The sequence below is a fragment of the Cydia pomonella genome, chromosome 9 (assembly GCF_033807575.1).
Source record: "Cydia pomonella isolate Wapato2018A chromosome 9, ilCydPomo1, whole genome shotgun sequence".
NCBI lineage: Eukaryota > Metazoa > Arthropoda > Insecta > Lepidoptera > Tortricidae > Cydia > Cydia pomonella.
Window position 1 is genome coordinate 23,709,095 of NC_084711.1, and position 288,358 is coordinate 23,997,452.

Genomic DNA, 288,358 nt, shown 5'->3' on the forward strand with positions numbered 1-288,358 from the left:
GCTTATTAGTACATTATTTTTTGTATAAGACTGTTTGTTGCCTAAATAAAATAAAATAAAAATAAAAACACCGCCTATCTTGATTTGACTCTAGTCATAGTTATCCAATATGTGTGCGCCTTAATAAGAAGCAACCGACACACGCAAATTGATTTTATTATTTGTGATGGAGACACCGAGATTACAACATATGTTCTGAAAAACTTACGGGTACAACCGGATTGAGAGTCCGAATGACTCGGCCGACCTTTGCCTGTACTCCCAAACACAGGAGCCCAATTCAGTTCAAATAATCGGTTACGGTTATGACCTTATTTTGATGCGACCTTGAAGACGAAGTTAGATGCGCCAGTCACTAAGGTCTTATCAAAATCAGTTGGAAGACATAACAAATTATTAAATCAAAAATCGACCTCCTGTACGGCCATGATGAACAGACATAACAAATTATTAAATCAATAATCGACCTCCTGTACGGCCATGAACAGACATAACAAATTATTTAATCAAAAATCGACCTCCTGTACGGCCATGAACAGACATAACAAATTATTAAAGCAAAAATCGACCTCCTGTACGGCCATGAACAGACATAACAAATTATTAAATCAAAAATCGACCTCCTGTACGGCCATGAACAGACATAACAAATTATTAAATCAAAAATCGACCTCCTGTACGGCCATGAACAGACATAACAAATTATTAAATCAAAAATCGACCTCCTGTACGGCCATGAACAGACATAACAAATTATTAAATCAAAAATCGACCTCCTGTACGGCCATGAACAGACATAACAAATTATTAAATCAAAAATCGACCTCCTGTACGGCCATGAACACGATCATAATAATAGTCATGTTCAGATTTTGTATGAGATTTTTAGTAGTGTCCCTGCCTATGAAGCCGATGGCACCGGGTTCGAATCCCGGTAAGGGCGTTTATTTGTGTGATGAACACAGATATTTGTTCCGGAGTCATGTGTGTTTTCTATGTAGATATATAAGTATGTATTTATCTAAATACGTATCAAATATACCTATGCATATCGTCGCCTAGTACCCATAGTGAATATAAGCTTTGCTTAGTTTGAGGCGAGGTCGAATAATATAAATAAATAATAAATATTATAGGACATTATTACACAAATTGACTAAGTCCCACAGTAAGCTCAATAAGGCTTGTGTTGAGGGTACTTAGACAACGATATATATAATATATAAATATTTATAAATACTTAAATACATAGAAAACACCCATGACTCAGGAACAAATATCCATGCTCATCACACGAATAAATGCCCTTACCAGGATTTGAACCCGGGACCATCAGCTTCGTAGGCAGGGTCACTACCCACTAAGCCAAACCGGTCGTCAAATCGATTTGTGTAAGATATTCCCCAAATATTTATTTATTAAACAGATTAAACTACCTCGACTTTGAACACAATCCTTAATCCTTCCCTAACATACAGGGTGTAAATTTTTCGGGGCTGCAGATAACGCGGCCATCGATAAAGTAACAGGTGGACGGAACGGCGTGCGACGTGCGAGTGTCCGTAACTCACGCAGACTGTTGCCAGTGCTGCCAGTAATTATTATTATTTATATATACCAGTGGCTCGTGTGACCTAGCGAAAAGCTTAAAAATTAAAAGTAAAAAATACTTACTTCGTTGAATCATTAAATACAGCGAAATGACAATAGTTTTAAACTAAGTACCGAACCTGCTCACAAAATTTCACGAGAATCGGTTAAGAAATGCGACCTACAGAGAAGATCAACCATACGTAAAAGCGATAAAAGGTTATACCAAAAATTTTGCCAAAAACTTATTGCACCTTCGCTAACGCTCGGTCAATAACAGGTGTTGAGGAAAATGTATAAAAAAAATGCATTTATTTTGAGGGTATTTGAAGAGTCACTGCGATTTTGTAAAGACATTTTAGATCGTGTAGAAAACCTATTACCTGTTGGATGATTACACTTGAAAAAAAATAATGTAATTAGAATAGAATAGAATAGAGTTTGCTTTATTCATAAACACACAAACAGTAATAGACATACACAAAAGAGAACATAGTGAGAGTAAAGTGTCACGAAATGGCCTCATCTCAGCATGTTGCTGGCGACTTCCAGCGCTGATCTTCCGATGAGACCATCGAGTGCGAAATAATCACGGAGGGTAACAGACAAAAAGGAAAGACACTAAGTTTAAATAAAATTGCACGGACGAAACGAACTTACCGGTCTGTACCGGTCCGGTGCGGCATTAAGAGCAATTCCTAGCTGAGCAACTTTTCAAATCTCGAATTTTTGAAGCTATGTTTCTGTCGCGCTGCGGTGGGCGGGAGCCGGAGCTATCTAAGTGTGAGTGCGCGCACACAGACGCGAGACTCGTGCGCTCGCTCATTGCGCGCCGTTCCGTCGACATCGCCCGCGAGCCAGACGGAATTTATTCTGCGCTGCCCGACGCAAGTTGTTTTTGTTGTTACCACGTAATATTGTTTTTCATTTTTATATTATACTGTATCTATTACACCCTAATACCAAACACCCTATCACCTGTACTAAATGTATTTTACACCTATGATGACGAAATAATAAATGATTGATTGATTGATATTAATTACCATATAGGTAAAAACTGCAAAAAAGAATGATGTCTCAGCTTCGGTTGTCGTCGTACAGTCAAGTGCAAAAATATGTATCGAAAGAATCGTCTCATAAATATGGTACTACGCTCTTATTACACCGGAATAAGATGCTATGGGACATATTTTTGAGTAAGATGTGTACACCCATATTTTTACACTTGACTGTACCAGTAAGTTGGGAGTGATCATGGTGTGTTGTGAAATTTTGTAAGTAGGTATAAATATACCTATGGTTCAACTACAATCTATTTAACTTGTAGTACGATGGGGCTAAACTTGGGCCGCCTTATTGAAGAACGTATCGCAATGACAATCTGGGTAAAGTATGTTGGGATAATGCCGGACAATTTTGGAACCAATTGAGAGAACTCGTGAAAAAATATTTTTTCGAGATCTCAACACGTGACAGATTCTTGAAGTACGTAGCGAATCGTTAAATAATAACCGTAGATTCGACCTGAATTTTGGTAATCTTCAATATAGAACGGTTTTAGTTTTGTACCTGTGTAAAGATGAGACATACTTTTTTTAGGGTAACGAGTGTTTTGCCATCAAGGGAGAACATTGGATGGTGAAAAAAACTTGCTTCTAATGGAAAGAGAATAAGGTATCACAAAGAAATAGGTCTGTACCCCTAGTGTAAATTTTATCGACATCATAACGTGACGAACGCGTTTGCGTTAAGTCTCATTTTGTACTTATAGGATTTTGAGTTTCCAAAACGTCCCGCTTGGCGCGCTCTTTCTAAATCCAATACAAAATGAGACTAAACGCAAACGCGTACGTCACGTTTCAAAATCGAATTTATTTACACTAGGGGTACCGGTGTCTACCCTTTTGTATCCGATCTTAACCCGGATACAAAAATTGGTAAAATTGTGGCTCTCAAACATTGATACCTATGTCATAAGGCAATTTGATAAGTAAACAATGTGCTAAGAAACCTCTTATTGTAAGGTTTACCCGAAGTAATAAAAAAAAAACACTAAAATAATAGATACGTTGCGTAGTTTTGACAATTTAAGATTTCGTGAACTGTGCAGGTTTAGGGAAAGTGTAAATGTATTGTTTATTGAATGGAATGTACTGGAAGATATGAAGTACTTAAGTAGGAGGGACAAAAATCAAAATAAAAAATAATCGTGCCCAGTCATTTTTAATGAAGGTCACCAAAAAAATAAGAATCAAACTTAGAAATCAAAAAGCCTAAGTAGTTCTTTAAAAAGGTCAAGGTCACTGAGAGCCCATCTTGAAGTATGGAAAATAATTAAAATTGCGATATTGTTAGTTTAATTTTGCATGTATATATATATAGTTGATATACAATCTTTTTTTTTATAAAATGTAAGGATCGTATGTAAAGAGTAAAGTAAATATATAGTAAAAGAGAGCCCTCTTGAAGCATTTTAAGGAAACTAATTTCGAAGCCCTATCTCTTTTTTTTATCCGAAACTAGCAATGTATGTATGCGTGCACATCTACATATGCATCCGTATGTGTAGGTACTTTATTGCGAAAAATTGCTCATTTGCTATTTATTTTACTCGATTTTGTTATAAATTTCAACATGTATCATCATCCCTATACAATATAAATACTCTTTATTGCACACCTCAATAAAAGAAAACAATAAAAAAGAAAACATACACATAAGCATAGGTAAACAACATGTGGTCTTATCGCTAAAAGGCAACTTTTGGGTTGCGGAAATTAAAAAAATTACATTGTCAGTAACCGTCGCGCTGGTAGTGGTACTGGATAAAAATAATGGTACGAAAGTGTGATCAAGAAAACAATAAATGTGATAATTAAGGTCAGTAGGTAAATTGAAGAAAATTTAAAGTTTGATAATCACTGCTGTTTTTTAAATAGGTAAAGATCTGATTGTTTCTGGTCCGATCTTTACCTGGAAGGGTCAAGATCGGATATCGGTCTACAGCAGTGCTAGGTCTGTTAACATAATTACAAAAACAAACACAGTTTCATCACAATACGCAAAATAAATTACAGAGCGAAGATCGGATAGAAGGAATATTCGCGAAATTTACCTTGCTCTCTGTGATTGCACATAGCACAAGCCCGACTCCCCGGGGACACTGACAGTCGAGGCGCAATGAAATGGCGTCTTACACAATGTTGCCAACATTAAAAAATAAAGCCAAATTAGGGGGAAATGAATGTCCTACGTTCTTCACCCGCATCCGGTATTTACCCAACATACCTTAATCGTTGAACCGCCGCATTTCAAAATGGCCCTTAGTTTAATATCGGCTAGCCGTAATGTAATACGGCGGATTATACAATACGACTGCGATACTTATATATAAATCTCCTCGTCAATGTAATTTCATTAAATTTGCTATCTAGTGGTAAACATCAAAGTAGTTATCTTTTACTTGTGACGCACAAGTGTGGGCAATGTAAAATACTATATTTCTAAAAAAAAATTGCCTACTACGTAATAAAAGAAAATGTGATTATTAAATTATAATACGAAAGGTGGTCAAATCGCAAAATGCTGTCGTTTTATTTAAAATAATGAAATAATTAGACCAGTTCCGAAAGTACCGGGAAATCCCGGTTCTTTAAAACAGTACCGGTTCTGCAATCCCTAATAAGGATGTTATGCCCATCACTATTCCTTCTGTGTACGTATATTTAGAAACTGTCTCCGCCTCCAATTCGTGCGATAAGGACAACTGCAGCTCGGACCGAAATTCACTCGCAAAAAACTCAAAAATCGAGGTTTCGCTCTCGACTGTTTCCTCCTCCAAAACGCAACTAATCATTATGAAATTTTGGAAATTGCAAGAGGAAGAAATAATCTATGCCGCTATGTTTTGATTTTTTGGATATTTTTTGTCATATTTGTATACTGTGCCTTTTTTTACAGCCAATTCAATTTAGCCGTTTTTGCGATTTTCTAGGCGCTGTATCTTTCTTCAAAATAAAATAATCCAAAAAAGCAAAACATAGCGGCACAGATATTGATGATATTGATCTTATTTGAAAAAATCACTGCTCTAGGTTAAAAATCCAGGGAGGAATCAGTCGAGAGCGTTTGTATGGAAAAATCGCAACTAGGAATTCCTCTAGCGCTAGGTCTGCGGTAGCTACACGAATTAAATCCAATGACAGATTTTACAAACATAATAATAAGATGAATCTCATAATCTCAATCCGTTTTCGATCATGAAAACCATAAAACAAAGTTGACTGAAATACGTAAACAAAAGAAAAACGAATAGTAACATAATCCGCTCAAAATTCAAAAATTCAAATTCAAAATTCAAAAATTTATTCTGCAAGTAGGCCTCAAGGGCTCTTTTACAAGTCAATACAACATTTATAGTAACATCATATAGTGACATGAAAAATACATAACAACATTTATAAATACAACAGCCAATACGTGGGTAAACATTACATAATAATAATCTTAAAATAAATAATTACTACAATACAATAGAGATGTATAGTCTCTATAGTTAAAAACACATTAAATCTGGAGATGTAAAAGGTCCCCAATGTCAGAGTACTAATCCTAATAAACTTTGCAGGTGTAAAGTCTCTCCAAGTGTCAAAATAAAATTTATACTAAATAAATAAACCGCGTCTGGACTGTTAAACTAGCAGTCTCATAAATCAAATAAAAGGATGGTGTGTGGGGATTGGTGTCGATTCCAATGCGGAACGAACAAAATCATTCGAAAAAGTAACCGTTTAGTAAGTAAAGACAATCGTGATTATAATGGAGAAAAGTACCCGGTTAATGCCACGAAGCTTAATAATTTCACTCCCACTTTACGTGTAGGGGAGGCACCCTAAACAAAAAAAAAATTAGATTTTATTCTACGACTTTGTCGGCTTTATTAATTTATAGATCCATGCCAAATTTCAGCTTTCTAGCGCTAACGACCACGGAGCAAAGCCTCGGACAGACAGACAGACGGACATAGCGAAACTATAAGGGTTCCTAGTTGACTACGGAACCCTAAAAAGGAAAGAAGTAAAGGAGTATAGTTTATTAAATAAAAGTTATAAATTATAATTTATATAAATGAAGGCATGTTTACAATAACAACATTACTACACTAGACATGATTTCGAAACTAAAATGAATAAACGAAAAAACTAAATGTCTTCTTATATATTTATTAGAAGATAAATATTGTATAGGTGATTTTAGTAAGTGGCCCATAGTTTGGAAATATACGATAACACATTTCAAAGACCAGTATTTTCGGAAAAAAATTGAAAAATATGATCGTCACTTATTCTGGTTTTGTTAGTTAAGTATGTTCTTTTGGTAAGAAAATAAAACAACTTTCTATAGAAATTATCTTCTTATTCTATTAGAGAGGTACAGGCTTATTGTACTAAACTATAGTAAACACCCCTATAATGGAACAGGCACCAGTAATGGGATGGTATAGACAAATCCTGTGAAACAAGTAATTACCATCAGTTCTTAATCGCTGGCAACATTTTACCATAAACAAGAACCGTGAAGCTGCTTAAGTTTAATTTTTCATTGATATTTGTTAGTTTGAAAATTGATGGCACCATACATCCAATGACTAGAGCAAAAAACCATAGTTTTAATTCGTTAATAATATTGAAACCAATTGCAGTAGCTTTCATTAAATACATAGAAAACATAAAGGATGAACTGGACATTCAACTTTTAAAGTATAAAGTGGTACAAATTTTACAAATGTCGGTGAAAGTCCAAATTTTCTCTTAAATGTCCCATGATTGGTGCCGTTAACATATGTGGATTTATTTCAATCCTCACATCCGCTGCTGTGGTCATCGCCATCTACCTCCAGAGACGACGATTCTTGGTACGTTGGATTCAAAATGGATTGGTAGAATTGATGGCTCGATGGTTTGACCAAAAACTGCATCAATTTTGTTTTGTTAGGATTTAGGGGAAGTGAAGACTCATAAGCAAGTTTTAAATTCAAGTAAGTATACGAGTATATTTAAAATTAAGTTTTTTTTACGTGAATCAATACAGATATGTTCCTTTTGTAAAAAAAAAATGTAGTAATGTAGTTTTTGTAAAATGGATATATTTTTAGGGACTGATTTTGGACAATGGGGCCATTTTTGGACACTATCTTTTGCTCTACTTGTAGATCCTGCTTGGACGAACGCCATGATACCAATAGCTCAAATCCGCCAAAAGTGTTATTTATGTTGTCTTTGTAAACATGCCTTCAAATATACTTCATTTAAATGCATGTAAAAACATATTTTTATTATCTAACTGAGTAAATATTTTTTCTGAATAATTGCCCTTAAAACTCATAACAAAAAAATCCTCTACAATGTTCGTACAATCGAAACCTTATATCTTGAAACAGAAAAAAAAAACATTTAAAGACGTCGTGTACAACACAATACGATACAAAATTACCCAGAGCCCTAACTCGCCATTACCTAAACGCTGCAAATAAACAATCATGGCCAGATCAAACACGTTTTCAATTCTCATCAAAAAAGCAAAACGCTACGACGACGGCTAATAAAAACCGGCGATACTGTCTGTTCGCGCAATATCGTAATGAACAGGCTGTATGGAGCCCATTTAATCTCACACCTGTATCAGGGATGTAGCCAGGCTCAAGTCACAAGCGAGAGCGGTAGCGATTTCAGAAGAAATGTTTCTTTGGTCGCAAATTACCCAAGGCAGAGATATACTTTTTTCACAATATCGTAATTAACAGGCTGTATGGAGCACATTTAATCTCACACCTGTATCAGAGACGTAGCTAGTTTCAGGTCACAAGCGAGAGCGGTAGCGATTTCTAAGGAATTTATTTTGGTCGCAGAGATCCTACTTTTCGCAATATCGTAATGAACAGGCTAATTGGAGCCCTTTTATGTCGCACCTGTATCAGGGATGTTACGAGTCACAAGTGGCAGTAATTTCTAAAGAAAAAAAAGAAAGTTCTCCCATCTTAAATACCAGCAACGCACTTACAAACCCCTGGTGTTGCGATGTCCATGGGCGACGATAATCGCTTACAATCAAGCACAGATACCTACGTATAAATTTTTCGCCTTATTACAAAGGAGTAATGTGCAAAAGTGTTAAGGATATCTTTGACTTCGATTTGCCCAGTACAGTCACGTCTGAAAATATCGATAAGGACAAAGTGCCAAAAATATGTATACACTACCTTAATATATGGGAATTACGGTATCGATATTTTCAGACGTGACTGTACATGTCTATGGTAGACTATTCTGTCAATGTTTGGCAAATTTATCTACAGACAGACACTTTCAAAACATTACATCTTATAATTAACATGCATTAAGAAAAAAAATACAATTTAGGTAGATTGCTATATAAATCATGCAATTACATACAGTTGCTACTTTTCTTAACATAACAACTTTATGTTTACTTTTCTTAAAATAAACATAAAACGGGAAAGAACACACATCATATATGAGAAGTATAACCGCTCCCACTTCCGCTCACCGCTCCTCCCTTAACCCTAGTAGACATGCATGGGTCAGTCGCTAAATGCCCGGCAGTTAGTCCTAAATAAATACGGTCGGCCATCTGCGCGGGGACTGCAGGGGGACATTAAAACATTGTTTAGGCGCGATTAGGCCTCGCGCTGACGCGCGTTTTTTGTGATCACAATCTGTGTAATGGTGATATGTGATTATAACCGAGTTTTCGGTGATTGAAAAAGATGAACGGCATTACATTTTTTTTTTGTGTAAAAATACATATGATTTTGATGACGACCGGTCTGGCCTAGTGGGTAGTGACCCTGCCTACGAAGCTGATGGTCCCGGGTTCAAATCCTGGTAAGGGCATGTATTTGTGTGATGAGCATGGATATTTGTTTCTGAGTCATGGGTGTTTTCTATGTATTTAAGTATTTATAAATATTTATATATTATATATATCGTTGTCTAAGCACCCTCAACACAAGCCTTATTGAGCTTACTATGGGACTTAGTCAATTTGTGTAATAATGTCCTATAATATTTATTTATTTATTTATTTATTTATTATTTATTTATGATTTTGTAAGTAAATGAAACGAATGATGTGAATGTGTCTGCGTTCTGGATTAAACACAAGCTTTTATTAAACTGGCAATGTTTATTATGTAATTAATGTATGTTCGGGTCAAATCTTGCAAGCTAAATTAGACCCACTTACCATTATCCGATTGAGCTGAAAATTCACATACAAGTTGGTTGACAATACCACATTATGGTACAATCGATCTGATATGATGATGGACACAGGAGGCACCTGTAGGAACTCTGTGATAAAACAACGCAACGTAATTGTGTTTGGACTTGTTAGAATTGTCTCGGGGAGTATTTGTTGCCTGTTAAAAGAAAATTACAGTCAGCTTTAAAAGTTTGCATCAAAACTGATTTTTTTGTCAAAAAACTTATTTTTAAAAGGGGTTGCCATTTGAAGGATAATATTTTTATTTTTATTGGGTAAAGCTGAAATGTACATATGCATTAGGGTATTTAGAACCAGCATACAAAGTATCATAACAAGCGGTATAGTGGTTACGAAGAAATTAACAAATTACGATTTTTACTTGAGAGCAGCCTGTATGCGTCTGTAGCTCCTGAGGTAATACACCCTCATAGAATAGTATGAAACCTTCTTCGTCCTTTTTGATTATCTTTTTTATTTATGACACTAAGATTTTGACTTTTGACAAATTATGCTATTGTCAAAAACACTGCCAATGATTAATATGGTATGTTTTTTTTGTTGTCGATTATTGGAAAAAAATACAATACAAATCCTCTTTATTGCACAACCTCAGAATAAATGTACATGGAAAAACTTTTTTTTTTTTTTTTTTATCTTTTGTTCTTATTACACAAATATTAACGTTAGAGCATTCCTGAGAAGTAACCCTACGTGGAATTTTTTATTTCTACCGGCTATAGGAACTTGGACCCGGGTACGTCTTTAAACTACGTCGAAAAGAGAGGTATGGGCATTGTGATGTCATCTCGCTTTGTGTGGTAGGGCACGGCCAGAGGATGTCATTCCAGATCTAGAGCAGAGCCCAACTGGGGAAGTACCTCCACCTTACAGAAAACAGCAGCCAAATAACACTAGACCCTACTCATAGTGTTGTGTTCCTGCCGGTGAGTAAGGTTGTCAGAGTTCAACGAGGGGGAGCGGGTTTAGGGTCGGCAACGCGCATGTAACTCCTCTGAAGTTGCAGGCGTCCGTAGGCTACGGAGACTGCTTACCATCAGGCGGGCCGTATGCTTGTTTGCCACCGACATAGTATAAAAAAAAGAATAAATAGAAGGAATGGTTTGTGATTGCCTGCGGACTGATTTTTTTTGACAGAAAAGAGAAAATTTAATATTGATCACAAATAATAATATAAACTTCTACAAGACGCCAACATCAAATCTTATTCATTGATCTAGCGCACTTGAGCTCCGATATCTGAAACTTTGTGTTATCTGTGCAAGTTCGACCAATCGCGTCAAGTCAACGTCTGCGAGAAATTAAAAGTTAGCTGCCGCGGGCGACGCCGGCGCCGGTCCTAGTTTGATCACTTCAGACTTCAGCCAACTTTGGATCATTTCAGCTTTCATAATGGTTCTATTTTCCGTTGAAGGGCTTGTTAGGATGTCTAGTTTGGGACCTAGAGTTACAATAGAACTTACGAGGATAGTGGACGTCCGCTTCTCCGTACAAACGTAGTCCCCATTTTCCCTTCTGGATATTGAGATTATAGAACATATTTTTACACGACGATATGTCCCTTCTTTTATTTTTAGGGTTCCGTAGCCAAATGGCAAAGAACGGAACCCTTATGGATTCGTCATGTCCGTCTGTCTGTCCGTTTATGTCACAGCCACTTTTTTCCGAAACTATAAGAACTATACTGTTCAAACTTGGTAAGTAGATGTATTCTATGAACCGAATTAAGATTTTCACACAAAAATAGAAAAAGACAATTTTGGGGGTTCCCCATACTTAGAACTGACACTCAAATTTTTTTTTTCTTCAAACCCATACGTGTGGGTTATCTATGAATAGGCCTTCAAAAATGATATTGAGGTTTTTAATATCATTATTTTCTAAACTGAATAGTTTGCGCGAGAGACACTTCCAAAGTGGTAAAATTCAATTCATTGTCGAGAATACGTAGCCTAATTTCATCAATTTACGTATGTCCTATAGTAGCGCAGTTGGCAAACAGCCGCTTAGAAACAACTAGGTGGTAAAAGCGACGATCCGGGTTCGATCCCTGGGCATATATGCAGGCAGTTATTACGTGCCGTTTTTTTTTTTGCACTTGAATTTTATATTTTTGATTGTTCTCTTTGCCTGTAAGTCGCATTTCTGAACTGATTAGTAATTTTTTTGAGCATATTCGATAATAATTATTTTGTCGATTAAGTTGTTGTTTTATTTTTTAATAATTAAATTAAATTAAAATTAAAATTAATTTATTTCAAGCTATTTGGCTCATATTTGTACAATATTCAAACAAACACACACATTATAATAGAAATAGAGACTAAAGAATAACCGTACGAAGGTACGCGGACCCTCAACGTAATGGCGGAGAATATTGACCTATTCTCATGTTCTCTGAATGAATTCACAAAGTCAGCATTGTATATATTATGTTATAGATTTAATGATATATTTTAAATTGTATTTTTATATATAACTAGTTACACTATTGTCTTAGGTTTAGTACCTGTAAAAATAGTTGTAAGTGAGGGAAATAAAAATAAAATAAAATAAAATAACTACACTAACATATACAATAAATTTACAAATTATAAAATAATAATATAATAAGTAAGTAAGTAAATATTCTTTATTACACCAACAATTATACATTTTACATACATGTAAAACTACAAATGAATTTTAAAGGAAAATAGAACCAGGTAACAACAGGCGGTCTTATCGCTAAAAAGCGATCTCTTCCAGACAACCTTTAGGTAGCAGGAAATTTCGAACTCATACAAAAGTCAACAGGTAGTGCAAGGAGCTAAATATGGAGACTATTAAATACAAACACACATAAATACTACTTATATAAGTATTAAAACAATACCTAATATACTAATAAATATACAATATAATATAATACAATGTATATATATATATATATATATTTATACTTACACATATACAATGTATAAATTAACGACCGGTTTGGCCTAGTGGGTAGTGACCCTGCCTACGAAGCTGATGGTCCCGGGTTCAAATCCTGGTAAGGGCATGTATTTGTGTGATGAGCATGGATATTTGTTCCTGAGTCATGGGTGTTTTCTATGTATTAAATACTTATATATATAGTTGTCTAAGTACCATCAACACAAGCCTTATTGAGCTTACTGGGGGACTTAGTCAATTTGTGTAATAATGTCCTATAATATATATATATATTTTTATATATATAAATGGCAACTTAAGGTAGAGATAGAAAGTATAGTTTCAGCTGATTTTTGAAAATAATAAGTTTATCAATAATAATATACTTCGTTCCAACCAAGTGTTCAACGACACTCACGCATTTTTTTAAATATCTTTAGATACTATAGGAGTTGGAAGCGTTTAAAACATTGTGTGGAATTGGTTTTTCACTCTTAACTTGAAGACGTGAAACGTGAAGAAGGCTTTACTTCCATAATGCTAATGTCATATCCAGAAAAATATACTTTACGTGTAATGTAATTCAAGCGCTGGGTGCCTAGCGGTAAGAGCGTGTGACTTTAAATCCGGAGGTCCCGAGTTCAAACCCCGGTTCGTACCAATGAGTTTTTATGAACTAATGTACGTTTTCGGTGAAGGAAAACATCGTGAGGAAACCGGACTAATCCTAATAAGGCCTGGTGTCTATGCCAATTCTGGGGATTATTTATCAAGCGGACCCCAGGCTTCCATGAGCCGTGGCAAAATACCAGAACAACGCGAGGAAGGAGACGTGTAATGTAATTCATATAAAGCACCTATAACGACAATAAAAGACATTTCAACATTCCAACTTCTCTGAAAATCGTTCCGAACCAATCCACACGACCATAACACAATAAAAACAATAACAAACGGACCTTTTCGCATTTAGAGGGTTAACTTAACCCTTCACCGGCGCACTGAAATTTTAATTAAATGTCTTAACTAATATAAAAGGGGGGGCAGTTACGTTTTCGCGGATGAATTAATATGTCAAGGGTTCGGGCTATGTGCACGACTGTCACGCAACCTAGCGTCCGCAAATCTAGGGGAAGACGTCAACTCACTACATCTTATAAAATTACCCCAAAACGAAAAATACTGAACGGATTTTCATATGACTTTCATCTATCAATAGAGTGATTCTTGAGGAAGGATTAGGTATATAACTTGTTAAGGTTTTATATAAATTGGTTGAAATATAACGATGTTGTCGGAAAAAATCACGCTGGCTAGGAGCTTTAATCGAAAACGCTGCCTAATCCGTTTGAGCAATAACAACACAATGTATGGTGGGGTTATTTCTCATTCATAAGTCTACAAAAAAGTCCGCGATGTTAAATATCTATATTTTAAGGATAACTTACTATACCCATTCTTAACTTCTAGAAAAATATCACGTAATATGTGGCAATTGCAAAGCTATTTACACGGAGACGTTATTAACAATTATCAAATTAAATACGTTCGTTATATTAAGCATTTCATACAGATTACAATGGTCCCTTACACCATACAATTTAAATGAATATTTCAGGAGAAATCGTAAATTAAAGTTTCATTTCGAGCCATATAACTTGTACGAAATGTTAAAGACGCTATCCGCAGTTAGTTCGCGTCCGAGCAGACCCATCAACGTGGGACGGGGCCAGCGTGTCGACGCAGGTAGCGTCCCACGCTAAGGAATGACCCAGGCTCCATGGCACGAGAGTGCAGCCGGCCGGTCTCTTGCCGTCAGCCGCCGAGAGGCCTGACGGCTCCAATGTTGCGGGAAGAGAGGCGGTGCTTAGGGCGCGGCGGATTAAATCATTCAGGGTGGAATGTCTGTAAAACCGACCAGCGCTCATCCTGCAGTGAAGGTCATGCCGTCCTAGAGTGTCCACCGGTTGGGCGCAGCGACTGCACGCATGGGCCTCACAAATTTTCATGCCCATACGAAGACAAACCGCGACTTGAAGAGCATTTGGTTCCAGTGCGGTGCCAAGATTGCGCGATGGGAGCGCGTGCAACCAATACCACGACGCCTTTTCTGACACAGCCAAGAGTCTAGCTCACTCATAGTGGTCACGGGATTCCTGCACGAGGAGTTGGTGTCGCATTTTAACGTTGATAACGTCCCACGCCGCTTGGCTTGACTTATCCTCCGACTAGATCAACGGCATGGTCAGCACCCTAAGCAGATTCAGTCATGTATATCCAAGAATTTTACATAAAGACAACGCATTTCGAAGTTATTTGTAATAAAATTACAAGTTCTCTGAAAAAGACTCAAGTATCTACAAAAGACTCGGGTTTCTAATAAGTTGAAGAGAACTCGAGTTTCGTTTTAATTATAAGAGTGAAAAACTGAGTCGAGTCTAGCACAGGACTCAAAGGACTCGAGTCTTAACCGACACTACTCATTACACGCCTACAAAGTCGCGGGCAGGAGCTAGTCGAGTATAATGCGACTGATTTATATATTTAGATGAACGATATTAGCAGAGACAGGCTGGGGGCTAAACGAATCATAAACAGGCACGACGTGAATCCGTACCTTTATTAAACCCATTAGGACGCACCCTTATATCACAATTATTGTTTCCTCGCACGATTACCGACTAGTGGTGTACCAAGGATGAGATGAGTATGAAGATGGAAGATGCCCGTTGTATTGGCCGCCCCGTGGTTGACACTCTTACTGGTCTGGCCTAGTGGGTAGTGATCCTGCCTACGAAACCGATAGTTCCGGGTTCAAATCCTGAGACGGGCATTTATTTGTGCATTTGTTCCTGAGTCATAGCTGTTTTTTATGTATTTAAGTATACACACCCACACATACACATGTAATGTGAAATTGTCATTATGTACTATGAATTTCAGTTTGCAAATATGTACCTAGTTTATTTAGGAAACAGTTATTGTAAACCTCAAACGGAAGAGCGGGGTTTCCTGACACAGATGTATATATTCATCTACTAGGAAACTCCAGCCATTATATTATAATTGTAATTTATTTGTTACCCAAATAAACATTTTTCATTTTTTTTTTCATCGTTGTCTAAGTACCGACAACACAAGCTTTAATTGACCTTACTGTGACATTTAGTAAATTTGTGTTATAACGTCCGATAATATTTATTATTTACAGAATGAGTCTAATGCAATATAATTTCACTATTTTTGCCGTATCCGACATTCATCCGTCATCATCGTCATCCGTCTTGTCCTTGACCACAGCTGGTGTAATCCGGCTAAAATTACAGCTTTTAAATTACTAAATATGTGTTAAAACGAGAAAGATTAAAGTGTTACGAGATGGGTGTTAATTATGTATAGATACAGTACAAAAATATTAGAATTATTCTCTCAGATGTTGCGATGAAGATGCAAAATGAAGATGTGACCCTATTAATTGCATAGCACTTGTCTCACAATTACTGAAACTTGCTCCTTATTCCCAAATTTACCGGTTTCGATTATCTGAGTACGAGTATGAGTATGCGAATGAGTATCAAGTATTTAGTCCCAACCCTACCTCCTCACTCGGGATTGGTCAATACAATTACGTTCCAACAAGATTTCACACGTACAATTTGAATTTTAAGCAATAGTTTGTCATATAAATTTAATTTTATGTGCCAATGTTTCCGTTATACTGGGTGTTCTAATATGTGTGTTGTGGGAAATTAAAGACATAGACAAAAAGGTTTTTGATTTTTTTTAATGTTTTTTTTTTAAATCAAAAGATATGATCTGTGACCCATTTCATACCATGTCACACTGACAATAGTATGAGGTCTCTAGCGTCTTTCATAATGTTCCATAAGATACGAAATGGGTCACAAATTAAATCTTTTGACTGTACCTAATATAAGATGATGTGGTAATGAACAATTATTGTATACAATTATAACCAAGTTAGGATTGTTATATACTTACATGAAAATGATCATGGATTATAAAATAACCGATTCGCAGGACTGAAGTGATCCGATAAGCGCTCCGTGAACAAAGTTTAGGACGGAGCTATAAAAATATAAATAAATACACAATTATTAAACGATATCTTACCTATGTGTAGGTAAGGTTTACAATTATAAGTATGGTCTACAACAAGGGTATTATTTAGATAAGGCTACCTATAATGTACTATGTTTGTTCTAGAATTTATCAATGATTTGATGCACCACCGGAATTGGGTAGGCTTTGATAGATGAGTTGGGGAGGGTGAATCGGTATCCAAAAACCGGTAGTTTGAATGAGATTCACCATGTTCCTTGCTGGTTAAAAGTTAAATAAGTATAAACTCAAATTATTGCGTACTATAGGGTACAAGGCCCCGGGTATGCCCTTAAACTACAAAAGTGGTATGGGCACTGTGAATGTCATCTCGCTTTGTGTGGTAGGGCACGGCACAGCGGATGTCATTCCAGATCTGGAGCAGAGCCCAACTGGGGAAGTACCTCCGCCTTACAGAAAACAGCAGCCAAATAACACTAGACCCTACACATAGTGTTGTGCTCCTTAATGTCGCTAACGGACATAAGCCGCACGATGTCGCCAGATATGTCAAGCGAAATCGCTGGACTTCGCTTGACATGTCGTCAACACGTGTCGCGGTACATTTGTCGCCTCGTGGATCGCTGGCTTAATATATGTAGGCAAGTACACACTATGAAACCTGATTCCAACATAGTTCTTAAAGTTTTAATATTTTGGTCAATAATAGTTATTTATGATACAAGTGCGAAAAATAGGAAAATCGTAACGAGTGGCGAAGAATAAGACACGACCGAAGGGAGTGTTTTAAATCGACACGAGTTGCGAATTACCTCTTCGCAACTCGTATCGTACAACGTTTTACAGTACATATGACCGTTTAAATTTTCGACATAGTTACATAATGTGCTAATTTACGCACTAGTGCGGAAAAGTAGCACCATGTGTACTGTAAATTAATTTAAATTAATTTACAGTACATATGGTGCTACTTTATAGCACTGGTGCGAAAATTAGCATATTATGTTACAGTGTCGAACATTTAAAGGGCCATATGTACTGTAAAACGTTGTACGATACATGTGCGAATAGGCAATTCGCAACTCGTGTCGATTTAAAACACTCCTTTCCGTCGTGTTTTAATTTATCGCCACTCGTTTCGAATTTCCTATTTTTCGCACTTGTATCGTAATGTACTATTATTACACACCATTGATTAAAGCAACATCCTGTACATATATAAAGTGTCGTTAAAAAGGGACTAGACAAGGGTGCGCAATTTAGTTGACCCATAAAGAATAAAATGTCCGAGCGGTCAGATTTTACCTCCACTATAATTACTTCAAACACACTAAAATACACCTTAACTTAATACCTTTATGATTCAAATTCTAAAAACATGTGCACTATAATTTAAATAAACCAGAAAACATAAAGCGTTTATCTAAATTAAACTTTATTTAAAACAAGTTTAGATACAAATTTAAATGCAAACAAAAGTAACTTAGTTCGTTTTAGAGTTGAGTAGTAAATTAACAATAGTTTTAAACAGTTAAAAGTGGCGCCACTCTCTTTGAAATTATGCAAAATTGAATGAAATATTTTAGTTCCAAATTTTCCCACCTGTAGTGATGTTTGTCACGCATAAAGTGTAAATGTAGTTAGGTAGTTTTGATTTTTGGTTAAATTTTGGAGTTAAAGACAAATTACGTGAAATGTATTTCGTATGAGGGATACCCATACGAAATATATTTCACGTATTGAAGACATTATTATTAAGAAATAATTATAATACCCACGCGATCGTCCATACAATATAATACAATAAAATAAATACAATACAATACAAAAAGAAAAAAACGTTTTTCCACTTCTAAATATTTTCCATTCTCCATGATTTTTAGTATGTTATTGACACAATGAAAATCTAGGTTTATAGGTTTTTTTTTTTTCAAAATTTGCAATACATTTTTTTTAAGCGAAACCTATAAATCTATAATATATTATGCTGAAGCAATCAACATCAAAATCCAAGTTAGTTAGTGGAAAACGTTTCCTCCCGAAATGGAATTTCATACAAAAAGTACCGTTATTTCGTTAGGATCGCAAAGCTATTCTTCCCTCTTAAGCACAAAGGATTTCCAACACTTGACTACCATTGACTCTTCTAAAACCCTTTTCGCTTCTAAGCGGCGTAGAAGGAATACGCTGCTACGGACTACGGCGTAGCACACGTGGGTTTGCACGAAGCAGGTCAATTAGAAAGGATACGGCAAACGGCCCGATTCGAATTCGATTCGGGCCGAAAGAAGAAGACTATACTTACTGGAATACACTTATTAAATGTATCCCCCTTTTGCAATAAGAGTTCACATTTCACATGCAATAAAAGGAACTTCCTAATTGAAACCATCCAAACTGTAAATTGTAAAAAAGCAATAACAACACGGCCATCCTGATCCTGACCTGGCCCGTGGGCACATTAGGCGCATCCTAATGACCAATTAGCGAGCAGGTAGCGTAAAGGCGCCATTTTGTCCTTTTAGGGTTACCACATGCAAATTAAGAAAGTCTTGGCAAAAATAGACAAAATAAAAAACACCAAAGAACTCTAACCCTCCAACCTCCAACTAATAAAACTTAGCAAGCATTTTGTAATTTTCTAACAAACTAATGTCAATTGACGAATAGGGACAAACGATTATGAGGAGCTTGTTAGACTTGACAGACATTTATTACTAATGCTTTAGGTATCTATTATACCTTATATATACTTATCTATTAATTTTGTCCTGCATTTCTGAAATGTACTTATATGCCGGAAATCAGGCAATGAGATATGCTTGCTAAATCTTACGGAGACATTTGTACGTACATTCTGTGAAAGAAGGAATGTCTTTGTGTTCACAGTCGTCTCGTTCCTCAGCCATGAGGATAGGGCAAGGAAAAAGGAAGCCAAGTTTACAAGAAATGTTGGTAAAATCCTGGAACAAATTGAAGAACATAAAAAAGCAGAATTTAAAATGTTAATAATTATACAAATATTGAAATAGTAATAATAATATTATGTAAGTTATTATTTTCTTTTACTTAAAATAATAGCCGTTTGCACAATGTTAGACTTTATTGTCGTTAACCGTGTACATATGTACTAGACAAATGTAGAAGAGCGGCGGGGCTTCCTGTCACAGGTATTACATACTTACTAGGAAGTCCCAACCATGAATGTGTTATGTTGTATACTATTCAACGAAATAAATGCTTTTTGAATTTGATTTTTTGAAAAAAATCCTAGATTGTGGTAACCCTATTCTGTTGCCCACCAAACGGGCGGCCATCTTAGGAGCGTTCGGAAACGCGTGCGAATTATTGTCTATGCCTGCCACAGGTCACTTACTCATTCGATAGACCATAATTACAAAAGTTGCCTCTCATGCTATTTTATATACATTATACAGGTAACACATTACACATAATAGGGTTTATACATATAATAGATATGAAACACCAACAAAGAATAAAATATTATCTCATTTACTCTTACTATTTAGTTACAATCCAACAACAAGTTTACAACAACACAACACACAACAACAGTAAACAACAACAACAACAGTAACAACAGTAAGTTTAGTTTAGTTTCAAGGTTACAATTTAAAACTAATAAAAGCTATGTATACACCCGCATGGAATTTCATTTTCTTTAATTCTCTGTCATTTGTTACAATGACAATCAATATAAACAATTACAGATATATGTCAATGTGTTGTGAAGTACAAAATGGCAAATCAATCGAATTCTTTGACCGTAACTGTGTCCGCTTATTATGAATAAGCTAGATATTAATGCAGCGTCGATGTGGGTATTTCAATGTCACCAAATGTGTTATTGGAAAACTATTTACAATATTCCCTACGACCTAATCGCAGGATCAATGTTCAAATTTCTGGCGGCTATGAGACACATTTATTAATTCAAAGATTTTCGGGGAAGTTGGCAACTTAATATTCGCCTTTAGTTCCCCCACTAAGCACTTATCACATAGCCAATAAAAGACGTCATGTGTAATAATAGCGAGTACGCTTTATTTATCATACAGAAATAAACAGGCTTACCTTCTAATAATAAGTTGTATGGTGGGTATGGTAAAACGTATTATTAATAAATTTAAAACTCGCTTATAACGAATAATTATTAAGCTAAAATCTTATTTAAAATAAGTTTTCGCAAAGCTATATATAAGTATAGCGTGAGCACTCTAAGCTTACTCATTTCTCTATGGCTTTATTTACGCTAGTCTAGACATGGTGGTCTATGATGTGCATATGTTGTTTATGGAATTAATTTCGGTCATTCCGCCTTCGGTTTCGGTTTTTCGCGATCCGAGTTTTGGGATTGTGATGTTGATGAGACCCGGTTAAGGGTTTTCGTTTCCAACACAAGGGTTCAACGTAAGGGTGTTACACATATTTGTTTCAATGGCTTTAGGAGCCGATTTAGTGACATAATCGTAACAATTCAGCATCTAATTAGTACAATAAAGGATATGATATTGATATTATAAATTATAATAAATACATTTGTTTTGGCCGTAACGTTTGAAATCACTTGTATTCATACATGCAGGCTTGTATTTATAATTTTGTATCGAATTAGTACTTTATAGTGTTAAAAGGGTATGATGTCGATGTTTTGAATCATTTAATATAATATAATATGTTTGTTTAGGTCATTCTAACAAAATCAAATGCCTTGTATTGTTTGTCTTGAATTGTGTAGTAATTTGATTTATTATTGTTGTTTAACGTGTAAACTACACTTTTGAAAGTTACTTGTGCCTAATTTATTAATCCATGATCAACATTACGATTCAAAGGAGGAATTATCTGAGGATAATGGTAATAATGGTATTAATTTAAAAAATGCGAGTAATTAAACTAATTAAAAAAGATTAATAGGTATACATGTCTTATAAACTACGAGGTATAAGTGTAATGGCGCATTATGATTAACGACTAACTAACCCACTTATATAACTACAACAAACAAAACCTTCTTTCTAAAATAAATTAAAAATTAAATATATGCAGCGCGAATATAATAAACAACCGTACGTAACGTAACATCACCTACGAGCGCGCCGTTACCGCCATCTGTTGCGTGTAAAACGAATTTATTTATACATCTAATTGTGCGCGCGCATTGCACTTAATTCCGCTAATATTACGGTAAAAGCGCTCTGTGGAAGAGCCGTAAGGTTTTAGTGTCGACGGAACAGCGCCATCTGTCTTTAGGAAGTGTTATTAAAATTGGTTGCTTTATTTGTTTGTTTAACGGTTATTTGCGAGGGTGGCAAGTGGGAACCTGCTTAGTTTTGAATATGGAATATGGATTGTAATAAACAGAAGTACTGCTGAGTAAGCGACCAAAGTGATGGTCGAAGTCACATGAAAAGTAATAAGTATTTATGTTTTCTGTAGTTTATGTTTAGGTAACAGCGCTGTTTTTTTCCAATTTTCAATATTCATGACTTAACTTTTTTTTATTTTCTGTATACACAGATAAAAAAGATATCTTAATTCAAAACGCAAAACTCTCTTGCGCACGGTTGCTTAAATAAAATAATAAATTGCTTAGTCCAATAAATATGTCTTGAGTTAAAAACAACATAATTTTTTAAAGGAGAATAAAAATTATTTAGTTTTATCTTTACAAGTTTTTAAAGTGAATGGTAGTGATTTGAGTTAAGATATTAATTATTCGCCGCAAGAAGAAAAAGTCTTAGAAAGAGATATAGCACGCTCTTAAAAAACGGTTTTATCTTGAGTAACTCTACCTCAAACCAAAAATATTACCAAATTCCAAAGAAGAACCACCAAAATTTTCCTTTGAGACTTTTAAGTTTTTAGGCAAGAGCGATTAATTCTTGGTTTGATGTTTTCAATTTACAGTCAAGAGCTAAAGCTTTTTAAAAAAAGAAGCACCAACACTTTGGTTTGAGACTTTTAAGTTTTTATACAAGAGCCATTAATTCTTGGTTTGATGTTTTCAACCTACAGTCAAGAGCCAAAGCTATTTCAAAGAAGAAGCACCAACATTTTCCTTTGAGACTTTAAGTTTATAGACAAGAGCGATAAATTCTTGGTTTGATGTTCTCAACCTACAGTCAAGAGCCAAAGCTATTTCAAAGAAGAAGCACCAAAATGTTGCTTTGAGACTTAAGTTTTTACGCAAGAGCGATTAATTCTTGGTTTGATGTTGTCAATATACAGTCAAGAGCCAAAGCTATTTAAAAGAAAAAGCACCAAAGCTTTGGTTTGAGACTTTTACATAAAATAGTATCAATAAATTTGATGAAGGGGATAAGAGCGCTGGTGGCCTAGCGGTAAGAGCGTATAACTTGCAATCCGGAGGTCGCGGGTTCAAACCCCGGCTCGTACATTATGAGTTTTTCGGAACTTCTGTACGAACATTTGATATTCACCAGTCGCTTTTCGGTGAAGAAGAAAAACATCGTTAGGTAACCGGGCTAATCCCAATAAGGCCTCTAGTTTAACTAGGCCTACGCCAATTCTCGGGATTAGTTTCCAAGCGGACCCCAGGCTCCCATGAGCCGTGGCAAAATGCCGGGACAACGCGAGGAAGAAGAAGAAGATGAAGAGGATTATTGAAAACTACAAAGATTTCAACGAATGACGAAAACCATGCTGGTTTAAGAAAATTCATTCTTTATTCAAGACATACTAAACTGGCGCTAAGAGATTTCAGCTCTAGATATAAATAATATCATATTTCACATTGAGTAACGCACTCTTGAACCAATACTTTTTCTTGTTTTTATGGAGAAATATAATTCTCAATTCAATTATGAGTATCTAACCCCAAGAAACAAAGTTTCTTGTCACAAGTTCTTTAAGTATTGCACTAAGACATTTAGGTTTAATTTAAAAAATACAATACTTAAAACAAAACGTAAACGCTCTTGGTGAGAATAATAAGCCTTTTTAAAATAAACTTTTTATAGCTCGGATAGAGAATTTAATTTTTTAGCTTAAATAATAAACTTTGAAATATTTTATATCTTGACGCAAGGATTTTATTGTTTCCTTATATAGGAAACACAAAATGTCTTGACACAAGAGTATTTACTTGGCTGGAGAACTATTTTTTTTCTGTGTATATTTACTCAATTGTAGTGGTATTCCTGACTGTTTGTTACATATTCACGCCCAAAAGACGACTCCGGGGCCTAACTGGAGCTTCCAGCGGTTCGTTTTCTATGGAAAGCATCACGTGATCACCGATCAGCCGTCATAGAAAACGACGTGTTGGGCGCTCCGGCCCGGCCCCGGCCCGGTCTAGTGTGAGTCATTCTTAAGCCGCTATACCGAAATATATAAAATATGGTATAAAGATAGTTTCCCGAGGAAGGAAACAAAAGCAATAAAAACCGGACAAGTGCGAGTCGGACTCGCCCACCGAGGGTTCCGTACTTTTTAGTATTTGTTGTTATAGCGGCAACAGAAATACATCATCTGTGAAAATTTCAACTGTCTAGCTATCACGGTTCATGAGATACAGCCTGGTGACAGACGGACGGACGGACGGACGGACTGCGGAGTCTTAGTAATAGGGTCCCGTTTTACCCTTTGGGTACGGAACCCTAAAAACGAATTCGCGGCCAGAAGGAACCATCTTATGCAATTATAATCGACATTATGAAAATTGCAGATTTACCAAATAATCCGTCGCTATTCGGTAAATTAATTTGATTTATGCCAATTCTACGAAGTCACACAATCGTTTAGAAGCCGATGAATCGATATCAATTTTTTTTTTTTGGCGGAAACAAATAAACAATCATATCATCGGTGATAGATGGCGCCATAACGCGCTATAAAAGTAAAACTTGTCAGTTGCTATACGGCCGGGTTATGGCTGAAATTATGGATAACACGAACCGAGTATGGCACTTCTTTATTGTTTTTCTACTCGTCGATTATAATGGTTGAATTAAGATTTCGTGTACCAAACTATAATTGCGTACTTTAATGTACTCCCACTTAACTATTAGATTAATCTCGATACGCTGTAATCAACTATAATAGTTATTTACGATACAAGTGCAGAAAATAGGAAATTCGCAACTCGTTGCGAGTGATTAGGGTCGAGTGTTATTTTAGATTACTCTTAAAAAACCATTGTATACAATAGTGATATGATCAATCTTTTCAATCTCGTACCTTACTCAAACACGGTACTAAAAGCTCTCTATTACATATGTATATGACGATTGTATAAAATACTATAATAATTTACAATACTGCTCAATAATACTCCCAAGCAACTAAAGGACAGTTTTATTTCTTATCGAACCGCACCATTCGGTTCGACAGTGTGTCGACGCTTTTGATTTTTGGTTTGGCACCGATTTCAAACATAAACACACGTAGCGCATATAAAGGGAAAATTTTTTTTTTCCTTCTCCATTTCGAAGTCGGTTTTACTTTTTTATAAGATTTTTTTATTATTTAGGTATTTGTTTATTAGCATGCTATTATAAATAGTTATGACTTATGCGCCATTATGCAAATCCATCCGATATTAAGGATGGCATGAATAAATCTAATAAGGCAATATGGCGGCAACAAATGCTAATAAACAGTCATATCGGTGATGGACGGCCCCATAACGGGCTATAAAAGTGAAACTTGTCAGTTGCGTGGTTATGGCATGTACCGCTGGGTTATGGCCAGAACTATCGACAATGAGAACCCAGTACGTGGCATGATTAATGGCGTTTAGATTGGCTTTGTTTACATTGCACTTTAATTACGAACGCCTAATTTTTTTTTACAATGTACCACAGTCTTAAGACTCTTAAGAGGGAAGAATAGCTTTTTGAATAAAAAAAATAACGGTAATTTTTCTATGACTTACCATTTCGGGAGAAAACGGTTTCCACTACCTAAATTTTAATAAATCACTTTTATTTTTATGTCGATCGCTTCAGCATAATATATTCTAGGTTAAGGTTTCGCTTTTTTTTGAGATACAAATATATATGTATACTTTTTGTATTGCAAAACTTAAACAAAGGGTAAATCTGATGTTAGGTTTAAGATATCGGGTGCTTATTCTAATAAGCATTTCTGAAAGATGTATATGTTAATTTTTTTCACACCAAATAAAGTATTTCTGTTATTAACGCTAATGCGGTCTCAATCCGATGTCATCTTTTCTCACAAAAGTTGTTGCTGCATAAGGCAAACCACCCTATAGTAGAAAATATCGGATACCCAGTTCTCACTACACAACACTTTCATCTAATGTTTTAATGCTTAATTGTCAGATCCTTGGACCCGGGCACGTCCTTAAACTACGGCCAAAAGAGAGGTATGGGCATTGTGAATGTCATCTCGCTTTGTGTGGTAGGGCACAGCACAGCGGATGTTATTCCAGATCTAGAGAGAAGGAGAATACTTAGAAAGATCCTGGGCCCTGTGAAAAGAGAGGATGGCAGCCTTAGACTCCGCAAAAACGTCGAGATTGAAGATCTTGTGGCTACACCCAATATTGTCGGCGAAACAAAAGCTCACCGTCTCCGCTGGCTTGGCCACGTTTTGAGAATGGAGGAGGATCGCGGCGCTAAAAGAGCATACCTGGGACGCCCGGTAGGGCGGAGGCCTATCGGACGTCCCAGATATCGCTGGGGCGATGCTGTTGAAGCGGACTTGCGCGATCTCCAGACCGATAACTGGCGGGAGATGGCACAGGATCGAGACAACTGGCGTGTACTCGTGTCGGAGGCCAAGACTCATTTTGGGTCGCTGCGCCATTAAGTAGTAGTAGTAGAGCAAACCGCAGCCAAATAACACTAGACCCTACTCATAGTGTTGTTCCTGCCGGTGAGTAAGGTTGCCAGAGCTCAACGAGAGGGAGGGGGGTTTAGGGTCGTCAAAAAAAAAAGATCCTCAGGCGATTGTACCATGTGTTGCCGATTACGTCGGTGCATATCTAAAATAACATCCTTTCTAACAAAAATATCCACATACCAAGTTATTATCATGCAACATATCCGCCTAATGTTATAATGCAGTGTTGTCAGATCTGCAGGCGATTGTACCATGTGTTCTCTATTCGATTACGGTGATACATCGCTGATGTACACGTCAGAGGGGGCTGATTTATATTTTATAATTTTTGGGAAGCGAGTGTTAGGATAAGTGCACGGTGCATGCGTGGTGCAGCGTGCAAGCAATGTCTACGTTTAGTAAATTACTATTTGTTGTAGTATTACAACTGAATTGAGGGCATACTTTTTAAAAGCGAAGGACTCCCTCACAAGGTAATTATTTGGTTCTTAAGTAGGTACTTATATGGTATATAAATCGTTAATTTTCCCATTACAATTTAGATTGTGTGACTTGTAAATGATGAACGTTGTACGAGTCACAATTTTGTATTTAAACCTTATGTAAAATGTAAAGTACGTCCATATTTTGCAAAATCCAAATATTTTATTTTTGTTACTTCTGAGCATATAAAAAAAGCGCTGGTGGCCTAGCGGTAAGAGCGTGCGACTTGCAATCCGGAGGTCGCGGGTTCAAACCCTGGCTCGTACCAATGAGTTTTTCGGAACTTATATACGAAATATCATTTGATATTTACCAGTCGCTTTTCGGTGAAGGAAAACATCGTGAGGAAACCGGACTAATCCCAACAAGGCCTAGTTTACCCTCTGGGTTGGAAGGTCAGATGGCAGTCGCTTTCGTAAAAACTAGTGCCTAGGCCAAACCTTGGGATTAGTTGTCAAGCGGACCCCAGACTCCCACGAGCCGTGGCAAAATGCCGGGACAACGCGAGGAATAAGAAGTTACTTCTGAGCATATATAAAATAACTAAGAAAAGCAGATCAACAAAGTGGAAAACACTATATACACAAAATTAGCGCAATAACCATAAAACAAAATAATATTTGATAAACCCAGGAACCATCGCTACGAAACAGAGTTAAAACAAACAAGACGTACATACAGACTAACATTTAATTCCGCCAATTCCATCAAAACCGTTGTTTAGTGCAAATTAAGTGCAATTTAACCCTCAAAAAGCATTTCGGCATTCCACAACAAATTCTATTCGAAATTGGCGTCGGATCCGCGCTCGAGATGTTTATTCTGAGGGGAGGCAAAGTACGCCATTTGAATGCATACTTGTCCGTCAGTCACGCCGTATCGGGAGCCAGCGAGCGAGGCGCGTGTCTCGACCCGACCACAAGCCCAAAACCTTTCACACCCCCTGTATCACCTAACCCAGCAGGGGAAGTAAGGGTAACGCGGTACCACAGCGGAGACCAAAGAAAATTGGATGCAAAATCGAACGAGGCAACTTGTCACATACGCGATTAACCCTGATTGTGATATAGGCTCGCGGGATAACTGTTGATTTGATTTTATGTAACAGCGGCGTCTGTTTGCACGTTTATTGCTTGTAAATTCGGCCGGAATCGAACTGCGAGTATAAAATTGGCGGTTAAACGGTTATGATCGCGTGTGGATTTCGGTTATCGACTGACAATTATTTAGGTGTTTCGGTTTTATTCGGTTCTTCTGTTTAGTAATGGTTCTCTGAGTCTCGGAAATCGATTTAATTTTTTCTACGTACGTATACAGTAATATACGTTAACTTTTAAATGTTTTCATTGCACAAATCCAAATACAAATAAAACCCGGGATTTCTAACTGAAATAAACTGGCAAGGAAGTGTACCTACAAACGGCAATGAATATTTAAAATAATTGTGAAAATGTATTTAAAAAAGTATCTTCAATGCAGACTTTCAATTAAATTTGTATAATACTTCGTACATCTGTAACAGAGACACATAATTCAATACCTCCCTTTATTATAGTAAAAACACCAATAATGAACCGTACGTAACCACTTACAATGAAACGTAAACTACAAATCCTATAAAATAAATATTAAACATCAGTTTTTAAACACTAGCCACATTTTACCATTCAACTTTTAACGCGCAAAGCGGTATAAATTTTAGGAAATGAGGAAATATGTATATGTATACACAGCAATACGATACGAAACAATAAATTAATACAAAATGGTACCCCGTTTATAATATACTGATTTATATAACAATATAATACTTAAAGTAAACTCGAGAAATATGAATTGTTACTTAATGGCGAGTTGAGAATTGTCTTTTGTAACTTAACAAATAAGTTACAGCCTTACAGCACTTGACATGTAAATGATATAATCCTTACGAACCTAATGTAACCCTCGGAAAAATTCAAAATCAAACAAAACATTCCGACCATTACGGCAACACGAAACACATTCCATTCAGAAGTTTGCAGCGCCCTCTCATACGTCCAATAAATAAGGGGGGCAACAAAAACTCCACGAAGCATCACCTCCGCGTCACCCTGTTCAGATTTCATTATCATAAAGAACTGGAGGCCTTAAAACCCCCTACAGTCTAAAAGGTGACGTATACCGACCATTTTTGTAAAGACTTTAACAGCGCTCCGCTCCGCTCTTTCCTCCCCTTTCTTTAAGTAGGAGGAGGAGGGCAGGGGAGACCAGACTTGGCCGGCGGGTCGGATTCCCTAAGCGGGCCGGTCCCCGCGTCGAAATGTGCCGTAAATCGTCATAAAACTGTCTGGATCCATGATGTGACGCTGCCCCGGGGTAATTAGAGCGCAATTTATAGTTTCGCCCGCTCTCCCCTTTGGTCGGGCGACTGTTTCGACAGTTTTTTGTTTAGCTCGGTCATTACTCGCATATTTTCAAGAAAGTTTTGGACATATTTCAGTTTCTGGGGATTGTACATTACTGTATCTACTCGTAGACGTATTGGTTACGAAGATATTGGATTATAGATTTTCACATTACGACAAAATTATGTTTAAAAACTTGTAATTTATTACGCAGTTTTGAACTAAGTTTTATAATGGCATATTTATATTCTGATTATCAATTATCCTTATTTTAATAACAGATTAGTAATAGTTGATTTTTTACCAACTTTAAAAGCAATAGATCCTTAATTTGACAGGACCCTTACGTTCCTTATCTTTTTGAAGTTTATGTTCATCTAGTTACTAATCTATCTACAAATTTCTGCACAAACTTTACATATCTGATTAATCTTGATCACAAACGTGATGTAGGCGACAATTGTGATTTGTGTTTCAACTTTCAACACTTTGTTTTCACAGACATAAAGGAGGAGACGAGGTAGAGATGTGGATGCATGGTGCATGTCATGTAATTTCTGTAAATTATACCATTATTTTTGAACGGCTTAGTATAATTTCTTACTTATTTTAGTTTAGTTTAATTTTTAAGTCTTTCTTTTATATAAATGTAGCTTTGTTTTATATGGCTTGGCCGCTACCGTCACATGGGCGAGGTGAAAAATGTATTCACTATTCGTTATTTTTTATCATACAATACTTTTTGTAGTAACGAAACGGCCAAGCCACATATTTTGACTAACGTATAGAGTTTGTAAAGTTAGACTAACTAATAGTAGACTTATAGTTTTACTTTAACTATTTTTGTTTTTTTTTTTAATTTAATTTTCAAGATAATTCAGACCGAATTTATACGTGACCGGTTTTTACCTAACCTAGCCATGCTATACCCACCGATGTCTCATCTCGGCGTGGACGCATGCCTAAACTATCACAGTCGTGTAAACCTAGATTAGATGTGTTATCGCCTTCGCCCCGAATACCAATGGCCTCATCCCGCCCTATCGCGTCACGTTCAAATCATCCTATCATGCGCCTGACGGACACCCGTCCCTACGCGCTACGTGACTCGCTTCCGAACATAGAACATACGATAAATCGCTAACATTGCTCCAAACAACCAATACCCCTTTGCACCACATTGGGCGAACTCACCCCGCGAAATAACCAGCATTTCTTAGGCTACAGCGGGGGAAGGCAGACCAAGATGTAATGGTGGCGAAATATGGTTCCGTCATTATTGAACGATGTTATTGCTATTATAAATAAGGATCTCATGATATTGTGGAGATATTAAAATGCTTTGTTTTGGCTACGTAGGGCGTTGGCAGCATGTGTGGATAGCAACTTGTTTGTCTTATCCTAGGTCCTATTGTGAATGTTAAACTATTTCTGTTTTCATTTCTTCGCTTCATATATTTCAAGTGAACTTGCTGGCTACTTTAAGTAGATCGTAATAAGCTGATCGAGTGTATAATTGCAGCTTTTACTTTGATATGATTTAGCTGAATCTGATGCAAAATTCGGCGTATTTATGCGCGCTGAAAGAGTTAAAATTAAATTTACGATTTACGAGCCGTGCCATTTACTTTGAATGAATGGTACTAACTTGGCATAGGATTCGTGATAAAATATTTAAAACTAACATCAGTGAACACGTCAGCGTAGAACACGTTTATTTCAAATTAAATTTTCACCCTTATAGGGTTTAATTTCAGAAAATACATTCCTAGTGTAAGGGTAAGAGAGATGTGAAATTTAAAATTAAAATAATATATTCTTTTCAATTTAAATTTCAAAGGGCATGTAAGGGCAAAGTCGATTATTAGGTCGAACCATAGTAGTCTCATTCGATATTTAATAACACCGTTAGAGTAACAAGAATAGAGATATGTATAAACAGTAAGGTAAGAGTGAGACAGCGCTTTACAAATAAAAGACACTTCCAATATGTCGTTGTTTCAATAATCAAGTCCTTACATTATATCTTTCCAAACTTTAGAATACATGTTTATATTTCACGATCCTAAATATTATCAACGGTTTACGCTGTGTGTTGTTTGTCTATGCCCTTATCCTTATCTAACGAAACTGTTTTATATACTTGGATATAGGTACATATGTAGATTATTAATAGTTATGATAACTTTCAATTTTCTTCTTTTAAGTCGTTTACGAAAATAAACATAGAGATAATAATTTAAACATCATTTCAACACCGTGCCCGCTTACTCCCCTCTCCCCTCCGCGCTGACATCCCCAAGTCCTTTAAATCTATATCCACATTCCTAAAGCCAGTAATTTTTCTCGGCAACAAAGTGCGCTAATTAAAGTGGATGTCTGAGGTAAATCTGGCCAGCTTTGGTCTGGCAAGCTCGCGAAGCATTTTATTAGAATCTTGTCTCTTCACCAGTATAAGATGACCTGAAGACAGTCGAATTAATAATAATAAAAAGAAACGATTAAGAAGTAACTAACTCAAGACCGACAAAATGGCGCTGTATTGTGTCGGAGGCCAAGTCTCATTTTTAGCCCATGGAATCGGTACATTATACCTAACATCAAATGAGGTAGTTCTGTTTTTTTAGTATGTTGGTAGTGATGAAATGGTAATAACAAATCCAAGTTTTCGACCTCGAAAGCCCATGGGATCATTGTAAAGTACATGAAAATCCATTTAATTTTAGGACATTTTTCAGTTTTTGTCATTTTTTTTCACCGAGAACCGGAGTTATGGCAAAAGTCACTATGCACACTTTCAAGAAGATGAAAATTGCAATTAATTGACAATATATAGTCTTAGTAGGCCAAATAGTTTCTAAAATACGGCTTCTCAAAAGTTTGCAAAATTTTGAACTAACTGTGACTGCAAAAAAGGTTGTACCAGCAGTTGTGGTTGCAAGAAAGCAGTACTCAAATGCTCAGCTGTTTGCAACTACTGCAATGTTCAATCCTGCGAGAATATACCAGATCGGAGATGTGTGCCGACATTGAAAAACCATTCATTTATGATCCACCATCCCATGACGATTTCGATCTGCCTGATCAGGTTGAGGGAGAAATGCTACCACACACGCTGGCCGCAAAAGTAGTGCTGTGGATCCAAAGGACTAACCTGGTCCATCAAAGATATACAAGAGTCGAGTTATAATAAGTTCCTTCACTGTACTGAATATTATACACAGAATGATCCGAAGGGCTTTCGAGGTGGAAAACTTAGATTTGTCATTACTATTTCATCACTAATAATTAATAATATATATATAAAACAGAACTACCTCATTTGATGTAAGGCAATATCTCTTTTTTGGTACGATTTCCATGTATTATTTGGTCACTGAGCCCAACGTAGTAAGTAAATAGTAAAAGTTTGCAGCCTCCTTTTTCCCCACATTTTAGCTAAGGACATAGGTAACTTTCTCAATGCTTGTAACATTATATAACCGAAAGGTGTATACCGACGATCTGGTCAAGAATAACCGTGGAATAAGATCAATATTTGATGATAATAAAATTAAAGGAATACCTAGCTTTAAGTAAGAGACACACATAGAGAGAGAGAGCCACATGGCTGGATCTATATGGCCAAATCCAAAAAAAAACACAGATCAGATCAGATTTTCCTGGTTGCCCCTTTCAACGCATTTGCTTTGAGAACAGCGACTGAGGACGTATGAACACTTTTCTTTTTTAATCGCGCTTAAGTCTGATTTACGCGTCACGAGATTTGTCGGAGGGACGGATGCTAATGGCCCGTGTATATCTCGCCGCTGACAGCGCGGTTTGTAGTTTTTGTGACGGTGGTAAATAAACATGCGGCCCACTAGATCGACAATGCGTCTGACACCACTGGAGTTGCCAAGCAGGCTCCTTAGCAGCTTAAAGGGGCACTGATTACTAGTTCGCCGGACGATATCGGGCTGTCAGTTATTCGCAAAAGCTGGCAATCGCAAATAACCGACAGGCCGATATCGTCCGGCGAACTGGTAACCAGTGGGCCCCTTCAAGCTGCTAAAGGAGCCTGCTTTGCAACTCCAGTGGTGTCAAAGAAGCATTGTCGTCTCTTTCACTATACAAGGACCAGGAGGTGGAGGTAGAACCTAGTCAAGTCGGCGATCGTTGATATAAAAAACGCTAATCGCAACTTATTTAAGTAATGTGTGGAAATACTCACGTGAATTTTCGTAGCAATTGTTATCACGATGCATTTTTTAGGGTTCCGTACCCAAAGGGTCAAACGGGACCCTATTACTGAGACTCCGCTGTCCGTCCGTCCGTCGTCACCAGGCTGTATCCCATGAACCGTGATAGTTAACTAACTAACTATCGTGGCGCAGTGATCCAAAGAGGGTCTTGGCCTCCAAAACGAGAGAATGCCACCTGTCCCGATCCTGTGCCACTTCCTGCCAGTTGTCGGCTTTGAGTTGGCACAGATCCGCCTGTACACTGTCGCTCCAGCGGTATCTGGGCCGACCCACTGGACGGCGACCAGTCGGTTGTCCCAAATAAGCTCTCTTAACACCTCGATCCTCACCCATCCTCAGTAAATGGCCGAACCAGCGAAGTCTGTGGCATTTCGTTTCGCCGATGATATTGGGTTCGGCCACTAACTCCTCGATTTCGGCATTCTTACGGATCCTCCAGGTGCCGTCATCTCTTTTGATAGGTCCCAGGATCTTCCGTAACACCTTTCTTTCCGCTACCAGGAGCTGACTCTCTTCTTTCAGTGTTAGTGTCCAAGCTTCGCAGCCATACATAAGGTGTAACATGGCAAACCTGCATGGTGCAGTCACCGCGCGCACTGGCCGGTATGCCCTTTTTCGTTCGTCTTTTGTTTTCTAGGGGGAAATTTGCTCGACAATTTGAAGGCGTATCGCACAAATCAAATTACATTTATCTAATGTTATTAAAGCTTAAACGCTCTATTGTTATTTAAAAAAAGAATTCTTACTTAATGGGCTGCCTCTAACGCAGGTAAAGATTGTATATATGTAAAATAGTTTAAGTTCTGCTTGTGTTTTAACCTAATCCAAGTCTTATTTGTACGTCACTGGTTCTTGTAACAGAATGAGGCTTGGGTTAGGTTCCGACCCGAAATTTAAGAACGCACGATTGTTGCAGCCCTTTCTTCTTATCTAAAATTGAAGACTACTTATTTCTTGATAATTGCTGCTGAAGTTTTCATCTGCTTGCGCTTGGTGGGCCCGCGTAGCCTTCAGTAGCACCTGCTGCCAGTATTCATCGTTTGGCTCGATGAAGATTCAAGAATGTTAAGGCCAGTGACGATATTTTATTGTTTTGGTGTAGAGTCGCGTACTGACAGATATTAGTTTATTTTATTGTACATATTTTTTTTACAATTATATTTTTACTGTAAGAACCTGTTTTTATTTAGTTATTACCGCTTTAGTTAGCCGGTTACATTGGCGCCCAAAGGGTTTTCTGTCAGTACGTGGGTCTTTAAGGACTTGGATTGGGTTATGTACATAGTTGTAAATACTATACGTGTCTGTACATACCTTTGTTTATATTTGTAGTTTTATAGTGTGTGCGTTAATTAAGCAAATAGGCACAGATAAGATTTATTGGCGTCACCCATATTTGCAGTTTGCATTTTGGTTTCTGTACATATATGCATACGTAGATTACAGTATAATGTAATTTATGACCGTATGTTTTCTAAGAAAGTAGTCTATTTTATTTGTTTATGCGTTGTTTCATAGAGATCTAACATGGATTTCTCTAGAGTAAATGTAAATATGTTAAATAAGTCTGAACTTATGTACGAAATATGTATCAGACAAGAAAAACCTCTCGACACGGTAGTAGAACTGAGACAACAGTTGAGTAACTTGTTGGTTAGATATGCAACTGAAGACTTGCCTTCTACTTTTTCAGTCGCCGATGACTTGTCAGGCGCCGAAAAATCTCTTTCTTTCATCGAGGATAAAATAATTTTACACGAAAGTACTGGTGACACAAAACTTGTAAATAAAATCGAGGCTTATCTTGTTCATATATATTTGCGCCTTCAGCGTATTGATATTTCGGAAACTGAGCAACATAGTGATACTTATAAAAGTCTCGTTTCTAAATTCAGCGCCTTGAAAAAGCGTTATGATACAAAAAAGGACAATGATACCGATGCTTCGTCATCATTCGTTACCGCGAGCTCTGATAAAAGTTCAGAGGGTAAACTTATTGTTCATTGTGACAGAGCGGTAACTAGCGAGTTTCGTAAGTTTACATACGCAGGTAAGGGTTGTCCGCGTAGTTTTGTGCAGAAGGTTGAGGAATTTGCGATTTCTAGGAACTTGCGTACTAGTACCTTATTAAATCATTCCTATGAAATGTTTACGGATGCAGCACTTCACTGGTTCCGTGCTTACAAAGATAGTTTTTCCACCTGGGAAAGTCTAAAAGTAAAACTGTTTGATGATTTTGGTATTCTGGATTATGACTACAAACTAATGCGTGAAATTCAGGACCGTACTCAGGGTAAAGATGAGTCGGTCGTGGTGTACTTTGCCGTTATGTCTGGTTTATTCGGCCGGCTCAGCTATACTATGCCGGAGACGGATAGGTTGCAAATTTTACTTAGAAATATCCGTCCTGACTACGATTGTATGGTAGCTCAAGCTGATATTAAAACTATTGAGCACTTGAAGGCTATTTGTAGGAAGTATGAGGCGTGTCTTGATCGATCTAGGAACTTTAAGGAGCCTCCTACTGCCAGCCCGTCGTCTTTGACTGATGACTTTGTATATAAACATGTAAATAGTAAGTCAGTAAATATTGTTAGTTCAAGTAAGCAATTTTGTGTGCGCTGTAGAGTGAATGGCCATTCTTTGCGTTCATGTAAGGAACCACGCAAGATAGTGTGCTTTAAATGCGGCCAAGATGGTTACCGCAGCACTGAATGTCCTCAATGTAAAAAGTCTACTCATACAACTCGTATGCCAAAAAACGAGTAAACGAGGATCAAAGATTGTATGTAAATAATAATGATAATTTTTCGCGTAGCGAATGGGAAGATTGGTTATCAGTTGTTCGACTTTTCATGTTATCTTATAAAACATCTTTGATCCTCTTTGATGATCAAAATGATCACGATCGGCCTTATGTAAATATTGATGTAAATAATTTGTCTCTCTGCGGTCTCTTGGACAGTGGGAGTTCCCTTACTATACTTGGTAATAACTCTCACCATGTTTTACTAGAACATGGTTTTGTTCTTAACACATCACACAAACTCTCTGTGCGAGTTGCTAAAAAACAGGCTGCTTACGCAGACTCTATTGGTTACATTGACTTACCGGTATGTTTTAATAATAAATGTCTTAACATTACTGCACATGTTATCCCTGATATCTCTTCACATTTAATACTTGGTGTTGATTTTTGGAAAGGATTTGACCTGTTACCTAAATGTGTTACACACGCTAAATTGATGCGGCCTTCCAATTGTTCTACTTTAATTTTGAATAATGATAATAAACAAGTTCTTCCTTTCGAAGACTTGTCTCAAGAACAACAGGTTCAAGCGAAAGATATTATATCTCGATTTCGTGAAGCATCGACGGAATCGAGTCCGCTCGGTCGCACGCATTTGATTGAGCATCGTATTGACACTGGTGAACATGAACCGATTAGGCAGAGATGTTACAGACTCTCTCCTGAAAAACAAAAGGTGTTAGTAGAAGAAGTTGACAAGATGCTTGCTCTAGACATCATAGAGCCGTGCGAAAGTCCGTGGTTGAGCCCTGTTCTTGTTACTCCTAAAAAGGACGGAAGCTGGAGATTTTGTTTGGATAGTAGAAAACTTAACTCAGTTACTAAAAAAGACGCATATAAACTGCCTTTTATAAATGAAATACTTGACAATTTGCGTGATGCAAAATATCTATCTAGCGTTGATATCGCCAAGGCGTTTTGGGAAGTGCCACTGCGCGAAGAAGATAGGGATAAAACCGCGTTCTATGTAGCAGGCCGCGGCATGTATCGTTTTAAGGTCACTCCCTTCGGTCTTACAAATGCGCCAGCAACCCAACAGCGCCTAATGGATATGCTATTTACTCCTGAATTTGAAAACCGCGTGTTTTGGTACTTAGATGACATTATTGTAATATCAAACAATTTTGATGATCATATTTCTTTACTATCCCGAGTTTTGGACAAATTAAAATTTGCTCAGCTTACAATTAATTATGAGAAATCTGCGTTCTTTCGACGTGAGTTAAAATATTTAGGTTATATTGTAGACCGCAAAGGCTTGAGAACAGACCCTGATAAAGTAAAGGCAATTCTTGATATTCCCGTTCCTACCACAAGGCGTGAACTTAAAAAGTTTCTGGGTACGGCCAGTTGGTACAGGCGTTTTGTACCTAATTTTAGTACATTAGCCGCTCCTCTTAATATGCTTACATCTACTGGAAAAAAAGCTCCGCCATTTAAGTGGAATGAGGATGCTAACATTGCTTTTGAAAAATTAAGCAAGCACTTGTGTCTAGTTCTGTTTTGGCTTGTCCTGATTTTTCTAAAACATTTTCTGTCCATTGTGATGCGTCAAATTACGGGATAGGAGCTATGTTGACACAAGATGAAGACGGTATTGAAACACCTATAGCCTATTTTAGCTGTTCTTTATCGAAACAGCAACAAAATTATTCAATAACGGAGCGTGAGCTTCTAAGTGTAATTCTAGCATTAGAGCACTGGCAATGTTATTTAGATAATGGTCAGAAATTCATTGTATATACTGATCATGCGGCTCTGAAATGGTTTTTAAATTTAGACAACCCTACAGGGCGTTTGGCTCGTTGGAGCGTCCGTTTGTCTTCATTTAACTTTGAGTTAAAACATAAAAAGGGTAAAGATCATGTGGTACCTGATGCTTTATCGCGCTCAGTACCAGTCGATTTGGTTTATGTTCAGTCTAACGACGACTGGTTTAATAACCTTTTACAAGGTTGCCAGGACAACCCTTCTGAATTTTCTAACTACAAAGTTGTAAATAATAATTTGTACAGACTTAAGCGAACTAGTTCTTTACTCACTTCTGAATTTGATTGGAAACTGGTAATTCCAAAAGAAATGAGGCAAGATATTATCCATGACAATCATTCACAGCCTACTGCTGGTCACTTTGGTATTTTTAAAACGCATAAAAGAATTTCTTTGTGTTATTTTTGGCCTGGCATGTATAGGGACATTTGTAAATATATTGCAAGTTGTGAGACATGTTTGGCATATAAGTACCAGAATCATCAAACTTTGGGAATAATGGGCAAGCCAAAGGAATGTTGCAGACCGTTTCAGTGTTTATCCATTGACCTTGTTGGCACATTACCGATGACACGTAAACAAAATCGGTACATTTTAGTTGTCAATTGCTGCTTTTCCAAATACTGCTTAATATTTCCAATTAAAAAGGCAACGTCTAACATAATTTGTAAGATTTTGGAAGATTTTGTATTCTTGGTTCATGGTTTTCCACGAACTGTTATAATGGACAATGGTGCTCAGTTTATTAGTAATGATCTCCAAGATCTTTTTAGTAAATATCAAATTCCTGAAGTACATTTTACTCCTAAATATTGCCCTCAAGTGAATTCAGTTGAGCGATACAATCGAACCATAACGACAGCTATTAGCTCGTTTGTAGAGAACGATCATAGAAATTGGGATCTTAATATTCCTAAAATCCAATTTGCCATGAACACCAGTGTTAATGAAGTAACTGGGTTCAGTCCTGCTTTTCTGATATACGGCAGAGAGCTTGTTCCATGTGGGTCATTCTACGGTGCCCCCAGCTCGAGTGAAGTTGATTATGACGACCTCATTTTTGCACCGCGTGATAAATACGCTGAGAACTTAGGCCACTTGTCCCCAATTCTGGACAAAGTGCAAGCTGCAATTTGGGATGCACATTTAAAAAATTGTAAATATTATAATTTAAGGCGCAAACATGCAGAGTTTAATGAAGGCGATGTCGTTTGGCGTCGGAATTACCAGCTAAGTGATGCTGGTAAATATTTTACTGCAAAACTTGCGCCCAAATTTGTAAAATGTACTGTATTAAAAAAGCTATCTCCTCTTGTGTATGAATTAGCAGATTCTAATGGACGTGCTATAGGTAGATGGCATATTAAGGATTTGAAATTGTAAATATTATGTCTATATGTTATATATTTTAAGTTTTCTTTTCTCTTTCTGGAATTTTCCTTCATGTCGTATTTTGGAAAATTTTCCTGAGCGCGAGGGGTACTGTAACATGGCAAACCTGCATGGTGCAGTCACCGCGCGCACTGGCCGGTATGCCCTTTTTCGTTCGTCTTTTGTTTTCTAGGGGGAAATTTGCTCGACAATTTGAAGGCGTATCGCACAAATCAAATTACATTTATCTAATGTTATTAAAGCTTAAACGCTCTATTGTTATTTAAAAAAAGAATTCTTACTTAATGGGCTGCCTCTAACGCAGGTAAAGATTGTATATATGTAAAATAGTTTAAGTTCTGCTTGTGTTTTAACCTAATCCAAGTCTTATTTGTACGTCACTGGTTCTTGTAACAGAATGAGGCTTGGGTTAGGTTCCGACCCGAAATTTAAGAACGCACGATTGTTGCAGCCCTTTCTTCTTATCTAAAATTGAAGACTACTTATTTCTTGATAATTGCTGCTGAAGTTTTCATCTGCTTGCGCTTGGTGGGCCCGCGTAGCCTTCAGTAGCACCTGCTGCCAGTATTCATCGTTTGGCTCGATGAAGATTCAAGAATGTTAAGGCCAGTGACGATATTTTATTGTTTTGGTGTAGAGTCGCGTACTGACAGATATTAGTTTATTTTATTGTACATATTTTTTTTACAATTATATTTTTACTGTAAGAACCTGTTTTTATTTAGTTATTACCGCTTTAGTTAGCCGGTTACAAAGGATTGGTCTTATTATAGTTTTATATACCCGTAACTTACGGGTTACGTTAGTTACGGGTAACCGTGATAGTTAGCCGGTGGAAATTTCTACAGATTATGTATTTCTGTTGCCGCTATAATAACAAACACTAAAAACAGAATAAAATAAATATTTCTTTTTTCAATCTCGAGGTTCTTCTCATCCAATCACCGAAGTTAAGCAACGTCGGGCGGGGTCAGTACTTGGATGGGTGACCGTTTTTATAGATAATGGTACGGAACCGTTCCTGTGCGAGTCCGACTCGCACTTGGCCGGTTTTTTCTATAGCCTTAGCGTGTATTAATGTACGAGTACGATGGTTATCTCGGCTAGGCCCATAGGCCCTTCAAAGCCAATAAATAAGTGCTTTTATTATTACAGATAACTAGGCCCACTTATAACTAGAGATTTAGGTAATTTTTGATAGTAACCCGTGCTTTTACTTTCGGAAAACAGCGCGTAGTGAAGTAGAGTTATTAAATGATGACTCACGCTAGACCAGGCTGGGTCCGGGCCGAGAAGTCCGACACGTAATTTTCTATGACGGCTGATCGGTGATCACGTGGTGCTTTAATAGAAAACGAAGCACTGGAAGCTCCGGCCCGGCTCCGGCCCGGCCCCGGCCCGGTCTAGCAAGAGTAATCCTTTGTGAAGTCCATCAAATGTTCTTTTTTCTACAAACTGTGTAGTGATGTCGTTTATTTTATTATTGAAAGCTAATAATGATGTAGAGAATGCTTCAGTATCGCGTTGCGCGGGAGCTGCAGTGCAAAAACTGCTGTACAAATGAAGTATATTTTAATGTTTTCCAAAGTTTTCAAGAGACTGCTCGTCTACCAACAAGATTTAGCCAGGTATATCAGTCACGTTGGCTGCTTCTACCTAGAAGCTAAAATAAAAATAAAATAAATAAGCTATGAAGACGTATTTTGTAAGGCTTAATGGACTTACCCACAGTAGTTCGCGGTGTCAAAAATACACCAGGATAAATACTAGAAAATGACCACAATCACTCACTAAACAGTAACAACAATACGCACAGCATACGGCGCTGATGGTCCCGGGTTCAAATCCTGGTAAGGGCATTTATTCGTGTGATGAGCATGGATATTTGTTCCTGAGTCATGGGTGTTTTCTATGTATTTAAGTATTTATAAATTATATATATCGTTGTCTAAGTACCCTCAATACAAGCCTTATTGAGCTTACTGTGGGACTTAGTCAATTTGTGTAATAATGTCCTATAATATTTATTTATAAATATCCTTACGAATAATCAAGAACTTAATAAACGAATTCATCAATCATCAACTCACATCTTTCAAACATACTGACACTGACATGACAGTTACAGAATTGATTTTTAAATTAGCTAGCTTAAATAATCATTAGAAAAAAAAGGTTTTGTTTTCGATTAATAAAATACTCCTAACACTGAAAACCTTGAAAGATTTAACAACTGGAGATGCCTCGTCTGTAATTTTCTGCAGAAAACAGTCTGCCGATTTTTGCGGGGCACGTCAAACGTTACGTACAAATATCCATGTCAGATAAACGTTAGTCCATACAATACATAAGTATGACCATTGGCCGAGGTTTTCCACATGTTAAATCCTCCAAGCTGAAAACAATATAAATATTACCTAAGTATATGATTCCCAAACCGCAGTACTAGGCCAGAGCACTAACTCTAATCAAATGAGCAACCACTCCTTACACTTCTTCATGCCAGAATCTGCACAACTACCTGCGATTTAAAACTAATCGTCAACCCACCTTGTTGGGTTCCTTTGCTTCGTGTTCCAAAACATGCTCGCCCCTCAAAAGCCTATCCACTCCAACGGCCATCGGCGAAACTTCAATTTATTTCTTCATCCGTTACAATCTTCCTCAAACTAAAGATTCATTGATTTTATAAGAAGTATAACTCTAAAACGAATTAAACTTAGAATAAATTTGAAATATTACTGTCTAGGGTGAGAAATTAAAGAAATGGCTTATTAATAATGCATTTTATGACATCGGAGTATTCTGTGACATTTAATTGAATTTTATTTTCCTTTAATTTTTATATCTATTTTCTATTTTATATCTATTTCCTTGGATTTCACGGGCCTATAAATCCCGGTCTTTTGATAGGCTTGCGTGGGGATATAGATCCAACACGTAGAGGCCTCTTGGAGAGCTTTAATGTCATGTAGAATTATATCTATTATTATTATTCTTGTTAATAATCAGACATTGTATGATTAATATGTATTTTTAACTATCTATTTTATTAATAATAGTCAAAAATGTATTAAGTGTTAATCTTATATTTATAATTTGTTGACGTGTAATGTATCATGCATAATTTACGAAATAAATATGAATAGGACTTGAACTCAGGCAACTGGATCGCTAGCCCAGTACTCTAGCATCTGCTACCAACGTTTCTGCTTGATACTTTTTTTTACCTAAAACGAATTGTTTTTTTATATAGGAGGCAAACGAGCATTATTGCCGCCGCCCATGGAAAAACAGCATAGGCAAGTGCGTTGCCGGCATTTAAGCACCCTAATTAACAACGACTTTACCAGCTGTACTTCGGACATCCCTCGACAGTGGCGCCAACTGGTGAGCACAAAAATGGTAGCCCTCATTCAGAAACTACATCACTTTCTCTCTTCTCAGCGAAAACTGTCATGAAAATGTCTACATGTGCTTCTTAATTTTTTTCTTAGACTTTACACATCTTATACAACCAACGAATCCCTGCTCAGAACTCATCCAAACCCACCCTCAAGCGCACCAATCAAAGCCCTCGGTTCATTAAACTCGAGTAATATTTTAATACCATTAAACGTATCCAAGCAAATCAAACGGGAGTTGGGCAACATTCGGCGCGTTACTCATCGGAATCGGCGAAGTTGCGCGACTTGTTGGCCGATAAATCGTGCGGATCATAACGGTATATCAGGCTCGTCCATCCGTGGTAATTAACGTCTTAACTGGGGATGTGGAAATCTAAATGATTTTGTGATCGTAAAAGTAAGGGGGCTAAATTCTCGGTCAAAATCGGAGGAGTGCTACTTAAATAAATAACCGGCCAAGAGCACGTCGGGCCACGCTCAGTGTAGGGTTCCGTAGTTACTCTTCCGTCACAATAAGCTAAACTGGAGCTTAAAGTATAGTAAATTGTTAACCAAGGGATGAAACGGTACCTTTCACCCCAGTTAAACAAATAGGCAAATTCACCCCCACTTTAGGTGTAGGGGAGGTACCCTAAAAAACTTAAATTTTTAGATTTTATTGTACGACTTTGTCGGTTTTATTGATTTATATATCCATGCCAAATTTTAGCTTTCTAGCACTAACGACCACGGAGCAAAGCCTCGGACAGACAGACAGACGGACATGGCGAAATTATAAGGGTTTAGTTTTATGCCATTTGGCTACGGAACCCTAAAAAGAGATACCTATTGTTATATGTATTGAACAATTAAACGGTTGCAGATACTTTTGAGCGCCAACTGTCGAGATATATTTCTATTTGGTAAAGTATTCGAGGGTGGTAGATACTTTTGGAGCGTTGTTTCATACTCTACTATTAATGATATGAAAACCTTTACTTAATAAGAAAGTCAATTAACGCTGAGTGTACTGCAAGTGCGTAAAGTTGGGCAAGAATCTTATAGGAAATTGCCCCCAACTATTCACTAAGTACTTAAATCGACCGGGATATGGAATGGACCGTGATCACGGGTATCCGTGAACAAGATGCATGTTGCGTCGAAATATCGGGAGCTCAAAAACAATATACAAGGTAATCACGGTCCCTATCGGACGGATGTTATTTAATTTGATTTAATTTTATTTTAATTTAATTTAATTCTTTATGTAATTTAATTATGTGTAAATGTATAATGTATATGGAAATAATTTTCTGGATTAAATTTCATTCATTCATTCGTCATATCCCGATCGATCATTCGAAACTGTTATTCACTAGTAACCTGCAATTACATTGTATCATAACGCAACTTCCAAAAATGTTTGTCCGATGTTTCATTTGCAATTTTTAATTCAACCGAACGCGTTTTATAAAAAAATTTACATATTTTTTTCAAAACTTGTGTGGTACGGCACAGCACAGCGGATGTCATTCTAGATCTAGAGCAGAGCCCAACTGGAGAAATACCTCCACCTTACAGAGAACCGCAGACAAATAACACTAGACCCTACTCATAGTGTTGTGTTCCTGCCGGTGAGTAAGGTTGCCAGAGCTCAACGAGAGGAGGGAGGGTTGTTAGGGTCAACAACGCGCATGTAACTCCTCTGGAGTTGCAGGCGTACATAGGCTACGGAGGCTGCTTACCATCAAGCAAATAGTTTAAAAAAAACATCCCGTATATTTGTGACCATTCTGAAAAACTTCATATATTGTTGAACTCTCCAAAAGGGGGTGATATATATGTAAATTTAGACTTCTAAATCGAGGTTAGTATATGTATGTAGGTATAGGAAACAGTTCCGTTGTACAGTTAAATACTTACCAAAAATCCTTGAAAATTGAAACATATATTCTTTAAATATTACAGAGCCGCCATAGCCATAAGCAAGGAATTTTTGAAATTCAATCCTCGGTTGGAAGTCTGTAACGACTTCCATGCGGACGAAGTGGCGGGCGAAGCTAGTCGTGAAAAGAATCTTTATATAAAAAGTTTAGTCACAAATACAGATTGTGGTGAATACGTTTAAGAGGGTAATTAAGTGAATTATTGTTATCTCTGCGGCCGCTGCACAAAACTTCGCAACTTTCGTGTTAAAGTTAAGCTGCGGCCAACTCGAGGGATCGCTTCAATTGTTTTTATTCATAATTATTGCGTTATATAACTGATCTGTGGTTATATTTCTGTTTCGTATACATTGCATCATGTATTCTATAAAAAATGTATTAATATTGCATGGTTTTACATAAAAGTGTTGTTCTATTTAATAATAACATAGTTTCATTTATTGAGTAGATACCTAATTAAATTTACTAAATTTTTCGTTCAACTTTGTGCGTACCTAGTAGAGTGCTGGTAGAAGTTCTACCGTAGAACAAGTTTACTAGAATTTGGATTTAGTTTATGAAAATATAGTTTCTCCTATTTCATAGCTAGTTATTAAATTTAGACACCAAATGAAATTTAACAATTTATTTTGTCTATGTCATCAAATCTACATTGAGTACCTAACATGAATAGAATAGCGTTAGGGCTGATTTAGGGTCTCCCCAAACCAGTCGACGCGGAGTCGGCTTTCGCCGAGTGTTTTACACCACACTATTCGCATTTAGCCGATCGACCGTCTCCGCGGTTGGACACCTGCGTTTAGCAGTCTCATCCTCCTTGCGGCCGTAGAGACGCCCGATCGCCTGCGACTTGCTATCGCAACAGTTGTAAAGCGACGGTCGGCTCTCCCGTGCTCCGTCCTGCCGTCGAGACGTCAGACAGCACACGTACAGCCGTTGAGTCCGACGAACAGATGTAGGACAGCGGGTGATCGGCAATCGAAAATCTCATTTTTGGAGACTGGTTGTTAGTAACAACCTGAGTTTGAAATTGAACAGACCTGTAAAATTATTTTCCTTGGTAATTGTTACATATTATATAATAACCTGTGATGATGGATATTTTACGTAGACGGGCATGGAAAAAAAGGCTTACCAGCATTTTTATCGTAGCCTACTTGTTGGAAGAGCTAGAACAGCAGCAAAAGCGGAGGCGACCGTGGGTTGATTCTTTGTGGCAATATAGATTAAGTGAAGGTGAATTTAATTTACGATATCCTCGTTTGAGACTCGATCCAAAAATGTTTTACGATTATTATGGCCGTCATCGGCTCTGTTCGGCCGTCGTCAGCTATGTTCGGCCGTCGAAGACGCTGATCGGCTTCCGCCAGCTCTGACCGGTCCTTATCGTAGGTACTCGGCCGTAATCGGAGCCGTTCAACTCTTTCCGGCACCGTAAGGCGGTATAAGGAGATTTATGAATGCGAACGTGTGCGGTAGGCTGCAAACAGCGTCGTACGAATGCGAACAGCTTTACGGCAAAACGCCGTTTTCCCGTCGAAAGACGTCGTTTCGCGTGGGCCGAGCCGATTTCCGACTTATTCGCTCTTATTGCGTTGAGATAAAGCTTTTTCCGTACGCGATTTGCCGAAACGGCGTCGACTAGTTTGGGGAGACCCTTAGACGGCACGCGAACTCGCATGCGATTTTAGTTACATTGCGGACTATTGAGGTTACAACCAATTCGGCCAACCGGTCAAATGCCGCAATGTAATGAAACTCGCATACAAGTTCTCGTACCGTCTAAATGAGCCCTTAACATATGTAAAGGATGTCTCACGCAAGGACGTGGACGGTCCGGGCCGAGGTGTCCGTCGCTGCATTTTCTATAAAAATCATTATGTGATCATACCGTCATAGAAATGGAAGTGTCGACTGTCGAGTGCCTCAGCTTCTCAGCTAGAACGCGGGCCAGGAGCATATTTCGTCAGTAATCGCCTCCCGTCTGATATTTTGTCAGATGATAGTTATTTAGATGCTGGTTCTATCATGATAGAAATTCTTATATTTTTGACATCAATGCAAATTTATTATGTAATTGTCTTTCATGAAATAAATCATCTAATCATCTAATCTAATCTAATCTATCGCGGTGGAATGACCGTCAGCTGTAAAATGAACATGTAAAAATGCGCCTACCACTTTATGTGCGGCAAAGTACGCGTAATGTGTAAATTGCGTAATCCGTTGATGGCTTTTTAGGCGATTACTCCAGATGAAATGCTACATGCAACGTTTCATGATTTGATTTTGCTATCATAACAGGTATAGCGCTTATTTTTTTACATGTTCATGCGACCAGCTGATGTTCTTACCACCGCGATATAACCGGCTGCCGATTATTTTTATATTAACGAACTATCATTTGACAAAGTATCAAACGGGAGGCGATGACAATTTTTTTTTGTTTTTGTGTTTCGGTGGCTGCCATCCCTCAACTCACCAACGGAGCGGCAGCTGACGTCCACGAGGGTTCATAATACCTACATGAGTTTTCAGCCGGGAGGCGATTGGTCATAGAAATTGTTCCTGGCTCGCGGTCTAAGCCTAGATCCGGACCACGCTAACATGGCGCGGATTCCGGAGACGTACGGGTCTTATCGGAATATTTTCATAAAACTTGAATTCGCGAAGGTTCCGCGCAACTGCACCCAAACACGCTGAACCTCTTAACTTATCTCCGCCGAACCTTAGTAATTTAAATCACATTTGCGCCTACCGGGAGCAATTAGCTGGATAATTACTTACTTGCGCAACTTACTGCTACTTATTATGGGCGCGTTCAGATTTTATGGTCGGATAGTGGATTCGTGGTAAGTTACTTTTAATTATTCCATTTTTATCCAGAATAAATCCTTGGTCTTATCTTCCAAATACTGAAATTACTTTTCTTCTCCCTCGCGTTGTCCCGGTAATTTGCGACAGCTCGTGGGAGCCTGGGGTCTGCTTGGCGTCTAATCCCGGGACTTGACGTAGGGCACTAGTTTTTACAAAAGCGACTGCCATCTGACCTTCCAACCTAGAGGGTAAACTAGGCCTTATTGGGATTAGTCCGGTTTCCTCACGATGTTTTCCTACACCTACAAGCGATTGGTAAATATCAAATGATATTACGAACATAAGTTCCAAAACAGTCATCGGTACGAGCCGGGGTTTGAACCCGCGACCTCCGGATTGCAAGTCGCACGCTCTTAGCTCTAGGCTACAAACGCTCTCACTTGGTTCAAAAGTTGGGTTCTAAATTGACCAATCGAGCCATTCGAACTATCGTTTTAGAGCACAGCTCCAGGGAGAGAAATGACAAATTACAACAGTTTAACAACATGAACAACAAACATTATTTTGCCATATACCTAATATCTTATCAATGAATACCGACGTAAAGTTTAGGCGCGAAAAGTAAAACTATAAATAAAGAACGAACACATCCACGTAAACAGCAGCAACATTTAATCAGAACACAGAATATATACCCCAACTGTTATTTACACAGACCTAATGCAGTGGAAATGGAAACGAAGAATTCGCTGAGTGACACACAGCGCCATCTATTGTTGAACGGCGTGACTAGCGTACGAATCGCCGCGCGCCCCGCCAGATGTCGCTGTGCTATGCTGACTGTCACCGAGACATATTTATGGGCAAAAAACGGCGTTTTCCACAAACGGAATGGGTTTTAAATGACTGGGTGAATTTGCGCGCGATCTCACGAATTTGTATGCAGATTTAAGGAGAAAGATGTCTGAGGAGACAATGTGTTTTTTCGTTCGTGCAGACAGATTTGTTATTTATTTGCCGTGCGAGTTTCCTTTTATTTTATAAATCTTCCGCACTCACACTTATTACACGTTCTGGTGAGAGATTAACGGGCCTGTTTATTTACGTTAAAATGTGTCTCCTCCAGAAAAAACACCTAGAACTAGAACAAGTTAACAAAAATCTTTTTATCCGCCCATACTTATTTAAATGTAATTCTAATGTCGTACCTAATCAAATGAAATAACTTATTTTAATTAAAGCATGTTGAAAAGGAAAATTGCGACGTTATGAAAATAAACTTCCATTGAGACCGTATCCTACAAAACAGTCTAAATTAACGTTAATAAAACAGATACCCATAAGCCCCATAACTTAAACTACGACACACAGAACCCCGAATTTCCACATAAAATACCCTAGTAGGTACAAAGTCCTTCAACAAACCTTAACTATAGTCTATGCTATGACAGACGTTGGGGAGGCAAAAGTCCGGGCCCCGTCATCCCATAAATATTAACCGTCTGAGACATTGTCAACCGTCCACCCTAATTTACTGCTAGTAATTAGGAGTTTGCACTTTGCTCGAAGCCATTTGCTTCGATCGCGTCATAAATCGACTTTAATTTCTCACGTACTGGAAATAATGATCGTTTTTGTTTAGTTTTTAAATGTTTTCTTTGTTTCCAATTGAAAAAGTTTGATCTTGGAGAAATGGTGTTGTTGAATATTGTGAAATGGGGTTGTTGGCGACATCTATTAGAATAGAATTATCTTTCCAGCATGTTTCCGGCGATAGCGAGTTCTAAAAAGACGAGGCTCATGTTGGGCAAAAAGTTCGGACAGATATTGATAGATGGCGCTGTAATTAAAAGTCGTTTTATAACTTCTTTCAGTTTTTTCTGACCTTGCGTAAATTATTTTAAATGTAGAGTTTACCAATACTTAGTTATAATATAAATTTAAAAATAAAGATACATTTTTATTTTGATTGACAACCGCTGCAGTCTGCATTAAACTGAACGCGTCTTTATTTTCCCGCGCCTTTTCTTTGACATCTAACCTCACTGTCAAAACTGTCACAACCAGTGCTGCCAGGCGTACGATAATTATCGTACATGTACGATAATTTGGGCTTCCGTACTATACATAGTACGTTGCAACGTTCCAAAGAGCATTATCGTACGCAAAAGTACAATAATTTCAGCCCTTGGACGATGCTACCCAAAAATACTAGAGTCAGACCAAGATAAGTTGGCAGCGATATTGACAGCCTAAAAAATGCAAGTGTGACGGCATGGAATTATGACGTTTAGATTTACTTAACACTTGCACAGGCTGGGCTATCAAAAGAACTGCCAACATAGCTTGGTCTGACTCGTTTGAAATAAAATATGACACTTTTACTTATAATAAGCTACAATTAGCACCTTTAGGGTGATCGGCTGCTGTCGAAATTTCCTGAAACCGTTTGGATCTATCACAGAAACAGTCAAATATAAAACTTATTTTTGAGCAATTTAGACAAAAATTGCGTTTTCTTTGTTTATACATTGGACATGTAAACTTATTTTGCAAGAAATATAGGGGTAGTGTATTTTTTATAGGCGTACGATTTTTTTCTTTCATAGGTACGAAAATTTTGACATTCAAATGCGATAATTCACTTCCGCTCACTTGGCAACACTGGTCAAAACTCAACTCAAAGTCTCAAACAAACCTGTTTTCCGGCTTTTGATAATTGTTTATTTACTTGTTTTACTGATAAAATTGCAGTGTAAAAACTTTAAATTGAGTAAACAATGGATCCTTATGAAATAGAGTTCATTGGCGAGAACCGAATAGTTAGTATTATACCGAATTTCACTTACGACAAAATCTACTTGATATGCGGCGAGTTTGGGCCTTTCCGGGCGGGTTTGCCCATGAACGTGCCCCTGTGGCTGGCTGTGATGCTGAAGCAGAAGCAGAAGTGCCGGATGGTGCCCCCTGACTGGATGGATATCGAAGTTCTAGAAGGAATTAAAGAGGCGGAAAAAAACTCGAGGTTGGTATTGTTTTTGTTATAAAAATGTTTATTTCTGTTGAGAATGTATCTTTTCAACAATGTAATATGTTTATTTGTTATTTCTTTATACATAAAGCTCTATTTTTAAAACTAATTGGCGTCATATTGCCATCTATTTGATCTGTGCGTTACAATGCATTAATTAGACAGCAATACAGTATTAGGCAGTCTATTTTCTAGTATTTACTATATCAAGATTGTAAACTGTCTTAAGTCTGACCACTCTTATCATATTTATTAAATGCTTTCTACCAATCAAATTAAAAAATCCAGTACCTACTAAAACTAAAACTAGTGGCTCTGTGTGCTGTAGGCTGTGCTAGGATAACTTAAAAGTAAATGTATGGCTCCGCCATGTTGAAAATTTTCAAAACCTTTATCAACAAAAAATTATATTTAATCATTAAAGCTGCTCATAAAATTTCACGAGAATCGGTTGAGAATGGTTGGCGTTGGAGAATGGCAAAGGTTGTTCCTCTACAGGTCGTATGTAGAGGAAAATATCCGGATATACAAAAGGATCTACTTCTATGTTCCTCTTCCAGGTTCTTCACCAAAATGCCCAACGAACACTACATGGTAGAAGCTAAGCTCATCCTCGGAACAGCCCCTGAAGACGTCCCCCGAGCCGCTGAGATCAAAACCATTATCAAAGATATTTGGGACATCCGTACATCAAAGCTGCGGACGTCTATGGATGCACTGATGAAGGCAGGCGGGAGCTATGGTAGACTGGACCATTTGACCATGATGGAGATTAACTCGGTGAAGCCACTGCTGCCGGAGGCCATGGATGAGTTGCATAGGATACAAACGGTAAATACTTGCCCATTACTAAATTAGTTCAATTAAAAAGATAAAAGAGAGTCAGGAATCATACCCTCTGAGGTTCTGTGTCTCGACAACATTCTCTGTTCACTGTGGGGAATATTCCCAAACAAGAATACAAAACCGAGAATGTTTTCGAGCACAGCATGCACACACACACACTGACAACTTTTTTGTGTATTCTTCCATTATTAGATTCTTCTTCTTTGTCAGGGGCTATATGAGGCTCTACAGCCTATATAGCACTGCAACCACTCCTGATCTATTGTGATCGCCACCTACTACAATTCTCGATCCAAACCTGCAACTTTAAACAGCTGCAGGATCTTCTTGATCTCGAGAGACCTTAAATCCTCCGGACGTAATATGTGTCTGCCTAGGCTTGAGTCATGAGTGCGCATTAGGCAAGGGCACTCTGCGAGGATGTGCAAAGATGTCTCCTCTGCCTCCATGCAGAGTCTGCACCGCCCCATGTCACGTTTCCCCATAGTGAGCATGTGCTTATTTAGGCCGCAGTGCCCAGTAAGCACCCTTACCAATTTGCGCAATTGGTTCCTAGACAGCGCTAAGGCATTTGAGGCCGCCTTTTTGCTGAAGGCCTTGATAAGCCTTGGAATGATTCAAGCCAGTAGTTTCTCTCCAGAGTAGAATGGTTTTGTGGTGACAGTAGGTCTTTAGGGTGAGCCGCGTCAGGCTTTTGGGAATACCACAAAAAGGCTCAGGACTGAAGTTCTTCCCCTCAGCCCTGCTCGCGCGGGCTGGCCGGCCTCGCGTCCCGCCGCGCCCCGATGTACAACAACCTTGTTCCTGGCTCCGAGGTTGCTCAGCAGCTGCCTGCAGTTCTCGACCAGCCTTGATATAGTAACATCAGAGGTTAGGGCCAAGATTGCCGCCTGGCTATCCGAATGGATATAGACTGTATTTTTGCCGTAGTTGCATTGCAGATTGATCGACGCACATTTTAGAATGGCGTATACCTCTGCCTGGTATATTAGATTACATATTACACATACTTTTCTCTTACTTGTTACCTAGTTCTTAAGGGTGCCTTTCGACCAGAGATGTGCTATGCTATGTTTTCATACATTTGAAACGTAGCTGTAGCTGCGTTTCAAATGTATGAAAACATAACATAGCAAGCATAGCATATCTCTTTATTTTTTTTTTTAACAACAAAATTACACAGTATTACAGTATACACTAATGCACTGCGAAATTTAGGACAGAAAGTATATAAATGCATACACATCAGGTACAGAATACAATCTGGGACTAGGTAGGTCAATATTATTTTAAGTTATGTATCCGTACACAAATAGAAGGGTATTGATCATTAAATTGTGTTATACATGAAAAATAGAATTACAAAACACAGGAGAACCTTAATAACTAACTGAGGACGGACGGTCATCCATTGCCTTACAATGGTTTTTGCATTGCTCACAAATTTGCCTCCAACTACTGGCAAACTACTGACTCTTGTCGAAAGGCACCCTTATGAACCTTATCTTTGGCTGTATGTTACAGGAGTAACTAGCTTCTTTACGTAACTACTTTTTTTCAAACTGAATCTGGCTGCCACGTGACAGGCATAACCTAGTGTGGGGCCGCAGGATATCTTGTAAATGTTAATAAGGTTTTTTCTTTTAAATAAACAATTCTTATTCTTACAGCACAACCAGTCAGTTGAGTCTCTTCTTACCACTCGGCAATAAACCATTATAATATTTTTTGATCGGTACAATTTTAGTAATCACTCTTATTAACTATGTTTCAGATGACATCAAAGAACATACCATCGTCCAGTCTCAACACCAGCTCCTTCAGCCAGTCAGGGAACTCACAGAACTTATGAACTTAAGCTTTCCTACTCATTTTATAGATATATTTTTCTAAGTTAACATAATATCCTCTGGAATTAAGTAATCTGTGTTTGTTGGATCTATATCGGAATGCCTAAAGTTTTTTGGCCTAAATTATCATTGCCTAACATTATTTGGCATAACCATCACTTGCCCTAACACTCGTATGGCCGAATTGTGGTTGCCCTATTCCACAATGGCCGATTTCATTTTGGCCTAATTTGTTTTTCCCTAATGACACTTACCACAATCGTAACATACCCTAATGTTACATAGCATAACAATCATTGTGTCTAATCATTAAAAATCTTAAAAATCATATGTCTTAACCATCTTTATACCTAATTGCACACAGCCCATACCTTATTATGGCCTAATTATAATACGTTTTGGTAGTAATCACTAATCACCCAAATTGCGTACAGTTAACAATATCGACGACTATTCTGTGCCGTTTGGCCTTCGGCCGTTTGAAGATACCTAACGAACCGAACCTACCGTTATATTTTCACCGTCCCAATCCCAAAACCGACAATTTTACAAGCGCCAACCATTAAGGCAGAATTCGCACCTCGTTTGCGAGTTCATTACTGCATATATGGAAAATAATATGATGACGACTGATAATTAGAGCAGTACCCATTAGGCCAAAACAGTTCGGGCATCACATTATAGTTCACACTATAATAGGGATTTCATGTAATATGCAACAAACCATTAGGGATACTCACCATTAGGACAAAAATGCTTAGAAAACAACATTTAGGTAAAACAATACATTATGCAAAATTATCATTGCGCCAAGTGACTGTTATGCCAAGTGATCATTAGTCCATAGCAGTTAGGCCAAGTGATTTTAGGCCAAACGTTGTTAGGCATTCAGAAGGACACCCGTGTTTGTTAATATGATTATAAATAGCATTTTAAGATTAATTAAACTTGTTTTTGACGACCGGTTTGGCTTAGTGGGTAGTGACCCTGCCTACGAAGCTGATGGTCCCGGGTTCAAACCCTGGTAAGGGCATTTATTCGTGTGATGAGCATGGATATTTGTTCCTGAGTCATGGGTGTTTTCTATGTACATATTTAAGTATTAATAAATATTTATATATTATATATATCGTTGTCTAAGTACCCTCAACACAAGCCTTATTGATCTTACTATGGGACTTAGTCAATTTGTGTAATAATGTCCTATAATATTTATTTATTTACTAGCAAACAAATATGCTGGTTTCGCGATAAGACATATCACCCCCATACCTACTTCTTCAAATTGCCCTTCCTTAAAATCGATGTTCGGTCTGGCCTAGGTAGTTAGGTAGTAGTGACCCTGCCGATGGTCCCGGGTTCGAATCCCGTTATGGGCATTTATTTGTGTGATCAACACAGATATTTGTTCCCGAGTCATGGGTGTTTTCTATGTATAAAAGTATGTGTTTATCGTCTCCTAGTACCCATAGTACAAGCTTTGCTTAGTTCGGGGCTAGGTTGATCTGTGTAAGGTGTCCCTTGATATTTAAAATAAATAAATAAATAAATAAATATTATAGGACATTATTACACAAATTGACTAAGTCCCACAGTAAGCTCAATAAGGCTTGTGTTGAGGGTACTTAGACAATGATATATATAATATATAAATATTTATAAATACTTAAATACATAGAAAATACCCATGACTCAGGAACAAATATCCATGCTCATCACACGAATAAATGCCCTTACCAGGATTTGAACCCGGGACCATCAGCTTCGTAGGCAGGGTCACTACCCACTAGGCCAAACCGGTCGTCAAGAAAAGAAATAAAAAAAAAGGTTCTGTGGGTGCACCTGGTCAATTAATGATTATTTTTCCAATAATCGGTCGCACATGTGTATAAGAGGTTTTATTCGGTAGCTTAAGAACTAGGGTATTTGCAAAATATTACAGAAAAGTTTTCACAACATCTTCACAACTCTTTGTAATTGATTTAAAAAATAGTCTATAAAACGATTTTTTATTACATTTTATATAATTTTTTACCAAAGGTTGTTGACCTGCACTTTTTTTGTTGTTAAGAGATAATATAGAATATAGTACAGTCACCAGCAGAACAACGAAGGCCGCAGAAATATCTGCCACGATCTTATTTGTAGCGCGATAAGGGCGAGTCCGAACACATGGGCGTTGCCAACTTAGTATAGGCGCTCACGAATAATGAGCGCAACGAAATAAAGAATTAAAGATTATTCCTTAAAAACATTTTTATACTGCAGTTTAATGCGTGTTGAAACCTGCATACATCTGCGAAGAAATTCAAAGGTGTAAGTATGTGAAGTCCCCAACCCGCATTGGGCTAGCGTGGGGACTATAGCCTAAGCTCTCTCGCGCATGGGAGGAGGCCTGTGCCCAGCAGTGGGACGTATATAGGCTGAATTATTATTATTATTAGTTTAATGCGCGAAATCTATTCGTTTCTAATGTTAAACAAATTAGGTTTTTAGCTTTACTGAAAATAGTAAAAATTATCTGTGTATTTAATATTATTATGTCAATATTCTTCGTCTGTCTTTTGTTACAAATTTAAGGGGGAAAAATTTATAGAATAGAATAGAATATCATTTATTTCAGTATAAGTACACAGTTATACAATACATATAGAGGAAGATAGAGAAAAAATGACTTATAACTAACTTGTACACTGTATATAATTACATATACTGAAAAAGGTGAACACTCAGCATAATGCCAGGTCCTACTGAAGTAGTACGCTGACGCTGGTCTTCCGTGGACACCTGTAGGGAGCGTAGTTGCGCGCAGCTACCAACTACAGTTAAGTTACTGAGATAACTATATTACTGATACAACTTTGGCCACATTAAGCGCTGCGATCGCTTTTGTTTTCCCGCCAAGCCCTCTGCACCCGGCCAATAAATACTCATATATGTAGTTGAAGTTGCAGCTTATCAAACATTGTCATATTTACGATTGTTAAAATGTAATTGATTCCTTATCAACTGTCCTGCTCCAATTTCGCGTTTCTAGTCGCATGTCAACTTTCTGCGCCTAGATAACCTTTTATTAGTTATTGCCTATTATTGCCCGTTGTAAGTATTCTAGAGTATAGATAAACTATTAAATTGTCACTATTGTTAATAAACAATGTGTTTTCAATGTAACTTTATGTTATCTTTCAGTGATACTTAACAATTATGCTAGTTGCCTACTCAACTTGACTATGATAATAATTTAGGTGGGTACTTTGATAAATTAATACAAAGATGCGTAATGTTGTGAACAATGTGTAATGGCCAAACGTATGGCACCATACAGCGTTATCTACTTCAGCTGCCAGATTCACAATTACATTGTTCAAATACAATTCTTTATTCGTCGAACATAGGTGTATACAACATGATATTGCATATGATGGTTATACATTTGCTTGTTTCACTTAGGTATGTATAGTACCCAAGGACATACGAAATTAGGTTTCATTGATAATATCAATTAGCATGTAACATGCACTAAATTACAAACAGAATTAAATGTCAACAAAATACAATTAACACTTAACAACAATTAAAACTAACAATTAATTAAAACTTCCAGCAATGTCACTATAAAATAATAAGAATAAGTTTTTTTTATACAATTTTCGATTAAAATAATAATAATTTATGTATTAGTCAGTCAAAGTTTCCAGTAAGAAATTCATTACAGCAGGGCTAAGATGGTTGGTTTTTTATCATCCGTCATCATGCCTGTCACGTTCTAACAAGTATGTAAGTGCGAAAGTGACGCATGACATGACAAGTGATAAAAATGCGACCATGATACCGCCGCAGGAGTAGAAAGCCATCCTGGACAGAAATTCTTTTACAGATTTTTTAAATATAGCTACATCACACATTCTCCTTATGTGTTCAGGTAATATTTTGTACACTCTGGGAGCCATACCGAGAACGCATTGACAATAAAGCAGTTTTTGAAGGATGAGCACAGACCATGTGTTGCAAACGTTGACTGCTGCAAATGGTGCAAGGGTCGAAAGATATCTGGATGTTTTTTTTACAAAAACTACTAATTCATAGATATATACATACAAGGAAATGTTAATATTTTTAAATTTACAAAATATGACTTGCATGATACTGTGGGCAGCAGATGATGAGTCGCTCTAAGACATTTTTTCTGAGCTTTGAAATCCTAGTCGAATAACCCCAAAAAATAATGCCATATCGAAGAGTAGAAGACACGTATGCATGATAAGCGGTTAATAAAACGGACTGGCTAGCAACTTTTTTTACATAAACAGTGCATAAGAGTAACGGCTCAACTTTTTACAAACATTGTCAATTTGACCTTGCCAGTTCATGTTTATGTCTAAAACTAGTCCCAGAAATGTTGTGTTGGAGACTTCTTTAATTTGTTGTCCATTATATTTGACATCCAACTGTTCTAATTCGTTCTTCCTTTGTCTAAAATTCATAATCTTTGTTTTTTCAATATTAATTATTAAGTTGTTTACATTTTTGTTCTAAAGCAAATAATCCTTTGGTTTCAAAGTAATAGTAGATAAATAAATAAATAAATATTATAGGACATTATTACACAAATTGACTAAGTCCCACAGTAAGCTCAATAAGAAGAATATATAGATATTTGTATAAATCACCTTCTCAAAATTTTTCGATATAATTGATAACAATGCTATTGGTCTATAATTCCCTAGGTCATTTTTGTCACCTTTTTTATAAAGTGGGACTATTTTAGTTATATTTAATTTATCAGGGAAAACTCCATTTAATATGCATAAGTTCATTATATAACTGATAACTGGTGCAACTATGTAACCAACGCTTTTCAGAATCTTAGTGTCAATATCATCGTAACCAGTGCTTCTCGTATTTTTTAATGAATGTTCTGTACTCCTTTACGCATTATTTATAGGGATAGTCAGAAGATAAGTTGGCTGCGATTTTGGCAGACCAGACAGTGCAAGTGTTATTTTAAACGTCAAACTTTTATGAAATTATGACGTTTACTTAATACTTGCACAGGCAGAGCTATCAAAATGGCTGCCAAATTATCTTGGTCTGACTCTAGTATACTTATTAACTTTACATATAATTTTACTCACTTTAATTCCGTCCTTCAATTTTTTTCATAAGAAATTAATATCGCAAATAAGAATCTTATATTAATTATGCAGACACCAACTGAAGGCTGAATTCCTATTCCTATAGAATTAGGATAAAACTATATTAATGTTTTGTCCCTTTAACGTTATTTGAAGGAACAATGGTTATTTTCATCACACGTGATCGAAAAAGATCTTATTTAATGCAAGTGTACTGAAGAACAAAGGCCTATATTGTTCCCACGGGAGTTATGGCTTTTTTATTTTTTTTATTATGTCACTTATTCATACAAACCAAGTGGCATCACGCAATAGCTTCGATGGCTAACCTGTCAAGAAATTACAAAATGGCGGACGAATGTTTGATATGTCACCGTAGGTATTTAAGAATTATTTCGCTTAAAATTTAGTTTTTTCTTCGCAAGTGTGATGAAAAACATTGTGTGTAACTCCGGGGTAAGAATATAACTACCCTCGTATCCAATAATTCACTTACCCCCCCCTCGGTGCACAATGTACTATTATTTACAAAAATAAATAGAGGAAAGTTACAGTGTTTTAAAGGGTTAATCGTTGGGTAGTTTGTCCTATCTGTGTTTTCGGTATCTAAATTGTTGACTCCTGTAGGAAAGGTAATAAAAACCAAAAATATTTTAAGAAAAAAATAATATATTTTTATCTTAATCCAAAGTCATGTACAGTCCTTATTGCTAAGCGTAGACTTAATTTAGCTACCCTAACTTAACTACTTTGTTAGTCTTATGTTCGTTAGCTAATACATTATACTAGTATATTGCGAAATGAGGAATGAAATAAAAAAAATGGAAAGAAACTTAGTTCAAAAACAAACCTTAGGTATTTAGAATTTGAATCTACTTTCTAGGGAACCATTCTATAAAACCATACCAGTTATGATATATAATTAGGATAGTTTTAGATAAGTATTTGTTTTCCCAAAACAGGCATCGTCGACGTTGGGGTCAAAACTGCCAGGCTAAAGTGGGACTGGGCAGGCCATGTACGACGTATGCACCCACAGAGGTGGGCTAGACTAGCCACGGAGTGGGCGCCACAACGTTAACGCCGGCCTGAGAGGAGATGGCGGGACGACCTGGACGCATTTATCAACAACTGAACGGATGCTACAGTTCATCGGGAAGATTGGAAGTCTAGCGGGGAGGCCTTTGCCCAGCAGTGGGACACTTTATAGGCTCTTAAAAAAAATTGTTTTGCAAAGCGCTTTAGATTTAGTTACACCTTAATGCAAAAAACGGCCTTCCTAGCAATAGTCAATTGCTATTGTTTATGATGTAGCATTACTATACCTACTTGAAATTTTTAGCGTTAAAAAAACAATACAGAACTAAAACTTTAAGTAATGGTGGGCTTTATACCTAATAGTTTATGTGACTGCCACATAATGAAAGGAATTGAAATACGAGTGTGGGTTTATGAAACGAACAAAGTGAGTTTCATAATATGATCGCACGAGTTTTAATGTCTAATTATGTACAGTTACATACACACTGCTTTATCTGGTTTAAGAATGTAAGATTTTAACTAATTGCCAAACAAAAATAGGTTAGCCAATCAGTAAAACAAAAATAAAAATATGTAGGGATTTGAGAAAAAGGAAATTGTAACCGTTTTACTTATTATATGTTTTAATTGGAATGTATAATTACCGTTGAGATTAGTTTAAAGCGAGCTTACAAGAGATCTGACAATTTAACAATTTTGAAAAGAAACACACCAATCATAGAGAAATACCAATTATTAGAAAATTATATACAAAAATAATGATCATCAATCATGAACGCTCAAACATTTTTCAAATTAACATTTCTGTGTTTAAATGATTTTGATAAAGGAATCAATGATAAATGCCTAAATATACCTATACATATAACTACAGCATTTTGCTGTTACATGTTGATGGACTTTGCTGTAAGAAATGTATGAAGCGCCTTCAATTTGTGTTTGCCAACTATCAATTCTTGTAATAAACGATATTTTTGAAGAAAACGCCAAAATAACTACAATTTAAGCTATCTTTTAACCGACAAACATAAATCTTTGGCGCATTTTTTTCTTCCCTGGCAAAGTCATCACTTTGGTCTATCTCCAGCCTTATAACACACAGATAATGAGACTTTTTTTAAAAGTAGAAAAAAAACATATATTTACATTTTTTGTTTTTCGATAGTGTTGTATTTACAATAAATTTCTCAACTTTTATGGATAAATTATTTTTTGTTAAAACAGAATTCTATGTACAAAGATCTGCCGAGGTAACGGAACTTGACTCATTTCAAAGACAATTATTTTTAATCTGTGGGTCAGGGGTCGTTGGCGTTTTTCAAAAAGCCTTTAATATTAGTTTCAAGGCTGACAAAAACGCCTGAACGTAGCTTATTTGACAACACACCATTTTTGCAGTGTCCTATAAAAACGTGTGTCCTTTCTTATGGCACTTTTAACATCCTAATTGCATTAATTTCTCAAAGCGATATACACTAATTGCTTATATAAACAAGGTTCAATTTTCTTTGAAACAGCTCAGTTCGTTACGTCCGTCTGCCGGCAATAAAATTCAAGAGATCTTTAGTGAAAGGATAACAATGCATCAAATGTGCTCCTACCCTACAATATTTACAAATATTCACATAAATAACCTAATTATAATATAAACTTATATAATATTTACATTAAATCTATGACTTTTAAATATTTTAATACTAAATAACGATGACTAATTTAATTTTGTGCGGTATTCGCCAGCATGTCTTTAATTTTCAATTATTATAATGTCAGATATCGTACTAAAAGAACCAAAAAAGATTAAACTGATAAAAAAAAAACTAATTAGTTCAAAATAGCAAAACCATGATTTGAAACAAAATTTGTTCTCAAAACTATCAAATTACTGGTATGGTCAAAATTATTGACAGATCTGATTATTTCTCTTAACCTAAACGGCGACAATTTTGCTCGGATCCACCTTAACCCTCAAAAACATGACGTCATCCTTCACAAAACTCCTCTTCTTCAACATCTCATGCGACACGAACCTCGGGAACCCAAATCCAAGCGCATCCGGCTCTTTCGATGGTCTTTGGAAGTTTTTCCACGTAGGATCTGGTACGAAGGATTCTACGATGTTGCAGGCTCTGTCTGGCGAGGCGCTCTGGTCGAAGAGAGTGAAAGAGACGGTGTGAGCGAAAGGCCAGCGGAGCAGGGCGTCGTACTCTCCAGGGAGGATCTTGATGTAGACCGACATGTGGGTGGATTCGCCCGCACCGTTGCCGTTTAGGAAGAGAGATGCCTGGAAAGAAGAAGTTCGGTTAGGAATGGTTGTTTCATGTCAGATTGTTGGAGACAAAGAGGCCTATGGCATAAAACAGATAATTCTTGATTAAAATTAATGAATTAATAATTATACCCAACTCTTCTTCCGGAAGGTAAACCACACAATGACATACACACACAGATGCCTAGGAATACAAAGGAAATGGAGGAACAGGTAAACTTACTTCTTAAAAACATAATTGATAGCTACGAAAACACATGTCCACTATTCACCCCATCAGCTAGAGAAAAAAGCAGTAACAACAACAATAGCTGGTAAGGATAGGGACCGGATTTGTACCGAATGAGAACAGAAATGAGAAGGTTACTTTACAGAGCAATGAACACAAGAGCTGAAGAGGACTGGGACAGGTACAAACCAGCTAAAACAGACTATAAGAAAAGACTAAGATACAGAAAATCACGCGAATATCTACCGTAACTGAGGCAAACAGAACAAGGAAAATCCTTGCAGACCAACCAAGACAACTACTGGGTACCCTGAGGAGACAAGATAATAGCACCACCAGCAGCCCAGCTGAGACAAAAAGGCCCACTTGCAAAGCAGTAATTGAGCAAGACCCAGAATAGAATACAGTGAACTATAATCCAACAAAAAGCGAATGGAGAACAGCAGAATGCATAAAAGAACATAACAAAACGACATGGGCGGTAAATAGTTTTGACAGTTTTAAATCGCCGGGGACAGACGGAATCTACCCAACCCTACTAAAATGGGGTGGACATACATTAAACATTAATGAAACATCTATCTAATCGACTGTGTCTAAACATGTATCTAATATACTATAGAAATGGAGGGAATAGGGCAGGCGTACATAAGCTACGGAGGCTGCTTACCATCAGGCGGGCCGTATGCTTGTTTGCCATCGACGTAGTATAAAAAAAAAATTGAAAGTGATTTTCCAACCAAAACCAGGCAAAACGGATTATTAGGATACTAAATCTTTCAGACCAATCAGCATTACATCCTTCATGCTACAAACACTAGAAAGGCTATGTGATAGAGAACTGAAGAACGTGGCCTTAAAAAACATAAAAATCCATCCAATTCAATACGCCTACAGTTAATGAAAATCAACTGCCTCCGCTCTACATGCTATAGTAAGAAACATAGAGAATGCGCTAGCAAGGAAGAATTCCTGTCTAGGCACCTTCATCGACATAGAGGGAGCCTTTGACAAGACCAACTTTAGCAGCATTCGGCAAGCATTACAAAGTCATGGAACCAATACGCTCATAACCGAATGAATAATGAATATGCTATCCGAAAATCTAAGTCAACAGGCACTAGTTATGAGAAGATGTCCCCAGGGAGGAGTACTCTCACCATTGCTTCGGAACCTGGTGTCAACGATTTGATAACAAAACTAAACAATAAACACTATGACTATAGGGTACGCAGATGACTTAGTAATACTAATCAGCGGCCTAGTAATAAGCATACTATGCGATCTATGCGAGCGAACTCACAGCACTGAAAATAGTAGAGAAATGGTGTACAGGAGAATGATCTGTCGGCAAACCCAAAAAAAACCGACACAGTTCTCTTCACACACAAACGAAATCTGGATAAGAAATACCAATCCTTTTTGACTGATAAATGAAAATAATTCTATTTTATCAATAAAGTTTGATTCTGATACTTTCAAAGGATGTAAAATACCTAGGCATAATCCTGGATGATAAACTGAACTGGAACAAACACCTGGACAATAAACTTAACAAGCAACAGTAGCCTTTTGGCAATGCCGGAGGATGCAAAAGGTGGGGACATGTTCCTCACATCATACTGTGGCTACACAAAATGATAATAATGCCAATGATCAGCTACGGCGCGGTTGTATGGTGGCCCCGCACCCAGCTAACCACGGTAATAGACAAACTAAACGAAACACAAAAACTAGCATGTCTGGCTACGACTGCATGAGAACTACTCCGACTGCAACGTTAGAAATAACCAGAAAGAAACCAACGAAACACATTCAGACTTCAAACAGGTAGAAGTATACAGGAGCAAATAGCTAGGGACTCCGTGCACACTAAAAGAGGCAGTTACAAGTTAGCAACCTGAAAACATAGCTAGGCTTCGTGAAGGAGGGGGTCGTTAGAATAGTCCTCGTTTCACGCACAATGGTTGTCGACTTGCGGAAAATGCCCAAAAGCACTAACTATCCAAGATATTTCCATCATAGAAAAGAATGCGGCCTGAAACGCTACCAACGAAAAACTCTCTACGCAAAAAGTTACGCGAACTATAACTTACTGTTCAAGAGAGATTATTTTAATTATTTTATGAATGTTTTTAGCTTGTATTTTAGAGAATTGTCATGAAAGTTTAGCATGATAATATAATATTTCATGACAAGATAAAAATATATCGTAATAGGATTTATGAGCAAACGATTATATTATATAATTTTGTTACAAGAGTGTGTCGTCGTTGTTTGATAGTCGGGTTAAATAAAGATCAGTGAGTAAGCGGTTTATTTTGTCGGGGCAACAGTGACTCAGGGAGCGTGTCGGTAAACAAAGAGCTCGGGGGTGTCATAGCAAGTTGTAACGATGGATTAATGTGAAATGAGAATTATTTATTAGTAAGTAGATACCCAAAATTAATAAAGCGTATCAGTAATACCAGCAGAAATGTTTAAGTATTACGGAAAAAAAATCTCACGAGTTTAAAGTCGAGCGCGATCTACTAATCGAATCGAGGGGATTCCATAACGATACGAGAGACGCCCAACATTAAGGTGACGTATCTCGACGGACGTTTACACGGGGCGCATAGAAAAACATCGGTCGCCCGGGTTTGCCGCGCCGCGCCGAGGGCTCAAAGAGCCGCCCGAAAGATGTCATTCGAGGGACATTAGTGTACAACTGACCTGCAACTTGTAGCCGTACTGGGAGGTGTAGAAGGCGGGCGACACGAGCTCCACGCCGTCCTTGCACCGCGCGTCCTGCATCTTGTTGGCCCAGCCGGCCACGCGCCACACGAGCGCGCCGGAGCAGCCGCCGGCCAGCCGCGCCACGGCGCCGCGCAGCGCGGCCAGCGCGCGCGCCTGCCGCGCCGCCAGCGCCGACACCAGCGCCAGGTGCGCCGCGCACGCCTGCTCCAAGTGCCGCTCCAGCGCCGCCCGCGAGCCCTGCACGCGATGCTTCTTTGTTAATAGGCTCGGAAACAAACTTATCCTCGTTATAGAGATTGACGACCACAAATCACCTATAAGTTTGCACGGCACGATGCAAATTAGTACATTACGTTACAAACACGACCGAAGGAAGTGTTTTAAATCGACACGAGTTGCGAATTACCTATTCGCACATGTATCGTACAACGTTTTACAGTACATATGGCCCTTTAAATGTTCGACACAGTAACGTAATATGCTACTTCTCGCACTAGTGCTATAAAGTAGCCCCATATGTACTGTAAAAAATTTTATGCACTTTAAAACAATAATACTACAAGTAATAACTGTGCGATACTAATGGTAGTGATGTCACAATGTCCACTAAAATATGTGACAACTGTGAACTCGTAAAACATACTCTCCTCCTTAAACTATCTAAGTACATATTTGTATTATGCAAATCCTGGTCGCGGCACCGATTTGTTAGAATAAGAAATCCCACAAGCGTGGGTATACTATACGAGAAATGCTGACCAATAATTCCTTAGATGAATTCTCAACTCGTCACGCATTTCTCTCTTTAAACAATGAACGAAACTACTCATTTCTTAAGCATAGCTCGCGCTAGATCAAAAATAAACTCACCTTAAACCGACAGCCGGCGTCTTTAAACGTGCAAGCGCCGGCGGCCGAACAATGATCCCTCAAATGCGTCTCCAGTTCATCCCTCGTGGCCTCCGCCGAGCACTGTGGACACGGCACCGGCGCCCGCGCGCAGGTTGCGCCGTGAGCTGATACTGTGTCCTAAAAAGTAAAAAGGTGTTTAGTGAACAAGTTTTCTACCTCTTTTAAAATACAGGTCTCAGAAAGCAGGAAAATCGAGATGATTATGTGAAAATACAGCCTCAGCAGCGAGCGACCGTCAGAAGCGTTGCATCGTGCATTCAAGGGATTTAAGCAGCGTACACTGAAATTTCTTGCGTAATTTGCATGTTTAATATGGATGACGATGGGATAGTCAGGAAGAAGAAGTCGCCCCAGCAATTGGATAAGTTAATTCAAAATCACGGCACGGGCCGCTTGCTGCAGTGCTGCTGTCGACACGCACAGCTGCGCTTTGTATATTTAGGTTCTTTACCTGTGTGTATCGCTGTCCACAGTGTCTGCAAGGCACGAGCCGTTTACTGCAATGCTGCTGAATGTGCTGCTGCGTGTGTCTGCGCTGCACTTTGGCGCCGCACTTGTTCTCGCAGTACACCGGCTCGTGGCCGCAGTTGCCTTGGTGCTCCTGGAATGAGACAGAAAGATGTGTTAAACATTACAGTTAATTTAACAACTAATTCAAGTTGTAGACAAAAAAGATTGTAGATTTTAGGAAGGGATTTTCACACGTCACACAAGTAGACGTAGTTTATCTAGGTAGTTTGCAAAATAATTATATCTAAAATGAGTAGAAGGCACTACTGGTCTTTGTCAGATAAAGAATAAGACTTAAAGCTACCGAAAGTTTAATGAACCCAGAGTATTGCTTTGGTGTCCATCTAGTGTTAAAAATAGACAGTGGAACAAAACGCTTGGATTATCTTCATCTACTGCTCCCATATACTAAAAAATTTACGACACCATGTGCTTGCCGAGGAACTGCTCTTCAACAGGAGTGCTTAATGGGGTTTATCCCCGGAAAGGCTGAAGAAGAATGGCGACCAAAAATTCGCACAAGATCGATCTGGCTTTAATATAAGAAGATAAAACCTTCTTACCTCAAGAGCGCTCCCTGAAAACTCCTTCCCGCAATGATCGCAGTTAGCTCGTCTGCGAGGACAGGTGTATCGGAGATGGTCCTGCATCAACACCCGCGGTATCATGGCACCGCACTGCGCCGCGCAGAGCACTGCGTCATGCTTGCATGTGTTCAGGTGCGCCTGGAACATGACAAGGTTGCTTTTAAGATCGTCTCAAAATTGTTTTAGGATTCTCGTAAAGGTACAAAATAAATGAAAAATATTACACCATTAATGCTTAAAAATAAGCTGTGTTACTTGTCATTATAATTGGGCACCTGTATAGGTACTTCTACCTGTTTACAGTCTAGGAGAATGTTTTGTTGTTTCCTGTTCTGATATGCACTTGAAGAAAGCGTATAATTTGCGTAAAACTTTGGAGATACTTCACTCGTTCCTGCGTTGGGCTCATTTGAAATAGTTTCTCCAGTTTGTTACTATCACAGACTCAAGTTTGATAAGAAACACAAAAGTAGTTCGGAAAAACTTTCTTATGTATTTTGAAAGGATCTTTCTATCGCTAGTGCCTCGTGTATATCTTACTTAAATGAAGCCATGTCGAGGAATAATCCTGAAAAACTCGTATTGTAACCAATTAACAATTAATCCGATTTTCTACCTTGCTCTTCAGAACATGAGGTATTAAATAGTTTCAAAATTATCATATTGTTTCACGTTGATTATCGTTATTAGTTCCAGTTTTAGCGCTGGACCGAAGTGAGTATTATAAATTCGAGACCATGACACGGCTGCTAAGACACGGTCAATAAAAGGCAGGATTGGAATTTGAATCCGTAAATATTGGACATGTTCCTCCACAAATACTTCTACGCCGCGTTAACGTAATTGGCCGTCAAACTGATTTGTGTTGGAATGCTGCGATACCGTGTCTTATCTGATATTTTTGGTATAAAGCACCTCCTCTAGGACCTATTATAGCAAGGTGTGAACAACAGTCAAGTATGAAATGAGCGCTAGAATTGTTCCTTGAGAGACCCCGAACAACCAGAAGAGAATAAAATATAAAATTTGAATTGTGATTTTGGGAGAGCGTATTCATTGCATTTATTGAATGGAATTCAAGTGTTTCACTCTTAGATAAAATAGGTCCAATCTCGGTTACACCAATAAATAGTAAAAGTCAACTCAGAAAGCTTTTCCCATGCATTTATCACAGAATACCGAGACTACCGAAATTACCTAACAATTTATGTCGTAACTTTTGTTTAAAGCCAAAGTCATTAACACGCCGTCCATTATCCAAATTAACATAAACATGTAAAGTAAACACGATAAAAAGTAACTTAACAATAACGCGAGATAAGTGTGCCGTGTGACGTACCTATCGATATATTGAGATTGCTCGCGATGTCGTGATCTACTTGCACTATCACTATTGTCGCACTAAATACTTCTCAGTGTTCACTATCACAATAACAAAACCTAGAAACCTAGTTCAATGGAACCAACCTGTCAAAAAGTGAAACTAATATACAATTCCACAAAAAATTTAACGCAAGTCACGATTTCATACAGCTTAAAGTGTCACTATAAAATAAAAAGTAGTTAACGAATAAAAGGAACACACAATAAAATTGTGACTCGCGTTACTCTTGCGTTGAAATGACCCGACCCAGTATTATCTCTATCACCGTCGCTTTTACAGCAGTAAACAATACCTCTAGACTTCTAGATTTAAAAAGCGAACAGCGCAGTAAGGATATTTGTCCAGAATTAACCTAAGTTTAAATAGCTTCACTGCTGGTTCCCGAACCTACCTTCTAGGCTAATTTATTTAATCTTTATTGCACAATACATGATACAAATGCCTTAAGGCATTCTCTACCAGTCAACCAATAGGTTAAACCAGAAAGATTAAGTAGGTGCAGTGTCTTTCAAAGTAAATGAATTTGTAACCGAGACTATATATGAATATACAGGGATAAGTTCGCCTTTGTTGTATTTAATTTACTCTGTAACTGTGTTTTTCGTGTTTTTATTTCTATGTACAATAAAGTATATACATACATACATACATACATACATAAACTATATATTGATAAACTTACATATATACTTAATACAAATAAACATACATAAATTAATACATACATAATTATACCAAGTGTGAATCATTAAGTTGATGATGATACTTTACTAGTATAAGTCACTAGGTATTAAACACATCTTCTAAAACTCACCTTGAGTTTACGAAGCTCGTCGGACCACTGGCATCCTTCCTTATGGTGGATGCAATACACCACGGACCCCATAATAGCCTTCTCCGACTCCGGATCCGGGTATATCTGGAACAAAACAAACAAATCATTAACAAATGTTGCTGACAAACGCACAAAAACTGTCATTAACAAACTCACTTTTGACATATTAGTCACTTTTTTAATTTTAGAAACTAGTAGTTTAAACATGTTGAATGAGGATCAGAAAACACGCGTAGCGAACGTTCACGCTAAGACTGAGCGCTGGCATAATGGATTAAATAGGACAACCCGATTATAAATAAACTCATCTCAAAAAGAGAATATAAAACGAACGCTCGTACGCACCGCGCGTTCGAATATGGAACACATCGAAATGGCGGCTTTAATTTGTTTTTCGCGCGTAATATTTTCAACGCGCGTTCACTTCGGAACGCTGGTACAAAATGAATGCACGTGTACGTTTTATCTTTATGGGTGCAACGAACATCTGGTCGGAGACCACCGCTGCCTGTTTGTATAGAGATAAGCGTGATTTTTCACTTCCCAAACCAGCTGGGTAATGGAATGGGCAAATAAACTCGTTCGAGCCTTTGAACTCGGTTTCTTCACATAACTTAGCTAATTCTTTGAAGCACCAAAGCGCAACGTTTTAATATTCACTCACCCTAAAGAACTTTACGCATTGTTTCACCTCTATTTAATTGAATCAATGATCAGCGGCGAACGAAAAAAAATTCTTCAATGTTACCTACTTTTTTTTCATGGTCTATTTGCAAAATACATTTTCATGGAGATATTTATGGTCAAAAGACAGACATACCATATTTATCAAGGCATCTATGACAATCTCCATCTATTACGGATCTAGTAAATAATAAACAAAAGTTGTTTGTAAACAACCCAACAACAGATCTGTTAGCATCCGAAGCATCCCCACTAAGCGTTCGGTGTCACCGGCCAAACGCCTGCCTCGCGCCCCCATCCATCACCTAACGACAACTACCTGCACTTCTCGTTACATTAACGGCTTTGTTCACGTTCGTAATGAAACCTCTAAGACGAGCAACCGATGGGCATAATAGTACCCGGTGCGAGAAGCGATCGAAATAGTCTCATCATACGCGGGTTCTATTTACAAACATTGATGCATGTGGTCATCGGCAGGACTGCCGCATAACCATACCACCTTAAGACGCATGTTCTACAAAGTAAGCCACGCACCTGATCCTGCTTACTTTGCAAACTATTATAAATCTTGTTACGAACTTATAAAGGCGAGACTTCTGTGAAAGTTTCAAGGAAAATGCTGCTTACAGAGTTTGTGTATAAATTTTCAAATATAGAATGTTATTTGTGTCGTATTCTAAAAAGATAGAGTGCGATGTTGAACTCTCCCGCATCGCTCAATTATAGAACTCGTTGTATGGTGAAGAAGACAAGACGGGAACATCACAAGCTCCAACATAATGCGCTTAACTTGTGGCCCTTTCGTGTCATTAGTCTCGGAAAGGGATAGAGGATGAAAACAAGGATGTAACGATGACATTTGTAAAACATAATTCAGTTGGAGTTGTTGCTACTGGTTTATTTTGATCAAAATGGTAGGGATTTTGTGCTGGAAATCAAATTCTTAGTCTATTTTCGCTCAAAGATGCCATGTTACCTGGGTGGATCAACTATGTCTTGTAACAACAATTTTGTCCCGTCAGCCAGGGGACAAACAGCCATTTCCATATGTAATATGTAGTATGGCCCCTTTGTTGCATGCATGTTTGTTGAATTGAAAACCCGTGAAATGAACGTAAGAGTTACACGTATAAAATATATTCACTGGCCTGCTTTAGGGTAACCGCAGCAATGGAACACGGAAATAATTTAAAAGATCGGAAAGTCTCCGAAAATCCGGTTGGAAGGACCAAACAGCCCAGATCTGCGCGTGGGCAGCCATAATCAATCAAATATCGACGCCATGAATGCAAATGATTAGTGCTGCATTTACGAAACGCAATCAGAGAAATAGTAACCTCCCGCCCACGGAGACAGGCGTAGGCAACGAGTCCTAATCAACGATTGTTTAAACATATACTGGTAAAACCGTTACTTGGAAATAAAACATCGAAAACAAATATTATATGGCTGTTGTTTTCTGTTATGTAAGTTATGTTCTCCGCTTATTCAGTATTAACTTTGTTAGAAATGTCCAAGAAACTAGGAAGAAGATTATAGTTTTTACTTTAGATAGGTATTTTAATCTTAGGTAATTGTGAATTAGGATTTCCTTTGGATCTATTTTCGTCCGCTCCTTATTTTATACTAGCTTTCCCACCCAGTCCCTCTTATTACTCTAATACTAAATAGTAAATTGAAATAAAACCCCCATTGCTTAAGCTTTTTAGGGTAATAATTGTATCATGTCTTACAAGTTATAAACTGCCAAATCTGTTCAGTTTTTGGGTAGTTGAGGAATGTCATTAAATTTAAATGCTAACTTGATGTGGTCATACTTTGCTTTATACTAGTTGACACAATTATTTTATTACTTTAAAGTGTTAATCACGTACTTGATTACCTAATAAGGAATATCTACATTTGACAAGAGGCAACATTGTCTGTCAAGGCTCGATGAAGGTCCTGCGTAGGCGCCGATGCAGCGGCGTGGGAGTCCTATAACTACGTAATTAGATACTATTTAGTACCTTATTATGCGATAACAATCAAATTCATGATTATTTAGAAACGTTACTGCCATTTTTGATGAAGCACTGGCAACACTATTAACTGTCATGTTTAGGAACTGTCGGTTAAGGCTTCTTCAGACTGGCTAAGTAGGAGCAACGAATGTAATCGATCAACCAAATACCGCAATGTATTGCAAATTGCATGTGATTATCGGTTACGTTTGGAGGGGCCATTATAGTGGGTGGTACTTGACGATCCTTACAAACAAACGATTTCACTAGCTCTAAAAAAACATAAAGTTGGAGACGGAACTTTTATTTGCTACTTAAAGTTAAATTAAAATTAATTTGCTTTAACTGTTTCCAAGTAAAACGATGTTAATTAACATAAACAAACACAAATAGACATTTCTAATTTATATTGTTCTGTCATGTTTAAATTAACAACGAACATTAATCCTTGAAACTTCTTCTCGATAAAAGGTATTTTTATTTTTAAATAACAACATGTCATGTTCTTGTTTGCAAATTTGAGTCAATAAAAAAGGTATTTTAGTCGTTTCAATGTATTCATATTGCAACACTGGCATGTCCGCCGCGGGCGACAATTTACCCACCATTATAAACGACTTGACATTATTTCCAACCTTTAAATTTCAATTTCCGAATACTTGTGCGCATTTTTAAATTTAGCACGCGTTCCGTTGTACGCAGAAGTTTTTGATTATTTTAGAAGCAAATCCAGACTTGATGCAGTTTGAATATATAATTATCTAAAATGGTAATAATCTATCAAAATGTACCAAAGGGAGCCGCTTTGAACCATAAATACCATCTAACGTAAACAACAAATTAACTTATTACTTTAGATCCCATAAACAATCTGTTTTCGAAACTTGTAAATGATTGACAAGTGACGGCGCCTGCACGTCCACAACCGAATCAATATCAACTTTAATCTACGGGTGATAAAGCTTAGATTGTAGTGTCAAATGAACAATCGATAGCATATCAGTGTCGATGGTGACATGGGAATGTAAACAGAGTTCCCGAAATATCTGGACTTACAAAAACCATTACACTTTGACCCCTTGCTTCATTCCCCGCTAAAGATCTCGAGCGTCCGTCATAAATGGACACAGTTTGAAGTATTTTCGTAGTAAACTGTGAAGGTACTGTTCGTAAGCCGTTATTGCGATTTGAGGATTATTCAGTAGTTAAAGTTGAATAATTTGTGTCGTTTTCTGTTTTTTTCGTACTCCAACATACTTTAAGGTTTACTTATATTAATATAACTTAAATGGGACAATACCTACATGTGATCTGTTTTATATTCTTTTTTATCTTTATTATTTCTTTCTCAGAATCCCTTAAATATGAAGTCTATTAGCCAGAGTTGCAATTGCTTCTCCAACTAACCTCTATTATAGGTCGTAAAATCATAAATAAACAATTTAAACTACGAACAGTGTCAAAGACAATAGGGAATAAAAAGGCGATTATCTATGGGCACGACGGAAGATCGTCGCCGTCGGCCGCGCGTGAGATTACGTGTTAATTGTGATCGTTTTGTTTACTTCTTTACTATAGTTATGGCAAACACTCACTGCACGCGAAGCAATTTAAAAAGAGAAAGAACGCCGCCCGCCGCGGTATGTGTGACAGAGAGCACATTACGTATTCGCGTGCATGCGAGTGTTTGACACAACTAAAGCTTAAGGCTTCTACAGACTTGGTAACAAATTCGATCGATCGACCAAATGCCGCAATGTGTTGCGTATCGCATGTAATTATCGGTAACGTTCGGAGAAGTGGAATTTACTAAAATTACATAAAAACAAGGCACTGATTAGTGATTACTTGGACGATTTAAAAACTGGAGACGCCTTGGCTGTAATTTTCTGTACAAAACAGTCTACAGATTTTTGCGAGGGAAGGGCACGTCAAATGTATGGCTATTTCTACGTAACGTATAAATAGCCATGTCAGATAAACGTCAGTCCATACAATACATATGACCATTGGCCGAGCTTTTCGACAGGGGGGTAAACTCTTAAAGGCGTCTCCAGTTGTTAAATCCTCCAAGACTGATTATGACAATAAGTATGATCGAGAGTCGAAACTTATGTTAATTCATGCCAAGATTATAATATTGTTTCATGTGATAACCAAGAAACAATTGGATAACAAAGTCGTAGGCGTAAAATAGAGTCATTACAGCGATTTGTATCAAAGACATTTAATAAGCATTTTGTTTAGAAGCAAGACAACTGGCAATTAGAGAGACAATAGAATTTTACGAGAACATCGTGTTATGTAATGAAACAAAATGATGATGCGTCTTATTAGTTACAACTGAAAGTTACACGACCATTCAAGTGTTCTTCGAACATTATTTTGATTGGTTTCTAACATATCAGAAATAGGTATGTTAATACAAACAATATACAACATTTGGCTTTAAGCTCAATAATTTTGAACAATACCTACATCATTCGTTAAAAAAAGTCGAAATTTGCGTAGGAGCAACAGAAATCCATTATTTCATTAACGTAGCCAACAGAAAATTAAACCTTTTAGTCGATATAAAGACGCATGTGACTTTAAACTGTGAAGTCAGATACGCCATTATTCAATTTAATAAAACTGACATTACCGAGCACAGATCGCATCGCTAATGCATCGATTGTTTACAAACGTCATTTCGAACGTCAAAATTTATTTTCAAGCTGGCAACCCAGCCATGTTAATTAGAAAAAAGAAATCCAGATTTGTTTTTCTAAAGAATAAAAGGTGTTTGGAAATAGAACACTTCATTTGAATGTGGAACATGATATCAATTAAGTTGGTTGTCGTCGAGACGTCGGGTGTAAGGTTACAAGTATTTGTTATCTTCTCTAAATAAAAGAGTGTTGACATGTTCGGCTACCTATAGCTGTTAAGATCAGATTTATAATCCCGTTGTTTATGTCGGGTCGAATAATGAAGTACATACACTGGTCGCAAGTTAAGTCAAGTTATTTATAAAGAAATACATGTTATAGGACATTATTACACATATTTACTAAGTTTCATAGAAAGCTCAATAAGGCTTGTGTTGTGGGTACTTAGACATGTATGATATGACATGTATGATATATAAACACTTAAAACATAGAAAACACCTATGACTTATAGGAACAAATATCTTTATCTAGTCAACTCAACATTTCCCACTTACATTGGTCATATTGACCTGAAATCTGATAACTCTATAAGCATAATATGCAAATTGGATACTGACAATGCAATAATATAGTACCGTTAGCAAAAAATACATTTTCCAATAACAAACTTGTTTTAGGTTACTAACGGTTCTTATAAAACCAAGCCTTTATTACATTAATATAGTTAGCATTGTAGGGTATCTTGCGACCAAAGATAATATTAACGTATTTAAATAAAACGCACAAAAATAAAAAGTGTCACTTATTTTTAAGTATTTCCCAAACAACTTTTTGAGTCATCAACTCATAACAGAAACCATTACAAGCATTTGTATCAGTATTTAAATATGCAAAACTCAGTCAGCGCCATTGTAAATCGTTGCTTGCGAAATATATTCTTTCCTACAATTCATTCTAAATTCAAACGAGACCGTTGAAACGTTTGACAACCTTATATAGCCAGGATAAAAAGGTCGCATTTGCATGGAAAGTACATGACACATGCGACTTTATGACTAGTGTTTTTTGACACCGCAAATATGCGCGTACATTCGCCGCTAGGCTCGTAGGTATTGTAGCGGTTCATGAAGAAATGGTAGTAATAGTTTAACCCACTTGCTTATCTGATTAAGATTATCGAACGTTATTGACATTTAAACGTTTTTTGTTTGCATTAAGTGTACTAAAAAGGAACACCAACGTAGATTGTGCACTTTCGGCATATTATGCATATGCCTATGCATGGTTGCGGTACGGAGTAATCCTATGGGGGAATAGCACAGACGTCGAAGATCTGTTCATAGCACAAAAAAAATGCGTGCGTGTTATAGCCAATATCCGACAACCAGAAAGCTGCCGACCACACTTTATTAACCTAAAGCTTCTTACTTTGCCATGCATTTACATACTGGAGGTTGGACTATTTGTAAGAAAACACATATCTAACTTCCAATATGTTAAAAGCGCGCGTCGAAATAGACAACTAGCACTTCCAGAACCTAAATTAACTATTTATAAAAACGGGCCCTATTACCAGTCAATAAAAATATATAATAAAATCCCAGATTCTATTAAAATTGTTGAAAGCTATAATATATTTCGAAATAAACTCAAATCGTGGTTAATTAGTAAATCATTCTATTCATATCAAGAATTTATGACATCTGATAACGAATAAGTATTCATTTCAATTTTATTTTTATTTTATTTTATCTTTTATCTTTTACCTTTGTCTCAATGTAATGGAATGATTTAATTAATGAATTGACATTATTATTATTTAGATAATTACACGCTAGTTATTATTAGAAATTAGTATTAGTAAGACTCGCGATATTTTAAATTAGATAGAAGGCAATAGGTAATAATATGTTTTGTAAGGTAATTTTAAGTATTTAGTTGATAAGTTTAACTTGCTATACCCTACTCAGGGTCCATGTTGTGACAATTTAATTTAACAATTTAATATTTTTTTCCGATTTAAAGTTTTGATTTTTAATTGTGGTCATAAAAATTGACACTTGAATAGTTTTTCTTTAATTGTCCCGAGCACAATTTGATATGTATATCAAAAGTGACCTTTGATTCGTAGATACGTTTCAGAATGAAGTCGGAACCGAACAGCAAACAAATTAAATCACAAGTGCGTTTCGAAATTTTCTTTTGTCGGCCTGACACGACCTTTCTTCCGACTTGATATATTTAACAATATCGATTATTGGAATCGGTAACTTTGAAGATAATATGTTGCGTAAATGTGTTTGATTTATAGGCCTTATCTGACGCGAGTTTTTAAGGTATAAGGACGTATCTGCAATGTTTTTAGGAATGGTATCAGTCATTTTATTGAAGGGAAAAGTTAGTGGTGCGTTTTGATAACGGTTAACGATCGATACAAAAGTTCATTACATGTGATTGTTCTTTATGTACATTTATTTAACTAATATTTATTTGACCGAAGAGCTGGCGGCTTCCTCGCACAACGTATCAGTATTGCGATACAACGAGGAAATGCCGCGAGCATCCTTGGTACAATGCCTCAAGGGCCTATTTTAGATATAAGCTAGTTATAGTAATCATCTGTATATATCCATTATGTATATTGTTATTGTCAATAAATAACATGTGTTTAATATTTACCTACAATGTAATAAATCTGATGATAAAGTAACCGTTAGATTATTGTTATCAGAAATACGTTACATTCTGACCATAGATATACGAAGTAAGATTCTGACCTATTTAGTATACCTATACCTATTAAAAATCGTCGACAGTGTTGATAGAGTCAAACCTGGCGACAATTTTGATAGCCCAGACAGTGCATGGGTTACTTCAAACGTCAATCTTCTATGAAATTATGACGTTTACTTGACGCTTGCACCATCTGGGCTGTCAAAACGCTGCCAACTTATCTTGGTCGCACTCTACTAAATGGTATTATGATAAACTCCCAGAATCCCAACTTTTCTTATATAGGCACTTTTTGCCTAGTCATAAGACGAAAAGAAGATTTTTTAGATTGTATAAAAAAACCCTAACAACAAAAAAATACTTAACTATTCTCCGCTATTGTACCCCAATAAAAATAAATATTATAGGACAAGTTTACACAGAGATCGACCTAGTCCCACAATGAGCTTAATCAGACTTGTGTTCTGGGTACGTTCGGTTCCCTAACATAAGTATCCACTTTTCTATACAACTAGTATGGCTAGTTGGTTACTTGGTTACTTAAGTTGGGGCACCGACCGTACTAGACGACATAGTCGACATAAAATAAAACAGTAATACATATTACTGTCCATAACGCCAGTCACACCGTAATAAAAGATTACGTTACAGTAACTACAGGCTGTGTATTAGATCCGTGGTGTTATGGCGACGTATCAGATCTACTGTTATGCTTACTTATCAAGTTTACAAACCGACCAGCGTAACTCTAACCACCAATCTAAACTAATAGCAGCTAAGAATATTTTGCGAATATGGTTTGATCGCGTAGCTGTCATGCGTTTGCGCCGACCGCGAACCGCCATCTTTGATTTAGTTAAACTTCCGTATGATTGGATTGACGCGCGAGAGACGGCAGAAATACGGGACTATTTTAGAAACTACAGTACATTACAACTATATGTAATGTATCGACCTACATATAGTAGGTAAGTAAGATCCGCATCGTTTTCGTTTCGTACTTTATGATCATCCTTGAATGTGATTCGTTTCTTTTTAGATACGCCTTTATTATACTCATAATCATTTAAATCTGCAACCGGAGATGCGTTCTGTTTATTTTAAATCCCTATGTTGCTACACGTCAATATTTTCAACATATGCCCATACACATACCTCCGCTACTACTTGATGGGGTTCCATTGCGTAGAGTACAGGAAGTTAAATATCTTGGCCATATTCTATTGTCTAGTTTAAAAGATCTGGAGGACGTAGAAAGGCAAAGGCGAGCCACTGCGGTACGCGCGAATATGTTGGCTAGAAGATTCGCCAAATGTAGCGCCAGCGTAAAAAGGCAGCTGTTCCTCAGTTTTTGTACAAGCGTTTATACAGTGGAGCTATGGTCCGACTACACCTGCGCGGCGGTCAGAGACTTGCGTGTGCAGTACAACAACGCGTGGCGGGCGCTGTTCCGCCTGCCGCGCTGGTGCAGCGCGAGCGCCATGTTCGCGGAAGGGCGCGCGCCGGGCTGGGACGCGCTGCTGCGCGCGAGAAGCGCCACCGCCAGAAAGGCAATATACGGCTCCTCCAACATGCTACTGTCGGCGGTGAGAGAGTGGGACGCCAGCCCGCTGCACGAGCGCTGGAGGGGCTACCACAAGCCTATCGTGACGGGCTCAGGGTAACCCGGGACGCAGGCCCTTATTTGAATTTTAATTTAATATAATATAATATATTGTTATTTAAATTTTAGGATGTTATTTCATTTCATTTTATTTTAATTTAATTTAATTCTTTAATAAAAAACAATTTAGTTCTTAAAAAAAAAAAAAAAAAAAAAAAAATTTAATTCTTTATGTAATGTAATTATGTGTAAATGTATAATGTATATGGAAATAATTTTCTGGATTAAATTTCATTAATTCATTCATTTTCGCAATATGTGTCACAATGGTAAAAAAATCATCACTTAGACACGCCTTTATCTTGATACAAGTAATTTTCGAAATATTTATTTGAAAATTCTGATTCTGTAATAGTATTTAACTTTAAATGAAGTTTTATAAAGAGACTAAACCAAACCAAACTCATACCTTTCTTCGATTACAGAATATTTATCATTAATAAATATTTTAATTGACGCAAATTGTAAATAATTTATTATTATTATTAATCGTATTTACTTTGTATAGTAAATTCATTGTGAAATGCTGACTGACTAGGTAATGGTCATGTTACATTATGGTTAATAAATAAAATAACAATAAAAAACAACACTAACCAGAAGATCGGAAAAAGCTCTACAATTTTAATTTTTCAAACACATTTTTGGTCTATTCAACGCATAAACTTCAACAAAATGAATTATTCATTTAACTCGCCTGATAAGCTTTTTCGTCAGCCTCGATTATTACGGCATTATTACGATAAAAGCAAATGCCATTAGCAAACGCCATCACATCAAACGTAGTTTGCACTTCCCTTGTTTTACGAGCACTTATAAAACTTTTAGGGGTGATTTTTCCCTTCAAAATGTATAAATTGAATGGGGCGCAATTTTTTCACCCTCGCTGACTCCCATAAAGACACACCCAGGGGTGATTCAAACATTTGTATAAATCGATATTCTCTTGAGATCTCAAACAATAGATAAATTTAGTATGGGCGTGGAAAAACTATGTATTAAAATAAAAATGTTTAATAATTTACCGATTTACCTGGAGTTTCTTATCAGGTTTGTATTTATCTATTCCTAGAGTGTGCTGCATTGACAATCAGGGATACACATTTGTTTTTAACCCAATAGAATACACAGTACACACAGTTCCTGAAAAGGTGTACGAGTGAATTTCTATTTTGATGCGGAAGTTTCCTATGGTTCCCATCAGTATCAAAAACCTTATAAAAGTGATCTAAAGCGTAATTTGCAGCCCCGACACGTAATAAAGCTTGAATTGCTCAGTAACTCGCTAAATATTTAAAATGGATCGTCATTCCGGACACAAGCGCTGGTTTCCGGCGATCGATCAATTTGCGCGGGCGGCGCGCTAACTTTTGAGAGTAGAAAGGACGCATGTGCATTTGCGACTTTGTGCAAATATAATATGTGCAGTGAGTATTGTGAAGCTGCTCATGGCATGTTATTAAACTTAGGTAAGGTGACGCGCAGCCCTAAAATTCCCAACACATATATCTTAGTATATTTTCACCATAGATGACTGACACCTTTTCTGCCGTGCTAGTCAAAAAATAGCCGTTTGCAATAATTACATAGAAAAAAGTTGCGTTTTAAACATGCACTCTTTGTACCGTAGGTAGAGTTGCTGCTGAGTATTTTCAGCAAATTGTGTTGTCTGTCTGTATGCATACTTAAAACCAGTTATAAAAAAGCAGACGGAGAAGGTGTTTTTAAATGACGTAGACTTTAAAAAGTATGATAATTGGGGACTCGGCTCTTTTATACTAACTTCCAAATAAAATACAAAGATTTACAACAAAGCCTACACCCCTATGACATATGGATATGCGTCTCTTACGCCATTCCGCTTTCCGCAAGCGCGCAGATGCGACCTTTCGAGCCACAGTGTCAATTACCCTTTAGCCCATCATCCAATTCAGCTGAGTGGTTCGTGGCTCCCAAAGGTCAGCAGATCGCGTTCTGATTTGATCACATTTGTTCTGTGTTACTTTTAAGAGTGTGTGGTCGTTAGTCGTTGACGGATTAACCGCTGATTTTTCATGTCTACTTTGTAGATATTCGTTAGGTGGTTATTTTCTTTTCTTTAATCGACTGATAGTTAGTGCCTCCGAAATGTCAGTTGCGTTTTGTTTTCATCCTGTTTGTTAAGTAAATACGGTCACTGACGGATTTTTAAGTTTAGGTTAGTATTTTCTATTGTTTTTCAACGTTCGACGAATTTACTACTCGTACTGAAGTGAAAAATCTGGCTTGAAACTTTGGAATATATTTATTTAATAAAAATAAATACATTAAATGTACCTTACTCATAATATGGCAATAAACATTTCATTGATTGATCCACAAATCTACAAGGATATTTAAAATAGAGGTACTTTTGGAAAAACATTCGAAGATTGAGGAAGTATAGGTATAAGACCTAATAGATAACTTTGATTCAACAGAAATATATTGACTAGACTTAGGTATAAAAAACGATTGAGATTAAAGATAGATTATATAGATTTTTGTATAAAAGGGCTGTTTACTCTTTTGTCTATCTCAAAAATATGCTGAGATAGTCTTGACCATTTACTACTTTCCATTTATTTTAACGAGGAACATGCAAGTGTTAAACTGAGTTTCAAAATCATAACAACTTTCCAGCCCAGCAGCACCTATTTATAATCCACCTTACCAACCAAAACTTGCCGTTTACGATGCAACTATAAGTAGACGAAACGCAAATAGACATCTTTATTACTTTTGAACCTATCGTCGTCCTTGTTTCTCGTGGGGATTAAAAAGAGAAGGATTCAGACGTTTACCCATATAGTTTACAAACTTGTTTAAGAAGAACCTATATAACAAAGCCGAGTTCAGTAGGAAATATATTTGATCATAGCTCACATTTGCCCTGGTCGAGCCCTAGATACTAAAAACATGATGGATTTTTCAGAGGTGTTTTTAAATTGTTAATCTTTAATCTTTTCGTCTATAAAGCTTAACTTATCTGTTATGTGTATAATAAAATGGTGTTGATCAACTACCTATATGTTAATAAAATAAAAAGTTACTTATGTCGCTTTAAGCTCGTAATATTATAGGTAGTTTTATCATAAAGCTAACTGTCGCTAGTTCATTACAGCTAAAGAGTTACGGAAGCTACACAGTTAATTAGTAAGTCAACGTTACGTACAGTAAATATTACTCGGACGTAAAGCGGTAATAATTGCCAGCGGCTTGCCTTTGGCGAGACATGGAAGACGAGTTAAAGTTATGACTGCTTGTAAAAGTCATCACAGTTAACGTAACTGATCGTTCGAAATATATATGGCTGCAGTTTTTTCTTAACAGTTTAAAACTTCACTAGTGACTACGCCTTACAAAACAAAGTCCCCCGCCGCGTCTGTCTCTTTCTATGTATGTTCTCGATGAACTAAAAAACTACTGAATGTTTTCAGCTATCAATAGAGTGATTCGTGAGGACAGTTAAGTGTATAATTTTTTAAGGTTTTGTGCGGTGCCGAGACGGGTCGCTAGTTTCTAATACCTCTAATAACTTCAAATCACAAGAACAACGTGGTAAAAACACCTTACCAAAACTCATTGTTTACAGATATCTACAACGAGCTACGATTTAAAAATCGGATTATAAAACACGTTTGAAAACAGCAGTTTTCCTGTAGTCATATTAAGAAGTGCTTTGTAAACACTACTCCAGTCCAGAGTATATAATTTCTACTATTAGCGTCTTCAATTCAAAGTCGTTTCAATGTTTGAAGAAGGAAGCTGATATTAGGATAGTTGGCCCTACTTATATTTTTTTTTTTTTTTTTTTTTTTTTTTATTACAACATTAAAATATAAAATATGTGTACCACAAAACAAAATATTCGCCAAACTGCGAGACAGTTTGTTGGCGATGAGCTCGCTCGTTATACTTATAAAAAGGTACATAATTTTGCACTGTCCTACCGTCCCGGCATGGCCAATTTTTATATAGGTATTACAATTATGAAGTAGGTATAACGTAGGATTGGTGACTCAATACTGGTGGCGCGGGCGCGGGACAGGAGCACAGCGGTGCGTAAAAAACTACCTTAACGCTAATTACTACGTTTGTTTATAAACTAACAACTCGTTATATGGCCTAACAAGTGCTTTACGCTAGTCTCTACATTACTTTTGCTAAATTCAAAAGAAACAATAGTTTCCTCGCAATATCATATTTAGAACAGGCGTCAAAAGTAGTGCTTGCTCGCTAATTCTGACACCTAGTGAAATTCAGGTCACCTTGGCTGTAGCTCAAGACATTTTGAGCTGAGGTGCAAACAATAACACGGTGCAAACAGTAACAGAACGTTCAATGTTTCATAGTTTTGGGCTAACAAGTCTAGAGAATAAATAAAAGGTAGTAATAAACATTTTTGAGACTTTTTTTAAAGGGTAAATTTCAACCAAAACCTGTAGTATTTATGTGGTAGAGAGAAAACTTAAAATAAGCTTACAAAAAAAACATGATTTGATTTTTTGTTTTAAGTTTTCTTTCCACCACATAATGTTTTGTTTAGCCATAAAACACCAAAAGTACGAATATTGTATCAATCATCAAGCTTCAGATAGTTTCTTGATTTATCAGCCGCGGGCGTCTACTGTAACTGTCATAAATTAAAATATCAATAAAGTACTTGTTTAATTATCAAATAACAAAAACAATACAGCGACATTTACACCGTTGAATGCTTGCAACAATGTAGTGTCCAAGCTTTTATCAATGAAGTGATTCACGGTCAGTGAATCACGCGTAACATTCACTTGTTTAACTAGCCGTCGGCACAACTTCCAACGTTGTTTGTCATTTGTTTTTGGGTTAATACTTTTGTTTTAACTATACTAGGTTGAGGAGCAGTTAACCAGCGACTACAAAAAAATTCGCACGCCATTCAGTACAGGTCAATTGGCAAGAGATGGCGCTGTCGTCTATCGTGTCTGACTACATTGACAGTATTGACAGATTTGAGTCTTATATTGGCTCGTATGAAACGCATGCTCTTGGATTAATACTTGATAAGTCGTTAGAGACAATATAAATGCCGATTTAAATAATCAACGTAGGTATTTGTTTGATTAGTCATAATTGCAGTGCAAAGTGCAAGCCAGAAGTGATTGACTGGACATCGCAGCCTCACCGGAAACGGCGCCATCTTATCGCCGGATGCGCAAACGCAGCGTTCTCAACTTTTATTTGAAATCATCTTATTTTCAACTGATTATAAAACAGCCAAAAATGTGTTCCAGATGAACTGAACACATTTTTGTTAAGCAATTAAATAAGAGAGCATGTCAGAAGCATGTTTTTCGACTTTTCAACTCTAAACGGCTAATACGAAGGTAAGGTACATTGCTTGTGGTTTCATCTAGTTCTCACAGTCGTATCTCATAGTTCGTCGGTTACTTTTTGCATTACATAACGTTGTTGTTGTGTGGCCGTAGATGCTATCCTGACTACCGTTCGACGTAGACATAAGCATTCGACTCTCTCGCACTAAGGTAGATATATATGATTGAATGAGACGAATATTTATAATTCATACATTTTATTGTACTAGAGTAGCAGGTCCCGTCCCGATTATTTTATACGTAGGTATAACTTCAAAAAATTTAGTCACAAATATACCTATAGTTTGGCAAGAGTCGTTTTGCAGCGGAGTACCGATTTTTACTTGTACCAACTAGTTTTGTAAGTCTAAAAAGAGGAATGTGTAGGTCTATTTTTTTGTAAGTTACTTAGGTACTGTTACTGGCAAAACGTTTGCTAACTTAACCTATATAAGTACATAACAATCATAACAAACATAACATGCTGAATTTATTCAGTAAAAATTGATTTTGATTCTTAATTTAAGATATTGTGCTCATCCATAATGGGAGGTTATGGAAGCTCTTATTTTAATGATCACCAGTGTCAACACCAGTGGCGCTAGTATCGCACTCCCCTACATTTTCCTATAGCCAGTTAGTTCCCATTTCGGCCACCGCCCGGTTTACGTTTAACATCTTTGCGCAAACGCCTATCGAGAACGGAAGTTGGCTAATCACTGGGGCCGAGAGAGGAATTCCTTGGGAAAGGTACCTGTGGCTGATTGACTGGATTCCAGGGCTTTCAAAACTTAGGGTAACTACAGGTAAGAAATATTTTTAGGTTGGTAAAACTGGATACTTAAAAAGCCTAACAACATTTCATATTTTTAAGTGCTACTTTTTATTGTCTATATCGAAAGAACGCACTAATTTAAGGTACCCGTATTTTTTTTATTTTGCGTAAGTCCTATATTTTGGTCATAAAATCTATTTATATTGTTACTTGAAACAAAAGGGCGTATGTAACAAACGTCATTTGTGAGAATCGTGACGTCACGGATCTGTTTCATACAATGGAAAAAACGTTGAATTAATTTACGTTTGAGCATAGACAACAGTGCGAGTGACATAACCTCAAACGTTAAAAATAAAATCACAAATTAACAAGTGTCAGAAACGTCAAAACTCAAGTCAAACGATGGTTTTCATCCCGTTTTCAATGACAATGACGATGTCAACCCAATCGGAAGTCATTTTTTTGCTTGTAGTGGCAGAACTGAAGAAGCTCGGTGACGTCAATTTCCGTTTTAACTATTTTTAGAGATTTTTAATACAAAAATTCGTAAAAAATATATAAAATTTATTTTTTTGTAATCTACAGGAGCCCCTCTCGAAATGGTTTTCGATTTAGGGATATTGAAAATTTTGAAATGTTGTCAATTACCTATCATTATTATTATTATTTATTTATTTATTGGAAAACGAACAGCATGAAATGTACTAACAATATATATGATAACAATCGGAGGCCAATTATAGGTTCATCATTCATCATCATTTTAAAATGTTGTTGACAATACCGATTATGCAACTTCTATTTAAAGCAGTAAATACTTAATCATGGCAACGAATGTTATTAATGGAATTGGTTAAGTATTGGGAAGAAAAAAAAAATCAAATTAATTTATATAACGATGAGGAATTACATTTCCTACGGTGAAATGACGTAAGATTAAAAGGTTTATAGTAATGGCTGATGTTACCAGCCTAAACGCCACAGATAACATACAGTTGATTGAAACAGTAGCAACTTGCCGGTAGTAATAAAGTTTAGCGCAGCAGTAATACCAACATTACCAACGTGATGAGATCTAGATCGGTTTTGCAATGATCAAGATCGGTTACGCAATGATCAAGATAATTCGCGGAGTGAATTACGTACATTGCTATTAATTATAAAATGGTTTTTCATGGTTTTTTTACAAAATAATTAAGTAGGTAATAATAACAGTATGAAGCTAATAAAGTATATATTCGTATTTATGTTCGCTCACGAAATTATCAGTATTCTTTGCATATTGTCTTCCTTAATTGCATGTTGGGTTAATCAATAGCAAAAAATGCAAAATACCTAATAAAACATAGTGCTCAAGATATTACCTACATAAATAAACGCATAAAAATACACCTTTCTTAGCTAAATAGCAAACTAATAGGCAACTCATCCGTTCGAATAACTTAAAAACCGATTAAAAAGTTGGTCACATAGCTCTGGCATGTCACAACCTGCCGAGACCAGGTAGCGACCAGAATCCATAATCAGTCGCGAAGCAAGCTTCACGTTTTCTGTTTACGATACAAACTTGAGTTAAATTCATTTATGCAACATTACGATATTTTATAAAACAAATTTGTGTTTTATTCGCTAGAAAGGCTAGTTACGCTTAGTTATTTCAAAGATTTACTATATAAGATAACATCGATAACATACATGTCGATATTTCATTATGTCAATCAGTCGTTTTTAATAGGAAAAGTTCTATACTGACCATAACTAATCTATTTTTATATTTCCCACATACTAATATTATACTCTACAGGTTTATTGCACTGAGCATGTAAAAGGGATTTTGTACATAAAACTCTGCTTCCAGTAACATTCTTTTAGTATCAATTTATCCAGCACCCAATACAGATAAACTCAATATGAAGACAATAACATAGGAACAGTCAACGTTATGGGAATTTAACTTTTAAACATTTCAACATTTTGCGAAACTAAAAAAAAAAACATTCTGGGAAAGTATACATTTTGGGATTTCAACTTAATGAGAATTCAACTTTCTGTTCCCAAAGGACCAGGATCGTCACACTTTAATATCTTCCAAAGACGTCATTTATTTTTTATCGCATAAAATTCTAATGAAGTAATTTTTAGCCTCAGTAATTGGTCTGGGATAAAGTGCATCAAACTGCTGATTTAAAAACCCCAAAAAGGATAAAACTTAATTGGCATTAACTAAGTAGTTGTCATTGAGATGTCCCCTGCATATTTGTCGCATTTAATAGGAAAAATACTTGACTTGAGTCTTTTTGGATTTAATATGGCAGAATTTTCTCACGCTCAGCTGACTGCTTCTCTGAAGTGTCTTTTAGACTAATTAGACTAATGAGCACTAAAAGAACTCAATAAAATTTTAAAGACAAGTAAAACTAGACTGTAAAAGAACGGCGTAAGGTACATTGTTGGTTATTTCGAGATTGATGATATGGCAATGTCTAAGTTGTTTGTAGGATACATTACACCTGCCGATTTGTCTGTAATATCTTATCATCTAACATGCTAATTTAGTATAGTTATGGTAATATAAGTACTTACACAGAAGCCATCTTTGTGTTTTGGCGTCCCAGCCTGGTCGGTACGAAGCAGGTCTCGGATTCGGGGTTTATTTGTGTGTTTATCACAAATATGTATCCGAGTTATGGATGTTTTTAATGTTTATAAGTATTTATATATAATTATACTTATAAATAAATCGTCTAGTACCACAGGCCACAGCACAAGTCTTAATGAGCTTATTACTGTGGGTCTGCGTCTAGCTCCAGGTCGATCCGTGTAAAATTGGGTACTTGACACATGTTGAATATTATAACAAAATTTAGTTAAATGGATAGAAAATGAGCCATCATAAGTGGAATTTAAAAAATTATATTGAGATTATAAAAAAATACAAGGTTCCAAAGTCTAAAAAAAAAAATTTTTTTTTGCTTACAAAAATTGAAAAGAAAATGGTACTATTCGATTCCTTACATTTTATTGGAAAATACATTGTATGACAACTATACACATAAACGCAATATTTCAGGGTCAAAATGGCAATTTCCTTGATCTTCCATACAAGATACAAGAAATGTATTGATAAAAGTCAATGTTGTACAGATCTTCAGGAAAATCAAGATCGTTTGACATTATTTACAAAAAACAGTCAAGTAGCCAATTGTCATATAATATTTATATCTTATTAATGTTTGAACATTCAGAACAAGCTAACTCCACACGGCCTTTGCAATGACGGAGTGTGGGAGCGTCATTATAAAGGAAAAATTACTATGAAAATATGACTTGGACTACGCTTTGCCTTAGTTTATAGGCCGATTATTATAAATATAATGGCGCGGGCGAGACGAAACAATAACTAATTAACTAAAGAACATGATTAAAATATCATTCTGATGTCAGTGTACATTCGAATTGGCCTGTTAGACTAGTGGATATTGCCATGTAACACGCTCTTTACAAAAGGTTAATTCTACAGTTTAGTACCATATCACGTTTATTGCTAAGTTTTATAGTCAGAAAAAAGGTCGGATTACTTTTATTACACTGACACGAAGATCAAACAAAGAAAACTCGTTGGACCGGTTTTGGTGCCGATTTGGCTCGATGTAAGTAAAATATGCAAACAAATTTGCGACGATTTTGACCCACTTTTACTAATATGAAACTGCGAGTCATTGTATATAAAGTTAAAGCAATAGGGTTGTTTCCATCTACAAATCTTAGGGCAGAATTGTATCCCAATAAATTCTTTTGGATTATAAGAACATGTTAAACTACTTTTAGGGGACCTGTAATGACCATATTTTTGTAAATATTGAATTTAAAATATCTTTTGGCACACGTCACGTGACCAAACTCGAAACGTTATTGAAGATTCTGATGACGTCACAACTCTCGGATTGACACTGTTGACAGTTAGGCGATAAACAACAAATGCCAAATATCAGTTGACAGTTCGTATCTTCTACGTGTGTATGTAGTTATGTGTCAAACCGTAAACTGTGACGTCACACAATTTTCAAAGAGCGTTTTGGGCGCGAAAGCATCTGTCAAAATATATTTTGTTAATTTAACATATTTAAAGCCGTTTTTAGTATAAGTAAAAGTTGAATTTTAGAGCAACTTTTAGGTAATATAGAACGTAATACAAGCATTTCAAAAAATTGGAAACAACCCTATTGTCATACACCCCTAAATTTATTTGAGTAAAACATAGAAAGCCTATTTGTTGAAACAATTTTAAATAATTGATAGTATCCCAGCCATTCCAGGAAAGGTAATGCAAGCTAACATACGCCCACCTTCAAAGGAATCGCAACAAGGCATTTGGTTACCTGTGAGTCCTGTGACTTGGTATAATAGAGATAGACCAAGCTAAGTTGGCAGCGATTTTGATAGCCCAAGGGGGCGTCCATTAATCGCGTCATATTGTATAGGGGGGGGGAGGGGGTCAGCAAAAAATCACCAATGATCACCACAGGGGACGGGGGGGTATGGACACGTATCACGTGTATTTTTTTTTTCATCTGTACTATACTGTATTATAGTCAATAATAATCCTTCACGTGTACTTAGGTTCATTTGTTAGAAAACTGTTCTTTAGTTATCGAAAAAAATACACGTCATATTGGATGGGGGGGGGGGTGGGTCCTGAAAATATCACCAAAGATCACCATGGGGGAGGGGGGGGTCTAAAACAAGCCAAAAACGTATGACGCGATTAATGGACGCCCCCCAACCTTTGCAAGTGTTAAGCGAACGTCGTAATTTCATAGAAGTTTGACGATTAAAATAACACTTCCGGTGTCTGAGCTATCAAAATCGCTCTCAAATCATTTTGGTCTGACTAGTTTTACAAATACAAAAACGTTTATTTCATTACTTTTAACAGCAGAAGCAGATTTTTTCTGCATTAGTTCATAGGTATAGTTTTATGGATTCAATGTACGGCGAAGGAATTTTAGGCTGCCCTTCCTCGGAAGCGGAGATGCAAGAGCCGTGCGGGAATGAATCAACCAATAGCATTGGTACATCCAGCAGAGGGGAAAGAGATGAGAATTATAACTAATGGTATTGCTTGATTTCCGATCGTCTGTGCCACTTCGTAACTAGTGTTATGATTTCTAGGGGCTTTCATATTTAATGACTTGATTGTCATTTTAACAAGATACGAAGTTGCACAGAAACAATATATGAACAATATAAATACATACCTCTAAAAGCTCATATAGGAACTCCACGTAACTTGTTTTGCACATTGCTGAGTAACTTCAACCGAAGAAATATGGACTTGTACAAGAACCCTTGAGGAACTCGCAGAATAAATTTTGAATTTCGAATTAAACGTTGTTAACCGTTTTATTTTTAATGATACACGTTGCAACTTGACACCGACCGTCGGAAGAGTGGCAAAATTGCCCAATTTACCCACCTGAGCTTACGGGAGGTTATGCCTCACCCATGCGCCTACGCAAGGCCTTATAAGGCCGCTAATCAGCTTGCCGAGTGGAACACGTTTGAATAAAGAAAATATTTACAGTTTTGACGGATTGATAGGCTTCAGGTGTGCGGTTTGTTAACCTCTAAAGCAGAATGCGAAAGGTTTTAAATCTTACCCAGAATAATGAAGTGTCCTGTGAGATTCAGGCGTCCATATACTACCATATAACCGCTTCCTACCAGAAAGTAACGTGTGTTTAAAAAATAATTGTATGAGACCATCGTTTGAATGATAGGTTCTAACCGCTGATGTCAAAAAGTTCAAGGAGATTTGCAAAACTAAAGTGAAGATAATGTTATGCATTGTCAATTAGGTAGATATGGACTACTAGTTGATACAATAAGAGGAGCCTTCAACCTGTCCGGACACGTCTCCCAACAAGTTAGAACTCGGAGCAACGCGCACATTATCCAAGCCATTGTAACATTTCAAACTAATACGTTAAGGACACTTCCTTTCGTAATGATAGCTACAAACAGTCTAGCTCTTAAAGTGAAAGACGTAAAGCTTTACGAAGGCGACTTGAAGAGCTAACCGGTTTTTAAAGTAGGCTTGCAAAATCTTCCCGTCTTGATGTTGGTAAACAAGAAAGATTGTTTCAAACGACCCGCGTTGACTCAGAGACCAACCAGTTTAAGATTTCTCTATAATACCGGTAGTTATTATGGATACAGAGATTTCGGTATATTGGTTCAGCTGGTTAAACTCGATTGGTTCAAAATGAGAATATTTCAAGCAAAAAGAGCATTAAATTCTTGCTCCTATGCGTCGTTTCCCTTTCTTGCGGACTTAACGCCACGTTTAAAGGAGATTGCGTCAAACTAATATGGGTTTAAATTACTTTTCTTTGTATGATCTTGTTCGCCAAAAGCTAGGTAACATAGGTATACACACTAGTAAAATATATGTGGTAAGATTATTGGTGTGCTAAAATGAAACGCCTACCTTTTATAACGGATTTTTCAACTTATTCTTTGCAAAAATTACTTCCTATTCTTATACTGAACTAAACTGTAGTCTTAAAAAAGCATGTAATATTTAAATTGATATGATTAAGTCATAAAAATATGTTTATGAATGACATCGAACGTTCTAAATAACAAACGTGGGACGATTCGTTAATCTGTCGTATATGGAAGACAATAAAAACTAAACGTAACAAGTGTACGGACAGACACTACTAGGCACATAATGAACGTATTACAGTGTATGTAGTGTGGTGCATTTATAAGAAAAAAACACTCGAATAAAAGGGTCTAATTTAAACAGAAGTACAGCATATGGACGCTCAGCGATTTGTCTAGAGCGTGATAATAAATCACGGTACTTACACACGTCAAAAAGTGCTTACGCATCTGTGGAACACGGTTAATAACACTAATGATAGACTGCCACGGGCCAACCGGCAATCAAACGACTATCAAACGAAAGCATGACGTTTTACTTTTTTAAATCGCCTCAGGCACGGATATGTTAAGTTTGAAAACAAAACAGTCGCGTGTATGGTTCGTGGGAAAATTATCTGGGTTGCCAGTTTCGCGAAATTTAAATTGTTGTGTTGGTAGATTTAAATGTTTTTGTTTTAATGTTGGTAGTCAAGGTTGTCTACGGTCAATGAACACAATGGCGGTGCGAATGCGACAGCGATTTGGCATAAAAAGTGGCGGATGTAATCAAATAAACGCGGGAGTTGGCTTTGATTTGTGTTTCTATCGCAAGGATTGTTACAGCAATCCTTTTGATATTTACATCAATATTTAAAATGTAAAATTGTTGAAATCATCATCAAATAGGAAAGTCACAACGTTTGGCTTCAAATTCAAGTACTTACATACGAGCTATTTCATTGGCATTATCTATTACTTAATAAGTTGCAAGTGGCAAAAGTTAGACTAAGACTTGGTTTATTATCTTCTAATAATACGCTATTAGAAGATAAACAAAAACTTTTTTTTAATTCAAAGATCCGTGATCATTATAAACTTCAATACTTCGGGGTGATAATTTCAACAGAATCAATCTTTTTGCATAATGTCTCTTCTCTGGTCGATTCGTTCCGAATGCGTCCCGTATACTTACAGGGTCAATAAATTAAACCGAGGTGCGGGCACGCATAACAACAAGATGACTAAACCAGTAATGACTAATGCCCATCGTCGATTTTTATCCAGATCTATATCTTGGAATAATGTTATTATTTATTTGCTATGTCACTTTTACGTTTCTTCAGATGATACGTAGGTAAACAAACGTTAGAACTTATGAGCTTCAGTACCTACTTATACAAGAATTAATTCACCGATTAAGTTATTAACATAATCAGTTTAGATCTAATATGATAAAGATGATCTGACGTAGAACCTCAGAACAGATAGACCTAGATAAAGGTTAAGTAGTTTCACTTAAAGCGCTCTTGGTAAATGTGGACAAACCGGTGCATTGCGATAGAATGTACCTATCTGCATTGATGACATATTTTCGTAATATGCACAACTTGAATCCATAAAAGCTACATTTTGATGAGGGTCGTAAGATTTCAAACCAGGAAAATGGTCACTAACTATTTATAGTAGTTTTCTTGCTTTTAACACTCGGACGATATCTTTGTGGTTTGATGTTTGAATGACACCATTGTTTAATCCTATCCACGTCTGTTTTTATGGAAATTCTCGGTAACTCAAGCGTATCCAAACAGAAGAGCCATGACATTGAGAGCTAAAAAACTAAACAATGAAGATATTTATTACTCGATTACTTGACCGTTAAATCGCAGCCCAAATTGCCTTGACAATGAGACATATCTCAAACGTTTCAACATACTTAAATAATAATGACACCACAATTTCGTTCGCCTTCGAATTGATAAAATTCGACAATTTGAAACGCTCGTTACGCATCAGGCATTCTCCCACGGATTAAATAAAAACTATAGGATCCACTAATGGATAGGTACTGGCAACATTGTAGAATATAAACGAAGTAATTCGTGTTTTATTAACGTTGTTAAAAAGTATAAATTGTATTGTGACGTTGCCGAAGGAGCGGCGAAGGACGACGGAAATCAAGTGCGTAATGCGGTACGACTTTTAAATATTACCCGACATCCGGCCAACTGAGTGTCGCGGCCATATGGATAATTGGAACCCAGTTAAATGAGCTAAGATCTCGATCGATAAAAAAACAATTTTTGTTTGGGTAATTTGTGATCGCATCTCAAATATTTGACCACCGTTACCGCGGTATTTATGAATTTTTGACCATATTCATTTCTGTCTATCTAATCAGGAGGATAATAAAGGGTTTTGTGTTGTTTTTAATTTCAAAACTTAGAATAACTTGTATTATATACACTGTTTATCTGATTTGTTAGTTTAATCCCAAGTATAACAAGTAATCTTACTCATTTACCAGTTTTTTAGGAGATTCAAGTTTTACAGGTTATTTGCAGATCGGATCTGACTTGCAATACCATTTTAATAATATATTTAATATCATGCACCTAATGTAGCCTAACCAACAATTAAGATATCAACCGCCTACACTGCACCACCATCAAAATTTTAATTAAACTAAATGACCCTTCATCCCTAAAAGATATAATCGTGGAATAAGTATTCTTGTCATGCAACAAAATGTGGGTCCATCAGATAAATTAACAGTGATGCTTCCGTGCTCAGACATACTGAAGAGATCTAATGAAACGATAGTATTTAATAGCTCTAAATTAGATTAGCACTTAGCTTGATAACATTTTTGAAACAACTTTGATGTCAAAAGAACTGACACAACGAATGAGTCAGAACCACATTATGGACTAAATTCAAAGCACGTAATATTATTGAAGACAACCAAGAATTATATTTAAAAGTAAGAATGAAAACAACGGGTGACGTAGATTGACAAGATTGAGCTAAAACAACATTTTTATAATTTCCAAGCTTTATATAATAGCTATTCGTTATTAAGTTCCCATGGGATCGATGAATCAACAAAAGACTGACAACTTAAGCACTGTCATGTCCAATTAAGCTGCTAAAGTTAAGTAGCCGACGACTAATAGGATAAGTCTTCAGCCATTGGTTATTGACAGCCTATTAACGAATAAAGCACCTTCGATACCTTAATCATGTCTGCTCCTTGTACTCTATTATTGGTAGCACTCAAATAGACAGGTTCAAACAGACTGGCGTCTCATGGAATAATCACTTCTGCGCAAGTACGTTACCCTTTCACGCTCCAATCATTCTCCATTAACAATAAAGGCTTATGATTATTATAATCATTAACACGCCTAGCAATTACATCTAACGATACAATAATTAAATCAATTTCGTCATTATCATCGGTTACTGATCCGAAGTCAAATGATGCCCTGACAAGTATTATGTGATCGTTATAATCCTTTCCAGTGATTAAAAAGTTATAAATTTTAAAACTTGCATTGTGGGACCACTAATTTAAGAAAAAAATGTTAAAGTTTCGACCACTTAAAGGTGATTTGAATTTTGTTCACTTTTTTGCTTGGAATGCTTTAGGATCCCAAGACCCGTTATTAGTTTGAGGGTTTTGAACATAAAACCTATCAAAATAACAGTGGCATCCGAAAGGATCAACCATAATGGGTTATATTAAATCAACGTACAATGTTACAAACTTTACCTCTTCAAAACGATCCAAATCGCTTCAAAATTCTTTTTTATAATTGCTATCCGATTTAAATGAAGCATAATATTAGATCCCAATCAGAAATCCATCTCAAACTACATATTTACGTAAATATAAATAAGCATGAACATATCCTCTTTTTTACTTATGGGACTATCAATCAGTAAACAAATCACCAGATAAAGACACGCTGGAAACATCACCCACTTCTTACAAAACAAGATTGACATTGAAGTATGTTTACAACTTAAAGGTTACAGGGGGGAAGGCTCCCTTGGACTTGGATAATAAACAGTTGGGATACGAACCAGACTTCCGACTAGAAAGGGCTTTTGTTCCATTATAAATAAACCTCAAGTACCTTTGAGTCGCTTAATATGGCTCCATAAAAATTATAATCTAAACAAGGATGTTCTTGATTTTGTTTAGAATTATTGTTTTTTACGTTATATTTAAAGCAACCTAACCTATTGAAGATCCAGATTTAAATTACATTTCAACAATAATATTTCAACTATATAAGCAAGAATATATGACAACTGAACTAATGACTTCACAACTGCTAACTTTTTCAGGATTAAACCATTTAACACAAAGCACATTCCTGACTCCTGCGTGCATCACGACCTATAATTCTTTGTACAAATCAGAAAGGTTTTTAATTCGGAAACCATCTGCTCAGCTGATCGACAAGCATTGTGTGATTCCTCTCGAACCAGGTACTAAATTCTTTTTTTTCACCGTCAGCTGGTCCTTGGTGCGTGCGCCCAAATTTTATACATTTAAGCATGGCCTTCCTTTCATTATGCCAACATCTGCTCCCGGCAGGTGCCGTTTTGGAATTTCGAATTTCGAACTCTGTTTAAATTTTAGTTTTGCCACTGGACAACTACTTCAAGTACGCCCTTAGCTTGTAGAAGGGTGTACTTATTGTCTCATTTAATACAGTACGTTGTTATTAAGTGTGCAGTAGTCAGGCTGCAGTGCTTTCATTAATTAATATATTGTTTATGACAGAAAAGCTGCGTTTATATTTTAACAACCAAGTAGAATAATATTTTTAAACACATTATTTGTGTAGTTTCTAGTTATATGATTACCCTAAACGGATGATGTATTGTTATCAACTCCCGGCAGTTCTAACCGTTTGACATCCTTTCTTAACGAATAAATTCCGGAACCTTTTTTATCATTTTTTTATATCCGGCATGGAGAGGGTCATATTGATATCTTGACAAGGAATATCGTATATCGCATCCGTTACTCGGCGATGACATTTGATATCGTGAAGAGGCATTATGTGTGCGATGATTTTTGCAAGGTTTATCTGATAACTTTATGCAATACTAAGATAGGGCTCATTATGAGGCCGCGTGAAAGTTAAATATGTATTGAAAATACCTTTTAAATAAATATTTTGTTCGCCAGTTTGTCTATCTATCATGTATGTATATGATTTTTGAAATATGCATGCTTTGGTTTGCTTTTATTCTGATAAACATAGGTAAGTAAAATAAAAAAGTTTCAAATAACTACATTATTATATATCTACCTACTCCTATACAAAAGGAACATATGCGTCACAAGAATAAAGCATAAAATTGTTGCCACACGCAAAAAAAAAGGTTCCGTTCAAAATCTCTATTATTTATGCCCTTTGTAAGAGTGGGTGTCGGGTTCCGCAACACTGACGAACAGCTGACGGCACAAAAAAACACCCTTCCTTGTCTATGGTTCACTGCTTCATATTGTACGGGGTTAATTACACTAATTACATATGTGGAAGGTTAGCTCAAGTTTTTGTCTTATAATCGAGGTTCTTTACTGGTAATCACTCTTCTAAGAGAAATGTACAGCAACGAATAATTGGAATACAAATGGCGTAACAAAGAAAAGGAGCATAAAGATGTATGAGATACCTTATTTATAAAAATGCGTACAGTAGGCCGTTATGGGCAGTTGATTACACGTTAATTATATCATGATTTTACATTAGTGTGTAAGATTTCAATCAATCTGTGTAAGAATGTCCTATAATATTTATTTATTTATTGTAACTTATATCGTTATAAACGTTAATTATTTTTTATCAAACTCCATCGAAACATCGTGTAACAAACTTACAATCTTCACAAAAGATGGTTAAAAGCATAGACAAGCTGCCAACCCAAAACCAACAAAGCACGACGTTCCATTTTCGAATCTACATAACTTTATATTTCAAGTCATGTGTGCGCTCTGCGCTCCCACCGAGCCTGCACATGGCACTATGGAATTTGACACGCAGATGTTTTGCCGACTGAATAAAATACCTAATAAATATGGCCGCTGCACTTTCTGTCTTAGTGTTAAAAAGTGTTGCCATGTCGGAAATAGAACGGGTTTTACAGCGAATCGTAAATATGTGGATGTGTGAAATAATGCTTTATGATTTCATTCTCGATTTTATTCTACCATTAGCTCGTAAGATATAAGTTTGTTTTACTGTAATGCATCATTAAACCTGTAATATAAAAGGTACATATTTTGTAAAGTAAGAAGGTTTTATGATTCTATTATTTCGTTTGGAAAACTTATATGATGTAGTTTTGTAGCACGTAGTGACCCGAATTGTTTGCTTTTCAGTGTAACTCGATAAAAGATTATCTACATAGTCGTGTAAGTTGCTTATAGCGGTACCTATAAGAAAAAAGTTCTCGCATTAAACTATATCAAAGAAAAATAATGTCACAGCTTTAAAACGAAACTAATGTTTCTGTTAGCAAAGCTAAGGTCCATTAAAAAATTAAAACCATATTTTATCAAGTTCGTGAAAGTCAAATCTAGTTGGCATAATGTGAATCACGGCGAAGCCATTTGACCGATTAAAAGAAAGTGCCTGGGATGTCCATTAACGACGTGTGCTTTACTCATAACGTATTGAAGATTTGACATGTCGTTTATAATGTTGCCTGTTGTTAAAAACATTAAAGGGCTTTGACTCTCTACATAAAATATTTCCAACATTATGAAACTTATAAATAATGTTTAGAAACGGATTTCAACGATCGTATGATTTTTTTCTACTAAGTACGTAATTCCTACTAATATTAAGTATACTTAAACGCGAAAGTAACGCTGAAACGTCGGATAAGGTAAAAATGACGAAAAAATGCCACGTTATCACTAAATATGTGTAAAAAAGGCGAGACTTAAAAAAAAAAGTTTTTTTTTGTATTATCACAAATAGTATGGTACATTTTAAACTTGTGTTAGGTTCGCCAAACTTACGTTTAACGGCGAAATGAGGCACTCATTTTCAACGTTAGTACCTTACGTTAGATCTAAATTATATGATTAACTTATAATACTAAGGTTAATACATAACTCTCAGTACAACAGTAACTCTGTCTGTCTTGGGGAAGCACATACCATAGTTTTTATCATTTCAACCATCATCATACGCAGACCAAGTCGTGGGCGTCTGCTCACCCTATAAAATACACTTACCTATTATTTCCTATTATTGTTTTTACTTATCTGTCGTTTTAATACTGACAATTTATTATATAGGAATTCTGGCACTTGTGAAAGCCGTGCACAATATCGCAGAATGTCAGTGAATGTACATATTATCGAAGAACGTTGCCTTTCCCAGCCGGAGGTTTAACGGCAGCATTATGGCAATCAAACGCATTCCACGATGCGATGAAGGAATTCGCCAGGTTGGACACACCGTGCTAGCGAGCATCTGCTTATGAAGCTTTGCGTAACAAACCAGTAGTTTAATAAAACTTATGTAATTTATAACAAAAGGTACTTTCCTACAGTAATGTATAAAGCGCTACTGCCATAAAAGTTCAATCCATATTGACAACCAACAATTTGCGGTGATGGTCACATCAACGAATGACCTTTAGCTTCAAAATATGTATTACATTTATTGAATGCGTTAGACCGATTGGTATAAAGAACTAGGTAGGTACATAACTTTTAATATATTTTACAATTTACGCTATTTGTCTTTATTCTTTGATTTGTTTGTTAACATAACATTCTCAAACAGTTTCTGAGAAAAAACCCATTGAAAACAATTGAAATTGCATTAACGTTTAATGCTTTAAACAGTTCCATATGAGCCTTTCGAACAAAACAGTAAGTAAATTTTACTGTTCCGAAAAGACAGACAGACTATTTTGAGTAGCTTAAATTGTTCGTTTATTTTTATCGTTTTTTCAACACTTAGAAATATTCAAACAGTGACCGTTACTGTTTTGTAGTGTATTATTTTTCAAACATTTGTTGATACTGCATAAAGCAGTTAATCTTAATGAAATTCACTTTAATATGTGCTCGACAGATCATTATTATCAGTGGACTGAAATTATTATATGTCATTAATAATTTAGTAATTATAGCACATCGAAATGCTTCTGTTATTAATTATAATAGAATAAGAATAATTTTAGCGCTGGCATTCGAGTCAAGTTCAATGTACTTGCACAGCGACCTTTACAACTTTATCGTCAATAACTGAAACGTTAAACAACTTTTAAATGTAACTTTTTTAATTCGTTGTGCCGGCGTGCTATAAATCCGAAATGGCGGATTATTGATGGCTTTCTTTTACGGCTTCAGTTTTATAGTTCTTATTTACGGTGTCATTTACTGTCATGAGGCTTGACAAGTTATTGTGGTGCCCTGGGTGATTGTTAATACTTAGTATTTTTGTAAAATAACCGCTCAAAACCAATCTCAATATATCAGCATAAAAGCGAGTGACAACTTTTTAAACTCATTAAACGACTTCGTGCGAAAAGTCGTAAGATACATTACTTTTAGAGGCCTAAAATAGTACATTACGATACAAGTGCGAAAAATAGGAAATTCGAAACGAGTGGCGATAAATTAAAACACGACCGAAGGGAGTGTTTTAAATCGACACGAGTTGCGAATTATCTATTCGCACATGTATCGTACAACGTTTTACAGTACATATGGCCCTTTAAATGTTCGACACAGTAACATAATATGCTACTTCTCGCACTAGTGCTATAAAGTAGCCCCATATGTACTGTAAAAATTATTAGTTTGATGATATCTTACGGTTTTACTTTAGATAATTGCTTAACACTGGTTTCAGACTCAGTACATATTAGTACTCAATAAAAAGTAGTTATGTATTTCGGCAATATCTGCAGGAGATGCTATAGAGTTAAATAAATTCGGTAATAGGTATACGAGTATCTGTATCAGCGGTTTTTTTACCATTCACTAGCTGAGTTTCTAGTTTGGAAAATGACATGGTTATTTTTTGGTATAGCTTGTAATTTACCTTTAGATACATTCATTGAGTATACAATAACCGAAAGTAAAATAGTGTAAATAATGTTTTTATTATCGAGGTTAATGGAATTCATAATCGTCATAAAATCAATAGATTAAAAGTGTACACCATACCTACCACTCAAATAATTAATTGTCAAGTTTAAAATAATTTAACAACACTTATGAAAATTGTATAACGGCAATTTGATCAGTGTTTTATTGTGGAAACTACAACACAACGGAGTATTTAGACGAGGGAAAGTGAATTACATATGTTATGTTATCTAAAATCTTCGTAATTACTAATTAGTGATTCGATGGCCACAAAGGAGTTATCTGTTGTACAATGAAAGTTACGTTCATTGTTTTATTCTACATTTAAAATTGCGTAAAACCATAGTGATTACCATTGGTATTTACGTGTGCACCAGACACCTATTTAATTAGGAAGTATATCCTCGAATGCTCTGATCAATTTAGATTTCACGATGTCACACAACACAAAGTTTATAAACATTTTTACTACCTATGTCAACTTAATATTAGCTAGATGTACCACTTAAAAAGTTTTCATTGTTTTGTTCCTATTTTCTATAGTGTTTCCAACTCAAATTGACGTAAAGGACATCAAGATGTAACGATTTTTTTTATTGGAAAAGGTAAGTATTTGTCTACAATCTCACCTGATGTTAAGTGCCGATACAGTCTAGGATGGAACATGCTTACCTACGAGTAAAATTGCCTATTCACTCTAGATTTAAAAAGATAGATTACCCCCTTATTCATAAACGTGTACTAAATTTCCGATGCCGCTGATCATCGTTTGTCCCTTTCCGATGTATTCGTATGATGGACAGGGACAAACAATGACCAGCGGCATCGTAACTTTAATACACGTTTATGAATAAAGGGGTTAGAGATAAAGAGAACTAGACTTTTAAGTATCTACCTAACCTTTTAACTGCATTTTATTGGGTAAGTCATTTCTTTAGAGTAAGAGCTTTCTAGCCAGGTATGTACAAAATTTCATATGCCAGCAAAAGGCCTGAAATATTTAGAAAGGTGTCTCCAGCGGTGAAAGTCATGTGCTTGCAAAAACTCGCATCTCAGCGGCCTTGCCAAGGTAACTGCAAGGGGGGCATAACGGTTACACCGGCCCCTGCACACCACGACACTCCATCACCATCGTTACTTAACACCAACACGTTATCCAACGCCTGTTTGACAAGGTACACCAAGCGTAAGCATTGAACAGACACATCATTCTATAACGCAGACATAGATTTAGTCGGATCTGTTCCCGATTCACTTCCTTTATGGATTGCTTCGCAAATATGGAATGCATATTCGGATTTGAAACACGTAGTAAACCTTTTCGGGATGTGGATCTAACTGTGCCACCACCTTAAAGGATGTATTAATAAATAACTTGTTTATTACTATTAGACGGTTGCTATGTGCCAAGACTTCAAAGTTCCATTGAAGTTTTTTGACGAAATAGAATTGTGCCAACAATAACAAAAGGTAGATTCCAATTGAATTCGGACCCTAATGATGAGTCTCTTTGCAACGTCAGAATACCTTGACGTAAACAATTGCGTTACTCCAGTAATGCACAATGTGATGTCGCCATGTGAAGAGTTAATGAGCCTGGGCATCTTCATCACAAATTAAGGTGAAGGATAGCAAATAGCACGTCGATGGAATTTTGGCACGTTCTAAAATACATTGACAAGTGAACTTGATGCTTAAACCTTGTTTGGATGACGTAAAGGACATTTTTGGCAATATTAATCGATTATGGTGTAAGAGCCGTATTAACAACATTTTCACATATCGTTGGGCAATTATTGCTCAAACAATTACCTTTGCAAGGATTTGACAAACTTTTCATCAAATATTGTTGATTTTGACCATGTATATATTACATATTTTGATTTAAGCATATTTTATTGTAAGTCATAGTTGTAGTAGATAGTTTTATTGAAAATATAAGGGTAAAGTAACTTATTGACGACCAGTTTAGCCTAGTGGGTAGTGACCCTGCCTACGAAGCCGATGGTGCCGGGTTCAATCAAATCCTGGTAAGGGCATTTATTTGTGTGATGAGCATGGATATTTGTTCCTGAGTCATGGGTGTTTTCTATGTATTTAAGTATTTATAAATATGTATATGATATATATAGCGTTGTCTAAGTACCCTCAACACAAGCCTTATTGAGCTTACTGTGGGACTTAGTCAATTTGTGTAATAATATCCTATAATATTTAGTTATTATTATTTATTTAAATGAATTCTATTAAAATTTAAGTCATAAAAACTATAAACAAAAAAGTTTTGTCATCAAATTCGAATGCAACGCGCCTATTTAGATGCAAAACGCATCGCATCACAATCTTAATGAAAATTCTAGGAGGGTGAACGGTAGGTATAGTAATCACTTACGATTTGACTGATCTCCGTGATGGGAATAGGGGAAACTGTTTTATCCGATCCTTGGGGGAGCGAGGAGGCGCTCGGAGTCGGGGACACTCCAGGGGAGCCCGGCTGCACGTTGACCACACTCTCCTTGGAAGTGCGATTCGGCGACAGCCTCGCCGGGAAGCTGAGGGTCTTCGTCCACTGAGACAGAGAACGCACCATGTTGGCTGTCCATGAACACTGCACTTCACAACGCGTCACGTTCGCCCGGCGCGGGGGTCGGCGGCCGAATGCCGGATACTACGACAGCCTGCAAGTTGCGACCCGACTGGTGGGGCGCGCCGCGTCCGACAGGCCGTATGTCCACTGCATCTTAGCTGCACTTACGTCATTGTGGGTGTAAGTGCGCGTGTGTGCGTCGGTGCAAGCCGTGCAGTCTTTTGTTTATTGATATGCATTCGCGTTTAGCCTGAGTTGAATTGGTACCTACGGTAAAGTTCAGAGCTAATAAGGAATTGGCTTTCGCATTTCTAGCGTTTTTATGACAACTTGGATAGTTACAGCCTACTGAGTATAAATTATGCGATGTCTTGTCTAATATTTCTAGTAGCTGTTACAATTACTAGTTTGTAATTGTAACAATAAGTTATTTTGCTGTTACTTGATGAAGGTATCTAGAAATATAACTTTAATATTACTTATATGTATGTGTTTTAACAAGTTTTCTACCCACTGAAAATTAAAAAATAATTAAGGAAATTATAACTTTGTTTTGTTTTGTAGATTTCATTAACTGAAAATAAGTAAGGTAGGGTGACTTGTGACTGTTTGAATTAAGAGGTAGTTACCTACATATATGTATGTAAGTACAACATATCTATATCTACCTATACATATTGACTTTATTTTATTACTACTTGTAGACAAGTATATACTTTTTTATTGTAGGTGTAAACTGTTAAATAGCTGAAATGAACCTGACATAAATAATTAGCCTTATTTTAATATCCATATTTACCTCCTAAAGCAAATGTCAGTATTAACATGTAGAACATGTGTGTAGTTATTTATGAAGTTTTATGCCCGACATGTGGCGAAGTAAACCTCTGTCCGGCAGCTGCTGGCGCGACGAAACAATAACCAATATAACTGGCCACATAGATCCCCCGCGACTGCAAAATGACGTAAGTCACATTTTTATATTATATCGTATAAGTCGCAAATAGCGCCTTAAAAATATTTCAATAATATTACTGGACATTAAATTTGTCATGGCACGGCACGGTGTATTTTGTGTAGAATTTTGAAGAACAGTAATATATAATTAATCGTCTGCTATAGGTAGATTAAGTAATTGTAAATCTAATATAAAATACTTGAGGTAAATAAATAAGGTCTTTGCTCTTACCTAAATACCTATTCTACGAGTACATTACATAAGTGTACCTAGATATTATTTTTTTATAAGTAAAAAGCCTCTTGAATCTCCATGAACATGAACAATAATAACTGCATCAATAAATTGCTCTGATATTTAGATTAAGATGATATTTGTAAAATTTGACGATTTAAAAGTGCTTTTTGCTAGGCCTATTTGAATAAAGAATATTTTGACTTTGACTTTGACATACTTCTTGCAAGCAACTGTCAATATTGATGTATATCGTGTTTATTTTATTTATTTATTTATTTATTTATTTATTGCATATTAATCATGTGGTACATAACAGGTATTACATTAGGGCAAGTTCACACATGAACCATGTTAGGGCACAGCAAGTATATCTTAAACTACACTAAAACTAGGAGGTGCATGCACATATGTACATAAAATTAATATTAATTAGTATTATTTATATTAAATTCAAATTATCATTGTTTCCTTATATGAACCACCTAACTAACAATCAAATAGCCGGCCTAGGTCTCTCCCTGTATTAAAATTCAACAAATTCATCGTGTCTAAGCTCCAACCTTTAATAATATCGATTTGCTGTTAGTATTATGGTGCATAATTACATGTCACTTACAACATTTGGCCTTACACCATTCGGCTTCGACCCACATCTCGGAAATTAGCGACGGCCGTAAAGATTCGAAATAACACTCATTACGGGGTGGCACCCTTGGACTCCGTTTTAAACTTGGACATTTTGAATTTAAACGGCCAATGTATTAATAACTCGACACTGGTGGAGCTGGCTGTTAACATTGCATTGTATTGGGCTCAGCATTATATAAATATGTTGGATAGCAATAAAATTGACGTAAGGGTAAATAGTAGGTACTTTAATGACATTTGCATTGATTTGATTTAAAAAAAAGCTTAGGCTTCGTAGATATTTTCAAAATAATTGACACCTACATACTTTATTGGAATCGCATTTTAAATAATTTTCTATTGTTTACCGAAAATATAATATTATGATATATTGGTGTACTATCAAAAACAGTTTTTGCGTACCTAAATTGGACGCAGTTAGACGAAAAGGATCCATCCTCTAATATTTGTCATTTAAATAAATTACTTTCTGTAAATGTTATTTTTAGGTTATGCAATAATGGGGATTTGTGTTGAATTGTATTGTACCTACTTTTCCTTTTGACAGAAAGTTCAAATGTTACTGACAGAATTTTGTGGATGGTAATCATGAAGTATGTTTTGTACTAAGTTTACTTATTTTTAATTTTTAAGTTAGCATCTGATTGGAATTCGTACTTACAAAGGTTCTAAGTTATCACTTATTATTCCTTAATATTAATATAAATTTCGTTAATTATTTTATTGGTATGTATCATAATATTAATAAAGCAGCTAGTGCTATGCTAAATGTCGACCCCCGGGCACGGATCTTTGCGCCCGCGCAGCCCACCGTGGCAACGCGCACGTGCGCGCGCAGCTGCCGCCCGCAGCGGCAAGGAAACACTTAAAAAATGGAAAGCTTTTGAGATTCAACGGAGATCTTTAATGGCAAAGTAGCTTTAACGGCAAACAACACAACTTGAAAGACAATAATTAAACTTAAATGTACCAACGAATCTATTTTCTTATTATGCAAATAAATCACTATGCATATACGAGTAAATACTCTAGTTCCCTATTACCACATCAAATCCAGTTTTTAGCAAAACATTGTGAAATTAAACTAATGTAAGGTCAATGTGGAGAAGACCGCCTCTAAGGGAAGACCGTCTACAAACAGTACAAACTCTTTCGTCGCTTTTAACTCTTGCGTTTGTAACTTTGTATTTGTACACTTCCAGAAGGTCAGTGGATCAGAAGGGGTCAAGCTCTTCCTTTCTGGCAAATGGCAAACAATATAAAATATGACATAATCAGAGACTATTTCAAGCATAAACGTCGAAAATTGCGCTTTACATCCCCATATCTCTCGCCACGGGAGCCCAGATACAATCTTAACAGGCAAATCTCCCTAATTGCTTTCTCCCCTGATGCAACTGCAAGGGACCCCCGAGAACAAAGGAGCCTGAGTGGCCCGGCTCGGGGGTCCGCACAAAGGGGGTAGCGACCCCTTTCTGTTTGAAGATGCACTGGGTTATGATAGGTTAGGCATGTTGGACGTAGCGTAAAGTATATATCTTAGAGGTTTCTTTAATATGGACATCTAAAATACTCTAATCATTAATATTTGTTACAGCTCTTATAGGGAACTGAATGAGAAATGTCGAACGCGTAATGCTTCAATGAAAATATTTTAAGTATATTAAACATGTAGTACTTTAATATGTATTCGTTCACCTTTTGTATATCGTCTCTATTTGACCCAATAGTTCACTCGTAGAGAATGCCTTTTGGCATTAAGTCCGCCATTTGTACCTACATTTTACTTTGGTTGTGCAATGAAGTTTAAATAAATAAATAAATAACTTATTTTTTAAGATCGATATACGACTCGCACATCTTAAGTAAAAACGTCTAAATATACATTAATCGAATATAATAGTATCAGGTAAAATGTTTGACATCAAAAGACAAATACAATTGCGAATGAATTTTTACCCGTGTAAAAATAATTTCACAGCATTCGGGCGTGATAGGGAGCGTGCATGAACTGTAGGAGGCAGCACAGGAGCCGTCAGATTTATGGCGCGAGGCGCAAATGTGATGTTTATTGTTTCGATGTGGCCCACAAGATGGCAGAACCATTGTTATGCACAAGAAAACACGTGACATGTTTATGGTTCTGATTCAGGCCACAAGATGGCAGACCCTCCAACGCACACGGTCCCTATTGCGTATTTAACACACGCATATTATTATTGTATCACCTTTGCACGAAATGAACCCACATACTACCCTACGTTCACTATCCTATTGTTTGAAATTCTACATCAACAATACGTAAACATATTCCTAATTATGTTCGATGCTAAGTATCCTAACCCTCCCATACCCAAATTACACACCATCTAAAGCACTAACTGTCACATTAACTGATCAGTACCCCTAGTGTAAATTTAGTCGATAGCGAAACGTGACGTACGCGTTTGCGTTAAGGCTCATTTTGTATGGGTTTTTGAACAACGCGCCAAGCGGGACGTTTTGGAAAGTCAAAAATCTCATACAAAATGACACTTAACGCAAACGCGTACGTCACGTTTCGCTGTCGAAAATATTTACACTAGGGGTACTGATGCAACGAAACTGTCTTAGTTCATTATTGTACTAACAACAGCTTTCTTCACTGACTATTGATAGATCTTATCTCATTGCACCAAGGCTCACGAATCGTCAGTGAAAACCGATGATGGCATACGACAAAGGGCTAAAAACTTGTATTTTGTCGTTGACTACACGAAATTAGTCTTACGTCAAAAGCGTTGCAGCCGAAATGAGGAGACTATTTCTGGGCTCATAAATTATCGAGGCAAAGCGTAAAATGCCGCGTCTGTTGTGCATGGGACAGTTATTGGAGGTTCCTGATTGATTTGGATGTCATAGGTTAATTTAAAATACAACCCCTTTGTCTATACAAAAATCTTAATAATTATCTTTATAATTGTAATTACCTACTTATATGACGACCGTCTGGCCTAGTCCTGGGTTCGAATCGCCCGGTAAGGTATTTGTTCCTGAGTCATGGGTGGTATTTTATGAGAGGCCGAGTCGTGGAGTAAGTAGTAATAACTAATATACATATATATGTATTACAAATATCGTTCTCCGAGTACCAACAACACAAGCGTCCTTGAGCTTACTGTGGGGCTTATTAAGTTATTATATTAGTGTAGGAATGTCCTGTAATAGTACAATACGATACAAGTGCGAAAAATAGGAAATTCGAAACGAGTGGCGATAAATTAAAACACGACCGAAGGGAGTGTTTTAAATCGACACGAGTTGCGAATTACCTATTCGCACATGTATCGTACAACGTTTTACAGTACATATGGCCCTTTAAATGTTCGACACAGTAACGTAATATGCTACTTCTCGCACTAGTGCTATAAAGTAGCCCCATATGTACTGTAATAATTATTTACTTCATTATAATTATTTTTTATAAACTTTCCCGAATCAACAAAGGAAAATTCCATTTTTGTGCATAATTTTAACCATTTTAATAGAATGGTCAAATATAACTAAGGAATTTAGTCCATTAAGTACATCAATTTGATTACCTAATGCGTTGCTAAAAATATATTCTTACAACATTCCAGTGGGACACTGTGTGGCATCTTCAAATTGATGTTCCTTACATTAATATTGCATCTTTTTGTTTTACATCTTTTGGTGACTCAGACTTCAAGTACCTCGGTTCGCTCGTGCAGTGCGATGGCGATATTGACCGTGACGTGAAAAACCGGATTAGCACAGGATGAATGAAATGGCGACAGGTCACGGGAACAATTTGTGACGCCCGGATGCCCCTCCGACTGAAGGGTAAAATTTATAAAGCCATCATAAGACCTGTCCTCATGTATGGATCAGAGTGTTGGGCCCTAAAAGTGACGGATGAAAAGAGATTGCACGTAGCGGAAATGAGAATGTTAAGATGGATGTGTTGTGTGACAAGAATGGATAGGATAAGGAATGAGTATATAAGAGGAAGCCTGAAAGTTGCACCCATAATAGATAAAGTAAGAGCGAATCGCCTAGCGTGGTATGGGCATGTGATGCGGAGGGATGAAAGTCATGTGACGAGAAAGGTATTACGAATGAATGTGGAGGGATGGAACGGGAGAGGAAAACCTAGAAAAAGGTGGATGGATTGTGTGAGAGATGACATGAAACGAACGCGAGTGCATGATGAGATGACGGGTGACAGAAGGATATGGAAGGAAAAGACATGCTGCGCCGACCCCAAATGAATGGGATAAGGGCAAGCGAATGATGGTGACCACCTTCAATTTATGAAGAAAAGGGTTACATTAAAATAGAGGAAATACTTTGTAAACATGTATAAATTCTAGAAGTTTTCATGCATTATTATGTTTTTCAAGGACTTGTCCCGATTCTTATTATTATATAGCAAAGACGAGGTCACAGTCATTTTTCGTCATTGACATGAGATATGATATACCGCCTATTGTTATACATAATTTTGTCGTTATAATTTTATAACCGTGAGAACAGTAGTAAAACAGTACAGCTTGTTATTACTAATTATTTTGTAATTACTAACAGTAAAACGTCGGGAACAGTAAACTAACGTACTGATTCATTACAAAAAAAAACCAGAGGAATTAGGATTGTCATCTTCCTCGTGTTTGTCCCGGCTTTTAGTCAAGAATCGTGGGAGCCTGGGGTCCGTTTGCCAAATAATCCCAGGAATTGGAATCCACCAAGTTAGGATGAGTCCTTTAATGGTAATTTTTCAGAGTTCTCGTACCTATAGTAAGATATAACAGAAACAAAATTGGTTCTATTGATTACAAAAAAATATCTCTTTTCGCAAACATTTAGAAGTGGATATGACGCGGTATCGTCGTGGTAAAGACTAGTTGGTTATTGGTCACTTCATAATGTACTTATCTACTATTTTAATCAGTTATTTCTACAATAGTTAAGCATGGAAACGAACGAAATAAAAAAAACTATTTAATAAGTTATTGGCAAAAAAATCATTTTTGGTACAAGTTTTTATTGCTGACTGTACTTTTAATTTTTTTTTTTATACTACGTCGGTGGCAAACAAGCATACGGCCCGCCTGATGGTAAGCAGTCTCCGTAGCCTGCAACTCCAGAGGAGTTACATGCGCGTTGCCGACCGTAACCCCGCCCCCCTCGTTGAGCTCTGGCAACCTTACTCACCGGCAGGAACACAACACTATGAGTAGGGTCTAGTGTTATTTGGCTGCGGTTTTCTGTAAGGTGGAGGTACGTCCCCAGTTGGGCTCTGCTCTAGATCTGGAATGACATCCGCTGGCTGTTCCCTACCACACAAAGCGAGATGACATTCACAATGCCCATACCTCTCTTTTGGACGTAGTTTAAGGACGTACCCGGGTCCAATTAATACTCATCGAGACAATTCTAAAAACCCCAAACACAATTAGGTGATAAAACAACGGTTTTATCTCAGAGTTCCTATGGCCACCCCCTGTCTCCATCACCAGATCAGCTTGATGGTACCATAATATTGCATTGTCACCCGACTTACATATGTAAGTATGAAAATTTTCAGCTCATGCATTAGAAGTCGGGAAGTGGGTCACATTTAACTTGCAAGATTTTACCCGAACAAACACATTGCAACGGCCCGATTGAAAGAATGATTAAGACACGTTTAAGATCTTGGAAAGATCTTTAAAATATCTATAAGTAAATAAACGACTTCCCAAGACTGATGTTTATTTCGATTTCGCTGAGATTCCAATAAGATCGATCTAACGATATTTTTAACGTCAAAGTCACATTGGTTGCCCGAATCGACCTGCTTCTGTCAATTATACGAAATATAAACGATATGTAATGAGAACTTATTTAAACCAATGCTTATCGTTATCGTATATCATTCTTCGAATCGGGCCGCAAGTAAAATAAAAGCTTGTAAAATACTTCAAATGAGCTTGAAGCAAAGATTTTCATTTAGTCAATCTTTCCCATAGCCTCTAATTACATATTCCGTTGGACACTTTGTTAAGGAAAAAATACGTCATTTCACTGGGGTACCTACTGGGTTTAGGACAAATTCTCAAGAGTCATTTAGAGGAACTTGAGGAGAACAACTGAAATAAGTAGGCACTTTTAGTGCTTCATTAACTAATGACACACAAACAAATGATCTGTCTTGCAACGGTGTTTGGATTCCATTATTATTATTTATTTAACTAGTTTATTGTGTCCGATTTTCAACCCTATTTCTTAACAATGTCATTTACAAAGTTGTTTAGAACAAATATAAAGAACCCTCAATGAGGATAAGGGTATTAACACTTTATTGCACTTAACGAGGGTTAAAAATAATTTCCGGCCCAGACAATAGAAAATATTACCAATTTATCCTTAAAAACAATTAGTAACGAAACAATACAACAATTGAACAGTCATTTATCAAAAAGCAACAAAAGCCACAAACATTTTGTTCAATTTTAAATCTTTTTGTCATTGTACTAAGGTTGATAATAAAATAAATATGGATTATAGTTTAACTATTTTAAAATTGGTGTGAGTATAGGGGGTAACATGTGTTTTTTTTAATTATCCTGGGCTATGCCGCTAATGTGACAGCCGATAAATTCAGGAAAACAATAAAATTAATGCTTTGTGGGAAAAGCAAATATTGTTAGGGGAGACATGTTAGATGTTGATGATGTATGATAATGTGTCTATTATTGTATAGGGGCAGATAATCATCATCATAAACTTAACATCGACAACAATAACTTAAATTAACGGATATAGATCGTGCCATTCACGAAGACGCGTGCCTTGACACGTAATGTCATTAAAGGTTAGATTTGACGAATCTGCGCGCCATCGTGAATGACACGAACTATATGAAATGTGATCAATGATCATAAAATACCCACTAACATTGCGGAAATAGGTACTTCAATAGCAAGACCTAGAAAAGTGTGATTGTACTAGGCGAAATTGAGGTTTTCGTACTTTTATACAATATTAACAAAAATCCTGAATAAAAACAACAAGTTTCACGTCTAAGGTTTTAACCTTTAAGCTTTTCAGTACCCCTAGTGTAACTTTGATCGAAATCGTAACGTGACGAACGCGTTTGCGTTAAGTCTCATTTTGTATAGGATTTTGAGTTTCCAAAACGTCCCGCTTGGCGCGCTCTTTCGAAATCCAATACAAAATGAGACTAAACGCAAACGCGTACGTCACGTTTGGAAATCGAATTTATTTACACTAGGGGTACAGCTTAAGAAATGCTCACCACCTTAGCACATATATTTGTAGAATACCTACAAGTACAAACAGTAACACTCTTAGCTATCCATCGGTGGACCTTATACCTTTTGTAATAAGGTCCACCTATGGACAGTAAACAGTGGGCGACGGTATGTTAAAAATGTATGTTTCTAAACTCGAATATCATTGCAAAAATATAACAAAATGATTGCAGATTCCAAATTTTTGCATTGATTTGGTGTTCTTGCATAGGTAATTTTCATGCATGTAGCCAATTGTCACGATGGTACGTAAAAAAATAAATCGAAACCACTTTCTTAACCCGCAGGCCTCAATATCAACGGTCAAACGGGTCTCGTCTCGACCGGAAACATGACATTTCCGTCTCTCCCCATCATTCCCACCAAGCCTGTTGAGTGAAGGAGACGGCAACAGTGTCGAATATCGAGTCCGATCCGGATCTGGTTTGTGAACAGCTGACGGACCTGTTCTTGTATTTATGTCGGTTATTTTATTATTAAGTATATGTGGTTAACTGACCTTTTGAACGTTATGTTTATTTATATCATACCTATTTTGAGAAGGCGTTATGATGCGTTAGATTGGAATGTGATTGGTAATATTGCAGTTTCGTCCCTCGCAAACAAAATCTTACGGATTTTTGAAATGTTTCTATTTCACTAAATAATGCATCTGAGTGAACAAATAAAACATATAAAGTGTCACATTCAGTACGGATCAAAAAAAGTCCTAGGGGGCGTCCATTAATCGCGTCATATTGTATAGGGGGGGAGGGGGTCAGCAAAAAATCACCAATGATCACCACAGGGGACGGGGGGGTATGGACACGTATCACGTGTATTTTTTTTTCATCTGTGCTATACTGTATTATAGTCAATAAAATAAAAATAATAGTTTTCCGCCCTTATTATCCTTCACGTGTACTTAGGTTCATTTGTTAGAAAACTGTTCTTTAGTTATCGAAAAAAATACACGTCATATTGGATGGGGGGGGGGGGTCCTGAAAATATCACCAAAGATCACCATGGGGGAGGGGGGGGGGGGGTCTAAAACAAGCCAAAAACGTATGACGCGATTAATGGACGCCCCCCTATTATTAAGAGTTCTATCTTTTCTACTTCGGAGAAATCATGGATTCTGTAGTCTTGGTGAGCTGTGCTAGCCTAATAAGCAAACATAGAAGTTTTTGTGGCACAAACGAGTGTTTAAGAAAACGAAACATCGATAAATCTGTTATCGATATGTCAGTCACAGATTAATAATTAAAAGATCTAACTTCTGCTTGCTGTAAATTACCGAGAATGTGGAGGAGGAAACAGCAAAACATATTCTTCTAGAATGCAAACAGGTAGAAGTATACAGGAACAAATACCTAGGAACGCCGAACACACTGAAAGAGGTATTTAACAACCTGAAAACAATGTTAGGTTTTTTAGAGGAGCTGGGGTGGCTAGAGTAGCGCTACCTCGTTTTTCACGCAAAATATGCACAATGGATGTCGAGTTACGGAAAAGGCCATGAGAAACTAACTAACTAATTAACGAGAAATTTCAAGACTGCAAATCAATTACAAATCAGTTCATACTTTTTCTATGACATATAGTACTTACTTAATAATTAACGTAAACTATAGTACTTATAAAGTGCCCAAAATAATAGAAAACTTCAAATATATCAAAGAAGATATCGAACGTGTGTTGTATTCCGCGGTAGCTATCTTCTTATACAATGTTATAATAGTACATTACGATACAAGTGTGAAAAATAGGAAATTCGAAACGAGTGGCGATATATTAAAACACGACCGAAAGGGAGTGTTTTAAATCGACACGAGTTGCGAATAACCTATTCGCACATGTATCGTACTACGTTTTACAGTACATATGGCCCTTTAAATGTTCGACACAGTAACGTAATATGCTAATTTTCGTACTAGTGCGGTAAAGTAGCACCATATGTACTGTAAAATATCTAAAACGTCAAGGTAACATCGATAACAGACATGTCGATATTTCATTTTGTCAATCACTTTATTTTGCCACAAACACTTCTATGTCTGCTAATAACTTAATAAGTAAATTAAACTTAATGTACCTACCTATGTATTTAAGTGTTTAATCCACATATATATTAAAGTAGCTTTAAAACATAGTCAATTTCTATAAGTAAAGTAAAAAGAGCAGTTACTTAAACTTAGTTCTACTTAATACCAATCCTCATCAGCCTTCCTTGAATACAACACACGAGCTGTCATACCCGTGACAGGCCACAAAACGACCAAAAGGATCCATTGCCGGCCTACTGGACCACCGCCACGCTACTTACATACAAATTAAATAAATAAATAATAATAAACAAAATAAATATTATAGGACATTATTACACAAATTGACTAAGTCCCACAGTAAGCTCAATAAGGCTTGTGTTGAGGGTATTCAGACAACGATATATATATAATATATAAATATTTATAAATACTTAAATAGATAGAAAACACCCATGACTCAGGAACAAATATCCATGCTCATCACACGAATAAATGCCCTTACCAGGATTTGAACCCGGGACCATCAGCTTCGTAGGCAGGGTCACTACCCACTGGGCCAAACCGGTCGTCGAATTTAATATCTCACATACATGCTCTACAGCCTGAAGAATACTTATACTTAAAACTTGTTTACAGACGTAAATTGTTGCAGACTAGTAGATCGTGTCTTTCACAAAGACGCGTGCCCTTGACTAAGTATTATCAATTATCATGTCATTAAAGGTTACATTTGACAAATCGTACGCGGTAAGATTTCATTTATTTTCACAAGATTCCTAATTTAAATTGAAAAAACTTGAACGAGAGTGTACTGCGATGCCCGCACAAAAAAGCGAATGAGGTGACGCGCGCGCCGACAGAGGGCGCAGCGGAGAGAACGAGAGGATCAATTGACATTTTTATTTTCTTATATCTAAATATTGTGCTGGATGCCTAGTACATTAAACAGTGTACTACCTAGTCAAAATTAAATCTCGAGGATGTAACGTCTCGTATAATTATGATCAAACTTCACTTCAGGTAAGTTTGTTTAATCATAAATTATCATGTCATTAAAGGTTAGATTTGACAAATCCGCGCGTCATCGTGGATGACACGTACTGTAGTAATAATAAGCATTACGCATGTGGAGTTAGGACATTTTAGATATAATATAGGTAGTATTTTAAATATCATACTATAATAGACCTTAATTGGGACAGAGATTAACCTTAGATAAAATTCTTGTGATTGTCAACAATCGTTCGAATGCGAGGATATTTATTTAGATTGGGAGTTAGAATTTGAAATGGAATTCCGATGGCGCATCCCATCCATATTATAATAGTTGTCATAAGAATGAATAAATGGTTTAGTCGCCTGTTATCTTTTTATTCAACTGCGGCAAAGGGCCATACCAGGAATCGGAACCGGTTTTTTGGAAAAACTTTGAAATAAACATATATTTCGATTGTGTTTTAAGATAACGACTTCGTACTATTAGATTGCCCAATTAGAAAGGCAATAATTAACAAAGAACGAAAAAATACCGTTTTCGTTCCCATACAAAAAATACCGGTTTCCGATCCCTGGGCCATACGAATCGAAGGATTTACCAAATTGAGTCGCTTAACTTCAAATTCAGATAAATCCCTCTGTCGGATTTTACGATTTTGGTATTAAGAAAAGGTAGATGTTTCCTAAGAGGGTCGAATGGATTTCAATTAGTCTCAAGTTAAGCGACAAATAAATTAATTGTATAAGTAGAAAGGGAGAAAATGTAACAAAGTTTTACAACATTTTATAAAAAGGGGGTAAGTAAGGAAAAACTTCGAGATAACGGAGGTGTTTTTGAGAAATAACCATCCAAAAAAATCAGGATTAGGGTCATGTCCGAACTTTTGTCAGGTTATTACATTTTTCACATGGCAACCTTAGATTTAGGCCACAAGGTGGCTCTGGTGGCAGCCTAGATCCTCCAACGCATAGAGAGAGTGAATATCTAAGAAGAAATTATTCGAAAGTTGCGTAAGTACTGTAAGTATAAATAGTGTAATGTGTCAATATTTATGTATAGGTATTATTCTAACACGTAGTGAATAAAAGAAGTCATACAGTAGAACCTCGATAACACAGCCATATCTCAAGGGAAACGCCAAAGAGTGGTAACGGGTTTTCGTCTTATACAGAGTAACGACTTATGTTTTTGTTCGTTTTAAAGAGGTTTCGAGTCACAGAGGTAAAATAAACGAAAAGTTCGTATTAGAGAGGTATTTTACAAACGCGTGAAGCGCAGTCTTACTATTCTCTTCAAATTACAGAGGTTTAAATTACTAGTTAGCAAATAACTTCCTGAAATAAAGGCGACAAAACAATATGTCAAATTTCTAGAGTTGACTATAGAATATAGAGGTAAAATTAAATCCTTCGAGTTATGAAGGTAAAAATTATATCGGATAACCGTGAAGGGAATCGATAGAGTTTTGGGCTTTGCAGGGAAGGGATATCATTGTATATCGTGATAACGAGGATTTCGCTTTATCGATGTTCAAGTTATCGAGGTTCCACCGTAATTTGATTTAGTGTCAACTTAAGTGGTTTATAGCGTGGGCGAGTACAGTCAGCCTATTAACACCCTCATTAACTATGTTTCCTCGTTGAAACTAATGTTATTAGCATAATATCTATCATGCTCCATTTGCGTTTTTTTTAGTTTATGATGATATTGGTTACACGATATTGGTAAAGTAATTACAGCTCGACATGCAATGCAAAAGACAGGTACTTACATTGACATATTATCTTACCTATCTTGGGTGTCAACTTGTGCCAAATGATGAACTTACCTGCAAATAAAATAATAATATAATTAATTTAGAAATGTGTTTAACTAAAATATTTTTTTATGATATAAGATGTTTCCCGAATCAATAAAAAAAAAAAAAAAAGAGGCAAACGGGGAGACTATTAACCGCCTGATGGTAAGCGATAACCATCGCCTATGGATTGTACACACCAACACCAAAAGGGGTTGTAAAAACCAACCTTTATACATCCACGGCTGAGCTATTCTGATGTTTTTTTTAAATATATAAGTAATATAATTATTATATTATATATAATAATAATTAATATAATTTGCGAATGTCATCTCGCTTAGTGTGATAGAACACATCACAGCGGATGTCATTCCACCTTACAGAACACCGCAGCCAAATAACACTAGACCCAACATGAGTTACTTAGCGGAGGAACACAAAACTATGAAGTGTTGTGTTCCTCCGCTAAGTAAGGTTGCCAGAGCTCAATGAGGGTGCGGAGTATTAGGGTCGGCATCGTGCATGTAACTCCCCTAGAATCGCGTACATAGGCTACGGCAGCTTACCATCAGGCGGGCCTTATGCTTGTTTGCCACCGGCGTAGTATAAATATGATGATGATTGTATGCAATTTACCAATAAAAATAACGTCAATCAGATAGTTTAGCAACCAGGCTCAATCTGCCAATGGCTATGTATGCAGCTTGCAGCGCAGGATATTGTTTTATGATTAGATGCTGGAGGTATCACTGGCGTTACGCAATGTCTAGGATTACTCGAATCACGACCATGACTGTGACAGTGGCATAACTCGTGATCGTACGATCGGCCTTGTGTCTTGCATTACAACTCAACTTGACAGCAGTCTTTTATTGACCGAGTGATCGTAAAGCGACAGTGAAGTGCCTGCGTTTCAGCTTGAGCAGAAAAGCTTTCGTATATCTGGTGGTTCTTCTCTACAGGTCACATTTTTCATTGGATACTTATGATTTTTTATAAGCAGGTTAAAAAGTTATGTTTTCAAAATGGCAGAGCCATTGGGATTCGTAAGGTCTACGGCCCCCAGAGTATATGGCGATGGAGTTTGGTGATGAGTTTGAGGTAGATACCTCAGCTATCACCCAGAAGCTCAGTTATTAAGAGCCAACAGGAGTGGTCATTACTCCATAAAAACGTACTCGACTGTTTCCTCCGTGGATTTTGAAGCTAGAGCAATGATTATTATTGCTCTAGCTTCAAAACGGCCTAATTTACTATGTCGCAAAGAGAATCATGGTATTCAAAAATGATATCAATTAGCCTAAAAAGCAAAACCATTTAGATCTCAAAATTTCATTATATTTCGTTAAGTTTTGGAGGGCGAAACAGTAGAGTACGAAACATCGTTTTTTGAGAATTACGCAGAATTTTTCGCCTAACCTAGCCTTAGGTACCGCTTCCGTTAGCGAGACGGATATATTCACCTAAAATATTAGAATCTCAGCTCCCGTATCCTCTTAAATCTTTGCACCTAGCTACCATTTTTTTTAATACTACGTCGGTGGCAAACAAGCATACGGCCCGCCTATTGGTAAGCAGTCTTTGTAGCCTATAGAATAGAATAGCTTAAAAGTCGATTTTATGCGGTTTTTCATTTTATTTAGACATATATGGCCAATCAACTTTACAACATCCATTTATTATAAATATATCCCATTGCTCTAATTATAAAATGGAAGTGCCTCTTTACTTTGCTCAACCCGTTACCATCAATATGTCGTCTCTTTGACTTCCCCAATCCAAGTGAACGAGCCTCTCCAACATTTACCGTGTCCCCACCACTTGCTAAAACTACCGTGTTGCCAACAGCATAACGTTATTTTCCCAACCACCCCTGTATCAATCGGGGCAACATAACAATGTTGTCACAGTCCAATTTACCTATTATTCCATTGTAGGTAAGTGTCGTAATCGTAACCGATCTAAATAATTGTACTAAAATCGACAATTATTCTTAAATTCCAAATACTTTTGCAACGAACACGTAGTTAGGTCAGATACTCTAATTTTAACACGGTCAAACATTTAACTCCAATTAAATCATACTCCTTACTCACCCATTTATATGACTACTTAACTTTAACTATTTTTCCGTTTGCAAAATGTAGGTACTACCTTCATCAAAATAAACCAAACTGAATTCAATACTTTTACAATTGAATGTTGTAAAGTTTACTTGGTCCTTGATAATAAAATTGAATAACACTATCACTCACGTATTATAAAACTACCCTTTTTTTTTCTTGATAGTTTAAAACATCACGACAAAGCAACAATATAATGAAACTCTAAGCTTCTTACGGCTAAACAAACTGCATTCGAAACACATAAATCACTCAAGATTCATATCAAGTAGGTACTTACTAATGAAATAAAGACAACTTTTTTAATCTACCGACCGAATCTAAAAATCCTAATGTGGGTTAGTGGTACGTTAACACTTCTGAAATATTATAAATATATCCCATTGCTCTAATTATAAAATGGAAGTGCCTCTTTACTTTGCTCAACCCGTTACCATCAATATGTCGTCTCTTTGACTTCCCCAATCCAAGTGAACGAGCCTCTCCAACATTTACCGTGTCCCCACCACTTGCTAAAACTACCGTGTTGCCAACAGCATAACGTTATTTTCCCAACCACCCCTGTATCAATCGGGGCAACATAACAATGTTGTCACAGTCCAATTATTATTCAACTGCTATCTTAAATGTGAACATATATAAATCATGACACATTGCTATGAATAGAAAACTCCTTAAATTTGAATTGACCAAAGTCAATAGCATTATAGTTACTCAAGGTATCTGAAGCCGTATCATTTTTCAATGAATCGTATCATCATTTATATACCAAGCCAAAAGTCAGTTGGCGATTCATAAAACCGCCACCAATCTTCTTTACAAATGCAATATGCATTTTGCTGCTTCAATACCGGTGACCCAAAGCTGCCAGAGATCCATTGTCCGGAAGACCTCATACAGTTGACCCACAGACTCTAACATAAATTACCGTCACCCTACTGTCATTTTAAAATGCGAATGTCACGTCGCGTCAGCTGATTCTGCCAATAGCTGTTGCGATGTGTATTTCCATAGCTTACAGAGTAACCCGCTCAGACAGGTTATAATCTCGAGCATGTCAGGTTAATCTTGCTATACCGTGGAGATTTACCTTATGCGGACTAATCTTTTGACGCCATGTATTAACAAACAAAAAGTCGCACTCGCGGCCATGTCACTCCCATAAATTAACCAGGTTGAAATAGGCGCCTTAAGGTTGGTACGAATTAGGTAAGGTAATTTTTTTTTATTTTTTATTTAGAAAAACAAACAGCCTTTTACAAATATATCTAAAGTAAATGAACTAAAAATAGGCCTAAAGTTTCCTACATTACTAAGAAAACTATTATATAATTTTTTTTATTTTGATTATTTAGTTTTTTTACCTTTTTTGTTCTTCCGAAAGGGATAAGATGTAGTATATTACTTAAGGGTATTTGTAAAATACTATACCTACCTACATTTTAGATAATAAATCAGTGTTGAAGTAGCTCGCGTTTACTATAACCACTTTTAGCCGTCTATGTTGGTGGGTTGGTTGGTTGGGAGTTGGTGGGGAACAAAATCGTGAAAAAGATTGTGGATTTGGTAATTTTTGTCCAAGTTATTGCTATAATTGTGCTCCACGGGTAGCTATATATAACTCATATTTTAATATACCAAGCTCGTGTAACTCCAAAAAATCCCCTCTTGATGATCATCCCCCCCTATAACAACTACATTATGTGCATCCCTAAATGGATTGATTTGCTGTGTGCACGTCGGAAGCGACGGCTAACTGATATTGACATATGAAGCACCAATTAAAAATAAAAAACCAATAACTAGGTTACACACCAGCTCTCCCGGAGCGGCTCAATCCAACTCGCACGGCCGCTGGGCTTGCCATGGCTGACATGCCACCTAATCTCCCGCCATATTTAGAGTATCGTGGCAGTCTCTTAGGGACTACGGTATTACCTGAGGACCGTGATTTATTAGAGCTGCTATTTGTCAAAAAAAAATGGAGACCAGAAAATTAAAATTTACATTTTTGCCACGTCGAGCAGAATCATCACTTTTGGTTCCTCCACCACTTTACTCACTGACCTGAGCGCTCGACTCTTTACGCGATTGGAATTCTGATCAATGGAAGACTTATTGCCGTTTTAAATGATGTAAAGATGCAAGTCAATTTAGATATTTTAGATCGTTTCGGAACTGAAGGCCGTACTATTATGAGCATATGTGCAAGCGCAGAGAGGGCGTTTCTTTTGTGTGTCCGACACCGACAGTCCAAATGTTACGGTTTCGGGTTAACCGTTTTAATGAGCTGCAGGCGCAGGGATGATTAGTGTTCTGCAAAATGGAGTATCGGATAATTGCGAAACGTATTTTACATACTTAGCTTATACTGTATTTCATGATAATAAGCTTGGGCATGAAATAATTTAGTCATTTAGTCATTTATTTAATATTGCATTGTCATGTCATGTACATAATAAGGTGTTACATTTCATATTGCCAGTTCATGACACCCTGTAAGGGCACACAACAGTTATATTCTCATAATGCTTGTAAAGTAGCATAATAAAATTGACATATTAGCGTATCAGTAGTTTAGTAACCTACTAGTTAGTCACATCAATTAATTTAGTAACTTCAAAAATAGCAACGTTTACAATGCACCGTTACAATAATGTCTGATTGAGTTAACTTGTCCAATAATTATAATAAATATTTATTTAATGGATATCAATGAATATTAAAGTGATGGCAGCAATATTATATGTCAAGTTACGAGTTAAAATCCTACATTAATTCGGTGTCATACTTAGCTAACGTATTCTCTTTCAGGAATGATGACAGTGTAATAACAATTTGCTGTTAATAAGCTTTTCAGTTTAGAGTTAAAAGTTTTGTCATTTAGTTCGTATTTGATAGCATTTATAATCCAGTAATGTTGAACTAAACACAACACAGGTTTAATCCAACACGCGCGAAGAGCACCTGAGTGTTTTCGAAGACGTCGTCAAATACAAGAAGTAATAAATAATCAGAAATGGCTATTTCTCCCATCTTCGTCATATCCAACAGCCTCCTAGTGACCCTGCCTACGAAGCAGGAGGTCCCGCGTTCGAATCCTGCCCAAGCCATTTGTGTATGATTGTCCCCAAATGACTTAATCAATCCTGTGGCTTTCAAGATAAGCAAGATATATTATGTTACAAATATTACAAATCTCTCTTTTATTTCAACTCGACTGCCCTAGTCATATTAAGTTTTATAATATAAAACTTAATATATTATAACATTATGACCCTGAGTGATTTAACAGCAATTATCTTGTTTATTAAACAATTATATCCATTTTATGGTTATTGCCCAATCGCTCCGTTTACCGGATATTGGGCTAATCGTTCCTTCCGGTCGATTTGACCATTCGTTCACCATTCGTTTTCGTTCAATCTGCTAATGCGGATGCTGGTAATTAATATCAGAAATTAACTCTTTAAGTGTTTAAATAAATGAATTTAATGTCAACTGTATATAAGCAATATTTCATTCAGTTATAGTTCAATGTGCTTGCAGTTACCCAAAATACAGAACTTGTATGCCTATACTATAGGTATGCTACCAAATATAAAAATGATTAGCAATTAAGCGCTAAAGACACTCTTCCAATCTATATGATACACAGAAGGTGCCTCGGTATCGTATGTAATAAATCTTATTGAACGTCACACGAACTAGTCACAGAGATATTAAAGCGACAAGTTTTACATTCAAAACCTCTAGTTGTTGCACATATGGAATATAATTATATTGTTTTTAATGTTCATGCCTAATTTCATGTGTCGTTTTAATTAAAATAAACAAGAGAGGTATGGACATTGTGAATGTCATCTCGCTTTGTGTGGTAGAGCACAGCGCAGCGGATGTCATTCCAGATCTAGAGCAGAGCCCAACTGGGGAAGTACCTCCACCTTACAGAAAACCGCAGCCAAATAACACTCGACCCTACTCATAGTGTTGTGTTCCTGCCGGTGAGTAAGGTTGCCAGAGCTCAACGAGGGGGGGAGGGGGTTAGGGTCGGCAACGCGCATGTAACTCCTCTGGAGTTGCAGGCGTACATAGGCTACGGATACTGCTTACCATCAGGCGGGCCATATGCTTGTTTGCCACCGACGTAGTATTAAAAAAAAAACACAGGCAGCTTTTTAGGGATGGGTTCGTGTGACACTTAAGACTAAAGGAGATGTAGGTACAGGTACAACCATTATGTAATAAAATTTAATATCGGGACGCACAAGCTAATACTCGTACGACTCCAATAGTGTGTTTTACGATTTTAGCAGGCACATTGGATAAATTATTATAATACAATGTAATAAAATAAGTGAATTTTTATCAGCCACTAATCTGATATAATAAGTCCTTATTGACCTTAATCTATTCCTTCTACACAAAAAATTTAGTTGACATTAAAAAGTAAAACATCCCAATTTGAGGGCACCCCTAATCTCACCAATTACCAACACCTTTTTGTCAAAGTTTAAAAAAAGTTTAATAGCCGGCATTATGATTGTCAGCCTGTGTCATCAGAAATAAAAATATAATCACTAAGTACTCTTACGTCTCTTTACTCCCCTTCGTGTTATTGTAAAGGCATTCATGCCACGTTTAAATAAAGTCCAGTTTTCAATGAAGAATTAAAGAAAATGTGACATTCGGAAATTTATCTGAAATTAAAAAGTTACGGCGCCAACGCTCGCTAGGGACGTGCGTTAGCTCGATTATGATTACGAAGATTTACTCGACTGTCGACTGTCAAACGAATTAGTCGGCTAAAGATTATTCAATGTCAACTCGATTCACAGACCACTTGAATTTAACCCTTATTGGAATGAAATAAGGTTCTTGTCATAATCCTGGTCTGGTTTAGGGAGTTTAATCCACAAACAACGTTGTCACCGTAATTAGTCCAGTTAACGTTTAAAAATAGAATGTAATTGAGGTCCTTTTCCTTTTTTATTACGTTTATCGAATGTCAACTGTCATCAATAATTTGGATTAAGGAGATTATTTTTAAAAGATTGTGGAATTATGTTTGATTGATTTATTATTGGAGTGACTCGTAAATTTATGTTGATCTTATAATAACAAAGGAAAATATTTACATAACCTGCGTTTATATACCGCAAACTTTATATTAATAAACATACGTTATTATATTTACCTCAATTTTTATTAAATTTCGTTTTCTTTAGATTATTAATTTACGTAAGTATTTACTTAGTTACTGAATTAACTTTTACATCACATTTAATACAGTGTTAATTTATATCTCGCAAGGCAGGTTGTCATTTCATAGAAAATGGATTAATTTTAATTTTATCTTTACTCTTGTTTGGTACCAGCTATTTCGATTCAGCCATCAATAAATTTCAAACCGAATTCCCGCCTTCACCCAATGAAAACAATCAGAATGCCCGCCATTTCATAAATTAACTGTCACTCTCGGAACGCATTATCGACCGTTATGACGATTTGTAATACTCCCCTTTGTCTGCCACGTAAACATTCTATTTTCAAATCTCAAAACCGTTGCGTCATTCTCAATTTGAAAATCAAGAGACAAAGAAAGGGCAGAGAACTTTTAAACCATAGTGCGTGAAAAAATATAAAGCCGGTGACACATTTATTAGGAGTGCCAGTTGGCTTCGTTTGACAGCTCATACGTTTCTACCTTTAATTTGTGATAAGCTGAACATGTGGTTTAAGTAGAATGCTGGCGCTACCGGATTATTGCTTTCACTGACCTTTATGTGGATCGAACTACGATAAACACCATTACTTGATACGTCTTTGTCTATTAAGTACTAAGCTACTTAAGTGAGCAGGTTATTTTTATTATTAGGTGACGTAAACCAAAGAAACTCTTATCTCTTTATAGCTACATTCCGAAATTTGAAATGGTGTTAGAAATTACTTGTTAATATTGGAAAGGAATGTACAGTAAGGTAGATTATTAGCAAATTAGCTATTTTTAACGGAAAACAATTCCTAAGTTGTCCAAACCAGAACGGTCGGGATTATTCAAAAAAGCCGTAAATGGTTTTATTGAATGAAGGCAGGATTTAGCATAGACGGTATCGTTTTAAATATCGTTCATTAGTTAGTTTCCGAATAAGGAGCCCGTCTGTCTGTGTGGGAGGCTGCAATTGAAATGCCAAATGGATTGGGCATAACCCGCCACGTATTTCTTACTAGCTTGTTTACATATGTTATGGCGTAATTTTCTAATTAGTAGTAGTTTGGATTTATTTGGATTAAACAAAAAAAAAATGTCATGATCGAGTAGACTGTTAAACAAGGATTTTCCCAAGAATCTCCACTATTATCTGTCGTCTGGTTTACTCGGTATAACTAGATACTTAATTAAAAGTAGTTTCACAGATTTTCTTGATTTTTTTTATGTTTTTATGTTTTTTTTGGTAAAATATAAGTCTATATTTATACATATTAATATTTACACTACCTTTGTATGAACACTAAAGTTAGCAGTGCTCATACTAATGTGCGAAAGCGGTATTTAAGACGAAAGTGGAAGACCCGTGTGAAATCGCCTTTTAATACAAACGTAGTCCTCATTTTCCTCTGGATATTAACGTTATTCAAAATATTTTGACACAATTTGTTGTATATCAAGCAGCAGCAGCCCTAGCGTTTGTTTTTTTTTTCGATTGTTAATTATAAAAATTAGGAGCATTTAAACATTTGTATGAAATCTGTTTTTCGCTCCAAATTTTTACAATAATCAAGAAATCGAAAAGTCAAACGTAGGGGCATAGCTATGGTCAATACAAATCAAATTATATAAAAATATTTTCCATAATGTCAATATCCAGAGAGGAAAATTTGTATGAAGAAGCGGCCGTCCCCTTTCGTCTCAAACAGGTAGCTACTGTAGCTAGTCCTGAGGGCTTACCGCCAATATCGAAAAACGTTATTTGCCTCTCTATCGCTCTTGCCCGGTCGAGCGATTGAGACACCATAATCGACAATGTCCCATCTCTATTAAAAACCATTCCAAATTCAAATAACCATTAGGAAAATTTATATCTATTTATTCCAAATTTAAAAAAGCGGCCAAGTGCGAGTCGGACTCGCGCATGAAGGGTTCCGTACCATTTAAGACGTATTAAAAAAAAATCTACTTGCTAGATCTTGTTCAACATTTTACCACTTTGGACACACATTTTACCACTTTGGAACTGTCTCTCGCGCAAACTATTCAGTTTAGAAAAAAATGATGTTAGGAATCTAAATATCATTTTTGAAGACCTATCCATAGATACCCCACACGTATGGGTTTGATGAAAAAAATTTGTTTTTAATTTATTGACGTATTAAAAAAAAACTATTCACTAGATCTCGTTCAAACCAATTTTCGGTGGAAGTTTGTATGGTAATGTATATCATATATTTTTTTTAGATTTTTCATTCTGTTATTTTAGAAGTTACAGGGGGGGGGGACACACATTTTTTTCACTTTGGAAGTGTCTCTCGCGCAAACTATTCAGTTTAGAAAAAAATGATATTAGAAACCTAAATATCATTTTTGAAGACCTATCCATAGATACCCCACACGTATGGGTTTGATGAAAAAAATTTTTTTTTTAAATTTTTATGACGTATTAAAAAAAACTACTTACTAGATCTCGTTCGAACCAATTTTCGGTGGAAGTTTGCATGGCAATGTATATCATATATTTTTTTTAGATTTTTCATTCTGTTATTTTAGAAGTTACAGGGGGGGGGACACACATTTTTTCACTTTGGAAGTGTCTCTTGCGCAAACTATTCAGTTTAGAAAAAAATTATATTAGAAACCTAAATATCATTTTTGAAGACCTATCCATAGATACCCCACACGTATGGGTTTGATGAAAAAAAATTTTTTTTTTAATTTTTATGACGTATTAAAAAAAAACTACTTACTAGATCTCGTTCGAACCAATTTTCGGTGGAAGTTTGCATGGCAATGTATATCATATATTTTTTTTAGATTTTTCATTCTGTTATTTTAGAAGTTACGGGGGGGGGGACACACTTTTTACCACTTTGGAAGTGTCTCTCGCGCAAACTTTTCAGTTTAGAAAAAAATGATATTAGAAACCTCAATATCATTTTTAAAGACCTATCCGTAGATACCCCACACGTATGAGTTTGATGAAAAAAGATTTTTTGAGTTTCAGTTCTAAGTATGGGGAACCCCCAAAATTTATTGTTTTTTTTCTATTTTTGTGTGAACATCATAATGCGGTTCATAGAATACATCTACTTACCAAGTTTGAACAGTATAGCTTTTATAGTTTCGGAAAAAAGTGGCTGTGACAGAATCGGACAGACAGACGGACATGACGAATCTATAAGGGTTCCGTTTTTTGCCATTTGGCTACGGAACCCTAAAAACCCCGGTTCTTAAAATTTTTACAATGTAGTCACGTACTGGCGTGCAAGACGATCAAAACAATATTGCGATGGCGCCTCACATGGAATGAAATTATACAATTCCGTGGACGCGCGGCGCGTGGCCACGATTTTTCTGATTGTCGATTGTTTATTAATAATGCAGGAATAGCGGTTCCTGTCCGATGTACTGGGAATTGTCGTGCTTTTTGGTACCTGTATTATTAGGTACACTTACAGGTGCTCCTTACAATACGCATGCATAGTACAATTCAATACAATACAAATACTCTTTAGGTATTGCACACCTCAATACAGAAACAATACAAATAATACAGCATATTAAGAAGAGCTAAACAACCGGCGGTCTTATCGCTAAAAAGCGATCTCTTCCAGACAACCTTTAGGTAGCGGAATTAAATAAATAGTATTAATTCCTAAAAATCGATTTATGTAATTTAAATAATCCCATAGAACGTATTATTATTATTAAGTAAGGAAACTCATGTATGGAGTGAGCTCTCTTAGCTCTTAATTTCTCTATGACTTCGTCTAAAAAAATAACTGGTTATACTAAGTTTTTTTTTTTCAATGATGACACCTTGGTTAAGTAGTAATAAGAATAAGACGTCTAAGCAGTTATCTATTTAGTCGCCAAATTTAAATAGCAACTCAAATAGCAGTTCTCATATTTTTTTATGATGTTCCTGGGAGGAAAACGAGGCAGACGAATTGCATGCTCGCAAGCGATTACCTTCGCCCACGGACTCCCTCAACACCGTAGGGGTTATAATTGCGTTGTCGGTATTTAATATGGGAGTACGCTCTTTTCTTGAAGGTCGTATCGGTCCAGAAATATCGCAAGCATCAAGTTCCGCGGTTTCATTTTCCGCCTCATCTGAGTATGAGCTGTGTTGAAGGACCTATTGCTCATGGAAAAAAATATGGCCAGCGACAGAAAAAAAGGTAATCTCCTACAGCCTGCCAGTACCCGCCTTCTGGAGTTGAACTTTTTTCACCCAAAAGGGCAATTTGTCTCAAACCGCTGTTAAAACAATACGTCCGTCCGTTTGTTCAGGCGATGCTCTGATTTATGCGCCATATGCATTGCTAAACTTACTTTACAACCAAACAGCCGTATCTCCGTTATCGTGAAGTCACACGCTTTAGACGCCGCCATACAATCGAAGTAATGCTCTCATTTTAACTTGACATTCTGAAATAACATAATTCAAAAAACATGCAATTATATCCATTATTCCACATCTGGTACACTCATGGACTTGCAGCAAAGCCGTGCAGCACCCCCCCCCCCCCCCTACCCTGGAGCTCAAATTGAACATTTCTTTTTCATACCCGATACATAATCGAACATTTAATTAATACCTATCTGCGGCGTTTGCCAGGGCTCCGGCGATATCGTCTTGCCCCCCCCCCCCCCCCAGTTTACTTGTTGGTTACGCCCGCCCTTGGAACGGCCGGTGTGAGTGTGAGTGTGACTCTTAGGCCTTTTTGATTTTTTCGGTAGGCATGCAATCGTGACACACATGGCGTTTGGGTGAATAGGCCTTATTAATGGTGTTTGGGGAGATTCTTTTACTGGTTTGGGAGATCAGTGGTGAATTCGACTTGTTGTAATAGCTCGTTGTGACTTGGCAATTAAACATTTAGTTGTGACAGGATAGGTTAATTAACGTTTTAGTATAGACCCGGAGGTGAGCAAATTGTGATATTATGAATTTAGAAACTATTGGTTATATAAAAAATACTTAAATACATTATACTACTACTACTGGCTGGCTGGCTAGAGCTACTGGGTAGACGTGTTGATAGGCAAGGCTAGATAAGCTGGATTTTTTAATTTTAATTTAGTTTTATGTAAGTTAATTGGTACTAACGTAGGGTTTAAGAATTATTTTACTGTTAATAACAAAATGTATGGATCTTATCGGTCTGAAATAAATGTTTTTTTTTTATCTTTTTTTTATTATGCATATACTAGCCCAAATAGAGTAAAAAGAGTCCAAGTCAGTGACTAATCATAAATAAGTAATTAATATTATAGGGAAATCTTAAGTACGCAGATCGATCTAGCCCCGTAGTAAACTCAAGAAGGCTTGCGTTGTGGGTATAACTATTCTACACGACTTAATGAACACACAAATAAATTCACTTACCAGAATTTAAACTCGGGACGTCCTGCTCAGTAGGCAGGATCACTACCAGCACCGACTAGGCGAAGAGGCGATGAGATTAACGTAAAGTGTAAAACATAAGTGTATAACTCGTCTCTACTTACTACATGTAAATTAAACCCAAGGGCGTACGCAAAATAAAAGACAATCTAATTTAAAACATAAAGCTGAAATAACATAAGCATCGGTAACTTCAAAGACAGTCAATAACTAAATGATTGAAATCCCTAATTTCAATAAATCCTCCGAGATTATTGACAAACGCAATTCCTGACTTCTCCGAACCTGCATATTGGACAATAAAACACATGTCAACACTGATTTACCCCAGACCACACAACGGCACGCCGATCACACCAAAATACAAATATGTAAACGATTACTAAAATTGCCATCCATCACTTCTGTACTACGTACAATTTAAAAAATACGCGATACAAACCCGGCAATGGAAACGCAGCGAAACAATTTTCAAGCATTAACAATCAGTAATACAAAAGCACGATTCATTGCTGCTGTTCTACGTATACATATATTTAAAGTATAAAGAAACTGGCTATTGGAGTGCGTGTATTAAGAATTTTCTTTTATATTGTCTGTTAGAAAGGAATCCGTAGGGTAAACACGACAATAAATGGACACTACATTTTGAGAAGTTCGGTGCCTTTTATGAGTCATTACTAGTCATACGTTGAGAATACAAGACGTTCCAACTTAATAGGTCGAAATTTAGAAAGTCAATCTTATTTTATACAATTTAAAGTTTATTTTTGAATGATGGTAATGTGATGTTATGAACATTTAATATTGATACAGACAGATGGACGCGCAAACATATTGTTGACTGTAATAAAATGTGTTTTATTAAGTTTAATGTTTTAATAGATGACAAATATGGATTTTAGCTGTATTTCAGATATGACTTATTATTTTAAACATAATGGTTTAATGATTATAAGAAAAGAACAAATATACATATTTAAATATGAAAAAATTCTACGTCAACATCAATAACAATGTACTTACATATCGGAACTTACGAACTACATAATAACCCTGACAAGTTTTTATTTCGACGTGTTGCGGAATATCAGTGGCATTAATTTATTTTATTGGCATGAAGACTCTTTGATAACAAACGTTAAAAGTCATTAGTAGTCATTTGAAGATTATGAAAGGCCTACGATGACTTAATTTTTTTAGATAAGTGGCAAGTCAAGTAGCTATACGTTTGGCGGATGGCATTAAAAAAAACTAGGTTATTCAGGACTTTACTTATAGGTACATTGTGAAACAGGCCCTTAATGCCGTATGTTAAGCTAGGTACTTATAGCGACACTATTGCAGGGCTAAATAGAATCCTGTCAGACTTAACGTCTTTCTCTTTAATGTCTACCTACCAATTACTACCACAATTGTTTTGACTAAATATTTTTTGTATTTGGTAACAAGGTCTTACTCATATAGGTAATTGACCGTAACAACAATTTCAATATTCAAAATGACAAAAGATTCTCCGAACATTTCGGCCACCAAAGAGATCATAAAACGATCACTTATCGCGAATTGTCGACAATAAATTACCCCACTGTCATCGACGAGTCACTTTACCCTACCGCCACCAACTTATCTTTAAACTGTCATTCTAAAATATACTTTAATACAAAGGAAGAAGGGTTAGACAAATGCAAAGTTACTTGTGTTACTTGTGTATTTCGATTTCGACTCCGGTGGTGCAAGACACCTGTATATCACAGCTTGACGCCTAAGTAAGACACCTTGTTACTAACCTTTGTTATTCAATTTAAACTCTATTTCCTTCAATATAAAGTACATATTTCATTGAACTTTTATCTATCAGATGATCTCAACGTTTTTATTGACTTAGAACTTTATCAATTAGTCATTAAGGTTCTTTTTTGCTTGTATTTCCTAATGTTTGTTGTCAAAGACATAGTAGGCGGCGCGATTGAGTTCCTCAGTGGGTTCTAGCTAACTGATTGTGTGTTTGTTTGTTTGTTACGTGTCGGGAGGTCGAACAATTCCCGGTAATGAAACTGTCAGCTTCGGGATCTATTTTACCGGTATTTGACTTTGTCGGTTTTCGCTTTGAGCGGCGATTAAAAGGAAACGTAAGATAAAGGCTTTTGAATTTTGGACACAAAATTGTAAGTAAGTTAAGTAGGTACATAAGATCAATTTGCCGCCTTAATATCTAATCAGGTGATTCAAGAATATTCAAGGTTATGTCTATGTTAGGTATGTCTGTGCATAAAATGTGATGCTTGCTTTTAGGACTTCTAAGGACGAAATAAATGCAAGTCCTCCGCAATCCGCCTCACACACGCCTTCCTTAAATGCTCTGGAGTATTATACATATTGCCTTAACCTAGTTTGGGTTCCACCAGAGATACCTGTACTGGTAACAATAAAAATAAACCGGCCAAGAGCATGTCGGGCCATGCTCAGAGTAGGGTTCCGTAGTTACTCTTCCGTCACATTAAGCAGATTGTTAACCAAGGGATGAACTGTGGGTGTACGACTTTTTACTATGAAGGGGAAACTTTTTGCGATAACTCAAAAACAGCTAAACTGATCATATCCGCTATAGTTTTCATTTAATGTCTTTCTTAAGCTCTACTTCCAAGATTTTTCATATTTTTTGGACCTATGGTTCAAAAGTTAGAGGGGGGGACAACATTTTTTTTTTTCTTTCGGAACAATTATCTCCGAATATATACACTTTATCAAGAAATGTTTGTATACTATTAGTTTTGAAACACCTCTCAAACGATATCCTACACTGTAGGGTTGAAGCAAAAAAAAATTTCACCCTCACTTTAAGTGTAGGGGAGGTACCATAAAAAAAAAATAGATTTTATTGTACAACTTTGTTGGCTTTATTGATTTATATATCCATGCTATATTTCAGCTTTCTAGCACTAACGACCACGGAGCAAAGCCTCGGACGGACAGACAGACAGACAGACAGACGGACATGGCGAAACTATAAGGGTTCCTAGTTGACTACGGAACCCTAAAAACGGAGATGACACTTGTCAAAATACCCTTCGCGTTTGAAAGGACTACAAAAAAAGTGAAATCGTATATAACTCCACGCCTCTGGATTCACGTACGCGCAGTGTTATGAAATAACACTCTAGATACCTAAATATTACTTATATTACCTAAAAACCGTACGGGATGATATCACCTCAGGCATCTAGGCAAGGCCGGCCATTCGCCTTTACCCCCGACCAAACTACCCAGACCTCCGACATTTACATAAAACAGTACAAAATCATTAACAAACACTCGCCATCCTTATCTAAAGCTCACCATCAGACAAAGATAGGAAATGACCAGTAATTAGGCATACTTTAATTATGGTAATTGAGAGATAACATTGTGTTTAAAAGAGTTTGTATGGATAAGGCTTATAATTATGGAGAGGTCTTGGTCCGTGGTCGTGGAGAACAAAAAAGTGTTTGCTTGCAATGGCCAATGACATTTGGCCACGGCGGGACTTGCTTTTATTATATTCATATGTATTGTGATAGAAGAAAGATATTAAGGCAGATACCTACTATAATTTTATTCCCGGACTTATTTATTTTGGACCCGGGTACGTCCTTAAACTACGTCCAAAAGACCTCCCTTTTGTGGAGGTGTGGTGTGGTGGTGGTGGTGTGGCGAGATGACATTCACAATGCCCATAGAGGTATGGGCATTGTGAATGTCATCTCGCTTTGTGTGGTAGGGCACAGCACAGCGGATGTTATTCCAGATCTAGAGTATAGCCCAACTGGGGAAGTACCTCCACCTTACAGAAAACCGCAGCCAAATAACACTAGACCCTACTCATAGTGTTGTGTTCCTGCCGGTGAGTAAGGTTGCCAGAGCTCAACGAGGGGGAGGGGGGTTTAGGGTCGGCAACGCGCATGTAACTCCTCTGGAGTTGCAGGCGTACATAGGCTACGGAAACTGCTTACCATCAGGCGGGCCGTATGCTTGTTTGCCACCGACGTAGTATAAAAAAATATACTTATATATATTTTCTTCTATATTGGTCCACTCGTTGATGTCTATTCCAAACAGGATTTTCTTTTGAACCGTCGCCTGCGGTATTTAAACCTTCAAGAGCGTACTCCCATCTTTAATGCCGGCAACGCGCTTACAACACATTTATTTTGTATTGCAAATTTTGAAAATAAGGAAAACCTATAAAACTAGTTTTCATTGTGACAATAACATACTAAAAATCATGGAGAACGGAAAATATGTAGAAGTGGAAAAAAAATCTCTTTTTTTATGGACGAGTATGTGGTATACCTCTCTTAAGCTGAAAAGAACAGATACTACTAATACCAGTGTTGCCAGGTGAGCGGAAGAGAATTATCGTATTTGAGTGTCAAAATGATCGCACCGATGAAAAAATTATATGTAAGTATCAAAAAGGCACTACTTCCACAATTTCTTGCTAAATACTGGCGTATATGCCCAATCTATAATCAAAGAAAACACAATTTTCGTCTAAATTGCGCAAAAACTAGTTTAATATTTGTAATAGATCCTAATGGTTTACAGGAAATTTTGACATTTTTGACGTAAACAAGGAGACGAACCCCCATAAGAACGAAACGAAAGTGTCATATTTTGCTTCAAACACTAAACCGTTTGGATGACATCGTCCAAAGGCTGTAATTATCGTACTTTTCAAAATTCAAAATTAAAAATGTATTCTACTCTTTTACAAGTCAATACAACATTATAGTAACATCATATAGTGACATGAAATATACATAACATTTATAAATACAACAGCCAATACCTGGGCAAACATTACATTATAATAATCTTACAATAAATAATTACTACAATACAATAGAGATATATAGTCTCTATGGTTAAAAATACATTAAATATGGAGATGTCCTCTGGAGTTGCAGGCGTACATAGGCTACGGATACTGCTTACCATCAGGCAGGCCGTATGCTTGTTTGCCACCGACGTAGTATTAAAAAAAATATGTAAAAGGTCCCCAAGTTTTGCGTACGATAATGGTCTTTGGAACGTACATCGTACCGGAGCCCAGATGATCGTACGTGTACGATAGTTATCGTACGCCTGGCAACACTGTTTTATTACTACATTTGCCTCCTATACTCGTATCACGCAAAAAATGTTTTATTGTCAAGTTCGTTTTGTAACCTTCCGCCAGGAGTAGAATATGTAGTTGCTTTAATGGTTTTCTCGTAATAGTGTAATATATTTCGATTGCGTGCAATAGGGCTACTTCGTAGAACAATTTACTGGGTAAGTGCACGCATTCACGTGTCTCTGCTAATTACAAGCACATAATTACAAGGGAAATTCGCACGTACACTGACATCAAAATGATGTCGTTTGGCTATCGTGCATTTCACTAGTACTGACTCGTACATGTACTGGCGCAAGCAAGACGCACGATAACTAAATGATATCATTCAGATGTCAGTGTACGTCCGAATTGGCCTATTAATTGAATTGCTTGGTTCATAATTATCATAGGCGCTCGATTGCATTTGATTTTAGTCAAATAAATGAAAATTGTATGAATTTTGATAAATAAATTTTATTGGTATGATATATGTAATAGAATTGAAATAACACAATAAAGCCAGAAGATTGGAAGTAGAGTCATAGACAACAGTTGGTATACAGTGTGTATCAAAAATAGTGGGGTTCGTTGAAGAGCGAAGAGGTATCGTATTCTGATTAGGAAAAAGTAGGTCAAGTAGGAGGTTTTTTTTCAAGCGAAACATTTTTATTTTCTAATTTAAACTGTCGTAAGACATACTAACATTAAACTAATTCTACGGAGAGAACGGCCGTCGTGAACGCTGCTCGCACTGTTAGTGCGTGAGAAAGGAGACCTGGGCTCTCCTGAACATGTCGCGCGAGTGGCTAAAACACGTGAGTGGAATCCGTAGAATTAGTTTAATTTTTTCTATGGGACAGGTCGTTCAAGTCGGTCAACCCTTCATACAAAGACCAAAAATTAATGTATCGCCTCAAAAATTGTTTTTTCTACTTTTTCATAATTATAATATGATCCGTATATACGGCACTGTTACCGTATTTAAGTATCGCCTCCCGTATTTTATCCCGTATTTGCACCTAATGCCGTGACTACATTTTTATCTAATTTTTATCATCATTTTGTTATTAATTATTATAATGTAACTGACAGTGTATGATTAATAACAATAAAAATTCTATCTATCTATTCTACCCCATTGTCCCGTATCGGTTCCGAATAATTATGGCAACCCTAATGATACCGAATACGCCCTTAAACGGATTCCCATAGTTTTGTTACATCCTGTATTACATTAAAATTCAAATATCGATCACTCATTTCTTTATTTCTCTATCAAGATATTCGATAGACCGTACACTATCGTTTACGAATAAAAACAAAACCCCCTAAAGGCCTTCACATTCGATCCCACCAATAAAAGATCTGATTGTGTTCGAGACGCGACTTGTCGCGACATGTCGCTTACCTGACCGACCTTGCCCGATCTCGACCAGTCTGCCCGTTATAACGGCGTGAACGTGAATCGGATCTAGTAACAACTTTGTGAGTAGACCCCCCCAACTGGCCAGGAGCTTGATGGTGTATTCGCATTTGTCCCTGTTGGACACATATTCCTATCTACTAATATCTTAATTGTACTTACTTAAATTGACATCGAAGTAATTATATGCGAGTGACATTTTAAATTTGTAATTTTTTCAATAAAAGAATATAAATATGAATATATAGATATTTTCATATTAATAATTTCGAACTGTCCCCGCCTCGTATATGGCAGCGGTTACATGGGGCGGGGACATTGTAGTAATAGACCGACGTGATCGAGGTTTGAGGGAAACTATGACCATCGTAACTCTATCTCTATCTCTATCGCAACTATTCAAGACCAACAACTTTTACACAAAACCGCTTTATTCGCGTATATTAAGTAAACGTTTTCCATGATTGGATGAGATATGCAACTATACATATAATATATACCTCCATGTCGCGTCCGATAACGGCGATCTTTACAAATTCCTCCGATGAGAAATTATTTGGCTCGCCAAACCGAACTTTGTATTAAATATACGATGACATTACACTTAGTGACTTCAAAACATTCTTCTAAATCTGTGTAAAGTTAGGTTTGTCTGACTCCGCCTCTAGAGTCAGGTACAGTTACAAACGGTTATAAATGTTATAATATCCGAGTACGAGTAGGTATTCATCTCACTCTTCCTAATGGTAGAAATAGATAGTATTCGCAAAAAAAACACAACAAAACAATCAATGGAGGACATGTTTTACAATGGCTTGTGCGGCAAAACAAATGCAATCCGTTATCACGCATAATGTGCAATACCAAACCAAAATGGCCGACCTATTGTGTCAAACATTTAAAACAATCTTATCCTTGCGTTTAGCTCCTCAAGTAACTTTACATGTAATATGAGGTGTGATTTTGGGAACTGCAAATGTAACTTTGTACACAAACATAGGTGAAAGAATCCGTTATAAAAACAATAGACGACTCCTGTAAAGGATCTTACCGTTGTTATGGACTTTTGCTTGGTGAAAAGAAATTGATGACACGGTGCTAAAACTTAAAACACAATAGAAGGTGTACCTCAGCAGGCTTAGTTTATGATGCTTCCCATTGTAAACAATACCTGTTTATTTTGATAATTTTGAATCTTTTTACAATGTAATAGTTTGAAGAATGATAAAATGTTTAAATGCAACGGTTAATACGGTAAAACAGTGTGACAAACGCGTGCCTAGTATTCGTTTGTAAAGTTCTTTCGTAGGCAGGTAATTGAAGCGTTTCGTTTTGTAAATAATTAGCTTCTTTGGTGAACTTTCGGTTTCTGTTATTGTGTCAGGTATTGAAATTTGACGGCAGTGGGTGGTAAAATTGTGGAAGTGAAGGGAATGAGGATTGAGCAATATGTTACGATTCGTCACAGATCTTTTTTAAACGGTTATTTATGTAATGATTGAGGGATAGGTTTTTGTCTGTTGTAGTATTAAGGCAATAACAAAAGCAAATACATATATTAAGGTTTGATACCTATAAAAAGCATGTGTTCGAAAGGTGGAATCTTGTGCGTTTCGAGGGTTTCAAGATACGAGGATTAAACAAATTTTGCCACCGATTGAAACACAACATTTTTCACCACACCAATACGCGAGGAAAATTCCAACTGTAAAACGTTACAAATCAAATTCAAACGAACGCTTTTAAATATTTATCATGCAAAATCATAATTTAAAAGTCAATTCCGACAGCCAACATGTGGAAACTGGAAACAACTCAAAATGAAATCAACTCACATTGCCCCTCTTGTAGGTTAATCATTAGCTTTTTAAAAATAAAGAGAGCCTTACGCTGCGCTGGTGCGGGGAATATGTTATTGCTTTATCAATACTTAAAAAATCTTCAAAACAATAGGGAAACATGAAATTGGAGTTCTAGACGAAACAAATTGCTTACAATGTATGTATGTATGTATGAAATAAACATAGATTTGTATCACTCGGCTAGTTCTCTACGATCTATGGGTCCTGCGTTAATACATAATTCAGGTGAATTTTGAGTTGGGGCTTGACCTCTGCTGCTATGCGTTTATTCATGGTGCCTTGGATAAAATGGAGATAGAGGTTTGTAAATACATACATGTTAGGTACTTACTATCGTACGGTACTATGTAGGTGAGGTACTTAGTCTTTTAGTATCGTAATAAATCAATTTCAAACGGAGTGACTAAACATTCGGATTTTAATAACAGGTTAAAAGTAACTTTTCTGGTTGAAGAAATGTCACGTTTGATACTGACAGATCTGCAGGCCTACAGCGAACACCGAAGTTTGCAAAATCTTTCTCTTTCACTCCCATTAAGGAGTAATTCGAGTGACAGAAAATGCCCGCAATTTGCGGACTTCGGTGTTCGAGGTTATAGCCCAGATTCTTAACTAATCCAGATCTAATTCATATCCTGTTATTAAAACCAGAATACGCCTGATATAGTGGAAATATTCGCCGTATTGGGTAAGGCTTTGGTAGCTTAGATGGCAGAGCACTGGGCAAGCAATCCAGTGGTTGTGGGTCGTGTGTTCAAGTCGCACCCAAGACAGTGAATTTTTCCACTTTTACGAGCTCTTACACGCGTCCTTCTTATATTAAAAACCGGCCAACGGAGACATATAAATGATCTGATCTATGAAACATTACATCAACTATACCATCTTGCCACCTGCGTACTCCATCCCACTCATTACTGGCATGATAGAGAGGGTCGGCTAGATGATTACCATAGAGAAGCAGATAACAAAGGCATGGTAAATACGAAGCTAATGTTAATTTGATTACATTGACACGGCTCGGTGCGCGCCAGCTATCCCGAACACGGTTGAACTTGTTACAATAGATATAAAAACTTGCCTCCATTGTATAATGGTTAGAATAAAAGAAATGTACGCAAATTTTCATGAGTTCATTTATAGACTAGATTCTTACACAAAAACAAAATATTTACAGTAGTGTGTAGATTTTAATGATCTGAAAAATGTTTTAAAATAATCTGAATAATGTTTTTACGATTTTAATGATATGAATGACAACAAAATTCAAGAAAGATTCAATGTAACGTCACTGTTTTATCTGTACCCTACCTATAGGTAGTGAATACTGTAAATAGCTAATAGTTAACCCCATAACCTAACACCTTATTTTAGCTACTTATGAACATGAGCATAGTATGTGTGATCGATAAACACACAATGTTATTGCAAGCTTGCAAGGCAAGTTGAAATGTATGTCACATTTCTAGAAAAGCAGGCGTCTCTATCTTAGGCTACGGTTATCGGTCATCAGAACATACAGAATTAGATATAAGTATGTAATTAGATATAAGTATGTAATTAGATATAAGTATGTAATTAGATATAATCAATTAATTATTTAATTTTTTATTTTTTTTATTCTTTGACATTTGGAGAACCTTTACACCTCCAAACCTTATTATTGTGTATTATTATTTTTCTCAGACCGTGGAGACCTTATACATCTCCAAACTTAATGTATTTACCGTGGAGACTATACGTCTCTGTCATATTGTATAATATACTTGACTTGGTACATACTAGTTATGTACAGAATGTAGCATTAGTTTATGAGACTGCTAGTTTAACAGTCCAGACGCGGTTTATTTATTTAGTATAAATTTTATTTTGACACTTGGAGAAACTTTACACCTCCAAATTTTATTAGTATTAGTACTCTGACATTGGGGACCTTTTACATCTCCAGATTTAATGTGTTTTTAACTATAGAGACTATACATCTCTATTGTATTGTATTAATTATTTATTTTAAGATTATTATAATGTAATGTTTACCCAGGTATTGGCTGTTGTATTTATAAATGTTGTTATGTATTTTTCATGTCACTATATGATGTTACTATAAATGTTGTATTGACTTGTAAAAGAGCCCTTGAAGCCTACTTGCAGAATAAATTTTTGAATTTTGAATTTTATAAGCGGGAGTGTATTATTGTTCAGTGAGAGACCCCAACTAATTTAAATGGTTACACCTTCTCATAAGAAAAAAATCACGAAAAAATGCCGAAGTCGCAAATTTTGAAATTCTGTCACTCATAAAATTACGTCATTAACTAATTAGATTGGGTACGTACCATCGCCAACACTGCCATCAGGTCCACAGATAGACAGTTAAGAGTGTTGCTGTTTGTACAACAAACTAGAGTAACTCTATAGAAGTCGGACTAGAGCTCAATGATGGACCCACGTGGATGGGGCCACGTGCCCCTTAACCATGCCATCCAAGTGATTTGACAGTCAAGTGGACCGTTTTTTGAAGTCAAAAATCTACTAAGAGTTTATATATTCCCTCGCTGGGTACGTATACTTAGTGGGTGTCTCAGCGTAAATAAAGGACCAAAACTTAAATACACGAAATGAAACTTCTCTGACCTTATCTCTCCCAAACTGGCCACGCGTCAGATTGTAACAATCATTAAAGAAAAGGTGCAACAGACACGAGATTTCAACTCATTTCACATGCGCCGGCAGCTGCGCGCCCATCTGCGCAAGGTGGCCTAGCACGTGTGCGGAGACCTTTATTACCAACTTTATTATACAGCTAATTTACTTGGCAGTAGAGGAAACTAACGTAAAGTAAACTTGGTAATTGTACAACTTTGTTTTTGCAGCTAGTGAATGTGAAGCTAATGGAGTTGAGGTGTACTGTAAAGTTGGTGTAGTGGTTTGAGGATATGCTATAGTTTTTATTTTTGTTTTAAGGGCTTTCTTCGCTAGGTGGTTAGTGATGGAATTTTTTTGAATGTATGTAGGTGGTGTGCTACTTTTTATGTTATACTACTATTTATTTTATTTTATTGTAATAAAGTTAAGAAAGAATGTAAATACTAATAATGTCCATACTAATAATAATAGTATTACAGACAGTAGACAGTTACATGGTGCTCAAATCATCTATCTATTACTTTTACCAAATTCTTATGAATACAATACAACGTTCAGTTTTGGGTATACTCACAAACTTCTGAGATATTATTGCAAGTGTGTAATATTATATACTACCGATAGTCTATACTTATTAAAATTATATACTTATTGAAGTATATATTTACATAATCAATTACAATAGCTATATTATCAAAAAACTAAGCCTAAATTAGCCTGAGGCATTGTTCCCAGGACACTGGCCGCGTTCCCTCTCTGCACTGTGAGGCTAAGTTTTTGTGCGAAAAAAGCGCCAGCTCGTAGGTCGCCAGACACCCAGACTAGTTTAGTAGAAATTTCTTTTACTAGTTTCTTGGTGTCGGACGACCAAGGACCGAAAGTTTCAATCGCAAGTGCCGCAAATACATAATTACTTTTTAAAAATGCATATTTGCGACACTTGGCAATTTGGGCGTCGTCTGCTGCCGTCCCCGGCTTCCTGGCAGAGCGCCGGACATGAGATGGGGCCAGCGTATCAACGCATGTTACATCCCACGCCAGGGGCCGCCCCAGGAACCAAGGTACGAGCGAGCAGCCGTCGGGCCTTTTGCCATCTGCCGCTGATAAACCAACTGGCTCCAGGGTTGCTGGTATGGAGACGGTACCGAGTGCTCTGCGGATTAGGTCGTTTAGGGCCGAGTGTCTATAAAATCGGCCGGCGCTTGACTGGCAGTGGAGTCCGTGGTGCCCATAAGCGTCAACAAGGCTTCCACAGCGGGAGCAAGCGTGTGGCTCGCAGGCTTTCAAACCTAGCCTGAGGCATACGGCTACGCGCAGTGACGCCGGGTCCAAAAGGGAACCAATGTTCCGCGACGGCAACGCGCGCAGCCAATGCCCTGACTCAGGTTCCGATACTGCGAGCAGTCTAGCACGTTCGCAAGGGTTCGAACTATTGTCCAAAAGGGATTTGTGGGTTGTCTTGATTTTTATCAGGTCCCAGGCTGCTTGGCAGGCTTTTTCGGTAGGCGGACTCTCGCCGGGATTTCCAGCACTCCAAGCTGACTCTGCATCTGCCAAGCTCGCCACTACTACAACCGTGGGATTGGTGACATTAAGAATGCCACGGATGAGAAGGGCGACGCTGTGGACAGACGAGAGAAAAGCGGGGAGAGCCAGATCGCCCGTAGAGCGAATACCCAGGCCACCATAATTAATAGGCAGAGTAGCCTGAGACCAGCTTTGAGAGCTGAAAGAGATGTTTAATATTTTGCAAACCGAATTTTTTAATATGTTGTCTATGGATGACGTGAGACTTGAGAATTTCCAAACAGGGCTGCAACGTAAAATATATAAGAATTTTGGAGAAAATAAACACAAACGTAAGATGTAAATGGCTGTATGAGCGTTAATTTTGAATAATAAATCTGAACAGTTGTGAAAGTTATCTAATTTTGAATTTATTGCTAAAGGGATGGCGTCTTCGAAAATAGGGGCACCGAGTAATACGAGGGAATCTCGTGTAACAAAGGTGAAATTGGGCGCGACAGAGTTGAGACTTAGAGTCAAAGCAGCCCGGGCGCTAGCTGAAAGCTTTTCTGAGATAAAAACCTCACACTTATTGAAGTTAAGTGTGAGGCCTATCTCAGCGAACTGCTTTGAGATTATATTTAAATCATTTAATACTGAAGAAGCCGTCCCTGCAAGTGTCCCATCATCCAGATACCATAAATTTAGTTTTGATTTTAGCTGAGTGATGATTGGGTGAATAGCGAGGCTAAAGATGACGGGCCCAAGCGGATCTCCTTGCTGACACCCAACGCATGAGGCAATTTCTTTTTCACCAAACATTAATTTGGATGGATTGCCGTAGCATTGTTTTAGGTATTCAAATATTTCCGGAATTTCCTTTAAAATTTCGTTTAAGAGAGTGCTACGGTCGATAGAATTAAATGCGTTTCTTACATCAACTTTAACCAAAATTTCGAAATTTGAGTTTTCCAGGAAAGTCCGTGTGGCGTGTACTGCGGCCTCACAACCGCCTCTGACACCGAAGCCAAGTTGTTTGGGCTTGAATTTGTCTGTAAGGCGGTCGTGAAACTCGCGGCAACACAATTTAGAGGCTAGTCGCCGTAGTGTGCTTCCCACCGCTATCGGACGAATGCCGCCGTCTTTTTTTTTTAAGGCTATCAGGTTAGCGCCGTATAAAATGGGAGTGATTTCGCTGCAGATTTTACCTGAAAGCATTAAATTTATCAACGCGGTCAGCTCTTTGAGGAGGGTTTCTCCGGCATCTCCCATAAGCGGGCTCGTCAGGTCCTTGAGGTGCTGCGGGGTTATGCCGTCAAGGCCACCGGCCGAACCATTAGGAAAAGAGCTGATCGCCTGTAAAGTTGCACGGTCCGTAACTTGTAGTGGTTGCGGAGAGATTTGAGGCGGCACGGGAAGTTGTACTGGTGTAGTTGAAATCGGATGCTTTTCTTTAAGAGAGGAGAACACTTCGTCAGAACGGGCGGCCAAGGTGTCACTAGAAAATAGAAGTTTTGTAGCGCCTCTTATGTTACCGTCAGAAACCTTATTTTCTATTGTCTTAATTTTATAGTTTAAATGAGTATTGCAAAGATTATAGGTTGCAGATTCCGCGGAATCGGAATCTACGGGAAAGTCAGGATGGAGTACATTTTCTTTGATAATAGCCGATAAAGTGCGATTGGATTGGTCTTGAGGGATATGAATATTTTTGTATGTAAATGTAAGTAAGGCTTCCCATGCGGGTAAATTATTATTAGACACAACCTTGGCCACGCATTCCGTCAGGCTCCGAGCTACAGCAACCCTAGCGCCTTTTGGTATACGTTTAGCTATTTTAGTGTGAGCTTTTAATACTGCTAGACGGGTACATAAATCTGCAGAGGGAGTCGCAGTGTTGGGAACAGAGGCCCCAGATCTGTTGACATGAGAGGAGTCCGTCGGGGGTAGGTCTATCCGAGGAATAAATTATCAAACCACCTAATATTTTGCACAAAGACAACACAACACAAGAAGCGTTATAGGATTAACTGTAGATTTGTGGAATGTCCTGTAATCTGTCAATATTGTAAATGAAAAAGGAATTCTGTCCGTCTGTCAGTTTACACTTTAACCGCAGAACCGATTTATGTGCCTATGGAGATAGTTTGAGGCCCGGGGAAGGACATACGTAGAATAGTTTTGATCAATCATGTTCATCATTCTACGTAGACGAAGCGGGCAGAAGCTACTTCCTTAAGTAAGCCTCGGCCTGCGACACTTAGTACACGCCAGTTGTCTTGATCCTGTGCCATTCCCACCAGTTGTCTGAAGATCGTGCAAGTCCGCTTACAACAGCAGCGCTCCAGCCATCGGACGTCCGATCGGCCTCCGTCCTACCGAGCGTCCTAGGTATGCCCAGCGCCGCGATCCTCCTCAATTCTCAAAAAGTGGCCGAGCCAGCGGAGACTGTAAGCTTTTGTCTCGCCGATAATATTGGGTGCAGCCATAAGATCTTCAATCTCGACGTTTATGCGGAGTCTAAAACTGCCATCTTCTCTTCTGACCGGGCCCAGAATCATTCGAAGTATTCTCCTTTCTGCCACCAGGAGCTTGTTTACTTCTTACAGAACCTAGTTTCTTATAAATCTTAATTTTGTATCCGTATACATTTTATATTAAAGGAAATGGAATGGATGTTTCCTTTAATATAAAATTTATAGCATCGGTTGCAGGTGTATCTGCTTCATAAAAAAATGGTTTATTGTATCTTTATATTAAATAACCAAGATGTTGTATTCCAACTAATTCACATAAAGCACACTTAACCGTAGTCTTTTGTTTTAAATGGTTTAACTGATGCATTTGATATGAATACCTACAGTTAACTCTATTTAAAGTCAAGTCATGATGAGTGAACGTTACGTATTTAAGCATAATCTCACACGAGATGGAGATAACCTAATAATCCCGGTTCACAGAACTCGGACAGTAACGGGCTCAGGCTTTCTCACGTAATATTTACCTTGTATATTGTCATTTCTTACAGAGGCGAACGCTCAAGGAAACTAGAATAATTGTTATCTCGAAATTAGAGTCAGAACTCGAATCTTATGAGTCAAAATTAAAAAAGTTTTCTAAAAGGACTGTCTCTAGGCGACGAGGAAAGAGTCTGCGGAGCCCGTTGTGTCACAACTTAAATACAGGAAACTCGGAAAAATCATAAGAAGATGGGAAAAGAAATAATAGCTTCATTTATAGTTATTAATTTTCTTTTGGCATTTCACAATTTACGATTGGCTAGACCAGGGGGTGCTCAGGGGAGCACTACTATAATAATGGTCATCCGAGCGATCACTCAGTAGGTAAGCGTTTTTAATGACATATATCCCTTGTGCGTTTGCGCAGGGTGTATTTGAGTTTTCTTAAAGGTCTTATGCGTCATATAAACTGTCATAAATACACGCCCTTTTATCATAATTTTTAGGCGTCGCAGAGACCTACAGTCAGCATCAAAAGTAACGGATCAAATAACGTTTCATATGTATCTACCATTCTGTAACAGCGTAACAAAAAGTGAAGTCTTTAATATAGACCAACTAAGACTGTAAAAGATATACTTTTGAGCGCGAATTTTAGATTTTTATCTATATTTGGAAAAGTTAACCGGAATATCAGATACTTTTGGCGCGTTGTTTCATCCGCTACTTTTGATGCTGACTGTACAAGAATTAAATAAATAAAATATGGTCCAGGTGTATAATTGAGAAGATTAATCTATGAAAGGGTGCATCTCATGAACCTGAATTCTGAGAGAAAAGGGATTTCTCAACTGTGGGAATCTGTCAACTCCGTCAACGGTTTTTGAGTATAAAGTATAAGCTATGGCTATAACAATTGTCTAAATTATTGAGAAATCAACATTATTTTTTGCTCATTTATTTGAATGAATAAATGACATGATTTGTGTTGTTTTTAATACTTATTGACTGGCGAGTTATTATTCAGTGTGAGAGCAATATTTTATTAAATACCTAACTCACTAGAGTACCCAAATATACATAACTAAATTTGGTCTTTTTTTTCGATATTTATAGAATTTATTTACAATAACAATATACATAATGGATATATACAGATGATTACTATAACTAGCTTATATCTAAAATAGGCCCTTGAAGCATTGTACCAAGGATGCTGGCGGCATTTCCTCGTTGTATCGCAATACTGATACGTTGTGCGAATTTAAATTTGATTAAGTTCATATTGAATTATTTTAAGTACTTATACCTATCTCCAATTCCATCTTCCCAATGTGGTAAACAAGTAATCGATATGATATTATTTGTAGGTAGAAGAATAAACATGTCCTCATAAGCTGTGTACGGAACCCTACGGAACGTATGAACATTGTTCCTTGCCCGGCACATTCCTGTCAGCTTAACTATCTCGTGTATCGAGTATAAATCACGTGACGTCATAGGTCACCTCATGTCACATACGGCTATTATGAACCAACTAACGAACGTATTCTGTTTATAGATTAAACAGTTTTTGATGCGTTAGATAAATAACATTTAATAATAGGACATTTACACTGCTGCTCTGTTAATAAGTTATGGGTCTAATACCACGTGTCTCAGATGATGGATGGTAAAGAAGTTGCACGGCCATTTTCTAGTAGGAGGTGCTGAATTTGGGACTAAAACTCTGTTAGATTTTTACTTCCTTAAAATAATGCAAATCAGCTTCATGCAGTCAAGTTTCGATATACTTTGGTTTTAATTCAACCAGTCCATAGCTGAGCATAGTAACATTTTTTTAACTATCTATCTATCCTACCGTTTTAGGTCGGTTTGGTTTCGAGAAAAAAAACTATTTGTAGGTCTATTCAAAATTTGTGTGAAATTAGCCCGGACAGGTTACAAAGTTTCCTGAAATAACGTATTATGTTAGAAAATATACACACTTGTATGACAATAAACACGAACACAAACGTAAATTTAAAATGATCTAGATCTAAAAGTCACGCTGGTACTTTGGGAAGGAATTACGGGAACCTTTGACACGGGCCTCATCTGAGACTGCGATAAGCCATTGCATCGGTAAGCGGCTGTGATGGATTATGATTACCAACATAGGTAGCTAGGGTTGCCACCACCCAGCCGTCGGTAGACGTCTGCTTTTGATTCATATTTAAGCTTATTTAGGTTACATATGACTGATTTTTTAAATTGCTATTTGAAAAAATTAAATTAAATTAAATTATCATTTATTTCAGATCTTTACAACCCATACATTTAAACCGCCATGATATTTGTGATGTTTTGACCGGGATAAAATATGTAGTTTTTTTTTCCACAACTCTGTCATTATTGAATCAGTTATTTTAACCTATTGATCTTAATGCCGTCATGAAACATTTGCATGTTATATTATAAAATTAAATCGTTAATTTCAAATTAAATGTTATCAAACTAAAGATTCAAAATAGAACGAAGGCTACTTTTTATAGGTCTCTGGGCGACTAGAGGATAAAGCTATTTAAATATCTATAAGCTTGAAATATTGACAACACGGTAGAAAAGTACAGTGTTTTCTGTCAACCACAAACTATCGGATGAAATGATAAAAGAATGAGGATAAGGATGTTTGCCAAGTATAACATGCCTTAAGCAATCTAATGCTTCTAATTTCTATAAAGGAAAGTACCTACTATATGCTATTATATGAATCCTTTAGTAATAAAAATTGTATTTTTTTATTTATTTTATGCGTATAATTATACGTTGTATTGTTTTCAAAAGGTGTGTCCCACCAAATTTCTTGTCATATTGAGATACACCCCTTAATAACTTGTCGGAGCTGTTATTAATGAACAGCTCAGCTGAGGGGTTGACTCTTCAAGAAAACTCCTGCTTCACGTTTACTTATTTTAATTTGGTATTTTACATGATTTAGGTATGTATGAGGCGGTAGTTGAGAGCCGTGTGTGGTTTGCGCGGTGAGTGGTCGCCGCGCTCGTGACGTCATACTCCGCAGTCCTCACCCCTCCGGAACTGGTTTGACCGCTGATGCGTTAACACCCTGCCCCCCTTGAAAGCTGCTGTTTTCAAGATCGTTCATGCAGGGGAGGGGGCACACTCGGTTGAGCGCTCTTCTGACCACGCCCTTCTGCGTGGTGAAATCTGCTACCCTGCAGACTCCGTCAGCTCCTGGATAGAGGTGTAGAGCTCTCCCAAGCCTCCATTTGAGTGGCGGGGTGTTCTCCTCCTTGAACACCACTAGGTCTCCAACCTTGAGTTCCTTCTGCCTCTGGCGCCACTTGGTACGTTGCTGCAACTCGGCCAAGTATTCGTTACGCCATCGTTGCCAGAAATGCTGGCGCAGCTGCTCGATCCTCTGGTACCTATCAGGGTTTTTAAGACAAACGGGGGGTGACGGCAGTGAAGTCATGGGCCGCCCCACCAGAAAGTGCCCTGGAGTCAGAGGGGAAAGATCAGTAGGGTCTGACGAGAAAGGAGTAAGAGGTCTGCTGTTTAGGATAGACTCAATTTGAGAAAATAACGTGCTCAGCTCCTCAAACGTCAGACTAGCATTACCCATAATTCGCTTCAAGTGGAATTTGGCCGATTTAACGGCTGCTTCCCAAATTCCACCGAAAGTAGGAGAGTAGGGGGGAGAAAAAATGAATTTTATGTGTTCCTCATTGCCAAACTCATAAATTGAATTTTGAGCGGATCTTAGCATTCTGGCTAATTCGTTATTTGCCCCTACAAAGTTAGTGCCATTGTCGCAATAAATTGTATGCGGTCTACATCTTCGAGCCACAAAACGACGTAAGCTTAGGATGAAGGCATTAGTGCTAAGATCGCTGACTGCTTCCAGGTGAACGGCCTTAGTTGCAAAGCAGACAAAAATATTTAAGTAGCATTTTGTTATGCGGTTACCCTTTCCCTTTTTACTGGAAATCATGAAGGGCCCCGCAAAATCAAGGCCGCACACCTGGAAGGGGTAAAACGAGGTAACCCTATCCACAGGTAGATTGCCCATCAGTGGCTTCATAGCTTCACCTCGAAGTCGTACGCATGTTACGCATTTATGAACGACACTACGCGCTAGAGACCGACCGCCAACTGGCCAGAATTCGTCGCGTATGGAGCTAAGGAGCAACTGAGGGCCAGCATGTAGTAGACGTAGGTGTTCGCTTTCCATCAAGAGCCGTGCAAAGTGATGCTTACCGTCCAATAGGACCGGGTGCTTTTTCTCGTAATTGCAATCGGCATTTTGTAAGCGACCACCTACTCTAATTACGCTGTCGCCATCAACAAAGACGGCTAACTGTAACAAATATGATTTAGTTTTAAGCTTCTTTCCTTGTAAAAGTATAGATAATTCTGTAGCATAAGTTTGTTTTTGTGATAGTTTTACTAAGTAGGTTAATGCATTATTTATTTCTTCTAATTTTAAGGTTCCTATTGTTTTAGTTTTAGGGTTTTTACAGTTGTGAATAAAGCGAAAGATATATGCTACTATTCTTTTTAATTTATTCGCCTTGGAATAATTTTCAAACACTATCAAGGGCGATTGCTCAATATTAATCATGGAAAATATTGAGCTGTCGCTCTGCTTTTTCCTTTCAGGTAAATTGGTATCTATAGAACCTATATTCTGTGGCCAGCCACTCTCATCATGCAGTAAATAGGATGGGCCATGCCACCATAAACTCAGTTCCGGCAACTGACCAGGTTCGACTCCTCGGGAGGCCAAATCTGCAGGATTTAAGGCAGTTGGCACATGCCGCCAGGAATCTCTCGTAGTTAATTCATGTATATCATTAACACGATTCGATACAAAAGCCTTAAACAGTTTTGGTTTGTTTCGTATCCAGCCCAACGCCACGGAACTATCAGTCCAAAAAACCTTGCGATCCACAGTACAGCGCAATGCACTAGTGACCTTGGCAGCTAGCCGCGCACCTAATAGCGCTCCCGATAATTCAAGTTTCGGAATAGTCAATATTGATCTAATTGAGGCTACGCGCGTTTTGGCACATAAAAGATTAACAGCCACATTGCCAGCGCCATCTGTCGACCGCAAGTAGACACACGCTGCATAAGCTGTTTGAGAAGCATCCACAAAACAATGCATCTGAATTGAAGTGGGACTGGAACACAAAACGTGTCGAGGTACCTTTAGGTTTGCCAGAACATGCACGTTTGACAAAAATTTAAGCCAGATTTTTTTTACGTCTATTGGTACTTCATCTTCCCAAGATAATTTAAGAATCCATAGTTTTTGAAGCAATATTTTTAGCTTTATTGTGCATGCACTGAGCAAGCCCATTGGGTCAAATATTTTGCATGTATTGGACAAAATTACCCGCTTTGTTATGGCACAGCTATTTTTGTCCAATTTCACTGAAAATTGTAAGGTATCATGATCAGGAAACCAAATTAAGCCCAATACGCTGGCCTGTTTATTTAAGTCTAATGACTGAGTTGAAGTACAGTCATCTTCGAAAATTTGTGGACAATTTGTTCTAAATTTGTGAATAGGGAAGCAAGCTGAGGCAAGCTTTTCTTTAACTAACTCGTAAATGTGCCTCAGGTTGCTTTCACTTTCAGCGCCACTAAGGAAATCATCGTAATAAAAATCATGTTTTATTATTTCGGACACTATTTTGTCGGGACATTCATTTGCCAACTGTACAAGACACCTAGCGCTTAAGAAAGGCGCTGAGCTGGTCCCATACGTCACCGTATTTAGCCTAAGTACATCAAGCGGTTTGGTTTTATCGTCCCTCCAAAGGATTAATTGCAGATGGCGCTGCGATTCGTCCAAGAAAATCTGCCGGTACATTTTTTGTATGTCCCCGGACAAAACATATTTATGTTGTCGAAACCTGATAAGAATGTCAAATAATTCATCCTGTATAACGGGTCCTATATATTGAATGTCATTAAGTGACTTTTGTGAGCTAGATTTAGCACTACAGTCAAAAATTACCCTCAATTTTTGTAGTTTCGCTGTCACGAATAATTGCGTGGTGGGGAGCGTAATAACCGAAGTCAGGTTTATAAATTTTACTCAAGTGACCTAGTTCTTCGTACTCCTTGATAAAGTCGCAATATTGTTTTTTAAGAACTGGATTTTTATTTAATCTAGTTTCTAAGTTTAAGAATCGTTTTTTAGCCATATTAAAACTATCGCCAAGTGCGGTTTCCGGATTTTCACGTAACGGCATTTTAACTAAGAATCGACCGTTATCTAAACGGCGCGTGTTATCTAAAAAGTGTTGTTCGCAAATATTATCGCTCTCGCTTTTAGTGACGTTCGGTAATGAAATTTCTTCAAGCTCCCAAAACCGTGTGAGATCTTGTGAGATTTGTTTCGTAAAGCAACAACGCACAATCTCGTCCTCATCCGAATCAACGTCACTTACGGGCCCCGCGACCAACCAGCCTAGTTTTGAAGATTGAAGAATCGGCTTATTTGGTCCGAGTTCGATTTTATCCGACGTCGTGATACTAAAGAAAAATTCAGCACTTAGTAGCAGATCGACTTCAGAAGGACGATAAAAACCAGGATCCGCCAGCTGTATATCCGCAGGTATGTTTAATTTTGAGGTATCTACATAATTGTTAGGTAGGCTATCTATAAGATGCTCCACGACGAAACAACGAATATTAACTTCATAAGGACTCGTTAACGAACTTACAGTGAGCTCACATCGATCTGAGACATTAAATGATAATTTATTTAAGCCGTACACGCAAGCCGGTTTTTTGTTATTGTTAGAGAATCCTAACTTATTTTTCATGCGTTCAGTTAAGAAACATCTCTGCGAACCAGGATCTAACATAGCTCGAACAATGTGAGATTTGTTATTTTCAACGTTCGTTATTTTAACTAAAGCTGTGCATAACAATACCTCCCGATCCGCTATCGCGTTCGCGGCGCACGCGCTGGCCGCGCTAATGACGGGCGCCGGGCCAGCTGTTTTATTATCAGCCTGTAAGGATAATGATTGATTATAATTATGTAATAATGTGTTATGTTTTTCCTTACAGACCTGACACGAACCGAGGCGGCATTGTTCGACGTTATGACCACGCCTCAAGCAGTTCAAGCAAAGATGTAACTTCAAGGCTTCGCTTGACCTACTTTCGACGTTCATGTCCTTGAACTTGACACACTCCGAGATCCTATGCGCGCCGTGGCACACCGGACACGTTGGCGGCGGCGGCGCCTTACTAAAGTGTGTTTGTTGTTTGCGGGATGCAGTTGCAGCAGCGACAAACGCCTTAGTAGCCTTAGGCTGTAGGTATTTATTTTCGGCTGGTTTATCGCTCCTGCATGCTACCATTGTTTCAAGTACATCGGCCCGAGTGCGCAAGAATTTCAAGAACTCGGATAATGCAGGCAAGTCTGTTAAGTTAGCCTTATATTCTTCCCACTTTCTTGACGTAGTGGGATCGAGTTTACTTGCGACTAAGTAGATGATTACGTCATCCCATGAATCAGTCGGGCGGCCTAAAGATTTAAGGGCGCTTAGGTTTTTTGTAATGTGATCAATAAGAAATCGAATTGACCGATGAGATTCTCGAGTCTGCGGATCTATGTTAAATAATGCCTTCATGTGATTATTTATAAGCAGATTTTTATTATCAAATCGTTCGCACAGTAATTCCCATGCCGTTTTGTAGTTTTTAGCTGTAAATTCAAGTGATTTTATTACGACACTGGCACTGCCCTCTAACGAGGAGCGTAAATAATGATATTTATTTATGTCAGGAATGGACTCGTTCACATGGATCATGGCGTCGAAGGTGTCGCGAAACTCCAACCATTTTAAGTAATTTCCGTCAAAAGACGGGAGAGAAATGGTCGGTAAACGAATTTTACTAATAGGGCCCGTCTCGAAAGTCGATTGGGCTGTTCGTGCACCCTCGGAACCACGGTCCTCATTGTTTGTATGAGAGTCAATTATCTCTTGTGTGGCTGAGATGAGAGAAATGAACTGCGTTTCTATGACGTCCCTTTCTTCCATCTGATCATCTAACTTATCACTTTTCATTTCAATTTGTGTTTGAATCGAGTCAAATTCCGAAAATAAAGTTTGTAATCTAGCCAATCGAAGACTTAATTCTTTACTTTGTAATGAAGTTATGTTTGAACGATCTATTTTTTGTATATTAGAAAGATAATCCTTATATTTTGTTACACGACCCTTATAGGTGCCTCTTTGACGTATTAATTCTTTTAAAGTTTCCTCTGACATTTTAAGTTATTTATCTACACTAAACACACTAATTTAATCAAGGGCAAATAAATAATTAGATAGAATAACTTGTGCACTCAAACCCAATTAAGTCTTGACAACTGGTCCACCGGCACGTTGATTTGCAGCGAAGTAGGTAACGTGACGTGCACGTCAAGCTATGACGCGCCGCGTACGCCGTGCACGACAACACTCACAGCTTGGCACAGCAATGAGCGCAGAACTCTCGTAATCACTGGAATGCACGGTTAGGACCGTTTGAGTTTAAAGTACACACTATTTTGCTGATTTAGGGAATAATCTAAATTATCTAAAAGATTGAAAATATATATTTTTTAACGGATCTCTTTTTATACTAGATTTAAGGTACTGAGAATTGTATATTAGCAAATAATGTGTAGTTATTTTATTACCTAAATCAAGGTAGCTTAAAGCAAGATATGAAATGAAGAAGAAATATAAGATTTTGTAAGATATATGCAGAATAAATGCAGTTGCTATGCAAAGCTGATGCAACACAAAATGGACGCTCGCTTATCGCACTGAGTAGATCCACCTATTTAATGCTCGCAATTTACGTAGTTCATGAATGCAAGTAGGCTTTTCTTAACTTTATGCACAGTAACGAATAAGCAGCGATTTTGATAGCTATAGCACTGATTAATTATTATTTTATCACGAATTATGAGCACTTCAAGGTCTAGACAAAAGCTGAGGGCTGAGCACTATATTCACATAAATTAAGGGGAATGGATCACAGGTGTTAAGGAAAATATAGGATGGGCTACTTTCCTGTATAATTGCGATGACGATCACTGGATGCAGGTGCAATTGTTGCAATCCGTATGGAATATTCCGCTCGCCCGTCGATCTCCCTTTAGATTATGGTACGTGGACATTGGTACAGTCCGGTCACGGTCGCCACTTGTCGGAGCTGTTATTAATGAACAGCTCAGCTGAGGGGTTGACTCTTCAAGAAAACTCCTGCTTCACGTTTACTTATTTTAATTTGGTATTTTACATGATTTAGGTATGTATGAGGCGGTAGTTGAGAGCCGTGTGTGGTTTGCGCGGTGAGTGGTCGCCGCGCTCGTGACGTCATACTCCGCAGTCCTCACCCCTCCGGAACTGGTTTGACCGCTGATGCGTTAACAAGGATTTTATTTGACGTCCATAAGCGCATAATATGCCTACTTGAAAAATAATCTTTATGTTTAAATAACTTTTTGATACGAAGATTGCCAAGTGACAACCCTAGCCGTACCGACACCGACGCGCGCGCATCTTGAAGCATTATGTGACAATTTGATATATTCTCCTTAATATATTACGGCCATTGTTACACTCGATATACGTAATATAAAATATATCGCCCGTGCCTTGAAATATCACCATAATTATACTGTTTAATATACCTGTGTCGATCTATTGAAATTATTTGTACCATTAGTTGATACTTGAGGGCCATTCTTCATAGCGAGGATCAAGTCTTTGACGGTTTAGTTTATTCGTTAAATCTTTATTCTTAAATTATACATATTATTAGATTATAAGGTAGAGGTAACATTATGAAAGAGTGATTAGACTGTATCTATAATAGTCAATGAAAAATTACTATGTATATGTCGTTTACGTTCTTAAATTTAGGCACGTATGATGGGACCGTGCGAAGTGCATGGTGGGGGTAAGTAAAGCGATCCCAGCGCATAAGGTGGTAAAAATTTGAACTAACTGCGGATAGCGTCTTTAACATTTCGTACAATTATATGGCTCGAAATGAAACTTTGATTTACGATTACTCCTGAAATATTCATTTAAATTGTATGGTGTAAGGGACCATTGTAATCTGTATGAAATGCTTAATATAACTAACGTATTTATTTTGATAATTGTTAATAATGTATCCATGTAAATAGCTTTGCAAATGCCACATATTACGTGATTAACGTGATCTTTTTCTAGAAGTTAAGAATGGATATAGTAAGTTATCCTTAAAAGATAGACATTTAACATCGCGGACTTTTTTGTAGACCTATGAATGAGAAACAACCCCACCATACATTGTTTTGTTATAGCTCAAACGGATTAGGCAGCGTTTTCGATTAAAGCTCCTAGCCAGCCTGACTATTTCCGAAAACATCGTTATATTTCAAACAATTTACACAAAACCTTAACAAGTTATATACTTAAGCCTTCCTCAAGAATCACTCTATTGATAGATGAAAGTCGTATGAAAATCCGTTCAGTCGTTTTTAGTTTTGGAGTAGTTTTATAAGATGTAGTGAATTGACGTTTTCCCCTAGACTTGCGGACACTAGGTTGCGTGACAGTCGTGCACGCTCCCAATAAACCCTTGTGTGACACAAGAAAAAACACAAAGACATAAAATCAACTCAAATTACGTTGAACCTGTGTTTTTTAATAATTTTAATCCATACGTAGATAAATAAAGATTCAATCAAAAAAATTGCCTTTATAGCCCTTAAGTTTAGGTTAGTCTATCTACATGACAAACTTGAAGGTAATTGGCAGTGTATGATCATTTTACACTGCAAAGGTACGAAGAAATACATGTTCTTTTCTTGTATATTAAGGGCAGCGTCGGCAACTGAACTGGGGCCTAGCCAAGATGGCAATCGTTGATATAAAACACCTACCGATACTTAAATACTTTGGACCCGGGTACGTCCTTAAACTACGTCCAAAAGAGACATATTGGTATTGTAAATGTCATCTACCTTTGTGTGGTAGGGCACAGCCAGTGGATGTCATTCCAGATCTATAGCAGAGCTCAACTGGGGAAATACCTCCACCTTACAGAAAACCGCAGCCAAGTGTTAGTGTTGTGTTCCTGCCGGTGAGTAAGGTTGCTAGAGCTCAACGAGGGGGGGCGGGTTTTGGGGTCGGCAACGCGCATGTAACTCCTCTGGAGTTGCAAACGTACATAGGCTACGGAGACTGCTTACCATCAGGCGGGCCGTCTGCTTGATTGCCACCGACGTAGTATAAAAAAAAAATGGATGGAAGTCGCGTCATTTTTCGTAGCATGTTGTCATACCCATACATTTCTTCCTTTCGTTTTTGGCCTTTGTCAACGACTATCAATTTCAAATAATATGCCCATAATATAGCCATCGATGGACCTTGTCTTTGTGATCAGTTAACATTGTGCTCACCATATTCACACGGATATTAAAATTTAAATCAAACTCATAGACAAGGAACCCGATCCACAATAAGACTAGACAACTATTGGTGCACACCCCGATGCAACGTCTTTGTGGTGTTGTCTGTCGGCGGAGCGTGAAAACACGTCCAGAGAATATTCTAATGTTTGGTTGAAAGGGTTTTTTTGAGGGAATATGATATTTAGATAATCTGTTTTGGGAATGTTTTATTTATTGTTGTATTACAACTGAATTATGATAATAAGTAGTGAAATGAAGACGATTCTGACGAGATTATTATCCACGGAGGTAAAATTCTCATGTAGTTAATAGCAATCGAATTTAGATAGCATAGTGAGGTTAAAAAAACAAACAGGCTCTCACACATTAAAGTGAATGAAATCTTAGCACCAAATAAATAGTACACAGAGTAAACAAGTTAAATGGTGCGGTATTTTGGAACCTAAACAGATACGACGTCAATATTAAGAAAAAGTGCCTCAAGGATTTATACTTAATTTATAACGGTGTTTTCACTTCTAGATGCACACTTAACACCGACGTATAAAAAATATTTACTATTACTTCTTTGATCAGTGTCCCTCAATATTTGTACTTGATTATTGAAATCTGCCAACCTTCAAAACCTTCTACCAACGGAATACGAAAATCCTAAAATCTTGTACAAACCAAACACATATCAAATACTTCGAAATGTTTATCAAATCTCAACCATCCAGTGTAATCAAAGGGCTCACATATCAATACCTCAAGCCAAACAGAAGGTACCCAATGCTTACTTCATATACAATAATCGTGTTTAATCGGAAATTAATAGCTTCATCTAATGTTGAACAAGGTAATCAGTTCGTAGGTATTGTTTGTCTATAAATGCCGTTAATACCAGTACCCCTAGTGTAAATTTATTCGATAGCGAAACGTGACGTACGCATTTGCGTTAAGTCTCATTTTTGAGTTTCCATAACGTCCTGCTTGGCGCGCTATATCGAATAAATTTACACAGGGTTTCAGAACTATCTATAAGGTAATTTATAAAATTATACAATAAATGATTATGATTATGATTATCGGTGCCCTTTCAAAACGTGACTTATCTTATAAGTTTACTTTCAGAAAGTAATTGTTTTCTCAACAATGAAGGACATAAGAATGATGCTTTAGGTGCAAGGGTTGAGTGCAATAAGTTTCTCAAGTAAGCACATTATCTAGTTTTAATTAAGTACTTACGTGCTGTAGTTTATATATAATGTAGTGTTATATTACAGGAAAACACAGAGTTTAAAAAATTGCGTGAGAGAAACTACTTAGAAAATTGGGACGTGCGATCGTTTATAGCGAATCGCGAATATTGAATACGCCGGTTCCAATCTGGTCTCGGACTTGATATTAGTATTTTTTTCTTTGTAGTTTATATATACGTATATCGTGTTTTTTTAAATAGTTAATAAAAATAATTTGATTTGTATAAAATTAAGAGGCAAGTGGAGTGGTAATTTCTCCATAAAACAAACGTATTACTTACTCTTTCTTCCATGGTTACTTACCACTACCATGGTCCCTGGACCAATATTTTTTTAAGTAGCTAGCTTAAGCCAAAAATTGTCTAAAATGGTCTAATTGACTAGACCGCAAAGAGAAGGTACATTATTTATAATGTTGAGCTCTAATCTAATATATTATTGTGCGTGTGTGTATTGATAGTGAAACCTCTAAATTGTACAAAAGCGACTAATATAATAATAATCGCTCATTACAATGTGAATGCTATCAGCCATCTTCGGACGTGGACGTGTATTCACGTTCACGTCGCATTCCGTCCTTTGTCACTCAAATTACAGATTAATCTGTTCTAGTGATGCGCGCGCACCGCACCCTCACACACATTCCCGAATCTTGTTATCCTCACAGTCGACTATGTTACAGTAAATTTAATGTCCTTTTCAGAAGCTTGTTTCCTATTTTTGTCTAATAATCTCTGTTTATATCAAATAGTAGCCATAGTTGATTAGACATAATGAAATATGTCATATTCTTACATATTTATATTCACTAAAATTATATTATATTTTGTTTTTTTGTTCTTATAAATAAAGAGATAAGTGCGGATAAACTGATTACAACGGTATTTTACATTTGACAGTCGTAACGAAATGTCTGCAAAGGTAACTTTAAGAAACTTCTCATATTTTTTATGGACAATGGAACCATCCTTTTACAAATCAGAAATTATCCAGTAGTTTTCGAGAACAGTTCCAACTTTTAGTAAATTTCCCGTAACTTGTCTGTAAGGAGGTGTTTATGACTAGCATCAGTCTAATCCTCGTGAACCCTGTCAAAAGTCATGAACATTTACGTAACATATTTACTATGTCTGGTACAGTCGCCTACAATAATATGGTACACAACGAAGGTACAAAACATATCTGACACAATCTTATTTAAGTATAGAGCCACAACGTGCATATTACTAGGGCCTTCGAAGAGTAACACACTATTGCAGGTGACTGTACTAGTTTTCGTTGCTAAAATTAATATTCAAAGCAAATAAACATGCCATTTTAAAATGAGAGCGTATCGTCGATCGTATGGGAGCAGATTTAGGTAGCGTCCGCGGGTTCGTGGAACTGTTCGTGTTAAGGGCCAAAAGTCCTATCTATCCCATCCCTAGTTGAGATAGATCAGTGACCTCATCCCCAAATTGACTATATTCAGGGCTTTATTGAACATAAAACGGGTCCTTTTTGATGCAAATATCCGTAAACAAAGACGAGGCGGAGGAACGTGGAATATTGAATACCCGTCACATCTGGGCTTGAAAATATAATGGGTTTTTTACTACTGGAGTCTGAGATGGGTTTGAAGGTCTGTTGACCTTTTAGAAAAGGAAGCTGTAATAAGAATTTCATATGAAGTTGAAAAGAATACAGGCAAGTTCCTTAACGATGCTGACGAGGTAATCTATCTAAGTGGGTTGGGTTTTGACAGAATTAATAATTTAAACAAAAGAATTTCGTTGTACTAGAGTTACTAGACTACCGAGCAATGCTCTTAAGTCAAGTATTTTCCGAAATATGACACAAAAGGATATATGTCATAAATAAGAAAGAACTCCTTAAAATGCTTTATATTGGACCTACGAGGTTAGGCTTTGTCTTCGATTTTCACTGATTTTCTACTTGTGTTTTTGCTGCCACGTGATTTCCCTGGAGTTTCGAAAACGTCGGGTTAAGAATGTTAAGATGCAACAATAAAATTATAACATTAGATCAACATCATGGAGCTACCAACAACAGTGAGCTACTTAATCTGTAATACGTCCAATCGGATCTGATCCGATCCAACTCGATCAGTCACAATCAGCCAATGATCAGCCGCGCAGGTTCTCACGACCTGCGCCCGCGCAGCTGCCGCGCTATCGAGCAAACCGGACACTTACAATTTCTCTACAGGCTCTTTTCATTGCAAAATGCTATTCTCTAAGGCCGACCCACCTATCGATAAATAACGTAATTTTTAATATTGATCGGTGGACAGTATTCAATGCATCTAATTAGTCGACAATGTATTGAAAATTGCACGTGATTAGTTGTAAGGTCTGCGGAGTTTTTTAAACGTAGCAAAATAGACCAACGATAGTCAGTTTAAGAGTTTTGCTGTTAGTTTTAGCTATTGCCTATCACAATTCAGAAGAATTTTTCGTCCGATGCGACGGTTCATTTGCCGACCGTTTCTTGAGAAATCGTCTAAGTTTCAGATAAGACACACATTAGCTCAGCGGTTCCTAACCTGGGGGTAATAACCCCCGTAGGGGTAAAACTGGTATTTTTCGGGGGTAATAAGCTGAATTAAATATAAAAGAAATTACACCTGTAAGAATGATATTTATTGGGAATAGGGGTAAAATGGGGTTCCCTATTTAGTCATAGGGGTGGCAGAACTGAAAAGGTTAGGAACCACTGCATTAGCTAACTACCTAACACTTTTCAAAAGTTCCGAGGATTTTAATTGTTTTGGCAAAACCCAAAGGTCTAATGGTTTCCCATCAAGAAGTAACCTAGTGAACTACACAATTCCACCCTTTAAAAGGTTTAACACATAAAATTTAACGCTTTATTTTCACATGATTGCACTAATCTCGTAAGAATGTAAAAACCGGCCTGATATTTCCACACAATGATCAGAAATTTCATTTTTTTATTTATTTATACTACGTCGGTGGTAAACAAGCATACGGCCCGCCTGATGGTAAGCAGTCTCCGTAGCCTATGTACGCCTGCAACTCCAGAGGAGTTACATGCGCGTTGCCGACCCTAACCCCCTCCCGCCCCTCGTTGAGCTCTGGCAACCTTACTCACCGGCAGGAACACAACACTATGAGTAATATCCTTAACTACGCGGATTCAAGAATAATTATAATACTCAATCTATTATTCAAACCGTTGTTCCAAGTGTATGCTTCCAAGATAATCTAACGGTCGACCACTGTGACTAGCGCCATCTACAATACACCTGTTGAACTAACTCTACGACCCTTCTGCTCTATAGCACAAAGATGCGCGAGCGCCATGCTACCAGACCGGTGTGCGTTTAGAGCGAGACGGCGCTATGTGGACGCGGTGTGTTAGAGTGGGACGGGCGCGTCGCGTGACTGGTTAGCATTGCAAGGTCGTTGGGAGAGGTGAGTGACACGAATGCGCGAACGCATTGGTCGGGTGCGCGCCGACCGTATAGGGTCACGCGGCGACGACATGACGCGATAAGAAAAAGGGGAACTATGTAAACGATCAGCAAAAAAATTCTAACCTTAAGGGCATACTGCTGCACAAATCAGCCATCAGTAACATTTTTTTCCAGGGACGATTCGATAAGAAATGTAGACAATCAGATTAAGTAACTACATAGACTTTGCACTGATGGACCATGATAAACCTCCAATTTCTATGAAATTATGACATTTATAGTAGCACATTTGGAAATGCAATGCAAAGTCGGCGCTTAGCTTAGACAAACTCTAGTGCACTCTGGCACATTTGTAGTCCTGTGTAAGCAAACTAATTCGATTCTCTCGCATTTTCTTACTAATAAGCTAGCTTTTTTATACTAACGTCGGTGGCAAAAAAATATACGGCCCTCCTGATGGTAAACGGTCACCGTAGCCTATGGACGCCTGCAACTCCAGAGGTGTTACTTGCGCATTGCCGACCCTAAAACCCTGCACCCTCGTTGAGCTTTGGCAACCTTACTCACCAGCTGGAATACAACACTGAGTCTAGTGTTATTGGCTGCGGTTTTCTGTCTTTAGTATTTGAAAACTAACTTCTTTAGTATTTTGCAAGACAATCACAATACGTACTTTTACCATTACCATTGCTTGACCTCTAAATTTGACCCCAAATATGTGCTTACTTATTTAATGAGTCTACACATAAAAACAAAAACGCAAATTACAAACTACAAAATTGTTTATTGATAAATGTAACTATATAATAAAATAAAATAAAAAACTATATAATTGTATAGGCGATTTGCAACCCAGTTAAAAGCGAGACGAGCACGCAGCGAGTTGTCCACGAGCACACAACAAGTTCGCCGCGACTGCGCAATTATATCGCCGCGAGCGCGCAACAATTTCGCTGCGTACTAAGATTAAAATACTGGGATTCTTTGAAAATACGTTGCGTGCTCGCTTCGCTTCCAACTCGCTCGCAAATCGCCAGTGCGATAGGGCCCTAATATTCCAGAACCTAAACCATACGATCGATGACAGACAGGCGCGGCAACAGCCGCAGCGACCCATGCGGTCGGTGCACACCCGACAGCTCGCGTGCTAAATCCTCATGTTTAGGTTAACTAATCCAGTAATATTGATTTTTAATTGATGACCAATTCATAATTGCTTTTAATGGCTTTACAAGCAAAAATCGCCTAGATTTGTTTTCGTTGATCCTTTGTTTTATCCGGCTCGAAGGACCAAACTAAGGAAACAAACTTATACGTGCGGGTTGTTGTGGCGCTACTGTAGTGCAATGGGGTATGGAGCGAGGTTAGTTCAGAATTTTGACAGCTACGCAGTTAAGTTGGTGTTATGTAATTGCGTGTCAAATCGGTGGCACGTTTGAGAATTTACTGTAGTTGTCTGTAAAATGCTGTTGCTACGCGGTATAATGATGGAAGCTTCGGATTATTCTTTACGACACAAAGTAAGAACAAGTATAAGTATGAATAAAGTACTACAAACACACAACAAATACAAAAGTACAAAAAAAACTCGTAGAAATGATAGTCTTTATGATATTAAGCTGTAAGAAAACGAAAATTATTGTCACACTGGTTTTGACCGTCACGCCATCTTGCGAACAGTATTGATATGAATTGACGTTATATTGAATCCTGCAATGTAGATGGCGCTACAATACAAATCTGATTTTATTTTCCAAGACTGTCGACTGTAGCAATTTTGGAACTAAAAGTAGATAACTTTGGAGATCATAAACTTTAAGTCTAATATTTGAAAAAAGTTTTGTCCATTTTACTTAAGCTGTGCATTAGGTCCAGAAGAAAAAAAGAATATCCCTTAAAACACTGTTACGACAATGAAATGGAATAAGTTTAATGACCACAGGTCTGGCCTAGCGGGTAGTGACCCTGCCTATGAAGCCGACAGTCCTTGGTTCGAATGTTTGTGTGATGATGATGAGCATTGAGCACGGATATTTGTTCCTGAGTTATGGGGTTTTTTTATATGTAAGTATTTATACATTATGTATATCGTTGTCTGAGTACCAACAACACAAGTTCTTGAGTTTACTTTGGGGCTTAGTCAATTTGTGTTAGAATGTCCTAAAATATTTTATTTAAGTAAATAATATTTAGTTTAATTCTAATTATAAGTTTATCTATGTACCTACTTAATCCAGTGACATACATATGCCATACGATAAATAAATAAATAGTTTAGTGAACATGGTGACCGAGTAGGCTAGTCATAATTGGGACCGATTTTTATTTTTTGTCGATTCATTTCGACAGATTTTGGTAAAATTTGGTTGATAGGTAGAATTCCTTATCATATCATATCATATCATTTATTCTCACATAATAAGCGCAACTTCACCGTAAGACCTAAAAATGTACCACTGAGCTGAATAACGAAAACGTATGATATTTTCGTAACTCATCAGAAATTTTGTTCTAAATTTTGTTTTCGTATTTATTCCACACAGAACGAGGAGCTCTTCAGACTGAAGTCCGGCCAAATTTTATCCAAATCTAAAAAATTATATTCCATCAAAAACATTTTCATGTGAAATGTTACTAAGACGAAACCATAAGGCTCGTACTGTCAAAAAGTTATCAGATCTCTTGTAAAGCCAAGCTTCTAACTCTATAAGCCTTAACTTCACAAAGTCTACATTTTAGTCAAAATATATGGCTTAAACCTACGTTTCGCTACAGTCATCATCATCATCATTCATCATCATTTATTGAATGCCAATGATGATGATCACATGGGCGTATGGTGAAAAATGTATTCACTATTCATTATTTTTTATTATACAATAATTCTTGTAGTAAAGAAACGGCCAAGCCACATATTTTGACTAAGGAGTACAGTTTGTTAAGTTAGGGCTTGTAGAGTTATAAGCTTGACTCTACAAGAGATCTGATAACTTTTTGAGAGTACGAGCCTTATGGTTTCGTCTTAGCAACATTTTATATGAAAATGTTTTTGAAGGGATTTCTTCTCCTTCTTTGCTCGTCTTGGCGGGGGCACTATCGTGCCCCCAGACCCCCCTCCTTAGCTGAACATCAATGGACCTATCATTGAATTAGTAAGTAAGTAACAAATAATCAGGTTGGGACCTTATATCTTTACAATAAGGTTCACAATTATTCAGCTAACTGTCCCAATGATAAATTTAGTCGTAAAAGCCGATGACACCGCCTCCATCATCTGAGAGATCAGTCGCTCGGAAACGTTGCATTATTCAGGGATTCAGATTTGGATTCCGCCGGTTCGCACGCCAGTCGACAAAAAGCGCGCGTGTGCCCCTGCGGAATACCGTTCGTTACTCGCTGTATTGTATGTTACAGTCAATAAACAAGTCCGTACCTACCTCCAAGTGTCTGTGAACAATTGCTTAAGCCAAATTCTGAAATTCTTCAAAATCACAAACGCTCATTTACGGAGAATAACCGGACAAGCACCCGTACACAAGGAGAGCCAAACGCGCAATGTGGGTCGGCATTGGATTTGGCATATCCTCAGGAAGCTTGACACCCACCCACCTATCAAAACTGGCCCTGACCTGGAAGATGTCCGGAAAACCGAAACATGGCCGCTCTAAATCTATTTGGCGCCATTCCGTGGAGCAATAGTAGAGTGTATTGGGGATGGAGTGGGAGAAGGTTACCCAAGCTGTCCAAGGTCGGAGTCAGTGGAAGAAAATAGTTCGAGCCCTACAGCAGGTAACAAGATGAAAAGAAGAAGAAGATACCTACTACGATCGGGGTTATATTCCACTCTTGCTACAACTACATCCATGCAGACGATGAATGCATGCAATAATAATAATATCTCAAATTTATAAACTTGAATTAAACAGTAATTTCTAAAGCGAGGCTTGGACTAGCAAGAACTTTCATTGCTAGTCTAAACCTCGCTTAAATCTAAAAAAAACTTCTATGACAGTTATACTTTCTGGGTGGATACTTTATCTGTGGACTGTGAACGACTAAACTTCATGTTTATTTCATTTCCTACTTTATCTTCACTCGAACAGTTACAATCATTAAACAGTGTTTACGCAACTTAAACAACGCTAACTGTTTATTTACGACCAGTAAAGCGAGTAATGCTGAGAGTGGTTGTTTTGGGGGCTACATTTATCCTTTTGTCAAAACTTTCGGCTATCTTGCCGCTAGGGATTGCAAACCGGATTGGTTTTCAATCCGGCCGGATCCGGCCGGATTTTGGCCGTAGACCGGCCGGATCCGGACTAAATTTAAACTTTTTCATTCGTTTTTTGTTCTGTTCAACTTCATACCTCGTATCCGTTGCCTTTTCCTCGTCTGAAACGCACAGCGCGTGCTGTATTTAGGCGTTTTTTTATCATACGGATCCGGTAGTGCCTGAAAAGTGCCGGATTCAGCCGGATTACCGGATCCGCCGGACCGGATTGCAATCCCTACTTGCCGCTGAGAGGGACATGAAAACAACATACATCTTTCTCTGTCCTTCTAATCAGAAAGTGTCTTGAAAAAGGTTAGATATAATTACTCCTTTACGAGCAGTAAAGCTACTGGTATTGAGGGTGGTGGTTATTGTAAGTACTTGCGAAGCGCACCATCTTGCGGCAGCTGGCGGCACCGCAAGGGCAACGGGCGACCACCCGCGCGGGCGCAGGGATTTGAGGAACTTTGCCATTAGTTTCGTCTAATTTATCACTAATTCGGTGCGTAAGCTAGTGTTTTTGTTAAGGGCCATCTTTTCATGTGTTTTCGTTTTTCTTTGATGTCAGATTTAAAAAAAAATGGTGGTTATACAGGTTCCCATACTCTGTACCATATAATTTCACCGTAACCCATAAAAAAAATCTTCCTCTTAGTTACGAAAACGTATGATGTTTTCAAAACTCATGAGGTATTTACGCACATTTTTGCTGTCCGTAATCCGCCCAAAATGAGAAGCTCTTCAAACGAAGGTACTAAATTTTATCAAAAACTGACGAAAAAAATCGACAACTAAAAATGCTCTTAAACTTAATTTAAGTATGACATTCAAAATATATGGCGAGTACTACTATTGTATGTAATTCAATAAATTGAAAACATTCACTTACCTTAGCGTAGTCGACGGGGGAGGCATTCACGGGGCACGTGAACAGGCCCTCACTGAAACAAACAAATATTACACGAATTAATCATGGTCCTGATAGTTAGGTAGGTACTTATTTCCTATCGAAAATCAAACTAATCACGTTACTCTGGGTCCTATGACTTGTCTTATTGATGCAATAAGTTTTTTTCATCTTCATGAAATAAGTTTTCAGTTACAATATGGCAGCCTTTTTTCAATATCGATCAATGCCATCGGATTAAAAATTAAACAACTTGAAATGGCGTCCAATTTTAGCAAAAATTTATGACGTTTCAATAAAATCACGGAAATCGTAAAGAAAAAAAATCTCCGAACCAATTTTTTCAATGATAAAGTTTTATTTCTCTAATGAAATTAGTCAGATATGACTTCTTTAAAATTATTTTTAATTTTATTTCTCCTAGTAAGTAGATAGTTGTGCATTACATCCTCTAGCGGAGTGAGTAAGTATCGATAGACGTGGACAATTAAATAGCAATAATGATTGGATCTCGGTGATCGTCGTTATCGTACGCGCAGCCGCTTGACGGCATATTAATCGATGCTAGATGGTACAGACGCCTACACAAGTATTGAAGATATACTATACTACACTAGTGATAGTGAAAAATGCATAAGTAAGTATATTAAGTATACTACCTAATACTCTATTAGGTTTAGCTAGACCTCGCGAACCACGAGAGACCGAGCGAAAAAATGAATCGACCAAGTAAACCATACTATACCTAGTATTCATTCATGGAACCTCACAAAATTTCACAATAATTTTAAATCGACATATGGAAGCATTTTTGCCCAAGCTGATAGGGACCGTGCGCGTTGGAGGGTCTGCCATCTTGTGGCCTGAATCGGAACCATAAACAGGCACATTTACACGTCACGTGTTTTCTTGTGCATAGTAGGTTCTGCCATCATGTGGGCTACATCGGAACAAAAAACATCACATTTACGCCTCGCGCCAAAAATCTGACGGCTCCTGTGCTGCCTCCTACAGTTCATGCTCGCTCCCTATAGATGCTTCATTCGGTCAAAAATGTATTGATGTTCTGCATAAAAGACTTGAAGTACGGAAGGAAAATAATTTGGGAATAGTCACAGAGACATATCTGTTTGGAAATGTCTGAGATATTTGCCTGGGGGACTAATTTATTTATTTATTTAATCTTTATTGCACAATACATGAAGGTACAAATGGCGGACTTAATGCCTTAAGGCATTCTCTACCAGTCAACTAATCTGTCAATTATGATGAAAAATAGCGGAGATCCAGACAGATCTAACGAACATATAATGTGTACTATGTGAACTATCTAAACATTTCTGAAAGGCATCTTGCATCATCAGCTCAGGTGTCTCGGTGTGATCGGTGACCTTGATAAGAATAACATGAAATAGAATATTTAAATAGGTTTCTTAATGTTTTCCTAGGTTTTTCTTGTTATAAGCGCTACGCACAAACCGGCTTGTTACTTGAAAGGTACCATACCCAAAATTCGGCTTTTCGTACCTTAAGTTGAATTGGATATGGATCGGACTTTAGGCCTTTGATGGCGTTTGAACCATAAATAAGCCTTTAAGGCTAGGTTCAGATGACAAGCGCTCAACGCGCGTTTTGATAACGCGCGTTTACAACTACATATATTTTATTCAGGTCGTACACATGCTAACGTTATTATATCGCGCGTTAGCATGTGTACGACCTGAATAAAATATATGTAGTTGTAAACGCGCGTTATCAAAACGCGCGTTGAGCGCTTGTCATCTGAACCTAGCCTAAGAGGCAGAAGGAATTCCTCACAATGTTATTGAATTTTCAGTATTTCGCAGTGACAGAGTTCAATTTAGAGTAATTTCCGACACCTTTACGCCCGTTAAAGGGTTAATTATAAACCTGCTAGCAAATAAACAATAACGCTGTTCACCCTGACTTAGGCACGGTTTAGGCTATGAAGTTATCTTCTGCGTGACAAACAGACACATTTAAAACGATGTCGCTGCTGAGATACACCCTTTGCTCACTAAGAACGTAAACAATACATCATAAAATGTTGCGTAGGCACCGGTAACTGGACGGCTGTTGCTCGTACACTTTACAAGGTAAAGTGGCTACTGTGTTGCGTAGGGTTTTGGTTTAGTAAATCTTTCTTCAAACTTTATGTACTTATACTTACCGTGTTTGCGCGATAGTAAAATCGATCTGTTTTATATTTTTCCTCTATTTATTTTCCGTTATAATATGTATCGTACAACGTTTTACAGTACATATGGCCATTTAAATGTTCGACACAGTAACGTAATATGCTAATTTTCGCACTAGTGCGGTAAAATAGCACCATATATGTACTGTAAAATAAATATTTCTTTCCAATATCGAGGTTCTCATCTCATCCAATCACCGAAGTTAAGTTAAGCAACGTCGAGCGGGGTCAGTACTTGGATGGGTGACCGTTTTTATAGATAATGGTACGGAACCCTTCCTGTGCGCCGGTTTTTTTTTTTAAGGATTGTCCTATAATATTTATTTATCTATCATATTCCTATTGGTAAACCCACATGAAATATTTAATGCCTTAAACCATTCAATTCATTTTTTGAAAGTTCAAAATACCTGGTGGTGCTGAGTACTTATTTAAATGTATAACAATATACATAATGGATATATACAGATGAATACTATAACTAGCTTATATCTAAAATAGGCCCTTGAGGCATTGTACCAAGGATGCTGGCGGCATTTCCTCGTTGTATCGCAATACTGATATGTTTAAATGTATTAAATAAGTACTCAGTTTTAAATTATGCACAACTACTATGCTACACTTCGTAACTTTGGGCGCTTCAGTAGCCATCAAGTTTACCAATAATGAGTAGTAGATAACAATTACATCGGATGCAACACGCTGGGTTCCGCCGTTAGAACGTGCCCGTCTGTGGCGGACACTCGTCGAGGCGTTTAAATATGCCTTACCTTAGTATAATGAGTGGTGGGGCAGATGATTTATAATGATATAAAGAATGTAAAACTTGGGCACTTCAGTAGCCAAGTGTACCAATAATGAATAGTAGATAACAATTACATCGGACGGACACGCAGACAGACAGACGGGTTCCGGCATCTGCGCGTGCGCCTCTAGACTGTAAAGGCGAATACCCGTCGAGACATGGACTTATATATGCGTTCGTATGATGAATGATATGGAGAACATCATCATCATCTTCCTGGCGATTTCATGGCCTTTTGCCATGGTCCATGGGAATCTGGGGTTCCCTATAAGCAACTAGTCCCAGATTTTGTACGAAGGCGAAAACCATCTGACATTCTAACCCAGAGGGGACACTAGGCCTTATGGATGACTCACGCTAGACCAGGCCGGGGCCGGGCCGGAGCGCCCGGCGCTTCGTTTTCTATGGAAAGCATGATCACCGATCAGCCGTCATAGAAAATGACGTTTCGGTCGCCTCAGCCAGGGCCCGGCCCGGTCTAGCGTGAATCACCCTTAAAGGATATTATTTGGATAAGCCCGATTTCCTCACGATGTTTTCCTTCAGTCTTAAGTTTCGAAAAACCAGCCGGCGGGTGTTGAACCCACGACTTTCGCATTGAAACCTTTCCCTACGCTACCAATGCTTATCCGCTTCTAATGGCGTGAAAGACATGTGGCAAATAACACTGCAATACAACGGATGTAATACAGTCGCCGTAGCATATGAAAGCTTGCAACCCCAGCCCCCCTAGCTTGACATCGCGCGATAGGTACTTGAAGTTGCAGTTAGTCGTAATTTGTATTTCTTTGCAGATCGGATACTCCACCGAACACTGTCTATGACCGTAATATGATAAAATTCATATACTAGCCGTGTCTTATCCAACCTCGACATTGGCAGAAACATCAACACCTTGATGGAGCCATAACACGAAAAATTTATTGATTGAAGTTGCGCTTGACACATGGAGCCGCGTGACAATTAAAGTCATGCCATGTCTGGTATGGACAGAAGATCTATTGGTGTCTAGTGTTTTCTATTTTTATAAAAATATTTATAATAAAACTACGCGCGAAGGCTTGAACTTGAAATTAACTCCCTGTCAAAGGTTTCTTAAGAGAGTACACCTCATGAGGTTCTGAAAAGGATATATCGGGTATTTTCTTAATACATGAACTTTTACATGTGTGCATAACTCAAAAACCAATACCTACTGTACGTATTAAAGTAATTACTTCATAATACTTAACTGAATTGTTCTGTAATAATTGTTACTTTGCATTAATTAATAATTATTGTATTTAATTTTAGCGGCGTGCGGCTGTTGCTGCCAGCTGACAAACCGCGTGGCATGCGGTATGCGCGCTATGCCAATAGAAGATGGACGGCATTTGTGAAAGACGCACAAAGTAAATGTTTGTTATTCGTCTTTTTATCCGCCCGCCGCTGAAAGGAGGTTAATGTATGTGAATATCTTGAACGCTTTGGAGTTTAATTGGCATACACCTATCATGAAGAGGTTTGATGAGTCTCATATGGGTATGTACAATACCAGGTATGTACCAATGGACATATCAACTGAAGGACTCCTCATCCGTAAAATTCTACTCTTTTGTAAAACCTTCTACCATAATTTCCTCAGTCAAGAGGGAACAAGCAAATGATACACATGCATCTATAAGTACGTACTGAAGAGGATTCAGTATTTGAATTTACCTCCCTGGATGGATTGTGCCTGTTTTTTTTGCCTGCCTTGCCTGAAACGTTTTCAAAGGCGGTCAATAAAGAGTTATATGCAACAACTAATTTTAACATCAAATTTGATCCGCAATTGAACCAGCGATTTTATTCGCTATTACGATTAACCAGCGTACAAATGTAATATGATTTTTGATTTTCAAAACAACGATCACGTAAAACTTTATAGTTTTATATAGGTACGAAATCTTCGGTTCAATGTTTCCATAAGATATTATCACTCATGGTCAGTCTACTGAAGATCTAACTGCAGAAATAATTTACTGACCGTTATAATTTGAATAACTATAATTTTCTCTAAGAACGAACAATTTTGTAAACGACTCCGACGGCTGCAGGCCAAAGCCAGTTTATCAGGATATCGCGATTTACAAAATCAGGGGGCCTAAGCTAAGATGGCAATCGTTCACTGACAAACTCTAATATGAGAAGGATACAGCCATAGCCAAGCGAACCGTATAGAAAACTATAATCTTCTTTGAACTCGGTAATTGAACAACCACAATCTTCTCCATTCGAGTCGATAAAAATGGAAAACTCTGTCACCAAATCTATCATTAAACTTCAATAAATCAGCGTTCACGATCCACTGCGTCGATTATACTGGTTATTAAACAAAACTGTTCCGGTAACGTTCGAGATGCGCAAAAACGCCCCCCAACCATCCACACACGCATCCACAGTTAACATCAATGGTACTCTCTTTAGACAAACCAATATTATATGAGCTCTTATTGTACATTATTGTTACTGGTCTTAAGATCAATGAATATTGGTTTTAGTAATAAGGCTTAAGCAATGAGAAGAACACTATATTTTCTTCGCATTGTCGACTAATTACGAATGATTGAGAAAAAATCTTCTTGATGCTTTATACCCACATTGTATTTATGAGTTTATCATGCGTCAATCGATTTTAAACTTTAAATAAACGATTTAGAGTTTATTTCAGATTGTAGTGGAGATATTAGACTGGGTATAGACTAGCGTAAGGACAGGAATAGGCGATTATGTTGTTGGTAATTACCCATGATAATGCGCGTGCGCTGGTTTCTAATCAAACGACAAAGACTAATTGCCGAGCCGCATAATTTAGTGCCGGTTTTTATAATCGGGCAATTAATCATAGTGCGTTGATAATTTAATTATCTTCGTCGCCGTGTGGAACTAAAAGTATATAAATTAATAATTCATTATTTCTATTGATTTTGATAAAAAATAAACAGTACTTAAATATTATTCGTTTTGCAAAATGATTAAATATTTTTCGTTTTTGAAAGAACAATAACCCTTTGTAAAGAAAGGTAATTAAACAGTTAAAACGGAAATGTATGTGGTGTTACCACACATACCTATCTATTTGTCCCTGAGTTAAGGCTGATGGACGTTTTCTATGTATGTATCGTCTATCACCCATAGTACACGCTTTGATTAGTTCGTGTCTAACAGTCTAACCCGAACTGAGATGGTCCCAAAAATGTAAATTCAAAGAGCCGACGTCATCCAAGACAAATCGTCATAGTAAGTGCAATACAGGATGTAATCGTTAAGTGTAAGCCAGGCGATTATTCCGTAAACATAACAGATATTATAAAACTTCAAACTGATATCGAAAGTGCGTTACCCAATGAGTAGAATTATATGATTAACTTTTTTTCAATTAAAGCAGAAATATTAAAAATATTAAGATTAAATGCTCCCATACATTTAGTACGACGACTCACTCCTCAAAGAACGTCGGTGTCGTAAAAGAAAAAACTGCTTGAGATTCATTATTTGCACGAATAAACTATAAAAAATTAATAAAATGGATATGGTTAAGTGGATAAAATAAAACAATTCATGTTTCATTTGATAACGGTGAAATGACCAGACCGTATAAACTAGTCTTTCAACGAACGGCGTACTAAATGTATGGGAGGGTTTGAAGTTAATGTTTGGGATATTTCTACTTTTATTAAAAAAAGTTATTAATGTAATCTTACTCCTTGGGTAACGCACTTTCGATATCTGAAGTTTTCTTATATCTGTTATATTTACGGAATAATCGCTTGGCTGCACTTAACAATTACACCCTGTATATTCGAATATACTTCAAAACCATTTAGTGTATTTGTTTTTAAAACAAAAAAATATTTTGGCGTTTGGTTTCTACAAATTAAATTATGCTCTTAGGAGGTGCACACTGGCGCCGTAACCGTATGGCGTCAGAATGATAACCGCCTTCACAATATTACGCAATAGGTTAGAAGGCTTGTAGTGCTTAAAGTTTACGATTCCCTTTGCATGGTAATGGCTAAACTCTAAAGATAGCCGGAGCCAGCTATTTGTGCCACTGAGATACGACGCGGGGGTCAAGCGTTGCCTGCAACCACTGCACTACACAAATGACTTTTTGTAGGCCTTATGTCTATGCAATAAAGTATATAAATTGTGAGTTTAGTGTCCACGATGGTATAGTCAGCGTGAGAAGTAGCGGATCTGTCTACACATCAAAATGATCTAAGGGGTTAGAGAAAACATTCGATAGCCAACTGGTATTTTTATTTCCTGAAAATAATATTGCTATATGCGAAAAAAAAAATGAAAAATTTAAACGATAAATGTTTGCACCAAAAAGGCAGCAACCATTATTGTGACATCATAAGAACAGTGCCGTAACATAGGAACATAAAAATATGCAGTGCAAACTTACGTCGGTGTAACAAATAACACTTGTTCCTGCTATAGCTGTACTATACAGTGACGTCACTCACGAAATAAAATGGTAGTCAGCGTTATCGGTCACGTGACATACAGATAATAAAACTACGATTTTAATTTGTTTTTTTTAAAGGGTCGGAAACGCGCATGTAACACCCGTGTAGTTGCAGGCGTCCGTAGGCTGCGGTGACTGCTGAGGTGCTGACGGTGACACCATCAGACGTGGTATAAAAAAAACCGGGCAAGTGCGAGTCGGTCTCGCGCACGAAGGGTTCCGTACCATTATTTATAAAAACGACAAAAAAAATGTTTGTTGTATGGAAGCCCCCCTTAAATATTTATTTTATTCTGTTTTTAGTATTTGTTGTTATAGCGGCAACAGAAATACATCATCTGTGAAAATTTCAACTGTCTAGCTATCACGGTTCATGAGATACAGCCTGGTGACAGACGGACGGACGGACGGACGGACAGCGAAGTCTCAGTAATAGGGTCCCGTTTGACCCTTAGGTACGGAACCCTAAAAAAAGAAATCTCACGTTTCACATATTTCTTGTGGTAAAGTAAAAACTATAAAATAACATACTTTCATAATTTAATGTCGATAGATGAAACTCCGTATTATAGATGTTGACTATACTGCCAGCAACAGTCTTCACTGACCATGTCTAGATCTTGTGCCTTTGTGATAAGGACTATGAAATTGTCTGTTAAATGTGGCCATGCTCGTGTCTAAGCTGTTGAGCTAATGTTAAACAACTTGCAATACTGCGGCCAAATCTTTGCGTAAGACATCCTGGTAAATAAGATATAAATGTAAAGATGTAGTAAAGTAACCAACTCTACCCGCGGCGCTTCAGTCTTCTGGGATTCCGTCTCGCGCTCGTCTTCACCATTTCCTCTGTATTGTGCGCTATATTTTCTTATAAATGCGAAAGAAACTCCGTCTATCAGTAGTAGTAGTAGTAAAACTCTTTATTGTACAAAAAATAAAACAAAACAAGAAATAAAACACTCATCATTCAGTCATTAGTCAGTTACTTATTCTGTCGGTTTCTCCAGTAAATTGAAAACAACATTTATAACTTAACCACACTGAAAAAAATATCTATAGAGCACACATTAAAGCAATTTTTTTATTTATTTATTTAGGATCACCAACAGACAATACATCAGAGAAAAAATAATCTGTAGCTTACATAACATTAAGGCTAGATGTTTGTCCAATTATAGGTAACCACAGCTTATTATGATTAAGATTAACTGTTTTATACAATATCAATAAATGTTTGAAAACAGTAAAATACAAAATAGCAACGTTAACTGGTTGTACATTTCTAGGTATTGAAAAAACGATAAAAATAAACGAATAGTCACAACATTTTAGCTACTCAAAACAGTAAAATTTACTGTTTTGTTCGATAGGCTAATACGGAACTGTTAATAAACCAATCGGGCACTCTCACTCCTAAACGAACTATCAATCCAAAGACCTGATGTTGATGTCTTTTATGACTCACCAGGATCGTTCTCCACAGCTTTATATATGTTTGTTGAGTGATTGTACCTAGTTTGTAATGTTTAACTATTTGTGGATATTGTAAATAATTCTAATTATTAATATGTCTTTCCCATCACGGAACAATGGTGTTCCGGACCTTTGGGAGGCGTGCGCGGAGCCGAAGCCAACACGTAGAGGCCCTTTTGACAGCGGATGTTGCCCTTGCCCGTGTCATGGGACGCACGCAGAGGCAGCACCCACCAGGGTGAAAGGACTATTTGAGAGTTGATGGAATCTAAAATGAACTGGGCTATTGGGTGAAAGCGATGGACTAAATACTGGGCTATGGGATAAAAAACCGGACGCCTGCCTAATAAAACGGTATTCAGTTTTATTTCCGGCAGACGGTGACTCGCCCCCACAAAAAGCGACATCTAGGATGGCTCAAGGGCAACACCGGTGTGAGCGGCTCAGGGGTGTCGAGAGGTGTACGCCGCTTTCTACCCAGTGGCTGCGAGCAGCCACTGTGCCAACTCGCGTCTTATGCAATTTTTCACTTCCACCCCTGGAGCTTATAGCTCTAACGACTCCACTCTGGCCGGCCGGCTAAGGCAAGCCAGAGGCAGAGAATCCTGTCCCACCCACCCTCCTTGCGACAAACAGAACTCCCCAGGAGCACTCGGGTACGTGAGGTCGCTACTCCCCAACAGCTCGCCACAAGCTGCCCTGCGTTGACTGATTGCACTGGTAAAACCAGCGGGCGATGGGGTCGTCACATCCCTACGCCTTTTAATTATTAATATTATTATTTAACATGTAAGCGCTTTGGTATCTGAACTGTAAGTTTGTGTGTTGCATGAATAAACAATAAACAACAGCATTAAACGTTAATGTAATTGTTTTTTCTCAGTACAACTAGCTCAGTGTCCAAAATAGGATCCTCGCGTTTAACAAATATTTTTTTAGGTTTCATAAAAAACAGCTGCTTTGACTGGTTAGAAAACTAGTCTAAATAAGTCAAGCAGTGTGTTACTAGTGTAAAAACAAGCTGGTCCATCGTGCAGTGCTAGTTGTTACTTGTAACCCAGTGAGCAGCCTAATGCCGCATGCATATGCATGGGCTGCAGCCTGCAGGTATGCGGTCACGTTACGTGGACACTCCTCGTACACAATGGGTTGACTTGTCATCAGATTTGTTTTGGCCTCTCTTAATTTGTAGTTGATGCGTTGACAGCATGGAGACAAATCAGAAATGTCGCCAACACAGCTAAATACAAATACAAATATCTTTATTTCGCTTTAAAATGTGGTACAATAGATGTTATAAAAATATATGGTAATCACACATATTCCACCAGAAACTGGCATGCAAAACTACTATAAAAATCCCTAAATATAAAAAACCGGCCAAGTGCGAGTCGGACTCGCACAGGAAGGGTTCCGTACCATTATCTATAAAAACGGTCACCCATCCAATCCAATTATAAGAAATTATGTATTGGATGAGAACCTCGAGATTGCCGTTATAACAACAAATACTAAAAAGTACGGAACCCTCGGTGGGCGAGTCCAACTCGACTTGTCCGGTTTTTTTTATCACACTTGCTCGAAATAGATCTTATTTCATGCAGGTGTACGAAAGGACAAAGGCCTATATTGTTTCCGCGGGAGTTATGGATTGTGAAAAAAAATGTAACTCCCTTTTCTACATTGCGTTTAAAATTTAGTTTTTTCTTCGCAAGTGTAATGAAAAACATTGTGTGTAACTCCGGGTGTAAGAATATTGCAAACTCGGGTCTTTAATCTATTCCAATATTTCATATACCCCCCTCGTTGTTACGTAATGTTTCTAGGGATTGTTCAAAGTTTAGATAATTCGATTAGTAACATTTAAGTAATAAAATAAAAACATATTTTACTGCCAAAACTTCCGTGAGACACAGACATATTAAATATGTTATAAAAAGTGAAACGGTTCACTCACGTATTTTAAGTCGAAAACGCTCGACATGTTTCACTCCGTACCGAGGAGTGTCGGTCGTCAGGAACTTGCGTTGACATGTCGAGCGTTTTCGACTGAAAATATGTGAGTGACCTGTTTTAACATATTTAATCTATTTTACTGCCATTCGATGAAGCCTAATCAAAAGATAATTAAAGGAATGCCTTTTAAGTACCTAAGTGAATGAAAGTTTTGCCTATCAAGTAAATACCTACTTGTATCCGCTTCATTTATTACACCGGCAGACAAAAAGGGCGGTTATCCAAAGCGTGTTGATTATTTAAAAAAGTAGAACTATATTTAATTATGTTAAGTGCACAGTTGACGCTTTCTCTGCTCGGGGGCATGCAATCAAACAGGCAGTAACGCGATATCAATACAAATAGAACAGCGTGCGTACGCGCACGGCACAACGCACGCACTGCCAGTGGTTCTACATACAGGCCAATTCGAGTTTTTGGTTATTCGATCTGTTTTCGATATGATACTGATCTGTCAGGGCCAAAAATGGTATGACCTCTTGTCACATAGTTTAATCAGATGCGGTAACACTCACCAACATTTAGTATGTTTATGGGTCCCCACAACTACTGGGAGACATTGGCACACATAGAGCAGCGGTGGCACCATGGTTCCATTTTTATCACTTGTCACTATGCCCGTCACTTTCGCGCTTACATACTTGTTAGAACATGACAGCAATGGTGACAAATGATAAAGAGCCGACCATCTTAGTCTTAGCCCTACAGGTGAACATGTCCTGTACGAAATGTCAGTACTTATTGATAAAGATACTCGTAAGAGAGTTTTAATCGTGAAATTCAGAAACATGTACAATAAATAAGATGTTTTTATTTCGGATAAAAAATCCATAGTTGAATACATTTACATTTAACATATTGTACACACTACAATGTACACAACTCATATAATAATCAAGCTACTTACTCGTATGCATTTGCACGTGTGGCAAATGACAGCAGATTAAATAAGCTACCAAAATTTTATAAACGAATTGTGGTTAATCGCTACATAGTATTCCAAAATATGCATATTGCCTAGGGAAGTTTCAGGGCAGTACTAAGTGTAACATCTGATCGCGCGTTAGCTGTGTGGCGCCGTTGGTTCCCAGCCGGCTCAGTTACTGCGACCGCCTCTGCTTACTTCTGGTACGAGGGTGTTATAATGTATTCAGGTGATTCAAGACAGGTCTAATATTGGAAATGTACCATCTCATCGTCTTTGCTTCTTTGAAATCCGATAATAAAAGATTGAAAAACGATATTTTTTGGGTGGATGATATTACTTCCGAATTGCAGGTCACTTGTGAGATTAGCTAAGGACCGGATGCGAATTTACAAAGCTGCTATTTGAGTTGAAGCGCGAACTGAACTTAGGATCAGGTATACACAAAAACTGGACAAAACAATCATGATCAATAGTTATCTATGCTAGAGTGCAAATAACATCTCTACGAGTCGTATCCTCATTACTGAGGGTCATGTTACCACGGCACGGACGCTTTGCACTACCTTCTTCCAGGCACTCATATCCTGCGCCATTTGCAGGCAAGCCTAGGCCTTGCGTCCTACCTATGCCTTTACTGTGTCTATCCACCGGGTAGGCGCTCTTCCTATACTTCTATTCCCTTCTACGTGACGGATTATTATCAATACCTCCAGATTAACTTCCCGTCTAGCCACGTGTCCGAAGAATCGAAGTATGCAAATACGATGTCTGAACTTAATGACTTTAAGTTCCAAGATAAGAAGCATCTAGCCCTTTATATCTACGGATAAGGATCAATCAGAAAACTATTAGGCTTTATAACCCTTTTGTAAATTTCAGTAGACATACCTACTGAGGCATTCAGGAGAGGCTTGAACCTAATCGAAGTCTATGGCCCTGTTATATCTCGCACGCGCGTAACCGGCGGACAACAAAATAGAATTGCAACTGTATTGCAAGAAAATGTATTTTTTACCTAATTATTATATAGTATAATTGTACATATACGATAAATTTTCTAGTAACAGAAATTTATCCACATATCAATCAACCTCAGTAATTATTTTTCACCAAAGCTTCCTAGGCAAACGTAGCATTAAAGATAAATAGCGGCCGTTCCCGGAACACACATCCAGGCCACATCCACGTACACATACACACGGCCGGAAAGCAATAACACCAGTAATAAGCACGTAACACACAACTCGCCGTAATGGATGGGTCGGTTATCACGCCAGACATATTTGCGTGATTTTTGACAAGTTAGCTAATGTCTGAATAGCTTAGGTAAGGTGTAATAACTCCACTAGTCGGTTTGTTTTATGATCCATTAATATTAAGAGGGCCTGGGGGTCTACCGGAAAAATCGAAATTCGCAAATTGCGGGGATCTTTCTCTTTTAGTCTCACTAAGACGTAATTATAGTGACTGAGAAAAATGCCCGCAATTGACGAACTTCGATTTTCGCGGTAGGCCTCCTGGCCCTCTGTCGCTGCAGCATTTTCCATTCCAGCCTATTCTGAGCCTTCGTTTTTGATATGAGTGGCTACAGCACCATTCTTTAATCTGTGTCATGTATGATATTCTGGGTCTTCCTCTTCCTGTTTTTTTCTCAACTCAATGTTTTACGATATAGGAGGCAAGCGAGCAGATGAATTGCCTGATGGTAAGCAATGACAGCCGCCCATGGACACCTGCAACATCAGAGCGGCCCTTCCACGAAATGCTTACAGTATTTGTTGTATTGAGAGCCCTCATGACAAGTTTTATTTCCTGTAAGTTTCAACTTCCTATCTCTGTTATTTTCTGAGATCTGATTTTTTTAAACTTTTTATATATTACGAAAACTGCATTTAATTACACTTAATAAATTGACAGGTGTTTACTATGTTTAAAGGCAGTTAAATTACGTACCACTAACCTACATTAATAACCAATAAGTAGATACTTTCATAAATAATTAATGAGTGATTTAATTTTACTGCGTTACCTACTTGTACCACGAGTAGCAATAAGTATCATAATCACTGGCACCTGAAGACGTGTGGCCGGTTATTCTGCGATTAATTGGTTCAATCGATTGAAATCCGTCGCGTCGCTAGTACAGGTTACAGTAGAAATGCTTGTTATGGCAAAACCACAACACGTATGCTCCATACTGATTGTTAACTACTTAAATTTTATTTTTAGAGTTTCGTACCTTAAGGGTGACAAACAGAACCATATTGCTAAGCCTCCGCTGTTCACCGGACTGTATCACATGACCCTTTAGGACCACCCCACACTAGCGTCTTTTGAGCGTCGGCTTCTAGTGAGCGCTATGGAAAATGGAGTCGCTGCGCAGTTGCGCAAACGTTGCGTCGAGCAGCAGCCATAGAGTTGACTAGACGCTGACGCTCGAAAGACGCTAGTGTGGGGTGGCTCTAATAGGTAGACCGTAGAAAATGTCTGAGTTTCTATTGTGTCTATAATAAGTATAATAATAAAAATATTAATAAAATTAAATTGATTGCTGAGGAAGACCCCCAAATAAGAAAATCATTTATTTATTTTCACCTGTTGCGTTTTCTGTCTATAATCAAATCCTCAAATTGTAATAGGGAGTTAAAGTCTACGAAAAAATGTGCCCCTTAGTTTGACATCCAAAACATATGGCGCTGGACTGTACCTTCTACCGCCTGTACTGCGCCATATGTTTTGCGATTACTAATTTGTCAAACGTTTACTTTTGACAGTCACTGTAAAATGTATGAAGCTGTACAGCGCCATCTCGTTTACCTGTCAAATTCGAAGCATGAAATTCAATCAAATGTATCTTTGATGAAAAGTGTAGTGCGCGAGTCCGGCGCGCACTTGGCCGGCAACCTTACACAAGTCGTTATATCAACTATGTATAAAGTCATCAGCGCGCAATCAGATATTGATCTAATGTTAGCGGGTGATTTATTTACCATTTCCACGCGATATGAGCGGCTTTCTGGATTTAAATTATGTTAATGATTTGATATTAGACATGATACGATCACTCGCGCTGATTGACCGAGCGTCGGTGTGTACTGTCTAGTGAACTCTATGGCTGCTGCTCGACGCAACCTTAGCGCAACTGCGCAGCGACGCCACTTTCCATAGCGCTGACTAGAGGCCGACGCTCAAAAGACGCTAGTGTGGGGTAGCCCTAAGAGTCTCACTCATCCACCGTCAAAAAGCCGCACCCGCCTGTATGGGTATATTGTGTAAGTCACGGTCTGTCCCCGCCGGGGATTTTGTGTAAAATATTTCGACACAATTTATTATATATCGACAATAGTTATGCTCCTTCGTTTGACTTTTTTCGATTATTTGATTTTTACAAAAGTTAGGAGCGGAAAACAAATTCCATTCAAAGTTATAAAAGGTCTTAACTCTTATAATAATTAAAAAATCTAAAAAAAACGAAGGGGCAACGGTATGGTTAATATCCATGAAATCACCTAAACATATTTTCTATAATGTTAATCCAGAGAGGAAAATGGGGACTACGTTTGTATGGAGAAGCGGTCGTCCGCTTTCCTCTTAAATTAGACAACTTGATACAGACACTTACTTGGCATGAACATTTACGAAGGTATAGTATAGTCTGATACTTACTAGTTTTCGTTGCTAACAATTGTTTTAGATATAAAGAAAATAGATCGACCAAAACTTCTACTAGCCTTAATTTCTTTGTTGGTATTACAATTACTAGCAATAAAAAAACCGGCCAGTGGTAGTCGGACTCGCACACTGAGGGTTCCGTAGAAAAATGTACGGTTTTCGCAATTTTTCCTTTATCTGTGCTAGAAGACGTTACTTCGTACCAAATTTCAAGATTCTGAGTTGGGAATTACTCTGTAGGTTTTGATTCCCTTGCGAGTGTCGAAAATTTGATTGCGTAGGCTTAGAAGTTTGATTTTTTCACAGCTCCAAGGGACACTAGACCTGAGTATTTGATATAAATTGCAGCTTGATACCTCCATGCTTTTCTGAGAAAAAGGGTCTTGACAGACAGACAGACGCACGGGCGGACAACAAAGTGATCCTATAAGGGTTCCGTTTTTTCCTTTCGAGGTACGGAACCCTAAAAACTAGTAGCAGACTTATATTAAGCATGTTACTTGAATGATCATGTCAAATTGTATGATACGAGAGAGCGTGACTTCGATTGTATGGCGGCGCCGGCGGGTAGGCTCGTGTAGGTATTTCTTTAACAAATTGTATAATCCGAACATCGCTCATGTAAAGACAGTCCACTCTCACTCATACAGAGTGTCAGATTATGTAAACATTGCGGTAATTATGGACACGTACGCGGCGACATTTGAGCGCTTGATGTAATTTATATAAAGATCAAGGCACGAATGAAATGCTTGTGGCGCTACCTGGGTTAACGGACGAGTGAACTAGGAAGTTACCTAATATGAGTGTTATTGGCAAGGTGCGAAGTCGGTGGAGGGAGCAGTGGCGCTGATTGTCACAAACACATGTAACCTTATGGAATGTGGAATGTCAAACATGAATGCTAGCGGCAGCCGTTGAAACTAATTTGACTTCGTTAAGATTGAACGTAGACAAGCCGACATGAGGGCAGCACTAGTCGTGCACCTAGCGAACACAGGGGGCCTACTGCGAATACCGAAACTCGCCGGGGATCTTTCTCTTTTACTCTTACTAAGACGTAATTAGAGTGAAGGAGAAAAATGCCCGCAATTGACGAACTTCGATTTTCGCGCGGTTATACGGCCCAATTCGAAGAATGATTAAGACACGTTTAAGATCTTTAAAAGATCGATAACTGTCAATTGTACGACATACAAACGATATCTAAATGAGAACTTATTTAAACCAGAACTTATCGTTATCGTATCTCATTCTTCAAGTAGTAAGTCAAAAGTAAGTAGTTGAAGTGTGCAAACGGAAAGCCATCACGTGTATGCAAGGCAGACTACAAATGAAAAACCACTTTTGAGCTGAATTTAAGAATATGTTTCTAGACGTAATTTACAAAATGTGGCAAAGATTACTACAATCATTTAACTGAAACAGAACGTGTTATCTTCAAAATGTTTTCCTTTGGCTTACAACACAGATACATTGAAAGTGTTATTTTTTATTATGAAGAAGGGGCAAAATAATTAATTATTTTTTAGGTCGAATATACTAGGTCAACTGGTATATCATTTGATAAAGCTTAAATCTTACATTCCAAAACAATGGATTGTTTATAGTGGAACAAAATGATTTATGAAGGGAAATGTAAAATAATACCAACCTTCCCCCGCCCCCCTCATCACCGAAGTTTACCTCAGAAAATAATTCATAATTCATAATTGATTATGAAAAATCTAATAAGTAATAATATTTATGGAAAAATATATACATATAATAATAAATATATACACATTTATCATATAATATTTTTTATTAACAAAAAACATTTCGATATTTAATTGTAACCACCTTTGTGTGTGTGTGTACTGGAAACTTGTATGAGATTACACTAAAGACTCCTTTTATATAAAAGAAAATTTGTATAAATCGTTTCGCATGATACAGAATTATCCCTGTGGAATGGAACCAACATATACACATTAAACATACATGATAAATAAATTAATTAGCACAATTCAAATCACAAATTAGTTAGCCACGCAAATTAGTTAGCCGATTTTCCGATAGACGGCGCTGAACATAATTAAGCTTAGTGTACTTCTGGTTAAAAGTCTTTCTTGTTTATAAATATGTGATAATTAAAAGTTTGTATGGAACCCTCGGTGCGCGAGTAAAACAAAATCGCACTTGACCGGTTTTTTACATATGGCAGTTGTTTATATATTTTTATATAAACCTTCAATTCAATACAATTATAGTAGATGGTGTTTGAATATTGAAACATTCTAAAAATCTCTTCCAGCTGCAGTTGCTGGCATTGAATAACGCATAAGTTGTGTTTGAACTTTACGGATGAGATGTAAATTTATGCCGAGCAACGGACATTCATCTCACTTTGTCATGTCTGTCCGTCTGTCTGTCCCCAAAAACCGGTAAACTACACGACTACTTAGTTTATGACTACGTAGGTTGATGCTTTTATTTTAATGTTCCATTCCAGAAATTGAAAGAATGGGACGTTATGGTTATGAAATCTCAATGCCTGCCTGTATTTATTTATTAATACACACTTTTACACAAAAAGGCTTGTGTTAACGATAAATATAATTTATAAATACTTGAATACATAGAAAACATCCATGACTCAGGAACAAATACCTATGCTCATCACACAAATACGCCCTTACCGAGATTCGAACCCAGGACCATCGGCTACATAGGCAGGGTCAGTACCCACTACCCACTAGGCCAACTCCATGGTAACATGGTGGACATGATAAATCGTTTTTACAAACTGATCACATGAAGTCAGACTGGGTATTGTAAGAAAATTCTTAAAAATAGTTCTTAAAACTAACGCAATAGAGTAACAGCTACTGTAGCTAGTAATTATTTAATAATAATTTACAAATAAAGCTTTTACTTTACTATTTTCCAGGAACTCTACAATAGAATAGTAAGATTTTTGAATTAAAAGCGTTTTCAGATTTTTAGTAAATAAATTAATGATTTCTATATTTTTTATATTTATTGGTAATTGAATATAATTAAAATTGAGCTGTAATAGGGGCCTTTTTATAGATATTTAATATCGGTTCCGGCGGGATGAGATCTTTCCGACGTGCATTGTTATTGTATTTACATAAACGAAGATAATTCTGACCAAAGTAATTATATCCAGGATATGTAGAGTGGGTAAAGTTATATATTTATACATTTTTAATGTCTGGTTGTTTTGTTTTTACTATTTTTAGGGTTCCGTGCCCGGAAGGTTGTTTAGAAGAATGCATAGAGATTTTTACATAAGTTGCGTACATGAGTACATATATCGGAATGGTCTAAAAATGTCTGAACACACACTCCATCGCCTTGACAACAGAGGCGTGTTCATATTTTTCTGAGCACCTTGGCCGCTCCGATGTATCTGATACTTCTTATTTTTACCAATACAATAACCCCCCCCCCCCCCCCCCCCCCCCCTCTCCCACGGATGTACCTGTACAGTTCCATCCATGTCAAATATTGTTAAAAATCGCAGTTGAATGGCCCGGAGACAAAACGGAAGCGATGACAGTTGACATATTAGCAGTCGGTTAAATTTTATTATTAACACTGTGGCTATGCTTTGAATCTACCTGACTACCAAACATGTCTAGCAAAATTCGATCACAATGAAGTGACCAAATAAATTTTGAAATAGACCCTTCTATTTGATTAATTTAGAAAAGAAAATATCCCACATTTTATAAAGTACTCTTAAATACATTTTAATTTTTATTCCATAAGTACTAAAATTATTATAATTTATAAATTTGGACAAACAGACACACTGTCTGTTTGTCTCTTGCCTCTTCATGCCTTAACTTCACGCGTAGGTATAGATATAGTTTTAAGGCCAGGGAAAGGACATAGGGTACTTTTTATTAATCATTATCATCATACCACGCAAACGACCACTTACTATGATTCTGATGTATGCAAATAACTATAATACCTTTTGAAATTAAATTGATTTATGACGTCACATTTTTTTAAATATAAATTTTGTTAATTTATATTTTAAATTTTGTAAATAATAAACTGAAAACATAAACAACCGGCCTATACGCAAACATTCATCCTAATGCAACATCTCAACTGGCACCTATTTACTAAAAACATAACCGGCATAGAAACAGGCACGCCCATACAACTCATACAAATCACCATACATAGGCAAGGCATGCATACTTAGTGCACGAATCATTAACACCGCAGTGCCAACTCACCTGTTCACTTTAAACAGAAGTCCAACTGGAGTCATGGCCACTTATAAAAAAAAAACACTAAAACTTTTTAAAATGTCTGAAAGCACTGGCCGCAAATAAAGGAAAAAAGTTCAGTGTAATTCGCGCGTTCTATTTTCAAAAAACTTGGGTCCTATTTTCAAATAGGATGAGTGAAGGGTGTATTCTCAAAGCGTTAGAATCGAATCAAATCGAGCTCTTTATGCCGAGCGTATGATCGATTGCGTTACGTGCTAGCCGGGCGACGGTCGACACCATTCTGTTCGACACAAACAATGTGGCGGATACTAATTAACTATACTTCGTTCTACCAGTTTCCAGAGGACAGGTGGGATCATATCCTATAGTACCTATTTAAAGTAACGGAATTCAGTCATGTTTGATGGATGTCCTTCGACTGTGAAATGCTTGAAATCCTGTTTAAATTTTTCTGTGTATTGCAAAAAATCGGCAGCGGGGACAATTATGGTATCACTTCGATTTCTAGTTCTTAATGAGAACTGCTCATCGAATTATTGCTGGGTGCTATTAACATTCAGTATTTGGTGGGAAAAAAGCCTGAACGATTTAGTGTGGAAATATAAACTAAATGACTTTTAACTATTAATGACATCCTAAGAATGTTGTGGTAAAAATATAAACCCTGCCAGAAAATCCAAGCTAATCCCTTAATAAGTTTCCAACTCAAAGCGAAATCACATAGGTAATATCATACTAAGTTATGTTACAAAGTATCGGCTAAGTGCTTGTGAAGCCTTTGCAGTACCCTCCGAAATTGCAAGCGCCTCGAGACGTGCTTGTTGGCCAACATCGTCGTACAATAAAATATTTAAAATGTAACTCAAAAGGACGCGATGGCCGTAGGGTTACGTTTAGCAACTTTCAACTTCGCGGGCGTGCGAACCGCAGACGCGATAAATGGCATATTTTGGGTTTCGCCAGTAACAGTGACAACTCTTCAGGGTGTGAGATGGCTTTTATAGTTTGTCAATTAAAACTGCAAATACTGCATTATGCAAGCATTGAAACTTGATTTGTTGATGTAAAATAGTGATCAATTGAAACTGAAACAATTACCTGAAGGCTTGTTTTTATACTAAACATCAAGTTAAATGTAAAACGAGTTTAACCTATTAAGGAGACTTCCTGTGCTTGGCGGGAATCAGACGTAATTGTAGCTAGTAACTAAATAGTAACGCAACCTTGTTCTAGTTTTTACACAAGTCAATACTGACTGCATACAAAAACTTACTCAGGTGGGATTTAGTATTCTTTTGACGGACGGTGAGTCCTGACATTAGTACGTAATTGCTTAATGGGTTATAACACTTTAAGGGATTCCAGAGGACACGTCTGTATGCAGAGACGGACATCAGATAAAGGTACGTTATGTTTTTGTTTCCCTGTTCCTTTTAGCAGCAAGATGACAAATCTCGACGGCGAGTATATACTCGCACTCAGCTGCAGATATCCGCAGCTGTGGGATGGAACTGGACTGGACTCACCGCTGTGCGACATGCTACACTTACTGGATTCCTACGCAAGGATCAACGAGTGGGCATCTTCGCTGATCATTGGCCTAGGCTAACGTCCAGGTGCCTCACCAATCGTCCAGATGAGAGTGAAGTAAATGACCGTACGGCAGTATAAATGACTAGGTAACCGATAAAATGTAATTAAGTATATAGGCATTACCATAGTAGCAAGTGTAATTGGTGTAAACCGTTCTTGTGTATTATTATTAATAAATAAATAAAATGTCCGGCGAAAGGATAGTTGCACTAACCCGTTTATGTCTTAATCCTGTGCGAAAAGTGTCACGCCGCGTTCTTTTGTCTTGCCATGCAGTGTGTCATATACAAATACAATGCTTCACGCATCGGTGCTTGCTTAAAACCGCAGTTGCAGAATTGCAAGGCCAAAGCGTACCTACGTTAAAATTAAAACCTGGGCGTAGGATCAACGTCAGAACTTTTTATTTACTTTGGGAAGACTGAAACACCTAGGCTTACAAACATTCAAGAAAACAATTGTTAAAATTTCATCTCTAAACACATCCCTATACCTATACTTACCAAGTTAGCCGAAATACTAAGGACGCTGGTGGATCCAACTGTTTCTGAAGTTGTCCGCTGGGTTCAACTCTTAAGGGTTACCACAACAGATAGTCTAGTGCGCAGATATAATCTAATGGTTTCCTACCATCTTAAGAGACCATCGTGTTTGTAAAAGTGGATAATGATCTAATGCTGAAAATGCTACGAGTTGCCAGAATTCAACCAACCACGTATAGGAGCGGAACCCCTCAGTCTCTCTGTATTTTGAATGCTAAAGGTAATCGACTTTCGTTCATAGTTTTATTACACGACCGCATCCGCGCCGTCACAGGATGTTCCCTCGCCAACCTAACTTTACACCGCACACAGCATTAAATACTGTAGCCTTAAGAATTATTTTTGCTTGTTTTGGTGACGAGGTGGGGTTGTCATCACGTGTCCATATTTCCTTGATATAAAATGTATCAGTGCAGGGAATTTGATTACGGATAATCGGTGTAACGGACGCTAGTTATGAGCGCTCTGTATGCATGACATTTATTGCGACCAACCCTACTAATACCAGACCAATACACAAATTTGATCCATGAAAAAACTAGTTAAGTAATTAGGTACTTATTATACTCGTAGAAGCAATGAAGCTACATACACACTACATTTAATTATATCATAATTGTGCACAAAATCTACGTCTAGTTGTTTTTTTCCCCCAAAGGCGACTGCACCTCGGAGCAGTCATGGGCCTAAATGGTGGCTGTGGCTGATCGTCCGTTATTATGAAAGCTTTTTGAGCACTTAAGTAATTAAAATACTTAAATAGAATAATTTACAAGATACGAGAATAACTTCTATATGAGCCAGCATTCGAACCCACGAACTGCGGGATTGAAAGTCGGCATCGGCAAACAGGAACAAATAACAAGTACAAATATAAATATTAATACAACCCGGCAGCTAGAATTGAACATGTCGTGGCGGCGTTGATCGGGTCGCCACTTTCCCGAATGAAAGTTGAGGGAGGCGATGGCGGAGAGACGTGTCATACTCGTGAACGTTTGTGGAGACCGGTCTGTTTAAGTTTACTACACGGGCTTGATATTATTTTATAAGTATGTAACTTTACTTTTGAGTGACATTAACGTGAGATTGTTCATTGGGTTCTTGTCTATTTGTCTGATTTAGTTAATTGTCTTTTAATTATTTATATAAAAATGCAGGACTTGGAGACCCTTCATCTCTAAGGATAATTTAATGATCTTTTTTTTATTATTATATTTTACATCTCTAAACAATTTTAGTATTTGTTGTTTGTATTTTTTTATCAAAGATTTTTTGTGTAATACGACATTTAGAGACTGTATAAATCTCTAATAAACTATCTAATATTTCATTAATTCTATATTTGTAATAGTATTTTGAAAATTTTGGTTATTTTTATTGCTTGTAATAATTTGCTGAATAAATATTTGATGTTTTATTAACATCTTGCATAAGCACTCCATCCTCTCCTACCTGTAACTGCGGGCACCCAGACCAGACCATCAACCACATCACTCTGGAGCCCCCTTACTAGATACACAGGCCATGTAGATGATTTTAAGATCCTATCAGAAGAAGCGGTCGCGTACCTAGGAAGGGCGAAATTCTAATTATAAGTTTATCTATGTACTTAATCCAGTGACATACATACGCCATACGATAAAAAAAAAATAAGCACTGATATGGCACTGGTTGTCGAAATTCAAGTAATTATCTTAATCTGTGATTGTGCACGCAAAGGGACGGCCAGTTTTGCCAACCCTAATAATTGCTCGGAGCAATGCTGAGCCGAACGGAGCTGAGAATGCCCGAACGCTGCAGTTTCCCCCCACTGTCTAAACCTCGCTTTACGACGCTATACATACACATAGACTCATAACTCAAGAATGATATAAACTTGACTGACTTAAACGTCGTTCACACAATTAATCGAGTAAGGTTGACTGGGCAGAAATGTCGCTATTGCTAGCCCGCGACGGAAATCCGTAAGGCGCATAAATCCGCCGCAAACATTATAATTATAGTGTAATTGTTGCTATTAACGAAGTAATGTCACGTTGCTCTGTTAGTGCAACTTGCTGACGTCAAGTGGGCTTGGCAGGTTGCATATCACACACGGTTATGCACAAGTGTATAGTGGGTAGATTGCTAACCTTAACCATAGGTCACTTTCGCTCGAGATATTATGTGTTTATTTGTAACTAATAAGTTCGATGGTGAAATGCGTGCTAGTCAAGTTAAACACTCAATTTTTCTTTTCGACTAAATGGTTTCGAAACTATGACATTTCTGACAGTTCATTACAAATGTCGCGCCAAGTCTTATGAATCAACTTATAACAGTTGCATCTGACGACTGTTTACACTCACAGTTTTACACAATTTTTGTTGTGCATTCCTCCACTCCGAGCCTGGCAACAGTAGCTCGTTGTCACAGCAGCAACGGCAAGTTACCTTCCCATTGTTCCCCAAGCTGTTGTTCCCCCCACCCACCGAGCACTCGCCTCTCTAATACCGAGACCTGGATCGACTGATTGGTTTCTATGATACTTCCGTTTTATATGGAGCAGCTGTCACGCTAAATGTTCTTTAGACATTGTTTTAGGCCTTCGATACACTTGTAAGTTTTACTTGCGTACCTATCGTATCGCTGTGACATCTTAAAATCATTGTTGGAATTGGACCGTTAGGCGGACCATACCCTGGTTTGTGATTACAACTTGGTAAAAAAATACTGGGTCGTTTAAGGCGAAGCTGAAGCTTGCTAAGCGAGTAGCGAGTGGAGCATTTCCCTTGAGCTTGGCACACAAAAGGTGATAACTCACGAGATGTATGAGAGCCTTCCCGACCTTTTCTGAATGCGGTATTGTTTACGAGTGGCGAGGAATGCAAACAGGAACCGGCGCGATAACAAGAGGTAATGCCTTCCGGGTTGCTGACCGAAATAACCCAGGATAAGGAGTGCCTTTCATTAGAGACATAAGAGTTATAGGATCATCCATTGAAGGATTTGTTTTGACCACTGCATTTTTTTATTTTTTTTTATACTACGTCGGTGGCAAACAAGCATACGGCCCGCCTGATGGTAAGCAGTCTCCGTAGCCTATGTACGCCTGCAACTCCAGAGGAGTTACATGCGCGTTGCCGACCCTAAACCCGCCCCCCCCTCGTTGAGCTCTGGCAACCTTACTCACCGGCAGGAACACAACACTATGAGTAGGGTCTAGTGTTATTTGGCTGCTGTTTTCTGTAAGGTGGAGGTACTTCCCCAGTTGGGCTCTGCTCTAGATCTGGAATGACATCCACTGGCTGTGCCCTACCATACAAAGCGAGATGACATTCACAATGCCCATACCTCGCATTTGTCGCCAAATCTGTCATTACAGTGAAATATGGTTTATTGTAGCTTATAACTTATTCCGAAGCGTCTCAATCCGAAAGGCCGGCAACACGCTGGCCGTATTTTAACATCAATATCGAGTATGAAAGTATTGCGGGCATGAGAAAGATCATTGATCAGCTAAAGTTTTCCAAGCATCTTAACAATTGAGATCGCTGTAAATTCTGGCCAATATATGTACATCGTATTTCAGCAGTTCTAAGAGTAATCCAGGCTAACTGTGCAGACGCTGTGAAGTGACGAAATATCCACCATAAACGTCAAGTTCTTATAAAAAAATATGTTTTTAGTGACACTGCCTCATTTTATCTCATCACAGCCGGTAGAGTTACCTTAAACAGACTCTACGAATCCACGCTTTCAGAGTACGTAAATGCCGTCATTACTGGACAACTGACAAATGACTTTAGCGCAACTCGCGGCCACGGTAGGCTGCACGGTGCACGCCACTCGTCACCTATCCTTTGTGACGAGCGCGGCTGAACCTGCGCGTGTATTATATTATAATACCAAATGTTTGCATGCCGTACCTACTCAATTGCACTCAATTGCAAATTTAATAATTATTCTATACATTAGTAGGGCAGGTAAAACACACGCGGAGATTTCTGCAGCCCAAACGGCATACTTCTTAATTCAGACGTGCCTAAATAGTCGCAACCCTCAGTATCCTCGAAACTAAACTTTCAAACTCAAATATTTTCACATGGTAAAATTTCGCAATTTTTCTCATATTTTTGGAGTGAAATCGAAATATTCCATTTCCAAAATAACAGTTTTCATGTAATAACCTAGAATTTTTGGAATCTTTCCAAATTCCAAGTGTAAATCCTAATTCCTGAATATATACGGCAGGCTGCATCACATCCTTTGTTACAATTGCGCCCGAACCTGCGCATAAATTATAATATCGCTTTTCGTTTTTCGCGATAGGCCCTCAGATATTTCCATTATGTACGCAATTACACTTGGCTGCCAAGTCATGGACATTGGCTTCGAAAACTATTGTTATTTACTAAAGCACATTCACGCGGAGATTTCTGCATTCCAAACGGCATCAGTCTTGAATCGTACACGCCTATATAACAAGTCGCAACGTGAAGCTTTCGTATCCTCAGTGTCTATCTAACTCGGCTAAACTGTGGAATGAACTACTCGTATCGCCTGCCGATGCTGTCGGATCGGTTCAAACCTTCAAGAGAGCGTACTCGCATCTTAAAGGCCAGCAACGCAATACGGACCCCTCTGGTGTTGCGGGTGTCCATGGGCGACGGTAACGCTTACCATCAGGCGGTTCGTCTGCTCGTTCGCCTCCTATACCATAAAAAAATCGCACCGTAAAGCTGTCATGTCCGCGGTGCCCCGAGTTACCCGAGTAGCGGACACGGTGGGCTGCACGGGAGTCATCACTTAGCCTTTGTTACGCGGCCGAACCTGCGCGTTTATATAATACCAGATATTTGCATTTCATACACAATTCCACTTGGCTACTACGTCATGCGCATTAGCTTTGAAAACCGTTGCGTGGGGATACGAGTCCTATTATTTATTACCTACTTTGTTACATTCCGTAGCGGCGCTATTCGATGTTTTTGTCAGTTTGAGACTTCGTTAATTTCGTACATGGCTACCCAAGTAGCAAAAGAGTCTTTTTCTATAGGTTGGAAAACGTTCGGATTTGAAATCTATTACGTCACGTGAGAATAAGATGACATAGTAAATGAGTTTTTATGCTCGTTACACGTATTACAGAATCAGATTTTTTTTATTTGTGAAAAGATGTACAGTTAAAGGTGTTAAATTATGTATACGCACGAGTGCACGTTGTATACAAATTTTTGCTCGCATCATCGCCAATTTTTTTTATTACAGAGCTTAGGACACATTTTGAAAATTTTATTGATACGGGAAAGTGACTGAAAGCTCGTTCGTAAAGAATTATAAATGATGTCAATTTCAAGTCAGTTTGAAGGTCCAAGAGGTTTCTGGATTGTACCCCATTTAAAACCAGAGTGCGTTTCTCCAGAAACTTCCCGCCTCGCATAGCTAAACTGTGAAACACGACCTTTAAAGTTTCAATCTTTCAAGGAAAAAGTGTACTACCATCTTAAGTCCGGCAACGTACTTCCAACCCCTCTGGTCTTGCAGATGTCCATGGGCAACACTAATCGCTTACCATCAGGCCATTCGTCTGCTCGTTTGCCTCCTATATATCCTAAGAAAACATACTTTTCTTTAATAGTGAATGCTATACCAGGCCTTTTTGCAGATGTAGTACGCTATGGGAGCCTCCGGCAGCAGGTTTCCCCGATTTCTGATGTTAACGAACTCCGCACTTGACAATGCTCTTGATAAAGTGTCGTTTAGCGACTTCTTTGTTCCCATCATTGTTGGCACCGTTACCGCGTTATACGATAATTACTGTTAGACAATTATATTACCAGAAATAGACTTTATGTCTTTGGGATAAGGTTTACGAATAGGTCGATAACTTTGTGATCTTTAAATAAGGGAGTCACGGTAAAAACTGCACATTCCTAACTGCAATACACATATCGTAATTGTCAATCATTAGAACCACATACAAGTAGCTGTGTATTAAATAAGCAATATGACTCGGGAAATAATATGCACAGATTTGCCAGGAGCCCTAAAACCCCATTTAGACGGTTCGAGTTCATCAGATTCTGATACCTACATTGCTAAGTATATAGGTAGGTACAAGGTACAATTAATTCAGTCGATCGACCAAATGTAACGAAAAACGCATGCAAGTTCTTAAACCGTCTAAATGCTGATAAAGAGGTTTCCGTTTATTGTCAACTTCACCTTATAAAACATGTGGAAATAGGTATAAAGCACAGCTAAAAAGCCCAGCTGAAAGAGCTGGTTTTATGCAACGTTCCTCAAATATTCGTTTTCAGGGATTGCAATCAAGGTGTGCTCTCTGTTTGTCCTTACAAAATCAGTCCCGTAACTGCGAATTGGTTCTTGATACACAAATTCAGTCCCGGAAGCACTCCCTAATTACACGTAGTACCTAATTCATTGTAATCCATCGATCTGCTGGGTTACAGGGGGTCCCTGCATACAAATTGCTATGCAGGGGAGGACCATTTAACTTTGCAGCTTACTGTACAAGCCTTATATAACTTTTTACACAATATTTTTTCTCACAAATCAAGTACAGTAAAATGTGGACTACCTACAAGCCGAACCTTTGTTGTTAGATAGGTAGACAAGTCAAGCCTTGTGAACTTCCTATTTATAAGCACACATAAAGGACCCTCTGACACGTGACTTTAATGTAATTTAACGCTCCGCCGACGCCAAGTTATGCAATGATTATTTCAAGTTAAATTTAAATTTAGCTTGATAAACGAGCTTTGTTCTTGAGTAGATGTCTATCTAGATTCTGAGGAGTCATTATCACTTCGCAAAATTAATGTAAAACTGCATTTGTTATAAACGCTGGGATTATTTTGCCATGAAAATATATTTTTATCCATAAGATACTTTTCTAAATTTTAGTTCTGCTTACGTCTGATACGAGTGCGTCTGGTCAATAGACAATATCACCCTCATCTTTATAATGAATACACGGTGTTTTTTTAAACTCTGTTAGATTCGGGGTATGGCATATGGCTAAGTACATTTAAGGAAACAGAATGGTTGTTATTTTTTTTTTATTTTTTCATAAAAAGCATTTAACAGCGTACAACAACACGGACATTATTATTTAAATCCACAAAACAATTGAAAACTATGAGATATCAATGACATTTCGAATATCGATCGTCCGAGATAGTACTTGCGTTTAGTAGCAAATACACTCATACTAAACACTAATCAATATGTAAACAGGCCCTAAGGCAAGTGTACACACTCAAAGGGGCCTTAACAGATAAAAATAAATCATCGATTATCTCTAAAATTGAGTTAATTATATATGCACCCTTGAAATTATTGTCTATAGTGAAATATATTTGGCAACACCACCATAAATATCTACTTTATCTTTGTCTTTGGACGCCTGGTCACTGCTGCAAATTTAACTTAGTCGGACTCCACCGCAGATGTTGATGACATCAGAAGGAACAAATCAATGGATGCAGTTGGTTCAGTTCCCATGGTTTCTCCATAGAGTGGCGACGGCGATAAGTTTCTCTGCAATTAGCGCGGCGAAGACGCCATGTGCACACAATGCTTATTGTGCCATTCCAAATATATCCACGCAAGAAACTCTTATTGATAAAAACTATCGAGTGGTTGTGATTTGTAGGTATGTAACCGTTAAGCCAAAGATTCTTACTTTTTAAAGAGTTTTTTAAAGCATCGGTTTCCCCTTGAAGCTATAATGCAAGTTCTTGTATAATTGTGCCTGTAAAGTGTCAATTTTGACAGATCTCGCATGCCACTTGATTTTGGAAGGTAGAGTTAAGGAATAGAATCTCCATATACCAAAAAGTGTCCGACAAAAAACCATAAATAGGTGGCGCTACAATACCTAGAATACTTGAGAAAACAATCTAATCATAGACAGCGTCAATAACGCCTAGGTTCTTAGCTACTCTAGCGCTACTCTGGAGAGATATGGAACTATTATTTATAGCTGACAGCTGGACACTTTTGCAACAGTTCTGCCTATGGAGATTCTATTCCTTGCCTCTACCTTCCATACACTTGATATCGAAAGATATGGCAGTTTGCGCCGACAGTTAGTTTGTCTCTGAATTATAAAAAAAAACTACGGCTGCGTGACACACGTGTACAAAAATTTCATTTACCGTCATTTTACGGTTCGGTTTATCTTTTAATTAGTTTGTATAACATTAGTTTGTTTTGTTGTTTATAATCTAACTATAGTAATAGTTTCGTGTAAAATAAGCGCTGTATAACCACTGTATACCCACGCCATGCCACAATGCCGATCGTAACATGCAGTTCCTGAACGCAACATAGAGTGCTTTCTTATATGTGTGTTGTACAGATTTTTAAAGGGTCGGCAACGCGCATGTAACACATCTGGAGTTGCAGGCGTCCATAGGCTACAGTGACTGCTTACCAACAGGCGGGCCGTATGTTTGTTTGCCACCGTCGTGGTATAAAAAAAAAAGATAAAGCATTCTATGTACCTATACATAATTATGTATTAAAACACTGGTATGATCCTATTATGAAACTCACATTTATATTTTGTATATATCGGTCACATAAACAACAATTTTGTGAGTAGAAAAAGGAGCGAATCCTTCTCGCCTACATTTTTAATTTGGCGCTTTTACTGACGAAAATGGCTTGACAGACTATATAAACACAGCGCCCGCTTAAATGCTTCTGGTGCGGACTGTTCGTTATTCGCCAGTTTGCTTCCAATGTGGTATAAAATTACTATATATCAGAAAGTATAAAAACAAATATTTTTTAGAAGCTATTTACGTATCCTCCGCGGACCCTAAAATTAGCTCTAAAAGGCAAATCCGGCAAAAACGCGGCCATTTGAAATAATTTACATACAAGCCTTAAACATTAAATCGGACTCTCATTTTAATACCATTTTATGATACGAGAAATGATGCATATATGGTGTTAGGACCCTCATTAAAGATGTCTGTAATTTATTAGTTTACTGCTAATCCGCCTGACATACAAACAAAATGTATGCAATAAATATATATTACCATTATGCTTAAAAATATATGAAAATTGGAAAAAACTCAGTCTCGGGCAAAACTCGAACTCGCGACTCCGGGAGACTAGCCCACCGCTCTACTAAGTTCGAGTCTTGCCTGAGACAGTGAGTTTTTCCACTTTTCCTTTATTTCTAAGCGTTGCGGTATTATTGGCAGACGTTTCTGCATAATACAACATTTTTTTATTTATCCCTATTAATTGACATATCAATTAAGTTAGCTCTTCTAGCACGCGTAGCAGGGATGCTGTTAATTATTATCAGCGGGATATACCTAGCAATTCAATAATTTTTAGGGTTCCGTAGCCAAATGGCAAAAAACGGAACCCTTATGGATTCATATGCATGTCTGTCTGTCTGTCCGTCCGTATGTCACAGTCACTTTTTTCCGAAACTATAATAACTATATACTGTTTTTGAGGTTTCTAATATCATTTTTTTCTAAACTGAATAGAGAGACACTTCCAAAGTGGTTAAATGTGTGTGCGCCAAACCCCCCCCCCCCCCCCCCCCCTGTAACTTCTAAAATAAGAGAATGATAACACAAAAAAATATATGATGTACATTACCATGCAAACTTCCACCGAAAATTGGTTTGAACGAGATCTAGTCGTCACTTTGTTGTCCATCCGTCCGTTTGTCTGTCTGTCTGTCAAGACCCTTTTTCTCAGGAACGCGTAGAGGAATCAAGCTGGAATTTATATCTAATACTCAACTCAGCTGAAAAATCAAACTTCTAAGCCAACACAATCAAATGCTACAGCCGTTTATGCCGCAAATTTCCGCAAATTTTCGACACTCGCAAGGGAATCGAAACTTACAGGGTACTTCCCGTGAACTCAGAATCTTGAAATTTGGTGCGAAGCAACGTCTTATAGCACAGATAAAGGAAAAATTGCGAAACGGCATATAATAATATATACCTACAGGTTTGTACGGAACCCTCGGTGCGTGGGTCCGACTCGCACTTGGCCGATTTTTTTTTTGATAGGTAATCGATATATTCATGTTTCTGGGGACGAGATTTTGGTTTTAAACATAAATAATAATGGGATCACATCTTATTGATTTGATTTAGATATATACCCACAATGCTGATCAGTAAAAGTTAAAATTAAAAATTGATTTGATTCGCGTAACTCTGACTTTACATGCTTAATGAATGAGAGTTTCAACATACAAGTGTTTGTTATTCGATTGAATTTATTGTAATTTAAATATTTAATATATACATTTATGTTAATATTTCAGTGTAAAGTAAATATATTGGCTTGGATTGAATTGTACGGCAGCCGGCTCCGCCTGCCCAGCATTGAGTGCACCGACAAGCTGCCTTACACGGAGGGTCGGCGTGGGCGCACGGTTTGGGCAGGGGAGCACCGGCCGGCTGGCGGCTGGCGGCTGGTGAGCCATGCTCTTACAGTTCAGCCACCGACAAAGAAATCCGTTTGACCAGACCAAATTATAGGGGGAGATGTAACCGACAACAACGCACGGCGAGAGAAACATAGTGTCGAGATGCACATGTTCTGGGGATGTAGGAGGTTACGGGCAAGGACCGGCCGGCTCTTACAATCGGTAGGTACTCGACAAAGATATTCGTTTAATTGACCAAGTTAAGGTAGCTTCGAAAACGGTATAATTTTGAAAATAACAAATACATACATACTAAACTAAAAACATTTTCTGCAATAGCAAATATTAGTAAACAAGATGCCTTGGTAAGCTAGTACCTATAGTAAAAAATTGGAAGAAGGCTTGCCAAAGTAGGTATGGAGTGATTCGGGATAAGTAGATATTATTACTGAAGAAGAAGAAGAAGAAGAAAATATTTATTGCCACAAAAAAAAACCTTATCAACAAAGTACAATATAATAACCTTAAATACTAAATACAAATTAATTAGAAAGATAGGTACTTCGACATTTAATACCTGATGATTGGGCAATGGGCTCCAATCTCAGCATATGCCAAGCAGAGATACTGATTTTTAAAATTACCTTATTTTGGAAATTACCCCATTTGGGGAAAAAGTATTGGGGGAAAACTAAGCAACAGCACGTACGGCGTGGGGAAAATGACAAGTTTCATGTAACGTCTTCAATATCTAACCACTTCAAACTTCTTGACGGCTATCTACGTAACGTACCCCCCGGAGCAAATAGACTTATACCTAGTCGGTAGTTAGTTTCTCTCGCGGGCACCATAGTAGCGATGCAGATATCCTAGGAACCTACACAGGTCATCATGAGACATACGAGTAATATTTATCTCTCAGCAATGTACATTGAAAACAAACGTTTAAGCAGTCCTTCCTGTGGTCTCGTCGACAAAGAAGACCCGTGGCTCTGCTACTTCACCGGTTTCGCTACGAAATCCACGTACCTATAAGCCCAATATTCTGCGCGCGCATCCACGCACAGGTTAGATACGCCAAAGACTTGATTTGATTTGACATTTATAACAAGGGGACAATGTCTTACAATTTCGAATCGAATATTAATCTAGTCATACTCTAGCGATGGCGGCATGGTTCCATTTTTATCGCCTGTCACTATGCTCGTCACTTTCGCACTTACATACTTGTTGGAACGTGATGACAAGCATGGTGACAGGCGATAAAAATACGACCGTGCTACTATAACTTATACCGTAGAACATAAATGCGGAGATGTGTACTTCTAACATTAAACGGATCTCCCGGGCTTAAACGAATAGTCGAACAGTGAACAGCGATCGATATCGACGATATCGCTAAAAATTACACTGTTACAATTAATTAGTCGGACAGTTCCCCACAAATAAAATCCATCTGCAGTCGTAAATGTCGTCGTAAGGCCGTAAAGCCAACCAAGCGCGCGTATCTAACAGTGCATGCATTGTGTTGTGGGTGTGATCGTTAACTTTTTTTCTATGCAAAATTTCTCACTGACTGTATAGGTATGTAGTAGTATGTAATTAAGCAAATCACTGGTACGAGTATAAACATCAAGAAAGAATGCTAAATGATTAAATAATAACCGGCCAAGAGCATGTCGGGCCACGCTCAGTGTAGGGTTCCGTAGTTACTCTTCCGTCACAATAAGCTAAACTGGAGCTTAAAGTATAGTAAATTGTTAACCAAGGGATGAAACAGTACCTTTTTAAAGTAAGTGTTTTTACTATGAAGGGAAAACTTTTTGCGATAACTCAAAAACAGCTAAATTTATCATGTCCGCTATAGTTTTCATTTAATGTCTTTCTTAAGCTCTACTTCCACGATTTTTTTCATATTTTTTGGACCTATGGTTCAATAGTTAGAGGGAGGGACACATTTTTTTTTTTCGGAGCGATTATCTCCGAATATATTCACTTTATCAAAAAATGTTTCTTGAAAACCCCTATTAGTTTTGAAAGACCTTTCCAACGATACCCCACACTCTAGAGTTAAAGCGAAAAAAAAATTTCGCCCCCACTTTACGTGTAGGGGAGGTACCCTAAAAAAAATTAAATTTTTAGATTTTATTGTACGACTTTGTCGGCTTTATTGATTTATATATCCATGCCAAATTTCAGCTTTCTAGCACTAACGACCACGGAGCAAAGCCTCGGACAGACAGACAGACAGACGGACATGGCGAAACTATATGGGTTCCTAGTTGACTACGGAACCCTAAAAAGCGCCTTAAGCTCAGAGTCCTAGCCAAGATGACAATTATACATCGTCAAACGAAAAGAAAAAGTGTACCGAGATGACAGATGCTACAAAAAGTCACGTGACTATTCCCATTCGTTTCCCCCAAGTTACGATATATAGCATATTGCATAGCATGGTCGCATTTTTATTGCCTGTCACTTCCGCACTCACATCCTTGTTAGAACGTGACAGGCATGGTGACAGGCGATAAAAATTCGACCGTGCTACCGCCGCTGTACACTGAAAGAAATGTTTGCATAACTGTAACAAAATTTTGGTTACTGTTTACACAAAAATTGGGACTTGCGAACTATGTGTTATATGTTACAAAACCGTGTTTGGCTATCAGTGTTCAGGTACTGGGTATACACTACAAAATAAGTTTGTAAATTTATGCAAAGTTTATTTTCTTATAACCGTAGTTTAGTTATTTAGTAAAGTTACAAAACCAGTTCGGCTATCTATTTTTTTCAGTGTAGGTGCCTGTTTGTTTACATAAGGCCCCACACTAGCGTCTCCCGAGCTTCGGGGCCTTCGGGGCCTAGTCAACGATGTGGCTGCTGCTCGACGTAACGTTGACGCAACTGCGCAGCGACGCCATTTTCAATAGCGCTGACTAGACGCCGACGCTCAAAAGACGCTAGTGTGGTCCTTAGTCCAATCAAATTTATAATAGCACCTTCACACTTTGACACGTCAAAATCAGTGCAGATGCAGAGTTAGTATAGTTTAGACGGACTATTATATGCTCTACGATAAAGGTATAAAAATGAGATAAAATGTAATAACGCGCATCGATGCAAGTATATACCTACGCACAAGTAAAATGAAGAACAATAAAAAGGGGCGACATTTATGGTATACAAAATGACCCGTTCATCCTTGACTTGGGTTTAGCAAATGAAACGTGTTTTCATCTTTCCTCCATCTGTTAAGACCGTTCATGTTCGCTTTCGTTCGCTGATGTACGCAGTTTCTCATGAATTATTATATGTATTATACTTCGACAAACTAGAATAGAGAATTCTTTTCATTCAATATTCCAAGAAATACAATCATATTAACATATTGTGAGGCCAAGAAATTACAAGCAAAAGGCAGCTTTAATGCAATGAGGTAAGTATATGACTATTATATTGTTTGCACGGTTGTAAATAGTGCACAAATACAGCGATCACTTTGTCAATAAGTTTGTGTTTATAACACGTGTTGTGCGATAGCCTAAACTTGTTGTTAGGTACGGAAGCATGACATACCTTTGTCACATAAACATGGTGAAGACGATATGCAAACAAATCTACCTAGATTCGGTCTATTATGTTAGGTATTGGCGTTGGAAAAACCTAGAAAAATACGGGGAAATTTCCAAACGGCTCGTATTTTCAAGTTTATTTCGAAAAAAACAATGCAAATTTCAATTACAATACTAAATAACGAATAAAGCCGAAAAAACAAGTTTTTTTTTTAAACTTTTGTATTTTTCAATAATATAATTTAGTTAGATTCTGGCATTTTATTAACTTTGACACTGTCATCGATTGCGTATGACGTATTTATTTTTTCTGAATAAAACAGGAAAAAAACCGAAAGAACGAAATTATTGATAATATTCCCGAAAAAAACATATGTTTATTTCCGGAATTTTCATCCCTACTATTGATGTAATCGTTCTAGATGTCTCACTTTATAGATATGAAATCTTGGAATTGTTAAACAATAAAAAGTAGTTGTGTATTAATTGTATTAAAATACATATTGCCGGCTGTACCCACAAGTCGAGAGTCTGTACAGTCAGCTACAGAAATAACTGCCCCTGCATATAAATTTGTATGCAAACAAATTTATATGCAGGGGTCAGTTATCAGTCCCCGCAGGAGGGGTCCACTATCTCTGCAGCTGACTGTACATTCATACAGCTCCCGTATCGTTTCGCCCTTCTCCGACTGGGGCGGAATTTCGTCGAGACTCGACGAGTGTGTGTGAACAGCCAATATGTAAGGTTCTTTAATGTGCGTTTAGCTTAGCGATAAAATTAATTGTTCAGTATAAATGAAGCGTAAAAGAAATGAAAACCGTGATACTGAACAATAAAACCGAACAAACACAATAAATTAACGACAGCGATGTTAATTTCCTACCATTTTACAGGCATCCGACCGTTGCGGGCGAGATGAGACTGCAATCTCAAGTCTTCTCCGAAGTCTCCGAACCGGCATCACAAATAACCAAAGGTAATCCTTATATCTTTACCATAAGGTCCACAACTGCTCAGTCATTAGTGTCAACTGTGGTACAACCCTCAACACATGTTCTCTCCCTAGTCTTCTAAACTGGCCCTTGTGACTATAGATAGCAATGAAGGTGAGAATAACGTCCGTATGCTGGAGGTAATGTAATGAAGTGTGAAATGAGATCTTACGACGAGGCGGTGTAGCCGGGATAATTAAATTCATTACAGATTATGATCCGAGATAATGACCTGATTGTAATATCATTACACGTCATTAGTGGTTAGTAGGAAATGTGTGGAATGGAAATATGTAGGTATAAGTGATTTTCAATGTAAAAGGGCCTATACACTCACACTGCCTCACTCACCTAGGGTTGCCATACGTCAGGATTTCCCCTGATTAGTCAGGATTGTAGGTCCTTTGTCAGGATCGCGGGGGGCTTGGCGAGTGACAGGCTTTTTAGGGTTCCGTAGCCAAATGGCAAAAAACGGAACCCTTATAGATTCGTCATGTCCGTCTGTCTGTCCGATTCTGTCACAGCCACTTTTTTCCGAAACTATAAGAGCTGTACTGTTCAAACTTAATAAGTGAATGTATTCTATGAACCGCATTAAGATTTTCACACAAAAATAGAAAAAAAAACAATAAATTTTGGGGGTTCCCCATACTTAGAACTGAAACTCTAAAAATCTTTTTTCATCAAACCCATACGTGTGGGGTATCTATGGATAGGTCTTCAAAAATGATATTGAGGTTTCTAATATAATTTTTTTCTAAACTGAATAGTTTGCGCGAGAGAACCTTCCAAAGTGAAAAAAGTGTGTCCCCCCCCCCCTGTAACTTTTAAAATAACAGACTGAAAAATCTAAAAAATATATATGATATACATTACGATGCAAACTTCCACCGAAAATTGGTTTGAACGAGATCTAATGAGTAGTTTTTGTTTAATACGTCAAAAATTTAAAAAAAAAATTTTTTTTCGTCAAATCCATACGTGTGGGGTATCTATGGATAGGTCTTCAAAAATGATATTTAGGTTCCTAATATATTTTTTTTTCTAAAGTGAACACTTTGGCGAAAGACACTTCCAAAGTGAAAAAATGTGTCCCCCCCCCCCCCCCCCCCTCCTGTAACTTCTAAAATAACAGAATGAAAAATCTAAAAAAAAAAATGATTTACATTACGATGCAAACTTCCACCGAAAATTGGTTTGAACGAGATCTAGTAAGTAGTTTTTTTAATAAGTCATAAAATAAAAATATATTTTTTATTTCATCAAACCCATACGTGTGGGGTATCTATGGATAGGTCTTCAAAAATGATATTTAGGTTTCTAATATAATTTTTTTCTAAACTCAATAGTTTGCGCGAGAGACACTACCAAAGTGGTAAAATGTGTGTCCAAAGTGGTAAAATGTTGAACGAGATCTAGTAAGTAGTTTTTTTAATACGTCATAAATGGTACGGAACCCTTCATGGGCGAGTCCGACTCGCACTTCGCCGCTTTTTTAAAATCTCAGCTAGCCACTAGAAGCTAGCTAAAATTTGGATTGGGCAGAGAAAAGGGAAGGTTAGTTATGCTGCCTTCTCGAGACGGGATGCGTAAACGCTATTACCCAACGTAAAAAGAAGCACACCTATGTTAGGTACTTAAGTGAGGGAGGGTAGAAGAATAATAGAAGACATTCATAAAGGAAATACCGTTCGATAAGTGACGTCACCATTAGCTGACACCTACTTAAAAATTCCTACCACCAGTTTCCTTTTTCGGTTAGGTAATCAAAAAAAGTAAAATTAAGTCTAACTATTTGTCTTATTTACATATTCGATTAAACAGGACTAAACTATAAATAATGTTCAAAAATCGTTAATGGTAAATGGCCCGCTGTTTTATCTCTACCTAGTCGCAAGTCATGTCTGCGCATGCCGAATGACTTGTGGGCCAAGATAACCACAGAGTGGGTGCCCGGAGTCGAATCGGGGATCCGGCAATCCTCGTCGGCGATGGCGGGATAACTATAGGACTCATTTTTGAGAGACTGGCCAGTTGTTGCTCTAAACCGGGACGAGTGGATGAAGAGGCAGGGGGGGAGGCCTTGGCCAAGCAGTGGAACACAAGTTGAAACTGATAATCCGTAAACGCATAACGATCACCGATAGCTATTTAAATGTTACTGTTGAAATATCCTGTGACAATACATTGCAATAAAACAATATGTCCACAACATTCAAAAACGACTTCCGAAAAAGGATTGCTTCCTATTACGTCGGTATTTGGCCGCGCGTTGTTTAGGCTGCTTAGTATGTGGGAAGTGGCGGACGGACGAAATGGCAATATGACCGCTTTGGAATTAATAACTAACCTCAGCGCTAGGGTTACCAATCAAAACATACTGGTCCTTCGAACCGGATCAAATGTACAATCGCCCTCGAATAGGGAAATTGTTTTAGACAACGAGAAATTTAACAATCTATGCCAGTGAAAGCAAATAGCTCGAAAGCCAACTCACCCGGTCTCTGCACGACGAATCGCTTTGTCGGTACCGACACTCTTCATTGACGAGCTGAGCTCCGGTGAGGGTTTCGAGCACACAAATCGACAGTTTTTAGGTATTTTTTATTTTTCACGACGCACGAGCTTGCGTATACGGCCAAGAGCAGCCATCGAAATCTATCTACCTTCCACTGGCTTTTATAAACGTCAAAAAAATATTCGAAAAGTACCCTACCTACTGTCGCTAATTAATGTGTTCCATTTTACGATATAGAAATGAAATGTCTCAAAAAAATAACAAATAAACTAAACTAGATATGGTGTCCGGACCGATCACATACATTGTTGTTTTTTTGTCGTAAGCATTGACATAAAATGGTCAAATATGTGTGCTTGCAGATAGGTAGTGTCACCTGTTAGTTACGCGGGTATAACCCTCTTAAATATGACTCAAAAAATAAAGTATAGTAGACACACATATAAAGTATAGTTCACAGGTTATTTATTTATATTAAAACTAAATATCCTGGTGCACACACAATTATTTTTTGTTATTTTAAAAAATACAAAACAAGTTGATAGTCAACGTTGATAGGTAATATTTAACGTCCTTTTCAGCCTAGTCAATAGTGTCGTTGCTTACGAAGTTGGAGTCTGAGGTTGGAATCCTGATAAAGGCGTTTATTTGTATCCTTGAGCACGAATACAAATATTAAATTTGTGCCTGAATGCTGAGTTTATCTAAATGTGTATTTATCAATGTTCATATGTGTATCGTTATCTAGTAGATTATATAGTAAGCGGGTATTTCAATTCAATTATTTCAATTATTTATTTAATTCGAATCCACAATAGATCCATAATTGTTAGTATTTACAACAAATCTTAAAATTAATTAAGGTTAGTGACATACAAAATAATAATAATAAATCTAATAATATATCTACAAGTACAAAAAAAATAAATATAAAAAAATAAATATAACTATAACTAGGCAATCTAGATGCACCACTTCTCAGCATCTGCGGCTGCCACATGCAGTCCATTCCAGTGCATGAGCAGTATTTATTTGATTGTTCTCATATTTGCCAGCCCTACAAGAAGCCGACACACGTATCAGCGTTTACTTCCTAAACGGGACAGGAAGCGGTCGGCCGGTCGCAGGGACGACCCGAGCTTGAAAGCTCCAACCACCCATCCACAAGGTGACAACGTGTCATACAGCACATATCGACTTGTCACCTTTGTCTCCTATGGTGCTGACAATGTCCGAATGTACTGTTATATCGGCCAGAGGCAGCGACTCGTGTTAAGTGCTTATCGTGTGTTGTTATGAATATTATACATCCTCTAAATATGTTATGTTCATTAAACTTCATTTTTAGGGTTCCGTAGTCAACTAGGAACCCTTATAGTTTCGCCATGTCCGTCTGTCTGTCTGTCTGTCTGTCTGTCCGAGGCTTTGCTCCGTGGTCGTTAGTGCTAGAGAGCTGAAATTTGGCATGGATATATAAATCAATAAAGCCGACAAAGTCGTACAATAACATCTAAAAATTTAATTTTTTTTAGGGTACCTCCCCTACACGTAAAGTGGGGGTAAAAATTTTTTTTTCGCTTCAATCCTAGAGTGTGTGGTATCGTTGGAAAGGTCTTTCAAAACTACTAGGGGTTTTTAAGAAACATTTTTTGTTAAAGTGAATATATTCGGAGATAATTGGAGTTGGAGCATTTTCCCTAAATTCATGTACAAGTAAAGTACAGTCTCCTGCACTAATATATATGAAACCATCGGACTTTGTAGAACCATATAAGCAATATTACGTGTACAAGACTCTATGTTATTTTATTTTGGTCAATCTCCTTGCTCTCCTATCCCTCAACCAAGTAGGTAGGTACCATATCGTACTTTGTCATAGTAACAATCAATATGGAAGTCGCCAGGGACCTCATACTATTGTTACTGTGACAAGGGACGATGGTACTGAAATTAAATGCCTTGGCCGTACTAATGGGAGCATGAAGCTGGAATTAAAATCAAATAGGTACACCTCCATGTTAACGGTATCCCATAAAAATCACTAATGGGACACATTTCTTGCGCATGTACTTATTTTTGTCGCATCTAAAAGTCGAATACGATCACTGCAAACACCATCAATCATGATTTACTGCATCATTTTTACTATCATGTCTCCCTGTATCTACGCGCATAAAATCGACCACTCAACCGCATTTTAACCGCATAACTTTCGGATGTAAAAGTAACTCGTAAACTACGTAACGCAACATCCACCTCGTAAACTGCTTTCATTACAGTTGTCTCGGCATAAAAGGACAGATTCCAAAAGAAGACACAGTTATCTACGCTGTTTCATCATTGGCGAGTAATTAAGTAGTAAATAAGAAGACACATGGCGTTGCTGGCGCGTTCGACGGGGGCTGGAGGCAGTTAAAAAGCTGTTAAAGTGATATTTTGATGGATAGGACTTTCAGTAGCTTGTATTTTGGGAAATATGGGGGTGAGACCCGTTGACTCTAGTTTAGTCGTTTTGTACGAACAGTGGCTGACCATTTATTTAATCGTATGACGATATTGACGATAATATAGTCCGATAAACAAATTATAGCATAAATGAAATGAAATAAGGCAACAATCATGCTTTGCAACCATTGCACAGCATCGGACGTCAAGTCTATTAGATAATCTGGCCACCACTGATCACTGGCGTTATGTCTTTGCAATAGAAGCGGTGGCTATTGGTATTTATTACTATTGACACTGTGGCTAGTTTTAGAGTAGATTCTAAATATTAAATTGGACGCGAGTTAACATGTTGATGAACTTACCTGCTCAGCGAGACGTATATGGGTAACGTGGCCATTTTCTCATCAAACCTGTAACCAAACAATGCCTTTTAGGTTCTAAAAATAAGTACCTATAGGTACTTATTTTTAGAAGGTAACCTAATACATAGTTATATGTACCTGCAATAATAGTATGCAGTTATGCACACCAAAGCGCGCAAAAATATCAGACTCATTATACCTATAAGTGTTGTGGCAGATATTTCCGCGCTTTATTGGCATTGGCAGGCATTTGCAGGTGACCTTAAATCTTAAGAACGAAGAATAGCTTTCCGAATCTAACGAAATATCGGTAATTTTCCTATGGAATTACATTTCGGGAGAAAACGTTTTCTACTAACTAAATCTTAACAAATCATTTTGATTTTGATGTCGGTCGTTTTAGCATAATATATTCTAGGAAGGTTTCGCTTTTATGATTTTTTTTTTTCCTTTTGTTATGCAAATTTTGAAAAAAAAAGGTAAAGCAGGTTTATAGTTTTTCATTGTGTCAATAACCTACTAAAAAATCATGGACAGTGGAAAATATTTAGAAGTGGATAAACGTTTTCTCTTTTTGTATGGACGATCACGGTATAGGTATATGTCCCTCTAATGACATTTTTTAACCCCCCAAAGAAAAAGATAAATGTTACACAACAGCTTTACCAAATTAATTACCAAAATGGTCAAGTTCACGGCATTGTTTTAGTGTTTTTCAATCAGTCCATGTTGGGCGGATGTGGTTGTTTTTGACCGCCATAGACAATAGAGTTCGATGAGCGTGTGTCTATTGTTCCGATTCGGACACAATGCCATCGAGTCGAGGTGACGGTTTATTTCTAATTACATGAACCAGGGATCGTTGACGCGTATCGGTTGACACTCTAGACGGTGGAGCCACTGTCGAATCCGTGTTCATAGGAAATCCCTCCTACACCTGACGCGGCGTGAATGAGTAACAGGTTGTCAGACTTATATAATGTATATTCTCATTTCTTTATTAATTTCAGTTTTCTTTTACTTTTGTAAGAATTCGATGTTTTCTGAAAGAGCTACGTATTTGTATGATTTTATATTACATACATATATATGTTATGGACCAAGTGATAAATTGGGCATTTTTCATAATGCCCGGGCATTATGAAAAATGCCCAATTAGAGTTGGCAATGTGATAATAAATATGCAAATAATTAAATTGCCCGGGCATTATACATACTGCCTCTCACCTATTGGGCAATGTAATAAAAAACATTTTTCAATACTATTATTTTTAATTTTAACATTAAAGTGAACGTAAAATTCCTTCGTTTCCTAAAATGCATTTACCTATGATTATACAACTAGAAATATAACCCAGAAGAAGCCTAAAGATGCTGCTACAAAACAACAACCCCTACAACCCTAGAAGATCCGATATTCCAGCATCGTGGCGCCGGTGCTGCTTAACTGGGTAGCGGTGGTCAAGGGAATCACCGCGGAGTTGGGCCGAACCGTCAACACCAATCCGGCGAGGGTAGCTTTCGGTTCGAGCCCAAATCAGAAGAGGAGTACCGTACGGTGTTCAAGCATCTCGAAAAATTGGACAACTACAGGATGAACGTGTTTCTCTTCCTGAACTCCTTTATAATAGAAGCATGGAGGGGGAAGTCTGGACCACCGCAGTGTCACAGCTGCCAGGGCTGCAGACACCATTCGAAGGACTGTCATAGTGCGCAAAAGTGCGTCCATTGTGCAGACCTCATCCAGCAACAAAATGCCGCAGGCCAAAAGAAGAGCCCTGTACATGCGCCAACTACACGGGCTCTCATCTAGCCAGTCACAGGAGATGCCCCGTGTATCTGAGAGAGGCCCATAATTGGAAGGCTGGCATAAACGCACACACGGTCCGTAAGAAGGCAGGCCCAGTGACGAAGGCTAGCGTTGCAAAACCCACGGTGGAGTAGTCGGCGCCCGCCTCCCTGATGGCGCTGGCGAATGCCCCTACTCAAGGCGGCGAAAGAGACCAACCAGCGGCCACCAACACCACCATGGCTACAAAGAAAAATAAAAAGAAGACGAAGCCCACAGCTCCTGAAGCCGCAGCTCCAACTCCAGCAGCAAGTGACAAGGATCTGGCTGTAATATTATTATCGTAAGGCTTTATTGAAATCAAATTTTCAGCGTTTAATCTTATATGGACATCTATAGCTCTATATAAGTTTGACAGCCAATCCCTGGTATCCGTAGTTATTGCGTGCAGATTTTCATGCCTCCCGAAAAACGTGTCTTGGGCCATTCTTCCACAATGTGCGTAGTTGTTTGGTCTGGCGCGCCACATTCAGTTTGGTGACGGTTTGTAACCCCATTTGTGGAGGTTGTGTTTACAGCAGCTGACGTCGGACCTTATTCTGTTCACTGTAACTCAGATCATTCATGGCTCGTCTAGACCGGGTGGTTAATTTGTTGGATTGATCTCGATACTGTTGGAAAACTGAGTTTGTGTGCAGTACGAGTGCCAGTTTTCCATCCATTCCAGATTAACGTCGAAGAATACTGGGCCCTGGATTTGGGAGTCTGACCAGATAGGTCTACGAGATTTGAGGCGTGCGTTAAAGAGGCTACCCTGTTTTTTTTTTGTTTGTTTTTTTTATATGTAGCTAACCAGAGTCCTCTCCTCTTACATGGTTGAGAGGCTGAACCTGAAGAAGCATGCCGTCGCAGTATTCCTCGCCACAGAGAAGGCGTTCGACAAGGTCTGGCATGAGGGCCTGCAAGCCAAAGCTGTCAACGTCATCGGCCCCACGTCGAGTCATACACGTTGTCAACTCCTTCCTCACCAACCGACGCTTTCAAGTGGCAGTTGACTTCGCGGGAGTCCCACAAGACAGCTATCTATCTTGTTATGCTTGGTACACCGATGATATCTCGGTGGTTGGTCGCGTCAAGCTGGATCTGTTCGCAGACGACGCAGCGTACTACGCGTCGTCCATCACTCCAACCCACGCCTCACTGAAGATCCAGCGCTAGCTTGATGTCCTACCTGAGTGGCTGACCAAACGGAGGTTCTAGGTGAACGTCACTAAGACGTAGCCGCTCCTCACGAGAGCAGCCCATACGAGCTGTTAGCGCTGTGGCAACACCGCTAGTTTTTCTACAACCAATGATTGATGGAGCCAATGATGCTAACACGAGCAATTACTAGGCGAGGAGGTATTGGGGCAGCACATAGCAAAATACCTAGAGGTCACACAGGGGCATCACAACGGAGCAACACACGGAGGAGTTAGTGAGACGGGCTATAACTGCGCGTACCCTGCTTCGTCTACTGCTCCACAACCGCCATCCCCCATACGCACAAAGCTGGGGATCTTTAAGACTTACTTGCCAGGACTCTCCTGCTAGGAGACGCTGAGTCTCCAAGCGATTGTTATAGCGCCGCCAATAAGGGCCAGAAATGGCCACCTCAAACCCCCCAGAAAGGGAAGTAAAAAAATGAAGTTTGTTTTTACTACAATTCGAAACTGAATGACAAAAATAAGATCCGTCCGTGTCCATCCGTATTCGGTTTTAATACAGTCCAAAACTAAATAAAAACAGTGAGCGTTATACAGTAAACAGTGAAACATTTGACGTCCGTACGTTGCTATCGCGGACTCTGGTTGGTCAACGCGTGTCACGGGTTTGTTTTCCTCCTCGCACTTCATCCAATGTATCTTTATTATCAAATTGCCCAACGACCACGTAGCAATATTCATAATGACTAGACAATGTGATAAATAATGAAGTTCAGATAATAATTTATCACTTGGCCCGATATAGCTTGCCATTATTCATAATGCCCGGGCATTATATATAATGCCCACATTAATCACTTGGTCCATGACATATATAATCAATTTTCTATAAAGAAAAGTAGCTACTGTATGTAATTGCATGATTTCTATAGTAATCTAAATTGTATTTTATTTTTCTTATTTAATGCATGTCAATTATAAGATGTAATGTTTTGAAAAGATGTATCCCGCCGAGTTTCTTGCCGGTCCATATTGGGATACCCTCCTCCAATTGAGGGGGGATTTAAATCTTCTCGGGTCAAGGGGTAGGGTTAGAGCCGGTGTAGCTTTATATGACGTTCATAAGCGCATTGTAATTTGCCTACTTGAATAAGAAACTATCTTTATCTCGAGTCGCTTTTGGATTAAAAAATAATTGAAGCAATAGATTTGTACCGTGTATTTATTAAGTGCTTAATACAATACAAATCCTCTTTATTGCCCAACCTATAATACATGAAACACATATAATACATGAAGATAGAGGTAAACAACAGGCGGCCTTATCGCTACAGAGCGATCTCTTCCAGATAACCTTTAGGTAGTGGAGAAATGAAACTTAAATTTACTAATTATTGCTTAATTGTTACATTTCTAATTTTTCTAAAAATCTAACAATTTTTGACTTTGAAAGTTAGTCCATACAAAAATGAACTGTCTTAGTGATCATCATTCGCCGCGTCAGGTAGGTATAAATGGGCTAACGCATACATGAGGTTTTTTTATACCACGTCGGTAGCAAACAAGCATACAGCCTGCCTGATGGTAAGCAGTCTCCGTAGCCTATGGACGAATGCAACTCCAGAGGAGTTACATGCGCGTTGCCGACCCCAACACTCGTTTAGGTTAATAAGTTTTTAGTTAAAAACTTCATTTTTGACAACTATTACCCATTCTATCAAACCCAAACACAATTAATGTTGGGTTATTTATTTCAGAGTTCCTATGACCACCTCGTGTGTTCATCATCTGTTACCCAACATGTCTACATGTTTGTATAATGTATAAGTATGTGAAGTTTCAGCCGAATCGAATAATGGGAACTGGATCTAATTTAGCTTGCATGATTCAACTGGCTTTCTTTCTTTGGACTTAGCATAATTATCTGGAGACATGTTTTTTTCTAAACCACTAACAGTACTCCACCACCACCACCACCTACCATACCATCTTGTCTACCATAGTCTAAGTTGTGTGTTTAATTTGTATGTCATTATGTTCTTTTCATATTGGCGAGAAATAAAGAATATTTGTATTGTATTGTACTCATATATTAGTCACTTGCATTATCGTACACTACGAAGCATGCAATAATAAACGATAGGCTCTAGGGTCTATGAATAAAATTATTTTAGACATATCGTCAGGTGACAAGTAAAACTCACTAATTACTAAAAAATAATTAAACAAAAATCAACCTTATTTTACCACTACTACTACTACTATGTTTCATTATGGCAATGAATTTGTGGTGGTAATTAATTAGTGAGTTTTGCTTGTCACCTGACGATATTATTTATTGTGGGCGCTTCTTAAAGATACCTAATAAGAACGATAACAAGTGTAAATACTCGTAGATATTGTCTCGCTTTTCGACTGATCGTAATATATTTGTAACAGACATTCTGCTAATATTTAGATAGGGTAGAGCTTTAGCTTTATAGGGTGAAAATTTGACCTTGAAGTAAACAAAGTGATCCCTAATGTACATTAAGTTTGGTTTGGGGGAGTCTCGATCAAGTGAGGGTGCAACAGGGAGCTAAAAGCTTTCTGTCCCAATAAACGCGCCCGTGTTTGGCAATGTTGCCAGGGCCAATAACTGGGTGGGACAAACCACCGCTCGATTGTGGCTAAAAGGTGGCAAAACGTTTTCTTACTTTTCTTTGCCTTCGTCCTGCTCACGCTTAGGATACTGGGGATACATAATTTTAGTGATCTGGGGGCGTAGCCAAGATGACAAACGTTGATAGAAAACGCCAGACGAAACTTAAATGTTGTATGGACATAGTCACGTGACTTTTCGTAGCAATTAACTGTCATCCCGACACGTTTTTTTCTTTTCGTTTGGCGGTTGTCGATATGCGATTATTTATTTATTTATTTATTTTATCTTTATTGCACAAAAGAAAACCTTATAGTACAAAAGGCATATCATCATCATCATCATCTTGGCTATGCTCCGGTGCCGACAGGTTGTCCGTTCAAAAGTAACAGAAATCTTGGTCATTTGAATTTATTTTATTTTCTTCATAGTTACCGAACTATCTGGTATCTGGAACTAGATGGTACCGACCAACTAATATATCATTAAGGTTGTTTTATCTCCAAGAAAGTAAGTTATTTGTGAATAAAATATGTACGCTCACGTCCGAAAATTTTCATACGAAAAAAGTGCCAAAAATATGTATACACGATTTTATTGCCCATGTGTATGTGGCAGTGTATGCATATTTTGGGCACTTTTTTCTTATAGATATTTTCAGACGTGACTGTACCATAAAGATGATTGGATTATTTTCCATATAGAAGAACTACAAATATTTATCAATTACTCATCGGATATACAGTCTCTAAGTTTCAAATAGTTTCAATTGGGGTAAACGATTAGCCAAAACCATGATTCGGCATTATACCTCCATTTTTAGGGTTCCGTAGCCAAATGGCAAAACACGGAACCCTAATGGATTCGTCATGTCTGTCTGTCTGTCTGTCCGTCCGTATGTCACAGCCACTTTTTTCCGAAACTATAAGAACTATACTGTTGATACTTGGTAAGTAGATGTATTCTGTGAACCGCATTAAGATTTTCACACAAAAATAGAAAAAAAAACCACTAAATTTTGGGGGCTCCCCATACTTAGAACTGAAAGTCAAAATATTTGTAACTTCCCCCCTGTAACTTCTAATATAACAGAATGATAAAACTAAAAAAATATATATGATGTACATTACCATGCAAACTTCCACCGAAAATTGGTTTTAACGAGATCTAGTAAGTAGTTTTTTTTAATACGTCGTAAATGGTACGGAACCCCTCATGGGCGAGTTCGACTCGCACTTGGCCGCTTTTTGTAAACACACAATTTTCTTTCGAATAGGTATTTAAAAATAATTTGATGCTTACTCTTTCTATAAAACAGTCAACACGTATTACAAAAACGTACGTCGCTCAACAGTCCACAACTACAGTCAATCATCACCAAAACACTAAAAAATATAAACTCGCAAAATATTTCCCGCGCTTTCTTACGTCACTCGCGGCGCGTCACTCCTTACTCTATGGACACAATAAAAATGGCCGCCAAGCAAGACGTGCGTTATTTTTATTAGAACTCGGCATGGGGTTGCGGTTATTATAGCGACCAACTTAACTTTACCGACGACCAAATTAAACATTATTGTTGCTTCTTATAAATTAGCTGGAGTTTATTGACGAGGGCGCCGCGGTTGGGTGTAAAGTTAAGTTTGTCTGCTATAATTTGGGGCAACAAGTTGTATTATGGTGTTCGCGCATGCGCGGTGGTCCCGCTTCAAGCGCCGCAAATAAGTAGATGGAAATAACAATTTCGCGTGGGGCAAGTACTCATAATTACGAGAAACGTGAATGGGTGATGGACGTAGTTTCTACTGGACATAAAGACTAATACCTAGGTGCATGGGAAAACGGAGTAAGCGGAGGAAAACGAGGCGGGTGCAGTTTTACCTGGCTTTCCCATGTGCTGGATGACCATAGCACCGGAAATAGATACTTATGCGTATTGCTTAATTAAATAATAATTGACATTTGTTATTGACCCGACAAATCAATGGGGGAAGTCCTGATATATCTGAGTGGCCGAGGTGCTCAAAAATATCTGAACACGCACTCTAACGCCTTCACAATAAAGGCGTGTTCAGATATTCGTGAGCACATTGGCCGGTCGGATACATCTGATGGCGGCTGTACCTACCCAGGAGTTCTATATCTGCGTGACTTGAATTAAAATATTCACCTTAGGTAATAAAAATCTGCATGGAGCAAAAACTACTTCCCTTTCGGATTGCCTTACACAAAGGATAAAATCCATCACAGATCAAATCCCTGACGTTAGACACGCGAGACGTAAGCTTTCGAATAACTTTTTCTTACCTATCTACTGTATAAAAAGGTTCAATTCCTTACACTTACATAACAATAATACCTACCTACCCGTATTATTCCTTTAGCTTTCTTCTGTAATAATGGTATAATGGTATCTGTAATCTCGAGTTTCTATTTGCTATCGTCAGGAAGAAAGAACTCTAATTTCAAAATCTCACTGCCATTAGGTACATGTGATATTTGTGATAATAATGTTATGAGCGTCACTTCAACTCTTAGGGCCCGTTTCACAAAGTCTAAAGTATTTCATAGTTAATTAACAAATATAGTAAGTGCCAGATAAAACGACTTGCAAAACTTTAAAAACATAGCACTTTATCTACCAGTTAAGCTTACTCGTATTTGAAGATCGTGAAACGCCAACGACGACTTTATCAGATAAGTGGCAAGTAGCTTATTCAAGACTTTATCTGGACATTGTGAAACAGGCCCTTAGTATACCTATATCTATTCGTAGAGCACCTTATGCTGGTTAGGTTGGTTGGCTTATGGAATAACTCCCGGACACAGGAAGCGCGGTCCGCCGAGCGCGGCGGACCTTATGGTCCGAGCTTTTTTTCTTACACTAAAAACGTCTAAACTTTTCGCCAATACTCTTCACTTATACTCTTTTAGATTACACTTCTCAAAATCTATGGACGTAAATGGGCGCATGTCAGTTTCAAAGTGATGGAGTTATGGTGTTTTTGATTAGGATATTAATGCGGTTGGACAGAAAGAAAATAATTTGTTCTGGTTGGATACTCGCGACTTGACATGTTGCCACCTGCTGACCCATGATATGTTATTGGGAGAAATCGGTGTTGTGATACTACAGCATACGGCCACGTCACGTACAAACAAACTTCAAGTAATCCTACAAATACAGACGACATCTGACAGGGTTGAAATGTTGAAAGACAAAGCTAATATTACCTAGAAAATAGAAATGGCCACGACCCTCAATGGTGGGAAACAGATGCAAGGTGGAGGGTAAATGCTGAAATCCCCACAACGAGCCCTGCCCTTTCATTTGATATGTCACACGATATAGTTAGCATATTTTTTTTTATGTTTTCTACTTTCCCCCCAACATTACTCGTTCGTCTTCGGGTGACCGACTTAGTTATGTTTGCCAAATCGATCCAGTAGTTTCAGAGCAAATTGGTTGTGACAGACAAAGGCACGAGTGATTCTATAAGGGTTCCGTTTTTTCCTTTTGAGGTACGGAATACGGAACGCTAAAAACGACACTAAAAGTGACCTTATAGGCTGTTATAAACTGTCATAAAATCAGCAAGTAGTAAACGGCGTGCCAGGAAACGATACAACGCGCCCATTCTAAGGATATTTTTTCCCATAGGTATACAAATCACTCCAGTTTACCTCGCCACCGCATATGCGCTCGTAATAACACGCTAATTATAATGTTGAAATTCTCATTAGCTTCTGTAAATCAATTACCACGTAATAGAACGTCATCAATATTCATTAAAAAAAAACCGTTTCCAGTCAATATGTCAGGGCACGCGCCTGCGCACAAAAAGTGTGTAAAAAGCCCTTCGCTTCGGGTGCGTTCGGCGGAACGGTAGCGATCGATTTGTGATCTTATTGTAATTGAAAACCTTTTACGGTTCTCCTTGCAAAGGGCTACAAAATATTAGTAATATCACTTAGTAATTTGTTACACATACTGAAAAGTTCCAGACTGAGTGTAATACTAATATTACACTCAGTCAGGATTGTTAACCAAGCAATGAAAGGCACCCATTTCTGTTGAGATAGTTCGGCACTCTGGCGCATTGAGAGCGCCAATAGTCCGAGACTAAAAAGTAAAATGGTCACTTTCGCCCGAGTTAAACACTCTACTTTTCATTTAGTATACGAGGAAAATATAGGTACGTGTGCATTAAAAAAACACAGCTAAGTATTAACTACTACTACTTTCAACTAACAATTTAGGTAAAAATATAGTTATTTATAGAATGGGGAGGGCGAGCAGGCGCTCGAGGTCACAAACTTGGATTTTCATTGGGCCTACATCATAAACAAGCCTGAAAAAAATCAGAACTACCGGATTTGACGCAAACGCTAATGTATAAAGTTACTGTATTATATGGTGGGAACTGGGAAGGTAAAATTGTCTCACTCTCTACAAAAAGTCTGCGATAGTGTATGTGTATCTTTTAAGGATAACTTTCTATACCGATTCTTATCTTCTACAAAAATTTGCAATGCTAATTACAGGGATACAGTATTAATATTTATCAAATTAAATACGTTAGTTATATTAAGCATTTCTTATAGATTAGAATGGGCCTTTACACCATACAATTTAAATTAATATTTCAGTAGGCAAATTAAAGTTCCGTTTCGAGCCATACCTTGTAAGAAATGTTAAAGACGCTAACATCCGTTAGTGCTCATTTTTACCACCTTACGCGTGATAATACCATTACTTTATTCTGTGCTTATGTGTTGCGATCACTGTGAGTGAATTTGGTTTAAGTACATTAAGTATAAAGTACCTACATAAGTTTAAACTTGAAAATTTTTATTAGTCAATTGGAGTTGGCTGTTGATCTTGCTATCTGTACAAAAATTTGATCACAAATTTGTGGCATTATCTTTAAAATGGACCTTATTGTCGATGGCGCTTACGCAGCACTGCGTCGCGCAGCGTTGTATTTGTATCGGATCATCGTTTATGACGGTGGAAGCGCCACCATCGACAATAAGGTCCCTTTTCATAGATAACGTCACATTTCAAAACCCCGATTCCTATAGGACCCCACACGCTGTCGTACACCAGCACCTTGTATTCGTCGCCGAAGGGCTTCGCTGCCCTCACAGCAGTCAGGTGTCCACGGACCATGACCGAGTCACTCAACAGAACAACTTGATCTATGGCCCGCGCCGCCGCGCATGCATATTATAAAGGTTAATGCCATTGTATAATGCACTTTCTAGACTGGTGTTTTTATTCAGAAATCACTGGCATTTAATTTCTCACTATGAATCAACAGGAATGCGGTAATGAGCGCCCTGACCTGCTAAACTTAGAAGTACTACATTAATGATTTCGTTCAGGTGAAATTTTCCATTTTTTTTTAATGGAATCACTGAGCTTTGGTGGAGTTAGTATCGTGACTTGGTAAGTGACTCGATGTTCCGCAGCTGTACCGAGTCCGATTAGTCGTGTTAGTATCGTGAGTTGGTGAGTGACTCGATGTACCGCATCAGCTGTACCAAGTCCGATTAGTCGTGTTAGTATCGTGACTTGGTGAGTGACTCGATGTTCCGCAGCTGTACCGAGTCCGATTAGTCGTGTTAGTATCGTGACTTGGTGAGTGACTCGATGTACCGCAGCTGTACCGAGTTCGATTAGTCGTGTTAGTATCGTGACTTGGTGAGTGACTCGATGTTCCGCAGCTGTACCGAGTCCGATTAGTCGTGTTAGTATCGTGGATTGGTGAGTGACTCGATGTTCCGCAGCTGTACCGAGTCCGATTAGTCGTGTTAGTATCGTGACTTGGTGAGTGACTCGATGTTCCGCAGCTGTACTGAGTCCGATTAGTAGAAAGTTATCGTGGCAATTCATTGAGTTATTATTGCTATAGAGAAGCCATACCTATTAATATTATCTTATCTTATACCTACCAAACAATGAATATGTATGTCGCAATCGCAACATGTACCACGGCAGCAAAACGTAAGTGCCGTCCTCATGGCGCAAAATACTGGTTCTCTGTGCCAGTTCTATACGTAGTAGTAATAGTTCAATTGACATTTCTATAAAATTTAATCTTACCGTAGTAGCCAATATAATATGTCCAATATACATATAGTCCATACATAAGCTAACCGCCGGGTACAGATGGGAATAGGCGTTACATTAAAATCATTCCCATCTGCGCCCATCTCTTGTATGGCGGTGGTCACATGGGGCGGGCACAGATGGGAACAACCACGAACAGATTATGAATTTGCCATTGACACTCATGGGAAAGAGTGAGACAGACGTTCGTGAGATAACTGATCAATCTAAACGTTTAAGACATGTATGAGGCATATATAAATATAAATATTATAGGACATTATTACACAAATTGAAGTCCCACAGTACCTAAGCTCAATAAGGCTTGTAATGAGGCTACTTAGACAACGATATATATAATAAAGCTTTCTCAATTAAGAATCTGAATTCAGAGAGACATTCCGGACGTGTCAGGCCATTGCAAGTTAAGTATGAAGTAAATAAAGTGAATGCAGTATGCAGTATTTATATAAGTATTTATTTAAAAACTTTCAAACTAGGTTACTTTTCCACCAGTTAAGCTATAATAATGCTTAGTGGAAAAAAACAGCTAGATGTAGTCAGTTTTATGTATCATCCTAATAACTGTAAAAAGATCTATTAAATTAATATGCAAACTCCTAGCTCCGATATATTTACCTACTTCCGATTAATATTGAAAAAAAAAAACATCAGCGTCAACTAGACAGCTGCAAGTAGCATCAAAAAAATCCGACCTGTGCTTTGAATTAGTTTCATCATACAATATACTTATACCAGCACTAGTTGAAATAATTGTACTATGATATACACGAAGCAACAATGGTACACGCCCGCCGAGGTAGGAAGACGTCAGAGTTAACTACTTTGGAAATGATACGCAGATAGTGTAAACAATATACATCGTGGGCCAATTAAACCCGACAGATTTCAAAGGTGTATTCTTGACCGCATTTCATACAATGTTTTCTGAAATCGGTCTTGTTTTAGAGGTAATGACAATTTCTGTGAAAATTTGTTTCTTTGATAACTTAGTCAAAAACGCCTTTTTAGCTGTGACGCTGCCACTATGTGACTTGGTTTAGACATACCTACTGACAGATATTAAAGTTTTAAAGTAAACTCGCAATTTTCGTCTGTAAATAAAAAAAAAACTTTACTTATTCGTTGTAATGATTTTTTTTCACCAAGGTGTAAAAATAAATAACGTGTCGTGTGCAGGAAACGCAAAAGGAATTTTTTTTTTTTTCGGAAAAAAAAAATTTTTGTTTGGCGAATTTGGCCAAAACTCATATAAAATTTTTTGCTCCTTATGACCTCAGGAATGCGTGGTTAAAATCTGTCGGGTTTAATTGGCCCACGGTGTATACTGCTAGGTCCATCTGATATACCAAAGAACCACACGATCATTAAAACTCCTCGGCGACAAATGGGGCATCAGAAAAAATCCGAAAATATCAGTTACCAAAACTTCTTAGGACCACGAGGCTGATATTGAAACATAATACTCATTTTACTTTGCGCTTTAAAGGTGGTGATCCACAACTCAGCTGAGGACTGCTGGGTGTCCCTGAACGGCAGGGTCCTGGACATGTCGGGCTGGCTGGCCGACCAGTTCCGGCTGTGCACCTGCCGCAAGAACTGCTCCTGCGTCATCAAGAACTGGTACTGCGCCGACGACTGCGTGGAGTACTGCCCCTGCTTCAAGCGGGGGTTCCCCTACTGTGACAAGAAGCGGGTGCGTGCCAGTAATTTTTGGACATGTTACGCTTATAATCTGATTCATGGGTGTTTTCTATCAATCAATTCAATTTATTTATTACAGACAACATAATGGTCCACATATTGCTAGTTTTGAACTTATCTACATGTTAGTTTACAAACATTATTCGCACAGTTCATGAATGTTTTCTATGTATTTAAGTATTTATATTATATATATATACACAAGCCTTATTGAGCTTACTGTGGGACTTAGTCAATTTGTGTAATAATGTCCTATAATATTTATTTATAGGTATTTAATAGAATCACTCCTTTGTGTGAAAAGGGTAAATTTATTTATTTACCAATCCTCGCTCAGCGCAGCAGTCAGTCATGGACAATATTCTATTGGTTGTTAACAATCAGACAAACACATCCCTCGCTACACTAATTAACGCTGATTCCATTTACGTCTCCACAGCTCGCGATGACTATCCTGGCGTACGCAGGCAAAGACATCTCGCATTGGTTTCGCGGCGATGAATGGGTGCGGTACACGCACCCGGTGACCGGCGCGGCGGCAGCGCGGCGTCCGCACGGCCTAGGCCCACGCGAGCCGCAGGTTAATTTCAATTAATAACATTGCTTTGTAAGAGAGACCTCGCCTCACTCTAACGTCTTCTGAGCGTCGGCGTCTAATCAGCACTACGGAAAATGGTGTCGCTTTCGCTGGGCAGTTGCGCTAACGTTGCGTCGAACCACAGTCAATAGGATTGATTAAACGCCGACGCTCGGGGTCGCGTGGTGTCTCTCTTATTCCGCAATGTAGTGTGCTAAATTAGTGCTAACCCGTAATACATACCTACTTCCTTATTTTTTACATGCAATTAATGTCCCCACCCTCCCCCCGCGAAAAAAAACGAACATATAAGTCGTATATTAACAAATAACAAACAATCGCCATAATCTTAAACGTCACGTTGCTACAGGTGCCCTCCACCAAGTGGCGGCCCTACAGCAAGCCCTGGTGGCTGGACGACAGCTTGGTGGTGGGGAAGCTGACGTCTAAGACCAGGCCGATAAGGATTACTAATACTCTTACTGGTGAGTACCCACAACACACATTCTGTGTAGTTCTATTTGCTCGACTGTATCACTAAACAGTCTATAACATAATGACTAAATAAGTATTGGTGGATAATTATCGGGAAAATAGGATTTTTCCCATGACTTTGAGGCAGATATGAGCGGAATCAACGAATAGTAAGTATTGGTTGTAATCCACATCTCTTCCGCTCCGCTGGATTACGACCAATGCTAATAGTTTCTGTCATATCCACCTTCCTTGTCGCACCAAGGTGCAAGACGTCGGACACGTCAATACCAAATAAAAATGGAGCTGGGCGGGACATGTTGCTAGGCAGCACTCTGCATCACTATGGCAGGTGGGCCAAAATGTTAACGGAATGGTGGCCGCTTTCAGACGAAAGGAGTGCCTGGCGTCCGTTGGCTCGTTGGGTGGACGACTTTCGGAAGATTGCAGGTCACTTCTGGATGAGATTGGCTCAGGACCGGGATAGGTGGCGTACTGGAAGAGAGGCCTATGCCTGAGCATAGCACTGCTGACAGTGGGCGATAAAAGGTTGATATGATGACGATGATATCTACCTTAGGGGACAGGCAGCCTGAGCTGATGCCTTACGATGTAGGTTTCCTGCTAGTCGCCTATGTAATTGCCTGTCTAGCAACCTTATTTACTAGGTGCTACTGGTACAGTCAGCATCAAAAGTAGCGGATCAAAAGACGTTTCATAAGTTATCTGTTAAGAAAAGTTATCTGGGATGTCAGACAGTTTTGCCGCGTTGTTTCATCCGCTACTATTGATGCTGACTGTACTAGGAATACTAAGAAACAGACTGATGTAATGTTATGCCGTTTATCGTGGTTTACAGATAGTGAGGGGTAGGTATCTTCAGGTAGCTTCAGTTGAAGTGAGGTTTTACTAACTATTGTGCGTGGGCTTTGTCTAAGTATTCTTCTGCCCAGGTTCGACGGTGACGCTGGAGGTGTGCTCAGAAGAGACCATCTACGAGATCATGCAGCGCTACCGGCGCCACAACACGCACCTGGCCTCCTACTCGTGGCGTTACCGCGGCCGGCGGCTCTGTCTCCACCACACGCTGGCCGAGAACGGGATTCCGGACGAGAGGGATCGGTTCTCAGAGGTGCTGTTGCCGGAGAATATCCACGTGCCGGCCATTTTGATTTACTACAATGACGACTTAACTGAAGGTGAGATTAGTCGAACTAACAAGTATTGTAAAGAATGGGCCGTATCATACTATTCACACGTAAGCGGAGAACGGAATTCCGGATAAGATGCAGTGCCGGATTAACCATTAAGCAAAATAAGCACTTGCTTAGGGCACCACGTCTAGGGGGGCACCAAAATCGTTGGCAAAAAAAAATGGGTAGTTTGTACATGAACCTTTGTGCGTCGTGTACAGGGCACGTAAGCGCGTCTCTAACGCAGGCCTTTGCCCCTACGAGGAGACCCATTCCATCAGGCTTGCAATATGCTGTTTTTTTCCTTTTGTCTTAATTTATAATTATGTCGTGTCCGAATTTCGCTCTCTTGCAACTCGGCCTTCGGCTTCGCAAACCTTTAACAGGTTTTCGAGGATCGGAATTTGTCACTCATGCTGCCCGAGCTCTTGCACCCAGATTAGTTTGCGACGTATTGCACACGGCCAAGCTGCAGAGCCGCAATCGTGCGAACTAACTGTCAAAGTTTTATGATGAAAAAATTGATGAAGGAATCAAAGGCTAAAGTGCAGGTTCGGGGCCCCACGAAGGTCGAAAACCAAAAGCTTTTATTTTGAACCAAAGGTTTCCTTTAGCAGAATTAATCTTTGTTTTCCTAAGATGTAATTAAGAAGTGATGCCACCCAGATTTTTGATTCTGGTTTATTTCAGCTTCGGCGAAGTCGGTCAGTCGGAGGTCAATAACTGTTCAAGTTTAGGTTCTAAGTTACGTTTGGTATCATTTTCGACAAAATCTAAAATGTAGATCATACCAAATTTCATTCAAATAGGTGCAGCGGTTATTGATTCCCCACATAAACTTCCACCCTCCTTTACACATCCTTGGCGATGATTTTTTTAGATTAAAACTATCCTGTCCTTTCTCGGGACTAAACTAATTATCTCTATACCAAATTTCAACTAAATTGGTTCAGCGGTTGAAGCGTGAATATTAAAAAAAAAATGAAAAAATTACGTTTCCACTTCGGAATGGTGTCAATGTGATACCATACTCGTAAATGAGTTCGGCATTCCCGATTTTTACGAAAACGATACCAAACATAGCCTAGTAGCTTAACTGATGTAGATATCAAGATAAAGTTGAAAGCCTACCCCCCTCCTCTAAAAATATACACTACAAAACTTGGTGGCTCCACTTCTTAACTAAATCGACCCTTGGGCTTGGGTCTAACTCCTAGGGGCCAATCCTGGCAAAGGAAATTTTCGGTTCGAAACGCCTATTTCATCGGCTGCAACTAACTCTAATCAAGTGTCCTTTTGAGCGAGGCCAAATGCCGAGCAGCAGGAGAGCCATGATCACATTGGTTCGATTTCTATTTCTATTTCGTCTCTCGCGGCTGGGCATTATGCCTTGTTTACAATTCGCCATTTTTTTTTTATAGCGCGCCGCCATCAGACTCTCCGGTCGTCTAACCTTATGAGGACCTCAGCCTTCGGCCTCATTCACACAATTTGTTAATTCCAAGTTCTGCTTTCTTGCTGCGTGGCCTTTGGCCTCATACGTAAAAGCGCCGGTCGGACCGCGCTTTCAGCCTTATGAAGAGCTCAGCTTTCGACTTAGTTTTTTAAGACACTTGGCCATAGTTTCTTGCCAGAGCTCGGCCCTGCTGAAGCTCGACCTTTGACCTCACATGAATGCACTTCTCAGGAAAGCTCTCTTTTCAACCCTGTGTGGAGCTCCGCCTTAGTCCTCGCTTACACTGGGTATTTTTTTTCAGTCAGTTATAAAACCCAGCTCTCTCGCAACTCCGCCTTTAGGTCTTGCTCGGAAGCGCCAAGTGGGAACTCCGGATCTTCAACCTTATGAAGAGCATGGCCGTTGGATTCGTTTTTTGACTATTGCCACCATTGGTTCAATTCCAAGCACTGCTATCCTGCAATTCGGCCTTCGGCCTCGCACGATTTCCCGCCACGGTAGAAAAAACTGAGGGTCAACCGCTCAACCGCGAACCACGTTCGACGTGTTGTCTCCCTGTCGCACGTACGAATTTACAATTGCCTCTGGGCCTCAGTCCTTATGTAACTTTTAGGTTACTTTTGGTCATGTTACTTCTAGGGTTTATTTGTGAAGTGAACGAAAGCAGGTTTTAATCACATAGTTAGCGGAAAGGCAAGTACACAATCATAGATATAGGTAATTTCAGTCATTTAGTTCACGCATGCTTTGATAAAGGTGACATTAGGATGGCGACTGCACCAGCATTACCTACTGTTGCAACGTTACTGCTGCAGCACTGTCAATTTCCTTGATAAAATAAGTAATGGATTGAAAATACAAATTGCAGCAGTAATGCGACCATGAACGTCACTTAGTTTACCAAAAAAAATCAATGTTTTCAATGTAATCTGGATGAGCCTAGGCAGAGGGGGCACCAAGATCTAGAAATGCTTAGGGCATCAAAATTTCTTAATCCGGCACTGATAAGATGGAACGGTTCTCGGTGTTGCTGGCTGAAAATATACATGCACTCGTCATTTTGATTTACTGCTATGATGACTTGACCGAAGATAAGTCTAGCCCGAGCCAGACTCACAGTAACAGTGGCCCTGTCTGCACCACACGTTAGCTGAGAACGGAACTCTGTACGGGAGAAAATGGTTTTTAGAGTGCTGCTACCGGAGAACCTCTAAGTGCCTGCTTTTTTTATTTACTTTACTATAGTGATAACTTGACTGGACTGGAGGTGAGAATAAACCACACTACTTACATGGTACATGGTCTCTGCTCAGTGCACACTACACTGTTTGTGCTCACAACTTTGCTGTTTTCAACTATGTTTTTTGGCGTAGCTAATTCCGTTGGCGATTCCATGTGATACCCATCAGATAGGTACCTATATCTACCTACCCTTGGCTTCGATACCAGTATGTACTAAAAAATATAATATGTATTATAAAGCATACATAAATATTATGTGTGTGTTTGTATGCTGGGCTGAAGCACTGGGTGCAGCTACGTGTCCCATTATGTAACAATTTGAAGTAACAACACACAGTACCGTCGGACCAAGCTAACTCGGCAGCGATATTGATAGCACAAAATCATTATAATTTCATAGACGTTTGACGTTTAAAATAACACTAGCACAGTTTGTGCTGTCAAAATCGCTGCCGAGTTAATTAATATAATTATCTAATTATCGTATTTTGATCAGAGCCGGCGGTGGACGACTGCTTCTGCCGCGACACGGACTGCATCAGGGACAAGCCGGAAGCTCACGTCGCCTTTTAATATGGACCTCAATACGAGGAGGGCCAAGTAGCAAGCACGATAGGTTGTATGCATCGGTTTTATTGTTTTTACTTTACATAATCTAACCGCATTATGCGAAATGTAATATCGTATTTTTTTTAACTTCTCTTTTTAAAAATATATACATGTTCTCTATTTTAATTTGTGTTATTTCACGTAGTTAGACTGCGATGACATTTATTTCGGTTTATTTTCATGTTATTTTAAATCACATTTACCTCGTACATAGTACCAAAGAGAATTTGAAATAGAGGTGGATTGTCAAAGAAAACTTTGTAACAACAGTAAATTTACTGCCATCTTTCGACACATGTTAAAACTTTTAGCATCGCTCGAATCGTTTCGTTGCCGCCATTCTTTTGGCCTATGATCTAGTAGATGGCGCCACTTTTTGATATTTAACAAATTTAACACATCATTGAATGAATAGTAACAAAGTCAAATAACGTTTTAAAAGTTTTAATCATGTGTCGAAAGGTGGCAGTAAATTTACTGTCGCTACAAAATATACTTTGACAATCCACCTCGATTTCAAATTATCTTTGATGGTACTATTAAAATATGGCACCTATTCACTATGCATATACACATTTAAGAGGGAAGTATAGTTCTGCGATCCTAACGAAGTAACGGTACCTTTGCTATGAAATTCCATTTCGGGAGAAAACGGTTTCCACTAACTAAATCTTAATAAATCACTTTGATTTTGATGTTGATCGCTTCAGCATAATAATTTTAGGTTTATAAGTTTCGCTTTATTAAAAAAATGTAATGCAAATTTTGAAAAAAAAAAGGAAAATCTAGTTTTTTATTGTGTTAATAACATACTAAAAATTCATGGAAAATGTTTAGAAGTGGAAAAACGTTCTCTTTTTGTATGGACGATCACGTGATAGGTATACTTAATTTTTGTAGGTTCTAATATTTAGGCCTCTTCATTAACTTCCAACCCCCTCGCTGCCCTGAACATGCACATATTTACAGTTTCCTAATAACAGGACTAAGGTATCTATTTGGTAATCGTGTCGAAAAAATACAACAGGTTTCTAAAATAATTATAATATTTCATTTACAATATGCATTAATTACATCAAGTAAGTTTAGTAAAGAAGCTCTGTCATACAAAATATACAAAATATCGAGTAGAAAATACTAGAAAAGCAGTTTCAACATTAGACGACATACGAGTATAGCAGGCATATACTTATGTACTTCCCGAGCACTCTTTAAATACGAGTACGCGCAGAGTATGAAGTAAATATCTAGATCAGATCGATATTTAATATCTTTACAAACATTTACTGTTATTTACGTAAAGTTTATTTTTCTCAGGACCCAAATTATTATTTTCTGCAGATATATAAGTTAACTTGCCAGTAGTAATACTGTTTCTCAATATTTAGGTACTTTTGTAAAAAAAAAATTCTAATAGAAGACCACTACTTTTACCTAAACATTACTTTCTCATGAAGAGATGAGGAGGTAAACATAAAACAACTTGTACATTACATATTCACTTGTTCACAAGTGTTTTACTGAACTAACTATTGTTATGCAGATTTGTATAACGTAAATAATCGTTGTAATCTAAAATTTGGAAATACCAGATGAAAGATTTCATTTTACCGGCCATATACGGGAACTTTGAAGAAATGCGTTGTCAAGCTCACGATATTATAATCCTAAGATCCGTGCTATTGCTCGGTCACGTAGTAGGCTGATGGGGGACCTGCGAGAGGTGTTTAACGATGTCGACCCAGTCCCTAAGGTGAGTGCTACGCGGTAGGCTGATGGGGGACCTGCGAGAGGTGTTTGACGATGTCGACCCAGTCCCTAAGGTGAGTGCTACGCGGTAGGCTGATGGGGGACCTGCGAGAGGTGTTTGACGATGTCGACCCAGTCCCTAAGGTGAGTGCTACGCGGTAGGCTGATGGGGGACCTGCGAGAGGTGTTTGACGATGTCGACCCAGTCCCTAAGGTGAGTGCTACGCGGTAGGCTGATGGGGGACCTGCGAGAGGTGTTTGACGATGTCGACCCAGTCCCTAAGGTGAGTGCTACGCGGTAGGCTGATGGGGGACCTGCGAGAGGTGTTTGACGATGTCGACCCAGTCCCTAAGGTGAGTGCTACGCGGTAGGCTGATGGGGGACCTGCGAGAGGTGTTTGACGATGTCGACCCAGTCCCTAAGGTGAGTGCTACGCGGTAGGCTGATGGGGGACCTGCGAGAGGTGTTTGACGATGTCGACCCAGTCCCTAAGGTGAGTGCTACGCGGTAGGCTGATGGGGGACCTGCGAGAGGTGTTTGACGATGTCGACCCAGTCCCTAAGGTGAGTGCTACGCGGTAGGCTGATGGGGGACCTGCGAGAGGTGTTTGACGATGTCGACCCAGTCCCTAAGGTGAGTGCTACGCGGTAGGCTGATGGGGGACCTGCGAGAGGTGTTTGACGATGTCGACCCAGTCCCTAAGGTGAGTGCTACGCGGTAGGCTGATGGGGGACCTGCGAGAGGTGTTTGACGATGTCGACCCAGTCCCTAAGGTGAGTGCTACGCGGTAGGCTGATGGGGGACCTGCGAGAGGTGTTTGACGATGTCGACCCAGTCCCTAAGGTGAGTGCTACGCGGTAGGCTGATGGGGGACCTGCGAGAGGTGTTTGACGATGTCGACCCAGTCCCTAAGGTGAGTGCTACGCGGTAGGCTGATGGGGGACCTGCGAGAGGTGTTTGACGATGTCGACCCAGTCCCTAAGGTGAGTGCTACGCGGTAGGCTGATGGGGGACCTGCGAGAGGTGTTTGACGATGTCGACCCAGTCCCTAAGGTGAGTGCTACGCGGTAGGCTGATGGGGGACCTGCGAGAGGTGTTTGACGATGTCGACCCAGTCCCTAAGGTGAGTGCTACGCGGTAGGCTGATGGGGGACCTGCGAGAGGTGTTTGACGATGTCGACCCAGTCCCTAAGGTGAGTGCTACGCGGTAGGGCTGATGGGGGACCTGCGAGAGGTGTTTGACGATGTCGACCCAGTCCCAGCCGCGCGGCTTCTCGCCCGCGCGGCCCATCTCGGCGCGGTCCCACGCGCGCCGCTTCTGCGCCTTCGTCAGCTGCTCCTTCTTCTCCACCTGCTTCGGCTCAGACTGCAGACAGCAAGTTTACTGTTAGTTATGGAGTACCTCAAGGAAGCGGATTGGGTCCTACCAAATTCCTTATTTAAAAAAATGTTTTCCGCAAATTTGACATTTTGAAGTCATAAATGTGTCCTTTACGCGAACAATGTTAGTCGGCCGGCGAGGGTTAACGAGATCGGACGCATATATACCGGCTCACAGCGCTCCGATCTTCGTAAAAAAATAATATCCAATGCACCTTGAGCCGTAGCTCTATTCATTAAAGATAAAGATAATTTATCAAACATCGTCAAACATGCGGCGACCGGTTTGGCCTAGTGGGTAGTGACCCGGCCTACGAAGCTGATGGTCCCAGGTTCAAATCCTGGTAAGGGCATGTATTCGTGTGATAAGCATGGATATTTGTTCCTGAGTCATGGGTGTTTTCTATGTATTTAAGTATTTATATATTATATATATCGTTGTCTAAGTACCCTCAACACAAGCCTTATTGAGCTTACTGTGGGACTTAGTCAATTTGTGTAATAATGTCCTATAATATTTATTTATTTATTTATTTATTATTATTTATTATTCAAGTAGGCATATTACAATGCGCTTATGAACGTCAAATAAAGCTACACCGGCTCTAACCCTACACCTCTGACCCGAGAAGATTTAAATCCGCCCTAAATTGGAGGAGGGTATCCCAACATGGACCGGCAAGAAACTCGGCGGGATACATCTTTTCAAAACATTACATCTTATAATTAACTTGTATTAAATATGAAAAAAAAATACAATTTAGATTACTATAGAAATCATGCAATTACATACAGTAGCTACTTTTCTTTATAGAAATTTGATTTAAAAAAAATACGTAGCTTTTCAGAAAACATATCGAATTCTTACAAAAGGAAAAGAAAAATAAAATTAATAAAGAGATGAGAATATATATTATATAAGTCTGACAGATTGTTATACCTACAAAAAATATTAGATGTGCTTTCTTACCTGAGCTGTGTCACCTATACAATGATTTTACATATACACATAGTACAACGATTTTGATTGGTACTAGTTTTTACAGTTTCTAGTTTGGACTGTGTAATAAACCTTCAACATCAATGACTTTTTTAAGTAATTCTTAAGAGCTGGCGGGGGTTATCTTAAAGCAGCATCAGGTAACTTGTTATAAAAATGAATGCATTGCCCAACGAATGATTTTTGTACTTTGCGGACACGAAACTTTTTGATAGAAAGCTTATTTTTATTTCTAGTGTTATAGTTATGGACATCTGAATTCTCAGTGTAGAAGTCTAGATTCTTAACAACAACAAAAAATATTAATTTAAGTATTTGAAAAGTGCTCTTAAGTTATATATAGAATGACAATCTTTTGTAAGACAAATATAGTCTGTATGTTAGCTGCTTTGCCCCAAACCAGAATACCATATGACATTACACTATGAAAATAACTATAATAGATACGAGTAAGGCGAGCTGTCTCAACATTGGTCAGTTGCCTAATTTTCCTAACGGCGTAAGCGGCCGAACTTAATTTGTTTGCTAGCGTTCTTATATGAGAACGCCATTGTAGATTTTTGTCCAATGTTAAACCGAGAAACAGTACTTTATCTACCATTTCTAAGCATTCATTATTCAAAACTTTCAAAAGTATCTTAGTCTCGACTGGTTTAACATTCGGCGAAGAAAGTTTTCTTAGAATTAAAAAGCAAATTGTTAATAGTAAACCAGGTAAGCAGTTAGAAGGAAGGGAATCGGAAGTCTACTAAGATGGTGCATGATAGCGGGGAGGGATTCCTAGCCTTAGTAGGCCCTTAAACTGCATTTTACTATATTTCAAATACCCTCAACAAAAATACCGACAATACCCTTGATAGTAATGAGTAAGAACCAGTGTGAGTCAGGATGACATGACCATAATAGCTGTTCATAGCAAGTTACTCCAAGTTACCTACCACCACCACTTTATATTTAATATTTCTCGATTTTTAGCGAGGTACAAATTATTAGATGTCATGTCAGGTACCTAATAGTACAAAAACTTGGAGTATCTTTCGTTATGAATAGCTATCATGATCCTGTCTGACATCGTGACGCTCACGATACATTGCTGATGCGTTATTATTTTTTCATTTCAAAAAACCGCTACTATGCTTGCCTAAAAGTCAATTGCATCTCGGTAAGTTTAACTTTAGACACAAAATGTACTAAAAATAACAGGTCTCTAAAATCATTTGTCGCTGGCAACTATAAATCAATCTCTGCATATTGGTGATAAATAGGGTTATCATCAATCCTGACCTGATCCTGTGACCTCTGTTCCATTGTCAAGATAAAAAGACAAGTTTGAAGGAACAGGAAATAATCAGTAGTCTCACCTCGTGGTCCTCCACAAGCATCTTGCCGACCCTCGCCGCGACGGCCTCCGCGGCCTGCTCGGCCAGCACGTCCCGCGCGCGCTCCTTCAGGCACTCGAACAGGGTGTACGTCATGGCGCAGCCCAGCCATTGCTCCGCTTCTTCCTTTACTATTGACAGGATTTTATCCTTTACTGCTGGTAATCTACAATGACAATAATACATATAGTTAACATTTCCTATAGTACAAAATAGACAAAGACTTTTTCACCTCTGCAGCTCCAAAAGGGTACATTGCTGCTTAAACGCAGTGAGCAAAATCGCATTTTGCTCACTGAGTGAGACAAAATGACATTCATGTGACCTTTACATTCGAATGTCGTTTCAACATGTGGAGCTTAATACGAGTTCGAAATACCAGGATTCTATTCGCTCTGTCTCTTTCTCTTCGTTAGTAAAAAGAGTGAGACATAAACAGGGGTCGGACAAAAAGTGCGGATGACGTAAAAATGACGTAATCTTGCACACAGGATGATGTTTGAGTTTGTATTTAAACTTCCGTGTGACATGTAGTAACAAAGTAGTATTAATGAAGTAACAAAATAATCGTAAATAAATCCATGGAATTAATAATACAGGTGGTAGGGTGATGTAGTGAATAAAATAAATTTCACGAAACTTGTTACCATAAGGTATAATTATTTGAAATTAGTTAGAACAAGTCTGTGGGATTGCCACAATATTCGAGTAAAGATGACATTTTAGAGCGTTTTCTTATACATTAGTAAATATAAATTTTAGCTAAATATAATCGTGAAGATACAATAGCTAAACAATAACGAAGTCAATTTATTGTTCATCTGATTGACAATGTGTCAGTCAAAAACGTACTTACTCATTTCAAGTGGCGATATCGTTTAATAAAGAGGTTGATAAATGATAAGTGATAATTGTTTATGAAAATCAAAAATACTATTTGACGTCATCCGCACTTTTTGTACGACCCCTGGACATAAACTTACGAAATCCTGTCAATCGTATACAGAACTCTCATAATTGACTCCCCTTAAAAAAAGTTATAATTAATCGTTCCGAAACACGTAAGCCTATGAAAGCAAACAATTTGTCAGTACGATTGACTTTAAAATATAAATTAGAATTATGATAAATATACTGATATTCAAATATTTCAACTTTTCTAGTGTAAAATATAAACACCACAGCTGAAATTACTCACAGAATAATACTTGAACACGTTTTTCCAAATTACCATTTTTATTATTGTTTTTCGAACAGGTAGTAGGTATCCGAACGCTGCTCATTATTAAAAAAATGCGCGGCTCTTCATAGCCGTTTCAAAAAAATTGTTACTTGTTCTAACGGTTACTGTCGTGATATTTAAGTGAGTTTATAATAATAGAAAATGAGTGATAGTAGTGAGGAGGAACTAATTTTAACCCCTCAGGAGTTAACAGATACTATAAAGAATGCGGAATTAAGTTTCCTCCCGGATAAATCTCGGGAGAAGTATTTGAAAGCGTACGATAATTTCAACAAATGGAGAATGGAAAAGGGAACAAATTCTTTGTCGGAAACTGTCATTTTATCGTATTTCATACAAATGTCTGAAACTAAACAACCTTCTACAATGTGGAGTATTTTTTCAATGTTGAAAGCTACATTAAAAACTAAAAACGACGTGCACATAGAAAAATATTCCAAAGTCGTAGCATACTTAAAAAAATCTCCGTGGGATATAAATCCTAAAAGTCTAAAGTCCTTCCGGCCGCTAACATATAGAAATTTATTAATGACGGTCCGAACAACTATGTTCTAGCGGCAAAAGTAAGTACCTTGTTGGGTTGACAAGAGTGATTATGATTGATAAGGTTTAATTTTAATATTTATATATTAGTATATCCCTTTGAACGCTACGCCTGTGGTACGCGGCGCGTCATCGCGAACCTTGTCAGAATGCACGAAGTTTGATAGGTATGTGATTATTTTATTGCAGGTCATCCTCATAATTGGAATAAATGGAGCATGCCGCACAAATGAACTCTTAAATGTTACAATTAATGCAATTGAAAAGCATTCAGACACATTGATGTTAATAAAGTAGCCAAATGCAAAAACGAATATTGACAGGTCCTTTGTTGTTCGCGACGAGTATGTAGAATTAGTAGAAAGGTATAAATCTTTACGTCCTGCAAATACAAAGACAGACCGTCTTTTTCTGCAATATCATAACGCCAAATGTACCAGACAACCATTGGGTATAAAATAAATAAACTAGGTGGGACGCCCCGAGAAAGCGCAACTTTTTTTAAATTAGCTGAACCACATCTTTACACCGGACATTGCTTTCGGCGTACATCGGCCACACTTTTAGCAGATTCGGGAACCGACTTCACCACCCGAAAACGCCATGGCGGCTGGAGGTCTAACACAGTAGCCGAAGGCTATATTGAAGATTCTGTAAAGAATAAATCAAAAATCTGCCAACGAATAGTAGAATCCATACATGTGAAGAGCTCAGACCCTTGGTCGCGTCCGGGAACATCGAAAGTTATTTCACACACAGGGCCACAAACACGACCGGAGTCGAAGCATCAGGAACATATGGGGACATCGAATAAAATCCTGACAAGTTCGACACGACCAGAGTCGACTCCTTGGGAACGACCGGGAACATCGAAAGAAACTTTTACGAATTCGACACGACCGGAGTCCCCTACGTTTACCAACGATAATACGGATGCTTCCCATTCTTTCCAGTCACAAAATACGCAAATTGCAAATATAAATGTCCCAAACAAAAAGATAACTTACCTGTCTATATCCAACTGCAATAACTGTACCTTTAACTTTTAATTTGCTATATAATATACGCATAATATGCTCATATTATGTTTCTTTTTTTCTTATAGTGTTGTTCTCACTGTTGAGGTGAAAAGTTGTATGTGCGACACGAGACCACGAGACTTTTGAGTCCCTCACTACGCTCAAGATTCTAAATTAGAATCTTTCGCTTGCCTGGGACTCCAAATTGTCACTCGATGCAAATAAGAACTTCGCTCTCTTGTTGCACAAATAACTATATTTCACTGTGCTATAATAATACATCACGATATAAGGGCGAAAAGTAGGAAATTTTCGAGAGATAGACACGTTTTACACGTAAAGTGCGAAGTACCGCACTAGTGCGGTAAAGTAGCACCATTATTATACTGTAACTGGTATATAATCGATTTTTGCATATAAATGGCTTTAACTTATTATTACATTATTATTAATTGGATTAGATTTGATTTATTTATTTCACAACATATGATTACAGTACAAAATACATTAATGTCAATTTATAAGAATCTATATTGTGATGGTCAGAAATGAATTTGAATAATAGCAAGATAATGCATATAAATTCATTTCATTAATAAGATATAATATGAAAAATTTCACCTGAAATGGATCGTCAAATAATATCAATAATAAACAACATATTCAACTTAGTCAATTCGTGTAATAATGTCCTATAATATTTATTTATTTATATGTACAGTTCAAATATTGAGATAATAAATATACTTACAAGTGTTGGTTATAGAAGATCTCCAGATTAAAGTTAGGCTTCTCCGTGGGGTATGTATCTCCCCATGATATTTCTAATATAAATGACTTCTCACCATCAATGTACTGAAAATTAAAGACACAAAAATAAGAAACATTCCATTGTCAAAGATACAGAGAGCACTAATAATCTAGGAACTTTGTCCCCTTTTGTAACGGGGTTCGTTTGCGTCAAATCCGATAGTTTCTGATTGTTGCAGACTTGTTTATGATGTTGGCTGAATTAATAAGCCAGTTTGTAACCTAAAGCACTCCTAAAGCGCCAAACTCAAGTTTGTCAAAAAACTAAAAAAACCGGGAAAAATTAGTTTTTCTTTCGTTGTTAGCGATTTTATAATCGTCCCTCAATTATGTGAAAATGATTATACCTTGCCCTAGTTACCTAGTTTCTAAGAAAGGAATATAGCATAGATTGGACCTGGTGAGCCGACCCTTTCCCCCCTCTTTTAGGGGGGTAGGCACGGTACGACCTGCAATAATTAAAAACCTCATGGCATCTAGTTTCTTTGCTCCCCTGCCTGCAGAAGATTAGCATAGGTTTAATTTAATTATTGATTTAAATAAGAAACAAATTACTTCTTCTCATAGCATGTTTCGGCGTTTGTAAGTCTTTTATTTTGTGCTAACCTGTAATATGCCTACCTTTGTATACTGTCTGTGGAAACCTGTAATTGGCTTCTCTGATACATATTTATTTTAATCTAGTTTTAGTTTACTTAAGCTGTTGGTTTTCCGAATAAAATAAAATAAATAATAAAAATCAGAACTACTGGATTTGACGCAAACGCTAATTTATAAAGTTACTGTATTATAATATAGGTAATGAGAAAGGAAATAGAAACTGAGTAAATTCAAATAAAATTTAAAATAATTACTAGACTTCATATAATAAACTGCTTTATAGTCAACAAATTTGTATCAGTTTCTAGTGTTTTTACTAGAAAAGTTTCAGAAAGGAAAGGAAGATTCAGAAAATTCCAGTCGATTAGGGGTCATCCATTAATAATAATACATCACACGAATTTCTAGGTTTTTTGACCTCTCCCCCCCTCCTTGTCACACTTGGTCACATTTGGCAAACCCCTCCCCCCTGGTGTGATGTCACATTTTTCGTTTTTTTTTTTTCAACAAAATCGGCGAATCGAATTTGTTACTATTAATATTTTATCAAACTATTTTGGACAAAAGAAATATTAGTAATTATAACACAAAACCGACTAGGAAAGAAAATTAATCGCATAAAACGATTATCGTTCTAAGAACTCGGTATTTAACTGTACAGCAAATAATTTTTTTTTAAATAAATACTGGTGAAATTAAAGTGACGTCACAAAGTTTGTGACTCCCCCATCCCCCTTGTCAACATGTCACATTTTCTTGACCCTGTCCCTCCCCTAAACGTGTGATGTAATTAATGGATGACCCCTTATGTGGGCTTTGGGGTAACTTCCAAAATAAGATAATTTTGAATATCACTAATATCTACTAACCAAAAACATGGGTACTTTGGAAAGGGTTATTCGCGGACGGTCTAGAACGCAAAATGACTAGTGTAATATTTTACCTACATCGGTTATAGTCTACCGCTCTAACGGACTAGGACGCAAAATGCCCACATATTTTTTTCCGTTTTATCTTAACTTATAGCGATGTCGACGGACCCCCACTTCCGCGGGGCTCCTATTCTGTACTGTTTGGCCTTCGGCCATTTGAAGATACCTAACGAACCTAACCTACCTATATAAAATGTTATGGTCATTTTGCGTTCTAGACCGTTTGCGATGTAGACTAATAGCGATATAAATAAAATATTACAGTAGTCATTTTGCGTTCTAGACCATCCGCGAATGACCGTTTGGAAACATACTAACACCAAAGAACTCTCACATGCATCTTGCTTACTGTCGCTACAGAAGAAAGTGCCTCTAGTTCAGTTTGTATTTGTTATTTTCAAAATTACCTGCTTTTGTAGTTACCACAATGAACCTTACAGTTTTCTTTGATTAGAGGCAATGATGAGGTGAACCTGTGTAGTTTACCTTATACTGATATGTTTTAGTGTTGACTTGCTTAAAGTTCTCGTCACCCTCATAAATGGATTTCAGAACTTCTATCTCCTCGGCTTGCTGCTCTGCATTGTCAGACATTCTGAGTGGAGGCACTCAAACTGCAACAGATTCAAGAAACCTACTTAAGACCATTATGCAAGTAATAAAATATTTAATTATGCTCTACAACTAAAAAAATTCCATGTTCAAGAGTGTTTAGTGACATTACTATATTATGACTTCATTAAAGTTATCCTCAGCAATCTCAGCATTGAGGGACCGACTGAAGAAGACGAAGAGAAAGTTACTTTGTATGTTTTACTTTTTAGAAGGAATTGTATTTATGAATCCAAGTTAATATTTGCTACACTATCACATTGGGCGACTGTTAGTGTATGTATGTTTTTTTTTTTAATCCTGCAAGCTATGTTTGACATTTAGCTGGAGATCAAATATTTTTAGACATTGAATGTGGTGCAATATCTTGGTACACATATCAATTTAAAAAAATCTTATATTTATTTTATATTAAGATTTTAAGGTGCTCTTCTCTTCAGCCTTGTAAAAGTTATGTTTGGTTAATATATCATAAAATATAAAATGTTTATAACCTATAAGTAACACTAAAATAAAATCCTGCTTCTAGGAAATAATGGTAGATATCTGTATTGCTGCTTGAAGAGATCTTAACAAGAAACAATATTATAATGGTTAGTACATACCTTGGCTACAATTCTACAGTAATAAATACGACAAATTAAACAAAATTCCTCTTATTACGTTTACGTTTAATTGGTGTGGCTCCCCAAAACCGAAAAACCAAGCATTTAAACACAATTAAACTAAACAAAATTCACTGCTGTATTCCCTAAAACATGTATTAATAAATGTATTCATTTCCAAATTATGATTTTAAGTTTTAACTTGGTTTGGTAAATTTTCTGAACACAAAATGTCAATTTGACAAACAGCTGACTTGACAGGTCAATGACATGTCAATGACCAAATCAGGGGGCCTACCGCGGTATTTTTCTCTGTCACTCTAATGACGTCGTATAGAGAGAGTAAAAGAGAAAAATCCCCGCAATTGGCGAATTTCGGTTTTCGCGGTAGGCCTCACAGACCAAATTATACAAATGAAGTACACTATTACAATATTAATGAAACGACATTTGTTTATTCTATTATAAATGCATGAGATTTGATATTTTTATTTTATGAACTATTTGAAAAAGATTAAATAAAAAACTTCCTTTGCGGTTAGTTTTAGTATTCGTTGGACCCTAACCCCAATTACAACAGTGTTGTTACAAGTTAATGGTATTTTCCAGGTTTTTACTACAAATATCATTCACATTTGCAAAATTAATGTTGTCTATTGTCATGGTGTATAATTTATTATATTCTTTGTAGAAACAAACGCACAGTTTTATATAGTTTGTTTAAGACTTTGGTTAAGGACTTCACTTCAGGCGATATTTTTTAAATAAATCTCCCTAAATGTATGCACAGGCCAGTATGGCAATATTTTTTTGACTGACATTCAAATCGCTGCAGATAGCAAAATACGTTATTTATTTGAAACGATATTCACTGCGGAGTTGTTAAAACATCGTATGAAATAATAATTTATGTAAAATTATATCAATCAACTACGGTTACTGTATGTTCATATAGTGTAAACTTATGAAATGTTCGCGTGACAAAAGGACATCTTAAAAGCTTCTCACTGTGCTTGCATTGTTACTAAGATGGAGAACAAGAAACCCGCAAGTGATAATTTCAAAGTACCAACGTTGCCCGTAGGCCGCCCCCTACAGTCGAGCACCAAAGCGAACATCGCAGACACGAAAGAATCCACTCCAGCGAGCCTGAAGAATGCACACGAGAAGAAAAGTTCATGGGCATTGACAGACTTCGACCTCGGGCGGGCGCTGGGAAAAGGTAAATTTGGAAATGTGTATCTGGCGCGCGAGAAGGAGTCTCGGTACGTGGTGGCGCTGAAGGTGCTGTTCAAGAGCCAGATCCTGGACGCGGACATCGAGCACCAGGTGCGGCGCGAGGTGGAAATCCAGTGCCGGCTGCGGCACCCCAACATCCTGCGCATGTACGGCTACTTCCACGACGAGAAGCGTATCTACCTCATCCTGGAGTACGCCAAGCATGGCGCGCTCTACATGCTGCTCAAGCAGCGCGGCCGCTTCGACGAGAAAACTGCTGCCATCTACATCCGCGACCTCACCAAGGCCCTCGTCTACTGCCACGCCAAGAAAGTCATACACCGCGACATCAAACCTGAGAATATACTTATAGGACACAATGGGGAGCTCAAAATAGCTGACTTTGGCTGGTCCGTGCACTCCCCGTCCTCGAGAAGAATGACACTCTGTGGAACCTTGGACTACTTATCACCAGAGATGATTGAAGGAAAGCCCCACAGCTACGCTGTTGACATTTGGAGTCTAGGTGTGTTATGCTATGAGTTACTTGTAGGATTACCTCCATTTGATGCTAAGCACTCAAACCAGACTTGTTTAAAAATTAGGTATTTAATAATTAAGTATCCGGAGTATGTGTCTGAGAAGGCAAAGGATCTCATGGGCAAGCTGCTTGTGGCAAACCCGGATAATCGACTGCCTCTCACCAGTGTGTTGCAGCATCCCTGGATTGTAGAGAATGCCCCGCCGGGGGCGCTGCCTCCTGCCTTCAACCCTGACCCTAATGTGAAAGAGATTAAACAATAAATATGTTGCAGATGCAGGCTAATGTTCATGATTAGTTCAATTATGACAATAACATCACAACAAAATGCCACAAGTCTCTAATTTATTGATTTGAAAATAAAATCATCTTAATGATAATTAAAATTCAATAAATGATCCCTCATTGCTGAGGCTGGTAACTGTTTTTTTACTATGGAAATAATAAATAAAAATTAAATTTATCTGTTTATCTGCGAGGTATTCTAATTGCACTCAGTTTTTTGAGATATAGGACGAGACCGAATACAAGCATATTTGAGACATTCTTCTGGTTGAGGAGTAGCAAATATTTGCATTCTGATTATTCTATTGTGTATTTATTTCTAGCTGCAGTCTTAATAAGAATGCACCTTTAGCATATTTTTCATTAAAATATAGGGCTATCTGTAAAATAATGATGCCATTTTAGTAGGAATATTGTTTGTAGTAGCATGTGTATTTTAATTTTATGAAATGTAATTAGATAGTGATTTATCAGTATGATTATGGTATCTATTTTGTATGGGGGTTTGGGAAATAATTGTAGTCAATGTTGTCATCCCTGCATTTATTATGACTAGACATTTGGAGTCAAGTTTATTTGGTATGTTCATTCTAAAGACTAATTATGACTGAACTAGATTTAAAGAAATGTTAACTTAAATCATGATCTTATTAAATAGTTTAAATACATAATTATAAAACCAAGGTATTATTTTTTCTTCATATAGTAGAGGTCCATAGCATATTTGTCAAAATTAGGGTCTTTTTTGACAACACAATTCCAATATATGAGTTCCCCAAACAGACATATAAAGCTCAAAAAATATCCTATAGCGAGGGCTATGAAAGCTCCGTACAGCTTTTTCAAGTTCATGAGAGCTTTAACTTCATTATCAAATGTGTCTAATGCTCTGATTGGGTACATGGCATCATTCAGCCACTTCTCAACTAAGCCTACTTCCACCGTGCGTCGCATATAAATATCAGCTAGTGGCTTCAACGGGGAATTCTTATGAAAACCAATAGATATCGGTATATTGACCACACAGTCCGTCATTATATGCAACTCTCTATCGGAGGCTAGCTTCATAGTAGTAGTGTTCGTCGAATTCTGCGTTTCCATGCTCACATTCCCGTTCTTCCTTTTAACGCTTAAATATTTCAAGTAATACTTGTTTTCATAGTACGCGTAGACTCCCTGAGCGACTTTAGCGGCGGCCTCGTCCGGGTCGTCGATCGTTTGGAATCTCTCGCCGATCTTCTGGCCGAGTTCGTCTAGAGATTCTGCAAAGAAGCGCTTGGTTTCCGCGCCCCACCCGCCGCAGAGCAGCCGGCTGTCGACGAGCTCGGGCAGCGAGTCGACGGTGACGCGCGGCGCGGGGCGCGCGAGCAGCGCCGTCATGCTGGCGCGGTACGACACCACGAGCAGGACGCAGTACAGCCAGTACCAGCCCGTCAGCAGCCGCACGGCCCAGCCCGACGGCAGCCTGGGCAGCGACACCACCAGCAGCATCCCGTACGTGTACAGGATGCTGTTCACCACTTCGCCGAACAGGTATACGCCGACTGGTTTTGAGTCTGCAAATAATTATTACCACGTGTAGGCCTCGCCGAGTCGCTGACGCCGACCACCATACATCGGCTAAGAGAGACAAACGTGCGGCGGTCGGAGTCCGCGTCGAGCGTGCGTGTCGTGGCCCTCGGGGTAGACTGCGGTGCTATTTTTAGTTCTTAGAGGTCAGGCATGTCTTAAGAATCCACAAACAAAAGATTTCAAAATTGAACATTGCATAACATACCGACTGGTTCAGTTTAATCTTGAGCGTTGCGAGTATTTCAAGGCACGAGAGGCAAAGAATAGTTTCTTTATAATTAGCTTTTTTTAGAACTAGCAAAAAGGTAAACAATCTTGACATGTATTTTTATTGAAAAACGCTTTTTAAAAATCAGTAGGTAACGATTACTTACGAAAGCAAAATAATGTAAATTCGTATATGATTTATACCTAGTTGTTGTTGCCTTATTTTTCAAGTGTTTTTTATAGGTATTATAGGTAATAAAAAGACCACGTGCCGATTACCGTATTTATAATGCTAAAAAAGCGAACTATTAGGTATAGCGTCCGAGTGGATTGATGAAAATATGTTATTTGCTCTCTATTGGCAAAGAAATTGGAGTGTGAAATGTGAATGATATTAGATCAGCACGCACCGTGATCTTGATATTTGTCTGTGATAATGTTATGCTCTTGCTGGTACTCCAGCAGGTGCATGTAGTGGCGCGCGAGCCCGTGGAAGATGGCGCCCGTCATCAGCAGCACCAGCAGCACCGCTATCCACATGTACAGTCTGCAAAGTTGTGAGACACGACTATTAGCTGTTATCTGTCATCTAAGAGTGATGATGATGGTTTCTATAAGCTGCACTCATGTGAAGGGCAGGATGAGCGTCTTCAGGTGTGAGGAAGTTCTTTACTGCGCCGTGTAGGGGATACTGAGGTCCATCGGTCACTCACTTGAAGGGCAAAATGAGCGTCTTCCAGGAGTTGTCAGTAAGCGCTTCAGGTGTGAGGAACGTGAAGCATTGCGCCGTGTACGGGATGCTGAGGTCCATGAGCTCGAGGTGATAGGGCGTGTACTGCAGGTTGCCGAGCGCCACGTCCGCGCCGCTCACCAGCTCGCCGATCAGGCCTGCGAGAAACAAGAGGCACACAAGACAAGCATATTTGAGACATTCTTCCACCAACCATTCTGAATTCATAAGTCTCGCTATTGAACATACCTAGTCCTAGCGAGTAGCGGTACACCCCGAAATTTAGTAAAATGCTGCAAATGGTTTTAAAAGTATGAACATCGGTACAAAAAAAAGGAGAGGAGTTATGACGTCTTATTTTTTTGTATGAAAAAAAATGATCAGATTTTTTAAAAGCCAAGTCTAAAAATATCATTACATTTCACATTTCAATCACTTTGTTGAAATTAGAATAAAAAGAATTTAAAAAAAAAAAAAAGTGGAGTCCTCTAGATACAATACCTACATACTATACTAGATATGACGATATTAGGTATAATTTACAAAAAAAAAAGGAACGGTATTGCATCTGGGTAAGCCCAAACTTTGTAAGTTATATATTCAATTCAATTCTTTATTACAGATAACAAATGATCCATATTACAATAAAATGATTAAAATAACGTAAATTTAAAAAAAGGTACATTTTAGCGTTACATATAATCACAAAATAAATATTAATAATGGTTAAAATTCTGCCTATTAATTAATTACATGCAGATTATTCCAGTGTCTATGGGAGAGTCTAAACTGCTAGCGATCACGAAATTATGTAAATTATTTTTATTCTACAAAAAAAGACTGAAATGTATTGATGTGATATATTTTTAGAATTGGCTTACAATCCCTTTCATTTAATACAACACACGATAGGTTTCTGAACATTTTTATTCCCAAAAAAAAAAGATGAATTCATAACTCCTCAATTGTTTTTGGTTCTTCGTACTAATTTTCATGCTTTTAACACAATTTGCAGCGTGTTTTGGCGTACCGCTAGCACTAACATAGACTATAGAGTTCGTAGAGACCTCTAGCCAGTGTTAGAGCCACTCTATTCTTAGGGCCTGTTTAGTTGCGGGTGCATAGAATTGTTACTTAAGTAGCAAATGTATGAACTCGCACTAAACACTAATCAATGTGGAAACAGGCCCTTAAGCTAGGGAAGCCGGGTAGAGTCTGACCAAGATAAGTTGGCAGTGATTTTGATAGCCTAGACAGTGCACGGGTTATTTTAAAAGTCATATTTCTATAAAATTATGACGTTTACTTGACACTTGCATCGTCTGGGCTAACAAAAACGCTGCCAACAACTTATCTTGCTCTGACTCTAGCTGCGGCCCTTGACGGCATCGGGTTCATTCTCAGTTTGTTCATTATCTAAAACAGGATCTTATACACCAGTTCTAGGTAGAAGTTACCTGAGAATGAGCCATTGGCTTGCTTCTGTCCCCACTTGTGGTACTCGGCGTTCACCGACTGGTATAGATTTGGCTTGAAATTCATCTTCTCCGCCAGAGTGTTAAGGATCTGTAGAAAAATAAATCTGCAAAAGTATTCCCATTTTGCACCGTATTCGAAAACTGCAAAAGTAATAGGAAAGTTAGGAAAGACGGGTAGGTTCATCATCCCATCAATCCATCTAAGCTATTTTGTGTTTTGTTATTGATAAAATGTAGAACGCTTGTTTCTAGAACGGCACAACTATAAGAACGCTTAATAGGTACTTACTCATATTTTTAATTTCTTGGTGGGTGTAAGTATTCCAATTTGTCCCCGCCGGGCACAGATGGGAATAGGTGCATTCATATGAATCATTACCATTTGTCCCCGGCTCATAGGGTATGGCGGCGGTCACACGGGGCGGGGATAAATTGGAATACACAATATTGGTGGCACTTTCACACTGTTGCATGTCAAGTTGGTGTAAAATTGCTTGACAACTTACTTCTATCTCGACGCCTCCAATCTTGTTGGTGTCGTTGTCCTTCGTGACCACCACGGAGGGCACGTGGTCCAGGTACACCACGTTCAGCACCTCCGCGTTCAGATTCCTAGTCTTGTCTGCAAACAAAGGCCTGCAACAAGTATAATGTACTAATGGAGTATAGTAATGTACGACTTGTTTCAGGCATCGCATCATCCAGCAGGCATCCAGGATTTCATTCCGGGTCTTCAATTCCCAAATATCCAAAAAACTAGATCCTGAGACTTAGATGATGTGTGATAACACTAACAGTGGGTAAATATAGAAACCGGAAATTTTCGGTTCTCATCATGTAAAATCTGTGCTGGTAGAACTCCCTAATGAGGATAGACATAATGCTCATAAGTAAACGGAGTCTCGGTAACCAACCTGTTGTAGTGAAACCTCCCATTCCTCCAAATATCCACCCTCCTAGACACAAAGATGGCCTTGATAGGGTTGGGGAAGGGCACGGTGGAGAGGTCGAACCAGGCCTTGCTCTTGCTGACGCCGACCGCCTTCCTGTGGTAGCGCAGGAACAGCACATTGACGACGCGCTTCCACAGGTAGTGCAGCTCGCTGTGGAACAGCCGGAAGTCGTGCAGAATGATGTACTTGGCGCGCGTGTCCAGGATGCGGTGCCTGCGATATACAGGATACAGAACAATCAAGATGAATATTGAATCTCGGGGTGAAACCCCGATGAGTCCTCAAGGGCGTTATTAACTGTGTGTTACTTTAGATTCATACTCTACGTTAATGACTTTATAAGATCATTCTGAACAACTTTTACTATAATAAAATTTTGGCTGATTCATACATTCCGGCTGCATACATAAAATTTTTTACCTACATACATACATTTTTTTACCTACATACATACTTGTCCCCAAACCGCAACAATCTCGCTGCTTGCAGTCCATTGGCCAGCAGAATGACGTAGACGTTGCAGCCGTCCTTGCGCGCCTGCCGCAGCGACTCAAGCGTGTCGAAGTTCGGTGACAGCAGGTCCTCGTACTCTTCCACCACTATCTATAACAATTGTAACAGATTCGGCGGCGGTAATGAAAAGTATTATTATATCTCCTTGGATTTCACGGGCCTATAAATCCCGATTATTATTCGATATTCCACAGAGAATTTTGTCGTTTGATATATATATTTTTAAATATTAATTTATATTTTTCTGCTGTAGATCCCTTTTGGGTAAAAGCCTCCTCCAGCTGTTTCCATTTGTTTTTGTCTTTTGCTGCACTTTGCCATTCCTTACCCGCAGTGGCAACAATTTCGTCCTGCCATCTGGCTAGTGGATGTCCTCTCTTTCTAGAGCCCAGGGGGCCCTTCCATTTGGTCACCTTTCCTGTCCACCTCCCGTCATTGAGCCTTGCCACATGACCAGCCCATATCCATTTCATGCTCTGCCCAAAGTGTAAGGCATCAGTTACTTGTGTCCTTATATATTATCAGTTATGTGTGTATATTTTTAGAACCGGCTCAGAATGCCCTTTCATTTGACACCAGACACGATAGGTTACTGAACAAAAACAAATTTCTATACAAAAAAAGATGACTTCATAAATCCTCATTTTTTAATATTTTTTTGGTGGTACGGGTCAAATTGATTTAAATGGACTAAAGATCAATCGTACCGATTTTCATACCTTTAACACCATTCGCAGCATTTTACTGATTTCCGGAGTGAACCGCCAAGACTATATGGTGTATAGCCTAGAACACCGTAGAAAGGTAGCCTGTTTATCGGTATTCTAGGATACATTTCGGGGAGTGTGCGATGATACTACATAATCTAATCCCCCCATCTCCGTTCTGCCACCGTGGGACTAGACGCGGACTTGCGTTTCATCCTTACGTCGATACTACGCCGCTGATTCGCACTAAATACTACGCATCCCGCTTCATTATGCGAACGGCTAAGGAGTGGAATTCACTTCCTGTAAATCTATTCCCAGTCCACTATAATTTGGATCTTTTTCAATCGAGAGTGAATAGACATCTTTTAGGTAAGCATGTTCCATCTTAGTCTGCGTCGGCACTTACCATCAGGTGAGATTGTGGGCAAATGCTTACCTTTTCCTAATAAAAAAAAATACAAATAGCTTTAATTTAACTCATATAGGTGAGAAACAACTTGAAACATGGGTAGCAGAGATGATTATGACCATGTAGGTATATAGGTATTCTGCGGCGGTATTGATATACGGGACAATAAACGGAACAATATAAAATACGGGACGCGGTACTAAACTACGGTAGTAGTCCCGTATATACGGGACGTATGGCAACCATATTTATAGTGATAAACGAAACTGTCTACTCTCAGAGAATGTCGTGAAATTAATGATTGTCTACTGTTATGACTATCAGAAACCAAATAAAATGGCATGTGGTGCTGTGTGTACTGACGTGGATTTCGAAGAAGAAATTGCATCTGTTTCTATAGAATTTTATACTAACCTCACGTAATTTTTTTATAAATATTTTGTTCATTTGGTGGACGGTGTTTTTTTCTTCTATTACATAACTATCGAAAAAAATGTTTGTAATGTAACACTAGTAACATTGCGACAGTCTTTTGCTTTGCCGTGAAATTGAACTGTCTCTAACAATAGTAACATTCACAGGCTCACCATGACGACGGGCGGCGGCGCGGTGCGGCGCCACAGCGCGCCCGCCCACACGCCGAGGTGCGCGGCGTCGCACACCACGGCCGCGCACGACACGTGGCGCGACAACCCGTTGAGCAGGTCGACGAGCAGCCACTCCAGATCCTTGCTCTCGTCCACGCCACGTATTATGGGGGATAAAGTTGCGTGCGTGCTAGAACAAATCCAACGTGGTGGAAATTTTATATTCATCTAGAGGTTTTCACGGACTGCGCCGTGTCAGTTTTTAGGGTTCCGTAGCCAAATGGCAAAAAACGGAACCCTTATAGATTCGTCATGTTCGTCTGTCTGTCCGATTATGTTACAGCCACTTTTTTCCGAAACTATACTATTCAAACTTGGTAAGTAGATGTATTCTATGAACCGCATTAATATTTATTTTTACACAAAAATAGAAAAAAAAAAAACAATAAATTTTGGGGGATCCCCATACTTAGAACTGAAACTCAAAAAATCTTCATCAAACCCATACGTGTCCCGGTATCTATGGATAGGTCTTCAAAAATGATATTGATCGAGGTTTCTAATATATTTTTTTTCTAAACTGAATAGTTTGCGCGAGAGACACTTCCAAAGTGGTAAAATGTGTGCCCCCCCCCCCCCCCTGTAACTTCTAAACTAAGAGAATGATAAACCTAAAAAAAATATATGATGTACATTACCATGCAAACTTCCACCGAAAATTGGTTTGAACGAGATCTAGTAAGTAGTTCTTTTTTAATACGTCATAAAATATATAAAAAAAAAATTTTTCTTCAAACCCATACGTGTGGGGTATCTATGGATAGGTCTTCAAAAATGATATTTAGGTTTCTAACATCATTTTTTTTTCTAAACTGAATAGTTTAGATGATGTTAGAAACTGAATAAACTGAGTAGCGCGAGAGACACTTCCAAATTGGTAAAATGTGTCAACCCCTGTAACTTCTAAAATAATAGGATGAAAAATCTAAAAAAATATATTATATGTATACATTACCATGCAAACTTCCACCGAAAATTGGTTTGAACGAGATCTAGTTAGTAGTTTTTTTTTAATACGTCATAAATGGTACGGAACCCTTCATGAGCGAGTCCGACTCGCACTTGGCCGCTTTTTATATAGGTTTTCGAGATAAGCTAAGGCTTTTATTCTCCAAAACGCAGGATAAAACGTTTTTAAGCGCGTCCACATCTTTATGAAACTTACTTGAATAAGAAATATAAAAAATATTTATAAACATGAAGGTTAGTTTTTTAGGCGACATTCTTACCTATTCATTATTTTTAGTCCTTATCTCATTTCAGTGAAATTAAGTGGACAATTAAAGTGTCTATAATACAAATTTCTCTCATACATATTTTAAATTAGCATTGTACTTACCTTGCAATTACAATGAGCCCAAAAACCACACATTTCAACATATCTCCACCAGACACACAGACATTACTGAAGAAACCCGGTAAAAGAGCGCGCACCTCGCTACCTACGAGTACCATACACCATCCCCGCCGGTGATTGACAGCGCTGATTCCGTATGCGCGTCCAATTACAAACTCCGAGGCCAACTTACGAATTAGTTCCATGTATTTATAATGAGTTCGTATTGCCCTCTAGATAGTCTAAAGGAAATAGTTTAATGAAATAAAATGTAACCCTTGTATAAAACCGTTTATTAGGTAACCATAACCGTGTATAAATGAATACATTAACAAAAATATAGTCCGATTGTAAAATTATTACTTATAACTATATAAAAAAAAAACTATTACCTATAAAGTGAGTAGGTAACAAAAAATATTGAGCATCATTTTGAATATTATAAAAACATCTGTCCTATTAATAAGAAATAAAAATAGTATAAGTAATTCAGTATTGAACAGTTATCAGATAAATAAGTAATGTTTGGCACTCAAATTCAAAATATTTTCACCGGTCCCCGCACCACGTGACCGAGGCGGGGACAGATAGGAATACACCAAGTATTTTATAAATTTTAGGTTTTTATTATTCTTTCAGTTTATTAGAAAATATACAAAAAATACAATTACAAACGGAATGCATCATACATCGTTTGTCAGTAGCTAACTAGCTAATGTGATAATTACAATTACATACCGAGTTTAACAACAAACTGACGTGTATTTATTCTACTAGTAAAAATCTCCACACAAATCCTAAGATAAATACAAAAAAAGTTTAACACCTTATAAAACTACGTTGAACTAACGTTCGCTAGTTGACCGATGTAACAGCGCCATCTACCGGGACATTGGGTAAACCAATTCCGATATGCGTTTCGTACAAGGTTCAACAAAATTAGTGGGGATCCTTTTAAGGGCATATTTGTTACCGTGTTCTGATTAGAAAAAAGCAGCAGAGTAAAATTTTGACACGAAAAAAAAAATTTAAGCCCTCCACACAAGAGCCATCAAATTTTCGTGTCAAATAATTTTTCTTTATTTTTTTGTAATCAGAAAGCCCTCCACACAAGAGCCATCAAATTTTCGTGTCAAATAATTTTTCTTTATTTTTTTGTAATCAGAATATCCCCTTAAACGGATCCCCACTATTTTTATATAGACTTAGAATATAAAGATAAGGTTTGTTTTGGAGTATTTTTGTTCATTTAGAAGTGCTATTACAATTGCTGTACATTTTTATCAAGGTACAGCCAAATAAAAAGATATCGCGCCCGAACACCGTGCCCGAAATCCGGAAGGTATCTTATAAATTTTGTGTGTGTGTGTGTGTGTGTGTGTGTGTGTGTTTGAGTGTGAGTGTGTCTACAGCTTGGCGGGCACGTAGGAGCGCCAGTGCACGACGTCGCGCCACCACGCCGGCCGCGCGAGCGCGCCGGGGTACGTCAGGATGCCGTCCTGGATGTGCTTGTATACCTGCCGATAGATCATAGGCTTTCACGTCCAACTTAGGTAACAATAGCGCAAACTTACTTCAATATAGATGGCAAGGCTGCAAAGGCAAAGTGTGGGCTCCGCCACAGCGACAGTACGTACCTCGCCGTCGGCGCAGCCCAGCACGGAGTGGAGGCACCAGTCGGGCGGCGCCAGCGTGTCTGCGAGCGCCGCCGCCTCGCCCGCCAGCTCCGCCACAGCGACAGTACGTACCTCGCCGTCGGCGCAGCCCAGCACGGAGTGGAGGCACCAGTCGGGCGGCGCCAGCGTGTCTGCGAGCGCCGCCGCCTCGCCCGCCAGCTCCGCCACAGCGACAGTACGTACCTCGCCGTCGGCGCAGCCCAGCACGGAGTGGAGGCACCAGTCGGGCGGCGCCAGCGTGTCTGCGAGCGCCGCCGCCTCGCCCGCCAGCTCCGCCACAGCGACAGTACGTACCTCGCCGTCGGCGCAGCCCAGCACGGAGTGGAGGCACCAGTCGGGCGGCGCCAGCGTGTCTGCGAGCGCCGCCGCCTCGCCCGCCAGCTCCGCCACAGCGACAGTACGTACCTCGCCGTCGGCGCAGCCCAGCACGGAGTGGAGGCACCAGTCGGGCGGCGCCAGCGTGTCTGCGAGCGCCGCCGCCTCGCCCGCCAGCTCCGCCACAGCGACAGTACGTACCTCGCCGTCGGCGCAGCCCAGCACGGAGTGGAGGCACCAGTCGGGCGGCGCCAGCGTGTCTGCGAGCGCCGCCGCCTCGCCCGCCAGCTCCGCCACAGCGACAGTACGTACCTCGCCGTCGGCGCAGCCCAGCACGGAGTGGAGGCACCAGTCGGGCGGCGCCAGCGTGTCTGCGAGCGCCGCCGCCTCGCCCGCCAGCTCCGCCACAGCGACAGTACGTACCTCGCCGTCGGCGCAGCCCAGCACGGAGTGGAGGCACCAGTCGGGCGGCGCCAGCGTGTCTGCGAGCGCCGCCGCCTCGCCCGCCAGCTCCGCCACAGCGACAGTACGTACCTCGCCGTCGGCGCAGCCCAGCACGGAGTGGAGGCACCAGTCGGGCGGCGCCAGCGTGTCTGCGAGCGCCGCCGCCTCGCCCGCCAGCTCCGCCACAGCGACAGTACGTACCTCGCCGTCGGCGCAGCCCAGCACGGAGTGGAGGCACCAGTCGGGCGGCGCCAGCGTGTCTGCGAGCGCCGCCGCCTCGCCCGCCAGCTCCGCCACAGCGACAGTACGTACCTCGCCGTCGGCGCAGCCCAGCACGGAGTGGAGGCACCAGTCGGGCGGCGCCAGCGTGTCTGCGAGCGCCGCCGCCTCGCCCGCCAGCTCCGCCACAGCGACAGTACGTACCTCGCCGTCGGCGCAGCCCAGCACGGAGTGGAGGCACCAGTCGGGCGGCGCCAGCGTGTCTGCGAGCGCCGCCGCCTCGCCCGCCAGCTCCGCGCACATAGCCAGCACGCCTTCTCGCAGCAGCAAGCCTTGCTCCGCTGAGAAGAACCCGCCCTAAAACATAATAAAACGAAGACTGGTGTTGCCGTCTGGGATGAATTCGATTCGGACGATAACAGTTGGCTAGTTAAAGATGTTTTATAATAATATTATTTTATTAGTGCTGTCGCAGAGTACATAATGTGTGGCCGGCTATCTAAAGCGGTAGTAACTAAATGAAACAGGTTCTTATAGAAAAACATATAATAGTCAAAATATGTACGATAAAATAAAATTTATTTCGCCTTGAATGACGACTAACTGACTGTTTAGGTACCGTAATTTAAATAATTTATTTGATATTAGTTTTTAATTGAATAATAATTATAGCCTTATGATATTTACTTGAAACTTTTGTACTTAAATATATAAAATTTTGTACTTTAGCGTGTAGCTGTGCTCTCTCGGAAAGGTTTCCACGGAAGACCAGCGTCGAGGTCCTCAGGTGGTATCTTGACATTAAGCTGAGTGGAGACCTTTTCAGTGACGCTTAATAATAAATTGGTTCTGTCGTCTCATATAATACCTAAACTTAAGCGTTTTCTGAATAAATGTCGTCTATTCTAAAATTAACTAATGTCCGTCAGTATGCGAGTCTAATCTAAAACAATAAAATATGGGGCACTGGCACTGGGCTGTGGTGGCACTGGCTTTAACGTTCTTGAATCTTCATCGAGCCAAACGATGAATCCCGGCAGCAGGTGCTACTGAGGGCTACGCGTCGCGGGCCCACCAGGCGCAAGCAGATGAAAACTTCAGCAGCGATTATCAAGGAAATAAGTAGTTTTCAATTTTAAACGAGAAGAAAGGGCTGCGTTAGGGGCAGCCTATTAAGTATAAGCAGTCTTTTTCAATAATAATACAGCGTTTAAGTATTAGTATTTGAGATGTAAAACACAACTGAATAGTTCCCAAAACACATTGAAGAAGCGGTTTATCCAAGGTGTTGGAGAACGCAGGATCATAACGCCTAACAAAAATCTCTCTGCAAAGCCGCCCGCACTCTTGTGCGCTACAACTTATTATAATAGGATTTTTAGTTTTAAGCACTTACACGTAAGCTTTTGCACCGACTGGTAATAAAATAGCCATGTCCTAAATTAAATTTCGCTAGTTTCCATTCTCCTCCTGAAAGACCCAAACACAAGGCTTTAACCGGGTCCACAACCACATAGCCCTTCTGGAAATATTTTTATTGGATTTTGATTCGGCATTTAATTCGTCATTTAGTTCTTTTTATTCATTTTGTTTATTTGTCGTAATAAAATGACTACCTATAACAAGATTCAGGTTTGTTGGATACTTACAATGTACAAAGTGGCCATGTGCCTCTCCAGCATGAAGGCGCCGTACAGCGCCGCCAGCTTCAGCAGCACGGCTCTGCACGCCGCGTCTTCGAACGCCAGCGCAGTTTTGTAAAAGTGATTCAAAATGAAATGCTGAAAACAATATCGACGATTCTAAATAAGAATAGCTACAGTAAACCAGGGCAGTAAAGTAAGACATGTCACTGTCGACAAATGTGCTTTCTTATTTACTGGCCGAGGTTTTTTTTACTATTTTTCTGTCTGAGGGAGCTGGAAAGTGCACAGCGGGCCGAAAGTTGACGCTTTACGGCCGGAGGGCAGAAAAAGACCTTCATCTGCGATCGTCGAGGACAAGTGGGAATAGTGCCCTTTTAATGAGACATTTACTGCGGTCACAGATGGAAACCCAACGATGGATTTTCACTTGTCACCGCCGGGCACAAATGGGAATAGGTGCATATCAATTTGGAACAAGGTGGATCACAATATTGAAATGTCAATTTAACATTATTATCATATCATGTGGGTATGTTTTATAAAATACCTATAGAATTTTGAATTGAATATCGAACCACAAATTATTAGTGATATAAGAATGAATAGCATGTTTCGTATTGTACGTACCTCCCCGTAGACCACTGACAACGTGACGGCGGTGTAGGACTGCGAGTCGTTCCTCACTTGGTAGCTGCTCCCGCCCTGAGCCTTCAGCCGCGAGACCTTGTCGGCCGTCAGCTTCAGCATGTAGGTCGTCAGCCACGCGTACATGTGCACCACGTCTGAACAAAACAATCAGCTAATCTCATAATTATATATAGTAGAAATCTATTATGTATTCCTATTTGTCCCCGCCTTTGTGACCGCCACTATACATGAGGCGGGGACGACGGGAATGATTCGAATGAATGAACTTATTGCCATTTGTGGCTGGTGGGAGTGGTGGATACAAATAGGAAACCAACTAGAAATGTCACCGAAATCACTGTTAATGTTTGCAATCAACAACGAAATGGAATGCAGAATAAATAGCTCCCGTTGTAGACTCTAAACATTGGAACATTCAGTTAAAATTACAGACAGTTTTTATTACTTCCTTTGTTATATTTAACTTGTGGGTAAACAATGATTATGAGTCTCAGTCAATAATTGAATGGACTCAAATGGCGTGTCAGCAAAGACCATTAATTTGGGCTCAGCGGTCAATATTACAAAAATGTACTACTTACCTTGCTGTTCCAAATAGTGTATGTTCTTGTTATGGAGCCGAAGGGGGTGCCAGCGAAGCCTGGCTGCTCCCTCCTGTCAACACCTTGAGTCAGTAGCTAGTCTAATGTTACAACAATTTTTTTTTATGGGGGATAGGCAGGCGTTTGACCACGATCACACCTGATGGTAAGTGATGATGCGGTCTACGGTGGAGCACGCTTACCTATGAGATACCTATTTACCCTAGCCTTGAAGAGATTCAGATTGTACTCATGCGGAAACACAGACTCGGGCAGGGCATTCCACTCCTTGGCACTTCGCATAAGGAATGTTGAAGCGAAACGCTTCGTGCGTATTTGTGGAATACCTACCATGAAGCGATGCCGAAGTGCCGATTGTCTGGTAGTCCGATGGTGAAATGGGGACGGTACTAACTATAACTAGTGGTTGCATGATTTCCTTGCTGCTTCACCTGCAGGTCCCGGCCAGTAGATCCTGAGCTGTGACGAGGAACTGTAAGGAGCCAAACGGAGTGTCAGCAAATAATGGCTCCGGCCCCACACGTTGAGCAGCCAGTAGGTTTAGTATTACGAGTATGTGCTCACTGGCTGGGTGCACGATCTCCTCCTTGCTGTTCCACCTGCATGTCTCGGCCAGTAGATCCTGATGCCTGGCGAGGAACTGTATGGAGCCGAAGGGCGTGTCAGCGAAGCCGGGTTGGTCCCTCCGGCTCCATACATTGAGAAGCCAGTTGCTGGTCTGCTGCAGCAGCATGCTGTTCTCGCCCTCGTACGTGCAGTTGGCGTCGTTGTCGTTGCGAAGATTGCCGATACCGGCGGCTGCAAGTTATTTTTATGGTCGTCAAACATCAAACATTTATTCAGCAAATAGGCCACAAGGGCACTTATACATGTCCATTTTTTTTTACAAACAATAAAATAACAAAATACAATTACAAATATGGAACCAATGAAATATTAGATACTTATGAGAGAAAGAGATGTATACAGTCTCTAAATGTCGAATTACAGAAAAAAGTATGATAAAAAAATACAAGCAACAAATACTAAAATTCTATACAGATGTAAAAGTCTCTAAATGTCAGAGATAAAATATAATTTAAAAATACATCATTATATTATTCTTAGAGATGTAAAAAGTCTCCAAGACTTGAATTAATATAAAATATAAAATAATTCAACTAAAAAACAAATAATTAAAAGACAAGAAATTAAATCAGACAGACAAGCTCCGAATGAAGTGTCTCACGTTAATGCCACTCAAAAGTAAAGTTAAATACTTATAGCATAAAGGTGCGACCAGACCGCAGCTTAAAAAACGGTGACGGTACGAAATCGCAGTGACGTGCTTCACGCGAATCTTTTTTGTTCGCAAAACAGTTGCGTCTTTTACGTCACCGGTGTGGTGTCTGCCATAAGATCTCCGTGTAATATTTTTTGCGATTTTTACGCAGATCAATTTACGGTACGACGCGTCACTGCGATTCCGTATCGTGACCGTTTTTTAAGCTGCGGTCTGGTCGCACCTTAATATGAAGCCCGCGTAAGCTTAAACAGATCGGTCTCCACAAACAGCACCCGCTCACGAGTATGACGCGTGTCTCAGCCATCGTTGTGTAAAATATTACAATATGTAATAAATATAAGGTACATGCAATTTCGTTGTAAAAACGGACAAAATGATATTCGTTATGCGATGCGAGCTCTAAAGTTGATATTTAGCACGAGCACTTGTAATCCGGCGAAGGCCGTCAAAATGTTGAATTCTAAACCTGACCACGGCGCGAAATACAATACAGGAAATTAAACTCGCTTTAGACGATTGAAGGGACCACGTCCAAAACGCATCCCGAGCGGGAAAGCGTATTAACCGAGATAAAATGTAGGTATGAAATTAATTTGCAACGAACTAAGTTGTGATTTGGCGGATTACGCGAGAATTCGTATTAAGGGCCTACTAAAGCCGTGAATACCGGTTCGTAAGCCACGCCCGCTAGCTTCCTCACTCCCCGCTAGCACGCACACATGGAAGCGCTCCGCGGAGTCCGCGGCGCACGTGAAGGTGAAAGCTCCATCTAGCGTTACAAAAGTTAACTACGATTATACGCGGTCGGCCAGAAACTTAATTCTTAGAAAATAAAAAAGATGGCGTTATTACTTGCTACTAGAAAATAAAAAAAATATATTGTTGTAAATTGTAATAAATCTGAGACTACAATATAGCCAATTTTTATTGTTGATTTTTGGAAGATGTTAATAGTACAGTTAATTGTAAGTATAACACTACCTATCTTTTTAAATTCGGCGTGATAACTAACAATGTAAGATTACATTGTTAGTTATCATATTTTATTTAGTAATATATTGTTCAGGCAGGAAATACAGGGTGCCGTGTTCCGACAACCAATTTTTCGGATGATATTGAATCACAGTTGTCAGTGGTAACTACCTACATATAAAAAAGAAAAAAGTAAGTAATATGGTAACAACGAAAACTACCAAAAAAAGTGAAATAAGTATTTTTATTACGCTGAAATAATATGTAATATTCAACTAATAACTTTTAAACAATTACTCAAACAATCAGGGTGATTCTTAAATTGTGTCCAGAAAAATATTTTTTCATAAAAGATTTTTATTTTTCACATATTGTTACGTATAAAAAGCATTTTTTGATGCATATGGTCAAGCTTAATACCCTCAGGAAAGGTAAATAAAATGAGTACATGATCACGGTTGTCACAAAGTGTCCCTCAGTCGTGACGTTTCGGCATTTTGGCGGCCAACTCCACTATTTTGAATTATACAATATTTTTAATATAGCCTAAGTTACTCCCATGACTACGACACATCGAATGACAGCTCATACGTTGAAATTCGCCATACTAGCACTGTAGAGCGTGACAAAGAATCGGATACACATCATACATCCACATACACGCGGAAACCATTTTTCTGCTTTGGGCAGTTGGGCAATAATAACAAATGAACGTAGCTAATAAAATCCATTTCTAAAGAGTGAATATGCCTCTAAATTAATCAAACTAATTGAGAATGTCACGACCACGTGTCTATATGACACGAACGTGGATTCAATAGTCCGTGGCGGGGACAGAATTTTGAGGCCACTGTCGTGACAATTTGAAACATGTTCGGTATTACCTAAAAATTACCTTTGACTTTGAAAATATTAAATAATTAGCTCAATCTCGAATGTATTAGGTATATCTTATGTTACAAACAATAACGTGAAATGAGTACTGACTTTTAAAACTCAAACACGGCGGTGACGCGTTAAGGTTGACCTTTTTTTTAATTAACACAAATAAATAATTTTCGGTAACACTTCTCCCTTCAGCCATTTGCAAATCTGACAACAACACAGTATTGCTGTTCTAAAAAAAAAGCGTTAAAAAGGCTGCCAGACGTAAAGGTAACTTTCTACCGAGTACTGCATGTTTATATTACCACGCGCGTCGGTGACATGAAAACTGATCACAAGATGTATGTTATTAAAATTGTTATAAAGTCGTTATATATCCATACAATTTTTAAACCGTATTGTGGAATAGGTGTAAGTGTTAACATTTGATATAAAATTCTTCCAAAAACACTTTCAAAGAAAAATAAAATATCATAAAATCCGAGGAAGTCACACTACACGTTCCGTGACATTTAGAACTTCTTAATATGTTTCTAATAAATGCTCTTAGGATATTAGGTTGACATAAAACTAGAGGTAAATTACTAAGTATATTGACATTTAGTTTACTTATTTTCTTAAAAATATATGCTATTCTTACAGGTAACACAATTGTTATTTTGACTGTTTTTAATTTAAGTTAATTTGTATTGTATTTTCGATTGTTTGTGATGTAATTATGGGTCTTTCACCTGAAATAAACGATTTCATAATATCGTTCCCCTGGCTTTGGTTCACTGTGATTTTCATTCCCGTGTGTTTTGATATAAAATGTATTCTTCATGGCATGTACAATGTTAAATCATATGTCAAGTAAATGATTATTTACTTTCATGGATTAAGTAAAAATTATCGTAATCATAACAGTTGATCAAAGACATACTTATTTCTTTTCCCCTGGTTCTCATTCCATGCCTTTGGACTGGGGTTTCAACTAAAATCAACGTGTGGTACTTCGTTCTATAGATCTTAAAAATAACATTAAGTTGCTAAGGGTGTTCTATGATTCAGTGTATTATTTTGGAACGAATTGTTCCGAAATTCATTGTCATTATGTCATTCCTTGTCATTCCCTTATCGGTTTTTTGCATTCCCTCGTCGCTTTTACATTCTTTTTATCGATTTTATTATTCCCCTGATAGGTAATAAATTGACCAAAATGTATGCCTATTCGATTGATGGGCTTATATTGAAATTATATTTAATAATCTGATTTCAAAGAACGACCCTTCTATGCCCGCCATAAGCTAATTGGTTGGCTAATGGTTTCAAGAGCATGGACAAATAAAGTATAGACTAACATTATCAACACAGAATCGCGTTCCTCTGAAATGAAAAGTTTGATCGGGATATCCATAATTGCACAACGCCGTCTATTAGGAACTACTTTAATTATCAGACAGTTAGACAAGAGGTTGAAGCACCGAACCGAAACCGAAAGTGTAATGAACTGATACTGCTGTTAAATGGCTATAGCAGTTGCCTAAACTTACAGGAAAGCGATTTTGTAAAGACATTGTTAGGTAGTAAGCGATTTTGCTAAGTATAAAACTTTAATCGTCTTTGTCAAGACTAAGATATATTATTAAGGTATAAAAGTAGAGCGGTATAATTTTAAAATCTGAAAAAAAAGAAATTAAAAACAGTTTAAGTTCTAAGACGTACATTATCAAAAACCAACCTGTATATGTTAACATTATAGTATTTTTCAAACTCGATGGGTAGGGTGACAGGTGTTATCTCTATATAATTTTTAACCTGAAAAAGGCCAAATCTCGCAAAATCGTATTGAAACGACACCTGTCAGCGTACCCATATAAAAAAACTATAGATAGCACCACACACGAGCTGAAGAGTTACGTGCGCGTTGCCGACCCTAAACTCCCCCCCCCCCCCCCCGTTGAGCTCTGGCAACCTTACTCACCGGCAGGAACACAATACTATGAGTAGGGTCTAGTGTTATTTGGCTGCGGTTTTCTGTAAGGTGGAGGTACTTCCCCAGTTGGGCTCTGCTCTAGATCTGGAATGACATCCACTAACTGTGCCCTACCACACAAAGCGAGATGAAATTCACAATGCCCATACCTCTCTTATCACAATGCCCATCTCTCTCTTTGAATGGCAATTTTAAGAAAGGGACGATTCGGTACGTTTTTCTTATTGCTCCTTGTCAAGTAAAATCAAACTGAAAAGCATACTTACTTTACTCTTTGCTGAAAAGTCATATTAGTCATTGACGTTTTGACAGTATCCTGTTAAATAAATTATGTGAATTGTTCTTAAGGCATGCGGATTACAAATCAGAGGTCGCTGGTTCAAACCCCGGCCCGTGCAAACGAGTTTTTTTTTCTAATAAACGTGTTGAATTTTTTAGTTTTTTTTATATAATAAGTATATTTGTTTTACATAAAGATTACCTAGGCTATACAAAAATTGGTATGAATAAAATAAAATTATTCGTGTCATTAAAATATGCTTTTAATACACATATTTAAAAGAATAACTTTATTTCTGTATAAGACAGACAAGATTTACTTTTACAATAAAATAGAAAATAAGCAATATAGATATTATATAGGAACAAAAAAAGAAAACAAAAAGTTACGATTAGATTCGATGGGTCTATAGATGACTCGCATTTTTTCTTTGGTGTCTACACGACCACACAGCTACCGATACATTACAGAAGCTGTCGAAATTTCCTTACCCGTTGTAATTGTTCAAAGAGTATTAGACTTTGACGTAGCTAAGCAAACACGCACACATGCGTAACGTATAGGCCTGTAAAGATAGCTCCATTCGTAGTAGACCTCGGATTCCGTTACCAGTTAATAGAGCTACGACTCAACGTTTATTGGATATGTCGATTTTACGTAATTTGGAGCGCTGCGCGATTTGACATAGGTCTTACCTCTTTGAGGCACCACGGCCATCTAACATTACTGGCATAAAGGACGCATTTATGACTTTGACGCATGACAGAAAGAGAAGCCGAACTGCGTAAAATGGGCGTTTTCTGTTGAATTCATAAAATCAAAATCGAGAATAAATCCGTTTGTATAAGATAATAAGTTAATATTTAGTTGAATGATGTTTAAGACGAGATGAAAACCTTTACTTTAATGTGGATTATGCTGGATGAAGATGTGTTTTCTAGTTGCACTGAGGTAAACACTAAAAATGTAGATGTAACTTTGGATTTATATTCTATCGAGAAAATTTTAAGCCTTTTTGTTTCGACTAGTATCATACCTCTTATCATATAGTCAAGATACATATATCCGAAAATCACGTCTGTTTGTTTCCGGGGCTAGCCACTGCCACGCTTCAAAGATCCCGTTATTTTTCGATGCAGGGCCTTAAGGGACCATCCATTAATTACGTCGCACGTTTAGTTTAGGGAGGGGGTCAAGAAAATGTGACAAGGGGGAGGGGGAATTCACAAATTTTGTGGCGTCACTTTAACTTCATTTTTAACCGAAAACTATTTTGAAAATATTGAAAATTAGATAAGGTTGGGTTAGGTGGGATGATAAGTCTGTACTCCCTGCGTACTACTACTACTACTTGTTAACTTTACGTTATCAATAAATTTAATATGACAAAAACATAAATGTGAAATGAGAGCCAAGTTCAATATTAAGAATATGTGTCGTTGTTATGTGAATATGTGTTGTGTCGACGACAAAAGAATTGAGATCTATATGCCAAGTTTTGTGCTGTGTAGAAAATCCTGAAATTATTAAAGGATTTCACTTGGCTAGTTTTTGACGACAGGTTTTTAGAAAAGTAACATAGACAAATATAATAGCCTATACGTAAAAACTAGCTAAGACAAATCCTTTATAATTACAGGATTTTCTACACAGCACAGAACTTGGCACCCATATAGATCTCAATTCTTTTGTCGGCGAGTCAACAACGACACATATTCTTAATATTGAACTTGGCTCTCATTTCACAGTTATGTTTTTGTTGGGATATCATTACTTTTTCTACAGAAATAACTATACTATTAATCATGAAAGTAGATTTGCCCAAGCTGAAAAGGGGACCCACGCGTGGTCAATTGTCAAAAATTTTCAGTTTTCAGATTTTTTCCTTTGTATACGCCTAGTAGTCTACCTTAATGCCAAATACCAAGTCTCTAGGTCATCTAGAAGTGGGTTAGGTTTTTGATCTATAAGTCTAAATAAATCTAATAATTATCAATATATGATTGTTTTTCATCTAATGATCAATAATTTTCAGTTTTCAGATTTTTTCCTCTATATACACTTAAAAGTCTACCTTAATGCCAAATTTCAAGTTTCTAGGTAATATGGAAGTGGGTTAGGTTTTTGATCTATAAGTCAGTTAGTCACAAAAATTACGGTTTTTAAACGTTAATTTATCAATAACTGTTTGATCTACGTTTATAAAATTTTGTATTTTAGACAAGCTAAGGAGCTTAAATAAATGTGCCAAGTTTCATGTGTGTGATGTGTGTAGGTTAAATAGGTTTCAAGTTGCGAAGGGGTCAAAAGTAGCTCGAAATGGTTCGTGTAATAGTAATTACTCACGGTTGCGTCACCAGTTCCTTTTCGCTACCGCGTGTCTAGATTGTTAATAAGATAGTTAATCACATATTCTCCTTTCCTTGGGATTGTAAATAATATTGCAGTGCCCAACAGGGTTCACAAAGACCTAGCTTATAAGTTTATTACCTGACATTCCTGACAACTACTTTGTGAATTTGCAATAAAATATTGAATATTGAATTAAAATTCGTATCGTGTTGGGATTCCAAATTCTCGAATCGCGACCCTTCAGGATGAATCCGGACTTTGCTTTCACATACTTCACGACGTCATCGACCTTCGCAAGGCAAAGTAGACGGGACACATACAAATCTGTCCAGGCGTCATAAGGAGGGGGAAGGGGTCAAAACATCTTGAAACTCGTGTGACATAATTTATGGGTGACTCCTAAGCGCATACTCCTGTATAACTTTACAGTTGAGCGTGTCCCAAATTCACACGCAGGTTTTGAAAACTTATCTGTAAAGAAATTAGCCATTAAATCATTTGAACAGCATACAAACATTTTGCTGGCAATAAAAAAAATTAAATAATCATTCATTTCAGGCATTTACAGCCCATATGTGTGTTAGTAACATACAAAGTAAAAAATAAAAATTAACGTTAAGACTTACAGCTATAAATAAAATCGAGTTATAACACCTGTTCAGCAAATAATTCACAAACGGTCAACATTATAATCAATATCGTTCTGTTTCTGTTATAATGTATCTGCTTAATAAAGATCAGTTGAGCTGCAAAATTATAATTTGATCAGCGACATTTAAAAATTGGTTGTTAGAAAAAACATGTCTCTAAGCAGTTAAATTGAGACACGCATATTAAAGGAATGGAAATCTGATATAAAGAGGTGGCTAACGTTTGATTTGAGTAAAATCGGCAGAGTGTCAGGCGGAGCGAAATCAGCCCACGTGACACGATACCACACTACCATCCTCAAGGTCACCAAAATGTCAAGGTCATCTAAAACCGAATCAGAGCACCCCACTGTCCACGTGGTCTTGTCTGTCCTACCTCTGGAGAGCAATTGCGAAAACGGAGGCGCGGAGTCAGGGCAGCTCACGCGAGGGCGGAAGAGCTTTTCCGCAGCGCCGGAGCTACTCAGATCCAACAGCTTCACCCCACCGCAGTTACGTCTCGGCCTACTCACCCCTCACTATACGGTCCATAATGTAAATTTTTACCCTTGTACACACCCTCTCCAACAAAGAGTTAGGTGCGCCCATTTTGTGAATGGGCAGTAAGGTTTTTGAAGGGCAAGAATGAAAGCGTATTAATCAAATGTTGGCCAATTTTTTTCAAATCAGCTGATCAGCAAAGGGTAGGTAAGATTGGTTAGACATTTGCTGATCAACTGATTTTTCAGCTGACCAATTTTAGCGGATCAGGTAAATTGTAGTCCAAAATAAAATAATTCGCTTACCCACTGATTGCTTTAAAAAATTTGATTAATGGTGTATGGATCGCTTACTGCCGATGCCGCTTAAATAATTAATTTGCCAACCAAATCAATTTAGAGCAGCTTAGAATAAAATTAATTGCGAACAGGTCTGTAAATACTTGCTAACCTTAATTCGCCGACCAAGTATACATTTTGGCTGACCAAATGTATATTTTTGTTCGTAAATAGGAATATTTTGGAGATCAATTAAACGCCACCCTAAAAGGAATATCCGAGTTGAGGATATCCCGATCCCGAGTATATACGTAACCTGTGAGGTACCCGTGTCCGCCCGCGCACTCGCGGCAGTTCTGGATGCCGTCGCGCGCCGCCCAGCCGCACGCCGGCTTGGCGGCGCTCGACAGCGCGTGCATCTCCACGCCGCGCGCCGCCGCCAGCGAGGCGCGCTCCGAGCCTGTCCCACAAAACGTTACAATACGATAACTCGTCCCTCCAATCGTTACCCTTACTTTCTGAAAAAAATAATTCGAAACGTACTGTACGTGTAGAAAACTTCTTATATGAGTTTCGGATAAGTACTAGTACTTACTAATCCAAACGAAGCCTAAAATTATCACAAAGCCCGCGGTTGATATACATTCACCATCAATGGTGTATTCCCATCTGTACCCGCCCCACGTGTCAAAAACCTAGAAATTCGTGTGATGTAATTAATGGATGACCCCAAATTTAAAAGTGGAAAAATTACTGTCTTGGGTGAGATTTGAACTCACTACTACTATTAATTTAGTATGGGTAGCACATCGTTACTGGTGAATTTCCAATATGACTTGGAACTCCGGTAGCCGTCTAAGAAGTGTAAAGTTCTTACGGTAAATGTCGCTGGGGCCCCCTAGACCCATATGGTGGAAAATTTGCTGCCTATGGATGAGGTCTTGGTGGCTCAGATGGCAGAGCGCTGGAGTATCTATCCAGAGGCCGTGAGTTCAAGTCTCACCCAAGACAGTAATTTTTCCACTTTTAAATTTATTTTAAGCTTAACATAGGTTTTACCAAAATAATAGTATTTCGGTGTTTCAGAAATCAGTGAAATAAATAAGTTATTGTGAAAAATATCAGTTTAGTACAAGATTTTATCGCTGACAGTACTTTTCTTACCACGGGCGATTAATTCCCCTCGAGACAATTGTACAAACCGAAAACACGATTAGGTTGTGTTGTCTCATCATAGACTTGCTATGGCCCCCTTCTGTCTTTATTATCAGATCGGCTGGAGGGTTCTATAATATTACATTGTAACCCGAGTTATATATGTATGTAAATTTTCAGCTCATTTGGATATCGGGAACTGGTTGAAAAATGATTTGAAAGATTTGAAAAGTTAGTTGCATACGAACATGTCAAATTTATTTATTTAAACCTTTGGGAAACAAACAGGCAAATACAACACATATAGTTAATCAGATTACACATTCATAAGCCAAACAGTTTCCACTAATGAATAATAACAATTATGTTGCTCAGAAATTAACATTAATATTAAAACATGCAAAACTCAAATAACACTAACTGTTGAAAACAATATTAACAAATTGGCAAGTATGCTGAAATATACTAACTAATCAATATTATTATTAGCTGTACATTTTATTGAAGAAACAAACTGCTGTAATGATAAATGGAATATATCAATATCAGAAAATTTTTCATTATAAGTTCTACACGCTCTAGCTAAGAACTTATTTCTTGCATATGTAGTACGACCAAAGTTAATTGCAAATAGGCTTGTGGAGCGAGTTCGCCGATCAGGACATCTAATTGAAATTTTAGACAAAAGATTGGGAGAATCAATAAGGCCATGTATGATTTTGAACAAAAATATCTGATCTCGAATTTCTCTACGGGTTTGAAGAGAGAAATTGTCAGGGCAACAAGATTTAAATTTATATTTCATTGTTCTGAAATAAATAAAAATTTATTAATTAATTTTTTTTTTATTTTTTTTTTATGATAAATTTGTTCTGAATTTTTTCAATTGTGTTAATGTGAACATTGAAATGAGGATTCCAGACTGTAGTAGCGTATTCTAAGTTGGACCTAACAAATGCGTTAAAGAGAAGTTGCAGAGTCTTAGGGTTTGTAAAATCCCGGCTTTGTCGGAAAATTAATCCCAACATTCTGTATGCTTTTGCTGAAATTTTGTCAATATGTGAAATAAATTGTAGTTCGCTATCAAGATTTAACCCTAGGTCCTTCACTTCAGACACAACCCTTAAATTTTTGTTGTTTAATGAATAATTATACTCTATCTTATTACGTTTTCTTGTAAATGTAATGGCACAACATTTTTCGACATTCAAGTACAGTTCATTCATAGAACAATAACAACTCAGTCTATCAAGATCAGCTTGAAGTTTCATACAATCGTCACTTGATTTAATAATGGTGGTATGGTAAATAAAAAGTTGTAAAAAAAAGTATCATAATGGCTCTTACCCATAATATTATCGATGGACATCCTGACGTGCGCCTCCCCGAACCAGTTGCAGAACACGCGCATCGCGAACGTGGCCGCCAGGTACGGCAGCAGGCGGATTTGCTATACATAATACGAACATTTTATTACAGGCCTTTTATTCCGTGATTTATTCCTTAACTATAGTTTCTTACGTCCCAAGCTAAGGAATAAATTTAGGATCCCGATAGTCCTCATATTCTTATCAAGGGCTAACATTTAACATACTATATTCTCATCTGTCCCCGCTTCGATCAAATGGAACAAAGACAGACAGATGGGAATGATTCTATTTCCTCGCGACGGAGTACCGCACGGCGGTCACCACCGCCTTCTGCAGGTAGTACAAGTACAACATACCTGCTGCTGGTAGAGCAGCACCGGCGTCTCCTCGGCGGCGCCCTCCTCCCCGAACTGTCTGCGTACGGCCGAGTACCGCACGGCGGTCACCACCGCCTTCTGCAGGTAGTACACGTACAACATACCTGCTGCTGGTAGAGCAGCACCGGCGTCTCCTCGGCGGCGCCCTCCTCCCCGAACTGTCTGCGTACGGCCGAGTACCGCACGGCGGTCACCACCGCCTTCTGCAGGTAGTACAAGTACAACATACCTGCTGCTGGTAGAGCAGCACCGGCGTCTCCTCGGCGGCGCCCTCCTCCCCGAACTGTCTGCGTACGGCCGAGTATCGCACCGCGATCACCACCGCCTTCTGTAGGTAGTTCGTCGAGATCGACGTTATGTGCACGCGACCACCTGACCACAGATACAAATCCTTCTCTAAGAAATCATAAGGATATGTTGTGAGAATAAGGGAATGTACCTAAACAATAATACAAATTTGGGAACTTTATTTCTCATAAAATACGTGATAACATTATTTTTTTCACCTTATAAATACTATTTTGCAGCTTAGAAACAAATATTGTTTTACAAAATAAATTATCCTTAACTAAGCTACATTAAAATACAATACCAATTTAAAAAACAATTTGGGAACCAAAAAATTATTTTAGAAAGGTACGATTTGGTTTTTTTTCAAGTAGTCTGCCCTCCAAGCCTGCCTCTGCCACTGGAGGGCTTGGTTACTTTTGCTTTAGTATATGATAATAATAAACCCTCAGGGCAATTTGTGGCGAGCTGTGGGGAGTAACGACCCCACGGACTCGAGTGCTCCAGAGAGTCGGTCAGGGTCTCCGGCGTGTCTTTGTCGGTCGGAGTGGAACCGCAAGGGGTCCCGCAGGACTCTCAGGACTGGCTTGCCTCAATTAGCCGTCCAGAGAGGAGTCGTTAGAGCTATATGCTCCAGGGGTGGAAGTTTTTCATACAATGTATGCCCTTCTGCGGCGTCTGCCCACGATATCTGCCCCCCCCCCCCCCCCCCCCCCCCCCCCCCCCCCCGGCGCCGCCACGAGTGCCCATCTAGCGAGCGGCAAGTCACCGCCTGCCTCGATAACACTGATCACAATTCACAATGTTATGGCAGGTGTCCGGAACTCTTAGCAATTGCCCAGTCTTATTTTCCACCCAAATTGAAACCATAACACAGGACTCTGTCCAATGCCTGCTGAAACCGGTTTATGGGTATCCATTTATGTACCCGTGAATTGATTCCAGCTTCCAGCAGGTGTTCTACATGACATCAGAGCTTCCCAAACGGCCTCTACGTGTTGGATCTATATCCCCACGCATGCCTTATAAATGACCGGGATTAAAAGCCCGAGAGTTTGTAACGGATACAACGGTACAAATAATAATAGTGACCCCTTACATTTCATTAAAATGTCAAATGGTCCTCTACGTGTTGGCTTCGGCTCCGCGCAGGACTCCCAAAGGTCCGGAACACCATTGTTCCATGGTGGGAAAGACATACAAATAATAATAACTTAATTGTATATCAAAGAGCACGTTACATAATAAACACAGTACTCAAGTGACATCTATTTCATTTTATAAAATTTATTTATAATATAAACGAATAAATATGTCTGACGTTTGTCTGAAGACTTTGTACTAATAAACTTACAGTAAATTAAGGTCAAGTCACAGAGTATATGTATATATATATTTTTTTATTTTATTGAAACTTTATTGCACAAACAAAGAAAAATGTACAAATGGCGGACTTAATGCCAAAAGGCATTCTCTACCAGTCAACCATTGGTTCAAACAGAGACATATATGTTGGTGCAGAAGATATTCATGTATAATAACAAAAACGCAAAGAATGTCTTCCGAACCCAAAAGAATTCATACAATTCTATTGATTTAACATTTTTAGGGTTGCAGATGGATTAAAACTAAACAAGTGGGTGTATTCCCGATTGTCACGCCCACATGACCGCCACGATTCAAGGGGCGGGGACAGATGGGAATGTTTCATATGAATGCACCTATTCCCATCTGTACCCGGCGGGGACAAATGGGAATACACCAACGCGTGCATGTTATATTTCGTGAACATGTTAGTTAGTGTTTAATAGATACCGGAAAGGATGCCGAGCGAGGCGCCGTAGCGCTCGGCGGGGTTTATTAATATTTCAAAAGGCTTTTACATCACTGACGTAATTTCCGGATGCCAGGTGCGCACAGCATAGAAAACCAGAAAAATGCCACCAATTTTAAGATACTTAGATGAAATAACACCTGAAGCCTAAAATTTCATCTTGGCGAATGTTTTTGAGCTAATCAATGATGAGTGGAACGAAACATCTTCGTAATAAACATAAATGTAATTGTTTGCTGGTACACCACCAGTGACCTATCGTAGACGAGCATATTCGAGTATCCTCACCCGACAGGACGCCGAGCGAGGCGCCGAAGCGCTTGGCGGGGTCCCTGAAGGGCGAGCGGTACTCGCCGGCCTCGTCCACGCCGCCCAGCTTGTCCAGCGCGGCCTCCCGCGGCAGCCGGTACTTGTTGAACATCACGAATCTAAAGCGAAATACTAACATAAGGAGCAGTTGCCGTTCACATTTTTAACAAACTTATACAATGTGTTTGTTCACGTATAGTGGAGCCGTTAACCACGTATATAACGATGAATTTTATCGACAAATCACCCCCCACAACTATGTTTTTTCCAACCATAGAAAAAATGCACCCCTTCAAAGTTTTACGGCGCCAAACACGACTGCACTTGGTTAATATGCAAGGTGGGGCGTCAATGATACAACGGTTGGTGTCTAAATATACACACACTACAAATATATCTTTATCTGTCCATTTACCTGTCGCATATTTAAAAAAAAACATTCGATAGCTTATGCAGCTTAGCATAAATTACTGACAATTTTTCATAATCACTCGAGAATTAATAACAAAAAGTTTTTTACATGTTATCTTATGTTTCGAAAACGAGTTCGTTAACCTATACTTTTTTATTGTTAAATGATAGTACAGGAAGCTAGCTAGCTAAAATATTTCAAAAGTTACACGAGACCAAACAAGACCAAACACACTGAAAGAAATGTTTGCATAACTGTAACAAAATTTTGGTTACTGTTTACACAAAAATTGGGACTTGCGAACTATGTGTTATATGTTACAAAACCGATTTGGCTATCAGTGTTCAGGTACTGGGTATACACTACAAAATAAGTTTGTAAATTTATGCAAAGTTTATTTTCTTATAACCGTAGTTTAGTTATTTAGTAAAGTTACAAAACCAGTTCGGCTATCTATTTTTTTCAGTGCAACCTTCTGTAATTAACGTCAACTTAGTTCCAAAGAATACTTGCTCGCCACCCAAATTATCATTTGGAACTAAGCGACAGCGCAGCGTGCGCGGGTCGCGGATGTTGCCCTAGACAGCAGTATGGTCCTCACCCGTTGTCCACCCCGTTGACGCCGACCTTCTCGCCGAGGTCACCCACGGTGACCCCCGCGAGTGGGCGCAGCGTGCGCGGGTCGCGGATGTTGCCCTAGACAGCAGTATGGTCCTCACCCGTTGTCCACCCCGTTGAGGCCGACCTTCTCGCCGAGGTCACCCACGGTGACCCCCGCGAGTGGGCGCAGCGTGTGCGGGTCGCGGATGTTGCCCTAGACAGCAGTATGGTCCTCACCCGTTGTCCACCCCGTTGAGGCCGACCTTCTCGCCGAGGTCACCCACGGTGACCCCCGCGAGTGGGCGCAGCGTGTGCGGGTCGCGGATGGGCACCACGAAGGCATGCAGGCCGTGGTTCTTGCCCTTCGACATCAGCATGGCGTATACGATAGCGTGCGTCGCGCACTTACCTATGAAAAAATACTCTTATTAAAATTGCACCTTTTCTCAGACCTTTAAATTATAAATTTTAACGGTCCTTTTTTTTAGTTTTTCGTAAATAACTCGTAAACTGTGGCGCATAGCAAAAGATGTTTTGATTTAAAAACACCATTCAATTTTCTACAAAAAACACTTAGGATCAATATTTAAAACGATATTAAAGGGGGAAAAGTTAACTACAATCAATTTACAGGTCCCTTTTTTAGCTTTTTTTAATAACTCGTAAACGGTGACCCATTGCAAAAACAATTTATACATTGCTACGGTTGGCGGTGAGAATAAATAAAACAGAGAGTTAGTAGTTTGTTCTACTCATGAACGACCTCCCCTATGACTCACCTACGGTTGACTTTGTCATGTACATATGCAGACGACATTTGTGCTATAGTAAACGTGGAAAGTAGGGCACAACTGTGCCAGAACGTCCAATCTGTCACCTGTAGACTTTTAGAGTGGTTCCGTTCCGGGTAAACAGAATGATCCTAAATCTGGATAAGACAAAACTGTTAGAGTTCGATTTTAGACAACCTGCAGCTACTTCAACTGACAATATAGGAAAACAGCCTTTACGGGTAAAAGTAGAAAATGTGCCCCTGGCGACGACTAATAATGCATCTTTTCTTGGTTTTACCTTTGATCGCGGCCTTCAATGGCAGAGTCAAATTGATAAGGTGTGCGCCAAATTAAGTTCTTCACCTTTCGTCATTTCTCGCCTTGTGCCCAACCTGTCATGCCCAAACATTGTCAAGGCCTACTATGCTTATGTCCATTCGACTCTGTCATGCGGACTAGAGCTGTAGGGCCTGGCTGCAGTCAGGGACCGGCCATTTTGTAATTGAGAAAAAGATAATTAGGACAATGGCGAGAGTTGCCCCCGATACACCTGCCCGCCAACTTAACTGTTTATTCAATTTCAATTTTTCAATTATTTATTTAATTCGAATCCACAGTAGATCCATAATTGTTAGTATTTACAGCAAATCTTAAAATTAATTATGGTTAGTGACATACAAAATAATAATAATAAATCTAATAATATATCTACAAGTACAAAAAAATAAATAAAAAAAAAATATAACTAGGCAATCTAGATTAGTTTATACTCGAGATGGCAAAGTACGTCCGAGTCAACTTGTTTTTGTTCCCCAAAAAACAGTGGAACAGCAAGAGATTACCGGACAGTCGTCAGCATGACTTGCAGCAGCCCACTCATCGCCTTAGGAAGACTGGCAATTCTATACATGTAGTTGGAACTAAGATTTAAAATAATATCCCATGTGACATTAAAAACATAAACACCATTTCGGGTTTCAACTCGCGTTTATAACGATTCCTATTACTCCGTAAATGAGTTTATTAATGGGAACAATGAGACATGACATTTTTTTTTACTTATATAAAAATATGAACATTCCATCTTCATGCAAATTGACATGTTAATTTTTATCTAATTCTACATATTATATTATCCTTAGCTAAGTGAATTGTATATGTAAATGACAATGTATGACTATTACTGAATACATTACCTATATGATATGCTAATGCTGGATCGCTTACTGCCGATCAAATAATTAATTTGCCAACCAAATCAATTTAGAGAGCTACTAAGCTCAGTATGACTTTAATTGCGAACTGGTTTAGAAATAGTTGCTAACCTCAAGTTGCTGACCAAGTATACATTTTGGCTGACCAAATATATATTTTTGTTCATCAAAATAGGAATATTTTGCAGATCGATTAAATGACACCCATATTAAAGCATTTTTGCTGAAGTTGAAACACTTGAAACCGAGAGCCTTTTGCTTCGTGCTTGCTCGGTTATTATTAAAATATGAAAGCTCACCCAGCGAGCCGACCCAGCACTTGGCGGCCTCGAAGTCGGGCGTGTGCAGCACGAAGCACTTCTGGTCGGGATCGTACGTGGCCGTCGTGCGCATGCCCTTGGCGTTGGAGCCGTGCGCGATCTCCGTCAGCGCGAAGCAGCCGCCGATCCTGCCCTCGTCGCACGCCTGCATGCGAGTGCCACTTGTCCTTGATTAGGCCGCATGTCTCCTTAGTCTACTTATTAGTCTAGTTACATTATTACCTACTTGTAAATTTTTAAACTAGTAAACTGATTGTTCAAGAAATAGTCCAGGAAACATCGACAACAAGTCCAGGAACTTGAAATCATACTACAAAAACCATAAAATATTTTTTCCTTAAATCGTTTTGATAACCCTGATAGTCTACTCGACAAACTGAAAACGGTGAAAAATAGAAATACTACTCCTAAAATTACGTGTGATACCTCATTAGATTCGTCATGATGTTTAAAAATATATATTCGTAGCGTTTATTAGCACATAAAAAAATATCAAAAGCTATTAAGATCGCGTTTCGGGGCTGAGCGAGTTTAGGCATTTTACGCGCTGCGGCAGCTGTGCGAGCTCAGCATGCCGATCCCTTCTGCCACATTTTCCCTCTCGCTCGCACTACAATGATGGATAAAACAATCTTGATCCTTCGTGACGCATATTGAAAACAACCATAACAAAACTATTTGCAATCGAATTTTAAATGTGATTTTGTACGAAAATACTAAAACCATTGCAAATGTACTATTTTATATTATTCATATTCATTTATTCCTACAATTTTAATTTAGTACCTACTACCTATAGAATGTTAGGTCATTTCAATAGTACATTACGTACGTTCGTACTTGTATACCAAAAGTAGGAAGTTGTCAACTTGCGAATTACTTTTTCACACAGGTATTCTACTGTACAACGCTTTACAGTATATATGGCCATTTTCAATAAATGCACGTATAGTGCTAGTTACCGCACTAAGGCGGTAAAGTAGCAAATTACGTAACTATGTCGATGTGTAATAATAAGTATTAATTACTTTTTGGTGGGTAGGAGTTAAACAAGCATAAGTCAGCTGAGATTTAAATTTAATTTATTTTTGATAATATTAATTATTTTTTACAGTGCTAATTTAATAAATAAGACTCAATTTAATTAAAATTTATAGCTGCCCACTTAAATAATTTAAGTGGGCAGCTTTCATCCATGCTGCTTTAGGAGAATCACCTGGATCCACCCACCGGCAACTACAAGGTCACTATTGTTTCATTACACATACAATGGCTAACTTTGACTCCATAGCAAAAGCACAAGCCACTCTAGAAGCCACAGTGTTCCGATAGTTAGCTGCATTTGAGGTTACTTTGCGCTCCACTTTACCTAAGGAGGACACAATCACGAGCTTGAGTGCAGACCTCCACAACTTCAAAGTGACCACTGATGCCTTGTTGCGAACCATTAGGGAACAGATAAGTGCTTTGGCTGATGTCATGGAAATGAGGCACCGAAGAAAGTTCCTGCTATTTGGAGGCATTCCCGAGTCAGACGGAGAAAGCCTTGCAGCAAAGGTGGCTTCTATTTGCAATGAGCGCATGCAGCTCTCTGACATTGGTCCATCTTCGTTTAAAGTATGTCATAGACTTGGAGCAGCCAATGCAGGGCGCACTAGGCCTATTTTGGTGCGCTGTGCGGATTCAACAATGAAGAGCAAGATTTGGCATAAGAAAAGCTCACTGAACGGCTCCTCAGTAGTGGTTTTAGAATTTTTGACCCATCAGCGGCAAGACATTTTTATTAAAGCACGCAAACACTTTGGTATGCGCAGCGTGAGGTCACTTGATGGCACCATTTACACCAAATTGTCCTCGGGAGACACTCATAGGCTGGACACGTCTGAGCAACTGCAGAGTCTGATCGACAAGCACCCCATGATTGCACCAGAAGGAGCTCGCGGTGAGGAGCAGAGATCAACTGAAGCGGGGCCTACCGGCGGCGAGGTCAGCAAGACTCTGGAGCAGCCTGCAGTGCCTAAGACAGTCGTGCCCGCCACTTCCAAATTGGCAGGGTTCACAACCTCTAGAGCGGCAGAATCATCCCGGGCAGCGTGAGAGTCCGAATGGCGGGTGTACCTAAAGAAAATTAAATGAAAACCATACCATATTTTTGTACCTAATTCATACAATTTAGTATCTCCTTTAAAAAAAATTGTACCTCACGGTACTTAAAGTTATCACCAAAAAACAGTGCCCCCGCCATGAGGTACAATTTTTTTTTAACGGAGGTACTAAATAGTACAAATTAGGCACAAAAATATGGTATGCTTTTCATTTATTTTTATTTAGGTACACCCGCCATTCTGACTCTCACAAAGTTGCTCAGTATGGTTTATATATTCACTCAGTAAATGCTAAACAAGACTACCACGTTATAAAAGTGTCGAAATAATTAATAGTTTGGTTATAATATAGTTAAACAAAGTAATAAATTTATTAAATCTTTTATGATGTAATCTTGTTGAGTATATATATATATATAAGAGGGGGGTTCCACGAGGCGAAATATTTTTACGCTAAATATTTTAACTTTTTTGTTAGATTTACAATAAAAACAAAAGTTCGAGAAAAATGTGTTACCTACTTAATAATTGCCTAACTTGTTGAAAAAATAACTTAAAGATTTCTAACAGTATTACATTCTTTGACATGTTTAAAATACACCATATTTTTTCCAATTTTTTTAATGTATATTGAATACCTTTATTATTATATTTAATTATACAAACTCGCTTTTTCACGCCGCGCACGTGTCCCGAAAATGAAACGCGGAGGGCTATGTTCAGCGTTGAATAAAAAGTATAAATAATGAAGATACAGTTCTGCAAATAAAGACTTTTTTATATAAAAATTCCTCCTCTTTAATAATATTTTATTCAGATTTCTTAAATATTAATACTTTTTGAGATATCGGCAAAAAAGGAAATGTCTTTTTTGCCGCCTTTTTTTGTCTGCAACTTAGAAAAAATTGTGTGCTAATAAAAGGTTCAAAATATTATTCCAAATCCAATGAGGTATCACACGTATTTTTAGGGGTAGAATCTTTATTTTTCACCATTTTGAACTTGACGAGTAGACTATGACCGCTTAGTGAGAAATTATTGAAGATTAAAAATATTTACATAGTAGTTTATACTTTAGGTAAGTATTTGTAAATAATATTAAAATGTTCAGAAAATCACTGCTATGTTATGTTATGTGCACACTGCACAGCAGTAGTGAGTATACAGCCGCCATACCTCAATGAGCGGGAAGTGGTGGTCCCGGCCGCTGCCGCGGATGGTGTTGGAGAACATGCGGAACGTAAGGGATAGTTTAATGGCCAGCGAGCTATCAAACATGAACATGGCTTCTGTGAAGGATTGGAACAACCGAGGGTGCATGGCTATCTGGAAACAAATCAAATCATCTCTGCAGCCATAGAGAAATAAGTAAGCATAGAGTGCTCACTCCGTACATCATTATCATCAGTCTTCTTACCAAAACGCCGATTATATTCGTAATCGACATCTAGCGTCATGACAGCGTAGCGGATTTACAGTACTGTTACTTGACAATAGAACTTGAGAATAGAAGAACGAAAAGTCTAATATTAAAAAAAATTCAGCTAATATTATAACCGGATTAACCGGAACTTTATTTTCAACTCCTTCTGCTAGTAATATTAGTTATAAAACTTGTAAATTGTTGAGCAAAACGCTTTTTGTCAGTCGCGACACGCGTGAGATCTAGTGTCAAGTAGCGTTACTGATAAATTCGGTACTTGACGCTAGATGTCGAATTGTCGACTACGATAATAACCAGCGTTTTGGCAAGAAAACTGATGTATGAAGTGAGCGCTCTCTCCTTACTTATTCCTCTATGCTGTAGGTGTGCATTGCAAGTTGACATAATATTCTTTCAAGGATTAAAAATATTGTATCAGATTATTTTTAGACCACGGGCCAGGAGCATGTTTCGTCAGTCGTCGCCTCCCGGCCGCTCCTTCTAATAATTTGTCAAATGATAGTTTAGATGCTGTTTTAAATTAAAAAACCGTCAGCCGGTTGTATCGCGGTGGAAAGACCGTCAGCTGTAAAATGAACAGGTAAAAAATACGCACCTTACCACTTTATGTTCGCAAAGGATGCGTAAAGTCATGTGTAAATTGCGTCTTCCTTTTATGACGTTTCAGGCGTTTGACCTGATGAAATACTACATGCAAAGTTTCATGATTTGTTATTGCTATCATAAAAAGGTAAAGCGCTTATTTTTTACATGTTCATGCGACCAGCTGACGTTCTTACCACCGCGATATAAGCGGCTGACGATTATTTTAATTAACAATAGCATCTGAACTATCATCTGACAAAGTATCAAACGGGAGGCGATGACATTTTTTTTTACGTGTTTCGGTGGCTGCCATTCCTCAACCCACCAACGGAGCGGCAGCTGACATCCACGAGGCTTCATCATACTTAACCGTTAACCACTATACGAGTTTTCGCCCGGGAGGCGATTGGTCATGGAAATCTGTTCCTGGTTCGGGGTCTATTTAGACATGGAGTCTAGTTCAAATATATGTAATTAGTAATTATGTAATATGTTTCTTTATCAATAAAAGCATTGTTTGACCATACCTTTGCTACTAGGAGCTAAACGTCTTGTTTGCTATAGGTACTAATTGGTTAGTACAATCTTGCATATCAAGCATGTGTCTCTATGAAAATGAAGCATATTTGTTCCAATATCAGGTAAGAAATCTAAATAGGCTTATTAACGCTATATATTGGTAAATTGTAATAGGTCTACATTACAATATGATCACTTACCTCTTCCAAGGGCACAAGGTCTGCATTGTGGATGACATACATGCGCTTGGTGGCGAGGTGCCTCTGCTCGTCCAGTGTCATTGTGGCCTCCGTATGTTTGAAGAGCGGGTGCTCCTCCATGAATCTCCATATTTTGTTCTGAAAAGTAAACTGGTTTAATATCTAGGCTGATGTCAATGGACTTAAATCTTATTAACTTTGTTTTATTTCCCAGAGAATATACTTGTCTTTTTTATCAGTTGTTTCAGCACAAAATTCATAGAACAGAACATAATAGCAAATTGGCCGTTAAACTGTCATTTTACTATCTACTAACACACCTAAGGGTTTGCAATCCGAAATTTCGGAATCTCGAACGAATTTTCCAATATTATAATCCGGATTGAAACCACTGAATATCGAAAACACCGGAATTGGATTTAAGTATTTTTATTAATTTTAATATATTTACTTTGCTGGTATTATTAGCCGTTGCTAACAAGCCTGAAGTCTAGCAGCATGCATTAACATGCCTCATTAACTTAACCATCAGTTTTTTTTATACTTTTGATACTTAATGCTAGACTTCGAAGAGAAAAAAAATTAGTCTTTAAATACGACAGGTTTCAATTTTAGATGTAGTAGTTTTCAAAGTTGTAGTCTAGGTTTTGTTGTTTGACGTGTACAGAAAGATTGAGAAAACAAGTGTCCGCAATAGTCTTATCTTTATTTTGCGGTTTATACTTCTGTTCTCCCATATTTTATCGAGTCGTTTCACTGCAGCTTTGGCCATCTGACCTATTCTAACCACCTCCTGATTGCAGTCACCATCATCACTTATAAAAATATTATGAACCCTAATTCCAGAACCAGCTCTGGAATTCCGGAATTGAGACCCAATATTGAAAATCACTTCTGGATTTTGAGACCGTCCAATATTGCAAGCCCTTATATAAACAATGAATGTTTCTTCATAAATCAATACTTTTAAGTATTTGGCACAAAAATGTCCATACATACTTATCACGGTACCGCCGAAATAGTAATCATTCTTTATCATAAAGTAGGCGACAAAGTTGTTTCAACAATTTTGAACAGTCAAGAAAGTTACCTTTGTTCTAATAGCTTGTATGGAGTCGTACGCGAGCTTCATGCGGCGCCAGTCGAAGGAGGCCTTCTTCCTGAAGGCCGTCAGCGGGCCGCGCGGCGGCTCCGGGAAGCACTCCCGCAGCTCCACGTCGCTTACCGGCTGCACGTCCGTCACTTCCATCTTCCTTCTTCACGCAAAGGCAAAAAACAAATTATACGAGAATGTCACTTCCTACTTCACCAAAGTTGACTGAACTTCTGAACTTTGGACGACGTAATAACACTCATACTAACTGTATAATCAACTTTTCAAGTTGTCCTGTCACTATGATCTAAAACAACTTTGTAAAATATTCTGAAAACATGTAATTCATTGGGGAATAATAAACAGACTTTGTATGTATTTTATTAAAGACTAGGCCTTATTATTGCATATATAACATGCTAAAAAAGTAAAATATATGCTAAATACTATTCTTATAAATATTCACGGGAGACAACTAACTTAACTTGAGCTGTCAGTGTCATGTCAATTGTCAATTCAATGTTTTTTTTTTTTGGATTTTATGGCCTGGTTACTCAATTCAATGTCAACACATGGCAGTATTGCCAGGCGTGCGGAAGAGAATTGTCGTATTTGGGTGTCCAAATTATCGTACCGTTGAAATTATCGTACGTCTACCAAAAAGACAGTACCCCAAAAATTGCTTGCAAAGTAAGCTTAAATTTCCAATATATAATCAAAGAAAACACAATTTTCGTCTAAATTGCGCAAAAGTCAGTTTTATATTTGTACGTGGTATATAATTTATTTGAACGAGTAAAATTAGTGGTACATACAATCATATAAAATAGCTAGTTATATTAAAATTAAGCCAGCCAGCTTTCTGGTCACCGGTAGAATCTATGAGCATTTTACTTATTTCCTTAAATAGTATCTTGGCGCTTGAACCCCACGGCCCTAGTGTCTCGACTCCAAATGCCACAAAGTGGTATTAGGCGCCGAGACTTTGATATTTGGAAACCCTGGTCGAAGTTCTTGGTAGATGGGACGGTGCCAGTGTATCGACGCATGTGGCGTCCCAGACTAGCACTTGACCCATCTTCCATGGGACCAGGGTCATACCTCGCCATCGTCCTTCGAAACGCCGTTTAGTTCAAGGATAGCCGACGCGTTGCCGGTAGCAAGAGATCGGCGTATGATATCGTTTACAAAGGCCGTGGTGTCCAAGCACGTCGACGGTTGCGCCGCAGAGGCATCTGTGGGGGGCGCAGACCTCTTTCCCTAATTTTATTTTATTTTTATTTTATTTTATTATGGCAACAAACAGTCATTACATGAAAAGATACAATAAATGGACTACGGAGAAGACAAACAGTGCCGAAACATTTTTCAAGTTATATTGTGGAAACATAGGAGTTGATACTGAGTGGTAAATAGATTCATCGTGCAACACAACAGACAGGTTTAGGATCCATTACTTTATATAAATATATGTATATAATATATTTATATTGCAAACCTTCCGCTGTCAGTTAAGTTGCCGAAGTAATCCGGTTAACAGTGTAATTAAATGACAGTAAATAGGAAATATTAAATGATTTCTTACAATCTTTATCCTTCTGATACAACACACACACATATATATGTATATCATTTAGGTTTTACAATATTCAATGTTCAAATTATCGGGGATTTCAATAAGCAATTACGTATTTCGTTTTTAAAAGTTAAAGTGGATACATTAAAAGGGTTTATATGCAAAAATTTATTATTATACATTTCAGGCGCACGGGAGAGAAAACAATTTTTTGTGTATTTTTTCTTCAAGTGGGGGGGTGAAAATAGATATTTTTTACGTGAGGAGCGAGCTGGACGATTACTACACGAAAGCCTTATTTTAGATAACAAAGTAGGAGAATCGATAAAATTATTTATAATTTTGAATAAAGTAGTCGCATCAGTCAGTTTGCGTCTATTTTCTAGAGATAGAAGTTGGTAGTGTTGTAGGGATTCCTGGTAACTTGAGTTAATACGAAAATTGCGATAGTTGAGTATTATAATAAATTTCTTTTGGACTTTCTCTATTCTAGGTTTATGGCACTGAAAGTAAGGGCTCCATACAACACTACCGAAGTCTAATATGGATCTTACAAACGAAAAGTAAAGTGTTTTCAAAGTTTTATTGGATTGAAAGGGTTTACTGAGTCTATTGATGAGGCCTAAATTTCGAAATGCTCTTAGAACTATTTTATCTATATGTGCATTAAAAGATACCTTATCATCCATTATGATACCTAAATCTCTAATATTAGTAGCACGTTTCAGTGTATTACCACAAAGGTCATAATTAAATATTATTGTTTTTTTTTTGCGGGTATAACTGATGACAGAGCACTTATCAGCATTTAAAAATAATTGATTTTGTAAACAGTATGACGACAACGTTCTAAGATCATCCTGCAAGTCCCAACAATCTTTGATTGAGGTAACTATTTTAAATAGCTTCGTGTCGTCAGCATATAATAAGTGATTGGAATTATTAAGTGTTTTACCGATGTCATTGATATAAATTGTAAATAATAGGGGCCCCAGGTGGGATCCCTGAGGAATACCAGAAGGCACGCTAAGATAATTAGAACAGTACCCTTTAACACATACGGCTTGATTACGGTTACGTATATATGAGTCGATCCATCTCAGAAGGCTGCCGTGCACACCGGCGCTCAAAAGCTTGTTTATGAGCAGATCATGATTAATTTTATCGAATGCTTTTGAAAAGTCGGTGTACACGACATCCACCTGTTGGTTTGTGTCCATGGCTTGAAGAATAAAGTCTGTGAAGGTCAACATATTGGATTCGACACTCCTACATTTAAAGAAACCGTGTTGATGTTCAGATATGTGGTGTTTCAATGCAGAAAATAATTGATTTGTAACAATCTTTTCAAAAATCTTGCCAAGGACGCATAGTTTAGAGATAGGTCTATACTGATCAATATGTGCCTTACCCTCTGTTGTTTTGGGTATAGGTGTTATTAAAGAGGATTTCCATATGCATGGAAATATTCCTGTCTTCAGAGAATAACGGATAATCTAAGGCTTGCGGCTAAACGAATCCTCCATCCGGCTCTAGATATGTACCGGTGGGGAGGGAGGGGTAGGCATGCAGCCACTGGCCGGATTCTAGTTCTGCAGCTGCGAGCAGCCGCGCGCGTGTAGGACCAACTGAGCTGGAAAGTAGTTCATCAAAGTTAATTAATAATTTTGCACAACGTGTCGTCCCAGCAACGTTGAACGTTTAATTTTGATGGTAAATTTTGACCCGGATAAGCCGTCAGTCAGGCGTTTCTGACCTCCGTCAAGCACGCCGTCTCATAGTTTAAAGTGCAGGCCTTTAATATTTTTCCTACGAGGGAGGAAGTGTCATGGACGGAAGATAGAAACGCCGGTAAAGCAACACTAGAAATTTTGCACGTACCCAGCCCGCCGAATCTGATGGGCAGGGACGCCTGCGCCTGGTTCCAAGAATGCTCGCTAAGTTGTATATATAGAATGGATTCTAGGGAAGATCTAATAAGGTTGTCAATCGGTGATAAGGAGTTTCGGTGTTTCAAAAATGGACAGCAGCGGAGCAAATAAGTAAATTTTGGTACAAAAAGACAGAATTTTAAAATAGTCAAAGCGGAATGAGAATTGATGTCGAGCAAGCGATCGGCGCAGTTTTTGAATTTAGTAATCGCGTTTGTAATGATGTTGGGAATGGCTTCTTCGAAAATTGGTGAACCTAGGAGGTTTAGTGAGTCCTTGCTGACTACTTTTATATTAGGAGTGATGGCTTGTAATTTTGATACGATATCGGGATTACAACGATTTAAAAAGTATTCGCACTTCTCAAAATATAATTCCAGTCCAATTAGCATAAATATACTTTTTATTTCCGAAAGGTCTGCTAGTACAGTGTTAACATCGCCTCCTAGGGTACCATCATCTAAATACCAAACGTTAAATTTTGAATTTAGGTTTTGAACAATTGGATTGATAGCTAAACTGAAGATGGTTTTTGTATAGTAATTTTGACGGATTAGCATAGCAATTTAATAAATAGTTATAAAGTTCTGGAGCGTGGTTGTTGACTTCTGTAAGCAGGGCGTCCCTATTAAGCGAGTTGAAGGCATTTTTGACATCAATTTTATATTTGTATATTTTCGTAACAGCCGAAAGGTACAGAGGTAGGTTAAGTACAGAAAATTTCGACAATTTTGACTTACCCCAAGGAGCCAAATGCCCAAAAGTTGCTAATTTTAGCCTATTTCTGAGGGAAACTATCATATTTTGTTTCAAATAGTAGACTTTTTGGATAGCATCGTCCAACGGCTGAAATGATTGTACTTTTGCGTACGATAATGCTCTTTGGAACATACATCGTACCGAAGCCCAAATTATAGTACATGCACGATAGTTATTGTACGCCTGGTAACACTGACACATGGTCAACACAAACTTGACATGACACAAGAGTCACTCGATTGAAAAAGTGTTCGGATACTGCCTACGTTACTATGATAATGGATATGGACAAAGGTCAAAAACATTGGCTCGGTAACACATGGCAAATGCCATGGGCCCCGCGCACCAACGCATTGTGATTGTGACCGTAAAGAATATATTACGACAGAGGCCTTTTTATGAGACCTGAGCTATAACCGCAAAATTCGATATTCGCAAATTCCTGGCATTTCTCGCTGAAAATCTAATTACGCCCTCATTCCGCGCAATTTCCAAATTTCGGTTTAACTTACCGCATATATGGCGGATATCATATTCAGCTCTATTGGCAGATATTAAGGTTCAATTTTCAGCAAATATTTTTTATTACATGCAGTAAGGGGTTAAGTTAATTTATTTTTGTTTATTTTTTTCAATTTCTTTATATCTTTTTTATTATTATTGTTTACTTTTTAGTGATAGATACGTAACTTCTAAAATAACAGAATGAAAAATCTACCATGCAAACTTTCACCGAAAATTGGTTTGAACGAGATCTAGTAAGTAGTTTTTTTTAATACGTCATAAATGGTACGGATCCCTTCATGGGCGAGTTCGACTCGCACTTGGCCGGTTTATTTCTAAACTGAATAGTTTGCGCGAGAGACACTTCCAAAGTGGTAAAATGTGTCCCCCCCCCCCCTGTAACTTCTAAAATAACAGAATGAAAAATCTAAAAAAAATATATGATGTACATTACCATGCAAACTTCCACCGAAAATTGGTTTGAACGAGATCTAGTAAGTAGTTTTTTTTTTTTTTTAATACGTCATAAATGGTACGGAACCATTTATGGGCGAGTCCGACTCGCACTTGGCCGCTTTTTGTTGGTTTGGCACAGCCTTCAACGGTAACGGCCAGACAGACAAACTTTGGCATTTATAATATTGGTATTCGAGTATGTACGGATTATATTTTTACTTTATTACTTAGGAAAACATACAGCTAGAGTAACAATATAGGTTGTGAAATAGAAACATTCAGCCAACAACAAGTTTCCACATATAAAATGGGGGCGGCCATATAAAATGGTACGAAATAAGATGAAACAAGCTACTCCCATGGATTCATTTGAGCCGGAACTCCTTGCCAGAATTGTCGAGGGTCTCTTCCCACAGGCGCCGAATTTTGCTCCTCCAATAATGACTGCCCCATATGAGGAACCGGAGGGCCAGCAGGAAATACCACAAGTCACCGAGGATGAGATGGCGTGGGTTGTTGATCGGCTGCGGGGTTGTAAAAAGGCACCGGGACCCGACGGAGTGCCTGGAAAAATCCTACCCATTGTCCTGAAGCACCTAGGGACCCGGCTGAAAAACTTATTCAGCGACTGTCTCCAAGAGGGTGTCTTTCCGAAGTGCTGGAAAGAGGGCAGACTCTGCCTCTTAAGGAAAGATGGTCGTCCGGCAGATGTGCCTTCCGGATATCGTCCACTCGTCTTGTTGGATGAGACGGGGAAGGCGTTTGAGCGCATTCTCGTCTTGCGCATTGCCCGGCACCTGAGGGAGACTGGCCCGGATATAAGTGAGCGACAATTCGGGTTTCGGGTGGGACGGTCCACCATAGACGCCATAAACTCTCTCAGAGATTTCAGCAATTACGCTGCGAGAAGAGGGGAGGGGACCGTAGCGGTGTCACTGGATATCGCTAATGCTTTTGGTACCCTCCACTATGCAGTAATTGCAGAGGCACTACGCTTCCACCGAGTGCCACATTACCTACGGCGGGTTATAGAGCACTACTTAACGGACAGGGTAGTGCTCTATAAAGACCAAAATGGCCTAAAACAAAGGGCCATGGCCTGCGGGGTTCCACAGGGTTCGGTACTAGGGCCCTTACTGTGGAACCTCGGCTATGACTGGGCAATAAGAGGTGCCCAACTTCCTCGCATGATCACCATTTGTTACGCCGATGACACAATGGTGGCTGTGCGGGGAAAAGATAAGGCGGAGACTCTGCGAAGGGCAGCGGTGGCCACAGAGCTCACCGTAGGAAGAATAGAGCTATTAGGCCTAAAGGTGGCATTAGCTAAAACAGATGCCATAATCTTTGGGGGACGAGGGTGGAAGATTCCAGCAGGAACCAGCATACCTGTCGCGGGTGAGGCGGTCCAGATCAAGTCCAACATCAAATACCTTGGCCTCATTCTGGACCGCAAATGGAATTTCGAGGAGCACTTTAAAAAGTTGGCTCCTCGAGTAGTGGGTGCGGCCTCGGCCCTGAGTAGTCTCCTGCCCAACATAGGCGGACCTGGCTCACTATGTAGGCGCCTATACACAGGTGTTGTGAGGAGTATGGCAATGTACGGAGCTCCCATCTGGGCGGACCGGCTCTCGAGCCGCAATAGAGCACTCCTCCGTCGGCCTCAGAGAGTCATTGCCCTGCGTGTAACAAGGGCATATCACAATGTGTCACATGCAGCGGCATGTGTGATGGCAGGCACTCCCCCGTGGGAGCTTGATGCGGTAGTCCTCGCGGAAAGGTACAGGGTGAGAGCTGTGGCCAGGGCGCGCGGAGAGCAGCTAGATCCTGAAGATGGGGAGAGAGCAGAAAGGCGTGCGCTGGACCGGCTTAAAGAGAGGTGGAAGGACCTACTGGAGGATTCCCCCTATGGAACACGCACAATAGGGGCAATCCTCCCTTCCCTAGACCAGTGGGTTGAAAGAAAGTTTGGCGTTCTCACATTCAGATTAACGCAGGTAATGACCGGGCATGGCTGTTTCGGTCATTACCTGCATAAAATTGAGAGGGAACCCACGCCGGTGTGTCATGAGTGCGGTGACCCAGACGATACGGCTCAACACACCCTTGAGCTATGCCAAAAATGGGACATGGAGAGGCAGCAGCTCATAAATAATGCTGAAATAGAAGGAGGAGATCTTTCGCTGCACAACGTGATAGCAGCTATGTTACGCGGCGAGAGACAATGGGAAGCGGTTGCCTCCTTTTGCGAAATAGTGATGAAGCAAAAGGAGGAAGCGGAGCGAGTGCGTGAAGATGACGTGAACGCACACCCGCTACGGCGCAGGCGAAGAGGAAGAAGGAGGTTGCAGTATATTAACCGCCTGCTTCCCCAGTAGAGCTATGGGAAGGGGACCCACAATATGGCTCTACCCGTTTGGGGAGGGGTTGTAGCGTTGCCAACCCCTCCTCCTAAGGCGCGAGGGTGCTAACGAACTTGGCAACCGGGGAGTACCATGGATGAATGCTAGCGACCCCACGATGCTCCCCAAACCGGCAAGAGGGTGTAACGCCGCAGAGGGTTTAGTGGGTAGTCTTCTCTCCCCTCTCTGACTTAGAAAGGTGCGAGAGCTGTGAGTCCCACATACCCCCCACTATAGGCCGACACCCCATGGCCTGGGGATGATGCGTAAAAGCATTCCCTCTGCGTAAAAAATAAAAAAAAAAAAAAAAAAAAAAAAAAAAAACAAAAAAAAAAAAGGTTATGAGTTAGGTTAGGTTATGAGTTAGGTTAGGTTATGAGTTAGGTTAGGTTATGAGTTAGGTTAGGTTATGAGTTAGGTTAGGTTATGAGTTGAGGTTTTTTCGTGAGGTGTATTAGAGCGATTTCGGTGATTTTTGGTATTTAGATAAAAACAATTTTTGGCTATCCATTCCGGTTATCGAAACGGCTCTATCTTGACGACTTGGCGATTTTTTTGGACTTTTCTTGTTT

At 38.2% G+C, this 288,358-nt stretch overlaps 8 protein-coding genes across 13 annotated transcripts; 3 read left to right on the forward strand and 5 right to left on the reverse strand.

The window, feature by feature from the left end:
• The first annotated feature begins 50,231 nt into the window (after positions 1-50,231).
• On the forward strand, positions 50,232-54,839 carry LOC133521669 (probable DNA replication complex GINS protein PSF2). The gene is made up of 3 exons (XM_061856755.1): positions 50,232-51,010; positions 51,577-51,847; positions 53,637-54,839. The coding sequence occupies exons 1-3, from the start codon at positions 50,766-50,768 to the stop codon at positions 53,712-53,714; spliced, it is 594 nt and encodes a 197-aa protein (XP_061712739.1). The 5' UTR covers positions 50,232-50,765; the 3' UTR covers positions 53,715-54,839.
• Positions 54,840-59,496: 4,657 nt separating this feature from the next.
• Positions 59,497-187,614, reverse strand: LOC133520962 (TNF receptor-associated factor 4). 4 transcript variants are annotated; one of them, XM_061855682.1, is made up of 8 exons: positions 186,900-187,614; positions 167,010-167,061; positions 69,333-69,437; positions 67,111-67,272; positions 66,489-66,638; positions 65,996-66,154; positions 65,102-65,362; positions 59,497-62,172 (listed from the first exon to the last, which is right to left on the reverse strand). In XM_061855682.1, the coding sequence occupies exons 1-8, from the start codon at positions 186,932-186,934 to the stop codon at positions 61,819-61,821; spliced, it is 1,278 nt and encodes a 425-aa protein (XP_061711666.1). In that variant the 5' UTR covers positions 186,935-187,614; the 3' UTR covers positions 59,497-61,818. The 4 variants fall into 4 exon arrangements, with proteins under 4 accessions (XP_061711666.1, XP_061711665.1, XP_061711668.1 ...); XM_061855681.1 differs by lacking the exons at positions 167,010-167,061; positions 186,900-187,614 and adding an exon at positions 103,210-103,752; XM_061855684.1 differs by lacking the exons at positions 167,010-167,061; positions 186,900-187,614 and adding an exon at positions 69,699-70,489.
• Positions 148,615-155,136, reverse strand: LOC133521670 (uncharacterized). Its single transcript, XM_061856756.1, has 2 exons — positions 152,630-155,136; positions 148,615-149,174 (listed from the first exon to the last, which is right to left on the reverse strand). The coding sequence occupies exons 1-2, from the start codon at positions 153,977-153,979 to the stop codon at positions 149,148-149,150; spliced, it is 1,377 nt and encodes a 458-aa protein (XP_061712740.1). The 5' UTR covers positions 153,980-155,136; the 3' UTR covers positions 148,615-149,147.
• A 34,095-nt stretch (positions 187,615-221,709) lies between the features above and the next one.
• On the forward strand, positions 221,710-228,501 carry LOC133521671 (cytochrome b5 domain-containing protein 1). Of its 2 annotated transcripts, none has more exons than XM_061856758.1 (6): positions 221,710-221,925; positions 222,616-222,822; positions 223,270-223,410; positions 223,778-223,892; positions 224,835-225,080; positions 228,269-228,501. In XM_061856758.1, the coding sequence occupies exons 1-6, from the start codon at positions 221,887-221,889 to the stop codon at positions 228,343-228,345; spliced, it is 825 nt and encodes a 274-aa protein (XP_061712742.1). In that variant the 5' UTR covers positions 221,710-221,886; the 3' UTR covers positions 228,346-228,501. The 2 variants fall into 2 exon arrangements, with proteins under 2 accessions (XP_061712742.1, XP_061712743.1); XM_061856759.1 differs by having other exon boundaries at positions 221,712-221,973.
• Positions 228,502-229,409: 908 nt separating this feature from the next.
• Positions 229,410-240,501, reverse strand: LOC133521672 (RWD domain-containing protein 4). 2 transcript variants are annotated; one of them, XM_061856761.1, is made up of 6 exons: positions 240,255-240,501; positions 239,524-239,651; positions 237,447-237,550; positions 233,873-234,056; positions 231,357-231,497; positions 229,410-231,285 (listed from the first exon to the last, which is right to left on the reverse strand). In XM_061856761.1, exons 2-6 carry the CDS (start codon positions 239,629-239,631, stop codon positions 231,262-231,264), a joined length of 561 nt encoding a protein of 186 aa, XP_061712745.1. In that variant the 5' UTR covers positions 239,632-239,651; positions 240,255-240,501; the 3' UTR covers positions 229,410-231,261. The 2 variants fall into 2 exon arrangements, with proteins under 2 accessions (XP_061712745.1, XP_061712744.1); XM_061856760.1 differs by having other exon boundaries at positions 229,410-231,497; positions 240,255-240,499.
• Positions 240,502-240,880: 379 nt separating this feature from the next.
• LOC133521674 (uncharacterized) lies at positions 240,881-242,981 on the forward strand. Its single transcript, XM_061856763.1, has one exon. The coding sequence runs from the start codon at positions 241,284-241,286 to the stop codon at positions 242,274-242,276; it is 993 nt and encodes a 330-aa protein (XP_061712747.1). The 5' UTR covers positions 240,881-241,283; the 3' UTR covers positions 242,277-242,981.
• On the reverse strand, positions 242,928-251,059 carry LOC133521673 (glutamate receptor ionotropic, delta-2). Its single transcript, XM_061856762.1, has 9 exons — positions 250,857-251,059; positions 249,458-249,647; positions 247,693-247,841; positions 247,200-247,451; positions 246,792-246,921; positions 246,265-246,373; positions 244,791-244,965; positions 244,488-244,624; positions 242,928-243,854 (listed from the first exon to the last, which is right to left on the reverse strand). Exons 1-9 carry the CDS (start codon positions 251,057-251,059, stop codon positions 242,986-242,988), a joined length of 2,214 nt encoding a protein of 737 aa, XP_061712746.1. The 3' UTR covers positions 242,928-242,985.
• A 69-nt stretch (positions 251,060-251,128) lies between these two features.
• LOC133521675 (peroxisomal acyl-coenzyme A oxidase 3-like) lies at positions 251,129-280,661 on the reverse strand. The gene is made up of 15 exons (XM_061856764.1): positions 280,639-280,661; positions 280,156-280,321; positions 279,066-279,203; positions 277,494-277,643; positions 274,192-274,357; positions 272,143-272,314; positions 270,873-271,012; positions 268,692-268,834; positions 268,063-268,165; positions 265,877-266,020; positions 256,968-257,201; positions 255,781-255,935; positions 255,157-255,288; positions 252,491-253,864; positions 251,129-252,370 (listed from the first exon to the last, which is right to left on the reverse strand). The coding sequence occupies exons 1-15, from the start codon at positions 280,659-280,661 to the stop codon at positions 252,260-252,262; spliced, it is 3,351 nt and encodes a 1,116-aa protein (XP_061712748.1). The 3' UTR covers positions 251,129-252,259.
• Between the last annotated feature and the right edge of the window lie 7,697 nt (positions 280,662-288,358).

What these genes read in the sequence shown, in the direction of transcription:
- LOC133521674 (XM_061856763.1), top strand. Translation starts at nt 241,284, where the DNA reads ATGGAGAACAAGAAACCCGCAAGTGATAATTTCAAAGTACCAACGTTG.
- LOC133521670 (XM_061856756.1), bottom strand. Translation starts at nt 153,979, where the DNA reads ATGTCAGAGGAAACTTTAAAAGAATTAATACGTCAAAGAGGCACCTAT. An exon ending in ACGCGATAGCGGATCGGGAG is followed by an intron (nt 149,175 to 152,629) that starts GTATTGTTATGC and finishes CTCTGACTCCAG; the next exon opens with GGCACTTTCTGGTGGGGCGG.
- LOC133521669 (XM_061856755.1), top strand. Translation starts at nt 50,766, where the DNA reads ATGGATCCTTATGAAATAGAGTTCATTGGCGAGAACCGAATAGTTAGT. An exon ending in GAGGCGGAAAAAAACTCGAG is followed by an intron (nt 51,011 to 51,576) that starts GTTGGTATTGTT and finishes TTCCTCTTCCAG; the next exon opens with GTTCTTCACCAAAATGCCCA. An exon ending in AGTTGCATAGGATACAAACG is followed by an intron (nt 51,848 to 53,636) that starts GTAAATACTTGC and finishes ACTATGTTTCAG; the next exon opens with ATGACATCAAAGAACATACC.
- LOC133521672 (XM_061856760.1), bottom strand. Translation starts at nt 239,631, where the DNA reads ATGTCTGACAATGCAGAGCAGCAAGCCGAGGAGATAGAAGTTCTGAAA. An exon ending in ATCTTCTATAACCAACACTT is followed by an intron (nt 234,057 to 237,446) that starts GTAAGTATATTT and finishes TTGTCATTGTAG; the next exon opens with ATTACCAGCAGTAAAGGATA. An exon ending in TGCTTGTGGAGGACCACGAG is followed by an intron (nt 231,498 to 233,872) that starts GTGAGACTACTG and finishes TGCTGTCTGCAG; the next exon opens with TCTGAGCCGAAGCAGGTGGA.
- LOC133521671 (XM_061856758.1), top strand. Translation starts at nt 221,887, where the DNA reads ATGATATACACGAAGCAACAATGGTACACGCCCGCCGAG. An exon ending in AATGGTACACGCCCGCCGAG is followed by an intron (nt 221,926 to 222,615) that starts GTAGGAAGACGT and finishes TGCGCTTTAAAG; the next exon opens with GTGGTGATCCACAACTCAGC. An exon ending in TAGGCCCACGCGAGCCGCAG is followed by an intron (nt 223,411 to 223,777) that starts GTTAATTTCAAT and finishes ACGTTGCTACAG; the next exon opens with GTGCCCTCCACCAAGTGGCG.
- LOC133521673 (XM_061856762.1), bottom strand. Translation starts at nt 251,059, where the DNA reads ATGGAACTAATTCGTAAGTTGGCCTCGGAGTTTGTAATTGGACGCGCA. An exon ending in CGCCGCCGCCCGTCGTCATG is followed by an intron (nt 247,842 to 249,457) that starts GTGAGCCTGTGA and finishes CAATTGTTATAG; the next exon opens with ATAGTGGTGGAAGAGTACGA. An exon ending in TTGGAGGCGTCGAGATAGAA is followed by an intron (nt 246,374 to 246,791) that starts GTAAGTTGTCAA and finishes ATTTTTCTACAG; the next exon opens with ATCCTTAACACTCTGGCGGA.
- LOC133520962 (XM_061855681.1), bottom strand. Translation starts at nt 103,407, where the DNA reads ATGGTGCGTTCTCTGTCTCAGTGGACGAAGACCCTCAGCTTCCCGGCG. An exon ending in ACGAGCTTCGTAAACTCAAG is followed by an intron (nt 67,273 to 69,332) that starts GTGAGTTTTAGA and finishes GTCATGTTCCAG; the next exon opens with GCGCACCTGAACACATGCAA. An exon ending in TTTCAGGGAGCGCTCTTGAG is followed by an intron (nt 66,639 to 67,110) that starts GTAAGAAGGTTT and finishes GTCTCATTCCAG; the next exon opens with GAGCACCAAGGCAACTGCGG.
- LOC133521675 (XM_061856764.1), bottom strand. Translation starts at nt 280,661, where the DNA reads ATGACACTGACAGCTCAAGTTAA. An exon ending in ACCTTGTGCCCTTGGAAGAG is followed by an intron (nt 277,644 to 279,065) that starts GTAAGTGATCAT and finishes ATTTGTTTCCAG; the next exon opens with ATAGCCATGCACCCTCGGTT. An exon ending in GGAGATCGTGCACCCAGCCA is followed by an intron (nt 255,936 to 256,967) that starts GTGAGCACATAC and finishes TGTTTTGTTCAG; the next exon opens with ACGTGGTGCACATGTACGCG.